The following is a 236932-nucleotide window of genomic DNA, read 5'->3' as shown; positions in this document are numbered from 1 at the left end:
GAAACACTGACTGTGTCTTCCCAGCACGTTGTACAGGGTCTACGGTCCATACACGTTGTACAGGGTATACGGTCCATAGAAGGCAACACGACATGATTTTAAATCTAGGAACAGCCCCCAGTACATCCACAGGCAGCACAGTCTGGAAAGGGGCTCTCTCTCCTCCCAAGCTTCTCACAGCCTGTCACACAGGCTCTCCAGCTTCCCTCCTGCTCTGATCGATGCCTCTCTACAGTCCCTCAATGGTGGAGACCAGATCAGAACCACTCTATCTATCTCTGGAACCTCCTATAGAGAGAGATAGGTCAGACAAGTAACGCTGAGAGTGAGTGGGACAGGGGTAATCCTGAGTGGTTTTTCTTCCTGGTTTTGATTAATCCAAATTCTAAGGCGATGAGGTATCCTACACTTCAGATTCATCACGGCAAGACATTCAACAACCAGCACAGAAGAAAGAACTCTGTTCATGAAGCGCGCATCCGGTGATGCTCTGAGTTGCCAAATTGATTCACTTATCAGCTTGGCCATAGGATTCTTGATAGGAAGGATTTATAAACCCCTAAGAAACTTGACTTTTTTCTGTTGGGTTAGAAAAATCCTTCAGGAAAAGTGTTGGCTACCTACCCATGGGTGAGCTCAAGGAACAAAACAGCCATTATACCATGAACTTTTTACGCTAAGAAAGAGATAGCAAGATAGCTCAGGAAATGCAACGTCAATTCAAGCACCATGAAATTTTGTCAAGCAAAAATAGTCTTTATTCAAATTTAATGGAAACAGGGGTCACTATACTTTGCAAGACGGGGAAAAATAAAATTAAAAAAAATTCTTTTCTTTTCTTTTTTAATATAAAACAATATAATCACAATACCAGAATATGGAACTCTACAGTTTATTTCCTATGGGTTACTGCAGGTATCAATTTTCCTTGACTGTGCTATTCACAACTTTGTTAAGTCCAAAAATATGAAACCGAAGTGGTAGGAAACTTAAGACTTAGCACTTTCACTAAATGGCATACATCAAAGGGCATCAATTCAAGGGCAAAATGGTTGAACTCACCATACCTACCTATGTCATCATTCCAGCCTTAAAGCCATCCAGGTACTGAGCTCCCTGTAGGAAAGGCCAGGCCTCAAAGGCAAGGCGTTTTGGATATTCTACTGTGGGCCATGAGTAAAGGGGGTTTTCAAAGAGAAGACTGCTTTCGGTCAAGCAGGAAGGCCTGACGCCAGGAGGCTTTACGGAGAGGAAGCGCTTAGACTTAACAATTGTAGACACACCATTAGGGGAGTTAAAAATGTACAGCAGTGACATATGTTCTACTTCAATCACTTGTGCTACGGCTACCAAACATGTACAAAAGACTTCTCGGGTAGTTCCAGCTGTGGTCGTAGCCAGTTAGGACCTTGAGTGGGACCTAGATCTAGACCGGGAGCGCGATCTGGACGCAGACCTGGATCTAGACTTGGACCGGGATCGGGTTTTTGACGCGGACTTTGATCTGGAGCGTGATTCTGACGGGAGGTTGGGTTTTGATTTGGAATTGGACCTCGACCTGGACCGGGTCTCCTGATTGGCGCCAGCATCCTCGCTCTCCCCTCGGCCTTCCCTCTGGCCCGACTCGGACTTGGCGTGTTCCCGCTCCTTCGAGCCCGAGCGGGATCGCGATCTGGACTGGGAGCGGTCGGCGTCTTCCTTCTTCTTCTTCTTGCTGCTGCTGCTGCTGCTGCCCGACTTGCTGTCTCGCTTGCCGCCTCGTTTTCTGCTCCTCTCGCTCTTGCTGCGGCTGCGGCTGCGGCTGCGGCTCTCCTCCCTGCTTCTCTTCCTCCCCTTCCTCTTGTCCTTGCTTTGGCTGCGGCTGCGGCTGCGGCTGCCTCCCTGGCTGCGGCTGCGGCTGCGGCTCTTGCGCAGGCTCTTCTCCTGGCTGCGGCTTCTGCTCACGCTGCCCCGCTTCTCCTGCGCGCCCCCCTCCTGGCTGCGGCTCCTACTCTTGCTCTTGCTTTTCTGCCTGCTGGGGCTGCGGCTCTTGGACTTGCCGGTGCTGTCGCTGTTCTGGACCTTCTCCTCGGCCTGGTCCTTGCTCTTGCTGCGGCGCTTGTCGGCGCTGCGGCTCCGGCTCCGGCTCTGGTCCTTGCTGGGGCTCCGGCTCTTGTCCTTCTTGCTGCGGCTGCGGCTCTGGCTGCGGCTGCGGCTCTTGCTCCGGGAACGGGAGCCTGACCTGGGGAGACACGGGGACAGTGAAGCCGCACGTGACTTCGTACTTTCAGGCTGCTCATCAGAATAAAGCCATGTGTGGAGCTGTGCCCCACAATACAAAGCCCGGCTTGTGTTGGCCAAGGACTGCTTTCTGAAGCCCCAAGACTCCAGTCCAGGGCTGGGAATCCTGGGGTGAGGGAAGACGGGGAACACCGTTAACACTAAAGTGGGAAACGGTGCATGTGGGCCTTGCGTGAGTACCAGGAAGACCTACCTGGACCGGGATCTACTCTTAGAACGACTGCTTTTGCTGCTGCCGCTTCGGCTTCTGCTCTTACGAGAATGTCTGCTTCGAGAGCGAGATCTAGGGGAGAAAGGTTTTTTTTTTTTTTTAATACTTGCTGACAAAACGCTGGCTGAAAAGAGTCAATTCAGACATCCTTTCTATCAAAAAATATGCACGGCCCTGGCTGCGTCCAGGCACGAAGTTGAAAGAGACCTCTCTCCCGTGCTCTGGGCCCAGAGATCCGGTCACCCGCAAACACTCCACCTGGGTGGCCTGCCTGACACTCGTAGTGCCTCCATTCCTGAACCCACTGCCCCCCAGACCTGCTCTCTTTGCTGGGTTCCCTCCTTAGTCCCACCGATGCCGCTATTACTCACCAGTTCCTCACACGAGGAACCACAGCCACCCTCGACTCCCCTCTCTGCCTCACCCTCTTCTGCACTGCTGAGCCTCCTCTCAACCTTCTCCAGTTCCTCCACCTCGGCTGCCCCCCAGCAAGCCACCACCGCTCCCCCTGGTACCGCAGCAGCCCCCTAACCAGCCTTCCTGCATACACTTTTGCCCTTCACTTATTTATTCAACTGATACCAGAGAGCTGTTTTAAAAATACAGCTGACTCTTGAACAACATGGGTCTCAACTGCCCGGGGCCACTTACACACGGGGTTTTTTTCAATAGATACGCACTACAGTACCTCACGATCTGCAGCTGGCTGAATCCACAGGTGTGGGCCCTGCGGATGTGAAGGGCTGGCGCCCCAACCCCGCTTGTTCAAGGGTCAACTGTACCCTCCAAGATTAAAGAGTCTCTAATAAGCCCAGACTGTGGACTCTGTCGTTTCCTACCAAAAGCAACCAGGGCTCCTTGGGGAAAATGACCAATTCCAGGTGCAGGGCAGGAAGGGCAAAGACAGAACCTCTCACCATGATGGAAAGAGACTTTCAAAGATTCCTGGGCACTATCATCTATGAAAGAACTCTTGCTCAGAATGTTTAATCTGTATCTCAATCACACCTCTCTAGACCTAACTTCCAGTTTATGGAAGCTCAGGGGATAAAGTACAATAATACAAAGAGGAAACATAAATTCAGAATGTGGGACAGTATTAAAAAAAAAAAAAAAGCTAAGAAAAGTAATTGTCATGGGGTGGGGTGGGGGGGATGAGGCAGGGGACTGCTTCAGACTGAAGAGGCCCAATAACCCCTTGCAATGCATGACTGGATGGATCCTGGCTAGGAGAAAACACGGCTCTAAGGACAGCCATGAACAACTGGGGAAATCTGAATACGGCCTGGACACTAGATGACTTTATGGGATCACTGTTAATGTTCTTAGGTTGGAAGACAGAAGCGTGCTTATCCTCACTCATTCTTGGAGATACACGCTGAAGTATCTGGGGGTGAAGTATCACTCTCCACAACCTCCCTTCAAATGCTACATTTATTTATGTATAGGGCGTGTCTATAAATATACAGAGAGAAAGGCAGAATTTTAGTAACTGTTGAAGCTATAAGGAGAGCATATGAGTGTTTATGAACTCTTCTTTCAACATTTTATGTTTGAAAATGCTGCAGTAAAAAATTTGGGGAAATATTTAGTAAAGCACAGTCACACAAAAATCAAACAAAGCCAAAAGACACAGAAGCCAACCTGACGGGCTCCCAATGACCAAAGACAGAACAATCTGAGCAAAAACAAATTGACTGCAATGGGTCAAACGTTAAATATGCAAAGATCCAAGAATTCATTCAAAATAATACTAAACAAGCAACCTCACCACCACCTTTGGGTGTTGCTGGGAACATTCAATATACTGGAAATTGGTAAATAAAGGTATCAACTTTTATTTTCAATTTCTTATAAAAAATTTATTTTAGGGTGGTAGCAAAAGGGTGGAAGAGGAAAATCATCCTTCACAGAACTACAGCCTTTAAATGCACAAAGAACAGAAAACTAGAAAGTCATCATGTTACACCCATAGCTGAATGGCTTGAGGTAAGGATTATCAGCAGATGTTAATAACCCCACGGTTAGGTGGAAGGCTGGCACAGAGCTGTGCAATGGACGGCTCACACGGATGCATGCTATCATCATTCAAAGCGGGACATCCAGACGCCACACAAGTGCTGCAACAGGAGGTACAAAGCACCTGCTAAAACACTGGCCTTACTCTAAATGCCCGCAAGACCTAACTATGACTTTATAGGAAATATGAGGGACAGGATAAAGGGATGTGTTAAACATCACCAGAAGAGCACAGTCTGCAAAATCTCAGCTATGGAAAAATCTTCAAAACAGAAAACCGTTTCTTCCACGACTAAATGGATGGAAAATAAATAGAGGGTGAAGGAGGATGCAGCCATGATTAAAAGGAGAATTAAGACACATGTCATCTGATTGCAATGTGTACACCTAGTTGGGATTCTAATATGAACAAACTACAAAAACACATACATATTTGAGGCAATTGGGGAAAGCTGAATACAGATGTGTTGCTGTGGTATGGCCTCATGATTTTATTTAAAAGGTTAGGGCTTCCCTGGTGGCGCAGTGGTTAAGAATCCACCTGCCAATGCAGGGAACACAGGTTTGAGCCCTGGTCTGGGAAGATCCCACATGCTGCAGAGCAACTAAGCCTGTGTACAACTACTGAGCCTGTGCTCTAGAGCCCACGAGCCACAACTACTGAGCCTGCATGCTTCAACTACTGAAGCCCACACACCTAGAGCCCGTGCTCCACAACAGAAGCCACCGAAATGAAGCCCGTGCACCGCAATGAAGAGTAACCCCCGTATGACACAACTAAAGAAAGCCCAGGCGCAGCAACAAAGACCCAATGCAGCCAAAAATCAATCAATCAATTTATAAAATAAATAAATTTATAAATAAATTAATAAATAAATTTATAAAATAAATAAATAAAGGTTAGAGATACCCACTTTATAGGCAGAATGACAGGATGTCTAGATTTGCCTTCAAACAATGAAGCAGGAGGGGGTGATCAAACAAGACTGGCAAAATAAAAGATACTGAAGCTGGATGGGTGACAAGTATAAGGGGACTCAAGGTTCGTATTTTCTCTAATGCTTTACGTATTGTTTTCCATAATAAAGAGTTAAAAAAAACAAAACAACAAAACCTGAAAAGCTTAGACTAATGACTTGCCGCTACTCTTATTTAAACCCCTAACCTGGCCTGTGGCTCAGCAGGATCTCGCTCTTCTCTGCCTCATCTCAAGCCACGCTCCTTTGCTTCCCCCTTCCCCACAACAGGGCCTTCAAAATACGCTGCTCTCTCTGCTAAAAAGGCACTAATCCCCCCTCTCTGCCCACCATGTCCAACTCATCCTTTAGGTCTCAGCTTCTATGACATGTCCTTAGGGAAGCCTCTGCCAGCTCTCCGGACGAGTTGGGCCGCGTACTTTCCCTTTGACATACTTATCACAATGGTAATTATTTGCTCAATGCCCGTCTTCTCCACTAGATTGAGTTTCATGAGGGCACGGACCATGTGTGTCTTGTTCACATCTGCAAAACAGCCACCAAATAAGACAAAGTCTCCACTCCTGAGTAGCGGGAGTATCTGGGAGAGTAACAAGGGGTGATTGGTCATGTTCACCCCCAGCAATGGTATGATTTAGGGGACCCAAGAAGAAATATGAGAGAAGGTCACTGATACCTGCATCAGAGAAAGGACTTTACGTCTATTTGTACTCATGACAAAAGAGTTCAAGAATTTTACAAATAAATGTTCAGTTTAAAGTTCTGAGCAACTGGACCAGACGGAACCATGGTACTGAGACTTCAACAAAAGAATGAAAATGGATTACCTATGTGCTCATTAATGAATTTACAGCAAGCGCCAACACAACAGTAGTAAGGTACTAACCTTGAGTGACTCCGGCTCCTGGAGTAGGACCGGCGTCGTCTAGAACCGGGCTTGTCTTCAACTAATCTGATTTTTCTGCCATTGACTTCAGTTCCATCTAACTTTTCCAAAGCTCTTTTCATATCAGAGTAAGACACAAATTCAATCACCCCTTCATTTTTGCGTCCCTTGTGAGCATCTGCATAGGTCACTTCTCCCGCCTGACGCATATAATCCTAAAGAAAAACAAAATCCCCCAATAGGTTAAGACACATTTTGTGAAAATATCTAACACAATCATCATAATGAAAGTTTTCCCTTTCCTTTAGGAAGAAATGCTACCTTTCCTCAGAATGACGTTGACTCTTAAGTATTTCCAACTACACACTGACCATTTACTGAGGTTCTCTGAAGTGTTAGGCATTAGGTGGGTAGTAGAGATAATAAATAAATAATTTAACTGTTTCTTTAGTTTTGTTTCAATATAAAACTTTTTAGTTAACTATCATTTCCCAAATTTTATACAGGCAAGTTCTTTGTTTACAGAAGCTTTAGAAGCTCAAGTTACTACATTTAACTCAGGTCTTTTGCACTTCATCATAAATCCTTATTGAAAACATGTATAGCCGTGGATAAATATCTAAGGTAAAAGGTAAACAAATTCAAAAATGGATTACAAAAGACAAAAAGACAACAGAACAATATTGTCCAGCTCTGGCTTCAAAGTGGAATGACCACCCATGTCCCTTCACTATTGTAAGCCTCTCTCCTCATTCTCTTTGAGGACTTAATATAACCCAATGAGAGAATACAACTAACATGACAGATAAATACTGAAGTGATATATAAATAAGATATGTGATTAATGTTTAAAAAGAAAATGAAATCTGGGGTCTTGTGGCCCATTTCCCCATGTTTGTTTGTATATAATATATACTCAATAATAAACATCTGTGGAATGAATACATGAATATTCAATAGCAGTTCATTTTTGTTACTGCTTTCCTCTCCCTATTTTGCAAAGTTACAAACACTGACTATATGCCATTTGATACTATTCCTCTACTCACTGCATCATAAAATGTTTACATGTCTTAACATACATTACATTCTTCATAACTAGTGTGTCCAATACTTTTCCTGAGGATTTCCCAATTGCTGGGACTTCTGGGTTTTATATATAGTCCTTGGCCATTATTCATAATCTAGCAATGACCGTCTTCACACAAAAATGTCTTTACTACAGCTGAATTATTTGCAGGAATGGGGGCTCTGGGAAAAAGGCAGGGAGCCCATATAATTTATCATCCAAACTGGGCTACATCTAAGAGTAAAGGAAGATGCTATTAAGTTATGCCACACCTGGGACTGTCCTGGGCAAGTTGAGATGTTGCCATACTTCCAAAATAATAATAGCTGCTAACATATTGAATGTTGACTGGATGATAGGTAGGATTTAATTAATTTAGTCCTATTTACAGCCACATGAGGTAGATACGATCATTATCCCTATTTTCAGGAAAGTGAAATACAAGAGATATTAAGCAAACTGCTCAAGGTCGTGCAGGTAGTAAGTGAAGGAGCTGGGGTCTGAACATAAGCCGCCAGACTTCAGGACCTGAATTCTTAGCACCGCCCACACCGTGGGTAAAACGACCAATTTCTCAACGCCACTACTCTATAAATTTCAACTCAATGCCACCACTGGGTATTATGAATTTACACATTTTTAAAAACTAACAATATACCACCTTACATTAGTTTTATTTTTGCATTTCTGTGATTAATCGCTAGCATTTGTGCCTGGAACCATTCTAGGCTTTTTACATAAAAATGCATTCATTTCTCACAATAACTCTGAGTAGAAATGAGTATTTCTCCCACTTTATAGTTGAGGAATACGAAGTGCAAGAGGAAGATAAGTTGCTGAAGTAAAATAACTGATAAGTGGCAGAGCTGGGATTCCCATCCAGGCAGGTGGGCTCCAAAGTCCTGCTCTGAAGGCTCCCTTGACTTCCTAGGAAATTGGCTCGACTACTCTCCTTTCCTGAGAGGGAAAGTGCCAAAGACACAGAAGTATAAAGCCAACGGAGGACGTTGGCTAGGCTCCATTTTAACCCCAAGCTTGAAAGCCTTTCTAGTTCCTACCCATAATGTTCAATCCTTAACTCTCTGAATATTTGTCCTGAAAGAGTGTTACTGACTCATTCCTTCAGAGAGGACAGTCTTGTTGGCAGACACTCAGTAAGGACCTGCTGTAATACTGACAACCAACACGGTGTACTAGAAAAAATACCAGCATATGTTTTAGTCTCAGCTCTTCTGCTAAGACCAACTGTGCGAATTAACGTTTTCTGGATCTTATCTTTGTTCACTAAAGACTGTTGAGAGCACATTAAAAAAAGAAAAAAAAAAAGATGTTAAAGTGCTTTGATAAGTTACTACTTTTTGCTGAACCTAAACATACTCACTCATTTTGCTAGAGATGACTTGTTTAATGATGGACTAAAAATGAGAAGTGAGATGGGAAACTCTGAGCAACCTTTACATTTGCCCTCCTAAGACCATCCAGGTTAAGGCACACTCAATAAGGTCTTTTCCCTTTTGAGATTAAAAACCAACACCATTTTCAAACAACGAGCTGTGATCAGTACACTGCATGGCCAGTACACCACTGGACTGTACTTTTTTTGTGTGTGTGTGTGTGGTACGCGGGCCTCTCACTGCTGTGGCCTCTCCCGCTGCGGAGCACAGGCTCCGGACGCGCAGGCTCAGCAGCCACGGCTCACGGGCCCAGCCGCTCCGCGGCATATGGGATCCTCCCGGACCGGGGCACGAACCCGGGTCCCCTGCATCGGCAGGCGGATTCTCAACCACTGCACCACCAGGGAAGCCCCTGGACTATACTTTTTGACATTAAAACTCTTTCAGGACAAATATTCAATGAAAAACAAATAAATCTTAGAAAAGAACATGGGTCAGATAGTCATTTTCACCAATGAGGCGCTACACTGGAAGCTGACACAAACTTGTATATTACAACTAATACTGCAGGAAACTGCTGGCTGCAATTTTTTCTTTTACTAGGGAGAAACTACACTGTTATCTCTCTGTAACATTCTCTACAGAGGAAAATTTCACATAACATAGGTTGTCCTTAACATGCTGGCCCCATACCATACAGTAGCAGTGAGATTCCAGTGTCTTTTGTGTTCCTATGGAAACTTTAATTGGAAAATCTCCAAATGCTTTGGGAAAGCTTTCTGTGTGCCTGGGCCTGCATAAAATAACCTCTTTCCTTAACTCAACCTTAACTCCTGCCCAACTGTAACCCAGAAGGTTAACAGGGCCCAAACCTTTAGGTCTTGCCAGCTGCACCGACTTGACAAATTCTCCACAATAAGTCTGTATTCTGTGCGGGTAGGAGGGCCATATTTATCTCGGCCACTTCTTCTATAACCATATCCACCTTTGGAAGGTTCAAATAGATGAGATTACTTCAGTGGAGGAAAAAGAAAAAAATGATACAGCACATATTCCCCTTAAATATACCATCTACCCCCACCCCAAATAGTATGTATTTTAACTCTATCCCCACCCATAATTCTAATCTAGATTTAAAAAAGAGCAATCAGCTAACATGAAAATTTAATTTACAAAGTTGTAAGTATGTATATTCATTAATATTTATATTTAAAATTAACATGCATAAATTAAAAACTATCAACAATTTAACAATTCAGAAATAACTAACCAAATTACTAAATCAGTTACTGGTGTTACTCACAGTGATTAAAGTTTTTGTGAACATTTTATATGAAAAAAAAAGATTTTCAGGCACCTATTTCAGTTTAATCTCATCTGTGTCTAACCCTTGGGATCCTCACCACCCAGGTCTAATGGGGAAAGGTTGCGGTCGTCACATGGCTTCCTGTTTTTGGTCAGCCAAGGGCCACAATGGTTCAAAGAGCCACGCATGGAAAGGTAACCCAAGGTCAGCAAATGGAACAGGCAGTCATCTTAGCCTCAAAGGATTCTTTTAATTAAAACATTGAGGTCTTTGTTAAATCTATGTTAAACAATTGCATTACAGAGAAAAAAAACAACAACACAAACACACATCATTAAACATATTTATAAAGTGTTAAAACAAGAAATTTATGTCATTAATTTAATTACAATTAAACATTATTAAAGATGTTTATTTGCAATTTTACATTTAAAAAGATACATAAATTTATAAAACAAATGGCTTAAATATCAATACATTTCAATGTAACATTAATTAATTAATTAATTAAAAAATTAACATTTAATAACAGAGGCATGTCACTGATACAAATGCCCTTTAAATGCTTACTGCGTCCAGAACCGTAACTGCCATCTCGTCGCGGGCCGCGGGCATGCTCAACAATTACTCGCTCACCACAAAGGTCTTTGCCATTCAGTTCATAAACAGCATCATCTGCATCTCGCAGATCATCAAACTCCACAAACCCATATCTAGAAGAAAGCAAACAAAATCCTGGTTGGCACCATTCTGACACCCAGCTTCATTAACATTAAAGAGAAAGCAATGAGGTTCATGCTTAGCAAAGGTTAGGTGGGTTTTGCAAACTACGGATCAGCTTTCTCTTCCCTTTAGCAGAAACCACTCAGCTTTGTGCCCACGGGCACTGCAAGAGGGCAGGGAGACTTCTGAAGGCTGACACCTATCTTTCTAATAGGAGGCTGGCTAAATATACAGAGACCACTTCTTCTGTTCCCCAAGTAGCTGGTGGCAACTGCAAAGACCTCCACAGGGATGCTTGGTATAAGATATTAAAATACATAATTCTACAAGATTGAATATTTGCTCTTTCAAGCCACATAAAAACTCATTTTTTTTTTTTTTTTTTTTTTTTAGCTTTAGCCCCAAAGTGGTATCTTAGAGAACAATTACACCTACTTTTAGGCACTGTGTCTTAACTGTTAAATCATGTTTGGAATAACAGACCAGGTTTAAAAAAAAAAAAAAATCACAGTACCTTGACTCTCCTCAGTGAAAGAAAAAATTTTTTTAAAGTTCCCATTTCTCTACTTAAACAAATAAGTCACAAGTGAATTAACTATTCTAGAAACTACCAGTGAAAAAAATGTGGAGCTATCCTCTTCCTCATGATATTCCAAATTCATTTCCATGAGGTTTTAGGTAGGCTGGAATTCTCTAAAATCTATATACAACTGTGCAAACTTCTTTTACACAGTAGTGCTAGGAATTTCCCAGCAATCAGGTTTGGTGGTTTAACATATATCCAAAAGAAAACAACCCCCTACCCCAATCCTATTAATGCCTGCTGAAGAGTACTTATAAACTTATAAAACTAAGGCAAAATTTGTAAGATATTTATAAGCAAGGTTAAACAAATGCCCTATCAACTGTTATCAAGAAACTTTTAGTTTGCTCTGGGGTGGCTGTGAAAAGTCTAGCTTTGTGAGCACTGCCTATACCTAAAAACCAAAACCATCTTAATCATACAAGTTACAAGCAACATTTTTAAACTCTAACAGCTATGTATATAGGCAGACACTGGCTACAGTTTCCCTCCAGGTTTACACCTACTGGAACTAAAAACAGGTTACAAGACTTGCCAGAAGTTCATCCAGCCTGACCAAAATTATTCCAGTTTCTTTAGCATGTAATGCTGTACTCAGCAACACGTTAAGTGAGAGAACTCAGAATTCTTCCTTTAAAAGATTAAAGAGTTTCTATCAAACAAGAGTCTCTCAAGGTGACCATGTACAGCTAAAAACTTTGGAGGGTTCTTTATGCTGAAATGTCTATGAGTGGCATTCAAACTTTAAGAGGCACTGAATCTCAACTCCATTAAGGAAAAGTAACACAGAAACACCCAGTGTTTAATGGGAAATGTTCTGCAATAACACAATTCAGAAGACACCTGGCTCAACTTATGGGTTATGAAATCTTTAAAACATGGTTTCACACTTCCATAAGTTGGAATTGCCGAGCAGCGTAATAAGAATGATTTTGACCATGATTGTCATATTTGACAAAGTAAAGCCTCTCCAAATCAATACCTTCCTATGTTAAAAAGTGCTTTACGATCATTAAAAATCTTTAATAGATAAAATATATTGCAGCTATTTTTTTCTTTCCTAAATAGGGTGAGTCATCAGGAAAGCTATATTATCATTTTTAGAGACAAATAATAAAGAGCTAATTAAAAAAAATCAGATCTAACTATTTTCTGTTTTGGTTTATTTCTAAATAGGTCATAAAATACCTCCTGCCCCCAAGAGTACCTTCCTTAATTTAGTTGTCAAGATTGGTTACAGGTCTGCTTTGCCCACTTGCCCAGATGCCAAGTATAGAGGGATGAGAGAAAACATCCAACACGGGCATGATAAAACGGCCTCCACGCCCCTCTAAGAGTTCACACTGGCTCGGCACCATTCAATGCCCCTAACTCATCTGATGCGATGTCATAAGGACAACGCTGACTCCTGAGGATTAAATAAAGAAGTCATAGAACATCCCATTTTCTTCAACAAGCCAGTTACCTAGCCACATTTTGGGGATATCCTAGTAACTTATTAAAAGAGCTGACTTAAGATCAAATTTATTTCACAGAAAAATCTTGGCTGCTACTCTGTGAAAAGCCACAAAATCTATTTGGAACATTTTAATGTCAAAGTCCAGTCCAAGGATTAAATCAGGAACCTGACTGTCACTTCTGTCACTGACATGCTGGGTGGGCCTGGAAGACTAAACCAACTATACTCCTGCACCATAAACCATACCTGATAGGATTCCTGTTCTGAGAGCAAAGTAAAGACCAGATCAGTGTGTGGTTGCTTCTACCACATCACTGTCTATTTAGATCAGTTTTACTGAAAGAATTACTTCACTCGGTAAGTAACTGGAGTAATTGGTAAGTAAGTGGAGTGAATGGGTTCCCCAAATAAGGCAGGAAGGCTAGATAGCAACAATAAAACGGTACTTAATATTTATTAAGTAATCTCTATGTACTAAACAATGTTATCTTATTTAATAATCACAATACCCAAGAGCCAGGTACTGTTATCTGTTTTACAGATGAGGAAACTGAGGGACATTGCATTAAACAATGTGCATAATAAAACAGCAAAGCTGACATTCAAAGCCTGTGGCATGACTCCAGAACTCTACCTAAGACTGGAGCAGCAGGAACTGGCCCGGGTTCTAGTCCTGGTTCTGCTATAAACCAACTCAGAAAAGCACATTTAAATCATTTTATTTCTCTGGATCCTAGTTTATCCGTGAAATGAGGGAGCTATACTACATATCTCTCAGGTTTCTCCTAACATCAAAAGTATGACAGTTAAAATGAAAATCAGTCCTCCTCTGGCTTAACAATGGGATAAAATTTTAGTTTTATTTAAATAGTTTAACTGTCTCTGAATTAAATTCTAGTGCCTTTAAGAAAGCAAAGCTCTTCCTGGAGACATGGGAGAATCTTTCTAAATCGATCTTAACATCCCTTTGTGCTTTGTAGCAAAAAAATGTGAACGTAATCTCCTCTCCCAAAAAGTACTCTCCTTTTGAATCATTTGTCAAAGGAGGGATATAAAATACACGCATTCATGTGTGCACACACTATGTGTCGGCATGTGGGTATTTATGTAGACATATCTCTGGTGTAACCTGTAGATAAGCCTTACAAACATAACCCAGCAGATAAATTTCTCAATTCTAGCTGCAGACACCCCTCCTCTTCTCTATTAAAAACAACCATCTTTCAGTAATTCTAGTATGAGAATGAAGAAGATGAAGGAATTCAGGAGAGTGAATCTACGACAAATTAATAAATCCCTCTAAGGTAGGGACTGATAAAAACCAAACCAAACCAAAACCCCACCAATATGCCTCCTCTGGCCTGACTCCCAGATGTTGTATCTTTCGACCTTTCTCTCTACACCTATGTGAAAGAACAAAAAGCATGGCCTAACTATTAAATGTAAATTTTTTCAATTAAAAGAAAAACTCCTTTCTTCAATGTTTCTCTGCTATTGCCTTTTCGCACTCTTTTCCTCTAGATCACATTTAATCCCAACAAATTTAGTCAAAAAATGATGGCCGAGGAATTACTGCCATTTTCTAAGAAAAGTGGGCACCATGATTCTTACCAACTATAGACAGGTGTTCTGGATACCACAGACAAAAGCCACGCCCAATTACGTGGGCTGTTCTAAACTTTAGTCCATTCTTATACCACTCACTGCCAATGTGCTGGTCTCCCTCATTCAACAGCTGATGTACTGCTCAGACTATCAGTCAGAACTCTGAAATGCTAGAACTGGAATGACATGTTTTTAAAACTAAAGTACTCCAAGACTTCAATTTTCAAAATGTTAATCACACTTTTTCACCCAAGAAAAACTACCACCTGAGGTGTGTTGTTGCTGAATAGTCTTCCCCTGATCTAATTACCTACACCAATGGTCCCAAATACCACGCTGTATGTCCTACTGAAGAGGCTGGGGGGCCTATCTCACCCATGCAGAACCGGCTTAGGGCCACCTCTGTCTTCCAAACACCTTCACTGAACAGGGCGTGACTAAGGGGGTGCGCACCACCAGCTGACTGACGGGGAGTGGGGGGAGGAGCGAGGGAAAGCAAGCCTCCATGCGTGTGCCTGCTGTCGCCCGCCAGTACTGCTTACCGCCGGGGCACGCCTTGGATGTTCTCTCTATAAGAAAAATTTGCCCCTTTCCACGGTGGATCTCTGCTCACCTTTGTCCTAAAACTGTGCCACATGCTTTTCTTTGTATGTGGACATGACAGTCCTCAGCCAACCATCAGCAGGATGTGAGTTTTGTTTTCCCAATGTGGTGAGCCATTCCCACATTCACTCATTTTCCTTGCAAGAACCGAACCTCTCCATGGCTGGTCAGGATTAGGGATGTTGCTGTAGCCAAGGAAAAATTTTCATCTGTTGAAGTTAACCCATGGGGTGGCTTGAACCCTGAAACTAGGGTCAACAGCAATGTACTTTAAGGGCAGAGCCCTTAAATCTACCCTGAAAGAAACGGCATTCAGTGAACAGGAATCAAACAGCTCTCTTTCAAAGCACTCAGTGTCGATCCTATGCTTCAGCCAGCTTGTGTTATGAGGTGAAAAAAGTTAGGGCACACTAACAGGATAGTAATAAAAAACGGAAGTTCTTGCTCTCTGCATAAAGTGCTTGGAAAACTGCAGAAAGACACTTCTGCAACCAACTCTCTAGTGCTCAGGTGAGGCCAACTCAGAGAAAGCTTGTGAGTGACAACCATGTAAGTGCCCCCAATTCCAAAGGTCTGCAAAATTCCAGGGAAGCAGTGGTCAGGCCCTCGAAGTAGAATTAACCAATGTCACATTCACTGCTCTGAGTCACTGATTATGGTTGCAATTTGACTATCCCAGTAACCGAGGGTTGTTTATAACCCACCACTAGGAGCTCCTACCACACGAAGTGGGTTCCTGAGATCCTTTTTATCCTGAGACAGGAAGGAGGCTGCTCTGGGCATTCTGGCCTCCCTCTCTTTAGCCTCAGAGGAGGGAGGGCCATCACGGCCACCCGTGGAAGGTGGATGACTTACCCGTGCTCACTGAGTGGCAGAGCTGGGGTGCGACTTCAGGGCTCACCAGTACCCAGTCTGGGGCTCTTTTCACGTCGGCAAACTGGCAGTTCCCGCACACCAAGAGCTCTCTGCTTAGAGCTAGTGTGGATTCCTGGTCTGCAAACGTTGGCCACAGCTCAGTCTGCACTTGATCTTTCCCCACCTTCAAAGAAGAAAACCTACCTCATGATTCCTCTCTTCTCGGTCCCCTGACCACCTGATTCACTCCTAACAACACTGTCATTGCCTTCGGCTGTTCTCCTCTGGTCGCCCACTTAGTGCACTGCCTAGGTCTACAGTGTGCTCATTCTGCTGGGCCCCCAGGGCGGTCTCTTCCTGTTTGATCACCTTCCTTCGTTCAAGAATATGGCTATTTTTACTTAGTCAACTTGTCTCTTTAAATGTAGTGGGGAAAGTCAGCTGCTTTATCATTCTTTTGCTCAGAGGTCTATACTGACTCCTAAAGATCTTTGTTGATGCCATTCTCTAAACCTGGAATGCCTTGATTACGCAAGGTGAATCACAGCAACCATCTTCCATAGACTTGAGAATTCTCTTTCATGAAGTCTCAGAAACTTGCCGGACTCTAAGCATTTTAGCACTGTCTTTAGCATTAGCACTTCTATTCAATTTTATGTTTTACATGATAATGTTTTGGTGACCTTTCAAGCCTTGTTCTTTTTCCTTTGTGCTTATCCTCTCATTTGATTATGAGCTCTTTAATATTAACAAAGGCTAATGTTTAGAACAGTGCCTGGCACACAGTAAATAATTCATCTATAATATTTCATTCATTCCTCATATCATATGCGAAGAATGCACTACTACTACTACTATTATTCCCATTTTACAATGAGAAAAATGAGACTGGGAGAGGCTAAGCAACTGGCTTGTAGTCAAGGAGCTCCTAAGCGGTATAGCTGGATTAGAACCCAGGTCCATCTGACTCCAAAACCCAAGCTCTTAACCACAAGGTCACAGTGCCTTTGTAAAGGCAGCTGTTTCTTTTCTCCCACAGTCCTGAGCACAATCCTCTAAAATTCAACAAATGCTGCTGCTTGACTTGATAATCTAACCTTAGATAAGCCAGGCTGTATTAACGTTTTTTGATACAGCTGGGTCAATTCTCCAGAGGAAAAAAGAAATTGATCTTGGGGCAGGTGAAGCACCCCTAAGCTTGGAGTATGTGACAACCAGGTTACTTTCACTCGTCTTTTGGTTCCCATTAGCCAGTGTCAGCCATCTGGTCCTTCCGAAAACATGTGTGGGTTCAGAACATAACAGACTAGAAGAATAGAGGAAAAATAAGATTATTCTGTGCAATCCCCATTCTGGAGGCCCCATATTAACCCCTGGAATCTGTCTTTGGTTTTACGGCTCAGCAAAAATTAGACCAGCATAGAGATGATGGAAGGTTGGGCCTAGAGGTGGTAGATGTGAATGGATATTGACAGTATTATGTATTTAAGAATGCATTTAATTAGTTTTGTAAGGAATGGTGACCGGGACCAAAAAATATACGCATGAATGGTGTGGGGAAAAAAATGGATGAGAAATCAAAGAATGCTATAAAGTTTACAGACTTCCAATTATACAAAGATTATGGCAGCAACGAGAAAAGTACTTTGCAGATGACAGCCATCTATGATCTGATTTAACTCCAAACCACTATTAACATGACTCCTCTAGCTCACCAGGACTCTTTCCCTTTTCAAAATCCTTTATAATAATGTTCACAACTCTGAGGTTTACTGATAATCTCACAGATGAAGAAATGAACGCTTACAGCAGTTAAGTAAAGGCTACCCAACGCTTGGGATTCTTCAATCCTAGGTCCTAACCTGAAATCAACACTCCATCACCATGTTCTACTATCTCCACACCAGTGGAAAGAAGTGGTCCACAGAGCAAACAGTTTGAGAAACACAAGCTCTAGCACAGAAAATCAGTTACATCAAATTATATGCTGTGGAAGACAAATGCCCACATGAATATTAGCATCTCATGAGAAATATTAAACGGCGAGAAATACCATTTCTGCATCTGATGTGTACTAACACTAGTAAGTTGTGAACATCCTCTAAGCTAATCGTGGAACCAAACCTGTAGGTCAGTTATCAAAATTTTAACAGCAGTCTAGGAAAATAGAGAAAGATAACAAATCATTAGGAGAATACCAGCCCATCTCTGAAGGAATATTCACAAACTGGAGTGAGGAAAAGAGAACAAAAACAATCATTATTCTAAAAACTAAGTGGTAATACAAAATTCCTTCAGAAAGCAGGAGGAAGAGAGGAATCTGTAACCAATTTCTAGTCTTACTTTGTAACTGGTCTATGGGCCCATTTGCCATTTTGTTCAACTATCCAAAAGCCTTTCAAAAATGAACTAAGCTAGTTCACTTTTACTAGGCTGCTACCATAGTTCTACCCTATAAAATGGGACTACCCGCAGGAAGCAACATACTTGCAAATAGTTTGTGGGTCAAACTATCACAACCATAACCCCGCTGTCATAATGAAGTGTTTCACTGTGACCTTTTAAAGTCAACAGGGCTACTTTCCTTAAAGGGGAGCAAACACAGTCATACCTGTGTACATTTCAATTTTCTGACACTTATCCACGCGAAGGGTAAATGAAATTAAAAGGTCTCACAAGAAAAGAGATCAACTATTCCCTGATGACACACTAAAGCTCATGAAGACTCAATCACAAATTAAAAACAATTTAAGAAAACTCAAGAGATGAAAAGTCATATTGCTAATTTAGAATAAAACTCCTAGAACGTAAGATAGAATCACTGTTACTTGTAGTTAATGAAATAAAGGTGTACACTCAGCAGACAACACTACCTGATTCCACACCAAAGCTACAAACAAAACCAGTTTGTACTTACCTCTAAAACCACACTATAGGCAGGGGGACAGGTGTTAAAGCCTCTTAGAAATTATGCCTCTTGGGACCATCTTGGCCGTTTCCATGTCCCTCATAACCATCCCACAGTCCCTGTTTCTTTATCTTTTTGGTTAAAGATGCCACTCCCCATGCTATTTCTTGGGGATGCCCTTCCCTTGAAAATCAGTCATTAAATTCACTTAATATTTTAATGGATGTTTCAAATTCCTTAAACATTAATGGATCAATAGCTTCATTTCATTCACATGAAATAACTTTTCTCAAAGTCAGTTCATCTGGTCTGTGGTTCCTGATGCCCTCACCCAAGCCTCCTGCTCACCTCTTTCACTCCTGACGGCTGAATTCAAACCTCCCTCCTCCAGTTTCCCCCTCTCTAGGCTTTGGAGGTCTGTGTTCATGGAGGCCCCCATCTGGCATCCAGGCACAAGACATGGTTGGGGGCCTGGCGGAGGGCCCTTTAAGTGGCTCTTCAGGCATCATGTGCGATTCCAGGACCTCTAGACTTTCATCTCAACACTCAGGATACTCTAAGACCAGACAGCCCTAGCTATAACAACAGGACAGAGACTGTTCACTGCACTTACTTGCACAGATCCTACCCTCGTCAGCCATCACAAAGCTGATACCACCCTTCAGCTCTGCAAAGAGTAGCCTGAGGAGAATCAGCAGCAGTCTCTGTCCGGGGCCGACTTCATAAAAAAATAGCACCTGTCTCACTTTTGGCAGTAACTTGGCAGCTTGTTGGAAGCCTCTGCAGAGAGACTAAGGACTTCAGGCTGTGGAACCTGAACTACCTTCTCACCCTTGGAGGTAAGCCCCAAAGGACAGGAATGAATCGTCTGGAAGGAAACAGCACAAGAGCAACTTTGGCTGACACCACCCATGCTCTATCTGGTATGTGAATAAGAAAGATCTTCAGTTTCTGGAGTTGTCAATAACTCATTTTGTAACCTTGGCCCTGTCATTTAATCCCCCGTGCCTCAGTTTCCGCATCAGTACAAACTAGAGACAACATTTATTTTTATTATTATTATTTTTTTGTGGTACGTGGGCCTCTCACTGTTGTGGCCTCCTCCGTGGCGGAGCACAGGCTCCAGACGTGCAGGCTCAGCGGCCATGGCTCACGGGCCCAGCCGCTCCGCGGCATGTGGATCTTCCCGGACCAGGGCACGAGTCCGTGTCCCCTGCATTGGTAGGCAGACTCTCAACCACTGCGCCACCAGGGAAGCCCAGACAACACTTATTTTAGCTTACAAACTTATAAAGACCACCGCCAATAGTATTCTCTCAGATGCCTGGAGCACCATTCTTCCGAGGATCTCAAAAATACAATTTGCTGTTTAGGTTACTTGGAAGTATCCAAAAATACCAGGAACCCAAACCACATTTTATCTAGTCTACATCCTGTGCCCACCTTTTAAGAAGGGAAAAATACTTCACGTGGCCCTTTTATTCATGATACATCAACAAGGAAGGGAGGAGCAAGCTATTAAACTGAGGAATAGGGATTTAAAATGATTTGGCCAAGTAATTACAGACGATGTTTATTCTTATCACAAACTGACTGGGAAACCAGGAACAAGGAGTGGAAGTCTCAAGCCAGGGCAGTTTAAGGTGGTAACATTTGGTCAAACCGCAGCATGGTATGGTTTCTTGGCAATGACTTTTCAAAATGATAGAAATTTAAAAATTACCCATGGCTTAAGAAAAAAAAGTAACATACCTAATATATTTTGGGGGGAGGTATGTTGACCTCAGCAAGAGACTTCAGTACAAAAACAACTTGGTCACATTTGTAACAGTTACATTCCATACTATGAATAAAACAATGACAGAATGCTACTTAATCCATAGCCCTGTTTCTCAGTTCTTATTTGTTTAAGAAAAAGTTCTTGGTTAAAACACCTGAAACCATTTCACCTGTTAAATTAGCAAAGACTCTAAACAGTACCGCTGGCTCAGTGCTGAGGAGGCTGCCGCGACGGGCGTGCTCATGCACTGCTGGTGTAAGTGTAACTGGCACAGCTTTGCAGGACAGTTAAATAACTGGCTATACGCATCAAGAGCCTTCAAAGTGTTCACTCCTACTGTGACACATGCATTTTACGTCATAGAATCTGTCCTAAGGAATGATTAAAATGCAAACAAAGTTTTTTGCATGTGATATCCATCACAAGGTTATACAGAACAGCAAGAATTGAGAGACAGCCTAGGAGGAATGGTTGGGTAAATCATGATATAGCCATACCATGGATTTTATGCAGCCCTAAATGATGTTTATGAGAAAGATTTTCATGTAACAGAAAAAATATATGAGAAAAATTAAGCAGAAAAAGTGGGACATAAAATTGCACATAAGACCTTGTCTATGTTTAAAAGGATTCTTAATGATATCTCTTTTCTACTTTCTGCTTTTGGTATTGTCTAAATTATCTACAATGCACCTGTATTTATTTTCTAATCAGTCAGAAAGTTATTTTCTAAAAAAAAGTTCTTGAACCTGTTATGCTTGGTAGGCTAAACAGATAAGGCTTAAAGGCTGCAAGATAACTTCCTAATATATATTTTTAGACATTCTAATTAAAGTCATAATATTAAAAAATTATGATCAAGAGTAGTTGAGAATTCAGAAAAATAGGAACTCTTAAATACGGAAGGTGAAAATATAAATAAATACCATGGAAACCAAAAGGTAGCAAAAGTTAAAAATGTGTACACTCAGCTCTCCATATCCTGGGTTGGTTGAACCCGTGGGTGTGGAGGGACGACTACGGAACTTGGGCATCCGTAGACTTGGGTATCTGCAGTGGGTCCTGGAACCAATCCTGTGAATATACTGAGGGACAACTATATACACTCTGACTCCAAAGTCCATTTTCAGGAATCTGCCCTAAGATTTACGTAAAGGATATTTGCCACAGCGTTATATACGTGTAAAATAGTGGAAAACTAAAGACAACGGCAATGTCTTGCAACATGGTTTTGCTTAGGTACATTAAACAGTATTTATACGTGGGAATACTATGTAGCCCTTAAGAATGAAGTTGTGGGAGAACACTTAATGACAAAAGGATCAGGCTGTTAGGTAGAAGCTGGTTACAAAACAGAATGTACAGTACGAATCCAATGTGAAAAAGGGAGGCGGGGAGGCTTAAGAAGTGCATGCACCTGTGTGCGGAAAAAAGACAAAAGTCTCAAAGTGCAGATACTGTCATCTTTAATTTTTTGTCCTCTATATTTTAAAAAAGTACAATAAATATGTAAAATTTTTATAATCAGAAATAAATACATACTATTTTGAAATGTTATACAGTTTAAGTATGGGCTTTTTTCTTTTTTTTTTGGCCACACCATGTAGCTTGCAGGATCTTAGTTCCCTGACCAGGGATTGAACCCGGGTCCTCAGCAGTGAAAGCACAGAGTCCTATCCACTGAACTTCCAGGGAATTCCCAAGAATGGGCTTTTAATACTAAACTACCAGTTCAATTAACCAGAAACCAATAACCTGGAACATCAATTATATTTTCCTTATTACCTCTTTAAAAGACAAGAAGAAAAAAAACACGCTCTCATCAAGGATTCAGTCAAAAGAGAAAATTCCTTTGTAGGTTCTGGGGTTGGCAGAGATTCATCCCAGCATCTCAGGCCTAACAGTGCCCTAAGTGCTCAGGGACAAACACAACAACGACCTGACTCACTGAAAGCCGTAACATATTTAAAAAATTAACTAAGGGGTATCTTCTACTTGAAGGAATTTAAAACAGAGGGTGAAAACAAAAAACTTCTTGGTAATACTTAGATATCATGAAAATCCAACTACACAGACCAGGATATCCCTGAAAATTCTGGCTGTTCACAATTTCACTGTTTGTAATATGAAACAAAGGTTCTGGAATTTATAGCCAAGTTTCCCTGGAGAGCTTTAATTCACACATTTAACAAACTAAAACCAAAAACCAAAACCAACCCCCCCCCCCCAAACCCTCAATGGTTTGGGGGTTTACCTGTCCAGCTACTAGGCAAAAATAATCTTAGGATGTGATATGTTTCATTCATTAACTAAAATATGGGAAAATCAAAATATAAAGACCTGAGACCAAAACCACAATATTTTGTGGCAAAAGAAAGTACTGTACTTGAAAAAAAACATTTTACATGAAAGAAGTGATTTACTAATTAAAAAAGAAAGCTCACAGAATTCACAAATAATTAAAGACAGCAAAAGTTACCACAGAGTTGGAAGGCTATAAACAGCTGCTAATATTGTTGCTTCCTTGACCCCTGGCCCACCGTGGCTCTTGCTGGCGTTAGTGTGGTACATACAAATGGAGGAGACCAGAGGGGATCTGGAGTGGCTTATGTTGTCGTGGGAGATTGACGTCATGTTCGTGGTCCCGAACTAAACCATCTTTCCAGGAGTTCTCTAAAACTAAGGCAATCTAGATTAGGGTTACCTGGTACAATAAAAGCAGGCAATACATTACTGCATACATCTCCCTTCTCCTAATCCCAAGAGGGTCCATAAAATGTTCTCCTGGATACTAAATCTCCTTTGGAGAGCTCATCTGCTGCCTCATTTGGTCAACTTTCTATTATACCACTGCTTTATGCCTACTTAATTAATTCAGAACTTTACCTACAACCTTTCAGCTCAACATAGCTACTGTCTACTGATAAATCTCACTTCTACAAATTTGAACTCTTCAGCAATTCTTCAAAGCCCTAACCATCCAAAATCTTTTTTGAGTTTCAGTTACTAATAATCACAATCCAGATATGTTAAAAAGGCTTCTCAAGGGGTTCTACTATCCTTCGTACGTTTCCAGGACTATAAGCTTACACATGTTGCTAAATTATGCCATCCTTTCAAACTCCTCTGTGCTACTGCCATCTAATCCAGTCAACTGCTTGAAATACATCTACATACCATTGGTCCTTTGTTCAGAAGTCATTTTCCTCTGCAATGATTCCTGAATGCTACCAGGAGGTGCACCTGTTTGGTGACTGTCAAACCTGCCTTCAAATCCCTAAAATGACTTCCCATTCTTCATTCCCTTGACTTTCAATCACAGATTTCATGCATCTCATGGTTTAGCAGCACAACTGTAAAAATGAATAGTTCCCCAAGAGACCCACATATTTAGGGTCCTGGAAGGACTGATCGATCCTTCCTCTTAGATCACCATTTCTCAGGTTGCTCAATTATTCCCTCCAAAGCATTTGAACTCCTACCCATGATTTTGAATGTTCAGTGTAAAATCTTACAGTTGTTGTTTCTGATTTATGCTGTCACACTTCTAGATCATTCATGAGACTCAATCCAAGCTAGACTGTTTATTATATCTCAAAATTCTTCCTTATTCTACCATCACCAGTTATGACATACACGATTCCCAGACACTTCAAGCCCCAGTCAATCCACACTTCAAAGCCTATTTCAGACAAACCATTCCAAGTTTCACTTCTTGAGTTTAAACTGAGAGCAAGCATTGCTTAACTCAAAGTGTATGTTATAACCACAAGCACTTAATTCACTCAAGGGCAGCACTGGTTTTCTGCCTCCTCCCTTCATTTAGCACAGAAGAGGCATCTTGTCGGTTATCAACATATTTGTTCCATTAATTACCTTTCCTATTAACATCAACATCATTTCCTGCTCACTATCACTTGAGTAACCTTAGAGAACAGACCTCACCAAATACGCTTCGCTTCGTGTTACTAAACACTTAAGCTAAGATGTCTCCTTATGATCAAGGTCAAATCCCTTTGATTATTATAGCTACCATTTACAGCTATGAGCCAAATGCTTTACAACTATTATCCCTAATCTTCCTTTTCCTGGTGGATGAGGAAACTCAGAATCAGAGAAGTAACTTGCCCATAGGTAGTAAGTGGTGAAGCTATGATTTGACCCAGGCCTGTTTGCTTTCGAAACCCATGCTTTCCCCACAAAATTTACTCTGTCAACTTAATTGGGCTCTGAAGAAAACTGGGAGTTTTAACTTGATTGTTCAGACATATGATATGTATCACAAGAACAACCCCCCCCCCGCTCACTTTATCTAATATGTTTAAGAACTGAAAGCTCTATTGTACAAAATGAGTAGCTTCCTAAACCTTCTACTCTAAAAGAAATCAGCATTCATAATAAACACTTGATGGAGGACATTTTCCTTAGTAAGAAGGTGATCCTTCCTAACAATCAATTTGAAATTACGTGTTAAAATTTTAAACCCAGCCAACAGTTTGAGTACACTGTAGCTTCCAATTTTTCTCAAATGTTCAACTTAGGTATCTTTCATAACTTCTCAAGTGTCAGTTGCTAGTATTACATTGAGGAGTAAACTCTAGCCATATCAGACCTGTTGCAAAGTAGATCTTAAAAAAAAAAAAAAAAAAGCCAAGAGTTCTTCTAACAGCCAAGGTTTAGTACCCTAAAATGTTTTCCCCACTCCTTTTATTTTTTTATATCCGTGTCTTTGAAGTCCTACCTAACAATTCCCGGTTCTCAGTTTTCCCTGTTGAATATCTTCTCCAGGGCTGACTCCTCATGCTTTCCCTGAAACTTGTAGCCCCTGCGGGCCCTGCTCTACCAAAGTAGATTAGGAATACAAGCAACAGACCATACCCGGGTGGGTAGTAAGTTAGCAATTTCCTAACTGTAGGTCTCCGTCTACATCAACTAGTTGACTAGTCACGGTGGCCACATTCTCTAACAAATTCTACAACGACAAAACAATTTTTTGGCAAGTTAGAGAACGGAAACCCCAGCATGGAAACTCTGTACGCAGTCTTAAAGATAGCAGGCTAAGACTTTAATTTACCCTTGTAGAGGGAACGGTGAAGGCTTTCAGCACCGCAAGCCGATACTTTCGAAACCGTCCCTAGACTACTCAAACTAGAGTCTCCCGCTCAAAAAAGTGTAGCACATGGCAAGTCTAAAAAGGGCGTCCCTTCAGAGCTCCCGTCCCCGGGAGAGATGCGTTGTGACCATCTGATCCATCAGACTGGGGAAGAGGTGAAAAGGGAGGAGGAAATCTGTTTGTTTCCAGCAGCCCTCAGAGCGGGAAAGGTCGGTCTCTACTGAAGATGAACCAGGCTCCGGCTCCAGCGCCTGGGAAGGAAAAACCCAGGCCTCCCCGGAGCCCTGGAGCTGTGCCCTCCCTCCCGGAGCCCCAAACCCACTCGGGTTTTCCTTCTCCCCGTCCCACTCAGAGCCTCACCATCGCTCCCATTATCCCTCCACCACCCCAACCCGCGCAGGCGCAGTGGGAACCGGGGCCTACCCGCGCCCCCGAGGCGCCGCGACTATGGCGGAGCCGGAGCAGGCCGGTAGCTCCGCGCGGGGTAGGCGTCCCACTCCCGTACCCGCGGCCTCCCTGCCACCGCCGGGCCCCCGTCCCCACCCGGCAGGCCCCTCTTCCGTCCTCCTCACCCGTTCTTCAGATCCACCTCCAGGATCTTCCCGTAGCCCTTAAAGAAGCGCTCCACATCGCGCTCCCGGGCCTGGTAGCTCAGGCGGCCGATGTACACCCGTGGCATCCCGGCAACAGCTTCGGCGGCGGCGGCTTGGCCCGGCCCCAGCCCTTAGGCGGCGGCCGGCGAAGCGAAAGCGCGGCGACGGCGGCGGCGGCAACGGGCGGGCGGCGGGACGGACGCAGCCGAACCCGGCGACGTACGCGAGCACGCAGCTCGCGAGCACGCGCCTCCAGCCTCCCCCGCCCTTCCCGCAAAAGGAGGGTAACGGGAGGGAGCGCGCGTTCGCTTCCAGCCGGGTCGGGGCTTGCCCGGGGGCGCGCCGGCGCGGGGCGGGGCCAGGTGATCGACAGGCGGCGCGGGCGGTGCAGGGGCCTTCAGTCCCCGGCACGTTCTCTCGCGAGCTTGGCGCGCAGCGCCTGCGCCGCCCTCCGTAGCCCGTTGGCTTCCCCGCTTTCCCCCGGAAGTGTCCGCACCTCCCCCATAGCTCTTCGAATGCTTCTGCTTTTGTCCTTTGATCCGGGAGTGGTTTCTACTTTAGAGTAGATTTGGAATTAAAACTGGCTTCTAACCGTCTAAGTATCTGACCTTGGGGTCGTTACGCGCCTCCCTTTTGAGCCTCGTTTGTCTTTTCTGTAAAAGGGGGATAGTAATTCCAGCCTTCCAGCGTTGTTTTGAGAATTATAGACGTACTGTCCCCAGCACATCTTAAGTGCCCAATAAAGTAATGCCAATATTACTTTAAAAATAGTATGACTTGCTTCAGTGGAAGCGGTGTGGAAAGTGGAGAAAGCTGGAACTTTGGAGCTAGATTAGGCTTGGCACTGGCTAAATTAACTGGACCAACGTAACCTATTTTCTTTTAAAATCTCTTTTCTAACTTGTAAAATTAGAATAATTTATCCCATCTCAATGGACTACCAGGGTAACTAAAAGTATATGTAAAAAAAAAGTATATGTGGAAGGGTTTGGAACAGTATGTGGAACATGGTAGGAGCTCAATAAATATCGGTTCCCTTCTCACTAACCCAGTTTACCTGGAACCACAAAGGAGTTTTGTTTCTTTGCTGTTTTTACTTTAAAAATTATATGTTGAACGGATAATTCATTAACTGGCTTAAATGATATACAGTGAAACGTCTTCCCATCTCTGTCCTCTGGCGGCCTAGAGGCAGACAATATAATCTGTTTCTTAAATGTCCTTTCAGAGGTTTTACACTTGTAAAGCAAATGGTGGTGTACTATACATACAGTTCTGCACTCAGTATAATTTGAAAATCATTCCATTAGAGTACAAAAGGAGCTTCCTCAGGACTATTTTATGGCTCATAATATGCCATTTTATACACAGCAATTTCTTTAATCAGTGCCCTAGGAAAGGACGTTGAGATAGATTGAAACCTTTTGTTACAACAGCTTCAGTGAGTTAACTTTGTATGTATACGTATATGTAGTATCTATTCCTAGAAGTAGAATAGTTGGGTCAAAGGGTGTGGGCAAACAGTTCTGATAGATATTGCTCAATTTTCCACAAGCACCTGTTTTTCCATCTCCTCATCAACACGTTATGAAACTTTATGATCGTTGTCAATCTGATAGCTGAAAAATGGTATCTTGGGATAATTTAATTTGCAGTTATGTTGAGTGGAGTGAGCCTCGTATGTTTAAGACATATTTTCCTTTGTTTATATTTTTTGCCCATTTTTCTTATTCATAGGAGCTATCTATGTATTAGGAAAATTAGCTCTTTGTCAAATGAGTTGCAAATATTTTTTTCCCAGTTTGTTGACTTTTGACTTTGCCTAGAGTGCTTTTCTGCCATGCAAAAACATTGTATGTTTATGGGATCGAATTTATCCTTTATTTTTCTTTGATTCTGGATTATGTGTTGTAGTTTAAAAGGTCTTCCTCACTCTGAGGTTTAAAAAAATTTTTTTTTAAAAAACCCTCCCCTGGGGACTTCCCGGTGGTCCAGTGGCTAAGACTCTGCGCTCCTAATGCAGGGGACCCAGGTTCGATCCCTGGTCAGGGAACTAGATCCCACATGCATGCCGCAACTAAGAGTTTGCATGCCACAACTAAAGATTCCGCATGCCGCAGCTAAGATGTGGTGCAGATAGATAGATAAATAAATCCACGATGCAAGGAAAATCCCGCATGCTGCAACTAAAAAAAGATCCCTCGTGCTGCAAATAAAACTGGACGTAGCCAAACAAAACCTCCCATGGTTTATTGTTACTTTTAGAACTGATTTTTATGCTGCAGTCCTGATCCATTTGGTATTTTGTAAAGTGTGAGGGTCATAGTGCCTGTATTATGAAGAACCAGTGCTAAACTTGGTTGTTAAATAATCTGCTCAACCTATTGTACAGATGGGAAAGAACCCTACCCACCGAAATACTTGTCTCCAAAACCTGCTCCTCTTCTGGAGCTTACTAACTCAGCGAGTGGCACCTCCTTCCAGAAAGGTGCCAAAGTTCCACCTTCACGCACCTCATTCACTCTGTCTTGTTGATTCTTCCTTCTAAATAGTCACGAATCCATTCACTTAACTCCCACTTAACTAAGCCAGTTCAGGCCTCGTCATATTGTCCACACATCAGGGCTTTAACATGCTGCTCCCCCTGCCTGGAACATGGCTGACTTCTTATTCAGGACTGACTTTCCTTGCCCACCTTCTCTCAAGTACCCCCCATCTCTATGATATCACTTTTTGCTTTCGCAGCACTTGCTACACTCTGTAATTACCTCACTTATTCACTTGTTCACTGTCTTTCTCCTCCACTAGAACGTAAGCTTCCTGGTATCATGGGCCACGATTTTTGGCTCCTGCTGTATCCCTGGCACTTCTGACAGTGCTTTTCACATATCAGGTGTTCAAACTATTTACCGAATTAATAAGTGAATGAGTTCTCACCTGGATTACTTCAGTGGACTCCTGCTTCTCCTTTTTTTCATGCTTCCCCGTGAGACATAGACTCAGGGAAATTCTGGGTGACGTGTCAATTACTACTGAACAAAATCAAGGAGTCCTGAGAAAAGAGGGAGCTCAAAGGCCAACTGTGGGGCCAGAGGGACTGGGGCTGACTGGCATGCTGACCAGACAGGGTCAGGGGACCTGGCTTCTGGTGCCAGCTTGCTTCCTGGTATATGACCTTGAGCAGCTCACTTCCTCTCTCAGCATCTTCCTCTTCTGAAAAGTGGGATATTAAAACTTCAATGACACAGGGAAGTTGTAAAAATCAAATGCAGGAACGTGTGGAAGTGCCCGTATACTGTAAAGGGTCAGGGACATAGGGCAGGCTTTCTTCCCTCTCAGAGGGGTGCTAACTCACCTGCAGGTGGGCCCTCTGTCTTCCCAGGCTCTTCCTGCCTTCAGATGCAGGCAGATGCTGTGCCAGGACTGAGTTTCTCTTCTTCCACCATTTCCTCCAGCTGCCCAAGCTGGGCCCAGCGTCCTACCCAGGGCATGGTACCTGCCAATAAGCATGGGGCTGGTGGGAGCTGCTGACAGCTTCCAGGTACCAGGGCAGAGATGCCTGGCACACACAGGTTAATGCAAGAACCTCTTTCTTCCGGGCATCGTTTTTTTTCCCTGAGGAAAGCAGGGTTAATTGGTGTCCCAAGACACCAGACAGTCATCGATATTATGACAGTGGCTGTAGGCAGTTGAAGGGTGGATGATTCCAGAAGACAACAGGGAGAGCCAGTCTTGAAGCCTCAGGGCTTCAGGTGCACCCAAGCTTTGGTTTAGGAGGTCATGCCTGTTTGTCCTCCTTTGGTCTCCTGGAGCCAGAGTTCCTCCTTCAGCTATTTAAAAAGTATATTGTTTACTTTGTGGGCCTGAAGAGCTGTCCCAACTCCACAGAGAGATTATCCAGCCTGAAAATTAAAAACAATCTCCTATACTTGTTAAGTAGGGAAGCGATGATTCATCTTAAGTCAGATTCCCTTTGACATTGTTTTGACTCGGGCTCCTTTCCTCTGCTGGCCTTATTAAATGTTGGTAAACCCTATGTTGGTCTTCAAAATTTAAGGACACTTTACTTATCTGGGAATTTCTGATTATCTCTTTCTATAGCGCCTCCCTTCTCCAAACTGTCCCCCCAAATTGCTTCCAGAGGGATTTTTCTGAACCACAGTTCTGATCTTCTGGCTCAGAAATCTTTTGTTCCCTACTGCCAGTAGGGTGAAGTCCAAATTCCTTAGCTAGGAATCACACACTGCCACAATTCAGACTGATTTTGTGAAATTTTCAGCTTCAGATGGATTGACAGGATTTCAATATAAATTAAATCATAGAATATGTATCATTTATGACTAGGTTCAGAGAAAGCCCAAACACTAGGGGCTTAAATAACACTAGGGGCTTAAATAGCACAGAAGCTTCTTTCTCAAGTCCTCAGGTGGGCAGTCAGCGTTTCTGGGTCTCAGGGACCCAGGCTCCTTTGATCATGTTGCTGTCCCATTCTCAACACGGTCAAGATGGCTGTGCAAATTCCATGTTTGTATCTCAGCCATGAGGAAGGTGAAAGGGGAAGGAAAGGGTACAGGATGGATGCCAGCTATATTTTAGAGGTTCCTAAGAAACGGACACCTAGCACCTCTGCTTACATCACATGGGCCAGATCTTGTCAGCTGCAAGGGAGGCAGGGAAACAGTGTTTATTCCAGCCCACCATGTGCCCACCTAAGAGTCATCAGTTTTAATTCTTAGCAATAGAATGGTATTTGGGGAAAACGAGAAGATTCTGACATAAATGTTCTGCCTCTATAACTTAGCCTGGTCCCTTAGTCTGTAATGCTTGTCTCCCTCCCCGGCCTGAGAAAATATTATCATCCTTTAAAGCCCAACGTCAGCTCCAGCTTCAGGGACTTCCCTGGTGGTCCAGTAGTTAAGACTCCACGCCCCCAATGCAGGGGCCATGATTTCGATCCCTGGTCAGGGAACTAAGACCCCTCATGCCAAATGGAGCAGCCAAAAAAAAAAAAAAAAAAAAAAAAAAAGCTCCAGTCCCCCAGAGGTACTATTCCCGGGACACTCTGCACACCCCCGAGGTCTCTAACTGTGATGTGGTGTTGTGAACCTTCCTCCCACCTGTCTGCCCACTCTTGAGTCTCTACCAGGGGCCTGATCCTTCTCCATGGCTGCAGGCTCATCACATCCCCTAAGCCCAACCTTGTGGAGTCCCCCTGCAGAACCTAATCCTAACTTTCACTCCTGTAGGCTTTGGGCAGCCTCCCGCTCCCTCTCAGACTTTTTGCACTTTCCCACATTGACCAACTGCACAAATCATCCATTCCACTAACCGTGAGGATACAGAACGGGAGGGACTTGGGTGAGCTGCGGCTGATTCTGAGCCCAGGTGTACAAGGTGGCAAATCTTACCCAGAGGGCACCTGTAGACCTTTCCCAGCCCCAGGATGAAGCCGAGTCCTTTTCTCCAGAGGACACACAAGATGCTCCCGAAGACAAGAGGATGATGCCGGGGCCCACGTATGTGCTGGCGTGCAACTAGCCTTCAGAGCCAGTTTTCCACATCACTCCACTGCCTAAAATCCCTCAGTGCCTCCCCCACGTCTTGGGGGCAAGTCCAGAGCCTTCCTGCTCTGACTGCTGCCCACTGCTCCCATCTCAGTCTCCATACTCCCCCCACGTCCTAGGCAGCAGCTGTACTTGCCTGTGGGCAGTTCCCCGACTGCTAGGCTCTACAGGGCTGCCAGACTCTCACGAGTGCTGTTGGCTTTGCTTGGTACACCTTCTCCTGCTGGGCCTTAAGACTGGCTGTGACCATACTTCCTATGGGGAGCCTTCCTTAAACCCTCAGGCAGAGCTGCTGTGTCCCCACGGCCCTCCGAACACCTCCGTATCCGCGGCCTCACGAGTAGCCTGTGCACTAGGCTTAGCTGCTTGCGGGCCAGCTCCACGTCACTCCCAGGCAGCCCTGGCCTCAGGCACATGCTAGGCTCTCAGTAAGTCCCCCCGCAGTGAGGCTCTAGAGCTCAGGGACAGAGGGCCAGGTGATGAGGGAGACACCCCAAAGCCTCTAGTTCTTTGCTTTGAGTGAGTGGATCGTGAAGCAAACACCAAAAACTCACATAGTGTCAAACTCTTCTGTTTGTCTGAATAAAGCTACTCATTTTTCAGGGCCCACGTTCAAGCTTCACCTCAGGGAGGCCTAGGATAGGACTTTGGTTAGGCGCTCACAGCACCTCACGCGTGTCTTCTTTTGCACACTCATCACTATGGTAACTGTTGTGGGGCCAGGGGTTTGATGCGGGGTTTCTCAAGTGGCACTGTGGACATTTGGGCTGGATAAGCCCTCGCTGAGGGAGGCTGTGCTGTGCGCCGTAGGATGCTGTAGCAGCAGCACTGACCTCTACTCACTAGGCACTAGTAGCACCCCCTCAATTATGGTAACCACGGTGTCCCCTGGGAGTAAAATGAGCTCAGGTTGAGAACCACTGGTGTAACACCTGTCTCCCCAGTTAGAATGGAAGTTCCATGAGGATGGTCCAGGCACCTGAGACCCCATTTCCTTGGTTTCTCAGCCTGGCATTCATTCCTCTGTGGAGCTGATCCTTCCCCTGTCCCAGATTGAGCCAAAGGCCGCCTGAGAATGAGTCAAGCCCTCCTTTTTAGAAGATTCTCCTCTGTGGGCTTGGAGGGCTTGAGGGCAGAGATCTGTTTTACTGGCTTTTGTACCTGCCAGCCCCGCCAAGGCTTTGCTTTCAGGGCGGTCAGGAAGTGATGGCTGGAGGACAGGTTGGAGGGTGGGCAAGGGGGGCTTCTAGTGCTGGGAGCTGGCAAGGGATGGTCCTTCCTATTAGGGGTGACTTCTATTGGTTTTCGTTTGTTTGTTTTTTTAGGAAGTTCGGACTTTATGAGATACCCGGAGGCTGGCCCCAGGGAAAGCCTTGGCTGGCCTTCCAGTTCTCCGACTCAGAAGTGACAGTGGGGAGAGGAGCGGCCAGCGGAAGGTGGAGGGCCCCACCTGGGGGGCCCGAAACCAGTCCTGCTGATCCGTCTCCCCTCCCACTCGGCTCCGGCTCCTCTGGGATTATCGCATCACATGGTGAGGATCTGCTTGGAAGACACGAAGGGCTGCACGGACGCTTCTAGGGCACGCTGGTAGTCCTGCAGTGGGACCTCGGAGCAGGCAGGGGCCGCGAGCTGGCCTCGGTGGATGAGATCGCACAGCGTGAGGATCAGCTCCTTGAACTGGTCTGTGGGAGGTTGGGGGGTGTCAGACGGGGGAGCAACCGCAGGGCTCGGTGAGGGGACACGCGGGCTTCCCCTGCTGGCAGGAGCTGGTGCTGGGCCCCAGGGAAGCCTCGAGAGCCCTGGGCTCGGCCAGGGACACGGCGGCCGCTGTGGAGGCGGCCTGGTGCCCGCCTGTGCCGAGGACAGCGAGGGCCAGGGTGGGGACAGAAGCACGGGGAGCGGCCCCAGGAGCTGATGGGCTGGCAGAGCAGTGGCTGTGACGGCTCAGGCCCGCAGAACCTGCCTGGGTGTAACGGGGAGTCCTGAACGGTGGAAGGGCAGAAGCCAGAAGAGGCGCGGGGAAGGGGCGGGAGGTGCCTGGCACGCCGACACATGTGCAGCAGAGGAGCTCTGCCCAGGGAAAAGAGCCTTCCCTGAGAGCCCAGGCTCCCTCAGAACCGCACCAGCAGAAGCCACCAACGTCCCCTCCCGGGCTTGCCTCCCACTAAGGACCCAATGTGGTAAAGGAAGATGAGAAGTGAAGGCCTTGGCTGAGAAGTACTTTTTCACAGACGTCAATTCATTCAACATTCAAATCGAATCTTATCCCCTGCTTAAAACACTTCAGTGCTTCCCATTTCCCTTTAAGATCGAGTCTGAACTCCTTAAAGAGGATTATAAGGCCTTTCGTAATCTGGCCACAACCTATCTGTCCGGCTTCCCACTCTCTACGATGGGCTTTTACACATGCTATTTTCTCTGCTTGGAACACCCCCTTCAGACGACCACTTCCCTCCCCGTCACTGGGATAACTCCACGCCATTCCTCAGCTCAGCTTGGGGTTGGTGGTGGTCACAATCCGGGGAGCCAGTCCTCCAGGAGAGGAAGAATAGTGTGCTGGCTCAGGTTCTGGAGTCAGAGAGACTGGCTGTTCACCTCCTGGCTGCACACCCCCTAGGTGGGGATGGCTTGGGGCAAGCTACTTAACTACTCTGAGCCTCTGTTTCCTCCTGTGTCAAACAGAGCTGACAGTAGTTTAAACAATTATGACATTTAAACTGAGGCAGAGGTTAAGTAACTTGCCCAATGTCCCACAGCTCGCTCGGCAGAACCCATAGCCAGTAATGGAGGAAGCAGGATTTGGACCTGGGCAGGCCGGTTCCAGAGTCTGTTCTCTTTCCTTGGCTGTATTCCCCGCTGCCAGCTCCTCAGGAGGGTGGTAGGGGGTGCCTTGTTCAATATGGTGCCCCAAGGATTAGTCCATTTTAGTCCAATAACTATTTGCTGACTGTAGCTGTATTTAGAGACTGTTTTCCTTTATCCTGTTGTGGGCCTGGGGGTCCAATCACCTCTCCAGGGCTCAGAGTGGCTGGTCACTTCTGCAGTAGGCACTGCCCTCTCATGTGACCCTTGGTAAATGGGGCCATCGTCCACTTACCTGGACTGTGGTCCTTCTTCCACTGGGATAACCAAAAGCCCCGAAGTTTGAGATCCTTAAAAATGAGCAGGCTCTGTGGGCACAGGAAGGACATACTGGGGCTCTGAGGGCAAGAACTTCAGGCACTGCTTAAGGTATGGAGTCCCCCAGGGGCGGGGGGCACTGCCTGAGTTTAGACAACGGTGGTGTCCAGGCCCCGGTCTCCGGGCACTCCCCCGCCCCGCCCCACCAGCTTACCACAGAGGCGATGACAGGCTGCTTGGCCATCCCCCCATAGGTCACCATGGTTCCTCCAGGCCTGAAGGGTCCAGAGAGAAGAGAGTGGTCGCAAGGAGAGACAGAGCCCTTCTTGAACCAGTTACAATGCATCTATTCCAACCCTGGTTCCTAAACCTCGTTCTCAGAATCCCTGGGAAGGGTTCAAAATACAGGTTCCTAGGCCCGACCCAGACCTAATGAATTGGGAAGCAAAGCTCTATATGAAAAACGACAGAAAACAAACAAGCAAGCAAACACCCCCGGCAGACGACCTCGATGTCTAGCCAGGGTTGGGGGCCCAGAGTTGAGCTCCCAGTCAGGCTTTGCGGAAGAGCTGCAGGCAAGAATACTCCGCTGAGCAAAGCTCACAACCCGAGTCGTGAGTGGAGCTGGAAGCAGATCGGGCCAGGCTCTACTCCACTGTCGGTGTATGACGCTGGGCAACATGTCCACAGCGGGCCGCGCTGCCTCTCCTGTACACGCTTCAGTGAGACAACGCAGCTAAGGAATGGTGTGGACAGTGCAGAGGACAATGGCGATTGTCAGGACCTGCTGTCTGACACCCACACCCGCCCCAGCGGTCAAACAGGAGAGGGGCTCATATAATTTTTAAAACGTAAGCTGGGACTTCACACGCCTGACTTAACCTGTGCTCCCCTCCCCACTCCCCTGGCTCTTTTAGGAGTTTGCTGATCAAGGAAGACCCGAGATACATTTTGGGACAACACAAGGGAGGCTCTGTGAACTCCAGGATGGAAGAAGCTGCTGAGAGAGGCAGACTGGCCCCCGGCCTCTGTGCCTGAGGCCGGGGGCCAGTCTGGTCTTAAGTTCCCTTCAACTGCCACCTGCTCTGGAACGTAGCTCCTGCATGGTCGGGGGCGGGGGGCGAGCCCTCCCTCTGTGGACCCGCATCACACTTGATCTAATCAGAATGGCTACCGTATACTGGGTGTTTACTACGTGCCAGGCACAGGTCTGAGCACTTCACATGTGCTGGCCAGTGAAATCCTCACAGTAACCCCAAGGGAGGACTTTTATGACTTCTATTTCACAAACGAGAAAACTGGGGCCCACCTCTCATTCGTAGAGTGCCGTGTACAGACCTCAGAGCCCCTTGGACTCACCTTCTGAGGCAGAAAGGGTTTATATCCCCTCATTTTACTGATGAGGAGACTGAGACCCGGATCATTTTTCACATATTGTTTAACTTTTCATAGGTCCACAGCTAGTAAGCACGAGCCACGCGGGGATGGCAGCTGGCCTCGGAGGCTGCCCAGAGCAGGGCTGAAGAGGTATACTCGGAGCCACAGCAACTCGGGCAAGCTGACTACCCGCTCTGGGCCTCGTCTGGAAGGGGATGGGAGCAGTACCCCTCACCTAGGCGATTGCGGAAGGGGTACGTCATGCACTCTGCACAGTCTGGTGCGTGGTAAACACTCTGTGATTGTGACTACAGCTCTCTGATCACATGACCCAAAATCCCATCCAGCCTGAGTTCTAGAGGGTTCCCTCAGTGTCTCAGCCATCTAGGTACCCTGTGGCTGCTGAGTGCTAGCAAATATGAGTTAACAAATGTTGGTGTTCTAGTTGGGAAGTGTCCTGTCAGGCGCCCTTCAATTCGAGAAGTTTATATTGAAGGAAAAAAGAAGGAAAGGACATGCACTGTCAACACTGTCAACGTGTCATCCCCCTCTGTGGTGGGATGATAGGTAAGCTTTATGCTTAATTTTTCCTTTGTACTTTTACATGCTTTCAAGATGTTTTGTAACAGCATGATGTTACCTTTAAAATTAGAATCTACTTTTAAAAACTAATAAAAAATTTAAAAGCTAATAAGCTAGGACTAAGTGACTTTTTCAGATGCCCCTAGGTTATGAATCCTTACCCGTTCCCCTATCACAGAGCGCCCAGGAGTCTACTTCTGGGGTCCCTAGGAGGACAGAGCCGGGTGGTCATCTGTAAAGGAGGAGGCTGAGAAAGGGAGGGCCCAGGTAACCAGGACATGACGTGGGTCCCATCTTTCTACTCAGGGTCGTGCTGACCTGGCCTTGGCCTGCGCTGGCCACTGGGACTTGGTCACTCGGCGGTCCTCCTGGCTAAATCCCGGGAGGGCACCTTTGTGCACTGGACCCACGGGGCCGAGGGACTTACGCCAAGTGCCGCAGCAGCTCCTTGGAGCTTTTCCCGCCAACACAGTTGAGAGCAAGCTGAGGCTGGGGCACATCCTGGAAAAGAAGGGACCTGCAGTGAGCGAGCTACTCCTCTGTGGTGGGGTTTGAAGCTTGCTAAACAGCACTTCCCTGGCCCAAGGGCTGTGTCGGGAAGGAGCAAAGAAAGTGGGACAGTCATGTCTTCCAATTCCGTCTGGGAAGGGCCTTTTCTTTACCAGCTTAAACCTGTTATCTGTTTTAGGATTTTGTTCAAAACTCACCTCCTCTGGGAAAGAACAGACAAAGGGCACCTATGTTCTGTTTTGACGGACTTCATTTCCCCCTCTTCTTAGCACTTACAACTCAGTTTATATTAGATGTGCTGACCTACTGCTTCAGAAATGTTCTCAAGTAAGTGTGTGTCCAGTCCCTCCAGGGTTCAGTGATAAGAGGCTGAGATGTAGTTCGGTCACTTACTAGGTGTGCTGGGCAGGGTTAAGGGGCTTTGAGTTCAGAGAGGCCTGGGACCAGCCCAACTCCACCACTTATGACTGTGCGGTCTCAGTAAAGTCCTTTCTTTTTTTCCAAGTCTTCGTTTTCTCACCTATAAAATAGATAGCACCTACTTTGTAGAGCTTTTGTGGGGATTATCAGATAAAATATACGGCAGATGCTTTGGAAATGTGACTCCTTTTCTTTCTCTTCCCTCCTGTGCCTCAGTTTCCTCAGCTCTCTCCCAGCTCTGAGATTCACTTCGGCTGTGTGGGCTGATGTAGTCCACCACTAACGTTCAAAACTACCCATCATACAGGGTTCCCTAAACTTTGTCTGTCTCTCCTGCCCCCTCACAGCCCTGGGCACTTAATGCATGCCTTCCCCTGGCTGAGGGAATGGGCTTTATCCTTCCACGAAAAGAGACAAAGGGAGGATTCTGGAGACATGGGGCCAGTGCCAGCTTTTCTAATTCAAGTGAATTTCTTTCTTCAGGGACTTGGGCCTGGAATGGAGGTGCAACGTCCCTCATCACTGGTACCTTAAAGAAGTTTTTCATCTCATGCTTTCTTAGTTCCTCTTCTGTGACAACATGATGGGCCCCCAGACTCTTCAGTCTGTCGGTCAGCTTCTGGATGTCAGGTCTGGAAACCAAACACAATCCAGGGTCCTCGGTCATATCTGCTCACTTTCTCCACGGAAGGCTCCCAGGACCCCTCTGCCACAGCTGTGAGAGCCCGAGTTTCTCTTTGTGGGAAGCTCAGCTGGGCCTGCCACCAGTCTCATCACAGGCCAGCATCTCTTGGCCTCAGTTTCCTCACCGGCGTGAGAGAGCACTGGGTGGTTTCTGCTGCTCCTGTCAGCTCAAGGACGCTAGAAACCATCTGGGCTCAGGGAGGAGTCATTTCACTTCCTGATTTCTTCCACTGAAACAACAAACTCTGCTTCCTTTCCCCCTCTTTTCAAGGGGCTTTTCAGAGTGTTGTGCAAACACACTCCGGTCCAGGAGTGGCTCTGAGCCTCTTTACCAAGGCAAACAGAACAATTTTTTTGTTAGCACAACTGAGGGGATGGGGAACTGAAGCGAGTATCAGTTCTCCCGCCAGGGCTGGGCTTCCCTGAACAGACGTGACCACGTGCGTGGATGGTGAGGTTTAAGGAAGTTGGATGATATGATGGAGAGAGAACAAATTGGGAAACTAAGTTTGTCATTGGTTTGCTGTGTCTTCCTGAGCAAGTGGATTCCTCTCTCTGAAGACAAACCTGCCCCATCTCCTTTACATCTGTATTTAGTGCACTTCAAAGTATCACACAAATGCAAGGGAAACAAGGTCTCTGGGTTAGTCGGTTCACAGAAAGAATAACACAGCTTTAAAACATTCCCAAATGTGAACTGTGGTTTTAAAAACATGAGGTTCATCACAAGTCAAGAGTCTCAGAAACTCTTACCTGTTCACTAAGGGCCTTCTCCTTCCTGCCCTCCCTTTACATTTCAGATTCATTCATCCTATAGCCAAAAGCCACTGGACTTCTAGGCTGGTGGCTGACTCAGCTATAAGCCAGCTCCCGCCCGCAGGAAAGGAAGACCGCTTAAGCAAGGGCGCCACCTGGTGGAAACATGGACACCCGCGGGTGCCAGGCGGAAAGGCCCAAGTGGTGTGCTGGGATCAGGCCTTCCCACGCACCTGTCTCGGACCACGTTGATGGTCCTCAGGCCCAGCGCTGCGGCGATCTGGATGACTGCTTGCCCCACTCCACTGTTGGATGCATTCTGGATGACGGAATCCCCTGTGGAGCCAGGAAGAGACTCAAGTTGAGACCTGTAATAGGTCAAGGGCTTCCAGCCTAGGATCCTATTATAGGGCCAGAGGTGGAGTCCTCAGACTCTGAAAGGACCCAGGACCTGGCTGCTGAGCCTTCTCAGTCCTTGGACTGTTGCTCACTCTTCTCCCGTGCCTCCCAAACCTCTACAACACCCATGAAGCCTGCCAGGATTCAGCAACTCAAGAGTTCACACTGGATGCAACTTAGACCCTGCTGTGTAAATGATTTTGCATCCTTCACCATCCTCCCAATTTTTATGTCCTCAAGTCTCTGCTTAGGTTATTTCTTTGGCTTGCAATGTTTTCCTCTTTCCATCTCCCTTCATTTTCAAATCCTATATATCCTTCGAAGGACAGCTCGAGTGTGGCTTCCTACATGAAGCCTTCCCAGATTCTTCCCCCGTGCACTCCCACAGCACTCTGCGCCTGTCTCTGTTAATGGTCACAGTCAGCCCTGACTTATACTTGGTTGTTATCTCAGTCCATTTCTATCAACAGGCTGCGGCTTCTTGAGGGGAAGATGCACTGCCTCAAAATGGGATTAGAGCTGCACTGGAGAAACTGGCAGCCCCTGAAACAGGGACCTCCAGATAGTCTGTGGTCAAAGCTGAGGCCTAACTTTGGACTTAGCCAACAGGGGAGGCCATGGGCCATGCTGGGAAAAGCACGGGCTCTGGAACAAGACATACTGGGGTGTGAGTCCCAGCTTCTCCACTGACTGTAACGGTAAGTGAATGGGGTGGGATGAGTCCTGACCTCTTTGAACCTCAGTTTCTCCCCCGTAAAACAGGAGTCCTAGAAGCACCCACTGAGGTACTCCTCATTAGAGCCCAGTGCTGTTGTGTCCGGGAAGGGGCTCTGTTCCCCTGAAATGCTATCTGGGTTTAGAGAGGCAGTAGGGATCTCGTGCTAGAGACAGAGGACTTTCTGGAAGGCCCACCCTCCTTAGCTAGGGTCAGCCTACAGATCGTCACCCATCAGTGGGTTATGAAACCAACCTAGTGGGTTGCAAGTTTTTTTTTTTAAAGTTAAAATCAAGGAAAATAGAATAAAAAAATAGTGGAGTGCATCACACATAGTGAGGGTAAATATTATTCCATGAAACTTTGGTTTTCATTACGTATATATTCATATACGTCTATGTACTGGATGACAGTTTAAAGTGTAATTCTTATCTGAGTCAAAATCACACGTTTCACACCAGCCCTGGGGCAGGAAAGTGGAGAGATACACCATGGACACTTGAGGTGGGTGGTGTCAGAATAGCCTGATGTGAGAACCACAGCTGCAGCCCAAATCAGAGGGGGTCTGAGGGGAGAGGATGCAGGCGACCAAAACATCTGCTGCACTGGGACTTGAGCAAAGGTCCCTGATCACACCTGCTGGCTTTCTGCACTTAAAGAGACCTCGGGCTGCTCTGCCACAGCTGGGAGAGCCGGCATCTGTCTCTGCAGGAAGCTGGGGCTGGTTTTCAGCCAGACCTACGCAGAGCTGCCACCGAAGGTGGTCACACTCCGGCATCTCTTCACCTCAGTTTCCTCGTCGGCATGACAGAGCTGGACTGGGTGATCTCTAGGGCCCCTGCCAGCTCCCGGACATGTGTGGTGTATGGGGTAACCCTCCAACCACGGGGGACGGGAGCTGGTGGGTAACTGGCCCAGCCTCCTGTCACTTGGAGGTTAATTCTGAGGAGAGTTCTGTGAGGGTCTGTGGAGGGTCCCCAGCAGGACTGGGCCCCGGTTGCCCACGGCAGGAACCAGCTTTCGCTGGCTCTTCCTCCTTCCCTGTCCCTGTCCCTAGTCCCTCGCTCCTGCTTCCTGGGGTCACCTCCCCAGCGAACTGTCGGCCCCCACTTCTTTTCTTAGGCTCTGCTTTCAGGGGAACCTGGAATAAAACACCTGGCTTTGTCATTTCCTTGCTGAGTGATCTCATGCAAATAATTTACCTCTCTGGACCTCAGTTTCCTCATTTATAAAAAGGGAGAATGATAACAGCAGTGCACCTTTACTGTGCTGTATGCCAGGCCCTGTGCTAAGTGTCACACAGCATGTTTCAGTGAGCCCTCAGAACCCCTTACTCTCCATTTTACGGATGAAAAGTCTGATGATTTGAAAGGTCAGTTCCCAGTTAGTGAGGCGAAGCTGGAGTTCAGACCCGTGCTGTGGACCTCATTGCACCGTACTGACGTCCAGTGCATTTGACGGGGCAATGCATGGAAAGGCACGTATGTGGACTGGAAAGTGCTCTGGCAGTGCCGAGTGGAAAGACTAACACTAAGTTCAGCATTTTATTGAAAACACAGGGACTGTGTCTATGTTGTCTGGCTTTGTAGCCCCAGAGCTCAGCACAGCTCCATACGATTTTGCTGAATGACAGAATTCCATCCCAAGCTCTAGGGAATGTGACCCTTCAGCGGTTTTCTAGGGTGTACTCCTCATGAGGTTTCAGCATGTTTTCCAGGATCCAAGCTAACATCTTTCCATGTAAAGCAACAACAACACCCAGGTTGGGGCCGTCTTCCTCGCAGGTAAGTTCCCAGGCCTCAGGGTCGGGACATGGGTCACACCCCAGTCAGGAGTGCCCGGCCTGCCCACCCACTACGGTTCCTACCTGGCCTCAGCCGCTCAAAGTCCATCAGCATCCGGTAGGCCGTACAGGGATTGACGCCCAGGGTGGCGGCGCTCTGAAGAGGGATGTCACTGGGAACCGAGATGAGCGCTTCCTCGCTGAACACAGCCTCGGTCCGCCAGGTTCCTAAGTGGGGGGAGGCCAGGGGAGTAAGGAAGGACCCCTCCATGCCCAACTCCACTCCCCCTCCTCAGTGGACAGGCATCGAGGACAGCGGACTTCAGTTAATACTTGGAGAAAAAGGAAAATCCCAAAGCCTTTCTGAATGTCTGAGTCCTCATGATAATTACGTTAGGGAGACTGTGTTATTCCCACATCAGTTACCAGTAGATTTAGCTAGTGTCACACAGCAGGTGGCCGAGGATCTCAAACTACTGGACTCTGAGGGTGAGACAGCAACAATCATTACCGGGGCAAGAGAAGTTGAGAAAGCCCCATTTTCCCACTCGGCCCTCATTCTCCCCTAAGGCAGGGTGACTCGGGTGGTATTATGGAAAAAAGCATGAAAGCCAAAGTCAAAGGCCAAGGTGTGGGACCTGGCTTTGCTGGTCTGCTAGTCTGAGCACAGCACTGTCACTGAGATTTGGTTATTCTAATATGCAGATGACACTGGCAAGAAGAGCCTTGACTGGCCTCCCCCAAGAACTGTTGCACAGAGCAAATGAGACATGGGAAGTGAAACAATCCTGTAAACTGGAAAAAAAATGCTCACTAACCCCCAGCCCACATTCCAGTTCTAGACAAAAGAATAATAAAATGTCCAATTTAAAGTTCTCACTCAACAGGGCAGGAACTGAGGCTGTGACTTGCCCTGTCGCCCAGCTCCCCGGGCTGCCCCCTTCCGCCTGCAGATACCCATCCGGCACCGGCTGTGAGCCAGGCCCCTCCAACAACGACACAGTCCTTACGTTCACGGTGTGCTCATTCCAGTGGAGCAGAACAGGTGAGACACGAACGAGCAAGTACAAGAATTCTAAGTTATACAGAGAGAAAGAGAGAGAGAGAAAGGGAGAGGGAGGGAGAGAGAGAGGGAGAGAGAGAGAGGGGGAGGGAGGGAGGGAGGGAGAGAGGAAAGAATTACTTTAGATGGGAGTCAGGGCCAGCTTCTCTGGAGAGGTGACAGGCTAAGAGTTGAAGGATAGAGATGCGGCCTCTCAGAATCCACAAAGAACATTCCAGTGGAGGAAGAAGCACGTGCAGAGACTCTGAGGCAGGACAGACATAGGAATGGAGCAGGGAGGGGAGAGAATGGTGGGAAGAGTGGCTGGAGACATGGCTGACGTGGCACAGGCTGGACGGACGTCATACAGGCTTTCATGATCTTGACTCACAGTAACCGTGTGTTACAGTCTAACTCAGTACGTGTACATACGTAAATACATGTACACGCACGCAGATTCATAACAGAAGCCGAAGTTTCAGGGAACAATAGTTACCCTACTCTATGTGATGTACTGTTATTTTCTATTCTATTCTGACCAACTTTAACAAAAGAAAAATTCTGTTTGCAACCCACTGGATTGATTTCGCTAATGGGTCACAGCCTGCAGTCTGAAAAACATAAGGGCTCAGGGTCATGGCATAAAGAACGGATTTTATTTTAGTGAATAAGAAGCTTTAATTTTCTTTTTCTTTTTTATTTATTTATTTATTTTTTGGCCACACTGCACAGCATGTGAGATCTTAATTCCCCAACCAGGGATCGAACCTGTGCTCCCTGCAGTGGAAGCGCAATCTTTTTTTTTTTTTTTTTTTTTCCTGCGGTACACGGGCCTCTCACTGTTGTGGCCCCTTCTGTTGTGGAGCACAGGTTCCGGACGCGCAGGCTCAGCGGCCATGGCCCACGGGGCCCAGCCGCTCTGCGGCATGTGGGATCCTCACGGACCGGGGCACAGACTCGCATCCCCTGCATCGGCAGGCGGACTCTCAACCACTGCACCACCAGGGAAGGCCAGAAGTGCAGAGTCTTAACCACTGGACTGGCAGGGAAGTCCCAGGAAGCTTCTAGGAAGCGTCTAAATTTAGAGAAGTCTGAGGTGATTGGATTTATGCTTTAAGATCACTTTGTTGCTGCGTGGGAAAGACTGTGGCAGGGGAGCGGAGGGGTGGGCAGAGCGGGAACAGGGTGGCCGATCAGGGGGCCCAGATGCGAGGTGATGGTTGCCTAGGCTTTGGCAGTGGGGATGAGGAAAAGTAGATGGATTCGAGTTATGTTTTGAAGATAGAATCAACAGGATTTGATGAGCATTGGGTGACAGGTCCTCACCTGTGCAGGTGGGATCCTGTATAAAGCAGAGTCAGACAGATGCAGATTCAAGCCCTGGCTCGCCGCGCACTTGCTAAGTCACCTCAGGGACACGACCTGGAGCCTTGTTGGCTTGGTGTCTGGTGGCTGTGATGTCTAAGGGGCCCTTGGCCTACCCTTCCAAAGCTCTCAAGTGTGACTCATGACCCAGTGGCTGGGGTTCTGACAGTGCCCTGGCTCTACGTGGTCCAGTGTGGGGAGCAGGGGCCAGCCTAGACTGCTAATTGTGTTGCACGAGGGGAGAACCAAGGTGGGCTTTAGGGGCCAGGAATTGGCAATAGGAGGCAGGAGCACTCTTTATTGAAGGCTGCGTCAATCCCAGAGTAGATTTCTTGCTGAGAAAATAAGAGGTTGAAAAACTGAAGGACTGCTTTGGAGTCCAGGAGGCGCCTTGTCTGTCTCTGGGCTTCGTGCAGCCTGGTTTTCAGATCTTCAGCGTCATCTTCATAACTATCACCCTCATTCATCTTAGTCAACGTTTACTGTACTCTACTCTGTGCCAGACGCTTAGTGAATGGCTTTCTGTGCGTGAAATCAAAGGTGTTTTCTACTTCCCCTTAGTGGCAGGACAATGGAAATCCAACCCTTGACACGGATTTCTGCGGCTTGGCAGTCTCTAATCCTCTTCTTAAGAGAACCTGGGTGGGATGGGATGGGGGCAGCACCCACGTCAGCCTCCAGGGCTTTAAAGTAGAAAAACCCTTAGACTTTGGAGTTGGAGAGAACTGCTTAAAAGCCCTGACTCTGCCACTCACTAGTTGCGTTGACTTTGAATGATCACTTCACCCTTTTTGAGTTGCAGTTTTTCTAATCTATAAAATGCGGAGAATAACACTCCCACGATAGCATGAAGATTAAGTGATGACATTGTACAGACTGTCACTGTGCCTGGTACACAGTAGGTGTGCAGCATCCCTTGGTCTCCTTTTCTGATCCGAATTCCCAGGCCCGAGTTCTGAGGACTCCCATTCTGCACTCACGCGCACCTGACCCTTAACCATCTCTGTCATCTAACGCAGGGGTCCCTAACCTATGGCCCATGGGCCAAACGTGGCTCACCACCTGTTTTTGTAAATAAAGCTTCATTGGAACATAGCCCACTTTTTATGTATTATTTATGGCTATTTACATTGGCAAGGTTGAGTAGAAGTGGAATGGCCTGCAAAGCCTAAAATATTTACTAATTCGCCCTTTAAGAAAAAAGTTTGCCACAAATTCAGTGTTTGCAAAGGTCATTGTATGTATTCCCTCAGTTGAGACAGACAAGGCAACGACTATTAGCTCCATTTTAGAGATGAGGAAACTGAGGCTCAAAGTAGTTGTGATTTAAACAAGGTCATGTGGTGGTGGGGTGGTGGTGGTGGAAAGAGAGCCTGTATCTCATTCCCAGGCCAGTGCTTGCTATGCCCCATGCTGCCTCAGGGGGCTTTGAGTGTTTCCAATGAGAAAGCCAGTTCACACATTAGCTGGCTCTGTTTCCCTTGGGATTGGTTGCATGTGGGAAAAAGCTGGCTACAGGCGCAGCAACAGCTGAGTAGCTCAGTGCATGAAAAATGCCCAAGATCTGGCCAGTTGAGGACTTATCTCTTCACTGACTGCTACTCTAGTAAACGGCAGTCTTCACCAGAAGAAAGACCACGTCTGTTCACTGCTGTATGTTAGAGCCCGGCACCCGCAGATGCTCACAAAATGTTTACTGAATAAACTGAGTTAATTAGCATCCTGACAATGATAAAATCCTCATCCCCATCCTCTCCGACTGGCACCTGGTTTAAAAGAATCACCTTTCCTCCGGGGAGAAATCCCTGCTCTGGCTACCACCCCCCCCCCCACGTGCAATTACGCACACACCTGGCACGTGTCCTTCATTCTCTCCAATCTCGCCAAGCTTCTAGGCCCACCCCGTCTCTCCAGTCCTACAGCACAGCTTGCTCAGGCCCTCATCGTCTGAAGCGTGGATTGCTCAGCTACCTCCTCACTGGCATCCTGCCTCCACCCTCTGCCCTTCCAGAGCATTCTCTGCACTGCACAAATCTGATCACATCATTCCTCGTGTTCACTCTTCATCAGGTCTCCAATGACTGTGGATGCGAGCCCTCCACGACCAGGCCCCAGCCGACCCCTCCAGCCTCACCTCACTTCTCCCTACCCACCCATGACCCAGCCATATTCAGCTACCTGCAGTGCTGATGGTGCCCTGCCTTCTCCCATCACCACACCTTTGCCCGTGCCGCATTCCCTGCCTGGGAAGCCCTTCCTCCCCTGGCTGTACTTCTACTGTCTTCCAGACCCAGTTCAAGCATCACTTCTCTGAGAAGCCTTTCCTAATGCTTCCCAAGATAGGGAACTCTTGCCTTTGTGTTCATCCTGTGATTACACCACTCATGACACTGCACTGTACTACGTGCTCTTTTCCCACTCCCAGCCAAGAGCACTTTGAGGGCAGAGACTGTGTCTGACCCACGCTGTGTGCCCTTCACTCTGCACGGGGGCTGGCCCGAAGCACCAGTCAGTCTCCAGCGAATCCTTACAGATCTCAATTTGCTCACCTGGCTATGCTCTTTCACTGCCAGGGGACTTTCGGAGAGGGTGGGGCCATTCTTGGCACTTTCCTGATCTCAGAGAAGGAAAGAACTTCTAGTAGACTCCTGGTACTGTTTTCTCTTGCCTGGTACATTTTTCTCTTTAGAACTGCTCCTTCCTGACCTCTGGGGCTGTCGACCACAAGGCCTCACTCTCTATACTGCAGAGGTTGGCAAGAGACTCAACCAGGGCAATTGGAGTGGCCTAAGCCCACTCCCTAGTGATAGGTTCATGGATGGGCAAGGATCCAGACAGGGCTGGTCAGAGCCCTTCTGGGGGATGGATATGGTTGTATTGGACACATTGCGGAGGACATGCTTCTTTGTTTGCTCTCAGGGTGATGTAAACCTCAGGCTGCTGGTGGCCATCTATGAAAGGTATATATCAGAGTGGGTCTGAATCTTACCTCCACCACTTACTGGCTGGGTGACCTTGGGCAAATTACTTAATCCTTTACATTTACTGTAGTCTCATCTGCATAATGGGAATGATAACAGTATCTACATCATGTTGTGGGAATGGCTGAGTAAATATAGGTAAAGTGCTTACAACAGTGCCTGGTACAAAGGGAGTGGTCAATATTTGTTGCTATTCCTATATCACTGCGTGGGGAGATCCCATTGGAGAGCTAATGAGAATAAGAGAAAGAGGTCTCATAGCATTGGTGTTTCTGGATCCAGCTGTGCCTGAAGCCTTCCATCTCTTGCACTTCCCAGTTCCACAAAGCAATTAACTTCTTTTCTGGTAAAACAAGTTTGAGTTGACTCTCTGCAAGTTATAACCCAAAGGGTCCTCCCACTGGAGTGTAGCGGGAAAAATGGAGGAGACAAGAGTCCAAGGGGCTCTCCTTTTAGTTAGCTGTTTGCATTTGGACAAGGGCTTCTTCTTAGGTTTCAGTTCCTCATATGTCCAATGGGGTGGATGTCAGCCCTGCTTCCCTCTTGTGGCTCCTGTCAGGATCCATTTGTATAATGTTTGTGCCTCAAAAACGAGCAAGTATGAAAACACAAATCTCACCAAAGACTCTTTACCACATGCCACAGAAAACCCTAACTCTCAGCATGGCTTTCGCAGGGCCTTCCCCAGGCGGCCCCACCTGCTCTGTAACCTCCCCTTCACTTTTGCAGTCCTCTCTCACGTGCTCATCCTCTGCTGTGGCTACACTGGGTTCTCCCCCATTTCCCAAACTCACCCTTGTGTCTTTGCTCATTTTGTTTCCTCTAAATGCCACAATTTGGGGCGCATCTCTACCTACCAAAATTCATCCATCAAAGGTCCCTTCCAATGAAGCCTCCTCCATGAAGCCCTGATCCTTCCTTAAGACTGTGTCTGTCTCACACAGAGTCACCAGAATTGCCCTCTGCTTCCTGTGAACCTGCAGCACTCCCTTTATGGAGGTTGTTGGTTTGGAGATTTCTCCAATTAGATTTTAACCTCCTGGAGGGAAGGGGCTGTCTTATTTGATTCCCCACTGCACCCTACATTCCCTAGGGATGTAGGGATTCAGAGACTCATAGCTCCGATCAACATGCACCCACAGTGATGAGAGCAGGTGTATCACCTCCTGAGCAAAAGAAACAGAACTGCCGCTCTCCTGGTCCAGCTTCCATCCCCACTGGAGGTGGGTATATGGACGTAATAATAAACCCTGTGCTGCTTACTTACAGAGACAATAAACAAACGTGTACCACGTGGGTGAAATAGGATCTGAAACAACAAAAAGCTGCAGACACCTGGAGAAACTCACCCAAACCAGCATTCGCTGGAATCACCCAGTCTCCTGGTTTCACCCCGGTCACACTGCTGCCCACTGCTACGACCTGTCCAACACCTTCATTCCCTCCAACAGCAGGCAGCTTGGGAAGGAGGCCGTAATTTCCTAAGGGAGAAGAGCACAGAGCATCATCCAGTGAAGCTTGGGCAGTGAAAGAGCATGGACTTTGGAGTCAGACAGACCTCAGCCTGTTCTGGCCTCTGCCTCTGACCAGCTGTGTAACTAACCAACCTCTCTGAGCCCGAACTTCTTCATCTGTAAAGGGGGATAATACTCCTCAGCTTCATGGTTATTATGAAGATTAGATAAGATAATGTAGGAAATGAGCCCAGCATATCGCACACTTCACAAGGGTTGGTTTGCTCCCCGCTGCAATCTTCCTAACTCAAAAAGCCTCACATTGCAGGGAGGGGAGGCCAGAGAGGGCTCACACAGTCTGTAGATGGCTCATCTGGAAAACGGCTGCTGCTAATCACAGGAATTTCACACCCACACCTGGGGAGGAATGAAAACGAGGTGGTGGCTAAGCAAAAAAGCCAATTAACATAAGCCACAGAAACCAAGGTTACCTTGGATCATATTAATGTCAGATGGATTGACAGGGGCCGCCAGCATCTTCACATGGACGTCTGATCTGCCCACAGCAGCCAGCTCCAGGTTCTTCAGTCTAAGCACAAAGCCAGAGAGAGATGTTCATGTCAGCCAGGCTAGCCAGGGAGTCTTTTGCTCTAATCATCTCCCCAAAGTAGGTCAGGCAGCAAAATTTCTGAGCTGCCATTGTGTGCCCAGGAATTAGGGTTGTTAAGAGACAGGGAGCTATAAGGAATTAGTACAGGACACGGGGTAATGCTCATTAACTGCAAGTGGAAAGTCCCTAGCGACCTTTCCACTCCACCACCCACTCTAGCGCAGAAAATAGCTAAATCTCCTGCGGGCATGGGTTAGTAGTGGTTAGCGATGCTGAGAATCACCTGGTATACCAATATTATGGATTCTCAGGCCCCAGGGCTGACCTACTGAATCAGAATCTCCAGATAAGGGGCACCCCAAGTGGTGAGGGAAATAGAGATGGCCCATGGAGTTGGGAAAGAACTCCCTGGGTGACTGTGGTTCACCCCCTGGACGGATGTCCCTTCTGGATGAGGATCTGGTCTGTCAGAAAGGATGCTGGGGCTTCCCTGGTGGCGCAGTGCTTAAGAATCCGCCTGCCAACGCAGGGGACACGGGTTCGAGTCCTAGTCTGGGAAGATCCCACATGCCGCGGAGCAACTAAGCCCGTGCGCCGCAATTACTGAGCCTGTGCTCTACAGCCTGTGCGCCACAACTACTGAAGCCCGTGCGCCTAGAGCCCGTGCTCCGCAACGAGAAGCCACTGCAATGAGAAGCCCGCGCACCACAACGAAGAGTAGCCCCTGCTCACAGCAACTAGAGAAAGCCCGTGTGCAGCAATGAAGACCCAACGCAGCCCCCCCCCCCAAAAAAAGAATAAATGAAATAAATTAAAAAAAAAAAAAAAAGGATGCTGGATTGAGAGCTGCGGGCCTCAGGTGTGAAACTCCATCACAGGATGGCTGCATCACCGCAGGCAGGTTTCTTTCCTGCTCTAGGCCTTCGTTCCTCCATTTGTAAAATGGGGGTGATGCCACCATCACCCCCACTTGCACTTGAGCACTTCCAAGCGCTCTTCCCATTTCAGGCCTGTGTGATAACTCGGAGTGCCCACAGTGTGTGCGCTGTAGACATCAGGGGATTAACGTCTTTATCCACAGGAATGTTCGTTAATGGGTAAAACCTGCCCAGTGGCAATGCCCATGTGCTACTTTTTTTTTTTTTTTTTAAATAAAAGGAGACCTTCCAACCAGAAAGGACTGATCAGTGTATTAGACCAATGGATCCTCATGACTTTTAATTATCAGAGATTCCTTTTCTGTCTCTCTCCATACCTCTAAGACTTCATGTTTGCAGTGCTTTTCTTTGCCCAAATGTACTTGTTGATAATTCTCCTTATTTTTACTTACCAAAGGCACATATAAAAGCCAACCAGAGGTTCTTAGCATTAGGCAACAGTGTCACTGCACTAAGCTGATGTACTTCCACCCACTTCTTGCTAAAATCTGATCTTTTAATAATACCTGAGGCTCCACTTGGGGTAAAAGTGTGATTTCTAAGAAATGGATTGTACTAGTAGTTAATAATTGTGGTAGGCATTTGTGAGGTGTTTATTATACACCAGGTCCTGTGCTAAGGGCTTTAAACACATAATCTAACATGTAACACCCCTGTGATGAAAGTATGACTCTTCCCATTCTATCAAGCAGGAAATGAAAGCTCCTGCAGATGATGAAACTTATGCAGTGTAAGAGAATTGGTCAGGGTGGGGCTTATCCACTTTCAGAGTTGGCTCTCTTACTTACCTTGCTCTAAACCAGTACCTGAAATTAGCATGGGAATCCCTCTGACTGCCTATGAGGGCCCTTGGGTACCCAACCTGGGAATCCCTGTACTGGATTATGACCAAAGTAAGGGAGGCCATGCTTTACCATGATTGAGAAACAGCTGCAAAAAATCAAAATAAAAACACTCTCTACAGAAAATGGTTAACTAGGAAGGAGCTGATGACCAGGGCAGAGAGAATACAGAAAGGGGTTTTTTTTTCCCCCTTTTAGGTTAAGTATTAAGGAACATATGTATTTATACATAGCTGGAGGAGGGAGAGTCCTCGTAATAATAATAACTACTGTTTGAGTATGTACCCGTCAGGCACGCAGCTGAGCGCTTTCTGTGTGAGCTTTCATATTATTCTGATTTTACAGCCGAGGAACAAAGGCGCAATAAATAACTTGTTTCAGGCCACCAAAAGTCGTAAATGGCTGATATGGTTTGAACCTGGCAGTCTGACTCTAGTTAAGCCGGCTGGTGAAGGGCTGACCCCACACCACGCAGAGGGCTGCAAGAGAAGCCTGGAGTGGTGGGCAGCCTTGACCCTTGCCGGGCCTGCTTGGGGAGCTGGGGGGCAGGGGGAGGGCTCCACAGCCTCCCCACCAGGATAAGCAGGGAGGCATCAGCCCAGACGGCACTGTTTTTCTGTGAACACACGTGTAAGTCTGCACTCCAGAGAAAAATCCTGCCCAGAGCAAATGGATTGTGGACTAGCTGCCCCTTTATATTATCTGTACCGCTTCTCTCTCGCAGGTTGACAGATAATCAGAGTTTTTCTGTAAGCTGACAGAATCCACGTACTCAAGCTACTTAAAGACATTTTCTCCTGCACATTTTCTACACGCTCTTCCCTCAGCCCAGAATTCCTTTTCCACAGCTTCTCTGCAAAGTGAGAAACTGAACTCACCCTTTAGGACCTGGCTGAAATTTTACTTCCCCTAAAGCATCTTTTGACCCTCTTCTTGGCCCTGAAAAAAATCACTTGCTCCACCCTCAGGGCTCCTATTACACAGATGGGGTGACTATGCCATTTAAGACCATCTAGTTTATGAAGTCTTTTCATACATTTTCTTCAACTGATCACAAAGCATAAATTCACATTCCTTTTCCAACTCCTGGGGCTGGATGGCCTCCAGAGTTCAGGCCCGTGTGTTATCTGCACCTCTCCCTGGGGGATGGGCAGCATTCCCATCAGACACATTGTTCCTGAAGCAAAAAGTAGGAATATTCACACTAAGTGGGTTGAACAGTGACCATATAAAAACTTCACTCCAGATTAGGTTTTGCCTCCAAATGAGTTATGAAAAACAAAACTGCTAGTTTTCAGAGCTTTCTGGATTTTGGAGTGCAGATATGAATTCGGATCTGAATCCAGGTCTTTCAGACTCAGTTCAGGGTACTTTTTACTTATCACTGAGTTTTAAAGTCAGAATGTGTGTTGTCTCCCTACTAGGCTGTAAGCTTACGGAGGGCAGAGAACTTTTAGTCTTAACTCAGTGTTCAGCACAGCATCTGGGACCACAACAGTGCTGGAGAATGCTTCTTAAAGAAATTATCCCATTTTCCCCTTTAGTGAGAAAATGTGGTGCAAAAGTGACAGTCAGGGAGTCAGGGGAGGGGCTCACACCCCAAGGACTTAGCTACTGAGGCTGGTACTTGCTCTCCCTGGTCCTGGGCTGTATAGGAAAATACCCCTGAACGATGGGTGCAAATAAAAACGGAGATTGGGCTTCCCTGGTGGCGCAGTGGTTGAGAGCCCGCCTGCCGATGCAGGGGACGTGGGTTCGTGCCCCGGTCGGGGAAGATCCCACATGCCGCGGAGCAGCTGGGCCCGTGAGCCATGGCTGCTGAGCCTGTGCGTCCGGAGCCTGTGCTCCGTAACGGGAGAGGCCACAGCAGTGAGAGGCCCGCGTACCGCAAAACAAACAAACAAACAAACAAAACACCCCACACACAGAAAAACGGAGATTGTCCTTAAGGGAGTTCAATCTAAGCAAAAACCCATGGCTCTTTTCCTCACAGGAGAGTGCAGATCAAATTTGCAGTACGTTTGTAATTCTTAAAAATCTAGGTGACCATGGTCAGGATAAGAATACAGGTAGATCTCAGTTCATAGATGAAGGGTAGAAACATGGATTTGGAGTGAAACAGGCAGTCCTGGGTGTGAATCCTACCTTGGTCATTGACCAGCTAGCTGAACCTCACAGTACTCATCTGCGGAATGGGAGAACACTAGAAGTCAGCTCATGGATTAGGTGAGTTAATGGACATAAAGCACTTGCTAGAGTACCTGATACACAGTAGATGCTGAAGAAATGGCAGCTGTTGTCAGAGGTGGGAATATCCAAGGAAACCTTTGAAACAGCTGGCTATACCTCTGAAAAAAATCAATGAATCACTCAAAGGAAGACAGCAACTTTTTGGAAAATTCAAGCAAACTTAATTAAACAAATATGTATCAACAGTCCTACTAAGTGCCAGGGACTGTGCCGAGGGCTTTAAAGATGAAAAAAATAGTATCTCCTGCCCAGGAGATTGATGGCGTGGTGACTCACATGTGGGAAACACTGGGAGGGCGCTTGTAGTGCTAAAGCCAACTGTGTGACCAGCTGGAGGGAGAGCAAAGGATTACCAAAGGGACTTCGGAAGGTGTAATATCTTAGCTGAAGCTTGAAGGATAAACAGGAGTTTATGGGGTGGACTGAGAGAAAGAAAGGATTTCCTGCCAGAGGGAATGGTAAAGAATCTGACCTGATGGTAGGCCAGGCACAGGTGCAGTCTAGATTGGAGTTATGGGAATGGAGAGCAGGATCTGATAACCTGGAATCTCTTAAATAAAAAGTGGCATTGATATCACTGGGTGACTGACTCCATGGGGGTGGCTGGGGAGTCTTTGATGGCTCCCAGGCTTGGGCAACTGGATGTTGAGCTAGGAGGAAAGAAGAGTGGCTTGGAGCGGGGAGGAAGGTGTTACATCTGAAGCCTGAAGCAGGTGGCCTGTAGTACGGAATGGAACAGAGGGTGCTCTGCACTGCACACACAGAAGTGAGTCAGCTGCGGGTAGGTGGAGTCTAGGATAGTAGATAAACTTATTCTGGGTGATCTGGCTGGATAATTAAATGATAACTACTGTTAACAGCTTAACAAGCTCCGGACACTGTGCTTCGCGTTCATATACAAGACGCTGTTGAGTCCTCAAAATGTCTGGAGGGTGTTATCACCCCAATTTTCAGATGGGAACTGAAGCTCAGAGAAGTTAAGTAACTTGCCCAAGGTTAAACTCTTAGTAAGTGGCAAGACTTGATCTTAAGCTTGACTTCAAAGCTCAGACTGTCGAACACTAATCCGGCATCCCCTACACTGTGTGTGTGGAATCTCTGTCCGGGGAGATATTAATAGGTATTCCCTGGGGTCCAATACTTTTGGGAAGCCCTGCCTACTAAACTCCCTTTATAAGATTCAAACTGCACATTAGAGTCATAAAGGCTCTGAGAAGTCCTCCAGTAAAGAAACCCACGTGGCTTTGTGTAATCCAGAGTTTCCAGAGCTAACTCAGCTGAGAACGCTACCTTCACAGCACACCGAGTACCCCAAACAGCAGTTTGAAAAGTGCTGCACTGGGCTGTGACCTGCTTCCAGTTCTCTGGTCTTCTGGGAGCCTAGCTGCTCTGCACCAGTTGAAATTCACAGAAGTGGGAGGGGAGGGGAGTGGGGCAGGAGACAGAAAGTTGAAGCTGCAGACAGAGGTGGGTGAGGGCGGGGACAGGCCTGACACAGGCTGCTTGCCCAGGGGAAGGTGTGTTGGTCCAGCTGCGTCTCACCAGGGAGACCAGCCCCAGCCTGCCCCACGGAATGCCATCAATACCAGACACTGCTGTTCCTGCAGACAGTTCTAACAGCGTCGCCAAGGATACCATTCTGCCGAGACAGGAAGGAAAACCGGGTAGAGTCTGAATTCCAGGAGTTGGACCTCGGGTGTAATGATAGCAATTTCTTCCTTGTTTTTTTTTTTTTTTTGCTTTTCTCACCAAAGGAACTGGTGGCTGTGTTATGGAGTGCAAAGGAGGCACCCAAACACAGCCTGGCTGGATCTCAAGTCACTTTCCCAAGACTGTTCAGGCCCTTCCCCTGTGAGTAGTGGCGCCACGCGACTCGGAGGGATGCCTCTGCCTTCATTCGACAGATCCCACACTGGATAAGGTCACAATGGCTCCTTTGAGGCAAAGGCTGTACACCTGTGATGCCATATGAACTACAAGGGAGACAAAAGCAGGCCGAAGAAAGAGCCTTTTGAGAGGGGGGAAAAAGAGGCCAGTACTCTGGGGCCTGGCTCAGTTATAGTGGCTGTGTAAGGCGGGCATCAGCCAGCTCTGCTAAGATATCTTTCCTGCCTTCCGCATTTAATTAGCAACCATTTGTACTTATCTTGCATCTTCCACTCAATCACCTCAAAGTGGTCACTTGCCATTTTGCGCAGGAAGAGTTGTCATGGGCCACAGAGACTTTCTCCTCTGCTCATTACAGAGAGCCAAGAACGTGCGTTCCATCACAGGGCAATGGGGGAAGGTAACTGATGTCTTACGTGGCTCTTCCGGGTCTGTCTGCAGTCCCCATGGTCACCAACAAGCCGCCTTCTATGATTTAGTGAAGTGCTGGGCATTTGAACACTGTTCTGGCATTTGATTAATCATTAATAAGCAGGGCACAACTGGGCAACTGTGGAGGAATGAAGTTCTCCAGCTCGCTCCCCGGCAGGGGATGCTGGTGGCCACAGCTGGTGGGGTTCTCATGGAGTCCTGGGCTCTTCGCCTTTCCCGGGCAAAGCTCACGGGTTCTGTGTTTCTCCGTGGTGCGCGGACACGCCCGCTTTCCTCCCTGCGCCTCTTCCGGGTTCTCTGCTTCCAAGTCCTCTTGCCTTCCCACCATTCAGGACTTTTTGTTCTGTAGCACAATCGCTTTGAATGCAAGGGAATCAGAGACAGACGACAACTTCGGGAAGTTTCTACCCAGGGTTGGCAAAGAAACCCTCCCCTACCCTCTCAATCTCCTACTTCCCTCAGCTAAGATTACCAGAAAGGTTGCAAGCCCCGTAATATTCTACATCTGCTAACATCAGGAAACTTGCTTGAAGGGAGCTGCAGAGAGTCTGTTGCTTAGTCAGCTGAGGCCTAACTCTCCTTGCTGCCTCAGAGTGCAAGACTGGGCCATAGCAGGGGGCAGAGGCCCTGCCTGCAGCTGCTTTTCTCTTTGATGGGTAGGACGATGACCATGCAGCCCCTGCCTGGTGGGCCTCTGATTGTGTAACTAACCAATGGCAAAGGGGGCCCTTGGTGAAATCTTGTGCCCAGGACCCCTTATTTCAAGTCACATCTTTGCTCCCTGGAGCAAACACTGGCGGGCAGGCAGTCCAACGCCTGCTTCAGCTTCACAGACTTGTCGGAGCTGGACAATTGCTGGATCAGAGGACTCAAGCCTCAGAACCATTTCCACGGCTGCAGGATAATGTTGAGAAGGACGCTGAGGCCTCATCTTGTCTTGGCAGGAAAAAGTGTTGATTGGGGAGAATGAGGCAAAGAGGTGCGTAGGTTTTGAGGTACATAGAAGAGGGAGCTGTGAAGATTTGTCACTGGCACAGAAGACAGAGAGGGGGGAGGGCACGCATTCCCATGTTTACCGCTGCTGACCTTGGTCAGTCCCTTTCTTTTATCAAAAAATAAATGAAAAGAGTGGAAATAGCACAGGGAACTATATTCAGTATCCTGTAATAAACTATAATGAAAAAGAATATGAAAAAGAATATGTATATATAACTGAATCACTTTGCTGTATACCAGAAACTAACACAACACTGTAAATCAACTATACTTCAATAACCCCCCCCCCCCCCCAAAACAAAACAATAACAAAAACTGAAAAGAATGGAGACGGGAGTGATGTCCTCGTTCTACAAGCCAGGCCAGTGCTCTTGCAGGTGGTCCCCAATGACACCCCTTGAGCCACAGATTAGCCTCATGTTATCTTTGCTTTTCCTTCTCTAAAATGAAGACCCTTCCCAAGCCATCCAGGGTGGGAAAGACCTGGAATCACACCAGCGTGTTTGCAGGAGCGGCTAGGAGAGGGCCGGATGGTAAGAACTTCCTCCCAGACACTCTGCACGTTGTGAAACCCCCGTCTACAGTGCAATCCCTCAGAGGTGTGCCGCCAAGTTTCACCCTCAGAGGCAAGAATGAGGAAAAGAGGGTAGAAGGGCTGGGCCGCAAACCCGGCCGCGTCATGTGAAGTCCAGAGGGAAGGTAATGTAACGGTGTCACAGGATGCGAAATCCAGCTTGAGTCTGAATCCTGTGACCTCAGGCTCGTCCCTTCTGAGCCTGTTTCCACAGATTCCTCCCTCAAAGATCACATATGAGGGCGCCCAACAAATATTCCTTAGTCAGACACACCACATTTTCTCTTCCCTCTGGGCTTCTGCCCATGCAGGTTCTTCTACTTTCCCTCCTTGTATATGGCTCACCTGATCTTCTGGGGGACTCAACTTAGACCTCATGTCTTCAGAGAAAGCATTCTGACTACCCCCGAGGGGGTAGGGTTGGGTGCTCATCTTCTGGGTGTCCACAGACTCTAAACATACATATCATAGCATTTACCCCCAGGACCATCTCCTGGACTAGAGTGTGAGCTCCTTGAGGGAAAAGGCCACAGAGTATCAATCTCTGCACCTTCAGCACCTAGCGTTTAGTAGGCCCTCGAAGAATAAATGCTGGTTCACATGGCAGGTGCACAATGAGTTCTGTCCTCTCCTCCTTCATTCATGACCACAGAAAATAGCTCCAGGAGACAAAGCAAACAAATCCCAGTTCTTAGGGTGCCAAACCAGAATGCTAATTTTTTTTTTTTCAAAGTACTCTAATTCTGGTTTAAAAACCAAGTCACTTGCACAGAGTTTTGGTTTTAAACACTGACATCAACTGTAAAAAGAAGAAATCCCCTGAGAGTAAACAGTGCCCTACAGTGAGACCTCACCACCTATACAGCCTGGGTCCCCACCACGTGCTCCCCCAAATTCCATCTGGCTGAGACAGAAGGGGTATTTGTCCAAAGGTTTCACAGCTTCATTTCATTCTGTGCTAGCAGCAGGCAGGTGAGAAAGCCATGATGACTAGGATGCTGTTTTATGAAAGCGTCAGGATCCTGAAAAGGGGATGAGACAGAGGATAGCATTCCTACCATCTTCCCTGGGGGTGGGGAGGGGGCTGCGCTTCCTATGAAGAGCAGAGACTTGGGGTCACCTGAATGACCTATAATTTCACCTTCTCTTCTGACCTATTTTCTTTCCAGTTTTATACTCCATCTCATGCTCAAAAAACATTTGAGATGACTGTCATTGTTTCTTCAGGCCTATGTCTATATCATGGACCTTTAGTAAAGAAGGGACATCCTAGTTGTACGATCTTGGGTGAGTGACTTTCAAGTGTCTTCAGCCTCAGTTCTCTTATCTGTAAAATGGTGATAGCAATGTGCAAACTGGGTTACTGTGATTTTTATTTATTTTTTAAATTTAATTTTTTAAAATAAATTTATTTATTCTATTTATTTATTTTTGGCTGCGTTGGGTCTTCGTTGCTGTGCGCGGGCTTTCTCTAGTTGCGGTGAGCGGGGTTACTCTTCGTTGTAGTGTGCGAGCTTCTCTTGTTACAGAGCACACGCTCTAGGTGCATGGGCTTCAGTAGTTGTGGCTCACGGGCTTAGTTGCTCCGTGGCATGCGGGATCTTCCCGGATCAGGGCTTGAACCCGTGTCCTCTGCACTGGCAGGCGGATTCTTAACCACTGCGCTACCAGGGAAGCCCCTGCTGTGATTTTTAAAATCCGTAATATACGTGGAGAATTTAGCCCAATGCCTACCGCATGGTAGGTACACAATAAATGAGAGGTGTTTTTACCATAAGATCCAGAGAACACCAAGTTCTAAAATGGGACTTCCAGGAACAAAAGGAAAGAGGACATTGGAGTTTCTGGGAATTATGTGATAGAGAATCCAGAACTCTGCATGAGGGGTGATGGTCATGGGGACCTCTGAAACTTCTGGAATGTTTGTAATTCTCCCATCTTTGTAATTTTCTCCTGCAGTCTTGCTTCATTTAGGTCAGCAGTTCAATTCTTTATATGAAAAAGGCCCAAGTGCTTATTTAGGGGATTCATTTTGGGCATAAAAGAAAGAAACTCCAAGAGACCAAAGGAAAAGGCCTTAGTAGAGAACAGCTGGAATGTTTGGGGCCAAGAGGAATGAAGAGAGGGACATTCAGAATGTTGACACAAGAACAGGAGGTCCCTGGAGGCCTCACTCTGAGGAGTTCTGCAACCTCTGAGAACTGAGCAGACTCTCCCTCCTTCCCTCCCTGCTGTTCCCAGAGCTACACCCACAGTGCAAGTATTGCAAACCACAGCAGGTCGGGGAATACTCTGCTCGGACTCTGCTCAGACACCATGACCCCACCTGGTGTAACCTGACACATCCAGTCACCAGGATGTTTAAAGGACATCTGATTCTTTCTGTGACAGCGTGGTTACCCTAAACCACCTAAGACATGACTACAAAGAAGAGAATCCCAGCCTCTGGCCTCAGTCCATACACGAACAAGTCAGGTCACCTGAATCTGGGTCAGGAGGGAAAGCTGCCCTTCGTGGGCAGAGAGAATTACGGCGTGCCTGACAATCCGTATCCACAGGGCAATGGTTTTCAACCCTGGCCTAGGCATCAGAGTTACTTGGAAAGCTTTAAAAACTCAGATGTTTAGGGCTGTTCTAGACCTGCTAAGTACCTCGGGAGTGGCACCTGGGAATACATAGTTTCCATAAGTGCCACAGGTGACTGAGATGTGAGGCCAAGCTTGAATACAATGCTTCGTGGAAGTATCATGTCCTGAACTTCCTGGAAATTATCAGGGTTCCACACAAGGAGACAAGCTGTCTTTTTTTCCTAAGTGGCATCTGCAACCAGACGGTCTGTTCTAGCTTCCCTGACTCTCCAAGGGGGGAATCAATCAGAAGGCAGCTGCACTCAGTTGCCTAACCTTCCCAGGCCTTTTCTCAGGGTCCCTGCACATTGGAGACGCCTTCCTCATCACCACAGAACTCAATAAAAGGTGCACTTATTACAGAAATTAGATTCAGATTCAACAAACGTTTTCGCAGCTCCTATTTTGTGGCAGGTCCTGCAACAGACCCATAAATTACAAGCCTGTGAGAGAGGCACTACCATTGTTCCTGTTTGGGGTGCACTCCTGGAAAAAGTGTTCATCAGAGCTTTACCAACTCATTACAGTAATCCTCAGGGAGATGTCTTCCCAACATGGTGATTTATTACCTATGATCAACATACAAATTGGGGTTTATTGACTGACGTGTCTTCTCAACATTCTTTTCAATTGCTCTAATGGTGGATGTGGCTAGGCTGAGTGCATGACCATGAAATTATCTGAGGCTTAACCCCTTCGGCTGTCAAAACATCTAGCTTGTATTTTTTTTTTTAAGTAAAAATATGGAACACTTCACAAATTTGCATGTCATCCTTGCGCAGGGACCATGTTAATCTCCGTATCGTTCCAATTTTAGTATATATACTGCTGAAGCCAGCACTCTAGCCTGTATTTTTTTAAAAAATAAATAAATTTATTTATTTATTTATGGCTGTGTTGGGTCTTCTTTGCTGTGTGCAGGCTCCTCATTGTGGTGGCTTCTCTTGTTGCAGAGCACAGGCTTCAATAGTTGTGGCGTGTGGGCTTAGTTGCTCCGCGGCATGTGGGATCTTCCCAGACCAGGGCTTGAACCCGTGTCCCCTGCATTGGCAGGCGGATTCTTAACCACTGTGCCACCAGGGAAGCCCTCTAGCCTGTATTTTAATCATGAAAATAATTCCATGTCGGCGTGACCTTTGGAAAACAATCAAACCATTTGCTGGAAATCAAAGAGTTGGAAATAAGGGACTGCAAGAGAGTATGCAGGTGCTTTTTGGTGAAGAGCATTCCTTTTATTGCAGCTGATTAGCACTATGAGCTATATGACTACACTGTCTCCATTTTTAAATGTGATGAAACCGAGGCTTAGAGAATCTCAGTAACTTGCCAAACACATACAGCTAGGACAGGAAGGCAAGGATTTGACCCCAGGTCTTCTGATTCCAGACCCATGCTTTTGCCCTAGCGCCACTAGTGACCCTACTAGATTTTTTTTTTTTTTTTTTTTTCGGTACGCGGGCCTCTCACTGTTGTGGCCTCTCCCGTTGCGGAGCACAGGCTCCGGAGGCGCAGGCTCAGCGGCCATGGCTCACGGGCCCAGCCGCTCCGCGGCATGTGGATCTTCTCAGACCGGGGCACGAACCCGTGTCCCCTGCATCGGCAGGCGGACTCTCAACCACTGCGCCACCAGGGAAGCCCCCCTACTAGTTCTTTTGAATGACTATAATCACTTATGTGCAGATGTATAATCGTTGATAATTCACATACTGTTTTTATGAGCCAAATGTGAAAATCATGGGTTAAGATCCAACAGAATTTTAGGACATAATCATAAAAGTAACAAGGGCTGAGTGACTTGTCCAAGATCAAACAGCTACTAAGAGGCTGAGCCTGTATTTGACCTTAGTTCTGTATGGCTCCAAAACAGGATCTCTTTTTAACTAAAGGCACATACACAGCGCTGTGGAGAGGAAATCACACGAGAGAGGACTCAGAAGCCATGGATCCCTGTCTCTGTTCCAATCTTTATTAGCTATATCACTTTGGACAAGTCCCCTGCCTTCTGTAAAATGCAAACAATGATCTCTGACCTACTTTCTGAGATGTGAAGATCCAAATAGACCAAAAAGTATTCTGAAAATTCCTTCCATAATATAATAGAGCGTAGGAACTCACGTAAGCCAGTCAGACAGACCTGGGTTCAAAAATTCCGACTCTGCCACTTACTGGCTTGTGTGACCTTGGACAAGTGATTTTACTTCCCATGCTTCCATTTTCTCATCTGTAAAACGGGGCTAAATCAAGTACCTCCTCCAAAAGGTTGTTGTGACGATTAAATGAGGGCATCCATTTACACAGGGATTGCCCGACACACAGTACAGGATCAATGAACGTCAGCCATTACTACAATTATAACTGTGCCTCTCGGGTTTTCAACTTCCAAGCAACGACTTTCTGAGCTACCACACATGCCCTGGGCTACAGTTTCGGTCCTATTCGCTGCCTTCCTCCTCGGGACTTGTCCCTCCCTTTCCAGTCCCCGTTTTCCACAGCCCATCTTAAAACCCTCCAAGAACCCGAACTCCCTTGCCCCATTTCGGCGCGGTGTCTTACTCGACGACCTTGGCTGGGTCCCCGTGGTGCCCATAGACCAGCGCCCGGACCCGGGAGGGCTCGGCAGATGCGGAGAAGGCGGCGGCAGCAGGCCGCCGGCGGCGGAAAGCGGGGAATAGCCGCCGCCGTAGCTGAGCCGGGGTTCGCGCCCAGCAGAGCGCCCCGCAGACCCACATGCTCGCTCCGGTTAACTCAGAGCCGGACGCTGTAAGATACGTCATCTTCCAGCGACCTCGCGCCTGCGCCCCGCCCCGTCGCGTGACCACGCCCTTTGCGCCTTTTAGAAGGCCGTCCCCTTCCTCCGCGGTCCGCGCGGTGGCGCTTGGTGAGACTGATTCGGGAGCAAGGCCTGGTCGTTGGAGGGACTTAAGGAAGTCTCAGAGATTCTGAGCGTGCCAGAGTTAACTCCTAACCAGAAGCGTCTGAGACTGGCCTAAGGCTGTGTCTATGGTCTGCGATTTGGTGTTTGACTTGTGGGGGAAGACATTTCACCTTCTCTGGCCTCAGTTTCTCCCCCTCCCCACCATTTGAGTGTTCACTCTGCCAGGCCCTTTAAGGCATTATCTCTAATTCCCACTGTCTTCTGCTAGCATAGGGTGGCAAAGCTTACTTCCCTGCACCAAGTAGAGTAGATGTAAGCTGATATAGAGGCAAGAGTACTGGGTTTGGAGTTAGAAGATTTAGGTTCACATCCTAGACCCTCCACTTCTTAGCTTGGCCATCTCGGGCAAGTGACTGAAACTGTGAGTCAGCTTTCTCATCGGGGCTAATATACTTCCTTCAAGATTGTTGTAAGGATTGGATAGAACAACAGAATAATGTTGTCGTGGACCGGATAGCACATTGTAAAATGCCAAGTGTGCTCAGATTACCAGGGAGGAATCATAAGAAGGAGAGCCCCCTCTCAGAATGCTCAGGGTGCAGTAGGATTGAATGGGACAATGGGTAAAAAGGTGTAGCCCAGGAAAGATGCTAGATCATATTATTAGTGGAAGGAAGACATGAGTGTAACTAACACCCCAGTTGAATATTAGGACATGACAGAGGGCACTGCTGGAGTCTGAAGGAGAGAGGTGTTTTGGGATTGGGGTGGAGGTGGGGGTGGGCAACCTTGGAAGGAGTGCTGTTGGAGCCAGTCCTGTGACTCAAAAATCTTCAATATGCATGAAACTCACCTGAGGTCTCAACTCAGACCTACTGAGTTAGAATCTTGGGGAAGGGTCCAGGAATCTACATTTCTTAGAAGCTCTCAAGAATATTCTGATGGAGGTGGCCTGGGGAACAAACTTGAGAAACACTGAACCACGACTTCAAAGGATAAGGAAGAATTCCTTTCATTGGATTTTATTGACCCCAAACTTGCCAACTTAGAGCCTTTCCTCTGAGGAAGAAAAGAAAATGACATGATGAAGAGTGCACGTGCTGCATTCCAGCAAACTTGGCTTTGAGTCCTGGCTCTGCCACTGGACTTGGACAAGTCCATTTGATCTTGGACAAGTCACCTGGCCTCTCTGTGTCTCCACTTCCTTACCTGTAAAAGGAAGGAAATAATAGTATCTGATTCAAGGCTGTTGTGAGACATTATTCACTTGAAGCATTTAGCACAACGTTTGGCACGTGAAAGCATTTGATAAATGTTCCTGGGGGTTACTGTAAAGATTAAATGAGAAACATCATATGTAAAACATCTAGACTGGCTCATAGTACATGCTTAAAAAGTGTTTGTACTTATTTTTATTATTAGAGAAAGTTGGTGTTCCATGGTGGGAGAAAGACTTGGTCCCACAATACACACACACACACACACACACACACACACACACACACACACACACACACACAAATAGCCAGTCTTGCCTATCTTCTATTTCCACAGTGACCCACAGTTCTACTGCTGTTGGAAGACTCCCTAGGTGACGTTGAGCTGTTGACATTATCTTCTATACTAAATCATTTCCTCTGAATTTCCTGGGCATCTTAGCCAGGAAGCATGGAGAATTACCCAGCAGGTCTTCCTCTTTGGGGGCTGGACTTAGTCCCCTGTCCATCCTGATAGGCCTCACTTTTGGCCCAGGACATCAGCTCTTGTTTGAACTGTGTCACCAACCTTCTTCCTGAGATTCTCTCCCTTCTTTTTCCCTCCCCACTTCCTTCTTTCTCAGGCCTCCAGGATGACTTTTTTTTTTCTAACAGAAAGACCAGATTGTGTCTTTCCCTTGCTTAAAGTCCTTCCATGATTCCTGAATACTCAGGGAAAACCATAAACTACAGTTCTTTGTAGAACACTGTGAACTGTTGCTATATTAAACTTGTAAATAAAACTATGATTCTATGCTAATTCTAACATTCTCTCACACTACGAACACGTTCTAAGTTCTTTAGAAAAATATATGGAGGAAAAGCACCTTAAAATGACAACAAAAACTTTCTACTCGTTGTAATTAATCTACCTTCTTGCAAATTAGAAAAATATGGCTGTGATTTTAATTCAACACTAGGACGCCTCAGCTTGGCTTGAGGAACACCAGGGTTTCTGCAGGGGCACAGTTTGAGAACCACTGATTGAAAGGTTCAGGTCCAATTGTCCTGGCCCTGCATTTAAGACCCTTTGTACCCCAACTTCCACACTATCTTTATCTCCTGCTATTGGGCCATGTAGAGACTATGATGCAACCATACCTGACACCCACCTTTCCCAGTACTTCTGTGTCTTGTGCCTTTATTCAGTCTGCTCCTTCTGCTTGAAATGCTCTTCCCTGCCTCGCCTGTCTCGGAAACTCCAGGTTCAGATATCCTTTCTCTGATGTTGTTTTCCACTCCCCTAGGCTGAGTTAACCCCTGCTGCCTTTGTGTTTTCTTTGGACTGGTGTTATGACCTTTAGGACATAGCCTCTTATTTATTTATGTGCCATTTCCCCCTCCAGGCAAGAGTGGGGCCACGGTTTAGTGCATCTCCATGACACTAGCACCCAATATGGGGCCTGGCACAGGGTAAGTGTCATGAATATTCCATGAGTTGAAAGTGATTGAGTTTCCTCATGGCCTGGCCCTGTCTGGGGTACCATCTCCTTTTCCCTAGATTTGGGCCAGTGACTCCAGGCCAAGACTTTCTGTTTCCCTTCCTTCTTCTCTCAAGGATTATAGAAGCTTGTGGTCTTTTTCAAGTGGAGCAGAATGTTCTCTTTTCATCTGTCCATCTGTTACTTGTGTTCTTTTTCTCCCTCCATCACAGTCTCTGCACATAGTCTTCCCCTGCACAAAGAGAAGAGGGCTGTGGAATCAGTCTGATGTAGGTCTGAGCTCTGGGCCCACCATTTACTAGCTGTGTGACCTTGGGGAAGTGCCTTATGCTTCCTGAGCCTCAGTTTCCACATCCCTCCAAATAGGACCAATGGTAAACTCCTGCCATGAGGCTCCTGCAAGAGTCCTCTGGAAACAGCAGCATCCTTGGTTGTTTCTTTTTTTCATCAGATGTTTCTCCTTGAGTTTCCTTTTCTGCATGATCCTTTCTGTCTCTTCTCTGCATGTTTGCTATGGGTCTCTCCCCCTAAAATGCAGGCTTCATGAAGGCAAGAACCATGTCTACATTCATTCATTTATCTAATCATCCATCCAATATTTATTGAGTGCTGACTACATGCCAGATACCAAGCAGTGGGATATAAGACAGAGTCCTTGCCCTTAGGGGGCTCATGTTCTAGAGGTGTGGACACATAATGAATATGTCATATAGTAGGTGCTCTGTTTAAAACTACAATAATTCCCTTCCCCCTTACTCTTTCTCTCCCCCATTTCTCTAGTATATTACTGTTTCATATACCAGAGAATTTGCTTTTTTTGGGTTGTTTATTGTTCTTGTCTTTCCATTGCAATATAAGCTCCGTGAGGGTAGGGATTTTTGTCTGTTTTATATCTCCACTTCGGCTTAGAATAAGTGTTGAACAGATGAAGCAGTATCCAGTGTTCGCTGATTTGTTGCAGATGGAAGACAGGTCTCAGCTTCTATTCAATTCAAGCCGGATGGCCTTGATTCAAATCTTGGTGCTGCTGCATACTATGCATAACCTTGGAAAAGTCACTTTCTTTCTCTGTACCTTAATTTTCTCAACTGTGTAATGAGAATAATAGTGGTGGGGATTAAACGAGTCTATGTGGGTGAAGCACGTAGAAGGTGCCTGGTCTTATGTACTAATGGACTAGTTTGTGGTCATTGTACAAGAGCTTATACTGGGCAGATGCCCAAATGGACTTAAGCTGTGTATCCAGGGGATAGACTAGAATCAGTGAGAGTCAGTGAGGGGGGCAGATTTCACGGCATAAAGAGGAAGAACTTTTGAAAAGCCAGCATTGCAAGGAGAAATAGCTGAATCCACTATTACAGTTGGAGACTTCAACATCTCTCTGTCAGAAATGAACATAGGACTTCCCTGGTGGCGCGGTGGTTGAGAATCCACCTGCTGATGCAGGGGACACGGGTTTGAGCCCTGGTCTGGGAGGATCCCACGTGCTGTGGAGCAACTAAGCCCATGTGCCACAACTACTGAGCCTGTACTCTAGAGCCCATGAGCCACAACTACTGAAGCTCGTATGCCACAGCTACTGAAGCCTGCACGCCTAGAGCCCATGCTCCGCAACAAGAGAAGCCACCGCAAGGAGAAGCCCGTGCACTGCAATGAAGAGTAGACCCCGCTCGCCACAACTAGAGAAAGCCCATGAACAGCAACAAAGACCCAATGCAGCCAAAAATAAATAAGTAAATAAATAAATAAAGAAAGAAATGAACATATCCAGCAGGCAGAAAATCAGAAAGGACATAGTTGAACTCCACAACACCATCAATCAACTAAATATAGAGGTCATCTAAAGACTACTTCATCCAACAACAGCAGAATACACATTCTTCCCAAGATCACATGGAGTTTTCACCAAGATAGACCACCTACTGGGCCATAAAACACACCTTAACAAATTTAAAAGAAAAGAATCATACAGTGATTGCTCTCAGACCATAGTGGAATTAACTAGAATTCAATAACAGAAAGAGAGTTGAAAACCCCCAACTACTTGGAGATTAACACACTTCTAAATAACACATGGGTCAAAGGATAAGTCTCAAGAGGAATTTTAAAATTTCAAACTAAATGAAAACTGAATGAAAATGAAAACACAACTTATCAAAATTTGTGGGATGTGGGGAAAGCAGTGCACAGAGGGAAATTTATAGCACTGAATGCATATATGAGAAAAGAAGAAAGATCTGCAATTGATCGTCTAAACTTCTGCCTTAGGAAACTAGAAAAAGAAGAGCAAATTGAATGCCAAGGAAGCAGGAAAATAACAAAAATTAGAGCTGAAATCAGTGAAATGGAAAATGGGAAATCAATAGAGAAAAATCAGCCAAACCAGAAGCTGGTTCTTTGAAAAGATCAATACATCGATAAGCCTCTAGCCAGACCAAGAAAAGAAGAGAGAGGACACAAATTACTAATATCAGAACTGAAAGGGGGGGGACATCACTACGGATCCCATGGACTTTAAAAGGATGGTAAAGGAATACTATGAACGACGTTAAAAGCTAGCTTTCCCAAAGACCCCACCACACGCTTTTGGTAGGTGATGAGCTCCCTGTCCTTGGAGGTATGTATGGATGCGCATTTGACGGGATCTAGGTAGAGGGGATTCAAGCATTGGATGGGACTGAGAGGCCCGGTGTCCCTGGTCTCTGTCCTGGAGAGCTGTGTGGGAGCTAGGCGCGGGCAGTGAGCAGAGGCGTGGAACTGCTCACCCAAGAATGTCGGTGCCCGGTGGGTGCAGGGGCTGGTGGGCTTCCGGGCCCAGCCCGAGATCTCCATGGGGTCCGGGAGTGGGGGAGGGGAGCGTCAGGGCCGCGGGCGACCGAACCGGGCAGCGGCGCGCGCGGCTGCCAGCAGGGGGCGCCTCGAGACCGAGGAACGCGCGGCCGAACCTGACGTCAGCGCCCCGCTTGCTTGGGCTCCCGCTCTGGACTCGGCGCCAGTCCCGCTCCGCGCCGCGCCGCTTCGCTCCGGCTCTGGCTCGCCTCGGGCCCGGCTCGGGCTCCGGCGGCTGCGCCCCCCGCGCCGGGCCCCCGGGGCAGGCTGCGGCGCACCATGGCTCGCGCCCAGGCTTTCGTCCTGGCGCTCACCTTCCAGCTCTGCGCGCCCGAGACCGAGACTCCGGCAGGTAAGCGCGAGTCGGTCGGACCCAGCTTGCCCCGCGGAGCCCCCGGCGCCCGTGGCGTAGCTCGAAAGAAAGTGGGAGTGTTGGGTGACCGGACGTTGCGAGCCTGCTCCCTGTGTGTCTGAGTGTTGGATGTGCGGTCGTGTGCTCAGGGTGTTGTGTGCCTGCGAATGGTGTGTGTCCTGAGTTACGTGAAAGAAGAGCTGCTGTGTGTGTTGTGTGTCCACGAGTATATTGGGGTGAATGTTGTGTGCATCGAGGAGGCATGGGGTGTGCGCTGAGTGTCTTGTGTCTCTGCCACTGTGTAGTGTGTGTGGGGCCAAGTAGGATTGTGTGCTTGTTGTTTGTACATTTGAGTTTGGTTGTGTGGCAGGAGTTGTGTCTGCTAATGTGTTGCATTTGTGGGCATTTTGTGTGCCCTAGCCCGGAGTGTTGTTTGCTGTGTGTCCGAGAATGGCTCGTGTGTTTGTGTTCTGCGTGTGGCGAAGAGTGCTCTGTGGATTCTGCCCGCGTGTGGAGCAGGGAACGCGTGTGCGGTGTGTGTGCTTGTGAGATCCGTGTACGTGTGTGAAGGCGTGGGAACGGGTCCGGAACGTGTGTGACCGTGTGCCGTGTGCGCAATGTGTACGTGTGGGAGTGTCTGGGGTTGGTGGTGTGCGCCGCCGGGGGGCTGCGCGGGTCCGAGTGAATGCCAAGTGTGCCGGGAATGCGTGTGTAGGAGCGTGTCTGGAACGGATGTGAGTGTGTTCGTGCGTGCTGGCTGCGTGTCCGGGAATTTTGCGAGTCTGGTGCGCTCCTGGGCCGTGGCTGAGTGTGTGCCCGGGGCCCGGGGCCGCCCGAGGGGGCGGTGGCAGGGTGTGTGTGTGTGTGTGCGCGTGTGGGGCGCGCGGGCCCGGAACAAGTTGTCGTGGCGGCGCCCCCTCCCTTCTCCTCCCCTCCTCTCCCGGGTCGGGCCGGCCCTGAGGCTCGCCAGGGAGGGATGGGGGCCCGGCGGCCTCCGACTCCGACATTTCGGGCTGTTTGTTGTTTCGCAAGTTCGGCGCAGCGCTGGCTGGCGGCAGATCCGAGGCGGCGCCGGGGCTGCGGGGCGCCCGGGCTGGGGCTGGGGAGGGCCCGACGCGGGGGGGTGGTGGACGCGGGGGGCCGCGGGGCGCGCCGAGGCCGGCGGGAGGGGAAGGCCGGGCGGCCGGGCGCTCCTGCGGGGGCCGGGCCGTGGCAGCTCCAGGGCAGCTGGGCGGGGGTGAGTCCGGGTCGGCTGGGCCTGGCTCTGGGCGGCCGGACGGCGCCCCCTCCCGTTGCGCGTTGGGGACGCCGCGAACGCAGGGGTCTCCCGGGACATCCCCTCAGTCGACTCCGCAACTTTGTGCGGCCTCCCCGCCGGCCGGGACGGCCATGAGTGTACGTGTGAGAGCGTGTGTCTCCGTGCTTCTATGTGCTGTATGACCGCGCTGTCTCTGGGTGTGTTTTGGAGTCTGGAGTGTTTTCGGCTGTGGTGGTGGTGGTGGTCGTGGTGGTGGTGTGTGTGTGTGTGTGTGTAGTTGTACGTGTGATAGCGTTTCTGAATGTGTGTATCTAAAGCTGTGTCTGTGTACCCGTGTGTGCTGTGGACAGTGTGTGGTCTATGTGTGTGTTGGTGTGTCTGTCCACCCCCTTCCCAACCCTCCATCCTACCCTGAGGCCTGGGATCCCAGATTGCGGCCCTCTCCTGCGGAGTTGCGCCCCATGCCTCCCCTGGGGCGGGGGTGGCCGGTCCCTTACCGGTGGCTGCCTCAGCACCCCTACCCCCTCCAGTTGGGCGGCTTCAGCCTGGTACCCGGGGCGCTGAGTAACGGGGAGACTCCCCAGACGGGTACCCGAGCCAAGACACAGGCAGAAGCACGTCGGCCCCAGAGACTCCTTTAGGCCGCCGGTCTCAGAGAACTGGCCTCTTCCGATCGCGTTCGCTGCCCCGCTGCTCCCTCCGGCCCCTCGGATGGAGCTCCCTGGGCACCTGCAGCCGCTCCCGCCACTGGCTCTGAGCTCGGCCGGGCCTGGCGGCCCCAGGCCATCGCGCACAGCTTTAGCTTTGACCGCTCGGTGCGGTGCCGGAGAGGACGCCTAAGGCGACCTCCCTCCTTATCCTCCCCCAATCCCTCCCTGTGTCCTGCAGCAACTTTGTCCCCCTCCCCCACCCTGAGATCAAACCATGGGTACATGCTCCCCCTTCGCTGCCACCATCATCTTGATTCCAAGAACCCTCAGGTGCCCCAGCTCCTGCCAGGAGGGGAGACTGTCAAGGACGGAGGTTTGGGAGTGAGATCTTGAGTGGGTTGCTTCCATTCTTGGGGCCGCCGTTTCCTCATCTGCCCCATGGGCTTCATAATGAAGGTGTATGGTACTTGGTAGATTGTAAACTAAAGCTCTGTTTGTGAGTGCCAGGGAACAAAAGATGGTTTTGAGGACTGCTACAGAGCCAGAGATTGTGATTTGAAGCCAGGGTGACCTGGGTTCAAATCTATCTCTGCCACATGCTGTCCCTGTGACCTTGGGCAAGTCACTTCACTTGTACAGTTCCTGGCACCTGTAACTATTACTGTTGAGGTTAATTCAGAAGCCCTTAGTAGAAGGGGTGTGATCTCCCCTTGTCCGCAAGTTGGTTAGAGTCAGCCCAGCTCCCTGAAGGCCTCCTGAGTCTCCCTCCCCGCAAAGGGTGGGTGGTGATGTCTCTGAGCCAGGCAAATCTGGCAGTAATTTATTCTGCTGCGTTCTAGCTCATTTTGTCCTTTTGGTTGCTGGAGTTGTGGACAGCAGGAATGAGGGAGAGGCTGCCCAGTGGTTTCAGGTTGGGCAATAAAGGCTTGTCTGGGCAGCTGGCCCTTCTCCCTGGGGGTGGGGGAGGGACTCAGCAGGAAGATGTGCGAGTGGCCAGAGTGGGGGGGGGTGCTGAGCTCCTGAACGGCCTCCCTCCTAGCTCTGGTGTCAGGAAAAATCCAGGGTGGACACCCTGCTTGCTCCAGGCATGCTGCCATCCTTCCATGCCTTCATCAGCTAATCTAGAATGGGGTGGGTGGTGGCTTTTCATGCAGGGATGGGTTAGCTAGAGTTGCTGGGGTACTTTGTGCCCTCCTTCCTTTTTTAACCCCCTCCCTCCTCCAAGCTGCTCTCCCTGCATCCTGATGCAACCTCCCTTTATGCCATCTCAGGATCTCTCTCATCTGTCCCCTTCTCTCTATCCTCATCCATCTTTCACAGGCAGGAAGGCTCCAGCCTCTTCCTCCGCCCCTCCCTCCATAGTGTCAGGGATCTTCCTAAAACACATGTTTGAAACCTTGGTTTGAAACCCTTTGAAGGCTCCCCATTACCTCCTGGGTTAAGTCCCTCCCCCTATGTCCTCTTGCCTGCTCTAACCCCTGCCTGCCTGTCCAGTCCCATCAGCTTCGTACTACTTGCCTTGCATCCTATGCTGTGGCCAGTCTAACCCACCTACTAATACCCACTAAACGTCCACTCCTGCCATCTCCTCTCTGGGCCTTTGCACAAGCTATATTTTCTCCCCAGAACTCTCTAACTCCACCTCTTCACTGGGTGAGCTCCTGCTCCTCCTTCGGATTTTAGCTTAGACATCACCTCCTCTCTGAAGCCTTCCTTGGTTACTTCCCCCTTCTAGCCTAAAAAGGGAAGGTGGGGGTTGATTAGGTTTTTCCATAACACCGTAATTATTATAATTAAAGTTTATTTGTCCTTTCTTCCTTACAGACCATGAGCTCTGTGGGGACAGGGACTGGCTATTTAGTTCCCTTCTGAATCTTTAGTGCCAGGTACAAGGCCTGGCCCACTCCTGCTGAGTAAATACACCCAGCATGAAAGAATGAGTGATGTCCAGTGGGTCAGGTTCTGAGCTGGAGATACCAGATGGGGGCGCACTGACTCCACTGAAAGTAGAGATAACAGAAATAGGTTTCCCTCCAGGAATCTGGAAAATTCTGCTGGGGGATGGTGTGTGTGAAAAGGCCAAGCAGAGAGTGTTGTCTGGGAGCTGTGAGTTGGAGAGGTCAACTCTCTGCCTGCCAGCCCCTCCCTCCAACCACTGTCCTCTGTGCCCCCCTCCCGAGCCCCACCCCCACTGCCCTTGTCCCCCAGCAGCTGGCAGGGCCTGTCCGGCCCCTGGTCTCAGCTCTTTGTGCTGGAGGTTCGGCAGTTGGTGAGAGGCATCGAGTCCCAACTGTCAGTCTGAGTGTCTGGGGAGGAGGGGGTGGGCCCTGCGGCAGGAGGGCAGACTCTGTCCTCTGTCTCAGCCTCTGTCCTGGCTGCCTGTGAGCCCAGGAAGGGGGGAGAGCTGCCCCCTGTGTTGACCCCTGCAGGTGGGGTTCGGGGAGAAGGCTGAGGTGTGTGCAGATGTGATTCTGACATCTGGGCAGTCAGAGAGTGTGTGTGTGTGTGTGTGTGTGTGTGTGTGTGTGTGTGTGTGTGGTTGTGATTGTATGATTGTAGCCTGGGGCACAGGACACATGTGTGGCTTCTCAGGGAGTCTAGCCATCTGGTTACTCTGTGTGGCAGGATCTGAATTTGGAGTAAGGAGGCGACAAGCTGGTCTGAACCTGGGGGGCCTGATGCTGGGGTGTCTGGGTATCCAAGTGTCAGATTCCAGGAGTTTGGGGGTGGAGCTATTTGGGTGGGTGGTGTCTCAGGTTCTGGGTGTGGGTATCTCAGTACCAGGATGTGGGAGGAACCGGGTGTGTCAACATAAGGATATCCCAGTGTCTCTGGATCCGGCGGTGGGTGTATCCAGGTGTCTGGGAGTCCTCAGGTTAATGGGTGTGTTGGACTGTAGCCGTGTTGTGTCCAGCTGTGGGGCTGCCCAGGCTGCCCAGGTGACTGGGAGTCTGGGTGTGGGTACCCGGGTGTACGGGTGTGGGGTATCTATGTATCCAGCAGTGAGGTGCGCATGCATTGGAGTACCCAGGTGTTTGTGAGTTTGGCTTTGTGGTGCCCTGTGGTCTGTGTGTCTATTTGTATATTTAGGTGTCTGCGTCTCCTGAAAAGGGATATGCATGTTTGGGTGGGAAGTGTCCCGGTGACCGTGCGCAGCTATGGACAAGGGACTGGGGCTGTGCCAGCTCAGCCTGTGACACCGCCTTCCCTGGGCTTCCCTTCTCACCTCCCTACAGCCTCCAGTGCCAGAACCCTCTGGAGGAGACCCCAGTGGTTCTGCTTCTCTGTGGTTTGTCATTCTAGAGCTGTGTTATCCAATAGAACTTTCTAAAATGATGGAAATGTTCTCCATCTGCTATCTTCAGTACAGTGGCCACTTACATGTGGCCACTTAGCTACAGTTCATTAAAATAAACATTCGGTCCCTCAGTCTCACCAGCCAGATTTCAAGTCCTCAAGAGTCGCCTGTTGCTAGTAGCTATGGAATTGGTCAGTCTGTGAAGGTAGAGAGCATTTCCATCACAGCATAAAATTCTATAGACCGTGCTGGTCTAGAGGTGCAAGGCCTACAGCATCTTTAGTGAGGCCCGGACACCTCAAGGAGTGGATGGCCTGTCGCTCAGTGGCCACTGAAGAAGGTTTTGCTGAATCCATGTCCGCTTCTCTCCAGCCCCATCATTTCTTGCCTGGACGATTGCAGCAGCCCCCTCTTTGGTCTCCATTCTGCCAATCAGCTTGTCAGTGCTTCTGCCACCCCGAGGTCCGAATGACCTCTCAGGCAGGCATAGGATCCTGCCACTCCCTTGTTCTAGGTTGAAGACTCTCCAGCACCCAGGGACCAAAGCCTAACATGACAGATAAGGCCCTGTATGACCCAAGCTCTGCTTTCCATGACAGCTTCATGTTTATGCCTCTCCTCCCCTGACCCCACTCCCCACGTCCGCCTTATGATCCAGGCTCACCAGGCCAATGTTGGTCCCAGAACCTGCCAGGCCCTTTCACGCCTCTCTGCCTTGCAACGTTCTGTGCCTTCTGCCCAGAACACCACCCCACCCATCTTGCTTCCTGGAGGCCTGGCTACTCGCTCAGCCTTCAAAAGGCCAGCTCTGATGTCACTTCCCCAGGAAAGCCTTCCCAGACGCCAACCAATATGGTTGGCCAGGTTTCTCCCACCATGCACATGTGTCAGTGGGCTGCAGTGTTTTCTGTCTCCTTCCCCACTAGGCTGGGAGGAAGGGCTGGGCTGGGTCATTGTCGTCTCCCATCCCCAGGGCCTTGTACGTGGCATGTGCCTACTCAGTGTTTGCATTGATGTGGACCCCTGGGTACACAGGGAAGGCTCAGAGGGAGTGGGAGTGGAGCTGGGGCTCCAGACGGCAGTCATGGTTGGGGGCCGGTATCCCCCCTTGGCTGGCCCTGGGTGGGGCTGCCATTGCCTGAAGAATGGCTGGGGAGGACCCCTGGGGCTGACAACTCAGAAGGCAACTGTTACTGGATGACTCAGGAGGTCTTGAGCAGATTCCCAGGGTGCAGACCCCAGGACCTGGTGGTGAATCTGAAGGGATGAGGAAAAGGGGGGCTTAGAGGGGTCCCTGAGGTTTGGGAGCTGAGTATACGTGGAGAGGATGAAGGATTGGGATAGGGAAGTTGGGAAGGGGTGTTGGAGATATTTGATGAGCGAGATCACAGCTGGGGTGGAGTGACAACTTGGGGGTGGGGGACAGCGGGGGGAGATGGGAGATTACTTGCAATAAAGATATATCTGGGGGGGTGGGAGCAGCTGGGAATGAGGGGACAGGTGGTGTTGGGGGAACAACTGAGGGTTGGGGGACAGGTGAGGGATGGATAGAAGGGGGATATGGGACAGCTGAGGGGGGATAAGAGGTGACAACTGGGAGGTATCAGAAACCTATCTGGACAGGACAGGTGGGTCTCAGCTATTGCTCAGGATGTGTCTATGTGTGGATGTGTGTGTTTGCATGTGTGTATGTGTACACCCTTGTGGTTGTGCGTGTGTGCCTGTGTGTTTGTACCTAGAGTGTGGTGGTGAAGAGCGTGGACTTGGGAGCCCCACCCTCTGGGTTCGAATCCTCACTCTACCACTGCTGGCCATGTAACCCTTGGGCAAGTTACTTGAGCTCTCTGGGCCTTTACTGTTCTCATCTGTGAGATGGGGATAATAGTGGAACGAACCCACTGCACGGGGTTGCTGTGAGGATATATTTTATATACATACGTATATTGTTGAGAACAGGTTCTGGCATGTAGTAAGCACTGTATGTGCTAAACTATTATTAAGGGTGTGTGTATGTGTGCCTATCCTGTGTGCTCAGAAAAGTTTGTTCTTGGCTTCTGGTGAAATACAGGCCTGGGAGGGGTCCTGGCGGCTGGGAGTGCTGGAGTCACCATCCAGGTCATTGGGTCTGGCTCGCCTCTCACCCCCTCCCCTCCGTTCCTTCCACTTCCCGCCCACCCTGTGCCAGGGCCTAATCCAATTGGTCTCCCTCTGTCTCTCTCTGTCTCTCTCTCTCTCCCTCCCTCCCTCCACTGCCTGGCCCTGGGCTGGGGGCCAGGGCATGTGCTTTAATTGTCCAAAAGCTTTTCAGCAGAATCTGAATTCATGGTTCCCCTGCCTGCGTGCTGGGGCCCTGCTCAGGTAGAAATACCTGGGCAATGTGCTCAGTTCTGGCTCTCTGCCCCGCGGGTGGCAGTGGCTTCATCCTGTGCCCTTGGAGAGTCCCTGGGGTGGAAGATGCTGGGAGTGGGAGGTGAGGTCGGGGGAAGCCCCCAGGGCAGATGAGGCCTCTCCCCCAACCCGTGGGGGTAGCCAGCCCAGCCAGGCAGAGCTGTAGGCACAGGGGTTTCTGGGGGTCCCGGCTCCCCTGCTCTCCAGTGCATCCTAGGGAGAAGTGTGCCACGACTTCACCTCACACTAAGAACTGCTGTGCATCAACGCCCCGGACTGCTCTGGGTGTGTGCTCTCTGGGGAGTCCTGGACCCATCACCTCAGGACTGGGCCACTGCATTGCATCCTTGCACTGCACTACATCTCAGCCCTATGCTGCATGGCTGCGCTGTGTGAGATTCCGCATTCCATTGGCTGTGTGGACTCTCCTGCGTGTCTGTATATGCTCCACCCATATTGTCCCATTGTGCTGTACCTCTGTTCTGCAGTTGTGCAGCCATTTGTGTCTTTGCGGCTCTCTTCTGTGCCGTGTGACTCTATTGGATGATGACGTTGTGTTGGGCTTGGGGACCCTCCTGGGACTGTGCATAGTCCCTGGCAACGCATCACTGCACTGTGCCAACAGATGCCGTGCTACCACGACACTGCATCTGCATCACGTGGCCTCTCTGTACTGCACTGCATTGTTGTAGTGGGCATGTGCACTGCATCGGGTATGGCCGGGCACAGCCTGTCTGCAGTCCACCGTCGCGCTGTACAAACACAGCGCCCCTTTGCCTGGCACAGCACTTCTGTCCCACTGCTTCACTGCACTGCACTGGAGATGCGCATCTCCTGGTACCACTGCCGCTGTAACGGCGCCCTCTAGGTTATCTCACCCTGTATAGCCACTGATGTGTCAGCTGGTGTCCTTCCCCAGGTTTCTGTTGGCAGCCCCAGTTGAGCAACATCTTTGCTTCAAGTGGCCTCACTGCAGTGTTCCTCTGGCCCCCACTGCTCACTGCCCGAGGAGTCAGTAGCTACACTGCAGCTTGAGGCCGTTTTGTCGGGCTCGGGACTGGCGTGGGTTTTTGCAGACATTACTTTTGCAAGTAGCCGGTGTTACGTCTGTGCACTGCACACGGTCACTGTCCTGGGCCTCTACCCTGCACTATACCTGTTCACTGTTGGGTTGTGTGCGTTCTACTGGATTTCAAGATGCAGAGCTCTTGCCCTGAATTCCCTGTTCCATATGGTGTCTTTACTACATTCCATTTTGGTGCCACTTTCTACCCCTGCTCTCAGGTCTACACTTACTGTACTCTTTGGGACTGTATCGAGTACCCAGCAGTTCCTTCTGCACTGCACCACGTCTTTCTCTTCCCTATATCTCTGCATGTTCTGCATGCCTCCACTAGACATCCTTCCAGTGAGAATTCATGGAGCGCCAGCTATGTGCCAAGCCTAGTGAGGCTTGGACATACCCCCTCGGTGTTCCTGCATACACCTATCCCTTGGTGCTGAGCGCCAGCCCAATGTACCACTAAGTGCTCACTGCTGCACTGTGGCTCTGTGCAGCTCTGGGTCTGGCCACGATGGATGGGGCACCTCTCCACTGCATCATGGCACCGACCAGTCCTGCCTTGCTGTGCCAGGTGTTGTGTGGGGGTCTGTGTACACTTCTCTGCTCCCCTGCATTGTGTAACCGCATTCCGCCTCTGTACAGTGGAGCTGCTGCATTGCACCCGCAACACGCCACACCGCAGCCACGTAGCCCTCTCTTGCCACGGGACCATTAGAAAGTCCAGATCTTTGCACTGTACGTGTTCGCGCACAGCCCTCTGCCTCTCTGCGCTGCACTGTGTTTTTATATGACACACGGTGTCTGCGCTACAGGGGTCTGTGTACCCTTTGCCCACTGTACCTCTGCAAAGAACAACCCTCCATTCAGCCCTTTGTCTCTGTATGGAGTCTGTCCCTGCCCTGTGCCTTCCCCTTACACTACCAACATGGCAGCCCTGCTGTTAACTTTGGGATTTGCTGGGCATATTGATCCGGGAGATGGGGAGTGAGCCTGGCCTAAGTTTCCCCTGCTGTAGTTGGCTTCCTTCTATTCTCAGTAGAAATGGAAGGATGTTGGCATCGCTGGGTTCTGTATTGGCTCCTGTAGGGGATATCAGCTCAGCTTTCTCTCCCTGTGGCCTGGCCCTGGGTGTTCTTCTTGGTTGCAGCTCTGCTGAATGCTGGGTGATTAAAAGGTGGGCATATTGCTGCCAGCCCAGCCCTTGTTAATTGCGCATCAGTTATTCAGGGCTCTGGAGGGCAGCTCTGGGGAGCCCTAGCCAAGGTCTGGTTGTGTTGATCTGGGCCAGGAGAGCAGTGAAGGGGGCTGGGCCAGGTCTCTGGGCTGGAGTCATGGCCCTTGAGCCTGGGTCCTTGAGCCTGGATCAGACTAGCTGGGACCATGGGGTCGATAGGCCCAGCCACTGTTGGCATTCTGCTATACACAGGGCTTGGGGATGGGGCTCAAAGGCATTAAGAGACAGTCTCTGATCTCAAGAAGGGAGGAGGTAGGGGTTAGACAGGCCTGAGACGGAGCTGTTGTTGCAGTGGAGAACATGGGATGGGGCTGGGTTGGGCAGGAATGTCCAAGGGTGAGCCTGTGTTGGCTCCAGGGTTGGGTTGGGCTACCTAGAAAGGGGGTGTGGCTTCAGATGGTGAAAGAGACCAGTGTTATCCTTGGGGTTGTATTTGGGTTCCCCAGGCAAGGGTTGGGGCTATGCCAGGGATTGGGTATGATGCCAGCCCCTAAATTTGTAATCTGTTGGGAGGAGTTTTGTTCCTCCTGGGGCTGTCCCTTGGGAACTGAATGTTCTATTGACAAACCAAAGGGAACAAAAATCCCATTGCAAACAGCCTCTGTTTACCTAGGGTCTTCGGAAAACACTGATGGTGGCTGGCAGCCACACTTGGCACAGAACACCATTCCCTGTCTGGTGGCGAGGAAGTCTGGTGCTTCCATGCTTGTGGTGCCCCCGTGCACACGCACACACGCACGCACGCACGACTCCCCTCTACCTGCCGTGTACACTCACCTCCCCCTTTGGCACATGCTTACTGCTGAACGTGCCCATGTGTCTCTGCAGATAAACGTACAGACGCACGCCCACGACTTCACAGCACAGTGCCTGAGGGACCTACACTTTGAGAGCCACACTCACCCTCACCTCTCCCCTATAGTATCTCTCTCTGCCTTCAAGTTATTCTTGCCCACATGCATGCTCACACGAATGGAATCAGAATTCTAGAGATGGAACAGCCTTCGAGGTCACCGAGGTCCCCATTCTCATTTCATAGGTGAGGAAGCAGGGCTTCCGAGAGGACAAGCCACCTCCCCAGGGTCACACAGGACGTTAGCGGCTCAGCAGGAATTAGATCCAGGCCTTCTGCCTCCCAGTCGAGTACTCACAAGTCAGTACCAGGCTATCAGTCTCACAGCCATGTACACGTGTATGCACACGCGCGCGCGCGCGCACACACACACACACACACACACACACACAGGTCTGCATATGGAAGTACAAGCATATGGAGGGGTGGAGACCCTCACTCCAGGGAGACCCCCTCCCGCACTCTGGCTCCTCCTGCAGAGGTTGCTTTGCCCCTTACATCACCCCATCCAGAGCCCAGCCGGATGTGGATAAACCATCATCCTGCCTTCCCAAATTGTGGCTGACGGTTGCTCAGGCAACCGCCTGCCAGATTGTGGAGATTAGCTGAGGAATGTAGCTGGGCCAGTTTGAGCTGAGTCTGGGGGAGCTGCTCTGGGTCCTGGGTTGATTCAGCCCACCCTCTCGGGGAGGCCCTGGCAGAGATGGCGTACCCACGGTGGGGTCTGGTTTTCTCCCTGTCCCCAGCCCCGCTGAGACTGTGTCCCCAAGGCTTAGACGAGGCTGAGGGGAGAGAGTGTGTGTATGTGAACACCGAGTGTGTGTGTGTCTGTGTGTGTTGTGCATCTCTGTCGGTGTGATTGGAGCGCGTGCCATTTGCATCCAAGATGGGGACTTGAGGCCCCCTCCTCACCAGTTCCTGACATCTGACCCCAGACCCCTTGATGGCTTGTCCCACTTCTGATCCTACAGTGCCGTCTGGAGAAGCCACCTGCCCTCCTCATGACTTATAGGATGTGTCACTTGTCTCATCTGAATCCACGTGCTTCTCTGCTCAAATACCTAGTGTGCTTTCCCCCCCCCCCGCTTAAAATGAGGCTGGACTTCTCACCCTGGCACTTGGCTGTCCGTGATCTGGCTTCAGCCTCCTTCCCTCCCATCTTATCTACCATCGTTTGGCCAGTCTGGGCTCCTGTCTGTGCCCTGGACCAACTGTCTTTACTCACTACCTTCCTTCGCTCCCGCTGGGCCCTTTACCTCAGGTGCCCCTCTCTCCATCTCTACTGGCCAGGATGGTACCTATCCTTCCATCCTTCTGCTCAGATGCACCCACCTCCAGGAAGCCTTCCCCCTGTCCCCGCCCTCCTCCCCAGACTCCCCTTGTGGCCTTGACCTTTCTCTGCTTTGTCTCATTCCCTTACTTCCACTCAGACTCGGAGGTCCTTGAGAGCAGAGCAGAGTCTTAACCATGCTTGTGCCTCTACTAGTGCCAACCTGGGGCCTGCTTTGTACTGTCAGTGAATGAATGTCCAATGAATGGAACCGAATTTGCACATGTGGCCAGCAGAATACCAGGGCCTTGCTTGGTTTGTGCCTAGTCTCCTTGAATAAAGATAGGTGGTATAAATCCCAGCTTCTGGGACTTAAGATGTGGCCTTGAGCAAGCCACCTCATCTCTTTGTACTTCGGTATCCATCTGTCAAATAGGAATAATAATAGTACCGACCTTATGAGTTATGAGGAATCAGTGGCACAGGGGGTCATGGTGGTAAGTGGCAGCCCTCTTGCGATGGCGTTGATGTGTGTGTGCATGTCTGGGCCCACGTCTGTGTTGATGGAGTTGAGAGGTATTCCCTGACCGTTCTTGCTCTCAACACAAAGTCTGGTCTATTTTCTTTTCCCCTGGGCTGGCGGCCCCTAGCAGGAGTTGAGTCTCTAGTAGAAGTGGGGACTTGGCGTTGGGACGCCTAGCTCCTGAGCCATCCAGACTGGAGGTGATGGGGCTTTTCCCAGGATCCAGGAGGGCTGATTGTTCCCATCCCAGGGTGAGCTGGGGAGCAGGTGGGGGTGGGGCTCACCTTGGAGAACCTGGCCCCAGAGATATTACCCCCTGAGGGCTGTGGCTGGAATGGGCCTGGCCCAGAAACACAGGGCTGGGGATGGGCATGGATCAGGGAGAGGGAATCATTCTGCCTCCGGGAGGGGGTACTCTGAATGGGAATGGTCAGCCAGGGAGATCACCCTGGCCTGAGACAGGTGCAGGACTTCCGTTTTGACGGAAGTCAGGGGTCACTCTGGACATGGTCAGCTGGTCTGGGCTCAGTCAGTCTGGTGGTCATTCTGGCCGAAGTCAGATGGTCTGATGGTCATCTGGATGATGATGGGGCCACTCTGGCTCAGGTCTATCTGTCTGGGGGTCACTGACCTGCATCAGACAGTCAAGGTTACTCTGGCCAAGGTCAGACAGTCTGGGGGTCCCTCTGACCAGGTCAGTCAGGCTGCTCACGTGGCCTGGCTCAGAACGGACGGGAGAAAGCCAAGGAGCTGGCATTCCCAGGCTCGCCGCAGGGCCATGGCTGAGACATCTGGGGCAGCTGCCTTGTTACTTGAGAAGGAACAGGAAGGACCTGAGCTCCAGCGAGACTCTAGATCCTGGGGTTCCCTTTCTGGTAATTTGTCTGGCTCAGGGAGGCCTTGGCCAAGACCCTCAGGCACAGACTCAGCTCAGGCTGAATGAAGTCAAATGTCCCCTCCTCCAGGAAGCCATCCCTGATCATCCCTACTAGCTATGTTCTCTCTCCAGGCTGTGCTATGGATCATTTTCTAGGGGAAGAGCTGAGGCCTCCCCAGCACAGATGGGGTTAAAACCCACCTCCACAGGCATAGGGCACATGCTGACCAGGGCTTTTCACACAATGAGGCAAAGAGCTCAGCCAACGTCCTGACCCAGCTCTGGAGAGAGGCTGCTGTTATTTCCTCCCATCAACCTGGTGCCAGCCTTATGCCCACCTTTTACTGTTTTACACTCTGATGGGGTCCATAAAGAGGAAAGGGAGACCGCCCCCCACCACCAATAGTGGCAAGCCCCTTGTGCCTGGCTGTGCATTTCGAGATGCTGCTTCACATGATCCGCGAAAACCTGGAGAAGTCCCTGCTGCAGATGAAACAGCAGAGCCTCCTGAAAGTTAGGTCACCAGCAGTGCGTGCAGATGCCCACCGTTGTGCCTGGCACGTGGCACTCACTCCCCAGTTACTCTCTGTTTCTTGTCCCTCCTCTTCTTGAGGCTGGGAAGCAGCTAAAAGTTGCTGCTTCTCATAGTGAAGGCTTTTCTGGTGAGAAATGTGGACTTCGGCCTCTGACCGCCATGGATTCAAATCCTACTTCTGTTACTCAGGTGTCTCAGGTGGAACAGGTGCAGAGCTGCTATCTCCTGAGTGCTTGCATGTGCTAGGCATTGTGCTAAGTGGACCCCCGCACTGAAACCTCAACAACTCCACTTGTGGGTGGGGAAACTGAGGATGAGAAAGGATCACCATCAGAGGGCTGGCAAATTGCAGAGTCAAGCTTCAATCCCAAGTCTGTCTGATGCCAAAGCCCACTTGCTTATCTACCACCGTATACTGTGGATGAATCCCTTCACCTCTCAGAGCCTCAGTCACCTCATCTGTCAAGCGGGGAGAAGTACCAGTGGTTGATAGGCACCCAGGACAGGGCCTGGCACGATTTGTGCCTGCTTCCTCGCCACTTGTCCATGCGTTTTCCTGGGTCTCAGATGCCTTCATTTACCCCCTGATGGGGCTCCAAACACTAAGGTTCAGGAGTGAGTGTGAGGACCTGTTTGCAGTTACTTTCTGAACCAGTGGTGTTCTCAAGTGTATTATGTCCAACTCGGGGCTTTGATGAGCCAGCTAAGATATATGGACCTCATCACCAACCAAAGGACTCACATCCATTTCAATCCCTGCCTTATTTAAACTATGTATATTGGTTCCAAATCATGGGAGTTTGCTTCTTCTAGTCATATGTGTCCTCCGTCCACACATGACTGTTTTGCCTGCCACATTCCTGCAGGCAGAGACCTCAGTTGGGTGACGTTGGGTAATGTGCATCACTTAATCCTATCTGTCAAGGAGGAACAATACAGTAGTGGTACCTCCTTAGAAGGCGAGGCCTAAATGGGACTCCACGCTTAAAGCATTTAGCACTGTGCAGGGCTTGTCGTAAGCCTGATGTCATCAGTGGACATTGTTCTTATTTTTAAGGGGATACCATCAGGGCTGACTTAGGGCATTCATGACCCTGCCAGTCCTGGGGCCCACTGTCTGTCCTCTCTGCAAAGATGGAGGGGCAGGTGATGGAACACTGACCAGCAGTCAGGGGATCTTGGTCCAAACCCCACCTCTGTCATTAACCTGCTGTGTGACCTTAGGGAGGTCACAGCCTCTTTGGGCCTCAGTTTCCTCATCTGTAAAGTGGGGATGATTCTAGCTTTGATCTCATGAGTTGTTGAGAGGCTTTCATGGACAGTAATGATAACTGTTTTTTGTTGAGGAGGGTCTTTGATCGGTGGTTGAGCAGTGGGGGGTCCTGGGGAGTACTGGGGGAGGTGGGCAATGTGGGGAGGTCTTGGCATTGGGAGGGGACAATGAAAAGAAGGAGAGGGTGGGGGAGGGAGTGTTTGGTTAGAGGGAGGGAGCAGTGGGGGGAGGGCTTGAGGAGACGGAGGGGATGAAGGTGGGCCTGGGTAGGAAGGGACAGTGGGGGGCACCTAGAGGGTAGCCCCAGGAACCCTTCTGGCCAGCAGCCCTGCTCGAGCCCGGGCTAAGCAGGCCCTTCCCTCACAGCCGGCTGCACCTTCGAGGAGGCGAGTGACCCAGCAGCGCCCTGTGAGTACAGCCAGGCCCAGTATGACGACTTCCAGTGGGAGCAAGTGAGGATCCACCCTGGCACCCGGGCTCCTGTGGACCTGCCCCCTGGTGAGCCTACTCTCAGTCACCATTCCCCCTTCATCTCCTTCCATGCTACCCACCTGCTGTGTTACCTTGGGTACATTGCCTAATCTTTCTGGGCCTCCATCTGCTCTGGCATCTGTAATGACACAAATGACTCTGTGAATATGGAGCTCTCTGGACCCTGACCAATTGTGTACATCAGGTAGTTTTACCTGTAAAATGGGTGCAGCTTCAAGTAATCAAAGACCCTTACAAACTGTAAGATAAAGCCCACCTCCCATTACCCCTATGGCAGCTTAGTTCAGGATCCACCTTACTCCTGCCAGGTCTTCCTAAATCCTCCACCTTCAGGGAGGCTCTCCTCTCCCTGTGAGCCTCTGAATCCTGGTCTCCCAGGACTTGAAGATGCTGACAGAGCAGTAACCTTGGGGGCTGGATGTGTGTAAAACCTTTCTGCCTCTACCCCTTTCTTCCTGGATCTTTCCCGACTTCTGCCCTGCCCTGACCCTGTTTCCGGATGGGGAATATCTGGTGCCGTGAACACTGGACTGAGAGGAGACTAATTATGTAGATTCTAGTCCTGGCCTTCTACCCTGATGATGGCCTCTAGTGCACTGGTTCCAGAGTCATGAAGGCTGGGCTTTAGATCTTTGCTTCATCACTTTACCATCTGTGTGGCTTTGGGCAAGTCACCTAACTTCTCTGAGCTTCCATTTCCTTAGCTATAAAATGGAGAGCACAATAATCCATTTCACAGGATTATTAGCTAACGCCTATAAAGTATATAACATGGGGGTGGCATGTAAGGGTTCAATTAATGCTTAGATGCTATTGTTGGAGATATTTGAGGGGGTCCAACTACTAGCACCCCTCTTCACTGGGTACAGAAGCAACTGGGGATTAAGAAAAGGATAAGACAGGTGGAGGCCAAATTATCACCTTTATTACTGATGAAGGCTGAGTCGGAGGACATAGCGTAGTGCGGGGAACAAAAGGGCTTGCTGAGGGAACCCAGAATGGGACAGCCTACGGCCCCTCCCCTTTGCCCTGTCACAGTAGTGGGCCAGGGCCTTTGCTGCTCAGCTCACGGCATGGCCGAGATCGCATCTGCTGTCAAGAGTGCGTGGGAGGGGCAGCAAAGGTTCTCACTGTGGGACCAGGACTTGAAGCCAGCAGGAGAGAGGCCCTCCACGACCTGGCACAGGCAGCCTCCGCAGCCTGGGCTCCTGCCCCTCGCCTTGACTCCCGGAGGCCCCCCTGCCTCCCCTCTTCTGTGCATTTGCTCACACTGTGCCCTCCCTGGGGCATTCCTCTCCGCCTTCACAGGGCTCTCAGCTCCTTGTTTGACCTCTGTCCTGGCAGGTATCAAAGTCTGACCTGTGGAACAGTGATCTGTCAAGGTGCCCACCGTGGCAGGGTTGCTGAGCGGGCCGATTCCATATCCCCAGGGCCCAGCCTTGGCCTGGTACAGGTTAGCATTCGGGTACAAGTTGCTGATTTGAATTCACCTCTTACAGTCCTAACCACCCTGTGTGGGCTCTGCTTCTCTCTCTCCCCCACACAAGCAGAGACATACCCAGTGACAAAAGGGGGAGAGAAATGGTGTATGTAGAGTGGGCCTTGGGCTGGATCCTGGGGATGCAGTGGTGAGCCAGATGGACAGTCTCTCTGCTGTGTTGGTGCTCACATTCTGGGGAAGAGAGCTGGAGGTGGAGAGAGGAGGAAGGAGGGAGATTCACACTCAGAGAGCAGGAGAGAGGAGAAGGAGGGGTGACAGGGATGAAAGGAGTAAATGAAACAGAAGAGGAGGGATGCAGTGTGAGAAAAGACTAGGGAAGAAGAAGAGACAGAGGCAGAGGGGGCAGGAGGAAGATGCAAGAACAAAGTGTCGGTTTGAAAGGGGGAGAGAGACACACACACAGCTGCGCCCAGGGAGAGGAGAGAGGATGGAGGAGTGGGCCAAGAGAGACCGTGTGGGGGCTGGGATGTGCCCCTTCCTGGGTGGGAATGGAGACCTGGAGTTTTGTTTACTACCCCACCAGGACTGATGCAGGAGCTGCCTTCTTCACAGGCTTCTGGCTCCCAGAGATGAATGCAGTTCCCTCCAGCGGAGTCCCTGGAGAGCTCTCCTGGAGCAGGGAGCCTCGTGGTTTGGGATCTGAATGGCCTTGTGTGGGCTGGCAGCCAGGCCTGGGAGGAGGCGGCCCTGGGTGGCTGCAGGCACCCCGTTAGCAGCTGCTGGGGCCTTCTCCCCACAGAAGGGAAGCCATAATCCCCCAGCCAGGTCCTGAGGAGTCCAGCCCCCTTTCCCCCTCCACCCCTCTCCCCCACTCCCAGCATACAGCTTGGATCTCTGGGGAAGGGGCAGGGCTGCCTTTCTCCAGGTTCAAAATCAAGAGAGTTGTGTCCCAGGAGTTTAGACTGAGGGGCTGGGGGCTGGAAGGGAAGTTAGAGTCCTTTCATTCCATCTCTGTTCTGTAAGTTCATTCAGCTTGCAGACTTGTGCAGGGGACGCAGCGGAGCCCTGAGGCATCACAGGCTGGGGAGAGCGATACATACTTTATTAATGATCCAAGGGCCAGGAGAGACACCCATAGAGGGATGGAGAGGGAGGGCTTCAGAAGAGGTGGACTTTGAGGGCCTGTCATGTGCCGGACTCTTGACTCCTGAGATGAATGTCCTAGTCCTTGCCTCCCAGGGCAGCTCAGAATGTGGGGAAAGCTGTGGATTAGCACAAGCTTGGATTGGGGTCATAAAGGGTGAGGTGAGGAGCCAGAAAGGCGTTTTGGCACAGCCAGATTTGTGTGTTTTTTTTGCTGCTTCAAGTCTTTACTTTGGGAAACAGATGCAGGGAAATGAAGGGACTTACCCAGTGAGTCAGAGCTGGGACCAGAACTCAGTCCCCTGACTCCAGATGGGTCCAAATGCCTGGAGTCCTTTGTTTCTGCCTCCTCCTCTGTGCCCACCTGACCCTGGTCCTCCCCTGAGTTCTCAGCTCCTGCCTCTTCCTCCTCTCTTTCCAGGCTCCTACTTGATGGTCAATGCTTCCCAGCATGCTCCAGGCCAGCGGGCCCATGTCATCTTCCAGAGTCTGAGTGAGAATGACACCCACTGTGTGCAGTTCAGCTACTTCCTGTACAGCCGGGATGGGCACAGCCCGGGCACTTTGGGCATCTATGTGCGTGTCAATGGGGGTCCCCTGGGCAGTGCCGTCTGGAACATGACTGGATCCCACGGCCGCCAGTGGCACCAGGCTGAGCTAGCTGTCAGCACATTCTGGCCCAATGAATATCAGGTGGGCTGGGTTCAGTCTGTGGTCACTCTGTGCTTGGGGGTGTGGGTAGAGGGGTGTCAGCATGAGATCAGAGTAAGCAAGTGGCCAAGGTTGGAATTAGTTTGTGTTCAGCATCAGGAGTCAGTCTGTGGTCAAGGTCAGTGGCCAGTCTGTGGTCAGCATTGGGTTCTTCAGTGATGGTTCAGTCTGGTCCAGTGTCAGAGGTCATTGTTATTAGGAATAGTTTATGGTTGGGGTCGAGGTGAGTTGGAATAGTGCTGACTTGGAAACCCTGTCTGGCTGGGAAGTTTTGTGGCTTGAAGGTAACTGTTCAGGATTGGGATGGGACCTCTGGCCTTGACCTTGTTAGATCTGGGTGCTGACACCCCCTTCCACAACAAGCTGGCTTGGTATGGAGGGTAACTGTGAGCTGGGCTGCTTGTTGAGGAGGATGGGGCTGGAGCACAGCTGAAAGAGGACTCTTGTGAGCATCTCCCCAGGCAGGGCTGGAGGGATGTCAGCATGACAGGGACCCTCCCACCTCCCCCAGGTGCTGTTTGAGGCCCTCATCTCCTCAGACCGCAGGGGCTACATGGGCCTAGATGACATCCTGCTTCTCAGCTACCCCTGCGGTGAGTCCCAGCCCACTGGGGTGCAGGGTGAGGGGTACAGGCGCCTGCGGCTCCTGCTGACAGGGGGCGTGAGCCCAGCTCACACCAAGGCTCTGTTCCGGCAGCAAAGGCCCCGCACTTCTTCCGCCTGGGCGACGTGGAGGTCAACGCGGGCCAGAACGCCTCGTTCCAGTGCATGGCCGCTGGCAGAGCAGCGGAGGCTGAGCGCTTCCTTCTGCAGGTGAGGCGGCTGGGGTGGGAGTGCGGGGGGACCTTGGCCAACTTATGAAAAATTCTGGCTCCTCTGCTGAATGCTGAGTCCTTCTGTTATTCTCCAGCACCCATACACATGCGTCCTGGCTCTCCCTAGGCGCTGCTCTGCCCTCTTGGGTGCCCCATCCCCCGAGGACAGAGAGCGGCTCCAGGATCCTCCAACCACACCTTCCATCATCAAAGGCAGAGCCACCACATTCCCTTAATCAGACCCACACCTTCCTGTGGTAGAGCTGGTTCCAGGAACCCCAAATGCCCCTGTGTAGTAGCGATGGCTAAATGGGGCCGGGACATTTACCACTCCCCTCGCCCGGGTCACAGCGAGATCCGGACCTTTCTTCCCCGGTGCCCATGACCCACTGGTCCCTCTCCCCGCTCAGCGACAGAGTGGGGCACTGGTGCCCGCGGCCGGCGTGAGGCACATCAGCCACCGGCGCTTCCTGGCCACCTTCCCGCTGGCCGCCGTGCGCCGCGCGGAGCAGGACCTGTACCGCTGCGTGTCCCAAGCCCCGCGTGGCGTGGGCGTCTCCAACTTCGCAGAGCTGATCGTCAAAGGTCAGCTCGGGGACGCTTGCGGAGGGCGGGCCTCCGAGGGGCGGGGCGAGCGGAGGGTGGGGGCGCAGTCTTGTCAGGGGGCGTGGCCCATGGACGGGTAGGGAAGGAAGGGTTTGACCGGGGGCGTGGTCTGACCGCGGGGCGGGGCTTGCGGAGGGGCACAATCTCACCCGCGATCAGGTCCGACTGGAGGTGAGGGGATGTGACTGAGAGGTGGGCCCGCGTGGGGACTGGGTCAAGGTGTGAGCCCGGCGAGGCGGGATCTGGCTATTGGGCCCTAGGGTTGACCGGAGCGGGCAAGCGGTCAGTCCTTGGAGGCGAGGACTTGGGGATTCAGAAGGGAGTGAGGGAGAGGGTGTAGGCTGAGGGGTGAGGACGGGGTCAGCTTTTGGAGTGGGGAGCTTCTTAGGGCCATGGGATTTAGTTGGGAGAGGCAGTTTAGTCTAGGAGTTGGGGGCTGCGTGAGGAGCCTGGGGGGACAGGCGGGCTCTTGGGCTTTTGGGTGTGGTGGGGTGAGCAGCTGAGGGCCAGGGATTCATAGCGGCATCCGTGGGTTCCGTCTCTCTCCCATCTCCTTGCAGAGCCCCCTACCCCCATTGCGCCCCCGCAGCTGCTGCGCGCTGGTCCCACCTACCTCATTATCCAGCTCAACACCAACTCCATCATTGGCGACGGGCCGATCGTGCGTAAGGAGATTGAGTACCGCATGGCGCGCGGCCCGTGGGCGGAGGTGCACGCGGTCAGCCTGCAGACCTACAAGCTGTGGCACCTCGACCCCGACACGGAGTACGAGATCAGCGTCCTGCTCACGCGCCCCGGTGACGGCGGCACCGGCCGCCCCGGGCCACCCCTCGTCAGCCGCACCAAGTGCGCAGGTGGGTGCCTCCTGGCTCCACTCCCTCCTCCGGATACCCGGGTATGGACTCAGGGCAACCGAGGGGCGAAGGGTACATTCCGAGCGGTAGTATGGCCTCGATCTGTGCTTCTAAAACTTTCTAAAACATCGTGACCTTCCCTCAATCCTAGTTATGGTAAAGAAAATAATGATAGCTAACATTTCACTTTGTGATGGACATTTATACATATATTGTGTGTGTGTCATTTATTGATTTAAAACTCGGAACAACACCATGATCTAGGTACTCTTGTCATACCTGTTTTACAGGTGAGGTGTAAAATCTGTAACCTCTGTATAGATTTTTATTAACAGAGATGTTAAGTGACTGGCTCAAAGTCACACAGCTAGTAAGCAGCAGAGCAGTAAGGGATTGGAACCCTTGACCGGCTGACTTCAGAATCGGTGTTCTTAATTCTACATTATATCATCTAGATAAAATAAACAACTAAACACCATAAAATAAAAGTGTTATTAAATTCTAGCTGGATTCTCTTGTCTGGGCAATTGAGCCTGAAGTCTGCTTTTGCTTGTTTCAAAGGGTAATGGAGCTGTTACGAGCAATGGCACACCTGCACCAGGGGAGACTATTGTTTAATCGGAAGAGAAATTGACAGCAGAACAATTTTCTTACTCTGTGATTTCAGCGTTTTTGTTGTTGTTGAATTTTTATTGAGATATAAAAGATTCATATGCGGTTGTAAGAAAAAATATGAGAGATTTCCTTACACACTTTACCCTGTTTCCTGAATTTTGCAAAACTGTAGTATAAATCACACTCAAAATACTGACATTGATAAAGTCCACAGATCTTTTTCAGACTTCCCCAGTTTCATTTGTCTTGATTTGTGTGTATCTGTGTATATTTAGTTCTATACAGTTTATCACATGTGTTGGTTGCTTTGTGTATTTACCACCACAGTCAAGATAGTGAACGGTTCAATCAGCTTAAGGATCCTTCGTTGCTCTTTTATATCATTTCTGTCCCTTCCTCCACCCCCAACTCTTGGTAACCACTAATTTGTCCTTCATTTCTAAAATTTTGTCACTTTAGAAATGTTATATAGACAATGAAATCATACAGTGTATAACCTTTTGAATCGGCTTTTTTATTTGGTAACAGCTTTATGAGATGTAATTCACACCTCATACATTTCACTCATTAAAGTGTACAATTCAGTGGTTTTTAGTATATTCACAGAGTTGTGCAACCATCACAACAATCAATTTTAGAACATTTTTCATTTCCCCCAAAGGAAACCTTGTATTCTTTTGCAGTCCACCCCTCCCCTCATTTCCCCCTAATTCCTTAGGTTCAAGGCAGCCACTAATTTACTTTTTGTCTCTATAGATTTGCCTCTTTGTGGACATTTCATATAAATGGAATCATACAATATGTAGTCTTTAGTGACTGGCTTCTTTCACTTAGTACATTTTTTCAAGGTTTATCCATGTTGCGGCATGCATTAGTATTTTTTAAAAAATAAATTTATTTATTTTACTTTTGGCTGCGTTGGGTCTTTGTTGCTGCACACGGGCTTTCTCTAGTTGGGGGAAGCTAGGGCTACTCTTCTTGTGGTGCACAGTCTTCTCATTGTGGTGGCTTCTCTTGTGGCGGAGCATGGGCTCTAGGTACGTGGGCTTCAGTAGTTGTGGCTCGCGTGCTCTAGAGCGCAGGCTTGATAGTTGTGATGCACAGGCTTAGTTGCTCCGCAGCATGTGGGATCTTCCCAGACCAGGGCTCGAACCTGCGTCCCCTGCATTGGCAGGCGTATTCTTAACCACTGTGCTTCCAGGGAAATCCTGCCACCAGGGAAGTCCCAGTACTTTTTATTGTTGAATAATATTTTCTTTTGCAGACATACCATAATTTACTTATTCATTCATTGGTTGGTAGGCATTTGCATTGTTTATACTTGTTGGTTATTATGAACAGTATTCTTATGAATATTAAAGTACAGGGTTTGGTATGGACATATGTTTTCATTTCTCCTGGGTGTGTATATATATATATGTATATATATATATATACATATATATATAGTATGGTAACTATGTTCAACCATTTAGGGAATTACTGGACTGTTTTCCAAAGCAACCACTCCACTTTACATTCTCATCAGCAGTGTATGGGGGTTCCAGTTTCTCTACATTCTCACTAACACTTGTTATTATCTGTCTTCTGATTATAACCGTCCTAGTGGATACGAAGTGGTGTCTCATTGTGGTGTTGCATTTCCCTGATGGTTAATGATATTGAACTTTTTTCATGTGCTTATTGGCCGTTTATATGTCTTCGCTGTAGAAATGTCTATTAAGATCCTTTACTCATTTTTAAGTTCAGTTTTTTTATTATTGAGTTGTAAAAGTTGCTTATATGTTCTGGATACTAAACCCTTATCAGATATATTTGCAAGTGTTTTCTTCCATTCTGTGGGTTGTCTTTTAGTTTTCTTGATGGTGTCCTTTGAAACACAAAGGTTTTTAGTTTTGATGAAGTACAATTTATCTATTTTTTCTTTTGTTTGTGTTTTCAATGTCATATCTAAAAAAACATTGCCTAATCCAAGGTCACGAAGATTTACCCTTATTTTTTTCTAAAACTTTTATAGTTTCAGCTCTTACATTTAGGTCCTTGATCCACTTTGAGTGAATTTTTGTATATGGTGTGAGGTAGGAATCCAATCTCATTCTTTTGCTTGCAGGTGTCCACTTGTTCCAGCACCATTTATTGAAAAGACTATTCTTTTCCCATTGAATTGTCTTGGCACTGAGATTTGCTTTTTTGCATATTGTAATTTCCTGGAGATTCATCCAAGTTGTTGTGTAAATCAATAGTTCATTCCTTTTTAATGCTGAGTAGTGGTCCATGGTGTGGATATACCAGACTTTGTTTAACCGTTTATCTGTTGAAGGACACTTGAACTGGTCCCAGTTTTTGGTTATTACAAGTAGAGCTGCTATGAAAATTCATTTACAAGTTTTTCATGGACATAAGTTTTCATATTTTTCTGGGATAGATGCCTGAGAGTACAATTGATGGATCATTTGGTAATTGCGTATTTAGTTTTATTGGGAACTGTCAGAGAGGCTGTATTGTTTTACATTCTTACCAGCAATGTATGAGTGATCCAGTTTTCTACATCTTTGCTAGCATTTGGTGCTGTCATTATTATTATTTTTAAAAAAATTTTAGCCATTCTGAGAGGTGTGTAGTAATATCCTATCCTGGTCTTAATTTGCATTTCTTTAATTTAAGCCTTGTGATGTTAAACATCTTTTCATGTGCTGTTTGCCATCTGTATATCCTCTTTGGTGAATTATTCATGTCCTGGCCCATTTAAAAATAATTAATTAATTAATTAATTAATTTTTGGCTGCATTGGGTCTTCATTGCTGCACGCAGGCTTTTCTCTAGCTGTGGCGAGCGGGGGCTACTCTTTGTTGCGGTACACAGGCTTCTCATCGTGGTGGCTTCTCGTCGTGGGGCATGGGCTCTAGGTGTGCGGGCTTCAGTAGTTGCGGCACTCGGGCTCAGTAGTTGTGGCTCGTGGGCTCTAGAGCACAGGCTCAGTAGTTGTGACGCACAGGCTTAGTTACTCCGCGGCATATGGGATCTTCCTGGATCAGGGCTTGAACTCATGTCCCCTGCCTTGGCAAGCAGATTCCTGTTTTCTTCTTCTTTTTCTTCTTTTTTTTTTGTGATACGCGGGCCTCTCACTGTTGTGGCCTCTCCCATTGCGGAGCACAGGCTCCGGATGTGCAGGCTCAGCGGCCATGGCTCACGGGCCTAGCCTCTCCACAGCATGTGGGATCTTCCCAGACCGGGGCACGAACCCGTGTCCCCTGCATCGGCAGGGGGATTCTCAACCACTGCGCCACCAGGGAAGCCCTCTTCTTTTTTTAAATTGATCTTTATTGGAGTATAATTGCTTCACAATACTGTGTTAGTTTCTGTTGTACACTAGAGTGAATCAGCCATATGCATACTTATGTCCTCATCTCCCCTCCCTCTTGAGCCTCCCTCCCAAGCCTCCTTCCCATTCTCCCTATCCCACCCCTCTAGGTCATCGCAAAGCACTGAGCTTATCTCCCTGTGCTACGCAACTGCTTCCCACTAGCTAACTATTTTACATTCGGTAGTGTATATATGTCGATGTTACTCTCACTTCACCCCAGCTTCCCCCTCCCACCCCGTGTCCTCAAGTCCATTGTCTATGTCTACATCTTTATTCCTGCCCTGCAACTAGGTTCATCAGTACCATTTTTAAATTTTTAGATTCCATATATATGTGTTAGCATATGGTATTTGTTTTCTCTTTCTGACTTAGTTCACTCTGTATGACAGACTCTAGGTCCATCCACCTCACTACAAATAACTCAATTTTGTTTCTTTTTATGGCTGAGTAATATTCCATTGTATATATGGCAGGCAGATTCTTAACCACTGTGCCACCAGGGAAGTCCCTGTCCTTGCCCATTTTCTAATTGGATTATTCACTTTATATTGTTGAGCTTTGAGAGTTCTTTACACATTCTAGATACTGGTCTTTTTTGGGGTAGGTAGTTTGTAAATGTTTTTCCGTGGCTTTTAGCTTGTCTTTTTATCCTCTTCACCTGAGCTTTCGTGGAGCAACCATTTTAAATTTTGATGAGGGCCAATTTATCAAAATTTTCTTTTCTGAATTGTGCTTTTGATGTCAAATTTAAGAACTCCTTGCCTAGCCCTAGATCCCCCAAATTTTCTCCTTTAAAAAAAAAGTGTTATAGTTTTACATGCAAGTCCGTGATCCATTTTGAGTGAATTTTTGGATAAGCTACATGCTTAGGTCGAGGTTTATTTATTTTTTGCCAATCAATATTCTTAAGTGTTTTAAAAAGCTGATCCGGGAACCATCTAAAATATAGTGTAATGCCATATTTAGAGAGACCCTTGGGTGTTGGGTAAGAGTATTCCAGTGGAAGTTACTTTCTAGTTGAGGGATCTGAGTCAGGTTACTTAACCTCCCCAAGCTTAAGTCCCCTTGTTTTATAACGTGGGAATGTTAATAATCCTTACCATACAGGGTAAGTGTGAAGATTCATTCAACACATGTTTACTGAGTGCCTATTATGTGTCACGTACTGTTTAGTTGCTAGTGATATAAGACTGCGACGAAGACAGACAAAAGCCACTAGTGAGTGAGTTCCTCGTGCCGGAGCTCTGCATGGAACTCACCTTCTGGCGGAGGAGACAGTAAACAAGTGAAATATATGGATGGTCAGTTGATGACCAGGGCTGTGAAGGTTAAAGCAGGAAGGGGGATGGGGGGTGGGGGCAGGAGAATTGTCATTTCTAAAAGGCTCAGGGACCGTTTTGCCGAGAAGGTGACATTTGAGCAGAGACCTGAAAGAGGTGAGGGACAGGAAGCTGGAGGAATTGCTGGGGGAAGGGGCATTCCAGGCAGGCGTAATAGCAGGGAAGTCTGTATAGCGTGCTTGGCACGTGTGAGGAGAAACAAGGAGACCAGTAGAACTGTGGTCTAGTGACTGAGGGGGAGCTGGCGGGAGAGAAGGTCAAAGTCATGCTGGGGATGTGGGACTCAGAGCCATTTTACGCTGGGTGGGCTGGGGAGCCATTGCGGGTCTGGAGAGCAGGAATGACGTCACTGACTATGTTTGAAAGGATCACCTTGGTCCTTTTGTGGAGCATAGATTCCAGGAAGGCCAGGGGACCAGAGGAGAGACCAGTGAGGAGACTACTGCAACAATTCAGCCGGGACATGGTGGAGGCTGGGAGCTGGGCGGAAGTAGTGGTGGTGGTGGTGAGAAGTGGTTTATTTTCTGGGTTTGTTTTGAAGGTAGAGCTAACTGCATTTGTTCGTGGATTGGATGTGCAGTGAGAGAAGGAAACAGAAGTCAAGGATGGCTCCAAGGTGTTTGGCTGGAGCAGCCAGAAGGATGGAATTATCATTTACTGCGAGGGAGCAGACTGCGGGAGGAGCAGGAGTAGTAGATGGGGTGCCATAGATAAGGAGTCCTGTGCTGGAAATGTTGACTGATATGCCTATTACACGTTCAAGTGGAGATATCTGTCAGGTGGATGGATTTACGAGTATGGAGTTCAGGGAAGAGGTTCGGGCTGCAGATATAAATTTGAAAGTCATCAGTATAGACATGATGTAGATGGTATTTACATCCATGAGACTGGATGAGATCTCTTATGCTGGTGGTTCTCAACTGGGGGGTGATTTTGTCTCCCAGGAGACATCTGCAGGGTCTGGAGACATATTGGTTGTAACAACTGGGGGTGGGGTGCTAATGGCGTCTAAGGGGTAGAGGAAGCCAGAGAAGCCGATAAACATCCTACAGTGTATAAACAGCCTCTTCAACAAAGAATTATCTAGTCTGAAACGTCAATAATGCTGAGGTTGAGAACCCCTGATTTAGTCCTTAGATTTTAGGGAATAAGTGTCGGTGGAAAAGAGAAAAGCAGTGAAGTCTGAACCGTGGGACCCTCCAGCGTTTTGGGTTAAATGCCGGTGATGGCATGCAAATGCATTAAATGCCTGTGAAGTATAGTGCCTAACACACAGTAAGCACTCAGTAAATGACAACTGTTGTTGCTATGGTGTTTTTAACTCTTCAAAGCCAGTTCTGGTCAGGTACTTAGAATAAAAGAAATCAGAGCCGGGGATCCACAGAGAATCTCTCTTCTTCTCTCTTTAATGTACAGATGAAACCCAGAGAGAGGAAGGCACTTGCCTGTGATCATACAGCGGGTTAAGAACCCATGTTTTACGGTGACAGCTGTTGTTCGTTCCCATTTCACAGATGAGAAAACTGAGATTTAGAGGTTTGGTCACTTGCCCAAATCTATGCAGTGAGTCTGTAGCAGAGTCAGAACCAACGTTGGAATGTCCTGCCTTCCAGTCTAGTTTTTGAAACTATCACCACCATCACAACCACACCGTCAGGAACAGCAGCAGCAGCTGCCATTGTGGGCTGAGTGCCCACTTTGTGCCAGCACTGCTAAACCCTTTACATAGGCTGGCTGGGACGGGACCTGGGGCAGGGACCAGGCACACGGGATCCGGACAACTCACCTTGCCTTCTCTTCGTTGGCATCACCACCCGTCCTTGCTTAGGCGCCTTGGCCCATAGTTGTTCTGTATTGGCCAGCTGTGTTGTCATCTCCCTGGCCCCCAGGAAACTCCACTCCCACAATATTATTTAATGTAAAAACAATAATATAACGTCAGTAGAAGGCATTTAAAAGAAATCACTCTAAATGTCACCGTCCTAGCCCAACAGCTGTTTTAGTTTTCCTGCCTTCTTCAAATCTCTGCCCACATGCCTACTGTACACATTTCACACCCTTGTCATTGGGATGTAGAAAGCATTCTGTATCCTGCTTCCTTTGCTTGGTGTTGTTACATGTGTTATATTGTTTATAATCATGTTTATTGGCTGTAGGAGTCCACTGAGTGTCTCCATATGGCTGGGCTATTTGTCTCTAGATTCCTATTATTGTGAATCATACTGTATTGAAAAATTTAGTGCTTATTGTGCTTTGTTTCCTCCTTGAGTTATTTCTTTCAGATAAGTAGTCGGGGGTGGTTTAAGAAAGGACTTTGACATATATTGCTTTAAAAATGGTCACACTGATTTATACTGTTACTATTAAGGATGCTGCTGTATATAAGAGTGTATCTCACCCTTGGAGTGCACATATTAATTAATTAACTACTGTAAGTTAGACCATCTCGTGTAACTTTCACACTTGCTCTTCAAAGTAGGTGTTACTGTATCTCCATTGTTTAGTCAAGGAACTTGATGTTCAAAAGGGGGTTGAATCACTTGCCTGAAGTCACAGAACTAATGAGAGGTGGCGATGATAGGATTTGAACTCTGGAGCACCCGACCCCACTCCAAAGCCCTTTCCTCAAGAAACAGTTAATGTTTCAGGGTTATTGAATCCTCCTTAACATCATTAAAATCAACATATTTTGGCCTAATTTAACAGATGTTAGCTGTTAGCCTTCTTGTTTTAACGTGCATTTTGACCTTTGATCTCTGAGTAGCCTACAGCCATATGGAATTTAGAGAGATGGGGCTTTGAGGTCCCCAGGTTCTGTTTTGCCAGTGTGTGCTGGCAGCTGAAGAGAGTGTCTGGGTGCCAGATGGTTTTTGGAAACACAGAGAGACTCATGAATTCACACCCCTCAATCAACATATCAGCCTTTAGTCAACAAACTATTTGAGCCCCTGGATCTGCCCAGATTTGTTCAGGCTGGGAAGAGAAAGAAAAGTGAGCTTTCTTTTCAAAGACCCCTTCTTCTAGCGAGGCGGGTGGGGGCTAACACAGCCGTTGGAGAATGAGATACCCAAGTGGGAGGGTGAAAGTTTCATCCTCCAAGTTAGAGGTTACCATTTTGTGCCCTGCAAAGTGGTTTTAAGAAACCTGAGTAGGTTGCCAGTATTTAAAAATCTGGAGATTTCACACACACAACTCGGAATTTCTGGCTTCTCTTAAGAAACGGGAAGATCTGGCAACCCTGAGCCTGTAGTCCTGCATGGCGATATCGCCTGGAACTGAGTGGCAGCTGCCCCTTTTGGATGGGACACTTACAGTCTCGTTGTTCATAGTCCCGACCCAGCCTGTGTTACCGGTTTATATTGAACGTTTCATGTCCTCCTCTAAATGCTGCCAGATGGTGAAGGAAGCAGTGCACTTTGGGCAAACCTGGAAGGATGGCAAAGAATGTGGAGCAGGTATTCCCGGGGGTGGGGATGGTGTGAGCAGAGCTGCAGGGAAACGAGATCCACTCTCACTAGTGCAAATAAAGCCATGGTACTTGGCTTCAGTAGACATAGACATAGACATAGGCATAGGCATAGGCATAGACATAGGCATAGGCATAGGCATAGACATAGGCATAGACATAGACATAGACACCTTGAGACAGGACACATCGGGCAGCCAGGACCAGAGCCAGAAAGTCAGGGAATAAATCAAGGATCTCTGAACGAGATGGCGGAGTGAGCACACACAAAATCCTCCCACTCCTCTCCAAACACATAAGAACGATGGGTTAAAACTATATAGAAAACCATTAGGAAAATCCCTGTGGGCCAGGAACGGGAGAGAAAACACAAGTGTCGTAAGTGGGCTTGCAGCCAGCAACCCTCAGGTTGCAGTGAGCAGGGAGCCAGCCCTTTAACGTTTTTGTTGGGTGGGGATCGGGTCTGCCTCGTTTGTGGGGAGAAGAGAGCCAGGCTCTCTGTAAGAAGTCAAGAGGTGGGCCTTGCTCTTAGCATGTGCTGAAATCTCTCTTTGGTGGTCTGATGTATGACTGGAGACTGCCACTTGCCTGTGGTCCAGGGAAGGAAGGAAAACTCCTGGGCGGAAACAAACTTGCATTGTGCTGTTCTTGGGACCAGTGTCTAAAGCTGTGCCACCTACCCAGGCATTCCCAAGTAAAGAGCAGCCTGATGTTTCTCTTTGCATCATCTTTGTAAAGAGCATCCTGAGCAAATTAATCATATAAAAATGATAATAGGGTCATACTTAATGATCTTAAGAGGCCAAGCAGTAGTGCTTTCTTTCCTGTTCATTAAGGTGTGTCCTGAGGTCCTCTAACTGGGGAAACTTTGCAGGTGTCACAGAACCTGCACAGTCAGGGGGCAAGAGAGAAGAGGATCATTAGTAATCTTGGCTTCTTCCATCATTTTATAGATGAGGAAACGGAGGTCCAGAGATTTGCTTAGGATCACACAGCTGGTCAATGCAGATGCAGGACTGGGGTCTGAGCCCCCCAGGCTCCATCCTGGGTTTGCTTCAGAAGCCGTGATTTGTTTACTTATAAAATGAGGATAACTTTCTGGTTTTATGGAATCATCAAGAGGCTGTAATATACACCTCCCTTGTGTTGAGGTAGCTGCCTCTCCAGAGGCATTGGTGTGATTTATTTTTATTTTTTGGACAGTGAATTCCTCATGGGGAGGCAGGGTAGTGGTGGTTAAGAGTGTGGATTCTGAAGCCAGCCTGTCCAGGTTTGTATCCCAGCTTTACCACTTACTGTCTGTGCCACTGTGGACAAGTTACTTATCTCTCCTGTGTGCCTCCATTTCTACATGTGTGTAACAGGGCTAATAATCACACCTGTCTATTGGATTACAGAGAGGATTAAATGAGATAAAGCATTTTAAAGCCTCTGAACGATGCCTAGCACATACAAAGCCTCTAATAAATGTTAACAGCCATTATCATCATCTAACAGATTGTATTTCCCTTTTTGCTTTGCCAGCCAGGAAACTCACCACCTAATTTGAATCTTATCTTTAGCTCCACACAGAACCTAATGACATGCATTTCTATTTTCCTAACATTCTCTGGCATTATTTAACTATTTGCCTCTCATTTCCCCCATCATCCTGACTTCTCTATACTGTTGTATCATATATATTACTATAAGCTGTTTTAGAACAAGTTTGGAATTAATAAATTAAGGAAAATACAGCAGTTGGTTGATTCAGACTGTCTTGACGTCCTCCAGCACGATCTTGAAATAGGAGGTGAACTGTATTATTAAAAAAATTATAGCTAAAATTTTCGAGGGCCTGTTGTGTATTAGCCATTATTGCACATGCTTTGCATGTATTACCTTAAACCTCACAGCTATCCTATGAGGTAGGGCCTATTATCCCATTTTGCAGTTGAGAAAACTAAAGCTCAGAGAGGTGAAGCAGCTTAGCCAGTGGTTGCCAGCTGCAAGTGGCAGAGCCAGGATTCAGATGTGGCCCCGCCTGACTCCAAACACACTTTTACTCACTGTTTGCTCTTCTAGGGTGTCTCTTGGACTCTTGGGGGCAAAGGAAGGTTGATGTCAGTCAGCTGAATGATGTTTTCTCTCCCATCTACTCTTCTTTTCCCATTTCTTCTACCTTTTCTGCTTCCTGGGTTGCCCAGAGCCCATGAGGGCCCCCAAAGGCCTGGCTTTTGCTGAGATCCAGGCCCGCCAGCTGACCCTGCAGTGGGAACCACTGGGCTACAACGTGACACGTTGCCACACCTACACTGTGTCCCTATGCTATCACTACACCCTGGGCAGCAGCCACAACCAGACCATCCAGGAATGTGTGAAGATAGAGCAGGGTGTCAGCCGCTACACCATCAAGAACCTACTGCCCTACCGGAATGTCCACGTGCGGCTCGTCCTCACTAACCCCGAGGGGCGCAAGGAGGGAAAGGAGGTCACGTTCCAGACGGACGAGGATGGTAAGAAGCCCCCTTACTCCCAGTGTCCTCAGTGCCTCCCATAGACGCTGCATGTCTGAGACTGAAATTGCTATAGGAAATTATTTGCTTAGGATTAAACCGACTGTATAACAGTAAAGTAATGATACTGATATCTGTTCCCCTGAAGACTTTGGGTTAAGTTGGTATATTTCTTCCTAAATTGTTTGGGAACATTTAGCAGTGAAGTCATTTGGCCCTGGAGTTTTCTTTGTGGCAGGGTTTTTTAATAGTAGTTTTAATTTTCAAAACAGATATTGGAATATTCAGGTTTTCTACTCTTGTGTCAGTTTTGGTATACTGTGTTTTTTTTTTTTTTTTTTTTGTACATGGACCTCTCACTGTTGTGGCCTCTCCCGTTGTGGAGCACAGGCTCCAGACGCGCAGGCTTAGCGGCCATGGCTCATGGGCCTAGCCGCTCCGCGGCATGTGGGATCTTCCTGGACCGGGGCACGAACCCGTGTCCCCTGCATTGGCAGGCAGACGCTCAACCACTGCACCACCAGGGAAGCCTGGTATACTGCGTTTTTAAGGAGTTTGATCATTTCACCTAAATTGTCAAATTTCTTACCATAAAGTTGGTTATAATACTATCTTATTATATTTATTGAACATCAGTAGGATCTATAGTGTTATTCCCTTTTTCATTCCTGATATTGGTAGTTTGTGTCTTCTCTCTTATTCTCACGTTTCTCATGGTAAGGGTGTATAAATTTTATTAATCTTTCCAAAGAGCCAACTTTTGGCCTAGTTTATTTTCTTTATTGAATATTTTCTATTCTTTATTTCTTTTTTTAAAAAAATACTTTCTTTGGATTTGATCAGCTTTTCTTTTAGCTTTTTGAGATAGAAACTTATTAGATCATTGATTTTGAGCATTTCTTTATTTCTATTATATACATTTAAAGCTATAAATTTCCCTCTAAGCCCTGCTTTAGCTGCATCCCACAGGTTCTGATATATCCTATCTTCAGTATCATTCAGTTTAAAATATTTTCTAATTTTTGTTATGATTTCATCTTTGACCCAAGAGTTATTTAGAATTACATTGCTTGATTTCTAAGCAATTAAGATTTTTCTAATTATCTTTTTGTTATTGATTTTTAGCTTATTTCCACTATGGTCAGAGTATAAAATCTAGTTTTGGTCTTTTGAAGTTTGATCCCTGCTTTATGGCCTGACATATGGTTAAATTTTGATAAATGTTCCATATCTACTTGAAAAAAATGGGCGTTCTGTCCTTGTTGGGTGCACTGTTCTACTTATGTCAAGCTAATATTTATTAAGCACTTACTATATGTCAAGCATTATTCTGAATGCTTTTCATGTATTAATGCATATGATCCTCATGACAACCCTATTTGGTTATTTACTATTACCATTCCCATTTTACAGATGAGGGCACATAGCTAGTAGATGGGTAGCAGAGCTGGGTTTCAAACCTGGCCATCTGTTTGAGAGTTGTTTTTCTTAACAGCTACACTCTAATGCCAGCAAAAGCGTTCTCCAGAGTGCTGTAAAATCCCAGGTAACCCCAAGCTCCTTGGTTAATAGTTTTTTATTTTGTTTTGTTTTTTTCTTCCTCACATATGCAGTTTTCTGTTCTGCACAGCAGCATCCCAGATATAAAATTCAACTCCTTCCTTGATTTCCAGAAAACCCCACTCACCTAAGGCAACGTGTATGCTCTATGCCCTGCACTGATGTGCTGAGGATTTGCTGGGGATGGGAGTGAGGACTAGAGTGGTTTACCCTGAATCATTGCAAATGTAGGAAAGGAAAAACTTAACTTTTTTCTTCTACTCATCTTAGGTTCATTGGTTGGGGCCTTGTAAATTAGACGGAGAAAAGACAGATTAACAAGAGAAAAACAAACAGGAGTTTATTTTTATTTTTATTTATTTATTTTATTAAAAAGTTTTAAATTGAGGTATAATTGATTTACAATATTGTGTTAGTTTCAGGTGTACAGCAAAGTAATTCAGATATAAGATATATATATACATATACATATTTTTTCAGATTATTTTCCATTCTAGGAAATAGTAGTTTATGAACACATGCATCACCCATAACAGGGGAGTACTCAGTGGTGAGTTAACTCAAAGGGGTGGTGAGAACTTGGACTTATATAGTGTCCTAACAAAAGAACAATGAATTTTTAGAGAAGTGACAAGACAAAGGAAAAGGACTTTGAGCTTCTAGGGGCAGCAAATTAGGGGAAGTCAAATATATGGGGAAAGTAATGGTAGTCTGTAAAGTTTGTTAGGTAGACTCCCCCAGGCTGATAAGGGTCTAGTTTTCTCAGTGATTAACTTCTATCCTTCCTGGTAGAGAGGGGAAGGGGGCACCTTTACAAATTTATGTCCTACTTTTAGGCAAATAGGGGGAAGACAGAGAATTTTTTCTCATGTAAGCTCCTACATTGCCTTCTCAATTCAGCTCAAAATAATCCTTATACCAAGTGGCATATTTGGGGTGGCATATACTGATACCCTTCTCTAGTAACCTCAAACTGAATATCAGACTGCTCCATTCTTAAAATCTGTTGACCTTTCCCCTCACCCCCTGCTAGGTACGTTGTTGTGGCTGCTTCACACCCCCTCTCCCAACCTGGCCGGGCCTCACTTGGGTTACTTGGTTTTCTTTCTTCTTTCTCTGTCCCTCTTCTCCCCTCCTCCCTCTGATAACTGCTCATTATTTAATATTATTTACTTTTCACTGAAGTATTAGTATCATACTTATGGGAAGTGTGCTTATCTTAAGTGGTCAGCTCAAAGCATTCTCAAAGATGGCACACATCAGGATAACCACACCCAGACCAAGAAAAAGCATTACCAGCAGCCCAGAAGCCACCCTTTATGCACCCTCCCCCTCACAACCTTCCAAAGGTAAACATTATCCTGACCTGTAATGCCACAGATTAATTTCTGCTTGGTTTTGAACATTATATCGGTGGGATCATACAGTGTGTACTCTTTTTATGACTGGCTTCTTTCTTTCAGCTTTATGCTTGAGAGATTCAGCCATGTTGTGTGTACAGTTCTAGAGAATTCACTTTCAATGCTGAAGCATCCATTATGTGAATATACCACATTTATTTTTCTTATTTACTGTTGTTGGGCATTTGGGTTGTTTTCAACTATTTTAAATTGTGCTGCAAATAAAATTCTTATAGATTCTTTTTTTTTTGGTAGATATACACATTTCTGATGGGTTTATGCCTACGAGTAGAATGGCTAGGTTATAGAATATGTGTTCATAATAAGTAGACATATCCAGTTTTCCCAACTGGTTGTATCAATTTATGCTGCCACTAGCAGTGTGTGAAAATTTCAGTTGCTCTGCATCCTCACCAACACTTGGAATTGTCTTTTTCCTTTTATCATTTTGGTGGGTGGATAGTGGTGTCGCCTTGTTAACTGTTCATTTTAACACAAGGCACTTGAGCTGTCCCCGATTGTTATCTGGCTTTCTGCTTTCCCCTGTCTTAGGAGTTCAGCTTCCCCACAACGGTTTATCAAGGTGTTTTCCCAAACAAAGGCTGTTAAGACGATACCTTAAAACAAAACAAAACAAAAACAAAACCATACCTGAAAGGGCTTCTGCTGAAATGTTGACAGTATTTATCTCTGGGTGATGGAATTGTAGGTGCCATTAATTTTCTTTATGCCTATTTTGATTTTCTACATTGAACATATTGTTTGTGTAATTAGTAATTTTTAGACAAGAAAACAGCTCCACCCATAATCCTGCCACTATAGTGCGGTTGTTTTCATCTTTCTGGCAAATGTCTATATTTTCTGAAAACCACTCAACTGGAACAAAATAGGAGCATTCATTCTTCTCTGCCAAATGCATCCTGCACAGTGATGAAAGTGCCAGCTGCCCTTTTCGAGTACTCAGGCGTAGGCTGAACCATATGAGAGTGCTGATATTTATTTACCTTGGGGCTTTATGTACATCACATCATTTAAAAATTCTGGTGAGGGAGGTGTTATTATCATCCCCATTTCACAGATGAGGAAGCTGAGGCTCAGAGAGGCTGAGTGGTCCAAGCATTCCAGCTAGGAAATAGCAAAGCTGGAATCTGAACTCAGGTATCTAGTTCCAAAGCTTGCTTTTCCCTGCCCCATGTCGCCTTTCCCTTGCAGTGCCTGGCGGGATTGCGGCTGAGTCCCTGACCTTCACTCCGCTGGAGGACATGATCTTCCTCAAGTGGGAGGAGCCCCAGGAACCCAATGGCCTCATCACTCAGTATGAGGTGGGTTTGGACCCTATTACAACTGGGGCCCCTGGTGGAAGGTGGGCCCACGGGTTGCAGAGGGAAGTGTATGGGGCAGAAGAACAGAGGTGATTATTGGGATTCCTTCCACTGTGGCTGGGGTCTGTGCCCCATGTGTTGTGGGGACAGGGGCCCTGAAGGCAGAAGAGAGAGGCGAAGGTGCCCAGAGGCCTGGACTAAGGGGCATCCACGGTCCCCCCACCAAGCTTCTCCCCTTTGTCCAACCTTATCCCTAGCTCACCTGAACCATGATGGGTGGGAGGCTACGGGACTAGTGATGCCCTTCCCCATCTCTGTGCCTCCCTACCTCCCCATCCTGCCCCCAGATCAGCTACCAGAGCATCGAGTCATCAGACCCAGTGGTGAATGTGCCGGGCCCACGGCGTACCATCTCCAAGCTCCGCAATGAGACCTACCACGTCTTCTCCAACCTGCACCCGGGCACCACCTACCTGTTCTCCGTGCGGGCCCGCACGGGCAAAGGCTTCGGCCAGGCGGCGCTCACCGAGATCACCACCAACATCTCAGGTGAGCCCCGCCTGACCCGCCCTAGCCCCTTTGGAGGAGGCACAGAGGCTCAGGGTTCTTTGGGTAGGGGGTGAGGCTTCCTGGGGGTGGTGATGGAGGGCTCCTGCTGAGCTAAAGGTACCATTTAGAGGTTGAGGTCAGGGGTCAGGGAGGATTAAATCAGAGGAGTCTAGAGACTATGATCGGTGGAATCCAAGGGCTGAGGTCAGGGGTCAGGGAAGCTCAGGTCAGAGGGAACAAGGAGGCGAAGGCTGAAGGGGAAGAGATCTGAGGACAGGGGTCAAGGAGGCTGGAGGCCTGACCTTCCTGGTCCAGTGGCCAGGCTCTGTGCTTACGTCCTGTCCCCTTCCCCAGCTCCCAGCTTTGATTATGCTGACATGCCGTCGCCGCTGGGCGAGTCTGAGAACACCATCACCGTGCTGCTGAGGCCAGCACAGGGCCGCGGGGCGCCCATCAGGTGGGGACGCCTGCACGGAGGGGCGGGGGGTCAGGGCCATAGGGAAGAGGCCCCTTCTCCGACCCAGAGTCCCCACCCAGGCCAGCTCACCCTTGTCCTTCCTCAGTCTCGCACTAAGGGTTCAGAGTGTCAGGAGGAGGACATCCTGTGATCCTGGGCAGGCAGGATGCCTGCAGTCACTCCCCTCTGAGGCCGCAGGGTGCCTGGTGGTGACTGTCATGAGATCTCTGGACAACATCCAGCCTGGAGAGGGGACTGTTCAGGCCTCTCCAGAGGGCCTCCTTCTGACACCTTGGAGAAGTGAACTCTGGGGGCCTTATTTTTCCCAGCATTTTCCCTGGAGGATCCCATCCAGGGAGACACAGAGATGGGCTTTCTGGAAGGCTAGTGCAGCCAGCCAGATGGGGCCATCTCTCTGGAGTGGCCAAGAGCTTGGCCTCCCCACTCCTTTGCAGAGAAGGCTGATGCCATAGTGGCTGTTTCTGTTGGGGAGAAGGTGCTGGAGACAAGATGTGTGTGTGTGTGTGTGTGTGTGTGTGTGTGCACGTGTGGTGAAGACACGTGACGTGTGTGTGATGTGTGAGTGTGTATGTGAAAGAGAGTGAGCGTGTTTGTGGAATGTGTGCACATACTTCCTGTCAGCCAGACGTCGTGTTAGGGACTTTACCTGCATGAGTCATGTTATCCTCGTGGCAGCCTGTGGAGTGGGTGTTAGTACCCTTATTTTACACATCAGGAAACAAGCTCAGAGAGCCTGAATAACGAGCCCCCATGGCCACAGAGCTGGTAAACGATAGCGCTGGGATTTGGAAGCCAGGTTTGTCTGCAAAGCAAACAAGTACCTTTCCTTGAAGTCACAGATCCTCCCTGCCCCTCTGGTCCACCCCCTCCTACCATAAAGTTTCATGCACTGGGAGAGGGTGACAGCCTGCATTTGGGCATGGGAGGGTCCCCTTAAGCCCCCCAAGAAGGCAGTGGGTTTCCCAGGTGCCCTTGACACCCCCTCATTTCCTCACTGTTCCCCACTTCCACTCTTTTCTCCTGCTTTGGCTCCCCTGTATTTGCCACTGCAAAGCCTGCCCTGGGCTGATTCCCAGACCCCAGGAAAAATGTCTGGGCATCTCAGGGACATTTGGCGTTTTGCAGGAGCCTCAGGGCCCTGTTGCCTCTGAATCTGGGAGGAGTTGGGAAACCAGCATCACCTTCTCCTTTCCTTTTCCCTTGGGGCATCCTGTGAACAGGCGCGGTCAGTGTCTCTCAGGGATGATGATGGCAAGGCTGGGTCTGGGTGAGGGGTGGACCATGTGAGGGGGAGAGGCCTGATGGCTGTGCAACCTTGGGCATGTCCCTTCACCCCTCTGGGCCTCCCTTAGGTGCATCATGGGGATCATCCCAGATCAAGATGTGCTTTGTTCATGGCTAATGATTATTATCATTTCCTGGTGGGACTTCGGGCCAGGAGAGGTCTCATATCAGCCTGGGAAATGGAGGGTTGAGAAAGGCCTGGGCTGGTTAGTGATGGCATGAACCTGTCTGGCCCAAATCCCAGGGTGCTGGGGTGATTCCCTCCCAACTTGGAAGCTCAAAAGAAACAGCTGGAGAGCTAGGAAAAGGCATTTCTACTTTGCCAGAGTGCAGGCTGTCAGTATGGGGTGTCCCATGCCAAGACGTGACCGAGGCTGGGACTGGAAATATTTAAATTTGTCAGCATTCATTTATTTACTCTTGGCTTTGTTCCACAGAGGATTTGGAGGAGTTCACAGCGAGGCCATTCAGTAAAGTGATGAAAATAAATAGTAATACACAGGTCGGGATCAGGAGACACAAATCAGAGGGAATACAGACCACGGAACACAAATCAGCCATCAGGACTGGGAGATGGCAGGCTCAGAGTTGCAGTCTCCTGGGAGGGTTGGGAGGGTACTTGAGAGGCAGGGTTAGTGTGACCTCGTTTGCCTGCTAAGTGACCAGCTCCCCCCCTGGAGGGCAGTTCCAGGAAGCCTTCATCCCCCAAGTGCCCAGCACAGGGCCCAGGTCTGAGCTTAGTAAACACTTTCTGGATGAGTGAATGCATCATGTCTTACTCGAATTTATTGTGGCCTAGAGGGACCTGTCGGGAACCTGGTTGGAGCCTGAGGCTTGGGGTTCCCAGGCCCTGGAGGACTCATTGAGGAGTCAGGGTGGGGCTTTAGGGCTTGGTTCCCTTAAGCAGGGCTCACATTCTTTCAGCCTTAGTTACAGTAATAACAGCTGACAGGCACTGGCTGCTTGCTAAACTTGCCTCCTTCCTCACCTCTACCTTATGTAACAGTCCTGTAATCACTCCCATTTTACAGAGGAGGAAACTGAGCCCCGGGGAGCTTAAGTGACTTGCCCAGCTAGTAAGAGGCAGAGCTGAGATGAGCCCTCTCCTGGGCCTGACCCCAAAGCCCACGCCCTTAGCCACCTGACGGCTCTCCCTGTTCTCTGGCAACCGTGACCACTGCACTTTCCCCTCCCCATGTCCAGTGTGTACCAGGTTATTGTGGAGGAGGAGCGGCCGCGGAGACTCCGGCGGGAGCCAGGCGGCCAGGACTGCTTCCCAGTGCCTCTGACCTTCGATGCGGCGCTGGCCCGAGGCCTGGTGCACTACTTCGGGGCCGAACTGGCGGCCAGCAGTCTGCCTGAGGCCATGCCCTTCACCGTGGGTGACAACCATACCTATCGTGGCTTCTGGAACCCACCACTTGAGCCTAGGAAGGCCTACCTCATCTACTTCCAGGCAACAAGCCACCTGAAGGGGGTGAGGGGCCGACCGGAATGGTGGCGGGGGCGGCTGGGGGGCAGGATTGGCGACACCTTGGAGCAGGCTGCTACAGAGGCCAGAGGCCCACCCCCACCAGGCCCTACCCCCCCGCCCCCCCCATCCTGATCCTGCCCCCGCTGATGAGGCTTGCCCTCCGATAGCTCCTCCCACTCCCAGCCCCGCCCACTCACCTGAGCCCCGCCCTCCTAACCCCAGCCAGCTTCTCTCCAGCAGTACCCCCTTCCTGAACCATTTTTCCCCAGACTCTTTTCTATCCACGCTCCCAGCCAAGTCCCTGTTGCCCCCTGAGGCCCTGGTCTTCTATCTCAAGCTCCTCTCTCTCCAGAGGGGGCCCATCTCAGGTTCCCACTTTCACCAGACGTTGAGGAGGCCTGGGACCCGCCTCCTCCCTGAAGCCCCGCCCTTCTCCGGGCTCCTCCCTCCTCGGATCGCTCCTTCCCAGGCTGCTCCCCTCCTAAGCAGACCCCTGGATCTAGGCCCTACCCTCATTTCTGAGCACCTCCCCCAACCAGCCCTCTTCCCGTGTTGTTTCTTTCTTTGTTTCCACCTATTTCATCCCCCTTTCCTAAGGCACTACCCTATTGCAGGCTCCTTCCCTCTTGGCCCCTCCTTCCCTGGTTCCCCCCAGGCCCTTTTGCCAGGTGGGGTGTCTTTAGTAACAGTCCACACCAGAAAAGCCCTGACCAGGCCCAAGACACGCTGTCTAAGATTCCCTCTGGGGAGGGTCAGGTCTTGGCTTCAGCGGTGCTGAGACCCCCATCTGTGCCTCCAGGAGACCCGGCTGAATTGCATCCGTATTGCCAGGAAAGGTAAGTCCCCTTGGGTTCAGTCCTTCAGTAGCGGGTTTCTTACTTGCTGGGCTCTGGGGAGGTGGACCCTGGGTCCCCAGGCCTGTGGGAGCAGAGGAGGGTGGTCCGGCAGGCCTGGGGGTTAGGAAACATTTCCCTTTCTTGCTCCCTATGTACCCCACTTCAAGGGCTCCTTCTTCCATACTGGGCAGTGGGGACAAACCCTCATCCTGCCATGGTCACAGAAGGGGCCTTGGCAGGGTCCTGGAGGAGGGTGAGCCATTATGGTCGGGCCATGGGGGTGGTGGGTACTGGACACTGAGGTCTGTATCTGTCCCCTTTCCTGTGGTGGGGAGAAGTGGGGACAGCATGGACCCTGTGGTGTAGGGATTGTCCCTGCTGCCAGATGGGGAATGTGGTTAGTTCCCCATCCTGAGATGCCCTAACCATGCCCTGGGTACATAATTCTCTCCCCTCATTGCCTCCCAGGAGGGCAGAAGGGTGGGGTCTGAAGGCCCCACACATCCTCCATCTCCCGTCCACTGAAGGATGGGGAGGATTTGAGGAAGCAGAGAGGTGAAGGAAGCTATCCCTGATAGGGGCACAGGGCACGTAAAGCCTCTGACACGGGAATGGGGAAGGTGTAAGGGATGATGAGGAGATGGGTTTGATTGAAAGGCGGGACACGTGCTGAGGATGAGGGGCAGATGTCTTTGTGCACCTGTTTGTGCAGCCGGGTTTATTCCTTGGGGCTTAAGGTGGTCCTGATCTCCCCTCTGATCCTTTGTTCCGCTTTGTTCTTCCTAGCTGCCTGCAAGGAAAGCAAACAGCCCCTGGAGGTGTCCCAGAGGTCAGAGGAGATGGGGCTCATCCTGGGCATCTGTGCAGGGGGACTTGCCGTCCTCATCCTCCTCCTGGGAGCCATTATTATTATCATCCGAAAGGGGTGAGTGAGGCCGGTGCCCTGGCCCACCCGAGGCTTCTCTCCGTCAGAGGCCTGGTGAGCAGAGCCGAGGCTGGGGGCTGGTCAGGCCGTCGCTTGGCGGGTGTGTGGAGGGCTGCCAGCCTGGGCATCAGGCCTGTGGATGGACCCAGGCCGGGTGGGGGGAAGCCCGAGACTCTGCAAATGGAGCTGCCCTAGAGTGGCTTGGCTGGAGCCCAGTTCTGGCTGGTGCCAGGTGCCACTGTCCAGGCAAGGGCACTCACTGCCAGCTGCCAAGGAGCTGTGCTGGGCGTGGGCACTGCCCTCCCGTGCCTGCCGGGCTGTTCTGATGGGGATGGTGTGGAGGTAACCTGACTTCGAATCCTCAGCCCCCCGAAGGTCTTTTGCTCTCTTGTCTGCGCTAACCACGGGGTTGTGTTGATCCTGAGGTGGGGGCAGGGGTCACTCCACTTCAAAGCAAGGACCCTCTGCTCTTCCCAGGCCCCACCTTCTCTTGGGCTCAGCTTGCCCTGGACTCTGTTACTGTTGATCCCTGAGGAGTCCCCCTGGGCCCATGACTCAGAGGAGACCTCCTTCCTGCCTGTGCCATCTCCTGGGCCTCAAAGGTCCAGTCCTTGTGTTTGTGAGGGATGTATTTTCCCAGTGCATTTTGCAGTGGGGAGAGTGAATCCCAGCATATCTTGGAATCCAGAATTTGCAATTTTGGAGTTTTAGAAATCCAGGATTTGAGATTCTGAGAATCTCAGAATTTAGAATTATAGAGGCTCAGAGCCCAGAATCTGAGAGCTGCCATGTAGCTCAAGGACATCTAGTCTAGTGGTTTTCCAGTCTTTCAAAAGCAGCAGAACCCATCTTCAAAACACCAAATAAACCTCTTCTGGGAGCTCAGTACATGGAGCAGCTGAAGGCTGAGCCTCGGATTGGAGCTGAGTGGGGACTTCTGAGACCCCTTTCTCTCCCTCCCCACCCCACCGCATTCCCCACCAGGCAGCCCCAGGACACTGTGGTCCAAGCCCCTTAATTGAGGGACGGAGATGCTGAGGCCCAGAAGGGGCATGGACCTGCCCAAGGTCACCCAGGGAGCCAGAGGCAGAGCCTGCTCCACCCTCTCCCCGCCTGGGTTCTGGCTTCTGTAGCCCTTGCTGCTGCCAGGCTGGGCACACATGGGTGTGTTGGCTCTGGGTCTCTGGGATGCCAGGAGCAGATAAGCAGGATCCAGGGAGATGAGGGAGAACTGGCCAGGGCCCCCTTGCCTGAGGCCTGGCAACGATAGGAGAAAAACTCTCCTAGAGAGTCTGGGGGTGGGGCATGCCACTGGTGGGGTGGCGTGGGGATGTCCACTCCAGAGTGCTGGCCTCTGATTTTTCCCTTCCCGTAGTCCCTGTACAGATTCCTGAGACAAAATATTTTAAACTATCATTTAATGAATATTACTCTGTGCCAGGAGTTCTATACACATCAGCCATTAGAACAGGAGTTATTGAGCACCTACTGTGTACGAAGCACTGTTCTGGGACCCAGAATACATCCGAGAATTTTTCCTTCTTGGATCCTGACCCACGAAGCAGGTCTAAGTCTCTTTTCACAGGTCAGGAAACTATTATTAAGCGACTTGCCCATGTCCCTTGGCTAAGTGGCAGGTTCTGACTGAACCCAGGCCTGACTGCAAAGCCCGTCCTCCTCACGGCTGGGCATGTGAAGGGCCTCACCACAACTGCAACACAGTAGGTTCCTGTAAGTGGCAAGGCCCTGGGGGCTGTGTCGTGGCGCAGATAGAGAGGGCTGTAAGGGAGGGGTCAGATCTTAGGAGTTGCAGGTGGTATTTGAGGCTCTAGAAATTTACCCTCAAGGGAAGATTGGCAAAGTAGGGGATGTTACCCACCCCTGCAAAGAGAGCGCCAGACCCAGGAGAGGATGGGTCAGAGACGCTGCCAGAGCCTCACTAGGAAACCCTCCACTTTATGCAGCTGCTACTGGAAGCCTCTAGGATCCACCCCCCCCAACCCCCCCGCCCCTCCTTAGGTCCTCTAAAAGCCATTTGGTCCCATTCTGTAGCACCTCGCTGCATCCCCCAAATCCTGCCTGGCCTTCAGGGTCCACTGTGCTCCTGAGGGCTCCCCTAGTCTGCATTGTGGGGTGCCATGGGACAGAGCAGCTCTGGCAGGGATGGGGGTGTTCAGATCAACCTGGGGTACAGATGTAATGGACAGATTAGGAGATTGCGGAGGGAGGGCAGCTCCCAGTTAGCCCCTGTGCACCCTGGTCCACCCTGCGGACAGTGAGGCTGGATGCACCTGCCCTGGGGAACTCCGGGGTGCCCCTGGCCGGTTGGATCCCTTGGTTCCGCTTCCAGAGACCCTCCCCACTTCCCTTTGCAGCCCTCCCCACCCCGGCCCCCACAACCCCGGCACTTCATTCACATGCCTGCAGTGCTTTGCTCAGTATTTCTCTTCCCTGCTGGACTGAGAGCTGCATGGGGGTGGAGGAAGTTCTGTCTTGTTGGCTGTGTGTCCCCAGGGTCTGGCCCAGGGGACTTGGGTCCTCCTAACCCCCCCCCCCGCCAACCCAGCAGGAGGAGGGGGCAGGGAAGGGCTGAGCGCGTGCTTGCTGTGGGGGGATTATTATTAACCTCACTTGTTTCGAGGAGGAAATGGAAGCTCATAAAGGTGGAGTTCTTTTATTTATTTTTCCTCATTTATTGATTATTCAATTCAATAAAATATCTAGGGAATATAATGTGCTGGGCACTGTCCTGGGCCCTGGGGATCCAGTGGTGGGCAAAAGCGACCAAGATGCTGTCCTCTTGTCCTTTGTGGTTATAAGTGGCGGGGTGGGGGCTGACATTAAACTAGAAAAAGCACAAATGCGTAATTACAAATTGTGAAAAGGCCAGGGTGTCAGGGTGGGGGGCAGAGAGAGGGTAGAGGGGGACATAATGTAGTTGGTGACTGTGGGGGACTCCTTAGGGAAGGCTCTTTTAAAGTCATGATATTTCAGCTGAGACCAGAAGAATGCCACTCCTTCAGCACCCCCCCTCCCCTCAGGGCCTCTGTGACCAGCTCAGGGCCCTGGACGGCGCCCTCTGTCCCTGGGGTGGGTGACATGCTGTGTGACCTCGAGCCAATATCCTGCCCTGGCTGGGCCTCAGTCTTCCCCTCCCCTCTCCTCCCTTCTCTCCCCTCTGATGGGTGACGTGGGGCGGGTGAGTGGAGGACCCTGGAGTGGGCCTGGACGGGGCCGCAGGGGGAGCTGGCTCTGGGGGCAGGGTCCTGGGCCTGCTCTGGACTCTCGCTGACCTCCAAGAGCCCCAGGCAGACCGTGACTCTCCGGGACCGGCTTCCCCACCTGGGAGCTGGGAATCAGACCTGCCCCCCCTCCTCGCTGCTGGTGCCTGGCGGTCAGGTCAGGGCTCTTGACCCCCCCGTGCTCTGGGTGCCCGTGAGGGGGTGACCCGGCTCCTTTCATGGACCCCACACCCAGGGGCAGTCTGGGTGGGTGACGAGGCCGCAGTGTCCCCTGCCCCGGCCACTCGTTCCCTCCCAGGCACAGGTGCGTGCAGAGGGCTGTCCCGTCAGGGGCAGAGGGGCCTGCAGGGGCGGGCGGTCCGGGGACCACAGTGGGGACTGTCTGCAGGGGAGAGCGCTGCAGTTCCCTTGAGTGTGTGAGTGGGGGTGTCCGTGTGTGAGCACAGGCGTCTGTGTGTGAGCGTGTGTTTGTGAATGTACCTGTGTGTGTCAGTGTGTGTGTTTGAATACATGTGTACGAGTGTCTGCATGTGTGTCAATATCTGTGTTTGTAAGTGCATGAGTGTGTCATTGTGTTTCTATGTATGAGCGTGTGTATCCAGATAAGTGTGTCTGCATATGTGAGCATGCAGTGCATTTCTCTTTGTGAACGCATGTGTGTATGACTGTGTGTGAAAGCTCTGCTTTCCTCCAGGCCCTTTCCCCACCTCCTTCTCACTCCAGCAGTGGGCTTGGGGAAGGTTCTAGAAGGGACCTTGGGTCCTGGTCTTCAGAGACTGAGCCCGGCCAGCCCTTGGGTCAAGGAAGGCCCTTCTGACCTGTTGGTCCCCGGCCAACCCCGTCCCCAGCACGGAAAGCACCAGGCCCCTCCCTGCTGGGTGGGGGTGCTGCCCTGGGCCCGGCCTGGGGAAGGACCGTGGCCCACCTGTGCTGTTCTCTTTGCACGCTGCCAGGAGAGACCACTATGCCTACTCCTACTACCCGTAAGTAGCGCACCTGCCTCAGAGCCCCGCCCCTCCTGGGGAGCCCCTGCCCCCACCCCGGCCTGGCCTGGCATCAGCCCCTCCTCCACGGCCACCCTGTCTCTGAGCTTCCTTCCTCTGCTCTGTCTCTCCTCTCCCTGTCGTTCTCCTGCATGGAGGTCAGGAGCGCTGGCTTTGTGGTCAGAGTCTCAGGTTCAGACCTGGCTCGGCTGAGCCAGCCCAGGCAAGTCACTCGACCTCCCTGAGCCTCTGTGTCCTCTCGCCGCCCCCCGCCGCCCCCCGAGGCAGCCCCTTGTGTCTTGAGCCACTCCTGCTGGGTGGGACCTCCTGACGTCAGAACGCAGTCCACGTCCAGGAAGGTCCTCACCCGGGTCCCGCTCTAGATCCACAGCTCTGTGCGCGTGTGTGTGGGGCAGACACATGGCAGCTCTCCACACATTGCACGCAGCTCCCAGGTTGCCACCAGCCCTTCTGCAGCTGGTGACCACAGCTCCTCAGACCCACAATTTCCTGGGCACCTCCCCTGGGCTCAGTTCTTCACACAGAATTCGCACAACAACCCTGAGAAGAGGCACTGTGATCACCCCATTTTACTGATGAGGAAACTGAGGCTCAGGGAGGTTAAGGGACTCCTCAGAAGCCACAGGACAGGAAGAGCTGGGGTTACAACCCAGGCCCCGTCAGACTCCATGGTCTGTCCGTGCTGCTCTGTTTCCTGCCTCTGTGATCGCTGACCCTGCAAGCCTTCCAGAACATTCCCCTTACCTGTGCTTGTCCCCTCCTCGCACAGCAGGCTCAGGTGGCCCCAGGCCAGCCCAGAGGATGGTGGTCTCTCACCTCCTCCCTGGACCCTCTTCTTGCATCGAAGTCAAACACCGTCACACTGGCTTTTCCAGCAACCACACCCCCATCAACTCATGTGGAGCCTCCAGCTCGGCTTTTCCAGGAGCTGCTGACGAGGCAGCTCGCCCTCCCTCTCTACTTTGCAGCTAATTTTGAACCTAAATGCAGAACTTTTCCAAGTGTCCATGTTACGTGGCATCTGCTTGATCTCACCCTGAGATCGGCTGGAGACCTCAGTGAGAGGTGCCCCTCCTGGCTGTGTCTGTGGCTCTGGATGGTTGGTGTTTCAGGTTCTTCTTCCAAGTGGACCAGGAGGCCTGGGTGGGAACAGAGCCCTGGGGTGCACCACTGCAGACCTTCTAGGCCAGTATCCGCTCGCGATGGGTCCTCCTTGGGCACCGTTGTTCAGCCAGCTTGACGGGCTGTCCTCTGTCTGTCTTCCCTGTGGTTGCTGGTGTCTGGCCTGTCCCTCCCTCCCTCTGTCTCCTTCCCCCCCACCTCTCCTTGTCATGTCCCTTTTCTCTCCTCCTCCTCTGTCAGTCCTCTTGCCCCTCCTCCCTCCTCACCTCCCTTCCTCCTCCACCTTCTCTCTTATGTTGATGGTCAAGGTCACAGCCACAGAGGCTTCTTCTCACCTGCCCCCAAAGGGGTCTTTGGCTCTGCCCTGGGCCACAGTAAGGGTGATGCCCAGAGCCCGTGGGTGGGCCTGGGAGCCAGAGGCCTGGGCCTGCTGAAGCATCTCTTGTCCAGACTGGGAAGGCCGCACCCACCGCAGTGCACAGCAGCACTGGTCCCCAGCGTGGACACAGAGCCATCTTAGCACAGGAAGGACGTCGAGGTCCTGGCAGGAGGGGCATCCAGAGGTCATCCTGTCCACCTTGGGCCCCAGGCGGCTCTTGAGCCAGGAGGGGCTGAGTGGAGTTTGCCTGTTTGTCTGGGTGACCCCTGCACTGGCCTCTTCATCTCCATGGATGACCAGTGTCCCTGAGCCCGCATGACCCGGAAGTCCTCTCTCAGGTCTGACCACACCCTGCATGCTGTAGGGCCTAGAGGTGAACGGCTCTCTCATCTCGAGCCTTCCCTGTGATTGGGCCCTGGCTCTTCTCGAGTCTTAGCGCAGGTCCCAAGTCCTTTCCCTTTGCCCGTTGCTCAGCCCCTTGGTCTTGGAGCTGTTGCCCTTGCCTCCCCACCCCGTTCTCTGTCCCACTTTCCTCCGAGTTCCCTGGGGTCCCAAACTGCCATCCTCATCTGTAAAGCTGGGCTGCAGGCCTGGGCTGTGTGTGGCCCCTGCCCAGGGGCTCTCCAGAAGCTCTGCCCTCCCGGGAGGGACCAGGGCCTCTCGCCTTCTCTCTCTGCTGCTTCCGGTGGCTGGATGGACTGGTGGGCAGTGATGGGAATAGGGACCCTGTGTGGGTTTCTTTACAAGTCTAGTGTGGCCTGTGGTGCAACCATCCTGGGGGTTCTGGGGGGTAAGAAGAAGTCATGGTTGGAGTCATTCTGTGCCCAGTGAAAACTTATGAGACTGACCGAGTACTAGCCAGACTCTTTGCCATGAAGGAGTGTAGTCCAGCCCCACTACAGGAGGAAGAGTTCCCAGGGCAGCTGTGTGGTGAGGACGGAGGAAGAAAGGTTACCTATGGGGCTTGCTGGGGCTGGAGCTGGGGCAGGCATCTCCTTTGTTTGGGGTACAGTGACTGTCTGCTGTGACACCAAAATAGTCACCCAGAGTGACTTTCCTCCCCTTTCCTGAGCCCTCGGGGCCAGGGAGAGTTAGGAGGCAGATCCCAGCCTGAGGCCACTGCTTTTCCATCCCTTGCTGTCAGCAAAGGTCCCCAGGACAGGGACCCTGCCCAGTCCCTCTTGGGGGAGGCAGCAGCTCACTGGGTCTGGTGAGCCAAGGATGGAGGCAGAGCCCCGTCAGCATCCAGAGATGCTTCTAGACTGGCTCCTGGCCTCAAGGTCCCCTGACTGCCAGGCCTCCCCATCCACCTCTGGCTGCTGTCCTGCCCAGCTGAGCACCCATGTCTCCCATCAACCCTCCTCTGCAGGAAGCCAGTGAACATGACCAAGGCCACGGTCAACTACCGCCAGGAGAAGACCCACATGATGAGTGCCGTGGACCGGAGCTTCACGGACCAGAGCACCTTGCAGGAGGATGAGCGGCTGGGCCTCTCCTTCATGGACGGCCATGGCTACAGCCCCCGGGGTGAGTGCCCGGCCCTTCCTCGTGGCCCCCAGGCACTCCTCCCCCAGACTGCTGAGCCAACAGCCCAGAGCCCCACATCAGATGATTCTGTAACATCCCGAACCAAGAGTACTAAGCATCCTGCTGGGTACCAGCACCAGCCCTGGGAATACAGAGAAGGCACAGGTATTACCTTTGTACTGGAGGAGCTTTAGGAAAATTGAGGACTTAGACACAGATTCATCTAAGAGGAGTGCGAGTTCACAGGTTAATTGTGGGAAGAGTTCTGGGGACTCAGAGGAGGGAGCGCTGCTCTGGGATCGGAGCAGTCTCTTTCCTGTTGTGTGAGAGGAAGTGCTCGGGAGTCAGACCTCAGTTTGCATCTCAGATCCCCTTAGCTGCATGACCTGGGGCAAGTGGCTTAATCTCTCTGGATGTCTGCTTCCTCATGTATAAAATGAGGATAAAGATCATCTCTGCTGGTAGACTAAATAAGAGAATGTGTGTACATCATTTAGTGCTGTACCTGGCCTATAGGGAGAGTATAGTGAGTCAGCTGTATGCTAGGAGCTTGTCATATATTGCTTCATCACACATCTTTTTATTCTACTTAGTGCTGATTTGTACAAAAAATAACATTTATGAAAATCATAAAGTCATAATAATACACCAAACACCGGTGAACCCCGCTGGTGAATTTGAACGTCATCTGGGTGCCCCTTCCATACCCCCTACCTCCCTCTTACATGTAAATATTCCCCTGCAATTTATGTTTATAACTTTCTTGCCTTTTGGGGAGTAATTTTACCATATGTGCATGTGTTCCCAAACAGTGCATTATATAATTTTGCTCATTTTCGAGCTTGATAGAAGAAATGAAATTGCTCTCTATTTTTCAACACAACACCATGTTTCCAATATTTACCCAGGTGGATGTTTTGCTGTAGTTCATTTATTTTCTCTGATGTATAGCTTTCCACTGTATGAATATATCACAATTTATTTCTTCATTCTGACATCCACGGGCATTTGATTTGTTCCTAGTTTTCTTGTCATTACAAACGAGGCTGCTGTGAACATTCTTAAATGAATCTCCAGATGCACCTGCGCAGCAGATTCTAGATGTAGAACTGCTGGATTATAAAGTATGTGCTTGTTCTGCTTTATAAGACAGTGTCAAATTGTTTTCCAAAGTGTCTTTGCCTGTGTTCACTCCTAGCAGCAGGGTGTAAGTTTCCATTGCTCCACATCAAGATCAAAATTTGCCAGGCTTCTTCACTTTTGTCAAACTAGTTTGTATAAGATGGTAATTCTCTAGTCTTAATTTACATTTCTCTGATTACTAGTGAGGTTGGATATATTTGCAAATCATCATTGGCCATTCAGGTTTCTTCTTCCATAAAATGCCTGTTCATGTCTTTTACCTAATTTTCTGTTCGGTTTTCTGTTGCTCTCTTAGTGGGTTGTAGGAGTTCTTTATATATTTGGGATGAGACTCATTTGTCCCTTATGAATTGCAAATATCTTCTCCCAATTTGTGTCTCATCATTGCAGGTTATTTATAGTATCTTTAGATGAACAGATTTTTATTTCAATTCAGTCAAGTTCATCAATCTTTTCCTTTTTGATTTCTATTTTTTGTGCTTGCTTAAAGAATTCTCCCTTATGCAAGGTCATAAGATGTCTTTTTCTTTTTTCTAAAACTTTTAATATTTTGCATTTCACATTTAAATCTTTATCCATCTGTAGTTGATTTTTGTATGTGATATGAATTAAGGATTTTATTTTTTCTATAGGGAAAACCAACTGTCCCAGCATCAGGTATTATAGTTCATAGTTTCACCACTGATTTGCAGTGCCACCCTTATCGTATATCACATTTCCATACATATATGGATTGTGTTTTGGCTCCCTATTCTCTTTCATCGACCTGTTTGGTGATTCCTGTACCAATAGCAAACGAGCTATCTAGGTCTTGATTTTTGACACATCAAGCCCTCCCAACTTAGTTCTTCATCAGGGGTGTCTTGGCTATATTTGCACTCATTCTGTTTCTTACAGATTTTAGAATCATCTTTTCAGATTCCTTGGAAAACTTTGTTGGATGAATTTGCTTTGAATCTTTGGATCAGTTTTCATTTTGTAAAACTGAAACTCTGTATCCATTAAACGCCCCTTTCCCTACCTTCTCAGCCCCTGGCAACCGCCATTCTACTTTCTGTCTCTATGACTTTGATTACTCTACCTCATATTAAGTGGAATCGTACGGTACTTGTCTTTAGGGACTGGCTTATTTCCATTAGCATAATGTACTCAAGGTTCATCCATGTTGTAGCATCTTTCAGAATTGCCTTTGTTTTCTTAAGTGTTTTTTAAAAGTGCTTTTTAAAAAAAATTTTTTGGCCACGCCACACAGCATGTGGGATCTTTAGTCCCCCAACCAGGGATCGAATCCGTACCCCCTGCAGTGGAAGCACAGAGTCCTAACCACTGGACCGCCAGGGAATTCCCAGAATTGCCTTTCTTTTTAAGGCTGAATAATATTTCATTGTATGTATACACATACTTTTCTTATCCATTTGTCTGTTGATGGACACTTGGGTTGCTTCCATGTTTTGGCTCTTGTGACTAATGCTACTATGAACATGGGTGTATACAAATATCTCTTTGGGGCCCTGCTTTCAATACTTTTGGGTATATACCCAGAAATGGAATTGCTGGATCATATAGTAGTTCTATTTTTAATTTTTCGAGGAACTGCCATACTGTTTTCCACAGTGGATGCACCATTTTACATTCCCACCAATAGTGCACAAGGGTTCCAGTTTTCCCCACATCCTTGCCAACACTTTTTTACTGTTCAAGACAGTTTTTTTTGTAGCAGCCATCGTAATGGATGTGAGATGGTACCTCATAGTTCTGATTTGCATTTCCCTAATGCTGAATGATGTGATGTTGGGCATCTTTTCATGTGTTTATTGGCCATTTGTGTATTTTATCTGGAGAATTTTTGAATTGGGTTGTTTGTCCTTTTGTTGTTGAGTTTTAGGAGTTCTGTATATATTCTGGATATTAATCCTTATCAGACGAACGATTTACAAATATTTTATCTCATAGTGTGGGTTGCCATTTTACGCTGCAGATAGTGTCTTTTGATGAACAAATGTTTACATTGTGATGTAGTCCATTTTGTCTTTTTCTTTCTTTTGTTGCTTATGCCTTTGGTGTCATAGCCCAGAAATCCTTGCCAAATCTGACATCATGAAACTTTTGCCCTATGTTTTCTTCTAAGAGTTTTATAGTTTTGGGTCTTACATTTAGGTCTTTAGTCTTTTTTGAGTTAATTTTTGTGTATGGTGTTAAATAAGGGTCCAACTTCATTCTTCTGCATATGGATGTCCAGTTTTCCCAGCATAAATGGTATTGATACATTTTTTGAATATCATATTTCTAAGTATTGGTCATATAGAGAAATGCAGTTGATTTTTATATGTATAGATGTTGACCTTATATCCATACACCTTGATAAACTTTCTTTTTTTAATTGAAGTATAGTTGGCTTAGTTTCAGGTATATAATATAGTGATTTGATATTTTTATAGATTATACACCATACAAAGTTATTACAATATTATTGACTATATTCCCTGTGCTGTATATTATATCTCTGTGACTACTTTATTTTATCACTGGTAGTTTGTACCTCTTAATCCTCTTCATCTGTTTTGCCCATCCTCCCACCCCTCTCCCCTTGGGCAACCACTAATTTGTTCTCCATATCTGTGAGTCTATTTCTGTTTTGTTATATTTGTCTGTTTGTTTGGGTTTTTAGATTCTATACATAAGTGAAAACATACAATATTTGTCTTTCTCTGTCTGATTTATTTCACTAAGCATAATACCCTCCAGGTCCATCCATGTTGTCAGAAATGGCAAGATTTCATTCTTTTTTATGGCTGAGTAATATTCCATTGTATGTATATATATCTATATCTATATCTATATCTATCTATCTATCTATCTATCTATCTATCTATATATATATATATATATATACACACACACTACATCTTCTTTATCTGTTCATCTGTCATTGGACACTTAGGTTGCTTCCATATCTTGGCTATTATAAATAGTGCTTCAAAGAAGATTGAGGTGCATATCTCTTTTTGAACTAGTGTTTTCATTTTCTTTGGGTAAATATTCAGAAGTGGAATTGTTGGGTCATAGGTGGTTCTATTTTAAAGTTTTTGCAGAACCTCTGCACTGTTTTCTATAGTGACTACACCAATTTACATTCCTACCAACAGTGCAGGAGGTTTTCCTTTTCTCCACATCGTCACCAACATTTGTTATTTCTTGCCTTTTTGAGGATGGGCATTCTGATGCGTGTGAGATGATATCTCACTGTGGTTTTGATTTGTATTTCCCTGATGATTAGTGACGTTGAACATCTTTTCATGTGCCTGTTGGCCATCTGCATGTCTTCTCTGGAAAAATGCCTAAGTCTTTAAGGCATTTTGAGTTTATTTTTAAATATGGTATGAGAAAATGGTCTAGTTTCATTATTTTACTTGTAGATGTCCAGTTTTCCCAGTACCACTTGTTGAAGAGACTGTCTTTGCCCCATTGTATATTCTTGCCTCTTTGTCATAGATTAATAGACCATATGTATGTAGGTTTATTTCTGGACTCTCTATTCTGTTCCATTGATCCATATGTCTGCTTTTGTGCCAGTACCATACTGTTTTGATTACTGTAGCTTTGTAGTATAGTTTGAAGTCAGGGTGCTTGATACCTCCAGCTTTGTTCTTCTTTCTCAAGATTGCTTTGGCTATTCAGGGTCTAAACTTTTTGATTAATTCTAATTTGTCTGTAGAATCATTCAGATTTCCTGAGTACAAAGGATCTGTGAATATTGACAGTTCTGTTTCTTATTTCTCATTTCTTATCCTTTTTTTCCTTATCGTTCTGCATGGCACTGGCTGGAACCTCAAATAGAAGTGGTTATAGCAGAAATCATTTTTCTGATTTTAAAAGAAATGCTTCTAACATTAAAACACTGAGAATGAAGTTTGCCATAGGTTTTTGGAAGAAATGTCTTATCAGATTAACAAAATTCCTTTCAGTTTTTAGTTTGCTAAGAGATTTTATTTTAAATGGGCATTAAACTTAGCAAATGCTTTTTTTCTGGATTTACTATGATGCCATATTTTTTTTCTTTAGTTTGTTAGTGAGGTGAGTGACATTTTTAGATTTTCTAATGTTAAAATAACCTTCAATTCCTGGGGTAAATTCAACTTGGTCATCATGAATAATTTTTTAATGAATTATTGGATTCAGTATAATTATAATATTGTTCAAGATTCTAAAGTTGTATTCCCGAGTGGGATTGGCCTATAATTTTTCTTTTTTTATACTGTCTTTGTCTGGTTTCTGGTATCAAGATTCTGTTTGTCTTATAAAATGCATTGAGGTCTCTTCTCTTTTTTCCTTATCATGGGAGATTGGAGTAATTGGCTCCTTGAAAGTTTGGTGGAATTCACCTGTGAAACAATCTTTTTTTTGTTTTCTTTATGGAAACATTTTAAACTTTTAATTCAATCTATTTAAAGGAGTAAAGGACTATTCAAGCTTTCTGTTTTTTTCGAGACACTTTTAGGAAGTTATATTTGTCTAGGAATGTGTCCATTTCATTTATGTTTTCAAATTCATGGACATGCATTTAAGCATCACGTTCTCTTTGTGACCTCCCTCATTAAATTTACACACACAGTAGTAGCTGTTATCAAATCTTCATCTTACAAATGAGGAAACAGAGACCCAGAGGGGAGAACCACTTGTCCAGATCAAGCAGAAGGTGGTAGAGTCAGGATTTAAATTCAGGTCTTTCTGAATTGTAAATTGCTGTTTCTGCTGTATCATGCTGGGCCTAGAGGACCGGGTAGGATTTGGACGGGCAGAGATGGGAAGGAAAAGGCAAATGTGCATGAAGAACAGCATGTGTAAATGCATGGAGGTGGGCACAGAGGACAACATGGAGAGGTTTGCTTGGGCTGAAAACTCAAGTGGGTGCTGGGGAGAGTGGGAGGTGAAGGTGGTGTGGGCACATGCCTTGTTGCTGAGTCTTATGGAGAGATGCAGTGAGGCAGGAAACATGGCTTCTGCTCCCAAGGAACTCGCTGACTAATTGGGGAGATGAGATTGACCCAGGGAAGTCCACACCAGACTAATTGCCAGGGGGTAGTGGGGACAATTAGTGCTGCCGTAGTCTTGAGAAGATAACACCTTTGGGCAGGGGAGGTCAGGGTTTCGGCTGAGATGGATAAGATTTGATTGATGGTGAGGAGGGCGGGGGCACTGAAGGCAGGATGCAGGAAGCGGGGAAGGTGTGATGGTTGGGAAGCTCAAGGTGTATTCAGGAGACTGGAGCTCAGTCTCAAGGCTTCTCTCTCTTTCTTTATGCCCCATGTTGGTCTAGCCACCACTTCCTTCTTTTCTTTCCAAACAGTGGAGGCCAGAGTTTTGTGGTTTAGAACAGAAAGCCATGTTGATTTTGATGTATCCTCAATATGGAAGTTTTAAATAGAGACTTCGCATGCTGAGTAAATGTTGAGCTGGGATGTTCCCAAGATGATGGAATGTGCCCCCGTCGACTCTGATCTTGCCTATGAAAACCCTCAAACCCTCTGGGCCCTTGTCCATCCGGAGCTCTTGACCTGTGTGGGAACCAGTGGGTTCCGGCCAAATGGTTCGTCAAATAAGTGCCCCTTATTTGACACCACAAATGCCCGTTTATCAGGGAGAGGAAAACAGAGAAAGACAACAGGATCCCAGAGTCAGTTGGGCCTGGCTTTGAATCCTGATGCTTCCACTTAAGGAGCAGGTAACTTAACCCTTCTGGGCCTCAGTTTCCTTGTTTAATAGGGGGGGATAACAATAGCACCTACGTCATAGGGATATTCTAAGGATTGAATGACTTAAGAATCATGCTTAGACATATGAAAGCACTCGGTATGTTAGATATTGTTAGCTATTATTACAGACTGTGTTTCTTTAAAGTTATTTGCTAATTGCAGATAGTGAAGGAAAAATATAATGTGCTGCTAGATTGTATAACTGGTGGCCTGTCTTCATCTGAGGGTGGATGGGAATTGGGGAAAGTGCCCATCTTTGAGGAAAGTCTGAGGATCTCCATTTTCAAATGAGGAAACTGAGGTCCAGAGAGGTCAAGTGGCTTGAGTCAGAATTCAAATTCAGGCTTCTCCGACTCCACACCCAGTGTTCATTCCTCTGGGCCTCAGCCCTCCCCTCAAAACATCAGCTGTCCAGTGGTTACTCCCCAAAATTGTCCACCAATCATAATGGAGCTGGGGAGAGCCTGGGAGAGCCCCTGAGTGGTGACCTTGAAGCTGATGGCTGGCTCTTACCTTCCTTCCGCTCCTCCTCCCTTTCAGGGGCTTCCAGCTGTGGGCAAGCTGGTTCCTGGGGTATGTGTGTGTATGGGAGAGGCAGGGGCGGGGAGTGAGTGTGTGTGTGTGTGTGTGTGTGTGTGTGTGTGTGTGTGTATGTGTGTGAGTGTGAGTGAAATCCCATGGTAATTCATGGGTGAGAAGAGTAAGGACCTGTCTTCTCTGGGCCCCAGGAAATGGAGGGTCTTCTTGGCAGCATAATTGTTCATGTTCCTTTGTCTTCTGGTGGTCTTATTTGTAGAACATCTTGTGTTGCTCTCGGGCTCAGCTGGAAGCCGCCCAGCTTTGGCTCTGGCTTTGTGTCTGGACCCCAAGCAAGTGGGATTTTTTGCTTGTCTTCACCCATTGCAAGATGATTCCATGCCTACTTGTGAGGCTGTATCAGGGCTTCCAACCTTCAAGATCTCTGGGATGAACTGTTGGATTCTGCGCCCGGAGAGCTCTCTATGGAGCTGTTGGCATGGTTTCCACGAAGAACACTTAGGACCCCTTCATCTCTGAGTTCTTTGAGCCAGCAGGAATCTTTTTTTCGTGAGACCTTTGTGCTTGTCTTTTGTGTTTGTGGTAGATGGTCTTTAGAATTGTCAGGTCCTGGACCAAGATCCTACAGTGGAGAAGGACCAAGACAGAAAGGCCACCTCTTGTCAAACAGCTGCCCTGGCTTTCTGGGACTCCAGAGGTACCTCCCTTTCCTGGAAGCTCCTAATCATGTCAGCAGCCCCATCTGCAGATGCTCGTGTGCCAGGCACTGGGCTGGGTGCTTTATACACATTATTTTATTGAATATTTACATCATCATCTTGGAGAGTAACAGTTTTAATCTTCATTTTTCATATGAAAAGGGAAATTTCTGGAGAGTAATTAACATCCCCAGGGTCACATGCAGAGTTGGGATTTGATCTGAGGCCTATCTGACTCCAGAGCATGTTTCTTAATCGCCATATTACACTGTGTTCCCCTGAGGATGTTTCATGAAACAAGCTTTCCGTGGTGAAAGAGGGAGGTGAAACATTGCTATTTTCCTCCATCTCTTGGACATTTAAAATACACACTAACTTGTTGGAAGCCCTGAGAGGTTTAACAGGGAAAAAAAAACCTACTTATTTTTGTTTAAAACAATTTCACAGACTCCTTTAAAACGTAGAACCCCTCCTCATCCTCCTTCTCTTCTTTTTAATAGAATACCGTTGAGTCATCTTGCACAACCAGTATTTTCTGGAACACACTTGGACAACCTCTATATTAGGCAAATCTCTCCTCTTTGGATCTCAGTTTCCCTATCTGAAAAACTAAGGGTTTGGGGCATTGGACCACGAATGTGTAACTGGCACATGACTTGCCCTCCAGCTGTAAGCAACTAGAAATCTGGATAAAATACGTGAAACAGGGCTTCCCTGGTGGCGCAGTGGTTGAGAGTCCGCCTGCCGATGCAGGGGACGTGGGTTCGTGTCCCGGTCCGGGATGATCCCACATGCCATGGAGCGGCTGGGCCCGTGAGCCATGGCCGCTGAGCCTGTGCGTCTGGAGCCTGTGCTCCGCGGCGGGAGAGGCCACAACAGTGAGAGGCCCGCGTACCGCAAAAAGGAAAAAACAAAAACAAAAACGTGAAACAGTTGTTTTCAGACATCGGGTGCCAGGCACCTCATGACTGTGACTCCTGAGAGAAGAGAAACAAATGAGGTGAGCCTTGCCTGGCATCACCTGTCTACTTGGAGGCAGTTTTCAAACCTCGGCACAGGAAGGGGAACCCAAGCAGGGCCTGCAGTCTCCCTGATTTGAAGAGGCAGAGATTGGACTTTGGGGAAGTGGAGCTGCGCAGAGGAGGCGGGGGGGGGGGGTGTCCGTCCCAGTGCTGCACTCATTCTGTCTATTAGTCATGACTAGGAATTAGAGATCAGGCACCAGCCAGAGAAGGCTCCCCAAGGAGGGTCATTTTAGCTGAGACCTGAAGGATGAGTATGAGTTCACCAGGCATTAAGGGGGGAGTGTTTGAAGCAGAGGAAAAGCATGTGTGAAGGCACAGGGCAGGGAGAGGGCTGGCATCTAGGCCCCGCTGGGCAGAGAACAGCGGTGAGACATGTGGAGAATAAGCCCCTGCACCTCTCCCAGGCCAGGAGAAGGGAATGAGTGTGTGGGAGTGAGTGGTGGAAGGTGGGTGTGGCTGAGCAGGACTGTTTTCTCAATCCCAGGACCTGATTTAAGGACCAGGGTGGGACGTCCTTGGGGATGCTGACCAGGGGAGCCAGGGAGTGGATGGTCTGGAGGGAGAGGATAGTTTCCTGGGGCACGTGGGGCACTGTGAACCTCTCTTCCCCGAGAGCTGAGCCTACTGCACAGGCTGACAATGGAAATGCTTATGCAGGAGAAACGCCTCTATTCAGGTGCTTCCCGTTCATCTGCAGAAGGGGTGGCAGCAGCAGCTAGTTTTAGGACTTGCTTATCTTTGAATGGGGGTAATTGCTGGGAGTTGTCAATGTTCCAGATTGTTCCCTGGAAGAGGGGAAGGAAGGAGGTATGTCATGTGCTCTGCTGAGCACTTCCCCCTGCAGGCAGCAGGTGAAGTCACAGAGGGGTGGGCCCTGCAGGGGAGCCCAGGAGGGTGAGGGGACCACGGGATCACAGCTGGCAGGGCTGAACCAGAAGGGCCCTCCGAGTTCATATGAACCAATCCCCTCATTTTACAGGTGGGAAAACTGAGATGCAGCAGGGAAGGGGTCACCCAGGGTCACCCAGGGTGGGCCCAGCCAGCTGCTTGGCTCCAGCAAACAACCCAGGCGTCCTCCACGCTGGCCGTGCTCCCTTCCCTCCCTCGGCCCCCTGAGTCCATCTGGGGTTCCCCAGGCCGGGGTTCCGTGTGTATCCGAAACCCCTTTCCCTTTCTCTGACTACAGGAGACCAGCGCAGTGGTGGGGTCACTGAGGCCAGCAGCCTCCTGGGGGGCTCACCGCGGCGTCCGTGTGGCCGGAAGGGCTCCCCGTACCACACGGGGCAGCTGCATCCCGCGGTGCGTGTGGCCGACCTCTTGCAGCACATCAACCAGATGAAGACGGCCGAGGGCTATGGCTTCAAGCAGGAGTATGAGGTGCATGGCCCCAGTCCAGCCAGGACCCCTTGCCAAGGCCTTGCCTGGTTGCTCCGCCCTGTGGACGCTGGCAGCCCTCAGCCCAGCCCTGGATAGACCTATGCTCTGTCAGTCCCCAAATTCAACCTAATTTTTTGACCTTGACCTTGATCCTAACCTCAGACTGACCTGGTTTCTAACTCTCATCCTAACCCTGACTTGAAAACTGATCTTGAATCTTACCTCAGTCTCCATCTGGACCCTGCTGGGATCCTTATTCTATTCCTGATATGAACCTGACCACCAACACTGACCCTGACCTCCACCCTAAATCCTACTTCTTCCCAGCTCAAACCTGGATTTGCCCTAAACCTGACCCTCATTCTAAAATGTCTCTGAACTCTAACCCTCTTTTTCCCTCTTTTCTCTCTTTCCCCTACACAGCTTGGTATTGAACTTAGTCCCTCACTTACAAAGGAATTTACAGTGACTTTATTTCAGGCCCCAAGTTTAACCCTGAACCTGGCCCCTGTCGTGGTCCCACTCCCATCCTCTTGAGGGGATAGGGCTCTTATGAGAGAGGGGCTTCTCTCCCTCACTAACTACCACTTTCCCTTCTGGCAGAGCTTTTTTGAAGGCTGGGATGCTACAAAGAAGAAAGACAAGGTCAAGGGCGGCCGGCAGGAGCCCATGCCTGCCTGTGAGTCCTGGGGGAGGGCCTGGGGTCTGGGGCAGTGGGTGGGATGGAACACGAAGCAGGAGAACAGCAGAGTGAGCCGTTTATGGAGGGCCTGTCTCCTGCCAAGCTGTGTGCTGAGCCACACCTGTTATCTCACTTAGTCCTCTCAGTAACCCTGTGAAGTGTGGATATAGTAGAACCCCCACTTTACAGATAAGGGAACTGAGGCTTGGGAGGTTAAGCCCCCTGCCCAAGGTCACACAGCTAATATACTTGTGTGAGCAGCACAGGACCTCAGGCCTTCTTGACGCTGCAACCCAGACTCTAACCACTGGCCTGCCCTGCCTCCAGCAGTACCAAGGAAGGGCCTACTCGTTGGTCCTGAGCCTCTAGGTTCCCTGGCTGACCTGCCTGTGCCCCACCTCTGGCCTCCAGGAAGCTTCCCCCACTGCCTCGGCTCTGGGCTCCCCAGTTCAGCCCCTGCCCACCCCATGGCCACCTGCTCTGTGTTTCCAGATGATCGACACCGAGTGAAACTGCACCCGATGCTGGGAGACCCTGATGCCGACTACATTAATGCCAACTACATAGACGTGAGTGCCTCGCCCCGTCATCTCTGCTGGCCGGCCCTGCCCGCTCCAGGCTCACTGTCCAGGCAGGACGGGACCTGTCATTGAATAAATGGGGGTTCACGTGGCTGGGTTCTGAGTGCCCACACCTCCTGCAGTCAGTGCTGGGGAGCTCAGCCGAGGGGAGGAGAGGGTGGGCGGCAGCTGTCAGGAGGGCTTCCTGCAGGCCAGAGTTGGCCTGAGAGATGGGGGATGGGGATGGTGGGGGAGTGTGTCAGTGAGGCAGAATGGAGGGAAGAGGGCAGACAGCTAGGCCTAGATATGAGGAAGGATCCCCTCTCGGTGAGGGGCCAAGGGGCTGGGGGTGGGATTCTGGTGATACACAGCGAGGCTGAAGGCAGACAGGGGCTGGGCTGAAGGCCACGAATGGCAAGCTGAGGAATTTGGGCTTTTCCCTAGGGGCACCAGCGAGTCATTAAAAGTGTTTACCCATGATCAGAGTGGTACTTTAAGAATAATAACTCAGGTTTATTGACCACGTACTGTGTGCCAAGCACTGTGCTAAGCACTTTATACCAAATAATTAACTTTATATAATCCCTATAACCACCCTATGCAGTAGTTAGCATTGTGTGGCCTTACTTAACAGGTGAGGAAACTGGGGCTCAGAGAGGTGAAGCTACTTTTCCCGGGTCACACAGCTAGGGAGTGGTAAAGAAGGGATTCAACCCTCAGCCTGTCAGGGTCTCCAAAGCGTTTGCTGCTAACCATGAGACTGTCCTGCCAGCCACAGCAGCAACTGGTCGGGCTGGGCCGGAGGGAGGGGCCAGAGACAGGGCAGGCAGCCAGGAGGCCTGAGCTTGAGTGTGAAGGAGAGGTGATGAGTCTGCTCCCCAAGTGTGGATGAGGGTGAGATAGGACAGGCCCAGGAGTCGGACCCGGATCAGACTCCCTGACCTGCAGCGAGCCAAGTTTGGTAGAGAGTCATTTATTCATTTGTTAGCTATGTTTTGAGCACCTACTGTGTGCCAGGCATTGTGCTGGGCACCAGGGATTACAGCAGTGAGCAAGCAGACGCAGTCCCTGCTTTCCGTGAACATATGGATTCTAGTCGGGGAGACACATAAGTGTACAAGGAAAATAAATTCAGACTGGATGGAAGAGCACAGGCCAGAAAAGAGGAATGACTTCCTCAGTGTCACACAGCAAGGTGATGGTAGTGCCAGGGTTAGCTGTGGCCGGCTGCATGGAAGCAGAGGGCTTGTGCTGCTGGCCTTGGGTGGCTGGAGAGGGAAGGGAAGGGTGGCCCAGGTAGGAGCAGCATGACCGGCTGGAGGTGGAGGAGGCATATATCTGGGAGGGGGGTAGTCAGGGACTCTGGAGGTGACCTTTCCTTTCCTTTGTCTTCGTTCCCTCCTGGTGGCCAGATGCGCTACCCCGTATTTCCCAGAATTCCCTGCCTTCTCCCCCACCTCCCATCCTCTCCCCTGGCTGGGCTACGGGGCCGGGCCTGGCCTCGCCTCTCAGACTTGGGCAGTTTTGGTGACAGGGGCCTAGCCTCGGTCTCCTCAAGGTCCTTGTCGGCTTCTCCTTGGGCCCCGGCAGGGACCTGCCCCTCCCCCTCTCTTGCCCAGCCCTCGCATCTCTGCTCTGCCGCCCCTGCTGGCATCACCCATTCTGGCCACTCCTGTGCTCCGTCCACCTCCATCTGCCTCTGGCCTAATATCTGTCTCTTTTGCTTTGTACTGTTCCCTCACTGGAATCATTAAGATTCGGATAAACCGTGAAGTAAGTATCTCTCTCCCCATCTCCTCCTCCTCCTCGTCCTCCTCCTCCTGTCTGTCTGACCGGCTATGTCTCAGACTCTCTCACAGTCTCTGGCTGTCTCTCTCTCTGTCTCTGTCCTCCTTCCCCTCCACCTGTGCGCCCAACACCAACCGTCCGCTTCAGGGGCCACCCAGGGCTGAAGATTCGACGCGATCCCCGTTTAAACCATTCCCTTCATCTCCTCTGCCCTGAGACGGGCCGGCAGTGTTGGGGTGCCTCCAGGTGCCTCCCCAGGCTCTGTTCTTCACCGGCTATCACCTCTGTCACCCTTGTCCCGGGCTCCCCATGCCTGATGAATCCTCACTAGCCGCACCTTTTGCAGGCCTGGGAGGGGTGGGATGGGAGGAGCTGCCCTGGGTGCTGCGTTTCCGCTGCTTGGGGGTCAGGGCCTCTTCCAGGAAGCAAGGATGGCCCCGGGCAGTCCCCTTAATACGAGTTTCCCTGGTGTTAAAATGCCTTTGTGATCAGTTTGCTTGAAACTCAACTCTCGCTACTTTGCCCTCAATGTAGCCCTAATTTGAATGTTTTATTTTGGGGGAGCAGTATGGGTATTTTATTTTCAAAAATTGTGCTGTGTCTGGGCCTTTTAAGAATTAAAAAAACCCCAATTCATCTAGCAATCCTCTGATTTGTCTTTTAATACATATTATTTTCGTAATAGTTGATGTCCGATGGGATTGTTTTCTTTTTTGGGTACTTTGTCTGTTTTATCTCCTTTTTTCTTTTACAAATATATTTCTTGCTTTTTTTATGATTGCAGAAATACAATTCATCATTAGACTTTCAGACAGCACGGAGATACCTAATATATAAAGTGTAAGGTCCCGGCTGTCGCATCTGCTGGAGATGACAGTTGTCCCAGATGTGCTTCTAGACACCCTCTGCCTTGTTTTGAGTTTGTTTAAACAGTTCATTTGTAAAGTTCCTAAACTTAAGTGGAATATTATGCCCACAGAAGGCAGTGGATGTACTCAGCCCTAGCGCCCCCCTTAGGAGGTGATGAATATAGGTCGTTGTATCAATACTTTACGTCTCAATCTCCACAAAACACACTACTCATTTAGTTATTGTCAGACTCTTACGAAATGCCCCGAGGAGACTTGGCTTAATTAATCTTCAAATGTCCGTTAACAAGAGTGTCGTTGGCTGAGCACCCGCTCTGTGCCAGGCGCCTCAGGCATATCATGGCATCCTTATCACACTCTGCAAGGTGGGGACCTGCATTTGGCAGATGAGAAAATTGAGGCTTAGAAATGTTGAGTGGCTTACTCATGGCCCCACGGCTCTGGATTAGCTCAAACCCAGCCTGAGCCCTCCACCCTTACACGAGACCCTGGATCTCTCCCTTCGGGGGGCATCAGGATGCCCTGGGGTCTTGCCCACCGTGCAAATTGTCAGTCTCCCAGCTCCACCCACTCAGAGATGCCAGGGAAGGGTGGGTGTCTGCCACTCAGAGGTGCCAGGGAGGGGTGGGAGCAGGCCCCTAGGACATGCTGATGGCCCAGAGTGTGAAGACCTCTGCTCTCTAATCCTGGTCTCTAAAGTGGGTGTGCTCAGGGTGTCTCCTTATCTTCCTTTAACATCTGATCATTTAAAACTTTCCATTTCACTGTCCTCTGTGTGATATAATTGTGTAATACATGTATGCAATTAAAAAGTTAATATGCAGATACTGAAGGCCATCTGTCTAAAACCTTGTTCAGTTGTTTGCTGTATACTGACTAGCAGCTGGGTGCTGGCGGTGTGCTGGGCACGGGAAGGACAGAGATGGAGGAATCAGAGAGACCCTGGCTCTCTCACGTGAGATTCTCAGGCAAAGCGGTTTTAGGTGGAGTAGCCTGTCCCCAGCTTGGCTAAGGCTGGGGGTGAGGGCAACACTGGCAGCGCCTCTGCTGGGCGCCCCTCTGACCCCAGATGCCCAGCAGCTGCCCTGAGGACTTGAAGCAGAGGCAGTGGCTGGGGAGATGGCAGGAGGGAATTAGGCTAGACCCAGAGAGGTTCCAGTAGTGAGGGCTGAATGACTTTGGGAGGCTTTTCGTTATTGGTACCGTTGACTATGTTTTGCTCATTTTCATGGGAACGTGTAGGTGTACATGTGCATGTCTTGCTATTATCCTCATATTCTGGAGGAGAACAGAGGCTTAGAGAGCCTGGCTACTCAGAGTGTGGTTTGAAGCCCAGCCTTGGCACCACCTGGGATCTAGTTGGAAATGCACAATCCTGGGCCCTGCCCCAGACCTTCTGAAACTGAATCTGCCTTTTAACAAGATCTCCAGGAGATTCGCGTGCACAGTAAAGGCTGAGAAGAGCCCGCTTAGTGCCTGGAATCACACAGCTGCAACTTGGTAGAGTTGCAACAGAGACCCAGGTCAACTTGACCCAAGACTCAGATTCTTAACCCCTGTTGTAAACCAGTGTCTGCCCAGGGATTCTTGACATTCACACCATTTAGATCTTCAGCGGTACTCTTTGGCCTTTAAAGTAGTAGTAATAGTAATGGCTGTTATTGATGAAGTACTGGCTTAGTGCTTGCCATGGTGCAAAGCCCTTGGCATATGTAACTTTATTTACTCCTCACAAGAGTCCAAGGAAGTAAATGCTATAAATATTCCCATTTTATAGATGTGAAAATACAGGCATAGAGAAGTAAAGGGATTTGCCCAAGGGCACATACTTAGCAAGAGCTATGCAGAGCAGGGATTTGAACTCTGGCAGTCTGACTCCAGGGCCCCTTGGGCCTGGGAAGCCCACGGGGCCAGAGGATTTGCTGGGAGCTGTACTGAGGGTGTGAACTTGAGGCAAGTGGCCGAGCTTGGCTCGGCCAAACAGCCAAACAGCCAAACAGCTTGGCTGTTTCTCTTGTACCGGTACTTCTTACCTGTCCCGTGTTGCCTACATTGATTCCCTGGGTGTCTCCTGTGGGCAGGACCTCATGGGTGGCTAAGGGCCCAGGGTGGGAATGGAGTCTGGCTGGTTCCACTTCTCAGCCTGAGGGCTCTGGGGATGGAGGACGAAGTAGCTCTTGGCCTCTCTTTTGTGGGGGATCATGTAGGTAAAGTGCTTAGCACAGTATGTGACCATAATAGGGCCTCAAAAATGTATTATTATTTTAATAAATAATTATTTTAATAATTTGTTATTGTTTTTATTATTGGTTTCAAAGATTTTAAAACACATTTCATCTAAGGGCCATGAGCAACTCCTGTGCTCATTTGCTCCTAACCTGAAGCCTTCATCTGGCCACCCAAGCTCTGGGTGACTGGGGTCGTCGGGAGGGGCATTGCCCTTTCTGGTTGCCCTGAGGGGGGCTGGGATAGCTGACAAGACCCAGCCTAGGATCTGGGGTTGCTTAGGGTCTCTGGGGCTTTAGGAACAGGGTCACCCCGCAATTTATTTGTCTTCAAACAGCAGCCGGGTTGTAAGCAGATTGTGGATAATTATTCCCAATTTATGAATGGGGAGGCCCTCTAGGCCCATAAAGGAGTTGTGTCCTCCCTAGAGTCACATAGCAAAGATGGGTTTAAACCTGAGACACTGGTGTCTAAGCTGTACTTCCTTCCTTACTTGGGGACTGGGAGGACAGGGTCACCCTGGTCAGGAGGGTGGGGCAGTTCCCGGGGGGTGGGGAGTGCAGCTTCTGGGAGAGGAGGGCGGAGGGGGCCTGAGCAAGTGAGGGGCTGCTCCCTGGGGTCTTAACACACCCTCTTCTCCTGTTCCAGGGTTACCACAGGTCAAACCACTTCATAGCTACTCAAGGTACCTGGCACCTCTGCCCATGTGCCCCTCAGTGTGTTGAGTGCCCTCTGCCTGCCTTCCTGCCTTCCCTGCTTATCTGCCTGCCTCCCATCTGTCTCTCTGCCTGTCTGAGCCCCACTCTGACTGGGTGTCTGCAATCTGGCCATCCATCTCCACCCCCTCTTTGTGTTTTTGATCCCCTGATGTGTACCACCCACTTGTAGCTCCTGGTCCAGCTGTCTGTCTGCGTGCAAAAGGGCCAGCCAGACTCGGTCCTCTCGGGTGTGGATTGTGTCTCTCGGTCTGGGGGCCGCCTGGGTCCCTCTGGCTGCGTCTTCCCGCCCAGCTGTCCATCTGTCCATCCCGCCTGGAGACTTGTGCCGTGGCCCTCCAGCTCTGCTTCTTGGGTTGCGCTCGGGATGAGGGGGGTCTCCAGGCAGGCCCTCCCTGATAATGCCCACCCCCAGGGCCCAACAGGCATAGGTTGGCAGTTGGTGGGGTGTGTGTGTGTGCGGGGTGAGCACGAAGCCCCCATTTGGGGCTCAGGAGTCTCCTGGCCTGGGGTGGTGGTGCGGGGCAGCCGTGTGCTGGGCCTGGGTGGAGACCTGGCCTCAGGGACAAGCACCCTCTGTGCCCCCAGGGCCGAAGCCCGAGATGATCTACGACTTCTGGCGCATGGTGTGGCAGGAGCACTGTTCCAGTATTGTCATGATCACCAAGCTGGTGGAGGTGGGCAGGGTAAGTGGGGCCGTGGGGGACGGGTGTGGCGGGCCAGGGGGCAGTGAAGAGCCCGCTGAGCCTGCCCCGCGGGGACTCCAGGTGAAATGCTCGCGGTACTGGCCAGAGGACTCGGACATGTACGGGGACATCAAGATCACGCTGGTGAAGACGGAGATCCTAGCGGAGTATGTCGTGCGCAGCTTTGCCCTGGAGCGGGTGAGTCTCCTGTCGTCATGGGGCCCTTCCCAGGCTGCCTGAGAGGTGGGACAGAGCCCACCTCCCCCAGCCCAGGAGCGGAGGGTGGGAAGGGCACCTGCCCAGCAAGGCAGCTACTCCGTAACTGCTGGGAGTTACCGTGGACGGGTAGAAAGGTAGCCGTCTTTGCTGGCGACTCCAAGAGGAAGTCGAGGCGATGAGGATGATGAGGATCTCAGCCCAGGTGCCCGTCCTGTTCTGTGCTGGGCGCTGTGCTAATAAGCCCGTTGCACATATTGTTTCAGCCCTGGAAAGCTCTGTGGGTTTAGGCCTTTGCCCTTAGCCCCATTTTACAGTTAAGGAAAGTAAAGCCCAGAGTGGTAATGTCACTCATGAAAGGCCACAGGGTCAGGGATGAGCAGATCTTCCTAATCATGGTCCCATTTGATCGTCTGTAAAATCCTCAGAAGAAAGATAGTCTTCCCCCTTCGAACTAAGACCTGGAGAGTCAAAATGACCTCCTAGGGCTGTTGTGTAACCCAGGCGGTAGAGGTGGGTGACTAATAACGCAGGCTTGGCATCAGGAAGATGCCAGGCCAACTCCTGCATAATATCTGTCTCGTCTAACTTCGGGCAAGTGGTCTCTCCTCTTTCGAGCCTTAGTTTTCTCACCTGTACAAGGAATCCTTAATACCCACCTCGTGAGTCTCCTTGGGGTGAACTGAGTTCTTGCGGTGAGATGCTCACCCAGTGCCCGGCACACAGCAAGGGTCTGCTAGACGCCAGCAGGGACTCTGTTACTACTCTTGTCTCCCCAGAGAGGCTACTCTGCCCGCCATGAGGTCCGCCAGTTCCACTTCACGGCGTGGCCGGAGCACGGCGTCCCTTACCACGCCACGGGGCTGCTGGCCTTCATCCGGCGTGTGAAGGCCTCCACGCCCCCTGATGCTGGGCCCATTGTCATCCACTGCAGGTGGGGTGCCGGGAAGCCCAGGGAGAAGAGGGGCGGGGAATGGGGCTGTTGGAGGTCCCTAAATGAGACTGGGCTTGGGTCCATCCTGCTCAGAGACAGAGGACGGGGGAGAATGACCACCAGGGGCCCTTTGCCCTTTGAGCTTTGGCTCTGGGGTTGGCACCCTCGTGTGCTCCCCAAGACCTGGGGAGGCCCTTCTCTCAGATGCCGAGGGGGTGCTGGAGGCATGGAGGGGGTGAGGGGTTGGCGAGGCACCAGGCAGGACTGAGTTCCGTTTGCTTCCTTTGAGCAAGTGTGCCCCTGGGCCCCCTTCTTGTCTGTACCCCCCTCCTCCCTTCCAGAGCAATCACTATCCTGACTTCTAAACCATAGATTCATTTTGCATGCTTCTGAAGTTTGTATAAATGGAATCATACATCAGGTGCACTTTGGAATCTGACTTTCCCTTAACCTTACGTTTATAAGGGTCATCCATATTGTATCCTATTCCACTGGGTGAATAAACCACAATGCGTTTATCCACTCTGCTATGGATAGGCATTTCCAGCTTTGAGCTATTATGAATAGTGCTACTAAGGACATTCTATTACATGTCTTTTGGCCGACACACACACACCTTCTAGGGAGGTATGTACGTAGGAGTGGAATTGCTCTTTGTGGATGTTCAGCCTTACTAGTTACTACAAACAGTTTTCCAAAGTCGTTGAACTAATTCAAGTCCCCAGCAGCGGTGTACAGGAGACCCGGTGGCTGTGCGTCTTGGCCGACACTTTGCTATTGCCATTTTCAAGCTTGAGATCTTGGTGTCATCTTTGTCCTCCCCCCTCCTCTCAACTCTGCTCAACCTGGTGCTGAATGTGAGGATCCCAGAGTTGGGTCCGACCCAGCCCAGCTCTCAAGGAGCTCCCAGTTGGTGAGGGAGACAGCCACATAAACAATGACCACGGAGCAGGAAGGAAGGTTTTGATAAAAGTCCACCCAAATTGCTCTGGGAGCTCAGAAGCGTGACATCTGCTGGAGGAGCCACTGAGTATGTGAGTGGGTTTGAGTGCGTAGGGCTTTGAAGGATGTGCAGGGGATTTGGGGACATCCAGGAGACCAGAACATTCTTGGATTAGTGTTCTCTGAGCAGCACCTTTGTTCCTCTCCCTGAGTCACAGCTGCTAAGTTGGGCTGGTTTCACATCTGCATTCTCCCTACACTTTCTTTCCTCTTCTTCCCCAAGGCCCAGCCCCCACTCTGTCCTCTATCCCATTTCACCAGAACTCTTCCAGGCAGCCTTGTCCCTGGCTCCTCCTGTATCCCCCATCCCCTGTGTGGTGTAGATATGGCCAGGGGCCCCAGGCACCCTCTTCTCTTCTTCTGCTTGGTCCCGGGCTTCCTCCCCAAGGCCCTGACCTGGCCTGGGCTGCTCTCTCCCCAGCGCGGGCACTGGCCGCACAGGTTGCTACATCGTTCTGGATGTGATGCTGGACATGGCGGAGTGTGAGGGCGTCGTGGACATTTACAACTGCGTGAAGACCCTCTGCTCCCGGCGCGTCAACATGATCCAGACTGAGGTGGAGATGCAGCCCTCTCCCCACTTCCCCTCCAGCAGGAGTGTCCCTCGTGCAGGAGCTCGAAACCTGTGGAGTGTGTCAGAAGGGTGTCCTAGGATGTCCCCTTGTTCTTTCCCATCCCTGAACTTGGCTGGCCAGCCTCTTAGGGTCCTGCCAAACTCAGCTCCACTGTGTTCAGTTGGGTGAGGTCAAACAGCACTGGGCCAGGGTCATAGGTTCTATGGTCAAGACATAATGCTTACTGGGTTTGTCTCACTAGATGTGTGACTCTGGGCTGTCCCCTCACCTTCAGAGCTTCTCGTAGGGTTGTTATGGGGATGAAATATGAGATAAGTGAGCAAACATCCCTGAAGGTTGTTTCAGGTACAGTGGGTCCAACCTGTAGTAACAGGTGGTTGGACTCCACCTCAGAGCAACCCGGCCTCAAACATGAGCTTGCCTCCCCCCTCAACCCTAAAATCTCTAACTTCTGCTCCCCTCCTGGTTCCTCACATTCTCGTCTCCTGCTCCAGGAGCAGTACATCTTTATCCATGATGCAATCCTGGAGGCTTGCCTGTGTGGGGAGACCACCATCCCTGTCAGCGAATTCAAGGCCACCTACAAGGAGATGATCCGCATTGACCCTCAGAGTAATTCCTCCCAGCTGCGGGAGGAGTTCCAGGTGGGGCGTGAGTGTACGTGTGTAGGTGTGGTTTGTGAGTATGTGAGTGAGTGTGTGTGTGTGCGCGTGCGTGTGTGTAGGTGTGTAGTATTGGGAGGTCCTCAGTGCTGTAGGAGTCACTGAGGGCCAAGCAAGACGCACAGAGCTGGGTTACTAGGAAGGACTTAGAGACAGTGGAAGAGGTGTTAAGAGCCCAGGCTTTGAAGTCAGATAACCTGGGTTCAAATCCTGGCTTACCTAGTTAAGAGCTGTGAATAACCTTGAACAAATCCCTTTACCTCTCTAAACCACAGTTTTCTTACCAGAAAAGAAAGATAGTTAATATTGTCCTTGCAGTCTTTGTAATCATTAGGATTCTTTTGGTTGCAAGTGATACAAGTCCAGCTCAGTGGCTCTCGTAACTGAAAAGTCTGAGGGTGGTGCAGCTTTAGTTATGACTGGATCCAGGGGTTCAAATGATGATGCCAGGATTTAGTCTCTGTCCATTTTTGGTTCTGCTTTCTTCTGTTTTTGGCTTCATTCTCAGACCCACACTCTGGCCCCTCCCAGTGCCAGGCTTACGTTATCTCTGCTGTCAGAAGACTCTGAAAGAGGGCACTTCGTGCTCCCAGCAGCCCCAATAGAAGTCCCAACCAGACTCTCATGTGCCCATTTCTGAGCTGGTCACTGGGACCAGAGAGATGGAGCACACTGATTGGCCTAAGCCTGGTTCTGGGGGCAGGGCCAGGCTCACCGTGTCACGTGACTGAGATGGGAGAAGGCTGGTTCTCCAGAGACGTTTGAGCGTGGTCACTGGGTAGGGAGAGACCCCAGATGTCCTTTCTACTCCAAGGTTCCCGTGAGGGTTTGGTGGTACATGCCGGGTGCCTGGCGCTCTAGGACCGGCATAGAGTGATGTCACAGGAAATGTTCTCTGTGATTCCTGGAGAAGGATATTGAGCCCTGAGGACCGTGAGAGACTGGGTTCCCTGATAGGGAGCCCCAAGAACAGGAGAAGAAATGGAGACCCCGCGAATCAGGATGCGTGAGGCATGAAGGCAGGAGGGTAGGGGAGGTGACCCAGAGTCCCTGGCTTGCTATTGTGCCAGGTGTCCCTTGACAGGCCACGATGGAGGAAGGTGACCACCTGTGTCAGGTCCCTGGAGTCTGCTTTGTGGAAGATGTGGGGTTTCAGGGCTTAGCCCCTTGCAAGCACCTGGTGATGATCCTCATGGCCCCACCTGTGTCTTGAAGGCTGTGCATGTGCCAGGCTTGATATTATCTCACTTATCCTCCCAGCAGCCCCTTGAGGTGGGCATATTATTATCCCATTTTACAGTTGAGGGAAAATGAGGCTGAGAGATACAGTAGCTTGTCTAAAGTTACATAGGTGGTGAGGAGGCAGACTCCAGTCTCCAGAGCTCTGTCCAGGCACCGTGCATCCTGGAGACAGGGAGCCTGCATCCCTCCCTCCCTCCCTTCCCTCTGGACCTCAGTTTCTCCATCCTTTAAATGGGCCTAATAACCCAGCCCCATCTCCTTCATGGGGCTGGGAGGAGGCCCCACCAACACAGGAGTCCCCTCCCTTTCCTCTCCCCACTCCTTGTAGACGCTGAACTCGGTCACGCCGCCGCTGGATGTGGAGGAGTGCAGCATCGCCCTGCTGCCCCGGAACCGGGACAAGAACCGCAGCATGGATGTCCTGCCGCCTGACCGCTGCCTGCCCTTCCTCATCTCCACCGACGGGGACCCCAACAACTACATCAACGCAGCCCTGACAGACGTGAGGGCACAGGGGTGGGGTGGGCTCTGGGACTCTCCCACCCAGCAGCATCTGGGAAGGTCCGGGAGCCAGGGGGACAGAGCTGAGGGCTCTGATTAGGGGGACCCTCTGCCTTTCTTGGGACCAGGCCCATTGTGTGGTCCTCCTTCCTCCAAGGACCTTCCATTCAGGGCACTTAAGCCAGTGCTCCTCCTTAGGTATTACCCCTGGCCTGAATAGAAGTCTAGGTGGTGGAGTTCAGACAGGGCTGTCTCCAGGGTCAGGCCCAGCAGAGCCTGAGGTAGGATGAGTGATTCGAGGGCTTTGACTGGGGAGGCTGGGAGGGTTTGGGGTTGGGACTTGAGATTTGATATCTGGAGCCAGGGGAGCTCGTCTTGGGGTGGTCGAGCTAGAGCCTGCCCAGGACCTGGCCTGGAGTAGTGACTTGTTCCCTGGACCCAGCCTGGCCATGGTCTGAGGGCTCAGGAGCTGTTTAGGAGCCCCTTCCCTTGCTCCCAGCTCAGGGGGCTCCACCGCCTTTATTGGGCATTGCAAGCAGAGCAGGGGCTTTAGGGTCCAGTGAATAACTCCCCGGTGCTGCTGCTACCTGAGGGGGATGAGTCTGTGAGTGTCCCCTCACTCCTTCCCAAACTGGACCCAGTTGAGAGAGGTGTAGGGGCCAGACAGGTGGAGGTAAAATGTGACCATTTTAAGAAAGCCAGTGACACTGGAGAATGTGACTTCAGCGATGTGGCTAAGTGGGCTGGCTGCTCCTTCACCCCTCAGGCAGGCAGACCTGTCCTGCCGGACACAGCTGTCCAGCCACAGCCCCACACACGCCCCCTACGTCAGCGATAGGCCTTTACTGCAGGCAGGAAGCAGCAGCAGTTGAATGCAAACCTTCCGAGGACAGGCCGGCCTGGAAAAAAAGGGAAGGTGGGAAGGGGCCGAGCTCAGCGCACTCGGTCCTCATCCCAAACCGCCCATGGGAGGAGTGCATGAAGGCGAGCCGAGGCCAGGTGTGTCACCACTGGATGTCCCTCCACGTGGAAATGAGAGCTGTGGGGAGGGAGGTTCCACTACAGCAGGGACGAGGGAGATGGGCCTTTCTTGGCCCAGTTCCTGGCCAGGGCCGCTTGGCACGCAGGTGCAGGGGACAGTGGGGTTTCTCTAAGGAGGGAAAGCTCCCACACTTGCTTCCCAGGGGCTTCCTGGAGCGAGCTGAAGGCAAGTGGGGGGGCGGCCCCAGGGGTCCCATTGGCTCCCTGGCCTTGGATGGGAATGGGTGAGTAAGGTGGCGAAGCTTCCCTGGGGCCGTGATATCTCACACACTTGATCCCAGCCATGCAAAGCCTTTTGGCTCATGAACCATGAGTCCCAGGAGCCAGGAGGCCCTGATGCTTGGGTTGTAGTGAGCTAATCTCGGGGCCAGCTGGGGTCTGTTGCGGGTGGTTAAGTCTGCAGGGAGCTCCACTGGGTGCCCAGGCCTGAGTTTTGGAGTCTGGCTGGGCCTGGCCTTCAGGAGCTGGCTATCAGGGAGCCTTCAGTGAGTCCTGGGGAGGGTTGGGAAGAGAAGAGCATCAGGAGAAGGAGGGGGACATGGCACAGGTGGGTCAAGGCAGGGCACCAGGAGGAGGCTTGGGGCTGGAGCACTGAAAGGGGGGAAGGCTGGTGCCAGCCCACCTGGAGGGGCCAGGTTGGGATCAGGGAACAGAGTCAGTACCGGTCACTGGTCTGGGGTCCTGGGTTGGGGTCTCAGACCTTTTATCCGTGGAGTTGGAAGGGACCTAGCTATTTATTTATTCAAAAATAGTTATTGAACCCCTACAAAGTTCTGGGCACTAGCCATACCCTGAAATCTCTGCCCTCCTGTACCTTGTATTTGGGGAATATGGGTTGAGACAGTCAACAAACAAATATGCAATGGAATGTCAGTCGCTGGTAATTTCTACAAAAACAACCAGGCAGAAGAAGTATTTAATGTGGGTCTTGGGGTATGTGTGTGGCAATTTTTAATGAGTTCGTAAGGAGGGCCACTTTGAAGAGGTGAAGTTAAGCAAAGACCAGAAAGAAGTGAGGGAGAGAGCCGTGTATACACTTGGGAAATTTGTTCCTGGCAACAGGAATAGCAGGTGCAAAGGCACTGAGGCAGGGAGCAAGCTTGGCCAGCCTCTGCCTACCATGCCCAAGCTCCCATTGCCACCCACTGAGAACCTTTTGCTGTTTAGCTCCTGGGGGCCATGAGCTTGGGCATTAGAGGTCTGGGGACTCACCCCATCAACTCAGGCCTTAGTTGCTGGGCAGCCTCCAAATTGGGCCCCTGGAGGCAGCCTGGTCCTTTGGGGGCAGAGCTGTGGTGGGCAGGGCAGGAGGACAGTCTGTTGCAGAGGCTTGGCAATGTCAGGGCACTGAGTCCTGGTTTCCCTGCAGAGCTACACGCGGAGCGCAGCCTTCATTGTGACCCTGCACCCACTGCAGAGCACCACGCCCGACTTCTGGCGGCTGGTCTACGACTACGGGTGCACCTCCATTGTCATGCTCAACCAACTACACCAGTCCAACTCTGCCTGGGTGAGGGCCCCGCTGGCCTGGCAGGCTGGCTACCTTCAGCCTAGGACCTCAGTGTGTTCAAGGGCACATCTCAAAAGTCAGTGGTTGGAACCCAGCTCTGCCACCTGCTTGCTGAGTAGGGACCTTAGATGTGTCCTACTTCTTCCCAGAGCCTCAGTTTCCTTGTCTGTAAAACAAGGCTCAGACTAGAGAAAAATAGCTGTTCTTTATGGAGCATCTGATGTATGCCAGGGACTCTGCTTTGCACTTATGGGCTTCAGGTAAGAAAATTAAGACCCAGAGAGGTGAAGTGACTTCTCCAAGGTCACATAGCTGGGCAGTGGCAGAGCTGTGCCCCCTACCCTGGGCTGCCTCCTCCCAGAGCCTCTGCTTTTTCAGTCACTCAACGAAACTGCTCATGATGGGGGCCTTTGAGGCAGAGTAAAATTCCAGCCTCCTTACCTTCTGACTGTTTGATCTAGGGTAAGTTAATCTACCTCTCTGAGCCTCAGCTTCCTTCTCTGTGAAATGGGGACTATCATAGCACCTGTTCTCTCAGGGGTTATTGTCAGGACCATGTGAGATGTATGCTTAGCACTGTGTCATGCCGGACACATAGCACTGTGTCATGCTCAGTACATGGCAGGGATGAAGATGATGAGGGTGACAGTCGCTTCTGAGGTTGGTCCAGACACTGGTCAGTGATTTCAGCCTAGGGGCAGCTACCCTCATTTCCTTTCAGGGCTCCCAAAGCTGGAACTCCTGGGAGGTACAGACGCCCAGCCTTCCACCCTGCATGACCATCTTCTCTAGATCTCTGGGCCCCCACTCTCCCCAGGTCCCCATCCCAGGAGGCCCAGGAAGATTTGCTGTAAAATGAGCATGACAGCCTCTTAATGGCTGCCTGGGGAAGATTGTTAACTGGGTTCTTTGCAAGTTAGGCGCTTGGTATAAATGACCTAGAACTGCAGGGTAATGGGCTCCAGCACCTGGGCAGGGAATCCCATGTGGCAAGGACCTGCCCTTGCTAAGATGGAGGTGAGGGACCCATAGGGAGTCTCACACAGATGTCATTCACTGGTCACCCGTTTGCTCATTCATTCAACCAACTTTCCTCACGGGCCACTTCCTGTCAGCCTGGTGGGGAGACAGAAGAACACACGGCCCCTCCCAGATCTCACGGTCCAGGGGTAAGCAGGCACAAAAACTGATCATGACAGCAGAGGGAGAGGGCTATCATGGAGCTGGCACAGGGACACACAGGAGCCTGGGGGGATGATGGATCAGGGAGGGCTTCCTGGAGGAGGTAATATCTGAGCTGAGACGTATAGGAAGGGTAGAGTTAACTAGGTGAAGAGGTGGGAGATGAGTGGTCCATGGAGAGGGAGCAGCATGTGTAAAGTCCTGACTGCAAGGAGTTGCCAGGCCCCCAGGCAAAGGAGGAAGGTAGTGTCTTCTCTTCGTGGTCAGAGATGGAGGCAGATGGAGCATGGTGTTGTCTGGGAGGAGCCTAGGGACCATTTCGCAGATGGAGAAACCGGGGCCCAGAGAAAGGAAGAGCCTTGCTAGAAGGCTGCTAGAAGCTGGGGCCTCGGACCAGCTGCCCAGAGGACCCGTGTATGTATGTGTGTGGGGGCTGCTTCTCCTGTGTCCCTCCACTGTTTTGACTCTGTGGCCTGGAGGGAGTACATTTAGGACCCTGACTGCACGGAGGGATCTTGGGGCAGGAGCCGGGGTGCTGAGCTGTGTTGCAGCACAGGGACACCTCACGTCTGTGAGCTGATGCTGGAGGGCCGAGGCAGCAGGAGAGAGGGCCGTGGGGCAGGGGTGCTGGCGTGGGTGGGGGTGATCTGAGGCCTGTCCCTGGAAGAGGCAACTTCATGTAGGTGTGTGTGCTGGTGAGTGTGTCGGCTGTAGCTGTCTCGTGGCACGGCAGTGAGTGTCCGTGTACCACTATAAAGGGTTTGCCTCGGCTGACCTGAGTGTGTCAGGACAAACGCACCGGGACGGGCCTGCACTGCCGTCTGATGGGTGAGCGGTGGGATGTGGGGGGAACTGAAGGCGAGTCTGGAGTGAACGGTGGGCCCCGGGCAAGCGTGGAAGTCTGGGGGTGGGTGTGAGCAGCAGCTGCCCGGCCGGCTCTGCTCAGCTCCGCTCCGCCCCCTCTGCCCGCGCTCCCAGCCGTGCCTGCAGTACTGGCCTGAGTCGGGCCGGCAGCAGTACGGCCTCATGGAGGTGGAGTTCGTGTCAGGCACAGCGGACGAGGACTTGGTGACCCGCGTTTTCCGGGTGCAGAACGTCTCTCGGGTGAGTGAGCTGGGAACTCCAGGATGAGAACCTGGGCGGGGGGGCTGAGTGGCTTTGCATGACCCTCTTGAGGTCCCCAGGGGGCCGTGCAACCCTTGGCACTCATGTCCCCTGGCTCATTGCCTGCACCCCCAGCTGCAGGAGGGGCACCTGCTGGTGCGACACTTCCAGTTCCTGCGCTGGTCTGCGTACCGGGACACGCCGGACTCCAAGAAGGCCTTCCTGCACCTGTTGGCCGAGGTGGACAAGTGGCAGGCCGAGGGCGGGGACGGGCGCACCGTCGTCCACTGCCTGTGAGTGCCTCGACTGGGAGGAGGGGTCAGGGCCCCGCAGGACCGGGGCGGAGGCCAGTGTGAGCGGGGGCCTCAGGGCTGACACCCAAACCCTGAGCTCCCAGACAGCGCGGCCTGGACTCCGCCCAGCCAGGCGAGGCTGGCCCTGCCTTCCACGGAGGAGCCCAGTCACTCTCCAGGCTGTGGACTCAATCCTGAACACCCACCCAGTACCCTCTGTGTGATGTTTGACTTTGCCAATTTAATTAGAGAGAGTCTCATCAGAATAGTTAGTTTAGCCCATGATACGCACAATATACTTTTCAAATCAACGGAATTCTGGTCTTTGTTCATGCCTGCATGCGTGTAGCTTTTTTCATTCGTTCATTCAACATTCCTCATTCACAGATTCATTTGTTCACTCACGTCTGGGTGCAGTCACTTCTTTGCCTCCCACTTTTTCATGCTTTCAGCACTTACCCTTCCCTGTGTCAGGCTGGGCACATGGCGGGCAGGCTCAGGGAGCTGAGTCAGGCAGGGCCTGGCCCTTGAGGGCTTTTGGTTCTAGTGGGAGAGACCCCTTGAGAAGGGGACAGAGGGCCTAGTCCATCCGCCATCTCCCAAGAGGAACCCCACACCCCAGGTCACAGGGAACAGTGGAGGAGGGAGAGGGCTGGGGACTGGGGGAATGGGAGGGTCTCCGTGTGAGAGGCCATGGGTTTGACTGGGTGTGTATCTGTGTTACTAGGGATGGCTGGCGTTCCCAGTGTTTGTTTTCTATCCTGCTCTCTGGTTTTTTGCTTGCCGCTCTGCAGCCCTCTTCGGTCGCTCGCTTTGTCTCAGTGTCTTTCTGCTGGAGTGTGTCTGGCCTCCTTTCTCTCGAATCTGCTCTGTTTCTCTTGGAAGCTCTGCCTTCCTAGATACCTTCCACTTTGGATGCTAGTCTTTTATCCCCTTAACCTCTTCCTGCTGCTTGCCTCTGGGCTCCCTGACTCCTCCCATCTGGGTTCCCTGCCCCGCCCCTCCCTTCTGGATTCCCTGGCCCTGCCCTGCCCTTCACCCTTGAGTTCGCCCTACCCACCAAGCCCAACCCCAAATCTTTCATGTCTCTCCTTTAGAAACGGGGGCGGCCGCAGCGGCACCTTCTGCGCCTGCGCCACGGTCCTGGAGATGATCCGCTGCCACAACCTGGTAGACGTTTTCTTTGCTGCCAAAATGCTTAGAAACTACAAACCCAATATGGTGGAGACCCTGGTGAGGCGCCATGTACCCCTTGCCCAGCCACCTCCAACTTCCCGGTCCACACCCGGCCAGGCCCCTCAGCACCCCTCTCCCTTATCTGGCCCCCACAGCTGGGCCTTGGGTTCTAGTCCTCTGGTGCCAAAATGTTACCCCCATTTCTCCCCTTCTCCCCATCGATGGGGCAGGGTTCATGCTTGCCCCTTTGCCCCAGTACTAGGGAGGGACCAGGCTGGTGATTCCTTCTCTCCCTCTCCCAGGATCAGTACCACTTCTGCTATGATGTGGCCCTGGAGTACCTGGAGGGACTGGAGTCAAGATAGCAGGGACCCCTGGCCTGGGGCACCCACTGCGCACTCAGGGCCAGGCCCACCATCCCGGACTGACAAGGAAGACCTGCGCCCCCAACTCTGCTCAGCTGTAGCCCTCACAGGGAAATTACCGGAGTGGGCGCTGGGCCATCCTGGTGCCCCCCCTTCCACTGTGGGCAGGGCCTTTCAGCACCTCCGTGGGTACGCTGCGGGCCAAGGAGGAGCTGAGCAAGACTGCAGCCCAGCCCACCTCTGCGGGGTCCCGCAGGCCTGGCGCTGCCCGGCAGAGTGACGGGCTCAAGAACGGCCGGCTCTGGGGGACCCAGGCTCAAGCCCCTGGATTGCATCCCAGCCCTTGGCAGAGATGAGTGAGGCCCTGTAGAGCAAGTGCCAGGCCAGGGTTTCCACCCAGCTTGGCTGGACATGGGTAGAGAGTGCACTGGGGCTTGGCATCTAGCATCCCATCTGGCCCAGCCCCTGAGGGTCCTGGGGAGACTGGACTCTGCCCTGATTTGCCAGTGGGCACTTCAGACTCGTCCTCCCAGGGGGAGCTTCAGCTCCCTCCTCCACCTGCTGCCTCCCTGCAGCCCCGGGGATATTTTGCTCATGATTCCCACCCCCCCTCCATTTCTGCTTCCCTGAATGTGCTCTGAGCTTCCCCTAACCAGGATCTGCCCATCCCTACCCTGTCCCGTGTGGGGTCCCTTCCCTGCTTGACCCGATGTCTGCAGAATGAAGTCACCTCAGCCCCCACTGCCTATAACTTTCAGGCCTCACTGGCTGGGTCCTGCTCAGCCTGGGTCAGTGACAATCTGCAAGGCTGAATGACAGCCCCTGGGGTTGAGGTCCCTGTGGCTTCTGGTCAGGCTGGCCACGGGGACGCTATTAAATCAGAGGTGCTCAGCACCCCTAGAGTTTGGAGAAAGAAGGTATATTTTGGGATGCAGGATCTATGCTTTTTTTGTTTATTTTATTTTTTGATGGGGGGGGTGGGAAGGTCTCTTTAAAATGGGACAAGCCACACCCCCATTCCGTGCCTCAATTTCCCCATCTGTAAACTGTAGATATGACTACTGACCTACCTCGCAGGGGGCTGTGGGGAGGCATAAGCTGATGTTTGTAAAGCGCTTTGTAAATAAATGTGCTCTCTGAATGCCACAGAGCAGCCTTATGTGTGTCTGGCCGGCCTGACTGGGGCCTGCTCACCTGCCCCCAGCCTCCCAGTGCAGCGGGAGGGCCCTGGTCTGGCCTTGAATTTTCCATCCATAAAATGGGGGGAGGGGCATGGACCAGAGCATCGTTCTGGGGCCTTCCACTTGCAGAGCTGGTTCCAAGGGACCTTGGCCCTTGCTGTCTCCACCCAAGCCTCTGAAGCACTTACTCAGACAGGGGGCTTTATCCTGAGACCTCTGAGGGCCACAGAGCTGCCTCTCAACCGCCGGGGGCCTGGATCTAGGTTGAGCTCCTTCGCGTCCAGCATGGGAAGCTCAGGCTTCAGTATCAGGCAGATGGTCCCCAACATCTGTGAGACCCTGGGCAAATCGGCTGCCTCTCCTGGCCTTGGTTTCTTATCTGTAAAATGGGGACGATTCTATCATGATGAGATGAGGTAGTGGTTAAGTGCCTGTGTGGTGCCAGGTGTGCAGAAAGAGCTCCATTTAAAACACAGCAGAGATAGGATAGAGCAGACGCATATCTCGTGGGGATGATTGTCGAGCTGCCCGAGTCCAGCCCATTCCCAGTCTCTGGCTTCCTCAGGGGGTGGAGTGGGAGGAGTAGTGCACTGGTTGGCAGGGACCTGAGTCACTCCTGGCTCTGTCACAAACTTGCTGTAGGACCTGGTGAAGACACTTCCTGTTTCTGGGTCTCAGTTTCTTCATATGAAGACTGGCTCTGTGATGTACTGATTCTGTTCACACACTGGCTGACTCTGCCTCAGTTTCTCCATTGGTTAAAGGATATGACCCATTCTAACGACCTCGCAATTCAACATCCTTTAATCTGAATTAAACAATTTTTAGACCGTTATGATCCCATTTAGCTAAGGCACAAACTGACCCCCTCACACTCATTCTGAACTGACCACTAAGCCTTACCTGATGGGCCGCAAATGTATGTCATAGATACTGGCCAAGCAATGGAGTATAACTTGCTTTGACCAACAGAATGTGGCAGAATTGACATCAAGTGAGCTCTGGCTTCTAGACCTCAGGGGGCATTGCAGCTTTTGATTTTGCCCTCTTGGCACTCTGCCACGTAATGAAACCTGTCTTGCCTGCTGGGAGATTTGAGGGTATGTGGAGAAGAGCCAACATGTGGTGAATGAGGCCATGTTGGGCCCTCCAGCCTGGCTGACCTGTCAGGTGAGTGTACTTATATGATTAAATGTAGCAGAAACTGTCCAACCAACTCCCAGAACTGGAAGAGATAATTGTTCTTTCTTTTAAGCCAGTAAGTTTGGGGATTGTTTGTTATGCAGCAAAAGCTAACTGATACATATGTGTTCTGTGCAGTGGGTCAGTGGCCCTGCTTCTCCCTCCATCAGATGCTGAGTTCCTTAAGGGCAGGAAGTGTTTCTGTGTCCATCTGAGTGTATACACTTCTCAGCAAAGCACTGGACTTGGAACTGATACTCAGGAAATGTTGGTGTGAGGGAGGGAGAGAGGGTGGTGTGGTTCTGCCTGTCTGTCTGGCCTTACTTGACCTTTCAGAGGAGCTGGGAGGGTGGGTTGTATATTAGGAGAAGCACCAGCTCCAGAATCAACAAGCCAAGCTCCCACATCCCCCCAGCTGGTGAAATTGCTCAAGTCCTCAAACCACCCCAGGTTCAGTGTCTTAATCTAGAGAATGGACATAACATTACCTACTTGCAGGATTGGTTGTGAAGTCTGGAGATAAAATTGTTTAAAAAGAACTAGCAGAGTCCCTGGTGACATTACTGGCCCTCAGTCAATGCCATCTCTTGCCATAATACTGAAGTCTCTGGATAGTAAACGTGATCACCGTTGCCTGTCGCTGAGCACCTACAGGCTTTGTCTCTTACTTAATCACACAACAGCTCTTCAAAGTAGGGGCCACCACCCCTTCATTTTAGAGGTGAAGAGACGGAGGCTGAGGGAGGCATTTCCTCACCCAAAGTCACAGCCGTTGCACACGGCAGAGCCCGGACTTGAACTTGAACACACGCCAGGCAGACTCCAAAGCCCGGACCTTTAACTGCTCTGCTCTGTGCCTGTCCGGGTGGCGTTGAAAGCCAGACGATCCCTTGATACAACACCAAATGGGTGATCTGTGGCCTGGGCGCTGATTTTCAGATGCTGTGAAATGTGTTGGAGGCAGTGGCCTCTCAGACAAGGCTGCCTGGGGCACAAGAAGACGAATGGTCCAGCCTGGCTCAGCTCAGGGCCACGGGCAGAGCAGATGTGGGGTAGAAGCCCCCGCCCGCCCCACTCCAGTAGATAGGATTTCCACAAGCACCGAGGGGCCAGCTGCCTATCGGCCCTGACTGGGACATTGTATGTATCCCGGGCACCCAGGAGATGGAGCCGTGACTTTGACAGAGGCTAAGGCCACTTGCAAGGCCCTAATTGAGAGCGGGGCCTGGCTGCTCCCTGTCACTGGGATCCTGCTGACCTCCCCCAGCGGCCTCTGCTGGACAGGGGCTTAATAGACACCCCCAGGGCTGAGGCCAGTGCAGAAATAACGGTGTCGTTATGTGGGCAGAACCTACCTTGTGATGTGGTGACATGAGCAGGGACGATGGCGTCCAAGGCTCGTGGTCCGTGGGCCTCCTACTCTCAGGGGCACTGAGACCGGTCCTGACCTTCAGTGAGCCTCGGGGGCCTCATCCAAGAAATGGGAGAAGAAAGAACCAGAGGCTGTGGTGCTCCCAGGGCAGTGGGAGGCTGGGTGGTGTTGATGGAATTAGAGGGACCTATGGTTTCAACAAGTTCAGGCCGAGCAACGTCCTGCTGGTGAAGGACGAGAGCCTTGGACGTGGTGATGTGAAAAAGCAAAACTCCACGTCCTGGCTATTGTAAATAGTGCTGCAGTGAACAACCTACATGTCCGTCGACAGATGAATGGATAAAGAAGATGTGACACATATATACAATGGACTATTACTCAGCCATAAAGAGAAACGAAACTGGGTTATTTGTAGTGAGGTGGATGGACCTAGAGTCTGTCATACAGAGTGAAGTAAGTCAGAAAGGGAAAAACAAACACCGTATGCTAACACATATATATGGAATAAAAAAATGGTACTGATGAACGTAGTGGCAGGGCAAGAATAAAGACGTAGACATAGAGAATGGACTTGAGGACATGGTTGGGGGAAGGGGGAAGCTGGGGTGAAGTGAGAGTAGCATCGACGTTTATACACTACCAAATGTAAAATAGATAGCTAGTGGGAAGCAGCAGCATAGCACAGGGAGATCAGCTCGGTGCTCTGTGACCACCTGGAGGGGTAGGGTAGGGAGGGTGGGAGGGAGGCTCAAGAAGGGAGGGGAGATGGGGACATTTGTATGCATAAGGCTGATTCACTTTGTGGTACAACAGAAGCTAACACAGTATTGTGAAGCAATTATACGCCAATAAAGATCTATTTTTATTTTTTATTTTTTTATTTTTTTATTTTTTTGCGGTACGCGGGCCTCTCACTGATGTGGCCCGTTGCGGAGCACAGGCTCCGGACGCACAGGCTCAGCGGCCATGGCTCACGAGCCCAGCAGCCCTGCGGCATGTGGGATCTTTCCGGACCGGGGCACGAACCCTTGTACCCTGCATTGGCAGGCAGACTCTCAACCACTGCGCCACCAGGGAAGCCCAGAAGATCTATTTTTAAAAAAAGCAAAAGAAGCTCTATTCAGCATTTAGAAGGCACAGGGCACGTTGCCAAGTGCTCCTTGTGGATTGCCCTGTCATCCTCCGAGGAGGCCTGTGAGGCAGGAATCGTTGTCACCCCCACTTTATGGGTGAGGAGATCGGGGCTCCGCGAACTTGAGTGACCTATCCAAGGTCACAGAGCCATCGATTGACTGACAAACAGCGGCAGCCAGAGCGATCGCTTGAAAAAATACGCCAGGTCCCATCACCAGCCGCTCAGACCCTCAGTGACCGCCCACTGCTCGGTGGGCGAAGCTGAGTTCCTGGCCGTGGCCTCCGAGACCCTGCCTGACGGGGCTCCGCCCTCTCCCTGCGTGTCCTTCCTGCTCCTTTGCTCGCTCGGGCATCACTCCTCCTCACTGCCCTGAGCCCTCAGCCTGGACGCCCTGCAGCAGTCTCTGTGTGGCTGGCCCTTCTTGGTGTCCAGGTCCCAGCTCAGATGCCCCCTAGAGAGGCCCTCCCTGACCGCCCTGAGGGGACCCCCTGCCCCACTGTCCTGTCTGTCTCAGGGCCTCACCCCTGGTATGTCCCTCCTTCTCTCCCACAGTGGGTGATGAGCTTATTTATTCATTGGTTATTTGTTCACTGTCTCGCCCTCCAGACTGTGAGAGGGTGGGGGCCGTGTGAATCCGGTCCCCCTGTGTCCCCAACACTGAGCACGGGTGCCTGCCATGTGTCAGAAGCTCAATGAATATTTGCTGAATAAATGAAAGTTGCAGAGGGAGGACACAAACTCAGGCCTGCCTTGCTGCAGAACCCATACTCTGAAACACATTATTTTAGTCTTCTAGATGGTCAAATGGCTTGATGCCATTTGAGGCTTTGTTCCAGTGCTGGCTTGGCCACCACCATGCTGTGTTGCCCTGGGTAATCACCTGCCCTCTCTGGGGCTCTGATCTGTCCAGTGAGGAGGTAGAATCAGGTAGGGCACTGATGGTTCAATATTAGTGACAATGGGGCTGGCATTGTTTGGCGGTGGTGCCAGGCCACTGGCCTGAGCATCTGCTCTCTGAGTCTGGTGAAACCTTGGGTGTGGTTTGGGCTTTGGTCTGATGGGTCCGGGCATCTACCCTAGCAGGTCCTTGGATTACATTTAATACAGACATTATCCCTAATCTTCCCAGCAACCCTGAGGTAGATACAGCCAAAACCATTTGATATATGAGGAAACACGCTCAGAGAGGTGAGGCGAATTGCTTAAGGTCACACAGCCACTAAAGAACCAAGTCAGAATTAGAACCCATGTCACTTGACTCCAAAGTCCTTGCTCTTGTAATCCTCACAGAATTCTGGAGAATCTGAACCTGAACCGCATTAACTACTTGCAATTTCTCTTGTCCATGGATCAATCTTCCCTCTCAACACTTGCTCAAGCCAGACTCAGCCACAGACAGCTGTAGACAGGCTTAGCTGAGGCCCACAGTCGAACAGCCTCCCAGACTCAGTGCTTGTCACCTAGTAGGCCTGCTGATAATGCTGTTGGATGAACATTTGAATGTCTGTTGAATCTGCAGATGGTGGGGCTGGCCTGAGTCAGCAGGAGCCAAGGAGCTGAGAAAGCCTCTTCAAAAGAAATGAAATGCATCTCAACTCACTTCCTACTTACTCCCAGGGGTGGGGAGAGGGAACCTGTCCAGGAATTTTATTTTCTATTCATTTGAAAGCTGAACAATGTGGCTTTCTTGAGCTGTGTTTATTATGGGACTGCCCTCTCTTTCTGAAGAGCGCTGGGGGGCAGAGTTCACTCCCCAGGGCTACAGCCCCTGCCTGCCCCTCCCTCTGCTAAAGGCAGAGAAACCCTTGCCCCTCTAGCCTCTTTCCCTGACAGACCTGTTGCTCCCTTCCATTTCTGTCTCTCCCACAATACCAGTTATCTATTATTTTGTCTCTGAGCTTCAAATACATCCTTCTTTGCCCTGCTTTGAGATACTGGAGCTGGACCCTGTAAACAGTTCTCTTTTGCCAGCTGGAGCAATGTTAGGCTTTGTCAATAGGGGGCACTAGAGGGACACTGTAGGTGATAGCAGGAAAGCACTGCCATTCCAGCTTCGGATCCTCCACCCATCTTTTAATTTTTTTCTCAGGACGGGGTGGGGGTGGGGGTGGGAGCCATGACCTCAGTGGCCCTTGTGGACCAGCTCTGGATGTATCCTCAAGCTTCACTCTCCAGAGGGCCTTTTCTACAGACAAGTGCTAGCCCATATTCCCTGGCATGTTTCTTAGCCACTGGAGGCTGCATGTTCTTGTGGTCATACCGTCCCTGAAGAGGTCTGAACCTCAGTCTTGGGGGAAGACTTTCTCCTCAGTCTTTTAGTTCCATCATTAGTCGCTCTCCCTCAGCCTAGACATATTAGCTGCTTTATTTTGCAGACCACTTTTTCTTCTGGGTGTTTCTTTCTTGCTGCTTCCAGGTTCCTTAGGATCCTCTTTCACCCCCTGTTAGTAATTAACTACCTTTGCTAGTTAACAATTCTTTATATTAAACATTTCCATGCTCTGTTTATGGGTTCTGAACTCTGTCTCTTGACTGGATTCTAATTGATATAGAATTGGGAGCAGGGGTGGACCCAGGAACAGACCTTCAAAGGTGAGATTTTGATTGGTTTTGTTGTGCCCTTGGGCTTGAGCACAGTGCTGTGCTGTGCTCCTTGCCAATGGGACATGGGATGCTACTAATCAACAGCATAGTGGCATCGTAATTATGCTATCACCTGTGATGGATTTTGATGCAACGCTAATTGAAGCAAGTGTCTGGGGAGCCCAAGTGATTAGTGCACTTGACCATCGTGTCAGTAATTATGACTGCAAAGACTGTGGTGTGACATGGATTTTTTTTAACATCTTTATTGGAGTATAATTGCTTTACAACGGTGTGTTAGTTTCTTCTGCATAACAAAGTGAATCAGTTTTACGTATACATATATCCTCACATCCCCTCCCTCTTACGTCTCCCTCCCACCCTCCCTACTCCACCCCTCTAGGTGGTCACAAAGCACAGAGCTGATCTCCCTGTGCTATGTGGCTCCTTCTCACTAGCTATCTATTTTACGTTTGGTAGTGTATATATGTCCATGCCACTCTCTCACTTCGTCCCAGCTTACCCTTCCCCCTCCCCGTGTCCTCAAGTCCATTCTCCATGTCTGCATCTTTATTCCCGTCCTGTCCCTAGGTTCTTCAGAACCATTTTTTTTTTTTTTTTTAGAGTCCATATATATGTGTTAGCATACGGTATTTGTTTTCCTCTTTCTGACTTACTTCACTCTGTATGACAAACTCTAGGTCCATCCACCTCACTACAAATAACTCAATTTCGTTTCTTTTTATGGCTGGGTAACATTCCATTGTATACATGTGCCACATCTTCTTTATCCATTCGTCTGTCAGTGAACACTTAGGTTGCTTCCAATGACATGGATTCTTGAATGTACTGGAGCACTTACTCGAAAGAAAATGAAAAGTTCAGGTCATTTAATTCGCAGCTCAAACCATGATTTGAGAACCACAGAGCTTCCATGGCATCTTTAAAAGAAACTTATTTCATGTAGCCACAGGGCTGATATTGCTGAAAAGAAAATATAAAATTTAATGGTTGTGGGTCACAGAATTTAAACGTCAGTTAAATTTACAGCATTGCCAAGTTTCTCACATGAGAGTTTGGGCATAAGTTAGGAAAGAAGGGATCCTGAAACGTCTGGTAGAGACATCTGGTTGGACTCAGATGAAATGGAGAGGCACTCTGAGGCTCACTTTACCAATGGAAAGAACTCTCCCTGGCTTCCCTGGTGGCACAGTGGTTAAGAATCCGCCTGCCAATGCAGGGGACATGGGTTCAAGCCCTGGTCTGGGAAGATCCCACATGCCGTGGAGCAACTAAGCCCATGCACCACAGCTACTGAGCCTGCACTCTAGAGCCTGCGAGCCACAACTACTGAAGCCCGCACACCTAGAGCCCGTGCTCCGCAACAAGAGAAGCGACGGCAATGAGAAGCCCGTGCACTGCAACGAAGAGTAGCTCCCGCTCTCCGCAACTAGAGGAAGCCCGCGCGCAACAACGAAGACCCAACGCAGCCAAAAATAAATAAATAAATAAGAAAGAAAGAAAGAACTCTCCCTCTTGTATCTAGAGAGACTAGTTTTCCTTTGTTTGAAAACCCTGTGATACGGGGCATATACCTTGAAAAGGGATGACCATTCTCCTCAAGACATAACACAAGCATCCTTCGTTGCCATTAGATCCGTAATGAAGGTCAAATCTCAACATGCGCCAAGGGGTCAGGTATATACTGGGATCCAGGAGGAGATACTTTATACAGTAGAAGAACGGCAAGCTTTGACATAATCCTGGGGAATATATATGGACTTGATTGTAAGGGTGGAAGAAAATACTAAATCATTCTGAATTCATGGACGTAGAGTCGGGGTTTAAAGTTCAGCTTGTGCAGCTAAAGGTGGCTCTCACATTTTAGTTGGTTGACTGAAACTTGGACTTGAAAATGACTTACGTTCAATGAGTGGAGGTGCCAGAGTTTCCATGGAATAATGTGTAAGAAGGATTCCAAAGTCTTCTTTTCTTGAAGGATAATCTATTATATTTATTTTGTTTTTTATTTTTACAGCAGGTCCTTGTTGGTTATCTGTTTTAAATATAGCAGTGTGTATATGTCAATCTCAAACTCCCAATCTATCCACGCCCTGCCCTTCCCCCTGGTAACCATAACGTTATTCTCTAAGTCTGTGAGTTTGTTTTTGTTTTGTAAATAAGTTCATTTGTATCATTTTTTAAAAAAAAAATACTGCATATAAGTGATATCATATGATATTGGTCTTTCTCTGTCTGACTTACTTCACTCAGTATGGCAATCTCTAGGTCCATCCATGTCATTGCAAATGGCATTATTTTGTTCTTTTTAATGGCTGAGTAATATTCCATTGTATATATATGTACAACATCTTCTTTATCCATTCATCAGTGCTGCAATGAACACTGGGGTGCAAGTATCCTTTTGAACCACGTTTTTCTCTGGATATATGCCCAGGAGTGGGATTGCTAGATCATATGGTAGCTCTATTTTTAGTCTTTTAAGGAAGCTCCATACTGTTCTCCATAGTGGCTGTACCAATTTACATTCCCACCAACAGTGTAGGAGGGTTCCCTTTTCTCCACATCCTCTCCAGCATTTACTGTTTGTGGATTTAAAAAAAAAAATTTTTTTTTTGCGGTATGCAGGCCTCTCACTGTTGTGGGCTCTCCCGTTGTGGAGCACAGGCTCCGGACGTGCAGGCTCAGCGGCCATGGCTCACGGGCCCAGCCGCTCCGCGGCATGTGGGATCTTCCCGGACCGGGGCACGAACCCGTGTTCCCTGCATCAGCAGGTGGACTCTCAACCACTGCGCCACCAGGGAAGAAGCCCTGTTTGTGGATTTTTTGATGATGGCCATTTTGACTGGTGTGAGGTGATATCTCATTGTATTTTTGATTTGCATTTCTCTAATAATTAGTGATGTTGAACATCCTTTCATGTGCCTCTTGGCCATCTGTATGTCTTCTTTGGAAACATGTCTATTTAGTTCTTCCACTCACTTTTTGATTGGTTGTTTATTTTTTGAATATTGAGCCACATGAGCTGTTTGTAAATTTTGAAGACTAATCCCTTGTTGGTTGCATCATTTGCGAATATTTTCTGCCATCCTGTGGGTTGTCTTTTCATTTTGTGTTTGGTTTCCTTTGCTGTCCCAAAGCTTTTGAGTTTAATTAGGTCCCATTTGTTTATTTTTGTTTTTATTTCCATTACTCCAGGAGACTGATTGAAAAAGATATTGCTGCGATTTATGTCAAAGGGTGTTCTGCCTATGTTTTCCTCTGATCCAAAGGCTTAAGGATAGAGGTTTATGGACTGGATTTATCATGTGTGACCTGCACAGCCACCCCTAAACTATGTTCCATAAAATTCCAAGAAGACATTTTCACAAACAAGGCTTTGAAAAACATATTAGTGAGTTGAGAACCTACATCCTTAAGATACTCTGTGGATGTTCACCTTTGCAGACCAGATATTATAATGCTGTCTTTCAGACAGGCTCCCTGATTCCATGGGGATGGTAGGATCCTGGAGTGGTAGAGGCTAAGTGGCAGTACTTAATAGCCAAAGACAAGGTGAGTACATTACCTTAAATGGCAGCAGGGATGTACCAGTAATCGGAACGCCTTGGCCAACAGAGATCTTTGGTAGTGACTAATGGATCAGTGCATCCCTAGGAAGGAACTAGGTGGACAGCCTACTAGAGTATTGTTTGATTTACGTAACAGAAAAAAAAAAAAATCAAAGAACCAACCAGCCAAAACCTGAGCTGACTCACCACATTGGTGAATGGTGGCCTCTCTTCGTTCTGAGACAGGTTAGAGCCCCTTTATTGACGAGGAGGCCAGGTGCCTTGAAGAAGATTCCTGCAGCAGTGCTATGAGTATGTACCATAAATCTTCCTCCAAGCCTTCACCAGCTGGAGCTTTGGCCGTTTACTACATGACTACGCTTGGGAAAAGAAGGTACTCAGATCTTTGGAGATTACTAGACACTGCTCTGAATGTATGATAATTCCCGGGAATGCAAAATGTCACTGAGGCTACCGGTCAAGGTGAAAACTCAGGTAGTCAGGTGACAGATACTCAGCTCAGGTGTGTCCAGTGGGTCACTTCCCCATTTCCTGAATTGTATAATTGAAGTAGACATGCTTGGCAACTGGAAGAATCCCCACGTTGGGTCTCTGACTCATGAAGTGAGGGCACTTGTGGAAGGAAGGGCTCACTGGAAGTTCCTGGGACTTCCTCTTTACCATGATAGTAAATTGGAAGCAATTCTCTCTTCCTGGGGAAAGTTCAGAGACTGGTGAAGGCTGAAATACACAGAGGTGGTGACTCCCATCCCATTCCTATTTACCTTTCCTGTTTGGCCTGTGCAGACATTTTATGAGTTTTGGAGAATGACTAGATTATTCATCTATTTCATTGGGTGGTGACTCCAACTGCAGCTGCTGTCCCAGACATAGTATGTTTACGGGAGCAACTCAGTATGGTACTTAGTATGTAGCCATTGACCTAGATACTGCCTTTTTCTCCAAACCAACTTGTGAGGACCGCCAAACCAGTTTCTCTTTACCTGGAAAGGCCAAAAATACACCTTCACAGTCTTGCTTCAGAGCTAAGTCGGTTCTCTTGCTTTCTGCCATTATATGGTCCACAGATAATGTGATCATCTTGACATTCCACAAAGCATCACACTGGTGCACTTCACTGATGACAAGCTTATTGCTTTTGATGAACGGGAGGTGGCAAGAACAACATATGTGAATGAAAGGGTGGGAAATAAATACCACAACATTTCAAATGTCACAATCTCGGTAAAGTTTCTGAGGGTTCAGTCGTATGGAACACATTGAGATATCCTCTCTGAGGTGAAAGTCAAGCTGCTGCACTTTATACTACTTACCTCAAAAGAAGAGGCATGGCACTTGGTAGGCTTTTTGGATTTTGGAGGAAGCATATATCACATCTGTGTGTGCTTCTTTGACCCATTGACAAAATCCCTGCAAGACTGACAGTTTTGAGTGGGCATCAAAGAAAAAGAGCAAGTTAAGGCTTTAGTACATGTCCTTCTACCCCTTGGCTCTTATAATCCATTAGATCTGATGATTATCAAAGATTTTATAGGAAATAGGAATGCCGTATAGTCTCAGGCAAGGCCCCAAAGGAGGATCACAGTGCCGACTTCCAGGATTTTAGAGTAAATCTTTCCCTCTTATGCAGATAACACTTCTTCTTCTGAGAAACAGCTTCTAGCTTTCTACTGGTCTGTGGTAAGAGACTACAGGAGGTGACCATGCTGCCTGAGACCCCCATTTAGGATTCCTCTAACACAGCTAGCCATAAATTTAACTTTGTGTAGCAGCAATCTACAATCAGATGGGAGTGGTATAAAAGAGACCATGCTTGGGCAAGTCTGGAAGATATGAGTAAGTTGTATGATTCAATGATTCAGACTCCCGCTTCATTGTCTCTTCTTCCTCATATCACGCCGGTGGCTTTGTGGGGAGTTCCTTATGGCCAGTTAGCTGCGGAATACAAACTCAAGCCTGGTTTACAGATGCTGCTGCTACATGATATGTGAGTACCACCCCAGAGTAGAAGACGGCAGCATTATAATATCATCAGGGGGTGACCCTGAAGGACAGAGGTGAAGGAAAATCTTTTCAGTGGGTAGAACTTTATTTTATTTATTTATTTATTTATTTTTAACATCTTTATTTGAGTATAACTGTTTTACAATAGTGTGTTAGTTTCTCCTTTGCAACAAAGTGAATCAGTTATACATATACATATATTCCCATATCTCTTCCCTCTTGCGTCTCCCTCCCTCCCACCCTCCCTATCCCACCCCTCTAGGTGGTCACAAAGCACAGAGGTGATCTCCCTTTGCTATGCGGCAGCTTCCCACTAACTATCTAATTTACATTTGGTAGTGTGTATATGTCCCTGCCACTCTCTCACATCGCAGTGGGTAGAACTTTAAGCAGCGTATTTGGTTGTCCATTTTGGAATTGATATGAAGTATGAATCTACACTGATTTATGAGCAGTTTTTTTAAAAAAAATTAATTTATTTTTTGGTTGCGTTGGGTCTTAGTTGCGGCACACAGGATATTTCATTGTGGCACACAGGCTCTTAGTTGCAGTGCATGGGCTTCTCTCTAGCTGTGGCACACGGGCTTAGTTGCCCCATGGCATGTGGGGTCCTAATTCCCTGAGCAGGGGTCAAACCGGCATCCCCTGCTTTGCAAGACAGATTCTTAACCACTGGACCACCAGGGAAGCCCCCATGAGCAGGTGTTAATGGTATGGTTTAGCTGGATGGTAAGGGACTTGGAAAGAATGGGATTGGAAGATTGGTGACAAGGAATTCTGGGGAAGAGGTATAAGGATGGACTGACTCTTCAGGATGGGCATAGACTGTGAAGATGTGTGTCCCATGTGAATGCTCACTAATGGGAATCTGCTGCCCTGGAGGCTTTCAATTATCAGAGGAACAACATGTCATGCTTTGTGGTATCAGTTACCTTGTATATCCAGTGGTCCCTGTTCTTATCCAATGGTACTGTGAATAAAGTGTCCATAGTGGCAGGGATGGAGGATATGCATGGGCTGAAAAACATGAATTTCCCCTTACTAAGGACAGCTTTGGATACTGCCACTTCTGGGTGCTGAATCTTTCAACAGAAAAGACCAACATGTACCCATGATATGGCACCCTTCCCTGGAGAGACCAGCCGCTTACCTGGTGGCAGGTTGATTTCATTGCATCTCTTCCATCACGTATGGGGCAGAGATACTTCCTTACTAGAATAGAATTGTTTTTCTGGATATAAATTTGCTGTCTCCGCCTGTAATGCCTTTATCCACACCACCATGTGCGTACTTACAGAATGCCGCCATCGTGGTATTCTACCCAGAATGTCTCTTCTCAAGGAATTCATTTCATAACAAAGGAAGTGAAACAGTAGGCTCATCTCCATGGGATTCATTACTTTTACAATATAACTCATCACCCGGGAGTGGACGGCCTAATTGAAAGGTGGAATGGCATCCTGAAAGCTCAGGTATGGCACCAGTTGGTAGACAAACCCTGAAATGATGCAGTATATGCTTTGAATCAGACACAATGGTATGAGGCTGCCTCCCTCATCATTAGAATACATGGGTCCATTAATCAAGGTGTGGAAATGGGAGTGTTCTGTGTCAGCCAAGGTCCAACCAGGAGACAGAAGCTACATTAAATTAACTAAAGGGGGGGCTTCCCTGGTGGCGCAGTGGTTGAGAATCCGCCTGCCGATGTAGGAGACACGGGTTCGTGCCCTGGTCCGGGAAGATCCCACATGCCGCGGAGCAACTAAGCCCATGAGCCATGGCCGCTAGGCCTGCGCGTTCGGAGCCTGTGTTCCGCAACGGGAGAGGCCACAACAGTGAGAGGCCCGCATACCGAAAAAAAAAAAAAAAAAAAAAAATTAACTAAAGGGGAACAAAAAGAACTCTAAAGAATACCACTAAGATGGAAGGAGGGTATGCAAGGAGTAAAACTTGGGAGGGAGGGAGGATCCTCCCCATGGGTGGAATTCAGACCACTGGACAGAGCATGGATGGAGCCCACTGGATGGTAGAAAATGTCACTGGGTTGTCCAGGCCAGAGGTAGCCTAATGGTGGGCCAAGTTGAGTGGGCAGAGAATGGCCTGCTGAGGTGCTGATGCCATTCGGAAATGGGCTATGGGGCTTGCTGTTGAACATACGGAGAAGCCAGCTAGGGGACTGGCTGCTAAGAAGTTTCTCACAGAGTTGGGGTTAGGGTTAGGGTATAGGGAAGACTGGGAATATTCTTGGAAGTGAGCTGGGGCTCCCATCGCCCTTGCCTTTCAGAAGCCAGCTGTGGGGTTGCCACTGATGCCATGAGGGACGTGCTCCGCTGAGTGTCCTGCACACAACCAGGTGCTGCAGGAGCAAGAAGAAGCAGAGTAGACTGGCATCAGGTAGAGTGTCCTGTGCCCTGCCGGTGCCACCCATTGACAAAGATTAACATCATCCTTGTAAGGAAAAATGTTCCCGTACCACAGGCAGGTCTTGAAGGGTGGATTTGGAGCCAAGAAGCAATAAATGACAACTAGTACTTCTCACTATCATTCTTTTTTTTTTTTTTTTTTTTTTTATGTGGTACGCGGGCCTCTCACTGTTGTGGCCTCTCCCGTTGCGGAGCTCAGGCTCCGGATGCACAGGCTCAGCGGCCATGACTCACGGGCCCAGCCGCTCCGCGGCACGTGGGATCCTCTCGGACCAGGGCACGAACCCGTGTCCCCTGCATCGGCAGGCGGATTCTCAACCACTGCGCCACCAGGGAAGCCCTCTCACTATCATTCTTAATCACCCACTTGCAGAATTGTTGCTTCTTGTCGTAGCAAGTTTGAGCTCTACTGGCTTGGAGATCTCTGTTCCTGAGGGGGCGTACTAGAGGATTCAACAGTGGCTCCAGTGAGCAGGAAGATGAGACTGCCATGTAGCCATTGGAGATCCTTATGTCACTGAACAAACAGTGAAGCCAAAAAAAGCGTTACTCTAACTGCATAGAAGGATTGATCCTGATTAATAAGGGGAAATTGGGTTGCTGCTACACCATGAGTGTACAGAGGACAATGTGTGGAACTCAGAGTATTCTCTGGGGCACCTCTTAATACTTCCACGTCCAAGTGGAAATATTACTGAAAAACTTCAGCAATCCCCAAAATCAGAATAATTGAGGATTCATACCATTCAGGAATGAAGTTTTGGTTCAATCTTCCTGGTAAAAATTTCCAACTAGCTGAGGTTCTGGTTAAGGGTGGGGGACATGTGAAGCAGGTAGTGGAAGAAGGAAGCAATACATATAAATTATGGCTTTGACCAATTACAGAAATGAGGACTGTAGTAGCTTTGCTTGTTATGTTTATAAACTTATATCTGTATGTTAACCATTTTCTTCTCCTCTCTCCTTCTTCTCATTATTATCTCTATGTAAGTTCTTGGAAGTTAACTTTAGAATTTAGTCTTTAGGAAACAGAATACTCAGTGTGACTGTACTGAATTTGAGGAGTCATTCATACAGCCAGCAATGGATATAATGACGTTGCAACTACGTATCTCCTTATTTTGAGGCAAGTGTGAAAACTTCTTTATTTGCACAAAAGATAACTGTGCCCTGTTAGGTGGAAACAGAGTTGCTGTGTTGTGAATGAAGTTCCAAAGTGCATGGAAGGTGTATGTGGAAGCTGATTAGCCCAAGGTAAGGACTGTGGCTGTTGTCACTTAATTTGCTCTCAGCTCCAAGTCTACCCTTCTTTGCCCTGCTTTGTGATACTGGAGCTGGACCCCGTGAACATTTCTTCTCGGCCAGCTGGTGCAATGTTAATATCTGTCGATAGGGGGCACTGGAGGGACCAGCTCCAGCCACGCCCTCAGTCATTCCTAGAGGTAGCAACATTTCCCTACATTTGCCATTCCTCTCTTCTTTAGTATCCTTTTTACTGCTTTTAGTCCTTAACCCCCTTTTCCTAATTACCACTTGTTTACAGTAAATTTTCCATGTTCGGATTACTGATGCGCTCTCTGCCTCCTGAACAGACCCTGACTCAAATACTCTCCACCCTGGTTTCCTTTGCTATCTTCATGTCAACCCTTGGAAGATTTGGGCTCTCTTTTGTTCTTATCATCTTTGCCTGTCTCCTCACGTCTGCCTATTTCAGGTCCCTCTTGTCACGGTGCAAAGACAAGGATGTGGCATCCTCCAAGGGAGCCTTGGAAAAAGGTGGAATTTCACAAAACTGGTAGTATGGAAAGAGCCTGGGCCTTGGAAACAGGGTGCCTGGATTTTAGACCCAGCTCAGCCTCTGAACCATGTATTTTACAGATGGAAAATGGAGCAGAGTTGTGATAAATAACGACTCAAACTTCTCTAATCAGCTGTCGAAGATTTTCTCCCAGCCTCAGTTCCCATTATTTTATGTGTTCCTCATGAGAACCACTTTCACATGGTTTGGCAGGATAGGTCTTCCTCTTCTTCTTCCAATTAGTACAGTGGTTCTCAATTGGGGCAGTTTTGCTTCTTAGAAGACATTTGGTTGTAACAAGGGTGTGTGTTTGTGCTACTGGCATCTAGCGGACAGAGGCCTGGGTTGCTGCTAATCATCCTATAATGCACAGGAAGGCCCTCCACAATAAGGAATTATCTGGCCCCAAATGCCAATGGTGCTGAGGTTGAGAAGTCCTGAGTTAACATATAGAAATGGAGGTCCAGAGAGGGGGGAAATGACTTGCCTAGGGTCACACAGAAAGTGGGCAGCAGAACTTGAATGACAGTCCAGGGCCTCACTATCACCGATTCTCCTTCCTGGGGCAAGGATAGCAAAGGAGATGGGAAGCCAATAAGGCCTGCCCTCACGAATCCTGTGCCTGCAGGGGACTGGCATTCTCCTCTTGCCACCCTGCCCTGCCAAACCCCAGCCATTTTCCAATGCAACCATCTGCTTTCTCAACTCCTGTTCTGAGCTGCCAGGAAGCCATCAAGAAAACTGTACTCAGTGAGTACACTGCCAGGGAGTCAGTGCCAACGAAAGCTGGCTCCAGCATCGTCCATCCTTCCGACCTTCCTGTAATTTGCTCTACTCCCCTACCTACCTTCAAGGACTATTCAAGTCCTCTGCCTTCACAAGCCCTCTCCCATCCCACACATCAACTCCTTCACTCCCAACGGGTAACTGACTTTCCCGAGTGCTCCCTTCTCTCCTACGGCGAAACCTATTCTCAGGCAGCTCAGGAACAGAAAATTTCTCTTCCGGTGGAAGACATCTCTTCTGTCCTCTGAATCCATTCCTTTCTACCTTTGCTGAGGGCTGTCCCTACTGAGTATTCTCTCCCTGTCTCTGTCTGTCTCTGTCTCTCTCTCTCATTTGTCAACTCCCCCAACTCCACTACCTAAGGCTTCCCTGCATAAAGGCTGCTCAAATCTCCCCCATAATTCATTTTAAAAGAAGTTATTTTCTTGAACTCCTCTGGCCCTCTGAGCCACTTTTATTTCTTCCCCTCCCATCCATATACTCTTCACGCTGCCTGGATTACGGCGCCCCATGCCTGCCCCAGCTGCAAAACTCCTAGTCACGCTTCAAACCCAGCTCAAATATCAGCTTCTCCAAGACGCCATAGCAGATGCTGTGGATTCCCCACCTCAACCCCCCTCGACTTTCTGAGTTCTCCTGCAGCTGCAGAAAGTTCTGGGCGTGCTGACATCTTCCCACCTCAAGTGCCTGCGTTGATTTTATTCTTTCCTCAGAGGGTCCCCAGAGGGACTGAGCCCCAGGGCCCACCGCTGTAACCCACTCACGAGCCCAGGCTTCGCTGGCTCTCCTCCCTGCCCTCCTCGGTCTCTCCATGTCCTCACTGGTGCTCCCTGGGCTCACCCCCCAGATGAACTACCGGCACCAGAGCCCATGTCTCAGGGTCCGCTTTGGTGGCCCCACCCTAAGACCCATGCCCGCCCCACCTGCCCCTGAGGGAGTTCTGTGCCCCCTCCTCCTGCTCCTGGTGTCTGTTCTTTTTTTTTTTTTTTTTTTTTTTTTTTTGCCGTACGCGGGCGTCTCACTGTTGTGGCCTCTCCCGTTGCGGAGCACAGGCTCCGGACGCGCAGGCTCAGCGGCCATGGCTCACGGGCCCACCCGCTCCGCGGCACGTGGGATCTTCCCGGACCGGGGCACGAACCCGTGTCCCCTGCATCGGCAGGCGGATTCTCAACCACTGCGCCACCAGGGAAGCCCCTGGTGTCTGTTCTTGCACTTCTTGAGGCAGAGCCTCTGTCTCCTGTTCCAGACTGTGAGCCCCTCGAGGGTAAAGGCAAGCTCTTCATCACCCCTGTGTCCCCTTCACCTGGCACATTACCCGGCCCATCACTGGCCAAGAAGTGTTTGCTGAGTGCGGGAGTGAGAAAGTAAATGGGTCAATGATGACATGAATCTCCAGGGCACCTACGCTGGGTGACAGACCCTGTGAACTGAATTATCCCGTCGGTGTGGCCCTCTGAACCCCTGCCTCCTCCTCTCCTATCGGGGAGCCTATTCCTGACCCCCCTGCCAGGTCCTGAGGCACCTCCCTCTGACATCGATACCTGTTCTGCCCTCTATAACACCGTCGCAGTTGGCTCCCAGGACGCCTCCTGCCAGGAAAAGTCCCCGACAGCGAAGTGGGTCTCTTGGTGGGAGATTCCAACTTCAGTTAAGTAAAGGTTACAGGAGCCCGGGGAGAAGTTACTATAGTGTGACATAATTCAATGCCACCGCCCAGCAGATGTTGCTTTGGAGGGATGGATTTGTCCCAGATGGACTCCGGGGCTCGTGCAGAAGCACTCAGAACAACTACCTTCTTCTGATGTGAGCAGCCCCATGAAATGGTAGTTTCTAGAAATCAACTTATTCAGCCCAAGTACATGGAGCAGAGTTTCCAGCAGGAGGAAATAAAACCATTGCTGGGGAAGTGAAGGCAGATGTTCCCAAGCCACGAGGTCATGGAGACCATGTCCAGTTTTGAAACTCCTGAGGGAATGGGACACTCTGAGTATATCCAGAAAGCTGGGGAACTCAAACTCAGCGACCTGGTCCTGTGAAAGATCGCTGTACACATAAGAAAACCGAGGTGTGTAGAGGCAGAGGAGAGGCTGCCCAAGGTCATGCACAGTGAGTCAGGGGCAAACCTGGGACTCAAGTCTAAATCCAAACAGATCTGCCCCCAACAGTCCCCAGCTTCTCAGAAGACGAGGCCAAATGGGAGTCATGCTGAAACTAAAACCAAACCAAAGCAAGAAAACAACCAACACCCTGGACTGACTCACAGGTTGTGCCTGCCATTTTGTTACAGACACTGGCCTGAGAATTAGAGACCCTGGGATCAGATGCTTGTTCTGCCTCTCTTGCTGGAGACCCCCCTCTGGGTTTCAGTTTCTTTATCTGTGAAATAGAAGACTAATGACCACTAGAATTCTTCAGCTTCCCAAAAAATCACTTCGAGCCTCAGTTTCCCCATTGAAGGGGAATAAGGCTCTACTTCCTAGGATGAGGTGAGAATCACGTGATGTCCAGAAGAAGTTCCTTGACACAACTGTGTGAAAGTCACCTCAGGGACAGTACGATCGATCATCACACACACATCTGCAGCAAGCTGATGCTGAGGGTAGAGCTCGTTCCACATCTGAGCTGCTAGAAGGAGTGAAGGGAAACCAATGTATCATCTCCTAGCCAAGAGGCCCTGGAGCAGCGAAGGGGTTTCAGGGTGGGTTTAAATCTGGATTTTCTCCCCATAGGGTGAGGTTGTCTCTGAAGCCATTTCCCTCTTGCTGTCCCAGCAAGTGACATGGAATGTCAAATCTCAGGGCGCCTGCCCCAAGGGATCTTGGCAGTGCTGGGCTGTGGGCAAGAGCTGAGGGAAGGGAAAGGGAGAAAGTGGTGATTTACAAAGGGGTGGGGAGGAAGAAAAGGGGGTGAGGGGAAGAGGAGGGCAAAGGGGAGGAGAAGGAACATCTGGACGGGGATGACTATCTCTGTTCAATGGTGCAAAATGCAAGCAGGAAGGGTGGGCTCTAGAGTCAGAAAGAGCCAGGATCAAAGGCCAGCTTATCTGTTCATCATATGGGGGCCTTTGGGCTAATCATTCACCCATTGTAAACCTGTTTCCACATCAGTAAAATGGGGATAAGAATGGTGCCTCTGTCTTAGGGATAATCTTGGCAAAGTACTTAGCACCATGCCTGGCCCAGAGTAAGTTCTCAATGCACAGTAACTAGAGTGGCCACATAAACACAGTAAGTAGCTATAAATCTACCAATTAGCGTGCTCTTCAGGAGGGGATGTAGGATCCATCGTACAGGAAGGCAAGGGAGCTTGTTCAAGTAGAGGAGCAGGTGGGTTTGTCCAAGCTGACAGAAACCTGCAGAAGCACAGAAACCCAGGTAACACATGCAAAGAAATATAGATAAGACATCTTTATTGTGTTGACTATAACAGGAATTATTCTTATTTGGCTAACAGCAATTATATTAGTGAGGACAACAATACATGTGCTAATGGTGGCTAAACTGATTAAAATAACAAGAAGGCAAATTTAAAGTCATTTCATCCATCAGGAAGAAATGCCAATGTCAACCACAATCAAATGACTGTCACAGGTATAAACAATAGGTATGACGTTAGAGAGATGAGAGAGGGGGTGATGGGGCACTCACCGGGGTCAGCAACGACAACAAATGAAACAACACTCCCCCAAATCCCACCGTGGGTGAGTGGAGCCCAGACTCCAACCCAGATGTCTGAAGCCAAGGCTCTGACCACCCATCAAAGTTGGCCAGCACCACACCATCTTCAGGCTGGAGTTTCCCAGGCCTCACAGGCCCAGCAAGATTGGGGGACAAAGCAGTTGAGGACTGAGGGGCTGGGGTGAGGGGACCTTCCCTACAGTCCTGATGGGCTGGCCATGAAGTATAACCAGGGACCCTGTCTGCCAGAAGGATGGATGCACTGAGCTGTGGGCTCTCCAGCTCCCTGGGATTATGAAATCCTTTTAGGCTTTCCCTTCAGCACCCACCAAGAGGGGAACTCTTCCCTCAGGGATGCCAGAGCTTTCTCTTTTCAGCAGATCTACGTGGTTGCTATGACCACAAAGCTATGGGTGGAGTTGAAAAAACTTAGGAGGCACACATTTAAAAATTAATTAATTCTTAGTTTTTATTAAATTTTTTCCTTCCAATTTTATTGAGATATAATTGACATACAGCAGTGTATAAGTTTAAGGTGTACAGCATAATGACTTGACTTATATACATCATGAAATGATTATCACAATAAGTTTAGTGAACATTGATCATTTGATCATCTCATGATACAGAATTAAAGAGAGAGAAAAAAAATGTCTCCTTGTGATGAGAAATTAGGATTTACTCTCTTAATAACTTTTTTTCTTTTTCTTTTTTTTTTTTTTTTTGCGGTACGCGGGCCTCTCACTGTTGTGGCCTCTCCCTTTGCGGAGCACAGGCTCCGGACGCGCAGGCTCAGCGGCCATGGCTCACGGGCCCAGCCGCTCCGCGGCATGTGGGATCTTCCCGGACCGGGGCACGAACCCGTGTCCCCTCCATCGGCAGGTGGACTCTCAACCACTGCGCCACCAGGGAAGCCGTCTTAATAACTTTTGTATATAACAAACAGCACTGTTAATTATATTTATCATGTTGTACATTACATCCCTAGTACTTATTCATCTTATAACTGGAAGTTTGTACCTTTTGACGGCCTTCATCCAATTTCCCCTCACCCCACCCCCTGCCTCTGGTAACACAAATCTGATCTCTTTTGCTATGAGTTTGTTTGTTTGTTTTTGAAGTATAATTGACCTACAACACTATATTAGTTCCTGTTATAAGCATAGTGATTCGATATTTCTATATATTTCTTTTTTCTTTTTTTTCTTTTTTTTTTTTTTGCGGTATGCGGGCCTCTCACTGTTGTGGCCTCTCCCGTTGCGGAGCACAGGCTCCGGACGCGCAGGCTCAGCGGCCATGGCTCACGGGCCCAGCCGCTCCGCGGCACGTGGGATCTTCCCGGACCGGGGCACGAACCCGTGTCCCCTGCATCGGCAGGCAGATTCTCAACCACTGCGCCACCAGGGAAGCCCTCTATATATTTCAAAATGATCATGTAATGCACACATTTCTGAACTGGGATAAAATGCAAGCTAAAGATTTGTCCTAGATTCTCCCTCTTGAGTAACTGAATTATGAGATGCCGATTGTTTAATATGAGAGATGTATCATCACACAGAGAATCTATTACATGCGGTCAGTCAGATACATAGCCATGTGTACACACACACACACACACAAGAAAAGGTCATTGGGCATTTTTCCTTCTTCAAGAACACTGGATCGTTCTTAGGAAGTGAAAAAAGGTCTTCAAACTCAAGAAAATATTTTCCCTGAAGTCTGAATGCCACACACAAGTGTCCTAATCTTGTTCCTCCAGCTTTCCTCATTAACCTCCATCTCTGCCTTGCTCTGAGGATTCTGTCCCCTGAACTGAAGGGTAAGTCGTAAGGAATATTCACTCCCTAGCCTTCAGGGTTGCTCAACTTCTTGAGAGTCTTCTCTGAGCCTTCCCCCTTCATCCCCTTCCAAGAGATAGAAATACACCAGAAGCTTTAAGGTCTAAACTCACCCGTTGGAATGATTTAATCCTGCTTCAGCACAGCGGACAGAGCCCCACCCGCCGCGCTCCCCTCCCCCCACCCCCGACCCCGGAGGAGAAACTGGGGGTTTCTTGCTAATGGCGTCATGATATGGGAACACCCAGATTACCAAAAGGTCTGAATGTAGACAGTGCTTCATCTAGACCCCTAACCACAAGCTCACAGGTTCTTTGAAATCTCCAATTTAATCTTTCAAAAATATGCACATTTTGCTTTCTATATTATACCCCGATTGTTTTAATATAAAATACAAAGCAATGGCTATTTCCGTGTATTAGAGTAAAACTGAAACGGAGGGAGGATGTCCTATGCCTATGTAATGTCTTCTTGTACTGCTGGGCACACCTTAAAAATTCCTCTGGCGTGTGTGTGTGTGTGTGTGTGTGTGTGTGTGTGTGTGTGTGGTGGGGTACAGTGCTCACAGGATGAAGTTCAAGATACTTTCCTTGGAATTCACATTCTCATCTGCTACTTCCTCCTTCTCCTCTACCACTTTCACTGATGCCGCACCCTCACATCTCACACAAGAGCCACATACCACACACACACATGTCACACATATATAGGATCCCATTGAACCCCTGACTCACCCTTCAGTGTTCTTGGGGTTGTATCCTTTCTCATGGAAGAAGGTGAGTCCCTCCACTCCTTCCTTCTCTGATCCTGCCTGTGAATACAGACACATGTCCTGCACTCTGAGATGCAATCCATGCCACCCAGCAGAGCAGAGCTGTGGCTCTGCTGTTTTAAAGGAATAAACCTAGGCTGAACCCCACTGATTTATTTCACTCTTTGAATCCTGTCGCCAGGCATGGGCTCTTCATCATTGCCTGCAATGAACAGACTGAGGAGAGAGTCTCAGAGCTTGACTGCCCAGGTCAGATGCAAATGGAAAGTAAAGGGTTGAGCTTTTGGTGAATTTTTTTTTCCCTCCAATTGTGGTTCAGTGAGCCTTCAACAGCACTAGAGGTTCTGTGTGAGCTGAACCATGCAGGTTGCATGCTAAATCTCTTCCTGCTGCTCTAACATGGGGCTGGGGTCTCCAGGAGTCATTCTGGGTGAACAGAGGAGCAGCAGCTGGTCCCTGACATAGGAGGTTAGAGCAGGAAGGTACAGCTCCCACATTAATTGGTCAACAACCCAATTGACATCTGCTCTGTGCCAGGCCTGCCCTGGGCTCTGGGGCTGCTTGGACATTGCCCTAGAGCTCAGTCTGGGGGCTGGTGGGTGAATCACAAATGGAGGACCAGAGAGGGGGTGTGATTCACCCTAAGCCCCACAGTCAGGCAACTGGCTGGGTTAGGATAGAACCTAGGACTCCTGACACCTGGGCTTTCCAACCAGGAGCCAAGGCAGTGATAGGGGTCAGGAAATATTTTCTGGGGAAAGATCTTGACTCATAAGTACTGTACATGGAGATGGAATAAAAAAGAAACGGGATTAGACCACCCCACCCCACCCCTGGTCGGAGCACCCCTGCCTGCTTCTTTTCTAGCTCTATCCAATTCTGTCCTCCAGAAATGCCCTGCCCCAGTCGGGAACTTTTCACTTGAAGGTACGGTAAACGGGTTAAACAAATGTGGGAATTTGCTGGCTCAGCGAACCAGCTAAGGTAGGTCCAGCCAGGCTCCAGCTCTCTGACATTCTCTCCTCCAGTGTTGCCTTCACCTCTGGCCCCTCGTGCCCCTCACTCCCTGGAGCCGGAAGAAAAGCGCAGGTCCCTTCTGGGAGTTCCCCCAGAGGAGAACGAGCCATCCTTTCCCCAGAAACTCCAGCAAACATCTCGCCTCTCATTGGCCTGAGCTGGGTCATGTGCCCTGCCCTGAACCAGTCACATACCAGCAGGATGGGGTAGGTTGATGGCTTAAGCCAATCAGACCCCACCTCGGGAGCTGAGGGCGAGTCATTCATACCACATGACGGAGAGGGGGAAGAGGCAGCTGCCTCAAGGAGAGTGTGGTGGGCTTGTTGGAAAGAGGTGAGATGGAAGCTGGGGGGTGGGGGGCAGCAAACGTTGTGACAGATGCCACCACCTGAGATGGGTAATAACATCCAATCAATGAGAAGTCTTCTTTGCCGCTCCAGCCCCATCTCCAACGTCCTGCCTCATGTCCAAGGCTGCTGAGAGGCATGGAGCCCCCCGTCTCCCACCATCGTGGCTCATGACTCCATCCATCTCCCTGGCTGTGCCCCGAGCTGGGATTCTCCATCCCCACCCCACCCCCCCTTCACCCTTTAGATCGCAGCTCAAGCTTCACCTCTTGCAACCACGAAACGAGTCACGTCTGCAGGGTGCTCTCACCACCATTTGCTGCACCATTATGATCAAGTTTTCTATTGTCCCCCGCCCACCCCCTACACACAGAGCTTGCCAGTTCCTGGAAGGTGTTGAAATAAATCTCTAGGCCCAAGATGGAGCCGCTCCTGCCCAAGGTGCCACATCAGCATAATGAAACCCAGATAACTTTTGTGTCCCTGTGAATGCTCCACTTGACCAGAAATGCAGTATACCTAGTAAACCAATCCTCAAAGGCCAAGCCAGCTTTGGGCTTTATGCTTTTTCCTTGTTCCTTATTTATTTTCTCCTTTTCTCGTCCTTGTTCTATATTCATTTTCCGGTTTTCTCTTCCTTGTTCTTTTTTTTTTTTTTTTTGCGGTATGCGGGCCTCTCACTGTTGTGGCCTCTCCCGTTGCGGAGCACAGGCTCCGGACGCGCAGGCCTGGCGGCCATGGCTCACGGGCCCAGCCGCTCCGCGGCATGTGGGATCTTCCCGGACCAGGGCACGAACCCGTGTCTCCTGCATCGGCAGGCGGATTCTCAACCACTGCGCCACCAGGGAAGCCCGTTCCTTATTCTTTATCTTATAAATGCCTCCTGCCTTCTGCCCAATTTTGCAGTTCTCTGGACCCTTGGGAACGAAGACTTCCTCCTTCATGAAGTGTTAAAGTTTGTTTGTATCACCTACATTGTCTTCTTCAATCATTTAAAAACAAAGGTATGGACCTGGACAAGTCTTAACTAGTCTCTTTGTTCCCAGCCTCTAGGTACTGCCTGGTTTGGAGCAAGAAGTCAATAAATATTTGTTGAATTAATGAAAATAAGTCTGTGTTGAAGACACGACTTCTGTGAAGTTGTTTGCGTTTTAACAAAGGACAAAGCCTCAAGCCTTAGCAATGAAGCTCAAATGGTAGGGTTTCAGGCACCAGTAAACTCAGGACAGAAGCTTCCTCCACTGTTTAGTGCCTGGAGGAGGAAGTGTCTGTCTCAGCAGGTGGAATTTTCCATTCATGGCTTTCCAGTGCAAAAACAATCACATGGTCTCCTGAAAACATGTGTCATGGAAACAAATGTATTTCCCTTTGGCTTTTTTGTAAAATGAAACTTCTCTAGTCCTGTCAAGTTTCCTGCTCTGGTTCTGGTTGACAGACTGTTCGTTCCTCACTCCCTGTGAACTATGAAGATGACACCCTGATTGACCCATCTCAGCTCTCTGACCCCACAGCCATGGAACCCTACCTTTCAGTCCAGCTCTGCCTAGCTGGGACACCCATCCTGCAGCTCAGGCACTTCCACATCAAGCCCCTTGGCCCGGATGCTTCTCCAGAGCTGACCGGGGGCCCATCTTCACCACTGGGCTCCTCTCTGGTCTTCTGGCTGACTGCTCACACCCCCCGCTCCCCGCCATGCTCCAGCTCTATGCACTGACACCTTCTCTGCCCTCGAGTACCTCCACTCCAGCCTGCCCTCTACTCTGCCCTGGAGTGATCCTCCACAGCACAAAATTGACTGGTTCCCTCCTGCTATAAATCCTTCCCAGGCTCCATGGTGTCCTGGGATCATGTTCCAAACTCCCTGGCCCTGCACCAGCCACACAGAGGCACAGACGTTAGCCAGGTACACACCAGGCAAGGACCTGCCCCTGCTTTTGCACTTGCCCTTTCCTCTGCCTGGATGCCCTTCCCCTCCCTATTGGCCTAGTGAGCTCTTACTCACTCCTCAAGACCCAATACCAACACTCTCTTCTCTGTGAACCTTCCCTGAGGAGCCTATTTCTGTCTCTGCTCACGGACCCTCATTACCGATCCCGTGGTCTGTCTCCCTCACTAACCTGGGAGCACCTCTAAGTCAGAAGCCAAGCCTGATTTTCCATGTCCCCAGCATCTGGCAGCAGAAAAAGTGTCAGTATGGGGCTTCCCTGGTGGTGCAGCGGTTGAGAACCCGCCTGCCAATGCAGGGGACACGGGTTCGTGCTCCGGTCTGGGAAGATCCCACATGCCACGGAGCGGCTGGGCCCGTGAGCCATGGCCGCTGAGCCTGCGCGTCTGGAGCCTGTGCTCCGCAATGCGAGAGGCCACAACAGTGAGAGGCCCACGTACCGCAAAAAACAAAACAAAACAAAACACCCAAAACAACCCACAAAAAGTGTCAGTATGTGTTTATGGAATGAATGAATGAGTGAATGGACTTACTACTGTTAAGAGAACAGCAACAACTTATCTCTTATTTCTGGAGCATTTATTACACACCAGGCACCGCACTAGGCAATTTGCCTGCATTAACCCTCCATAGTGTCACACCCCTTCTGAGTCTGGCACGATTAGTGGGTCCATTTTACAGAGGAGACACTTTGGGCTCCTCTGTAAAGGAGGAGAGGTCAAGGATCCAGAGAGGTCAAGGATCCAGTCCAAGGTTACAGTGTAAGGGAATGACAGGGCTAGAACTTGAACTCAGGGGTGTCCGGCTCCAACTTCTTCATTTACTGAGGACCTACTATGTGCCTACGATTCCCAGAAACAGAACCAGCCAAGTGTCTGACCTCGTGGAGTTCCTATTGTATGGGGTGAGGAGGGGACAAACAATAAAAAAATATGTATATATAAATAATGTCAGACCTGATAAGTGCTACACAGAAAAATAAAATAGAGTTGAGCGCTGTATTAGTTTGCTTGGGCTGCCTTAAGAAAATACCACAGACCGGGTGACTTAAGCAACAGAAATCTGTTTTCGCACAATTATAGAGGCTAGAAGTCCAAAATCAGGGTGTTGGCAGATTTAGTTTCTTTAAGCCTTCTCTCCTTGACTTGTAGACAGCCACCTTCTTGTTGTGTCTTCCTCTGTGTACACACATCCCTGGTGTCTCTCTGTGTGTCCTAATCTCTTCTTAAAAGGACACCAGTCAGATTGGATTAGGGCCCCTCCTAACGGCTTCATTTTAACTGAATCACCTCTTTAGAGGTGCTATCTCTAAGTACAGTCACATTCTATGGTACTGGGGGTTAGGGTTTGAACACATGAAGTTTGTGGGGGACAAATTCAGGGAGTCAAGGAGTGATAGGCTGGGGTGGGTGATACTCTAAGGGATGTCTGAGTTGAGACCTGAATGAAATGAAGGGACAAACCTGGTGACACCTGAGGGAAGCAGAAGCAGAAGAAACAGCAAGTGCAAAGGCCCTGAGGCTGGAAAAGTCATAGCCTCTTTGAGGAATGGCAGGAGGGCATGGAGGCTGTTGCTTTGTGATCTGAGGAGAGGGGAGAGGGATAAGGTCAGAGGGGCCAACACACACACACACATCCTCTGAACAGCCTCAGATGTTAGTGGCCCAGTGAGACTGACACTTCTTACCTCTATAAGTATCTATTTCCATACCTGCTTTGTGCAGATGGGGAAACTGAGGCCCAGGATGAGAAAGGCCCTGCTCAGAGTCACATGTCATGTTGGTGTTGGATGTCCTGCCCTAAGACTGCCTTTCGTGCCCTTCTTTCTGGGGAGGTGGGTGGAGTGCAACCGGTGCTGGCAAAGCACCGCTGGGAGGAAGGGTCTGCGAATTGGGGTCAGTATAATTATTGTTACTGTTACCTCTGTATAGAAACGACAGTGGATCCTGCCAAGAGCCAAGTGGGAGAAGAGAAGTGGGGGGATTTGGGGCAGCTGCTCCCTAGGAGGGGAGAGTGATTCTCCCAGGCAGTGTCTCCGTCTCGCCCTGATGCTCTTCCTTTGTGTCAGTTTAAGCAGCTTCTTCCCTGTGCCGGCCTCCACACATGGTGTGACCTCAGTCTCTCTGAGCCTCTGACAGGCTGAGGAGGACGTGACTGAGACCCAGAGGGGTTGGGCTACCTCATCAAGGCACTGAGCTGGCGACTAGGAGATGGGATTTGAACCCATGCCCATGGGGCTCCAGAGAGTGCCAACTCGAACTGACCACCATCCTCAGCCTCTGTCTCCTGGACGCCTCCTGCCACTCGCCACCCTTGGGCAAGTCATCTCCCATCCCTGGACCTCATTTTTCTCATCTGGAAAATGGAAGAGACACCCCTGGCCCTTCTGCCTCCCAAGGATATTGTGATGCCCCTTCCCCAGGGAGGAGATGGATTCATGGTGCCACGGGTGACAGTGCTGAGGACTCAGCCACACCCAGGAGCTCGTCAGGCCCTCAGGGAAGCCCTGTGGAGTGAGGGGTCTCAACCCTGTTTCCTGAGGAGGGAGATGAGGCTCAGAGAGGTTCAGGAGCTCACCCAAGGTCACACAGCTGAGAAGGAAAGAGACAGGGCCCTAACACCCCTCTCTTTCTGAGGATTCCCACCACGCCCCCTTCCCATCCAATAGGAGCTGAGCCTTCTAAAACCTTGGTCAGCAGTGGCTGTTGGACATAGTAAGGCTGAGCTTAAGGGGAACTTAAAAAAAATGAATCGTGTCACTTCCCCCCATTTAAAAGCCATACTCTGAACAGGTATCTGTGAAGCCCTCTGTGGCAGGGCCCCACCCAACCCCACCCTCATCTCAAGCACCTCCCCCTCCCTCCACGCTCCCACCTGCTCCCGGCAGTTCCTGGAACACGTCCTGTTCCTTCAGGCCTGATCTGTCTGCGAGCTGCTCCCTCTTCGTGGAACGCCCTTCTCCCTTCCCTCTCCTTCCCCAGTCCACGCTCCACAGAGCAGACAAAAGAGCTGTAAAAACAGCGGCCTGGTGGCATCACAATCTAGCTTAAAGCTCTCCCACGGCCCCTACTGCCCTGGGATAAGCCACTACTAGAACATGTAGTCCCTCCTGGCCTGGTCCTTGTCCGTTTCCAGCCTCATTCTAACCACACTAGCGGCCTCTGTTCCTGGGAAGCCCCAAGCTCCTTCCTGCCTCAGGGCCTTCACTTGGCAGTTCCTGCCACCAGGAAAGCTCTTCCTCTTCCTTTTTGTCTGACTCCTGACCCTTCTGGTCTCAGTTCAAATATTCCCTCAGGGAGACCCTCCCTGGACCCCCTAGATTAAGCTGCCATTTTCTTCTCCGTCATGTTGTTTTATCCTCTCACTTCACAATAAGCAATTATATTCATTTGTTAATTGTTATAAGTAATTATATTCATTTGTTTATCTATTTACGTCTCCTTCCTCAGCTAGGATCTCTGAGGACAGGGAACACGACGTGGTGTTCAGAACAAAATAGATGCTAGGGAAATATATGGAATGAGTGAGGGAACGAATGAACAAAGTTGGGTCCTCAGTAACCTGAATGAGACGTAAATTCAGGGGTGTCCCCAGGAGGGTCCAACAGGCTCCTTCTCTCCCGGCTGCCCCTGTCCCCTTTGGTGAGTGGGGAGTCAGCAGGGATGCTGTCACCATGGCTACACACTCAGCAGCAGCCTCTCCAGTCAGGTGGATATTTAATTCCACTCAGTTCCACTCATCATTTCTTCCAGGGAAATCATAACATTTTGACATCATCAGGGGCCTGGAGACACGAGTGTCTCAATGCACCACTGACATGTCAGGCGTGGTCCCCTGCTCCCTGCATGCCTTGAAAGGCTCCCATCCAATGCGAGGCCATTCTGTCCTTTGCGTGTTGGGAAGGACGTGCCCCCTGGTGGGGGAGGTGGGGAGACTCCTAGAGGCCCAAGGTCATTGGGAATCTGGAAGCAGCACCAATGCCAGCCCCACTGTGTCTTAATAGTAGCTCATGGCAGAACTCAACACGTGATTGGCCGAACAAATGAATTCATCTGACTGGGTGAATTCATTGGTCCAGCTGACTGGAGGTCCCTGCTGATTGGTTCCTCTTGTGATTTGCTTTTGCTGATATTTTCTTCTCCCAATCCTGGGTTATTCTAAGGCATCCGCCTTCCTGTTGTTTACTTATTCACCCCCAGATGCAGGAGGCAGCTTGGCCAGGCCCAGAGCCCAGGAGAAGGCCAGGGACATTACCTCTTCCAGGGGCCCTGAGGACTGTGATGGGAGGTCGAGTCCTCTAGTCCCTCCAGTCAGGCCTTTGCTTCCTGTTTCTCATCAGAGAGCCTGGGAGCAGATTCTACCTTTCCAAACTTTCCGCTGCCTTCTGAGCCCTTTGATCTAGCCCACCCCTGCCTCTGCTGACCCCATGGACCTTACAGTTCACCTTCCTGGGCTGGGGAGTGGGGGCTACAGTCCTATCAGGGAGACAGACCCTCATTCTCCCCGGGTACTGTGAAGTAAAGGGTGCAGCAGCTCATTGCGAGGAGCTCGGAGGGGTTTGTCCAGACCCTTCCCTTCTCTCTTATTAACAGGATCCTCTGATATGGACACTGGGAGGGAGATGGGCCCTCTTCCTCCGGGGTCACAAGCTGTAGGAAAGAAAGGACGCCCATTTAAAAGACCATCTAAGGCTGGACTCGCTGGTGGCCATTTTCCCCTCAGTGGGGAGAAGGCCTGTCTGAGAAGGACGTCGACACAGAGGGAAGCAGAGCGAAGAGAAGGGAGGAAGCAGGTAGAGCTTTTGCCTCCAGCTGTCCCTGTGAAACCAGTTCCACACACTGTATGTTCCCGTTCTGGGGGCCAATGAGTCCTATACCTTTTGCTTTAACTCTTCGTGCTCTGCCCCTTGCAACAAAAGCTTCTGCCTAAAACAAGCTGCAATCAAGGAGCAGAACCCGACTCTGAAAGGGAAGCAAGACCCAGAACAGAGAAGGGGAGAAGCCTCAGAGCTGAGATGCCCAGAACGATGGCCCGTGTCACCAGTGAGAATGGCCAGCTGTCAGCAGGGCTGGACGCAGAGGCTCAGCCGTGCCTACCTGTGGGAGCCCTGCTGCACTGGGCCTGAGGAACTGTGCCTTCTGCCCTGGCTTGGTGGACCAGGTAGCTTCTGGGGTCATGAGCTGAGGCCAAGCAATCATTATCTCCATGTTACAGATGAGGAAATTGAGGCCTACAGAGGGGAAGTGACTCTCCTGAGGTCACTCAGCTAGTAGGGAGTAAAGTCAGGATTTGGACCTGAATCCATGCCCAGAAGCAGGATTCCTGGATCAGACGGTAGCTCTATTTTCAATTTTCTGAGGAAGCTCCATACTGTTTTCTATAATGGCTGTACCCGTTGACATTCCCAGTAACAGTGCACAAGGGTCCCCTTTTCTCCACATCCTCTAGGCCTCTCAACTTAATGTATCTACCCAGAATACCCCGCTCCAGCGCCACGCAGTCCCTCACCTGCTCTTCTCTGCCTCTCCCCCCACTTCTCCAGCCTCCGTCTCTAGGTGTGGGCCTTGCCTCCCCGGCCTGGCCAGGAGGTGGAAGTGTGTAAGCTGTTCAGACTCTGCGCCTTGACTTCAAGCTTCGTGCCTAGTTTCACTGCTATTGAGCACAGAGTTTGCAAACAGTTGCCCGGGGGGCTGATTCAGCTCACAGATCTATTTCTTTTGGCCCTGGTGGTGTTTTTGTTCTCTTTAATAAAACTTTTGCTTTTAGAATAGATTTAGATTTGCAGAAAAGTTGCAAAGATGGTCCAGAGAGTTCCCAGAAACCCCCCCCACAGTTTCTCCTATGATTATTTTTAGAAACAATGAGGCTATTCAACAACAACAACAACAAAAAAGGTAGAAAGAGAAAAGGCAAAAAAATCCAGCTGTCTGCCTTGCCCTGAAGAATCGGAAGATCTGGCCACACTGGGCTCATACTGGTCATAGCTATGATGGGACTGGGCTGCCCAGACCCTCTCAGGCTGCCCTCACACAGTGTGTGTGCTGACACTCATATCTGGCCCGTTTCACTCACACACATTCTCTGCCTGCCTCTCCTTGGCATTTGAGCCTGGGATCCTTGGTTAAAAGTACTAGCAGTTTAAGATTCTTGAACCACAGAACCACAGAATGTTAGAATCAGAGTCTCAGGTACCTAGAACTATAGAATCTTAGAATTTGTTCACTTATTTAATAAATATTTTCTGAATGTCCCCTTTGTGCCGGGCTCTGTGCTGGGTGCTGAGACAATTCTGCAGGTCGAGAACAGATTCTTAAAGCAGGAGTGGAATCAGGATCTGAAGAGGAAGAGCCTCACTCAAGCCTCCTGCCTGCCCAGGCTTCATCTACCTTCTGCTTAGTGCCAGCAAATAGGGACCCTGCCCAGACAGGGCAACACACCAGGAGCCTGCAACCACCGGGAACTGCGGAGTGCCCAGGAGCTGCCACCAGGAAGGAGTCCTCACCTTACCTCTTCTTGCTGGAGGAAAAGGGCAGGTGTGCGCGCGCACACGTGTGTGTGTGTGTGTGTGTGTGTGTGTGTGTGTGTGTGTGTTGACCCCCAGCAGGGAAGTCTTAACTCTCTGTAACCACTTAAAGTTCATGCTTTTTTTCTGGTTGGTTTCAGCTCCCCAGTTCTCCCAGCACAGGCAGCCAGGGTGGCACAGGGGAAAGAAATAACATAGGAGTAATGCAACAACAATAATATGAATAAACAAGGCCACCATGTGCTGAATAATTACGACACGCCAGACCCTGACCCACTTGTTCATGGGATCCTCAAAAGAGCCCAGTGACATTGTTACTCCCCGTTTTAGAGATGGGGAAACTGAGGCTAAAATAACTTGCTCAAGGCCTCACAACGGTCAAGGGCTAGAGCTGGAATTCAAACTCATGCCAGTCTGACTCAGAGTCTGTCTTTTCTCCTCTGTGCCACTGTCTGACCCTCTGACAATTCTGTAAATTGAGGCTAATTATAGTGCTTAACTCACTTCTTCTTGTGAGACAGAAACAAGATGATGCATGGAACATAGTAGGTGCTCAATAAGCAGTAGCTGTTGGTATTAGCATTGTGGTTGGTCCCAGAGGGGACCTGGGACTGGGGTCCCCGCTTCTGGCCCTGCCAGCCCGGTGAGTGATGTCTGCATGGAAGCTGACATGTGTGTGTCGGGTGGTGGGGTGGGGAAGCTGCTGTTTATTTATTCCTCACCTGCACTCTGCAGAAGGGATGGAGAGCATGAGAGAGGAAGGTCAGTCCAGTGAAGGTGGATGAGCTTCAGACACCTCTGAATGACTTGTGATTTATTCATTACCTCCCTCGAAGACACCATGCCTGACCCCTCAACCCATTCCTGAATTTTCCGTATCTAGCCAGACAGTGTTCCTTGACTGGGACAATTCCAAGCAAGGCTCTCCTCCCAGCACCTCTGAGAGGCAGGGATTATTGTGACTGATTCACAGATGGAGAAACCCGGAGGCTGCAGAGCGGACCTGCCCTCTCCTGATCTGGGCGAGGCTGCGTGTGGAGTCCCCAGTGGCAGGTCTCAGAGGAGGGTGCGTCCAAAGGGGGTCGCCTGGAGAGGTGGGCAGCCCTGGGCTCGACACTGGGTTTCCCCGGCTCTAATCTCAGCTCGGAATCTCCGAGCGACCTGCTGGGACTCTGTTTCCCCACCTGACAACGATGGAATTGGACCAGATGATCTCTACGGTAGTGCTGCTCTAGATTGAATAACAAATGGACAAGAATGAACCTCAGGCTGGAAAAGGGGATTAAACCCTGTTGAGGGGAACTCAGAGTCCAGACGGGACCTGCTCCCTAAGGATGAGCTCCCGGCTCCGAGAGAACCTGCAGAGGAGAAGGTGGGGAAAAAGCTAACAAGGATGACGCCAGTCACAGAACACGGGGGGCAGCACGGCGGGGCTCCTTTACGTCTGAGTCCCCCAACAAGCCCGAGATGCAGGGGCAATGACCCCATCGTACAATGAGGAGGGTGAGACCTGAGGGGGAAGCAGCTCTGGGGGGTGGGACGGGGATGCAGGGCCAGGACTTCGAACCTGGGTCTCCGCCCAGTGCCTGACGTGCAGGGCAGGGGCTCAGAGGATGGGCAGGGCCTGTCCTGGGGCCTGGAGAACTTGGACGGGTGTGTTGATCTGTTTCTTTCCACACAGAACCACCCTGAGGTGTGCTGTTTGGCTCGGGAGGTGGTGAACGCGCTGTGTGGGAAGGGGGCAGGACCCAGACAGCTGCGGCCACAGTACCCCTGCCTGTCAGGCCTTGGAACCAGGGCCTGGGAAGCCCTGGAAGCCCCTTCCCGGGGGCTCTGGGAAGATGACAATTCGCACACCATCCTCAGGCTCCTCAGCACCTCCAGTCCTCACGACAACCCCTGCGGGGTACATGGCGGTGCCCCACTTTACACGGAAGCAAGCTGAGGCTCCCAGGGGTGAAGAGACGTCCCCAGGCTCACGCAGCCTGGAAGTAGAGGGTCCACCCCCAGGGCCGCTGGCCCCAAGCCCCCAGTCAGCACCTCTGGGGTCTCACGTTGGGAAAGCAGCAAGACTGATGCGTGTGTCTGCAGCCGGGCCCCGCTCTTCCCAGCTCTCCCACCCAAATGGCTGCGCCAGCAAGTGTTTTATTACTTAAATCAAATCCAATAAGTATTACCCCTTTGGCTGGACATTGAGAAATTGTCTCAGCCCCAGGTGCAAGGTGAAAGAGGAATTGCTGGAGAGGAGGAAAAAAGGTCAGCGTGACAGCGGCTGGGTGGACCGGGTTGCAGAGAAAGACCCGAGGCCGAGGAGGCCGGCCAGGGCTCCGGGGCAGTGGGCTCCCAGACCAGCGATCCTATCACTGACCTCCAGGTGACCAGGGCGGGCCCGTTAACCTCTCCAGGCCTGGCTCCCTCCTGGGTGAAATGGCTCTGGCAGTGCACAGCCTCTGGGTGGCTCTATTTCGGGAATTTTCAGGGACACTGACTGCTGGATCCTTTGACCTCCTCTGTCCTTCCAGCCTTGGCTCTGCCGGTGGCTCTGCCAGGACTTCCCCTCCTGTGGCCTGCGTACCCCTGCTTGTCCTCTGACCCCAGCTGACACCACTTGCTCTGGGAGGGCCCCTGATGCACCCACGCTGCACCGTCTGCCCTGCTCTGCCCACTACCCGTGCCCCCTGCCCAGGGCATTGAATCTGTCCTGCTCAGAGGAGTGTCCCCAGTGCCTAGGACAGGGACTGGCATATAGCAGGTGCTTAATAAGTGAATGACATTTACTTATGTTTTGAGTACCAGTTACATGCCAGACCTTAACTGGGTGCTGGGGATCCCTTGGAGGAAGGGGAGCAGGACCCCTGGTTCCAGAGAACTTCCCTTCCAGAGGTTGGAGGGGAGGAGGGAAAAAAATGGAGACATTAATATGACAAGTGACAGAGGGACCAGGTGGGGGACATATGTCTTGGGTCAGGCCCAGCCTCTCTGAGGAGGTGAAGGTGAGCTGGAATCGGATGGACAAAGCTGGGGGTCAGGGGATGAACAAATGGAGACTAGGGTGACCAACTGTCCTGGTTTGCTGGGTCCTGAGGGCTTCCTGGGATGCAGGACTTTCAATGCTGAAATTGGGACAGTCCCAGGTAAAATGTGATGAGCTGGTCACCCGAATGGAGACACTGGCCCTTCCCTTGGAGAGCTTGGGGTGGGGTGAAGCTGACAGACCCAGAAACAGCCACTGTGAACACGGTGGGAAGGGCTCACATGGAGGCGCTGTGAGCAAGTGCTTTACCCACAGGAACTCACTGGATCCTCACAACAACCCTGCGAGGAAAGCGCCACCATCGTTCCCATCTTACAGATGCAGAAACTGAGGCCCAGCACAGTTAAGAAGCTTTCCCAGTCACACACCGGGGAGGGGTAGAGCCCCGATTCACACGCAGCCGGGCTGACTCCTGGCACCGAGCCTGTCACCACCCTGCCCTGCTGCTTCTATGACAGTGACAGTCACGACAGCTGATACGTGCTGAGATCTCCTACACACAGGCACGGGGCCAAGCACTTACAAGACTCATCTCATCCAATCCTCTCCTCCACTCTCCAAGGTGGCCATTTTTCACCCCATCTTTTCCTTCGCATCTTTTGCCCCAAGAACAGATGGGAGGCTGAGGTCCAGAGTGATCAAGGGACATGTTCTAGGTCATCCGGGGTGCAAGAGGTAGAGACAGGACTCGAGCTCAGGCCCGGCTGAATCCAGAGCCGGTGCTGTCGGTGACATGAGCACCTGACCCCAGTGACAAGTCCTGACTCCAGGACTCAGCAGCCAGGTGATTGGGAGGGAGGCCGGAGAACGCTGAGAGGGTGATATGCTTCCTTTCACGGGGAATCTGCATTTCAGAAGGGCTTCTCTGGCAGCAGCAATGCTTCCCCCATGGCTCCCCACGCTCATGGTAGAGACCCAGGCGTCCGGCAGGTGGTGGCTACCGGCCAGCCAGAACTGCCCCCCCCCAGAGATGCTGAGTGTGACCCCTGAGCTGACGGTGACACTCTCCCCAATTGGCAGACAGAGACGGAGGGCCCTGGGCTGGGTTCCCAGAGAGAGAGAAACGGCTATGCCCGGCAGATGCTCTAAAGGAAAGCACAAGGCCTGACTCCTAGGAGAGCCCAGGCCACAGACAAACACAGGGACACTGGAGATGTGTCTGGGGCAGAGTAGATGATGGAGAGCCCAGGGGAGTGGTCAGGTGGAAGCAGTGTTTCAGCCTTGGCCCGTGTCTGATGGCTGGTGGGTGGCTTAGAAGTGAGTGCTAAGCCAACAGCTGCACAGCCCGAAAAATGATTGCCTGCCACGGTGAGAATAACAGGGTTGAAGTGGCAATGTTGGGAGGTGGCGGAGCATGTGTGGCTTTAAAGGCCATGGACGTTGGGATGGCAAGCCATTGGTGGACTGTAGCAGGGGAGTGACTTGTTCTGCCGGTGCTTTAGGGAGATGTAGCTTTAATCTGGACAATAGGCAGGAGGGGTGGGTACTTCAAATAGCCACTCTTGTCACCGACCCCAGCCCCCCAGCCGTGACTCGGCTCAGAGCCGTCCACGGGGCGCAGCCTGAGGAGGCTGGGTGACGGGCTCAGCACGGGCAGATGGAGTCTGCAGGGCCTGCTGAACCTGGATGCGCAGAGCTGGGCCTATGGGAGAGGTCAGGGCCCCTAGGGAGGGCTGGCAGATGGCTATTGATAGGGCAGGGAAATAACCCCAGTCAGAAGGGCTGAAAAAACAGGCCTAAGCATTCACATCCAAACTGAGTTCACACAGTTGACTCCAGGGGGCTGGAAGATTTGTGCAAAGCTGTGACCTTGGAGGGACTTTCTGGCCAAGGACCACCCTGCCCTTCCTGTTATATCTCCCCTTACTGATCCTACCAAACCCCACTTTTCTCTATGCTCCAAAGATGCTCTGGGCTTCCCCACTTCCTGGTTGTTCCTCATGCTGCTTCTTCCATGTGGAACGTCCCTCCCTTGCCTACACCAGTGTCCTATCCCCTCTGTCCATCAGAATGCTTAGCCTCCTTCAAACTCCAGCTCACATGTGACCACCCCTGCCGCACCCTGACTCCTGCCCAGGTCCCCCATAGCTGCACATTGTCTCCCTTTCCTCTGCTCAGGGGGGTGAGTGGAAAGAGCATGGAGGGGGAGCCAGGCAGATGGGGTTTGCACCCAGCTCCTCACTGCCCAGCTGTGTGACCTAGGGTGAGTCTCTTCCCCTCTCTGAGTCTATTTCCTCCACTGTGGGATGGGAGAGGTCACGCCCACTGACCCGACTGTTGCCTGACTCTCGGTGAGGCACCCAATAAATGCTAACTTGATCACTGTCCTTAAGATACTCTTTTTGAATTATGGTTTTCTCTGGATAAATGTCCAGGAGTGGGATTGCTGGGTCATATGGTAATTCTATTTTTAGTTCCATACTGTTCTCCATAGTGGCTGTATCAATTTACATTCCCACCAACAGTGCAAGAGGGGTCCCTTTTCTCCACACCCTCTCCAGCATTTGTTGTTTGTAGATTTTTTGATGATGGCCAGTCTGACCAGTGTGAGGTGATATCTCATTGAAGTTTTGATTTGTATTTCTCTAATAATTAGTGATGTTGTGAGCATTATTTCATGTTTTTGTTGGCCATCTGTATGTCTTCTTTGGAGAAATGTCTATTTAGGTCTTCCACCCATTTTTTGATTGGGTTGTTTGTTGTTTTGATATTGAGCTGCATGAGCTGTTTGTATATTCTGGAGATTAATCCTTTGTCAGTTGCTTCATTTGCAAATATTTTCTCCCATTCTTTGGGTTGTCTTTTCGCCTTGTTTATGGTTTCCTTTGCAGTGCAAGGAAAGTTTAAGTTTCATTGGTTCCCATTTGTTTATTTTTATTCTCATTACTCTAGGAGGTGGGTCAAAAAAGATCTTGCTGTGATTTCTGTCAAAGAGTGTTCTGCCTATGTTTCCCTCTAAGAGTTTTATAGTGTCTGGCCTTACATTTAGGTCTTTAATCCATTTTGAGTTTATTTTTGTGTATGGTGTTAGGGAGTGTTCTAATTTCATTCTTTTACATGTAGCTGTCCAGTTTTCCCAGCACCACTTATTGAAGAGGCTGTCTTTGCTCCATTGTATATTCTGGCTTCCTTTGTCATAGACTAGGTGACCATAGGTGGGTAGGTTTATCTCTGGGCTTTCTATCCTGTTCCTTTGATCTATATTTCTGTTTTTGTGCCAGTGCCATACTGTCTTGATTACTGTAGCTTTGTAGTATAGTCTGAAGTCAGGGAGCCTGATTACTCCAGCTCCGTTTTTTTTTTTTTTCCTCAAGATTTCTTTTGCTATTCGAGGTCTTTTGTGTTTCCATACAAATTGTAAAATTTTTTGTTCTACTTCTGTGAAAAATGCCATTGGTAATTTGATGGGGATTGCATTGAATCTGTAGATTGCTTTGGGTAGTATAGTCATTTTCACAATATTAATTCTTCCAATCCAAGAACATGGTATATCTCTCCATGCACCCCAATGTTCATTGCAGCACTATTTACAATAGCCAGGACATGGAAACAACCTAAATGTCCAGCAACAGAGGAATGGATAAAGAAGATGTGTTGCATATATACAATGGAATATTACTCAGCCACAAAAAGAAACGAAATTGGCTCATTTGTAGAGACATGGATAGACTTAAAGACTGTCATACAGAGTGAAGTAAGTCAGAAAGAGAAAAACAAATATTGTATATTAATGCATATGTGTGGAATCTGAAAAAATTCGTTCAGATGATCTTACTTACAAAGCAGAAATAGAGACACAGACGTAGAGAACAAATATATGGATACCAAGGGGTAAAGGGCAGAGTGGGATGAATTGGGAAATTGGGAATGACATATATGCATTACTGATACTATGTATAAAATATATAACTGCAGAGACCCTACTGTATAGAACAGGGAACTCTACTCAGTACTCTGTGGTAACCTATATGGGAAGGAAATCCAAAAAAGAGGGGATATATGTGTATGTATAGCTGTACACTTTGCTGTACAGTAGAAACGCACACAATGTTGTAAAGCAACTATACTCCAATAAAAATTTTTTAAAAATGTGAAAACCTTAAAAAAAAATAAGATAGTCTTTTGTTCATTACTTTTGTTCTGCAATTTCTCTGACGATAAAATGAACTCCTACAAGTAAAGACTTTTCTTTGGTTCAGCACTTATTTATGAAGTGTCTCCCCTGCACAGGCCAGGTCCTGGGCCCCAGAGATGACACCCAGAGCCCCACCTCTGCCCTTGAGAAACATCTGCATCCTTCATGACACCGTGATCTGATCGTAACTGGAGTTCCGTGGGGCCCAGTCTCAATTCAGTGTTGTACCCGAAGAAACGGTCCGGTGACCAACAGCCATTTAAAAAGGAATTCCTATTTTATTCCCATTTCTTGAAGAAGACTCGGGGAGGCGGTTTGTGCTCCCACAACAATTTCTCAAGGCCCCATTCCTCACTTTCGGGGAAATGCAGAGCCTCTCACCAGCTGAAGCTTGCAGATCTCTCCAGCCTTCAGCTTGCAGAGCTGTTCTGTCTCCTTTCCTCCCTTTCCCCGCTTGCATCGTGTAGGACCATCACCTCAGTCAGTCTTGGTCTCACCTTTGGTTTTCTCCCTATTGCCAATTCTCCTGGCTCTGCTTTGTAAGCACGCTCACATACACATCAGAAACCGTCTTGCAAAGATAACATTCTCGTTTAGAGGGCAGGGAACGGGGGAAGCTGGGTGGGTAAAGATAAAATTCTTGCTGTGTGTATGTGTGTAAATGGTTGCAAATAAGTATGCACACAACAATAAATCCAGTTCCAGCCACGGCAGGTTATCAGTAAGTGCCTAGGAGAGTCCCTGCCTCCCCGAGGTGCTGTGGTTCCATGAATTTTAAGATGTCAGATCTCAAGGGGGTGGGGATGAGTTAGAAGCCATCACTCCACCAGTGCCTCTAAGAAACTACCAACTCCACAGCCACGATAGAAGCCAGACCACCAGACAGCAGTCTCAGGTGTACCACTGCCTGCTTCTTCTCACAGGAGAGAGGAGGACCCAGTTCACTGACGCTCTTACCCTGAGAGCCCTACTCCCAGCCCCTCAGCTCCCAGGTGCCACCTTGTTTCCTGTATCTTCCCCCGGGACCTCTGAAGTCTGCAGCCAAATCTGTGCCACAGACGTGTGCGTGTGCGTGTGCGTGTGCGTGTGTGTGTGTGTGTGTGTGTTGGGGAGAATAGGTACCACAGCTCAGCCTGCAGAGCAAAGGGCCAGAGCCATTGCCTCTGAGTAGAGCCAGGTGCCTCCCTTCTCTCAAAAGCCCCTCCTTTATTCATTCAACACATGCTCACTGTCCCCCCCTGGTCCTGCCCTGGGGTGGACACTGGGGCTCTAGAGGGAATCCCACCTTCACAGTCTCCGGTCTGGATGGGGAGGCAGGCGGAGACACAGACCATCTACACAGACCACCTAGAATGATAAGGACTCCAGAGGCATGACCTTGGGACGGGAACCCAGAGGAGGACCTCAGGTTGAGTCTGAGGATGGGAGAGGTTGATGGGTGGGGCTGGGGGAGGTTCCAGGCTGCAGTCACAGGCTCAGCTCAGATCTCATTCCCTCCATTTGTTCATCCATTCAATCATCCATTCCGTATTTCTCGCGCATGAGCTATGATGCTGGAGAGACAGGTGACCCAGGAACCAGTGGCTGCTCTCGTGGAGTTTGCAGCCAGCGGAGGAGAATTGCTCTGAATGGATCACTGCCCACATCTTTAATTCATCACACCCTGGGCAACTGCCAGGCAGCAGAGGGCTTTGATGCTCTGAAAGAGACGTGATTATATGGACTTGACCTGCTCAGGGAAGGGGAGGAAGAGCCACCTGGACCGGGAGGGTGATCTAGTCAGAGAGAAGGGCACCTGTAAAGGCCCTGTGGTGGGCGGGAGCTGGCGTATTCTGGGAGACTGAGAGGAAGCCCTAAATGCTCGAGGCAGAGGGAACAGAGTGGGGAAGCCAGACATAGACGGAGGCAGGGGAACCAGGAGAGACCGGCTGAGGGCATCGCGGGAGCCTTCCCGCCCGGTCCCATAGCTTGTGGTCCCTTCACCACCCACGTGTCTCTGGGGGAGCTTTCTCTGTGCCACGACTGGGCCGGGCACTAAAGGTCCTGGGGGTGAGACAGGAATGACTGGGGCCTCTCTCAGCTGCTCCCAGCTTCTGCCCACTCCAGCCCCTGACCCTGCCCTGGACACTTGCTCTTGACATTCACCTGACCCCTGAAGGGGCCCTGGTCCGACAGTCAGAGGATGGGGGTGCTTACGCTGAGCACGTCACCGGGGACAGGTGACTTCACCTGCAGATGGGAAGGTGATCGTACCCCCTTGCGGGCTGGTTGTGAGGAATAATTAGACAGAGCGGGAAGAGGATGGGGCCATAAGTCCAGCTACGGGGCCTCTGCCACCTTGTCCAGCCTCTCCTCCTGTTACAGGGCCCTGCTCTTCTCTGCAACAGCACTGAAGGCGCCCTGAAGCAGAGCGTGACCCCTCACACAGTGCAATAAAACCATCCCCATGGAAGGCTGAGTCGCACACACGCAGGGCCCATGGCGGGAGCACGTGGCCCGGTGACGACTCTGTCTGCCCCTCAGTCAGATCAGCCTCCTCCACTTAAGGGCGAGGTGGCCGGCATTACCTGCCGGAGGTGGGCTTCTTCCCCGCTGACCCCAGGGCCCAGCATATTGCTTGTGCGCTGTAGGTGCTCCAGGTTGCCTCTGACTTTTTTTTTTTGCGGTACGCGGGCCTCTCACTGTTGTGGCCTCTCCCGTTGCGGAGCACAGGCTCCGGACGCGCAGGCTCAGCGGCCACGGCTCACGGGCCCAGCCGCTCCGCGGCATGTGGGATCCTCCCGGACCGGGGCACGAACCCGTGTTCCCTGCATCGGCAGGCGGACTCTCAACCACTGCGCCACCAGGGAAGCCCGCCCCTGATATTTGAGGGATGGAGACCACACCTAATGGAGGCCCTCGTTCCTAAATATTTAAAATGATAAATCAAATCAGTGAAGTGGAAATAGTATATATTCTATTTGCTACCTTGACAAAGACAACTTTATAACAACCTAGGAGACCAGGTTTGATTTGAAGTTCTTGGGGTTCCAGCCCAGATGTGGAGGTGAAGGGAGAACCTGCCTTGGCCCCCCGGGGCCCATCCCCTTCTCTTCCTCTCCCCAGGTCCGCCCCAAAGCACAAGGGTGTGGATGCCCCAGCGCACGTGTTCAAACTCCTTTCACGATCCCCCTGCACAGCTGCCCCTTGGCACCCTTCAGGCCTGGGCTGCTCACCCCCCAGCCCAGTGTGTCTGCCCTCAGCAGCACAGGCCCAGGGAAGAGGCCCACCTGGGTCAGGAAGTGGGCTTCAGGCCACTTGGATGGGGATTTCTGGGGTCCTAGGTATCCAAACTGTTGTCTAAATCAGGGGCTAGTCGCCGATGAGCACATCCTTTTGACTACACATGTGTGTCATCCTGTGAGGGGAGGCATGGCTAGAGGAGGGACAGAGCAGGGTCCTTTAATGTCTGGGGTTCAGGGCAGGGGCCTGTCTTGGCCCCGGTGTGAGGATGGTATGAAATCCAGCCCTGCTCTACCTGCCAGACTGTCCGCCTGGCTCTACAGTGGGAAGGAGCCAAGGGGCTGGACCAAGTCATTAGGGAGAGGGAAACTCACAGGCTCCGTGCCAAGGCCACGGACAAAGGTCCAGAGACAGGACCATTTGGGCCTGGAGCCGCAAGGATGGAGTCAACCAGAGAAAGGACGTGGGCTTTATGGAGCTCTACAGGTTTGAGGGTGCAGCTGGGGCCTTAAGGTGGTGACAGACCCCGCCAGACCTCTACCATTTCCCTGCAGGTCATGAACAGAAACAGAAGCCCTGAGCACCAGTTAGGAGCAGGTAATTACAGAGAGCTCTACAGCAAAGCTATTCAACCTGCACCGTAACGGCCCATCGACCTTGCCTGGGTTCACACACTCTCACTCAGCTGTATTTTACACCATAAATGAATGCTTTTTTAAAGAGCTATATCTTTCCAACAGTACTTGAATTTCCTAGATTCATCTCCCTTAACAGAGCATGCATAAGAATGAACGTCTTAGCTCAGCTGCTATAACAAAAGGGGACTTAAACAACAGTAAGTTATTTCTCACAGTTCTGGAGGCTGGAGGTCTGAGATGGGGGTGCCAGCATGGTTGGGTTCTGGTGAGGGGACTTGTAGAAACATGCCTTCTTGCTGTGTCCTCACAGGACGTGGGGAAAGAGAGAGTGTGTGCAAGCAATCCGAAGTCGCTTCTTAAAGGGACACTAATCCCATCCTGGGTGCCCCACCTTCATGACCTCATTTGACCCTAATCACCTCCCCAAGGCCCCATCTCCTAACACCAGCACACTAGGGGTCAGGGCATCAACACACGAATTTTGGGCAGGAGTTAATTAAGTCCATAGTAATGAACAAGGGTTGCCTGCATATAAAAGAAAAGAAAAAGGAGAGAAGGTAACATGTAGTGGAGAGGAAACTGCTTTTAACATACTGTGGCTTAAAAGGGGGAGCCATGTGTCCCTGAATAGTTTTTACCGAGTCCCTCACACATGGGGACAGCTTGTTTGTTCATAAAGGCAAAATGCAAGGATGCTGGTATGTTTTCGTTCTTGTCATCGATCGGGTAGAAGATATTGTTGTTTTCCGTGAAATTTTCATGTGAACTGGGAATCCTTTATCACATAGCGCCAGACCCACTCTGTCAAAGCTGGATGGGGAGGGAGAGAGGAGGTGTCAGGGCCAGGAGAGGGACAGCCAGAAACCTCCCATGTGGGATTCTGGAAGGGACACCTGGGTGAATAACTTTGGAAACAACAACCCTCCCCGTGGGTCCAGGGCTTCACTAAGAGGCCCCTGCAGAGCCCCCAGCTCGGGGTGAGGCCGGCTGCCTTTGATGGAGGGTGCCTTCTGTGCAGACCTCGCAGCCGCCTGCTGACCCCCGCCACGTCGCCGCGGGGTCGCTGCCTGGTCCGAGAGGGACCCTGCTGTGGGGAGAGGGAGAGGGGCTGGCACATCCCTTCCAGGCAGCCTGAGCCTTTCACAGGGGTCTCCCGGGAAACGGCATATCCAGGGGGAGCGTCCAAACACAGCGTCTTAAGAGTGAGACCTTAGCTAACATGTCAGAGGCGTGATGACCTGGTAGGCACAGAGGTGGTAGAGAAAGCGTCCTTTATTCTCTGTGGGATTTGGTCCAGCTCAGCCCCTGACTTGCTGTGTGGCGCTCTGTCAGCCTGTACTTCTCCTCCCGATTCCTACGTGGGTGTAGTTTTTCCCACATCAAGCAATTTCCCAGCACTAGCTCAGTGTCGTACAATTCAACTCAGTTCTGACACTATCTACCTAGAGGTAGTCTCAGATCCTACAGAGTAAAGGCTCAGTCCCACAAGGCTGGGTCCCCGTTGCCGGTCACCCCACACAGACTTCAGACTTCAGTGGAAAGTCTAGGCTGTCTCCTGTGCTTCTGACCTACTGGCTATAAATCAGAGGTTTCCACAGCATCCTCCTTGGGTTTGATTAATTTGCTAAAGCGGTTCACGGAACTCAGAAACCAGTTTACTCACTAGATTACTTGTTTATTGTAAAAGGATATAACTCAGGAACAGCCAGATGGGCGAGATGCATAGGACAAGGTAGGTAGGAAGGGGCACAGAGCTTCCATGCCCTCTCCAGGCACACCACCCTCCCTGCGCCTTCACGTGTTCACCAACCTGGAAACTCTCTGAACCCTGTCCTTTTGGGTTTTTATGGAGGCCTCATTATGTAGGCATGATTGATTAAATCATTGACTACTGATGATTGATTCAATTTCCAGCCCTTCTCCCCTCCAGGGAGGTTGGATGGGACTCTAACCCTCTAATTACATGGTTGGTTCTCCTGGCAACCAGCCCCCATCCTTAGGTGGGATCCAAAAGTTGCCTCATTAGCATAATAAAGACACCCTTATTCCTCTCATCACTTACAAAATTCCAAAGGTTTTTGGAGCTCTGTGCCAGGAATGGGGATGAAGACCAAATAGATATTTCTCATTATAAATCACAATATCACACAGACATTGTCATCGTAATGCTGTGTGAACCCCTCCCCGAAGGGTGTAGCTTCCAGCAGTGGGCACTTGCTCTTCTTGTTCATTGGTCTGTGGACTGGCTGGGCAGCCTGTCCTGGGTTCCGAGTTGGCTGCACCTGGCTGCAGACCTTGGGCTGGGTTTTGGCTTGCTCCACGAGCCTCTTGTCCTCTGTTGTTTTGACTCCTACTCATCTTGTGTGAAACTTATAGGACTTAAGCTACGATAAGTAGTTCAAAATGGAGTCACAGTGGACAACGTGAACTCCATGTTGCATGTTTTGAAATGCTCACTGTGGGACTGCGAGTGTCTTCGAGTGATGAACTAAGAGGATTGCTTTAGATAAGAGGTTTGATGGATCACGTACGTCACTCAAACAGAAGGAGAAGCTGATGGAATCGAGACCTCTCCTGGGGTGACCATCCCTTCTTAAAAAGAGACCACTGAGCTGAGTGACTTGAAGTCTCTCGGCGGGAGGACCTGGCTCCACGCTGCTGAGAGATGCTGCCGGACGGATGCTGCCGGAGGCCCTGTCACAGCAGAAGGAGGCTTCCCACTCACACCCGTTGGGAGACCCATTGCTGGACTGGAGACCACTGCTCACGCTGAAATACCTCCATCCCGGACTTCTCCTGGAAGTGGTTTGTTACCCCTTTTATCCCTACTTTGATGAACCCATGTTGCGTGCTAATTGTGTGCAATAAACCAAGTGATTCATGAATAGAATATTGGCTACTGTGTCGTATATCTCCAGTCCTGTGATTATCATGTGCCCTTCCTGCTGGGCCCTGGGACAAACCCCTGTGGATCACTGGCTCCTGAAGGCGTGTCCTGCTCATGGAAAATGGCACAAGCCCAAGAGGCTGAGCAGAAACACGGGATGCTCCTTAAGGACTTGGCTCAGAATTGCCACCTGTCACATCCACTGACACTCTCTTGGCCCAAACAGGTCACAGGGCCAAGCTGCATCAGTAGGGCAGAAGACCGTGAATATTTGCTGAAAAGAATCCAAACGTCTGCAGAGACTTTGAACAATCACTCCCCACCCCTAGACCTGGGAATCCCTTCTGTCTAGTTATGGAGTTGGGTTATGTCCACAAGCTTTTCTATCCCCAACTCTCTGTGAAAGGTAAATCAAAATGGAGCTGGCATTGCTAAGAGAGCTCTCTAAATAGAGCCGGGAGGCCATGGAGGGAGTGAGACTTATGCACGTCCCAGTTCGGATGGAATCTGACCTTTTGACCACTTGTTGTCTTATCGAAGGCACCCAGAACATCTGCCCAAGGTTCCAGAAACTCAAGACACTTATCAGACACTTACCCTAAAATAACTCATGACAGCTGATCCCTTGAGGACAAGTATTTCCTTTCTTGTCTCAGGGTCGATCATAATTCTTTCCGGACAACTTAACCTTGTGGCATTGCCTTTGTAAGCCCCTGACTCTTTCTTTTCCCCGGGAACACTTCAGGTTTTCCCTGAATGTGTGTGCCCCGAATTGCGGTTCCTAAGACCCCCAGATAAGCTTTTTCTTATTTGTAGCCTTCTGCGTCTTCTTGGTTGACACCCCACAAGAGTGGGGTTTGTTACATTTCCTCAATCCGGGGCCGCCCGATCTCCCAAGGGGTCGCAGAGCCCAGTCGTGAGCTGGGGCTCGGTGCGGGTCTAAGAGCCAGGCTGCTGTTTCTCTCAGCCCTCGGTCTCCCCACACACCTGGCACCGCCTCCTGCCGTCCCCCAGTTCACAGTCTTATCTGAGCCTTTTACTCTGAGCCTCCTAGCTCCGCTCAGTCCCCCCTGGTCCTGCTCCCTGAACCCCCCCGCTCACAGCCAGGGTCACTCCTTGAACCCGTGCCTGGTACAGCCTTCTCAGCTCCAAATCCCTTTCATCTTTGACTGTGACTTTGCCCTCTCCCTCACACCCCCCAAAATTCCAGCCTTATCTGACCTAGGTCCAAGGGTCTCCCCATCCCAGGCCCCAAGATCAGTTGTCTTCATTTTAGGCTCCACACAAAAGGAGACTAAAGCTTAGCCACGGAATCTCTGCAACTGTGTGGGGTTTGCTCCTCCCCTCCGCCCATCAGGGGCAGGGCACCTGCATGCAGACCCTTCATTCCAGCCTGTGGTTGCAGTTAAATTGCTCTCCCACAATCAGTTCTTCCCTTTCTTTGCGGCGCCTGCCTCTCTCTCTCTCTAATGCCTCCTTTTGTGTTGCCGCAAATTGTTTCCAGTTCCAGCAAAGTAGGTCTCGGGCTTTGCATAAAGTCCAAGCTCCCGGGCCCTGGAGGGACGGCTTTCCATCTGCTTTCCCTCCCTCCTGGCTGGGCACCGAGTCCTCACTGTCTGAGCCACAGAGGAAGGGTGGCATGGCACCTTGGAGGTGACAGAAAGGTCTCCCCCTGTGGCCATAAATGTCTCTGCCCACGAGGTCCATGAATCAGCGCATCAGGCCCCCTCCCCCCATGTTCACAGATAAACACGTGACCCGTGTTCACCCGGAAAGGAGCCGTGTGGTCCTCACGGTAATGACACTGATGGTAACTCGTGATCATGGAGCCCTTCCTGTGGGCTGGGGGCCGAGCTGGGCTCTTTCCAGGCACTATCTCTTGGTCCTCCCCGGAACTCTATAAAGTGGGCGCTACTGTCCCCGTTCCTCAGATGAAGACGCTGAGGCTTAGAGAAAAATCTTTGCCAAGGTCATGCAACTAGTTAGCAGTTGGGCAGGGAATTATCCCCAGGGCTGTCTGAATATGGGTGCTTCTACATCACACCACGTGGGCAGTGCTGAACCAGCCCCCTGGAATCCCCACATGCCCTTACACCAACGCACACCCCAATGTGTACCAGGAAAATCGTTGCGTTGCTGATGGGCTACATCCCTGTGTGCACCGATGAAAAGCCTCCTTGTGCACAGGGAGGTGAATGTCCCGTGAGCACTAGTGATGCCCTCTGTGAACACAACGGGTGCCACTGCCCATGTCCTGGATCCAGCAGGTCGTTGGACTCAGTGATGAACCCGCTTTCAGGTAGCCCCGTAAACAGCTTCCAGGGGCACCAGACTCCAAGCCCTGGGGGCTGATTGGTGAACTGCTAACTAATGAACACGTTCTCCAAGTGCCCTCCTCGCCCACATAATGCTGACCCCAGAGGGGTCCACAAGCCCCTGCTCCTTCCTTCCTCCCCTCGATCTCGTTTGCCCATTTATAAACCCTCTCACGCCCACGGCCTGGCTGGGGGAAGCCAGCCTTCCTCAGCAACAGAGGAAGATAATTAACTGCCATCATTCTAGCTTAATCAGCTCCAGTGTGCGGAAGGCTGTCGTGATGGGAGGAGCCCAGGTTTTGTGGATGTGAATTATGTGCTCCCAGCACTTTATCACCCTCGGTTACTATCTTATCTTTATTCATTCTGACAAATTAAATTAGCACTGTCTTTCCAATCTTGTTCTCTGGGAGGAATTAAACAACAGAGGCCAAGAGAGAACTGACCATAATGCAGGTGTTTGAGCACTTCTGAGCACCCCGTGTCTTAAAGGCCCATTTGCCCTGGAAAATACCAGAGAACAATATCTACTGGGGATGGAGTATCACATCAGCAAAATGGGCCCTATCTTAGCATTGGCATGAGAAGCACAGGCCGGGGTTCTGGAATTCTGGGGGACAGCAGGCATCAACCTTGACAGAGGGCTTTGTAATTTCACCCCAGCAGCATGAAGATATAGAGAGTGGAGAGCAAGCCAGTTGGAGGCAGTTTAAGATTCTAACCTGGGATGACCTCTGAGGCAACTCCTAGCTGTGATCAAAGGACCTTCCACTCCAGGGGTTGCCAAATGGGTTCTGTACATTCACCTGTGAACTTGTTAAAAATACTGATTCCTGGACCTTAGCATATAACTCTCTAAGATCATAGCCTGGGATTTGCATTTCCCCAAAGCTTTCAGCATACTATCTGAGTCAGGTGGTCTATAAATCAGGGTGTGGGACTCGGTGCTCTAACGTTAATGCTCCTAACTTTTTTGGGGGGTGCTCATCAATATCCAGCTCTCCTCCCCTTCCTGGGCACATGGAACTCTTCCCAGCTTCCCTTGCAGTGAGGTGCACCATGTGACTAGTTGTGACTAAGGAATAGTGAGTGGAAGTGATGTGTGTCATGTGGGCTGCAGCAGGAAGAGGCCCCTGGAAGGTGTGCCAGCTCTTTCTTCTTTGTTGGAGATCATGGAGGCAGCATGTTGAGATAGTTGAGGTATAAGCTCAGAGCAGCCTGGATCGCTGGGTCAACCCATGTGGGATCCTGGAGAGTCACCTGCCCCACAGTGTAGTTCATGACAGACAAAGAGATAAACTCCTAGTCAGGGAGCTTAGGGGCTGTTTGTTACTAAGTATAATTCTGGCCTGTCCTGACTAACACAGACCCCTTTGAGAACCTGATAAAAACTATGGATCTTTTCTCTAGGAAAATATGCGTTTATATATAGTCATAAAGTCTAAGCTAGCTTCTTGGGGTCCCTTTGTCTTCTTCAGCTCTAGGAATAATTGGCTCAAGTCCCTGACAATTTCATACTCTGTGACCTGACTTGTGACAATGGTGGCATTCCCCTCCTTTCACTGCTCCTTTTCCCCACCCCCCTGAATTGATGGCCTTTGGGATCTCCGAGCTCTTCTCTCTTACTCATGCAGAGCCATCCAGCTCTCTGCTCCTACCCCATCTATGTAGGTCCAAACTTATCCAAGTGGCCAGGAGAGTGAAGTTTATCAGCATCTACCCTCCTGAGAAGGTGAATGCTCACCACACCCCCATCTCTGCCTCTCACTTTTAAATACTCCAAGGTCTGGTTCAAATGTCACCAAGCTCTCCCCTGACCCAATTAGAATGACCTACCTCTCCCATCCCAGGACCCCCTCACTCTTATTGGCTATGTTTCACTTTCTGCCTTTATTGCTGTATTTTTCAGACTTTCTTAATGAGAGAAAGTTAGTGCTTAGTGAGCACCTGCTCTATGCCAGATTTTGTGTCAGGTGCTTCTTCAGCATCCACTTCTGATTTTTTCATCAACCTGAGAGGGAAGCCCCATTATCCCCATTTCACAGAAGTGGACGTTGAGGCTTTGAGAGGTCAGGTGACACCATAGTCACGCAGCAGTGAGGGGGGCTGCCTGCCTCCCACGTGGGGGTCCCTGGGGCAGGGGCTGTGTCTTGCCCATGGTGGGTGCCCGCAGAGGTTTGCTGAGGGGATGCGGGTTGTACCCACCCCTAGTCCTTGTGACTCAGAAACCAGCAGTAGAACCAAGCAGCTCCGAGGCCAGGGCTTGGGGTGCAAATGCTGGGCAGGTCTCTGTCCTTCTATCAGGGAGTCTGGTTCAAGGTGAAGACAGGAGGGACTTCCTTGGCGGTCCAGTGGTGAAGACTCTGAGCTTCCGTTGGAGGGGCACTGGTTTGATCCCTGGTCGGGGAACTAAGATTTCTCATGCCATGTGGCGCAGTCAAAAAAAAAAAAAAGGTGAGGACAGGAGGAGAAAGCCCTGCTCAATGCAGATGCGCCCACAGCACCTGGATGGAGGCCAAGCGTGTCTGGGAGGCTGGATCTGGGAGGGTGACTGTCTCTACTCCGCTGACAGTTCAGGCTCCTGTGAGCTGAGTCAGGAGGTGGTGGAAGAAAGAGGGCTGCGGGCAGTGGAGGAGAGGCGTGAGCTCTAAGCATCTGATGCTCTGGGCGCTGCTGGCTCCTGCCTCCCTCCAGCTCCCTCCCCTCCAGCTTCTCTCATGACCTCTCCCCATCACTCTCTCTCTCTGTTTATTATCCTCTTCTCATTCTCTCTTCTTTCTCACTCACTATGGCCTTTTCTATCTCCCTGACCTGGTCCTCTTTCCCTCTGCCTGTGTCTATTGTAACTCGCCTCTGTCTCTCCATATGGCTGTCTGTCTGTCCATCTCTGCCTGGCTGTGCATCTCTAAGTCTCTCTCTCGCCCAGCCTCTGTTTCTTTCTGAGTTTCACATTCTCTCTTCACGTGAGGGTGTTTGTAACTGTGTCTTTGTAAATGTGTTGTGGGCTTTTGTACCTTTCAACCCATTTCTGTATATTTCTAGATTGATCTTCCTGTGGCTATTTCTTATTCTTTGTATTTCCTTCCTTGTCTGAGTCTGCTTTTTCCTCTTTCTCTCCCTCCTCTTTCTCTTTATATCTATTATCTCATTTCCACACATCCCATCTCTCACCTTGTGTGTGTGTTTCTCTCCTTCCTTCCATGTGAATGTGTGTGTGTTTATGTGTGAATGTGTGTGTGTTTATGTGTTTGTAAACCTGGTGTCTGTGTTTCATAATGGCTGCTCGATATTTCTGTCTCTGTTTCTCAATGAGCCATTTAATTTCTCTCTCTGTCTGAATTGCTCACTCTTCTACCTCATATTTGCTGCTAATATTAACACGGGGACCTGAGGGCCTCAAGTTCTGAGGAAGGAGAAATCAGCTTTCGGTAGCAGGCAGCTCTCGGCTGATCCTCAGGGAAGGAACATGTTGCAAATCCCAGGGGGCTCCTGAGTCACCTTGTCCAGATGCGGTGGAAAACGCACTGGATTCAGGGCCAGAGAATCAGAGCTCAAGTCCTGCCTCTTCCACTTCCTGTGTGACCTTGGGCAAGTTGCTCAGCCTCTCTGATTCTCGGTTCCCTCATTAGTAAAATGGGGCTGTTGTACAACTGGAAGCCAGTATACAGCCTGAGGGGCACAACAAATAGAGGAGGAGTCAGGACTCAAAGGCTGCCCGGGCGTGGCCTAAGGCCCACAGGTGTACGCTGGATGGAGGAGCTGCTGGTGGTTATGAAGGAGCCCTGGAGGCTTCCTGGAGGCGGTGCTGAGACAGGCTGCGGGCCACAGATGGCAGGTGCTGTCGGGGGAGGGCAGCAGCTGCCACAATGGGTGGGGTGGAATGCACTCTGAGGACTAGAAGGGACCAGAGAGGGTGAGCAGCTTGCCGAAGGTCACACAGTGAGTGAGGAACCGAGCCAAGCCTGATCCTGAGTCTCCAGACGCCAGAGAAAGACTCCAGACTGCATCCTGTACCATCTAAAGCTGTGAAGAGAACAGGCTCTGGAGTCTGACAGAGCCAAGTTCAAATCCCAGCTTCATCACAGAGCCATTGGACCAATGACTCTGCCTCTCCGAGTCTCAGTTTCCCATCTGTAAAATGAGGGGAAATGTTACCTTCTTCAAAGGAATATAGTGAAAATTAAATGAGATAATATAAAGTGCTTGGAACAGCTCCTGGCACATCATCAACATTTAATATTGTTTGGCTGCTCTTTTTATTTGTGTCCATTGTTTTACTGTCATTATTATCGTAGCACTGTGGTTTAAAATGTAGACTCTGGAGCCAGATTGGTTTGAATCCCAATACTGTCACTTACCAACTACATGACCTTGGGCAAGTTACTTAACCTCTCTATGCCTCAGTTTTCTCACCTACAAAATGAGGATAATATTGATATCAACTTTTTAGAGTTGTTGGAAAGAGTAAATGCATTAATATATGTAAAATAGTTAAAACACTGCCTGGCACATAGTGGTGCCATATAACTGCCTGATATAGTCATCCTCACTATTATCTGCACCATAAGAATCACCACCATCACCATCCTCACCACCACCACCACCACTACCATCATCATCACCATCACCCTCACCACAACCACCATCACCACTACCATCACCATCAGCATCTTCACCACCACCATCATCATCCTCACCATCCTCACCATCATCCTCACCACCATCACCATCATCCTCCTCACCATCATCACCATCACTATCCTCACCACCACCACTACCATCATCATCACCATCATCCTCACCACAACCACCATCACCACTACCATCACCATCAGCATCTTCACCACCACCATCATCATCCTCACCATCATCACCATCACCATCCTCCTCCTCACCATCACCACTACCATCACCATCAGCATCCTCACCACCGCCATCATCATCCTCACCACCATCACCATCCTCACCACCACCACCACCACTACCATCATCATCACCATCACCCTCACCACAACCACCATCACCACTACCATCACCATCAGCATCTTCACCACCGCCATCATCATCCTCACCACCATCACCATCCTCACCACCACCACCACCACTACCATCATCATCACCATCATCCTCACCACAACCACCATCACCACTACCATCACCATCAGCATCCTCACCATCCTCACCATCATCCTCACCACCATCACCATCATCCTCCTCACCACCATCATCCAGTCTTGAATCAGTGAAGGGTAGATTTTCTTTGTTCCCCGTCATGCTTACTGGCCCCTCCTCTGACTGTTTCTCAAAGAGCAACCAACCCCACCTCCCCCTTCCTGCGTCCACACCCACTGTGCCCCCAGCCTGGCCCTCAGGATGAGCCTTTGTTGGTCTGTAAGGAGCAGACAGAGAAAATGTGGTGTTCTGGACCCTGGGCTGCTGTGCAGGGGAGGAGTGTAAAGCTCTGAGGCTGTTTCCAGCAGAGGAGGGGATGCAGCCAGGGGGGCAGGGGTCAACTAGGTCACCAGTCTAGTCAGTGCCGACGGGAAGAGAACTAGAGTGTGTGAGCTCCCACTGTGTGCCAGGCAGCCCATGCAAATTATTACATTTATTCCTCTCACCCTCCCAGAAAGTGGCTCTTATTTTCCCATATCACAGACGAGAAAACTGAGGCTCAGAGTGGTAAAGGAATTGCTCAAGGCCATAGCAAATCCTCAGCAGAGCTGGGATCTAAGCACACCCTTGTCTGACTTCAGTGCCTGGCACCATGCCTGGCATGCAGTAGGTGCTCAATGGGTGTCTGAGCTCCCTCCCCAAAAGCCCCTTCCCAATCCAGGGGCCCCTTTAGGGCACTGACATGGTTCTATGTTTAATATCAGAGACAGGGAGTGTTTCCTCTCTTTGAAAATTACCCTTTGAAGCCAGAGATTTGCTGGCTTCTCTGAGGACACCCAGAAGATCCCCAGCAGGGCTGAGACCTATCAGGGTGAGGGATGCAGGCCTTGAGGACCTGGGCCTTCCTTCTGGCCCCCCCTGTTCACGACTTTGGAATCTGGAACCCATCTCTTGCTTTCTCTGGGCCTCAGTTTCTCTCTCCATACAGTTACAGGGGCTTGGACTGGATGGTTTTTGTTTTAATAATAACGGTAACAGCTGGTACTCACTGAGCATTTGCTGTAGGCTTGCCCAGCACTGAGCTCTCTACATGTGGTATTATCCTACTTCCTCCTACAAAGGTGTAATTTATCATCCCATTTAAAAAAACCTTTTTTATTATGGAAAATTTCAAACATACACAAAGTGGAAGGAGTAGTGTTATAAATCTCCATGAATCCCTCAATTAGCTTCAAGAATGATCAATACATATCACTCCATTTTATAGACAAGGAAACTGATCCCAAATGGTTAAGTGACTTGAGACCAATACACCCCAAAGCTTGTCTCTTTGTCACCACAAGCCCCTTCCCATGAAGTGAGAGAACCCTCTGTGAGCCCTAATAATGGTCATCTCCCCTCTGCCCACGTTCACACCGAGAGTGGATCTGTTCCTGGGTGCAGAGTACGAGGGGGAGAAGGAACAAGGTCACTGAGTTGCCAAGGGGTGGGGGAAGTCACCAAAGGAGGGGGCCCGGTGTCAAACAAACTCACCTTCCACCCAGTTCTACAAGGATCAAGTCATTAGCCACTGCAGTCGTTGACCTACAGGACACCCTGAAAGGAATTCAAGACAAAGAACAGGATGAGGTACTCTGTGCTTTGGAAAAATAGGCAAAACAGGCCCTTAGATGGATATATTTCAGGAAGAATTTTTTATGAACCCAGATTCTTGCATCTTCCCATACTGAGAAAAGCACTAAAATCCTTCACTGAGATGTCTGTTCCTCGTGACCAGCAGTGACCTTCTACCGAGACGTATGCTGGATTGCATATACTCCTTAGCTAAAATCATATATATACTGGCCTCTCCCCCTGCCTCTTTGGGGCGGTTCCTCAGAGCTCTCTGAGAGGCCACTCCCAGGCTGTAGTCCGCAATAAGATCCCTGAGTAAAACTGAAACTAACAGCTCTCACGCTGCATGTTTTCTTCAGTTGAAACCAGGTGGGCGTCCTCAACATCCAGTGCTGACTGCGGAGCAGCATCCCTCCTCCGTCCCTCCTCCATCCCCGTCTCGTAGGGATGCTAGCAATGCTGTGCCCACCTTCTGTCCTGCAGGCCTGCTCAGCTCAGTAGATAAAATAAAACAGTGGGAGACCGTGTCCCGGGCAGATCTGCCCTAGAAAGTGAATCTGTGTGCCGGGCCAGATGGCGAGCCTCCTTCTGCTGAGTCATGGGGGTCTCCTGCAGGGGAAGCAGAGGGTTCTGTCCCCTCAGGCACCATCATCACAGACAGGACTGTCACCTCCTGGTTGTTCATCTCTGCTACTGCTGGCGGGGAGGGTGGGTGGCTGAGAGAGCAGGCTCTTCGGGGAGGCTGGCTGGGTTCTAATTGGGCTCTACAATTTGCCACCTGTGGGGCCTTGGGCAAGTCACTGCTCACCTCTGACCTGCTCATCTGTGAAATGGGGGCATCAGCAGTCGTACTGGGAGGGTTCAGGGGGATAATAGCTGTGCGAAGCACTTTGCTCTCTACCTGGCTCAGGTAGTGAGCCGGGTGTCAGCTTATAGGATTACCAACCAGCCAACCCACCAGATACCTTCCAAACTGGCCTAGCTCTAGGACCCCCAAGCAGCAATGCCTGGGGCAAGTTCCACGGGCAGCGGGGACAACCTCATTCCCTGGGCCCTCCTTGGTGCCAGGTATTGGGGTTGGGGAGGGGCTCTTACACTGCCATTTCATCCCCACCACAGCCCTATGAAATGGGCGTCACCATCTCCCTTTTACATATAAAGGGTCAAAGGCCTGGGGAGGATCACATAGTGTGGAGGGGAGTGAATGTCAGAGCTTCGCTCCCACATTTGTCACCCCAGGGCTTTCTCTGTCGATGACATCCTCAGGGCTACAAGGGAATCACATCTGACATTGACGGGGCTCTGACTCTGCTGAATGCCCGTCCCGTGGGTAACTGACCCCTCACAACCAGCCTATGAGGGTTACCGTTATCTCCCCATTTTACAGATGAGGACATCGAGGCTCAAGAGGTTACGTGGCTTGCCCAGAACATGGCTGCTCAGGGTCAGAGCCAAGATGTGAACTGGTGCACCTGGCTCCAGGGCCTGTCTACACCTCTAGGCCTCCAGGGAGCAACCATCCCACAGCAAGCACAACCCCCTGCCCCCCCAAACTCCCAGCACCCTGGAGACCACAGGCAATAGAGGATCAGCCATTGAGTCCCTGGGACAGGACTCTAACCTGGGTCTGTCTGACCCTGGTCAGACACCTTAACCCCAGTGACCCCAGCCCCCAGAGATCAAGCCTTGGGCAGACCTGACCAGGGCCTGGGCCTGAGCCTGAGACCAGGGCAGAGCCAAGGCTGGCTCCTGTCTGACCACAGGGACCTTTACCTGGACAGGGCTGTCCTGTCACTCCCATCTTGGCCTCCTATTTACCGCCCCAGAGGGGACTGGGCACAGGCTGAGCACTGGGCCCAGAGACCTGTGTGAGCCTGGACAAGTCACGGAGCCCCCATGCAGGGCCGGTAAGCCCCTCCCTATGGGATTGTGGGATGTGAACGAATGTACCTCACCGAACTCCTTGGCAGGTGGATTTGTGATTCCGCCCTGCTGGCCTGTAGTGAGGTCCAGATCCCACGCTGCACGTGGGGAGCCTGGCCAGGGCCTGGCACTTATTCTGGGGTAGCAAAGTGGGTCACTCTGTCCTCTTGCTTGGCCTGGGTCCCTACCCTGGGCTCAGACTAGGGAGACCCTCGTGGCCTTTTCTCTACTTTGCTCCTGGCTTCTGTGTCCTTGAGTTTCATATTTACCTGAATAGCAAGGTGAGGTGGACCCTGGCCTCTTGGACCATCCAGGACATGGGGGTAACTGAGGTAGGGAGGAGGGGCGCAGGGTGCTGTGGGCAGCATAGCTTCGGGGCTATGCCCGCCCCTCCCCCTCATCACCCCTCCCCCTTATCTTCCCCCCCTGCCTCCTCCCTTCTGTTTTTCAGCCCCCAGGGCGCTGTGGAGTCTCTCTCCACTTTGGAACTTCCTGCTCTGTCTGTCCGCTTGAAACTTGCTCCCTTCACCTCCGCCTCCCTTTCCAAAGGCCCCTTCTCTGGGCTCCACAGCGATTTGCCTTGCCACCCCCCATCACAGCACTTAGACATTTTGTGTCGCTGCTGGTCCATTCACCTGCCTCGCCCTCTATGCTGGGGGCAGAGACCCTGGCTGTGTCACAGCTGCATCCTCGGAAGCCAGCCCAGGGTAGGATGAATGAATGAATGGATGGATGAAAAAAGCCACCATGGCTATCTTCCAGTAAATATTTCATGAATGAAGGAACCGCCATGATCATTCCTTCAAATATTTATTTATTTTTATTTTTTTGTGTGTGTGGTACGCGGGCCTCTCACTGTTGTGGCCTCTCCCGTTACGGAGCACAGGCTCCGGGGCCATGGCTCACGGGCCCAGCCGCTCCGCGGCATGTGGGATCTTCCCGGACCGGGGCACGAACCCGCGTCCCCTGCATTGGCAGGCGGACTCTCAACCACTGTGCCACCAGGGAAGCCCCCTTCAAATATTTAGAGCGCTGCCATGTGAAAAGGGGATTCAGGCTGGGTGGTCCAGCAGTTGTGGCTGGGATGGAAGAGTAAGGCCACAGGGACAGCTTTCTGGTTAGTCTAGGGAAAGGCTTTCTAACAGTCAGGGCTGCCTCCCTGTGGCGGGTGATGTAGGGGAGTCAGATGAGTGTCCCATCACAGGAGGTGTGTAAGCGAGGCCCGGTCATGAGGCCGGGTGGCGGTGCCCTGAGAGGTATTTCAGTACTGGACTTGGCAACCACAGCCCACTTCCTGGGATGATGCAGAACGTCTGTGGGGAGGTCCCCGTTCCCCTGACCTTCTGGTGGGGAGGACACAGGGGAACATCTCCCTGGAGGCTGTAGAGAGCTGAAGGGGGTGCATAGCTCCAGTGGCCTGGTGAGCGCCAGACGTTTGGCTCCCAAGGCTGAGGTCGGACGGGGCCGAGGGCCGTCACAGCCTCTGGGTGGGAGGGGAACAGGGAGTTGGGAGTGCAGAGGGGCCTAAGAGAGGGAGAAGGCCTGGATCCAGGGACCCAGCCTGTGCTGGGTCAGAGAAATCCTGGGTGTGAGTCCTGACCAGCCCTGGCACTCCCCTTGCTACTGCCCTTGCACTCACCACTGTCACTCTTTCAGCCTGAGCTCCCCTGTCTGTCAAAGAAGAGTTGGATTCAATCCTCCCCAGGAGCCAAGAGGACCACCTGCTGCTGTGTGCCCTTGGGCAGGTAGCTTGACCTTTCTGACCCTTTGCTTCTTTGTCAAGAAAGATGAGATAATGGCAGTTGCCCTCCCCCATCCACAGGGGCATTCTGGGACCCAAGTCAAACCTTCGAATGGGATGTCCTTCATTCATTCTGTCAATCTTTGTTGTGCACCTCCTATGTGCTTTGAAAAGTCTGAACTATCATCCCCATTCCAGCTACTGTGTGTGTTTATGTATGCTGAGGTGACTCCACTTTGCCTCCCTGTGCAATGGGTCCGTGACCCCCGCTCCGTCCTGTGGCTGAAGGTTGTCCGCCAGCCTTCCCCCCACTTAATCTGCAAAATTAGGATGAGGACTCGTGCTCTGAGAGCAGACACAGCTCCCTGGGAGTGTTGTCCTTAGTGCTGTTCAGGGAGCACAGGCCCGAGTTCTCATTAAATTCTTCGCTCCAGCCTCTGTATTTCAAGAGGCCTCAGGAAAACCGTATTTCATGAATGACACATCAAAACGTTTATAAGAAATCAACAACTGAAAGCAGTCCTGGTTTTCTGGATGAGGTGATGGCTGTATCAGAAGGGTCCTGATTCCTCTGGATGCTTCCCTTGGGAAGCACAGCCCAGATTCTACCCAATAAATCTTTCCCTGAACGAGGGGCATTGTAAGAGCCACGTTTACTGAACACCTATTGTGCGATGGTTCACGGGACCCCGGGGGTGGTGCTGTGACCACCCCTACTTACAGAAGGGGGGCTGAGTTACCAGAGCTGGGGGGAAGTTGGGGTAGTGGCGGAGTGAAGATGGGGCAGAAAAGGGGTCAGGGAGGAGGGAGGGTGCCAGGCAAAGACAGGGATTCACAGTTAATTTTCCTTCCTCTCTTTCTCATTCTGTCTCTGTCTCTGTGTGCTGTCTTCTCTCTCACTCTCTCTTTCATCTTTCTGTCTCTGTCTCATGCACACACACGGGCACACACACACTCCCCCACACACCATCTTCCCCGCTGGCTTCTGGCCTCTCTCCTGGCTCCTTCCCGCTGCCTGGGCGCCTGGCCCTTCTCCGGGCAGCGGCTCAGTGGCTGATAGCACTCCGCTGTCTGTCTGGCTCCGGTCCAGGCACAGAAGCAAAGCAGGAACCCCTGAGTGTGGGGAGAAGGGGGCAGAGAGCCAGGACCCAGCAGGAGGGTCCCCGCCTGAACCTGGAGGAAAGGTTTGGTTTTCAAAGATTAGGCATGCTGAATGTTTTACTTTTAAATGTTTTCTTTTTCCTTTTCACTGGCTGGTACCTCATCCCTTCCTGGGTCACGAAAAGACATTCCGTCAAGAGCAAAGAGGTGATGGAAGAGTGTATCGACCCCCACCGGCAGTGATCGCGTTTCATCCTTGCGTGGCCAGTGAGGTCGGGTCCTTGTTCCCATTTGCAGCCAAAGAAATGAAGGCTCAGAGGTGGGATGTGAACTGTTTGAGGCCACAGGTTCATTCCACTAGAAAGTGACCTAGACTTGCCTGACCCCAGGCCCTCCTCTTTCCCTTCTGTCCCGTGACAGCTCTGAAATAAACTCTGTCCTTTTGAGTTTTTAAGACGGTGATAATCTGCAAAGAGCGTTGGGAAGGTCTGGGTGGGAGGCAGGCAGGAACTGGCCAGCACATGGAAGGAAGCTGGTCCCTGCTGTGGTTACTTCCTGAAGGCAGTGGTGACCAGCTCCGGGGCTGATAAACTTCCTGAGGACAAGAGGCAAGATGAAACTTTGACATCTGACTTCCCTGGGCTCAGCCAGAGCTGCCTCCAGCCTCCCGGAAGGTGATCAAACTCTGGAACTTTCTCTTACCCAGAAAGCCCTGGCCACTCCCTTTTCTAAGAGCAGGAAATCTCTGAATCTCTCAGTGACTTTCCTTCTCAGGGCTCATGGAGTCTTCAAGCTGCTCCTGGTACAGCACCGCTTGATGCAGAACCTGCTTCCCCACCCATGGATGAGCCAGCAGTCATCAGACTCCCCAGTGCCAGGTGCTTGTTGCTCCACATGATGCAGGACTGGGGGCTCCAGAGGCCGGGCTGAGTGTGGTTCACTCTCCATAGGGATGCTCTGGGAACTGTGGGGAAGTGGCTGATGGGGGACAGTCCTCGTCCTCCTGTGGAATCCACAGCTGATTCCCACCAGCTTCCCCTGAGCCTCCTTCTAGGGTCTCACCGGGCAAATGCACAAAAAACCCAGATCAGGGCTAATTAGGGCTATCACATGCGTGACCATGAGGATTCAAGAGCCAGAGTGTCTGGTCCAGTTCTGGCTTGGCCATTACTTGCCCTATGACCTTGCACAAGTTACCTAGCTTCTTTCTGCCTCAGTTTCCTCCTCTGTAAAATGGGGGTAATGGTTCCTTTTTCACAGGCTTGTTGGGAGCCGTATATAAATTCCTGCTTGTGAATTACTTAAAGCAGTGCCCAGTACTTAGGTGGTAAATGCCCACTAATCAACAGTTATTGTTATTATTATTTGGCACTGTTTTTTTACCTTTGAATTTTTTTATTGTTGTAAAATACGCATAATGTAGAATTTACCATATTAATCATTTTAAGTGTATAGTTCAGTGATATTAAATGCATTCTTTTTTTTTTTTTTTTTTTTGCAGTACGCGGGCCTCTCACTGCTGTGGCCTTTTCCGTTGCGGAGCCTGTCGGACGCGCAGGCTCAGTGGCCATGGCTCACGGGCCCAGCCGCTCTGCGGCACGTGGGATCTTCCTGGACTGGAGCACGAACCTGTGTCCCCTGCATCGGCAGGCGGGCTCTCAACCACTGCGCCACCAGGGAAGCCCTAAATGCATTCTTAATGTTGTGTACCCCTTACCACCATCCATCCCCACAACTCTATCTTGTAAAACTGAAACTCCATCCCCATTAAACGACATCTCCCCATTCCTCCCTCCCCGCGGCAGCTGGTGACCCTGTTCTACTTTCTGTCTCTATGATTTGACTACTTGAAGTATCTCATCTAAGTGGAATCATACAGTGTTTGTCTTTCTGGGACTGGCTTATCTTTCTTAGCATAATGTCCTCAAGGTTCATCCGTGTTGTAGCATGTGTCAGGTTTTCCTTCCTTTTTAAGGCTGAATGCTGTTCCACTGTAGGGATAGACCACATTTTGCTCATCCATTCACCAGCCAGTGGCCAGTCGGGCTGCGTTTTGGCTGTTGTGTGTAATGCTGCCGTGGGGGTGCAGAGAGCTCTTCCAGACCCTGCTTCCAGTTCTTCTGTGGCACCGCTTTCTGAAGCACAGGTTGTGGGATGGCAGCTGCAGGAAGGAGCGGCTGGAGCTTCTGGTTTTCATCTCTAACACGTCTAAGTTTAGGGCTTGGAGCAGAAGAGGACATCACCATCTGGAGGGACAGACTCAGTTCTCTGTATCCTACTGAGCCATGCTGAAATGTTTCCATTGCATCTGGGGAGCAGGGAGGAGGATGGTGCCCAATGGGGCCCCCAGGGATGAGGGAGGGAGGCGGAGGGGCACAGAGAAGAGGCGGCAGGTAGCTGGGCAGAGGGGCCCCGTCCAGTCGGCAAACCTTCCTCCCATCGAGCGGACCAGCCTGCAGCGGCTCCCAGAACCTGGGTCACTGGAAAGAACACTGGGGTCCAGCATGTCCCTCATTTTACAGACGAGACATCCGATGTGAGTGCTTTTTTCCACACCACCAAGCAATTAACTCAGTTCCGACACTATCTCCCAGGAAATAGCATCAGATACCACAGGTGAAGGGTTCGTGCCTACGACTCCCTGCCCATCTCACTTCAGATGCCAATTGCAAGTCCAGGCTGTTACCTGTGCTTCTGACCAACCGCCTATAGATGGGAGCCAAGACCCTCTCCTCAGATTTAATTAATTTGTTAGAGCAGCTCACAGGACCCAGAGAAACATTTTATTCACTAGATTGCCCATTTATTGTAAACAGATGTAACTCCAGAATGGCCAGATAGAAGAGATACATAGGGCAAGGTGCGTGGGAAGAGACTTCATTACATAGGAACGGTGGATTACATCATCGGCCATTGGTGATTGAACTGAAAGTCTAGCCCCTTTCCCCTCCCTAGAGGTTGGTGGGGGCTGGGGGAGGGGAGGGACTGAAAATTCTAACCCTCCAATCGCCTGGTTGGTTCCCCTGGCAACGAGTCTCCATTCTGAGTTTAACCTAGGTGCTTTCCAAAAGTCACCTCCGTTATACAACAAAAGGCACCTTTATTACTCTGAAAGCTTAGGAAATTCCAAGAGTTTTAGGAGCTCTGTGCCAGAAACAGTGCATGAAGACTAAATACATATTTCTTATAAATCACAGTATCTCAGGCTCCAAAGAGGAAGACCCTTGTCCGAGGTTAGGCAGCAACTCGTCATACAGGCTGGGCTGAGGCCTGCGAAAGAAAAATAAAAATGGAGTTAGTATTGCTAAGAGAATTCTCTAAAAGGAAGCCAGGAGACCATTGAGGAAGTGTGACCTATGCACGGCTCACTCTGGAGGGAATCTGACCTTTTGACCACTTATCCTCCTAACGAAGGCATCCAGAACATCTGCCAGAAACTCGAGAAAATTAGGGGACCCTTACTCTAAAACAACTCATGACAGTCCTCACTTAAGGACAAATATTTCTTTTCTTGTGTCAGAGTACAGCCTTGTGGCATTTTCCTTAATAAGCCCTTGAGTCTTTCTCTTCCCCAGAACATTCTTTTGGTTTGAATTCAATCTCTGTCTCCCAATTTGCAGTTCTTAAGACCCTAAATAAACTCATTTCTTTTCTTTGTTTTTTTAGATGGTTAATACATATTTTTAAAAATTAATTAATTATTGGCTGCGTTGGGTCTCGGTTGCTGCGCGCAGGTTTTCTCTAGTTACAACGAGCAGGGGCTACTCTTCGTTGCAGTGTGCGGGCTTCTCATTGTGGTGGCTTCTCTTGCTGCGGAGCACAGGCTCTAGGCACGTGGGCTTCAGTAGTTGTGGCACATGGGCTTCAGTGGTTGTGGCTTGAGGGCTCTAGAGCACAGGCTCAGTAGTTGTGGCGCATGGGCTTAGTTGCCCCGCGGCATGTGGGATCTTCCCGGACCAGGACTCCAACCTGTGTCGCCTGCCTTGGCAGACAGATTCTTAACCACTGCACCACCAGGGAAGTCCTAAGCTCTTTTCTTATTTGCAGCCTCCTGCCTGTTTTTGGTTGCCAGGCCTCAGGCTTCCAACTTCCTGTCCAGTGCTCTTTCTGTTCAGAGAGTCAGAGAGACAGGAAGCTGGGTGGGGCAGGACTGACCCCAGGGCTCCTCAGAGGTCTGTGGGGGGAGGTCTCTTCTGAGCTGGCCCTTGGCAGCTCACTCTCACCATGCTGAGTGGGTGGATTACCCCTGAGTGACAGTTCCCAAACCCCCTCCTCAGGTTCCCGGAGGCCCAGAGAGGGCCAGGCTGGCCTCAGAAGGCATAGCATGGAAGCAGCAGTGTGGAGACTTATCTCTCAGCTGATCCTTTCATTTAAAATCTTACCTAGAGCTTTGGAGCAGAAGCCAATTTTATCTCAGCTTTTGTGTCTTGCATAAACCATGCCCCCACACCCATCGTCTCGGAATTATTCTCACACCTATCTTTGTCTACACGGCCTCAAGGCTCCTCCAGGCTCCACGGCCTCTCCTCCCACCAGCAAGCTCCCTGTTTTGGCCGCCGTGTGGCACAAAGTGCCTGCACTATTTATTTCCCAATAAAAAGACAGCCTGGGTGGCCCGGTGGGAGATTAAAGCAGAGATTTACTATGAGATGATTAACCATAAAACCACAGCTTAAATCAATATTAGACAAGGAGGGGGAGGGGAAAGTTAGCAGAGTGGGGTCACATTTGCACAGGTGACTGGGATTACTGTTGTCTCCAGGATTCCGCCCAGAGACGGCTGAGAGGGGAGCCTGGGCCTGATTGGGGCCCCTCTCGCTGTGTGACTTCAGGCATGCGCCCTCCACTCTCTGGACCTCAGATTCCCCGTTTCTCTATATAATACTGAGACTGGACTAGGAGCTTCTTGCTTGGTGCAAGTGAAAAGAACATGGTCTTTGACACCAGATGGGCTGGAGCTTGGAGTCCAGTGTTGCTGTGTCCTGCCGTGGCCTTCAGCGGTCTGAGTTTCCTCCCCCTGGGGAGAGTAGTAATAAAGGTGATGACCAAAATAGTGATAGCAAACATTTACGGAGGGCTTACCCACACTTCGAGAAACACCATTCGTTCTAAGCCTTTCACATGTTTCGAATTGCTGAACCCTCACAACAACGGTGTCGGCACCATCATTTTCTCCATCTTGCAGAGGGGGTGGGTTTCCCAGCGAGGTTTGGTGGCGCCGCAGGGAGCAGACACCTGGCGACTTGGTTTGGTCCTGCTGTGGGCTGTTTGCTGCCAGCCTCAGCCTGTGGGGCCTCAGCAAACTCTCCACCAAACTTCAGTGGCTCCAGCCACACCCTCTCCAATGAGGTCTGAATCACAGCACTGGGGGGCAGGAAGAGAGGTTCTTTCGAATTAGTATACTCCTTGAGTAGCCTGCCTCAGCTCCATAGATCAGCTATTTCTGTTAGAGTTCTCTTCACTTCTTAGCAGTTCATCGCATTACTAGCCAATCATTCTTTACATTAAATTTTCCTGATAAAATTCTGTGATCCTATTTTCTGTCTAGGTCCTGACTGATATAGAATCGGTACTGGAACAGGTCTCAGGATATGGACCAGCAAAGAGGCTATTGTTTTAAACAACCCTTTACACATGTAAAGCTATTTTTAGCCCATGGGCCATACAAAGATAGGCCATCGGCCAGACTTGGCACACAGGACATGGCTTGCCATCCCTGTACTAGAGTGACTGTCCACTGGAGAAAAGGAAAGACTCAGGCCTTTTAGGAATTTCGGATACTGGCTATGAATTCATGCTAAATCTTGGGGACCCAACATGCTACTGTGCTCCACTAGTCAAAGTGGGGATTTACAACTGCCAGGTGATAGATGGGGTCTTATTTCAAGTTCATCTCACAGTGGGCCAAGTCTGTTATTTCCCTACTTTCTGAAAGTATAATTGGCATAGACATACATAGCAACTGGTAGAATTCCCACTTTGGTTCTCTGGCCCAGGAAGGGTTAAAAAGAAGTTCTGGAACTTTCCCTCCCTAGAAAGGTAGTAAACCCAAAGTGATAAAGTTCCCTGTAGGAGGCGGAGGTGGTACAGATTGCAGATTAATGCCACCGTCAAAAACAAGACACTAATTCAAAAAAGACACATGAACCCCGATGTTCATAGAAGCATTATTTACAATTGCCAAGATATGTAAACAACCTAAGTATCCATCAACAGATGAATGGATAAAGAAGGTTCAGTATATATTATATATACAATGGAATACTATTCAGCCTCAAAAGAGAATGAAGTTTTGCCATTTGCAGCAACATGGATGGACTTGGAGGGCATTATGCTAAGTGAAATAAGTCAGACAGAGAAAGACAAATACTGTATGATATCACTTATATGTGTACATATAATACCAAAAAAAAATACAACAAAATACAACAAACTAGTGGACATAACAAAGAAAGAAGCAGGCTCACAGATAAAGAGAACAAACTAGTGGTTACCAGTGGGGGGAGGGGCAATAAAGAGGTTGGGGAGTGGGAGGTACAAACTATCGGGTGCAAGATAGGCTCAAGGATGTATTGTGCAACACGGGAAATATAGCCAATATTTTGTAATAACTAAAAGGAAAGTAACTTTTCAAAATTGTATAAAAAGATAAACAAGCAAACAAACGAACAAAAAACCCCCCAAAACTCTTCACACAAGAACTTAAAAAAACTTGAAAGAAACAGGGGTGCTTTTAAATAGGTGTGTAAACTAATCTGATCAACTTGTTCAGAAGTTAGATGGATCTTGGAAAATGACTGTGGATTATTGTAAACGTAGTCAGGTAGTTTTTCCAACTGCAGCTGTTTTCCCAGGAGTATTATTTTTGCTAGAGCAAATCCACATGGCCCCTGGCAATTAGAATACAGATATTGGCTTTGCTGATGGCTTTTTCTCTATACCCGTTTTGTAAGGTACACCAGAAGCAGTTTTCTTTGACCTGGCTGGGCCAACAGTATACTGTCAGAATATTGCCTAAGGGGTATGGCAAGTCTACTGTGGCTCATAATGTAGTCTTGGCTGTCTTGACATTCCACAAAGCATCACACGGATTCACTTCCATCTAACCTTAAGATCATCTATCAAGCTGCCACTTTTGAGTGGGAACCTAGGAAGAGAAGTCTCTGCAGTAATTCTAGGCTACAGTGCATGTTGCTCTATCCCTTTGGCCTTATGATACAACAGATCCAACAATATTTAAAGTCTCTGTGGCAAAAAGGGATGCAATTTGGAGCCTCTGGCCAGCACCAATTGGAGAATCACAGTGCAGGTCCCTAGCCCTCTGTAGCAAATCTCTGCCTAGCACTGGGGTGGGGCCTCTCCTGACTCCCTCTTGTGTGTCAGTGCCCTGTGTGTGGGGGTGCAAAGGGCAGGGCCAGGGAGTTTGTGCTATCAGGGCAGGGTCACATAGCATTTAGGAGCACTGTGTTCCTTGAGTGTCAGCTCTGTCACTCACTGGCTGTGTGTCTTTATACAACTTACTTCATCTCTGTGCCCATATCTCCTCATCTGTAGAGTGGGCCTAGGATATCGACACTGCAGGGCCGTTTGAGGATTACCATCATCAAGCTTCACTCTGTGCAGACACTGTTCTAAGTGCTCAAGATTCCTTGCAAGGACCTTATGAGGGAGGTACTATTACTATCCCCACTTTCAGGTGGGGACACTGGACATAGAGCAGTTAGATAACTTTCCCTGGGTTCAAGCTGGTGAGTGGAAGAGCTGGTCCTTGAGTCCAACTTGGATGAATCTAGAATCTTAGATCTTAAACACAAGGCTATAAAATGTCCATATAGAACTAAGTATGGGGTCTGGAACACCGTAAACCAGTGTTTCTCCAAGGGTGGTCTGCATGCACTTGACCTGCTAGAAGCACCTGGGTGAGGGGGTATGCTGTGAATAACATACAGATTCCCTGGCTCCATCCCCATCTCTACTAAGTCAGAGTCTTTGTGTCAGGCCTGGGATCGTGCATGTTAACAGACACACCCACCCCTGGGTGGTTCTTCAGCAATCTAAAGCCTGAGAGCCAGGGACAAAGAGTGAAATACAGTCGATTCCATCTTCATTGCAAGCATCTTCAGCTGAAGAGCTGCAATTCTGGGCCCTGGAATAAGCCCAGCAGCAAACAAACTGCAGGACCTTGGACAGGTCTCCCATGCTGTCTTATCTCAGTTTTCCTGTCTATATAGTGGGGATCCTGGTCCCCACACTGTCCACCTCTCGCAACACGTGAGAGCATGAAGGTGACAGTGACTGCAGATGGCCTTTGGTAACAAGGCAGGCACTAGAGTCACTCTGACCCTGTCTAATGCTGGCTCTGCTGCTGTTGATGTGACCTGACATGGTTCTGTCCCTTCTGAGCCTCCGTTCCTCATCCTTAAAAGGGAGATAGTGAGATAATAATCCCTTCTCCACCCTAGTTACGATGACTTTTAATGAGACAGCAGGTACAAGAGCGCAAGTAAGATAAATCCCCCGTCCCTCCATACCTAGAAAGTATTATGCATTTTATCTGCTCTAGTTTCTAAAATCTCCAGGGATAGTCAAAACCCGCAGGCTCTAGAGTTTTTGCAGAGGCTTCGATTGAGTCAGGATGGGATCTTATCTCTCCTTTCTCCCAAGAGCAGGGTGGGGAGCTGAAGACTCCTCCAGGTTCAGGCAGGGCAGAAACCACAGCTGAACAGAAACAGCACCTCTGATTTGATCACAGTGGCCCAGCACCTGAGTGAGCTGCACTCGGTCTCATTTTCAACCTGTGTCCCATGGTGAAGTGAAGGCAGAGACCCATCCCTTCTGTTCCACACCTCACCTCAGCCGGGGGCCTGGTGGTCTGTGCTCCCAGGTCCCCTGATCACAGGCCGTGGAGAAGGGGTGGAGATAGAGTTCACTGCAAGTGCCAGGACCCCAGCTCTGCTCTCCAGGATGGAAACAAGAGAGATGACTGAGGTGGGCTGCCTTCTTTCCCCCAAGAGGGTCTTTGGAAGCACAAAGAGGGAACAGTTCAGAGAGGCCATGGCTGGAGACACACTGCAGGCTTACCGACCAGCCAGCTGTCCCCTCCGCTCTCCCCAGCCTCACCTAAGCAGGAGTGAGCCCTGGATGGCCAGGTTCTGGGGCTCTGCCTGTGAAGGTTGAACCTGAGAAACCTTCCGGAGAGGAGGGAGCACCTGGGCTTTGGAGCAGGGCACCCCTGAGATGGCACCCCTGCTCCAGGATTCTGACATGGAGTGGGGCTCTGGGAGGGGGGGGCTGGGCAGAGCTCTTGCCTTAAAGCTGCATTTACCCTAGGCAATACTTTTATTTAAGGAGGCTTGTGGGGGATGATGGAGATTATCCAAGTGTTCTAAGCCTTAAATCAGGCCTTGGTGGCCACTGCATTGGCATCCTGACTCTACCAGGTCCTAGCTGAGTAACCTCAGCCCTGTCACTTCACCTCTCTGATCCTTAACTTTCTCATCTGCCAAATGGGGCCAGAAATGTCCACTTCGCAGACTTGTTGTAGGGCCAGGCCCGTGGTGGTCACCCGACGGTGGCCAGTCACAGCCATCACGGCCTTGGCTGCAGCTGCCCCCAGGGCCCACCCAGTGCCCTCTGGGCAGGAAAGAGGCCGTCAGCAAGGCTGCAAAGATGCAGGTAACACCTGCCTTTCTGGAAAGTTCTGACCTGGGTACCAATCTTGATACAGACCCAGCCCTGACCTCCCTGGAATGATTACCTGGTGGGGCGGAGCACATGCCTCCCCTGGGTCTTTGTCTGTGGAGGAAAACACCATGTGCAGGGCAGGCTCTTTTTTTTTTTTTTTTTTTTTTTTTTTTTTTGCAGTACGCGGGCCTCTCACTGTTGTGGCCTCTCCCGTTGCGGAGCGCAGGCTCCGGACGCGCAGGCTCAGCGGCCGTGGCTCACGGGCCCAGCTGCTCCGCGGTACGTGGGATCTTCCCGGACCGGGGCACGAACCTGTGTCCCCTGCATGGGCAGGCGGACTTTCAACCACTGCACCACCAGGGAAGCCCCAGGGCAGGTTCTTAACTAATGTTTGCTTTGAGATGATTCTGACAGTAACGCATGTCTCTTGAGGAAAACACCAAAAAGATCTAAGGAAGAAAGTAGCAAGTACCCATAATCCCACTCCTCAGAGGTGACCACTGTTCATATTATGGCATATTTCAAGCTTCCTTTTATGTGTATGACTATAAATCAAATTAAATTTCTCTCTGTCTGTTATCCCAGTGGATGAAAATGGCTCTGAAGTTTTTCACCAAATATGGAGGCTTCGTTTGGATGGTCTGACTTGAAAGCAATGAGGTCATCACAAAATGCACTGGGGACACCGCAAAGAAGTTAACGGCCACCAAGCGGTTAAACCAGGGACCAGAGAGGTCTGTGGGGCTGCACTTGGGCGGGTCTGCCGCAAGCATCAAGATGCAGCGGACGCTTCACACATGCCCTGTCCTCTGCCATCCTCCCTCCCACCCCTGGGTGTGAGTCACAGGGGCAGGTACACTGATTTCTTTCTTTCTTTCTTTTTTTTTTTTTACATCTTTATTGGAGTATAATTGCTTTACAATGGTGTGTTAGTTTCTGCTGTATAACAAAGTGAATCAGCTATATGTATACTTACATCCCCATATCCCACCCCCTCTTGCTTCTCGCTCCCACCCTCCCTATCCACCCCAGGTGGTCACAAAACACCGAGCTGCTCTCCCTGTGCTATGCAGCTGCTTCCTTCTAGCTATTTTACATTTGGTAGTGTATATATGTCCATGCTGCTCTCTCACTTCATTCCAGATTACCCTTCCCCCTCCCCGTGTCCTCAAGTCCATTCTCTACATCTGTGTCTTTATTCCTGTCCTGCCCCTAGGTTCCTCAGACCTTTTTTTTTTTTTTTTTTTAAGATTCCATATATATGTGTTAGCATACGGTATTTGTTTTTCTCTTTCTGACTTAGTTCACTCTGTACGACAGACTCCAGGTCCATCCACCTCACTACAAATAACTCAGTTTCGTTTCTTTTTATGGCTGAGTAATATTCCATTGTATATTATAGGTGCACTGATTTCTGTTTAGCTGCTTCTCACCCAGGCAGCCCCATGTGGATGAGCAGCAGCAGGGAGACAAGTATCTAGCCACAGCTGGTTATTCTCCTGAGCAATGCCCAGGCAGCTGGCTGCTGCCAGGGTATGTGCATGTGGGTAGGTGCCCATCCCCATATACGTGCCCATACCTGTCTGTGTGTACATGTACAGCTTCAAACCCTTTTTCCTTTCACTTTTTTTCATAAGTGTTTACCTACATCACTCAAGGTGACAGGAAATGAGTTTGGCATCCAAGGGACTGGCCACAGGTGGGAGGGTCAGGAAGCTCTAAGTGACTATCAGCATGTCATCTGCACTGAGAGTCAGGTCCTGTCCCTGACACTTTATAGGGGCTACTATCCTCATCCCTATTCTACAGGTGAGCAAAGTGAGGCCCAGCGAGATTAAATAGCTTCCCGAAGACCACATGGCCAGGGAGTAGCAGAGCTGGGATTTGAACCCAGGCTGTCCGGCTGCAGCCATTTCCTATATACTGCACACCTACTGCATACCAGGAACTTGTAAATAAGCATCATCTTTTATTCATCACAGACTTACTGTGAAGTAAACAGTTGGTGGAAGACATAAAAATCCTAACATGTCCAGAACCTGGTTTCTTTACTAATCAGGAGGGAACAGGGGATGATTATGACATAAGAACCCTGTGAAGCAGGTGCTATTGTTACCAACCCCATCCTACAGAGGAGAAGACTGAGGCTCAGAGAGGTTAAAGACTTTGCTGAGTCTTTTCAACAAATGATCCTGGAATGAGCGGACATCCATATGCAAGAAGTAAACCTCCATCTAAGTGTCACCCTTTATACAAAATCAACTCAAGATGGATCATAGATCCAAACGTAAAAAGAACAATGAAACTCTTAAAAGAAAATATAGGAGAAAATATTCATGCCTTGGATTTAGGCAAAGTGTTTTTACATGCAGCACCAAAACATGATCCACAAAATAAAATGTTGATTAATGATAGTTCATCAAAATGAAAAAAATTGCTATGCAAAAAGCACTCTTAAGAGAATGAAAAGACAGGCCACAGACTGGAAGAAAATATCTGAAATCACATAGCCAACAAAAGATTTGTATCTAGAATATGTAAAAAGCTCAGAAAACTCAGCAGTAAGAATACACAACTAGAAAATGGACAAAAGACTTGAATAGGCCTCAAAGAGAATGTACAGGTTGGAAGCTGTTCTATACAATTAGCCACTGAGGAAATGAGAATTAAAGCCACAATGACATACCATTACATACATATTAGAATGGCTAAAATAAAAATACTGACAATAACAAGTGTTGAAAAGGATCTGGAACAACTGGCCAGGATGTATGAACAACTCTCACACATTTGCCAATGGGAATGCAAAATGGTGTAGTGGAGAACACTTTGGTAGTTTCTTAAACATTAATTATGTACTTATCATAGGGTCCAGCAATTCCACTCTTGTACATGAATGCTTACAGCAGCTCTGTTCATAATCATCAAAAAGAAGAACAACTCAAATGTCCTTCAATTCAAATGTTTGTTTGACTGGATAAACAAGCATCGGTCCATCCACACAATGGAATACTACTCAGCAATGAAAAGGAACGCACTATTTATATATGTAACAGCTTGGATGAATCTCAAAGGCATTATGCTGAGTGAAAAAGCCAGTTTCAAAACATTAGTGTATGCTTTCCCGTATATGACATTCTTGAAAAGACAAACCAATAGTGATGGAGAACAGATCAGTAGTTGCTAGAGTTTTGGGTTGGGGAGAGGGTGTGACTATGAGGCATTAGTGTGAAGGATGTTATTGGGGTTATGGGATTGTTTTGTATCCTGACTGTAGGGGAAGTCACACAAATTTACCCACGTGCTAAAATTCATAGAACCGGATGCCAGAAAGTAAAGTTTACTGTATCATATAAAATAAATACTACATACAATAAATACTTCATCTGAGAGCACCCAGCTAGCGGGGGGCACAGCTGTGACTTGAATGCAGGTCCAGCTGGCTCCAAGCCCAAGCATGTAACCACTGCACCACACAGCCCCTCAAGCCCAAGCCCCCCAACCCCACCCCGGTTCCAGAACTGTCCAGTCTGGGGGCAGCAGCCACAAGCTAGAGCAGAGGCCAGGGGAGTGACTGTCAGAGGGTTGAAGATCAAGACAGATCTGCCGTGTTTCCCTAGCGGTCAGGGTCGTGCTTTTAGCATGCAGCCTATGCTATCTCAGCAAACGTCTCGCTGGAGCCAGGGTCTAAACTCTCAAGCTGGGTCTCCCTCCCCCTCCATCTCTAAATCAGGGCCACTCATCACATTAGGGGGACACTGGCTGGCAGGGAAGAGTGAAGCATCCTGAGCTGGCAGAAGCCTGGCCTGAGAGCTGGTCCCCCAAACCCCTGACCTGCCCTGGTGTCTCCTACATGGTGCTCCTGGACTGTGTTGTTCAGACGAGGAGGTGGAGTTAAAGCAAGCAGATTTCTAAGTTTCGCTTGTAAAGACACTGCAAGCCTTGGGGACCCAATTGGACCCAATGCTCACCACAGTGAGGGGCTGACTCAGCCAGGGGGAGCCTGACAGGGAGAAGCTAAACTCCCCCACTTTTGTTAGTGGGTCACGTAGGAAGGGAGGCAGCCTGTCTCTCCAGAGCAGGGATGGAGGTGGGGACAGGAGGTCAGAGGCTATGGGTGCAGAGAGGACAGTGGGCTTGGCCTTACACAGAGCTGGGTTCAAGTCTCCATTCTGCCACCCACTGGATTTGGGTAACTGGGTAAGTTGTGTCGTATCTCTGGGCCTCAGTTTCTCTCTCTGTAAAATGGGAAATCTTCCCAGGACTGTGGTGAGCACTAGGTAAGAGAACATTTGCGAATGAGCCTGGTGTGTAGGAGCTGCTCGGTAACTCTGAGTTCCCCTCCCCTCCAGCAAGGGAGAGACAGGAGGTTGCTTTCGCGCAGTTCAAGGGATGTTTTATCGTCCAGGGTGAGCAGAGGTTGGAGTGCTCAGCTTTGCGCAGGCTCAAAGGAAGGAGGACACTGCTTCTTGGGCTCAATTGACAGATGGGGAAATTGAGGCAGCGTAATGACCTACCCTGCTGCCATTGGGCAGCATAATGTGACTGTGACTCTCAAAGAAATTTGTTTGCCATTTGCTGATTTTTGCTTGGAAGTTAATTTCTAACTTCTTTCACTGATAAATGAAGAAAAGTATTGCACCTTTTGAAATACACCCAATGGGTTGAATAGGTAATGAAAAAAGAAAGAAACTCCAGAAGCACTCCCCATCCTCTTCCGAGTCTTCCCTCCAGAGTCTCCTGAGTGAGCCCACCCAGTGGCACAGGTGACAGGGGACAGATGGCAGGAAGAGTGTCTAGGTCTCCTGGCCTCCCGTCCAGGGCCTGTCCACTCTTGAGAGGCAGGAAAGGGGAAAGCGAGTATAACAACCCAGTGTACTTCTCACCCTTTCTGGGCCTCAGTTTCCCCATGCGTGTGTGATGGGGTGGGTAGACAAGGGTTTCCCGAAGGCTAGTCTGGGAGTCTGAAGGTAAGTGATGCACCCACTGTCCCTGGCTGGCCCTCGAGCCCAGACCAGGGTCAAGTGAGGCAGGTGACAGGAGGGGATGGGAGAGGGACAGGGAGAAAGGGATGTGCCAGAGCCTGAGCCCCTGTGCAGGACTGGGGAGCAGCCCTACCCGACAGGGTGTTTCTTGCTGGCTCTCCGGGCCCCACCCCTGGCCTGGCCTGGCCCCAAGCCCTGCCCCTCACCTCCTCTTTCCTTGTCTGGCCCTCGTTTTCGATCTAGCATCTCCCTGAAGCCACCAACACCATCAGCTACACGCACGTTCTCAGCTCCCCCACCCCTCCTTCAAGTGCGCTCTTTGAAACTCACTCCCCCTCCTCCAAACCAGCGCTTCCCCCAGTTGTACCCTAAGCCCTAAAACCGCCTCCCCAGCTCTCTCCTTCCCCCTGGAACTGCAGACGCCTTCTACCACTGACCCCCAGTGGCAACTGAGAAAGAGGACGCCCACTTCTGGGCTGGGTTCAGGCACTGGGCCCAGGACTGTCACTGTTCTGATGGTTGATGAGAAGAGTGGCTAGGTCAATGATCATTCATTCATTCCGCAAATATTTCCTGAGCACCTGCTATATGATGCCAGGCACCATTGCGGATGCTGGTGATGCGTCAAAACCAAATCACAGCAAAGTCCTTGCTGATCTGGAGCTTACAAGCCTGTGTGTGTGTGTGTGTGTGTGTGTGTGTGTGTGCGCGCGCGCGTGTGTGTGTATTACAGATAAACAGTAAACACAATGAATAAGTAAATTACACTGTATGTCTGAAGATGATAAGAGCAGGATGTGGAGCTGGAGGAGCCGCGGGGGCTGCAGTTACAAGCGGGGTGGTCGCAGTGGGTTCACTCAGGAGACGCTGGAGGGAAGGAAGGCTCACAAGAGGATGGGGAGGGCTTCTGGACTTGTGGTTGTTCACTGCCAGGCGTTGCCCCTGGTCCGTGGACCCATGAGGAAGGGGTGGTGTTTGCCCATTCGTCCCCAGGTTCTTGGCACCAAGCACAGAGCCGGGCACACAGTAGGCGCACAGTCAATGCCTGCTGACGGCAGAGGCGCATGGCTGGTCTGAAGGACCAGTCGGGGAATATACACACGGCGAGCCCGTTCATCATCCCCTCCCTAGGGACGAGTGAAGTGTCTCCATGGGCGCGAGAGAAACGAGTCAGCATTCAGAAAGTCGTTTGATCTAATTTTATGATCGTTTAGGTCTTTTTTCTTCCTTGACAACTATGGATTGGGAGATAATCTGAAAATCAATCTTTTTCTCTCCCACCAAGTTCACCCAGGCCCCCTGCTTGGCTCCACTGACAGTACCCACGGACCATTCATACCATCCTGTTGGTTGTGACGTATGTTTTTCAGGAGGGTGGAGTAGGGGTCCTTCTCCCCCACTGGCCTGGAGCCCCTGGTGGGAGCACAGGGAAGTCCTAGGCGTCACGTGGGTGGAGCAGCAGAGCCTGGAGAAGCCCCAGGTGTGAGGGTGTCGGAGGGGATGAGCCTGTCATCACGGTCGCATTGATGTTCCCCAGGATACTGGCGGGTCCTCCAGGCTCTCTGCCCCTTTCAGACCATTCTCTCTATTCCAGTGCTCTGGGGGCCTCCACGCCACCTGTGGATAGATACGTGGGTTGGTGAAGGCACCCCAGATGCAGATGGGCAGTTTCACGCATACAGATTGAGGGCAGAATCCAGCTTGGAACTCACATCGAGAACATTCTGGCCTGGACACTCTGACCCATATCTGAGTCCTGCTCTTTTTCAGCCTAAATCTTTCTCGCATTGGGCTGGGAAGTGGCCCTGGGGGTTCAGGGCTCACAAGCTCTAGTGGCCTGGGGCAGGTGGGCAGGTCACATGCATGAGTGAGCGGGTGAAGGCAGTGGAGATAAAAGGCAGAGGGAGGAACAGTGGGCACCAGGAGAGGGCAGGTCCCATCAGAGGAGAGCCAGAGTGGCCTGTGAGCCCACCTGGGTTTACTTGTGTTCAACTCATTTGTTGCTCAGGACAACCCTTTAGGTAGACATCAGTGATACACCCACCATATAGATGATGTAATTGGGGCCCAAGGGATATGTCACTTGCCCAAGGTAACCTAGTCATCAGACTTCTGATGCTCTTGAAGATGAGCTTGACTCTTCCTAATTGTTGCCATGCAGGACTGTTGGAATACAGTGCCGCAATTCCCTGCTTTTTCAAGAGATATCAGAGATCTTGTGTCTTTCTATGAATTTTTCAGATTTTGATTATACTGTGGGCGTCAGACAAATTCCATCTGGGAGCAGGATTCTGCCTGAGGCTGTCGATTTGCAATATCTGGGCTAGTGGAAAGAGCCTGGGATTTCTGTTCAAAGGGCCAAGACTTGGAGGCAAACACTTAAGCTCAAATTTTGTACATGGACTTCCCCTCTCTGAGCCTCAGTTTCCCCACATGTGACAACTGAGGAGGAAAAAATATTCCTCTACCCTTCTCGGTTCTTCTGGCTGGTCTAGTCATTAAATTGACATGAGGACTTCCCTGGTGGCTCAGTGGTTAAGAATCCGCCTGCCAATGCAGGGGTCACGGGTTCAAGCCCTGGTCTGGGAAGATCCCACAAGCTCTGGAGCAGCTAAGCTGGTGCACCACAGCTACTGAGCCTGCGCTCTAGAGCCCGTGTGCCACAACTACTGAAGCCCGCGCACCTAGAGCCCGTGCTCCGCAACAAGAGAAGCCACCGCAATGAGAAGCCCGGGCAACGCAAGAAAGAGTAGCCCCGCTCACCCCAACTAGAGGAAGCCGGTGCGCAGCAACAAAGACCCAACGCAGCCAAAAACAAAAATAAATAAATAAAATTTAAGAAGTTGACCTGAGACAGATTCACAGGAGAAAATAAAATTTTAATTTTGGACGTTTGGGAGTTTAGAGAAATGTGAGACTCAAAGAAATGAACAAGGCAGGCAGCCTTTATATCTTTTAAACAAAGAAACAATAAATTTGTGACAAAGACAAAGAAACCTGGGCTTGGGTACTAATTAGTGACTTACCTAAGCAGAGTTTGTTTACATAGCCTTGGGGGAATTGGGCCCGAATTCCCAATCTCTGGCAATAAGGATGCCTCTCTACCTCCTGGTACAGGAAGGGCACCTTTCAAGTGGAGATTTATTTTCTGCCTTCAGGGGACAAAGAGGAGGGTCAGAGCATTCTTCTTGCAGTGGTTGTTCCTCAGGGAGCTTTAATTCACACTAATGAATATGACACTTTGGGCTGGTCTGCCTCAACAGTTGTCTCCTCTGAAACTTCCCTGGAAGTTTTTCATGTTAATAGCTGAGCCGGTGGCTGTGGAGAGAAGAATTAGGTTTGTAGCTGAGTGGCCGTTTATTCCATATCTCACTGAACCAGTTTCCTAGGCCTGAGAATAGGTCAGTTTAGTTAAACTCATTTCAAGAGGTGGTGAGGCAGGTGGACTCCCAAAGTTAGGCTGATGCTATATTTCACAAGCAATGAGGTATTTAATACCTCTATGGAGGTATTCTAATTCTTCTAATTCTTTGGAAACAAAAGAATAACAATGGTTCATTATTGGAACAAGTTATACACCAGTTTTTGAATTCAGAAGGTAGCCTGTCAAGAAGATTTCTAGATGGTTAGACTTGAAGCATCTTTAGATGGAGTGAAGGCAGGCAGTGGTAGTCTGAGAGATTCTCCTGGTTCATAGTTTGCACATCTCCAGTGATTTTTCTGTGTAGCCAAACAGCAGCAGACATGAAGTTTATCCATACATGAGCTGTTGTGGTGACTTCTCTGAAGTTTACATTAAGTTGTCCAACTTTAGTTTACATTAAGTTGTCCAACTTTAGTTTACATGCCCTTTAGAAAAAGGGCAGTTTTAGTTCTCAGTGGCTTTGAATCAGAAGTATGGGAGAAAAATTGGACGTTTTAGTTTAGAGAGTTGTTGCCAGACGACTGGAGGAAAATAGAAGAATTTATTTTCAGTCCAGTTTACAAGTAGATAACAAGCCTCAGAGACAATTAACAGAACCAGAATCTGATATCCACAATGATATATTACTGAAATATAATATATTATATATAATTATTATAATATATAATATTTTCTCTCTAAAATTACCCCCATTTTTACCAAAGATAGCCATATTAAGACTAATTTGTTTGCAAAATAAGTCTAGTTTTAATAAGTTTGGCTTGATTATTTACATAAGTACAGCATATAGGCTCTTTTAAATCTGCTTTGCTGGAACTTTTTTTTTTAAACATCTTTATTGGAGTATAATTGCTTTACAATGGTGTGTCAGCTTCTGCTTTACAACAAAGTGGATCAGTTATACACATACATATGTTCCCATATCTCTTCCCTCTTGCGTTTCCCTCCCTCCCACCCTCCCTATCCTACTCCTCTAGGTGGTCACAAACCACCTAGCTGATCTCCCTGTGCCATGAGGCTGCTTCCCACTAGCTATGCTGGAACTTTTGATAAGGAGGAGTCTCCCGCTGAACTTTTAAATGCCTCTTGAGGCCAGGAAGCCAAGCCAAGAACTTGCCATGAGACTTGTCAGCAATACCTATAGATTTGGGTGAATTTCTCTCTCCCTCAGGTTCCCCAAATATCCTGAGGTTCTTGTATCTGCCAAGAAGTGATCTTCCTTACTCACCTGGCTGCCAGGAACCCTGTAAGGAAGGTATCAGTCTGTTTTTCCAAGGAGATTTATTGGCTCCATAAAGTCAATCTTAGTTCCTTAAAGCCATCTGGTCATATCTGAGTCTATGCATCTCTCTCTCAATATGACAGTCTAGTCAAAGCCTTGATAATATTACCAATATTTCCAATTGTGTCCTTTCAGAAGGAGAAGATTCTTATTGAACTTATGCAAATAACTATACTGTGGAAACAAAAAAGAATACTCACTGAGAATTTCTGAATTCAGGTAAGGAGAAAAAGATAAATGTTTCAATTCTGCTTACAAAAGTATAATTTACCAAATTGTTCTAAGTCATAGTTAGCTTAAGAGGAAAGGTTTCCTTATATCTGGAAAATGAAAGATTAAAGAATGAGTAATATTTTAAATGAAGTCATAAAAATTATGATCATCCTATCAGTTTATTCAGTCCCACGTAATTAATTATTGTTCTGCTTAATCTTTTATTAGAAATTTTATGAAACCATCCGTTTCTCCATTAGGGTTCTGTAAATTCTCACCCAGTTCAGCGGCATGATTTGAAAATTATTGGAAACTTGTATTTTAGATTACTTGTTAGATTCCTTTCCATGAATTTTTCTACAGATGAAACACATTTGTTGGAAGCATTTGTAAAAGCATCTGAGTAAAACAATAACTATCTTTAAATGATAAAAGACTTTAAATTGCACACTATTAAAGATCTGATGAGAGTTCATTATAATAGAATTGACAAGGAAATTTGGTTATTTCTGTAACAAAAAACATTTTAAGATAAATAAAATTATAGCTGATAACATTATACTAGGACATAGAATTTTAGAAATTTTATATAATATTTATAACATAATATACATCAATATGTACACAACATAAAGAGGGCTTTGTATTATTACTTCTTATTGGACAATGTTTTCCATGTAATTTAACATATCAAATAAGCCTAATTAGCTTAACATCCCCCTTTTTATAAGGAGAGAGAACAAATCTTTTGAAATGTTCAAGGGATCTTCTGGAAAGTTTCAAAGTTAGTTTGAGGTAAAAAAAAGACCACGTTTAGAATTTGCTTTGGGGAAGTTTGTAAGAAGATATCAAAAGGTTTAGACTTTTGACTAAATAGGATTATAAATCATTACAAAATAACACTCAATTATGTATCTGACTGAAGTGACAATAAAAGCCAAATACAAAAGTTTACACAGTTGTGTACAAAACTTAGCTCTTTTAATATTAAGAAGACTCAGTTTTCCTAGGTAATTAAAGACCTGATAAAAACAAACACAAAATTGTTTTGACAAAACACAAAATCTTTGTTTTCTAGGCATATTACTTAAAAGGTAAAGAAGCTTTCACAACTGTTAACAAAATAGATCAAAAGTCCAATAAAAATTTATCCTTTTAATAGAGAGAAAAACAAATTCTAATTTTGTACCAGCTTACTTTTTTTTTTTTTTTTTTTTTTTTGCGGTACGCGGGCCTCTCACCGCTGCGGCCCCTCCCACCGCGGAGCACAGGCTCCGGAAGTGCAGGCCCAGTGGCCATGGCTCAGGGGCCCAGCCGCTCCGCGGCACGCGGGATCCTCCCGGACCAGGGCATGAACCTGTCTCCCCTGCATCGGCAGGCGGACTCCCAACCACTGTGCCACCAGGGAAGCCCCGAGCTTACTTTTCATACTAAAACTCATTCATTCCGATCTTAGCTAGTCCTGTCCATGTATAAAAGTTCCTTTTCCACAAACGTTCTATAACTTTCTTTGTTGATTTAGGTTTTTTGTCTTACCTTTTTCTTTTTTTCTGTTCTGGAACAATCATTTTACCTTAGGACAAAATTACATTCATTTTCCTCAGTAAAAACGTATTTCCTTTCTGCATAGCTTCTTTTACTGAAAATATACATCCTACTTTTCATATACAGTCATTTCCTTTTATCCTTATTACTTTAGTAGCTTTAATTACATATATTAACTAGAATTCCTAACGCTTAGAGATTTTAGTTTCTGTTGAAGACTAAGAAGTAATCAATTGTGAACTGTTACATCAGCATTTTTTAGATTGGCAAATTCATGAATTCATTTAATAATTTCTAGAAAGATATATTTCCTCATAGCACATTTTTTCAATGTGACACAAAGCATGTTTATTAATGTTATTAAAAGACCCAAACGTCTATAGTCTCTGTAATAAGGTGTCAACAGTAAGTAAATTTAGACTTGTTTAGCAATTAATGTTTCAGTATTTTATCTTATTTGGAAATGATCTGGACACTCAGTGAAATCCTGTCATTTAATTTAGCAAAGCTTTAAAGTTTTAAGCTACCAAAAAGATTTTGGAAGATATATACATACCATAACACATAATTATCATTAAAAAGTTCAACTATAAACTCTTATCCCACCTACATTTTATATATATATGTATATAATTATATATATCATTCTATATATTATTTGCTCCTAGAATTTACATTTAGACTACTCATGAAAACTTCATGAGACATTAGACAAAGTCAACCATCATTCTGAACTATTTTTCCTGATGACACATTTTGTAACAGATAACATAAGCTTATTTGACTTTTAGTAAATCTAGGTAGAATAAGAGTATTTAATGTTGATAACTCTAAAAACATGTCTGTATTAATTAAACCAACACATTTAAACAAGTTTTTATTTACCAAAGATTTTTCTCAGATCTCGTGAACTTGAAAGCATGTGGGTTAGTTTCTATATTTCTGACAGTTTACAAGTACTGAATTTATATGAGTGCTTATTTTTAAGTCAGTTAAGTAGAGTTCTTTTACAAATTAATGTTGGCAATTCCATCTAAAGGTAGAAAAATACCATATTTACGATGTACATACATACATACAAACAGAGATCTTAAAGCTTCTGTTCTAAAACAATATAAAACTCACTAGTTTATAAATAACAGTTTGTGAACTAAAAATGCCACCTGCCATATTAGTAAACAAAGGAGTTGCAGCCAACAAGCCGTCACATTCTTAGATTCCATATATATGTTAGCATACGGTATTTGTTTTTCTCCTTCTGACTTACTTCACTCTGTATGCTGTGACAAAGTGAGAGAGTGGCAGGGACATATACACACTACCAAATATAAATTAGATAGCTAGTGGGAAGCAGCCGCATAGCACAGGGAGATCAGCCCGGTGGTTTGTGACCACCTAGAGGGGTGGTCTGATTCACTTTGTTGTAAAGCAGAAACTAACACACCATTGTAAAACAGTTATACTCCAATAAAGATGTTAAAAAAAAAAAAAAAGCCATCACATTACAGCTGCCCAATGGTGAGCCCTGAAGGATCTCAGGGTGGAGGCAGGATTTGCCCCCCATCTAGCAGTCAGCCACTGCAGCCACTCCCAGTGGTGCACTCTTAGGGGACTCAGGATGGGAAAGCACCGGATACCAGCCCCAGACAGCTGAGGTGCAGATCAAAGGAATGATTTCAATGAGCCCAGACTTTGCATCTTCCCATACATAGAAAAATGCTAAATTCCTTAACTTGAGACATCTGGTTTTCTTTAATTAACCGTAATCTTTTGATGTTTCCACTATCTTGCCTTTGTTGTAAAAACTCCTGTATATCCTGGCTCTCCCCCCTTGCCTCTTCAGAGCAGCCTCTCAGAGTTATGTGAGATGTTGTGTCCTGGGCTTAAGTCCTCAGTTTTGTCTGCTGAATAAAACATAACTCTCAGTTTTTAGGTTGCGCATTTTTTTTCAGTCAACAAGTTGGAATAAATTAAGTTTACTTGCTCAGAGGGCTAAAGGCTTTTATTATTTGTGGAGAAGACTTTTAAGAATTGTATTTGTCTCTGGAAGTAATCTTAAGGAGGCTGTAGTCTAGAGTTTGGCAAGAGAGCTTTTTTGCAGTTTGTATTTAAAAAAGATTTCTTTCTCTTTTATTTTTCTTCCCTTTAGTCTCAGGCAATTGTGGGCTGTGTTCACATTTCAAAGACAGGATACGATGTATAACTTCAAGGGACAGAGAAAGAATGCAAGTGTTTTTTTCCCTAGGAGTTTTGGAATATATTTGCCCAAGGTACTTATGATTAAAAATTTCCTTTTTTTTCCTTAGATGCAGGACAATTGTACTTTCAATGTCCTGATTTTCACAATATCTGCAAATGTCTGAAGGCAAACAGGAAAAGGTCTGAGTGGATTTTGAGTTGTTTTCAGAGTTATACTTTTGTTTTTCTAGAGGCAAGTTGTAAATTAAGAATTGTTGATTTTAACTCTTTATTTTCATTTGCATTCATTCAGGTTATCTTCAAAGAATTGGGTACCATTTCCATTATAATGCTTAGAAGTTGATTTGCCCATTCCATCACACTATTTGAATTTTCCTTTTTATATCAGGGAGAAAATTTCCAACTAAGATGGAAATAAAAGGATTTCTAAATTCTGTGGCCCAGGGGACATGAATTTTTTGGGTGGGGTTCTAGGATTATACCTGCAAAGAACATTGCATAGGAAAGTCTGAAGCTGGCAAAGCCTGATTATAGAGCCCAGCAAAACAAACAATTTTGTCTGTTCTGGATGCTTCTGTTAAATTTTTTTTCTTGGATTTTAGCATTTACATAGGTAACCTGTATACTCTAGGCCTAGAGAGTAGGCTGGGGTGCTCTTTGTAAATCTTGTAGGGAAAGGGAAGTTAAAACAAACAGCTGAGTGTTTAAGGGATTTTCTGGGGAAGGTGGAGTTTTGGGAGTTAAGTGCTAAGGAGATGAGGCTGGAGTTTGAGAAGGGGAATTTATGTTGGATGTGGACTTTAATTTTGTTCTAAATTTAATTCCTCTTCTTTTATCTTGTTAGGGAGTCCTTAAGGCTAGCCACTATATATATATTTTGGTCATTATACTTTTTAATTTTGTCTTTCCATAGGTACACATAAGACAATTGTCTAAATTTTTTTTTTTTCAATTTAAATTTTCAATTTAAAGGATCCATTGTCTGGCCATTGACAAATAGAGACTTATTAGCAACTCAAACCAACAAGCCTTTTTAGGTTAAGGAAGGATGCAAAGGGTGTCCCATAAGAGAGTGCAGCCCTCAAGAGATCCAGAAAGTTCACTCTCAAAGATAGTCTAAGAAAGCAAAGGTCCTCATTGCACAGGTGTGAGGATGGTGTAGTGAAAATGGTGTCTCCTGTCTCTCACAGGAACATGAGACACCTCCAGTTACAAACTTGCCAATCTGTGACACCAGGCAAGTGCTACTGGAATGCGATTTTTCCAGCACTAACAAAGTAATGAAAATTGAGATGACAAAGGCTCCTGGGGGGACTGGGACCCCTCATGACAAACCCCCCTGCCAGCTGGAACAGCTGGACAAATGGAGTGCTACTTGTGACTTCCTGTCTTGAACTCTCAGTCTATTCCGATGGCAGAGACCAGAGAAAATATTCTCATTGGCCACAGAGCAAGTTCTCAGGAAATGAAACAAGAAGAAAGGAAAAACCTCATCCAGTTTTTACATAGGGGATGTTTTAGAAAAACAGAAAAGTTTTTCTAAACAAACTCTGGTCTGATGAAAACTGGGAGCTTACCAGTCTGTGAGTAGCTTGTAGGGTCTATGCCTGTGTTCTGCCCCGTGGTTTTTCCTCCCGATGACAAATGGCCCAACAAAGACAAAGAAAAACAGTAACCATCTCTGGGAAGAAAAGCATCAATAAAAATCAAGAGTCCTTGTTACCAAGTCCTTATGTCACAAGGAACTCGTTCTACAAATATTTTCTCCTGATAATCAAAATTTAGAAAAAGAAAAGGACTCTCACCACTCCTGCTTGCAACAGACCCTGTAGGCAGAGATCCAGGAGGCTGACATAGTGAGAGTTCTAACCTTCTGCCTGTTCTTGTCAGAGGTCCCAGGATCTCTCAGCATCTAGCCAGGAAAATTTATCCTGCTGACTACACCAAATGCTGGGGAGGAAAAAAATTTTCCTCTACCCGTCTAGGTTCTTCTGGCTGGTCTAGTCGAATTTACAGTTCTTCTGGCTGGTCTAGTCGTTAGATTGACATGACACCGATTCACAGGAGAAACTCAAATTTTAATTTTGTGTGTACGGGAGTTTATAGAAATGTGAGACTCATAGCAGTGACCAAAGCAGGCAGCTTTATACCTTTTAGACATAGAAACAATATATTTGTGAAGAACGGACAAGACAAAGAAACTTGGGCTTGGGTACTAATTCGTGAATTATCTAAGCACAGTTTGTTTACACAGCCTTCTTGGCCCCCAATTCCCGATCTCTGGCGATAAGGATGCCTCTCTACCTCCTGGTACAGGGAGGGCACCCTTCACACGGGAGATTTATTTTCTGCCTTCAGGAGACAAAGAGGAGGGTCAGAGTGTTCTTCTTGCACTGCCGGTTCCCCAAGGAGCTTTAATTCACACTAATGAATATGCCACTTTGGCATATTTTGGGGTGGCCTGCCCTGAGCCCCGACGTGACACCTGCCTCACGCGGCTGCTCTGAGCAGTGGAGATCGTGGTTTGCATGTGACAAGCCCTGGACCCACATCAGGTCACACTGGCATCTTCATCTGTTCCCTGGATGTGTCCCCTCCCACCCCTTCCAAGCTCAAAGCATGGTTTTCCCTGCCTGCTGGACTCCTCTGCCCCCGGCTCTGAGATTTCATTCCCAACCCAATGTGTTCCCTGCCTGGCTCAGGTGCGGTCTCCTTAAAACCCTCCCGGAAGCCAGCCAGACACAGCCTGGTCTGGCTCTGAAGCGCTGTCCAGACCCCCCCGCCCCCAGCCTGAATCTGCCTGTAGGAGTGACCGTGATGACAACTGTCATAATCATAAGGAAGATAACAGGTGACCTGTGCAGAGCGGTCACTCTGCCGGGCCCTCGTCAGCGCCCCTCGTCTCATGTCACTCGGTACACAGCCATCACTGTCCCTGTTTCAGAGCTGAGGGGACCCAGGCTCAGCGAGGCTGTCACTGCCCAAGGTCACACAGCTGGGAGGTGCCTGTGCAGGAACTGGGGAGGTGGGCTACTCGCCTCCCTCCCACCCCTGACCTGTGACCTCCTGGAGGACAGAGCCCATGGCCTCCCACCTCTGGTCAGCACCAGCACCAGTGAGGCCACCAGGGACCACTGCAGGGCCTGG

At 49.4% G+C, this 236932-nt stretch overlaps 3 protein-coding genes, 1 long non-coding RNA gene and 2 other non-coding genes across 15 annotated transcripts; 3 read left to right on the top strand and 3 right to left on the bottom strand.

The window, feature by feature from the left end:
* Nucleotides 1–735: 735 nt before the first annotated feature.
* SRSF4 (serine and arginine rich splicing factor 4) lies at nt 736–26703 on the bottom strand. Its single transcript, XM_059036393.2, has 6 exons — nt 26344–26703; nt 10713–10855; nt 9709–9821; nt 6374–6588; nt 2474–2563; nt 736–2221 (listed from the first exon to the last, which is right to left on the bottom strand). Exons 1-6 carry the CDS (start codon nt 26448–26450, stop codon nt 1402–1404), a joined length of 1488 nt encoding a protein of 495 aa, XP_058892376.1. The 5' UTR covers nt 26451–26703; the 3' UTR covers nt 736–1401.
* A 1641-nt stretch (nt 26704–28344) lies between these two features.
* TRNAR-CCU (transfer RNA arginine (anticodon CCU)) lies at nt 28345–28417 on the top strand. The gene has a single exon. It is a non-coding gene; the product is annotated as a tRNA-Arg (tRNA).
* A 4066-nt stretch (nt 28418–32483) lies between these two features.
* Nucleotides 32484–63062, bottom strand: MECR (mitochondrial trans-2-enoyl-CoA reductase). 2 transcript variants are annotated; one of them, XM_059036521.2, is made up of 10 exons: nt 62826–63062; nt 49608–49705; nt 49012–49143; nt 42359–42502; nt 39611–39713; nt 38467–38569; nt 37435–37508; nt 35263–35323; nt 35026–35098; nt 32484–33610 (listed from the first exon to the last, which is right to left on the bottom strand). In XM_059036521.2, the coding sequence occupies exons 1-10, from the start codon at nt 63044–63046 to the stop codon at nt 33453–33455; spliced, it is 1167 nt and encodes a 388-aa protein (XP_058892504.1). In that variant the 5' UTR covers nt 63047–63062; the 3' UTR covers nt 32484–33452. The 2 variants fall into 2 exon arrangements, with proteins under 2 accessions (XP_058892504.1, XP_058892513.1); XM_059036530.2 differs by lacking the exon at nt 62826–63062 and adding an exon at nt 53768–53846.
* On the top strand, nt 35966–41662 carry LOC136792579 (uncharacterized). Its single transcript, XR_010836545.1, has 4 exons — nt 35966–36679; nt 36871–36992; nt 37696–37844; nt 38421–41662. It is a non-coding gene; the product is annotated as an uncharacterized lncRNA (long non-coding RNA).
* LOC131746768 (U6 spliceosomal RNA) lies at nt 61010–61113 on the bottom strand. The gene has a single exon (XR_009332648.1). It is a non-coding gene; the product is annotated as a U6 spliceosomal RNA (small nuclear RNA).
* A 5780-nt stretch (nt 63063–68842) lies between the features above and the next one.
* Nucleotides 68843–149701, top strand: LOC131768258 (receptor-type tyrosine-protein phosphatase U). 9 transcript variants are annotated; one of them, XM_067013181.1, is made up of 32 exons: nt 68846–69026; nt 84615–84746; nt 87746–88017; nt 88547–88628; nt 88733–88848; nt 89261–89435; nt 90017–90310; nt 101282–101590; nt 105763–105872; nt 106220–106421; nt 106776–106878; nt 109387–109660; nt 110457–110493; nt 111280–111418; nt 115614–115643; nt 118535–118692; nt 129035–129225; nt 129829–129904; nt 130400–130476; nt 132223–132240; nt 135999–136035; nt 136655–136752; nt 136834–136950; nt 137748–137902; nt 139326–139461; nt 139974–140123; nt 141712–141885; nt 144295–144435; nt 146596–146721; nt 146857–147014; nt 148112–148247; nt 148493–149701. In XM_067013181.1, the coding sequence occupies exons 1-32, from the start codon at nt 68954–68956 to the stop codon at nt 148553–148555; spliced, it is 4359 nt and encodes a 1452-aa protein (XP_066869282.1). In that variant the 5' UTR covers nt 68846–68953; the 3' UTR covers nt 148556–149701. The 9 variants fall into 9 exon arrangements, with proteins under 9 accessions (XP_066869289.1, XP_066869282.1, XP_066869297.1 ...); XM_067013188.1 differs by lacking the exon at nt 132223–132240 and having other exon boundaries at nt 68843–69026; XM_067013196.1 differs by lacking the exon at nt 115614–115643 and having other exon boundaries at nt 146863–147014.
* The last annotated feature ends 87231 nt before the right edge of the window (nt 149702–236932 follow it).

The sequence above is a fragment of the Kogia breviceps genome, chromosome 1 (genome assembly GCF_026419965.1).
Source record: "Kogia breviceps isolate mKogBre1 chromosome 1, mKogBre1 haplotype 1, whole genome shotgun sequence".
Taxonomy (NCBI): Eukaryota; Metazoa; Chordata; class Mammalia; order Artiodactyla; family Physeteridae; genus Kogia; species Kogia breviceps.
Note: the sequence above shows the minus strand (reverse complement) of the source record. Positions and strands in the feature narration are given on the sequence as shown.

Bases quoted from the DNA above. Each gene is read 5' to 3' on its own strand.
- MECR (XM_059036521.2), bottom strand. From the start codon at position 63,046: ATGACGTATCTTACAGCGTCCGGCTCTGAGTTAACCGGAGCGAGCATG. The intron at 38,570-39,610 runs GTGCGTGGGAAG...TTTGGTTTCCAG, and splicing joins ATCAACGTGGTCCGAGACAG to ACCTGACATCCAGAAGCTGA. The intron at 35,099-35,262 runs GTAAGCTGGTGG...CTGTGCCCACAG, and splicing joins AGCCTGTCATCGCCTCTGTG to AGCCTGCTCATTTTTAAGGA.
- SRSF4 (XM_059036393.2), bottom strand. From the start codon at position 26,450: ATGCCACGGGTGTACATCGGCCGCCTGAGCTACCAGGCCCGGGAGCGC. The intron at 9,822-10,712 runs GTAAGCATTTAA...AACCTTCCAAAG, and splicing joins CAGTTACGGTTCTGGACGCA to GTGGATATGGTTATAGAAGA. The intron at 2,222-2,473 runs GTAGGTCTTCCT...GTGTCTCCCCAG, and splicing joins AAGAGTAGATCCCGGTCCAG to GTCAGGCTCCCGTTCCCGGA.
- LOC131768258 (XM_067013158.1), top strand. From the start codon at position 68,954: ATGGCTCGCGCCCAGGCTTTCGTCCTGGCGCTCACCTTCCAGCTCTGC. The intron at 105,873-106,219 runs GTGGGTTTGGAC...TCCTGCCCCCAG, and splicing joins GCCTCATCACTCAGTATGAG to ATCAGCTACCAGAGCATCGA. The intron at 129,226-129,828 runs GTGCATGGCCCC...CCCTTCTGGCAG, and splicing joins GCTTCAAGCAGGAGTATGAG to AGCTTTTTTGAAGGCTGGGA.